The sequence below is a fragment of the Pelophylax lessonae genome, assembly GCF_965119305.1.
Source record: "Pelophylax lessonae genome assembly, chromosome: 1".
Taxonomy (NCBI): Eukaryota; Metazoa; Chordata; class Amphibia; order Anura; family Ranidae; genus Pelophylax; species Pelophylax lessonae.
The window spans coordinates 74,211,980-74,449,657 of record NC_138768.1 but is presented as its reverse complement, the minus strand read 5'-3'; the positions used below and the strand labels follow the sequence as shown (position 1 = coordinate 74,449,657).

Sequence of the window (237,678 nt, the reverse complement as noted above, 5' to 3'; positions counted from 1 at the left end):
GTGCTTACATTTTTTTTTTTTTTTTTTTAAGAGCCAGTAAATGCATTTTCCTAGCACCTACTAGGAGGGTGCTACACATAGAATGCATTAAAATAAAAAAAAAAAAACATCTGCCCTTTACAATCCCTTTAAACAGAACAGAAATGTATTAATACAAAATCAAAATAATTAAAAGAAAGATAAAACAAAACCATAGATTAGTCACATTAGCTGAGCACATTGATAGCACTATCACAATATTCATGTGAATGAACCAATATTCCACCTGTTTGGGATGGAAGCATGGCTGTTCCACTGCTGGCATCTCAAAGCAACAAACTGCTCATCTAACAAACGTGATGACGTGGCTAAGTCCCAACCTACATATTTCATCTCCTCTGACTTTGTCTTGGTCAAAGATATGTAGATATAGACCATAATATTAATCTCTCTAGTGCCCAAACACTAGTTTAGTCTTGGTAGGTGATCTATGTAACAACTGATCTGTCATCTGCAGAATGTCACCCTTTACAATAAACCCAGGGCTGACTACAATGGCTGTATGGAGGGCGGTTGGAAATCTTTTAAGCCCCGTACACACGAGTAGAAATTTGGTCGAGAAATTTCGTCCAACGCCAATCTGCCGATTTTCGGCTTGTTAGTATGGTGCTTCCGACAACCGACTCCGACTTTTCGGCCAAAAAAATCCTGGTGTGCAGGCTATATAATTTTTGTCGACCGTCAAAAAACATCCGATTTTCGTCTCATTAGTACAGATTTAGATGGGGCAAGACTAGGCATGCTCAGAGATGAAAGAACACAAAGATAGCAATCCAACACATGACATCACTTCTGAAGTAGAATTCTGTCGTGCGGGAAAATTTGTGCGCAGTCTAGAGCACATTCCAACCAACAGACACCACTCTGGACAAAAGACGGACGACCGGTCAGCGTAAATTCGTTGCGTGTGTACATGGCTTGAGTCTTGGTACACACTGTTGTGTGAAACGGCTCACAGCAGGGGTCCGGTGGGTCCCTGTTCTCTGTTTCAGGGAAGAATCAGGTCCAAATTTTTGGCTGAATTCAGACCTGAAATGGACCAGAAGACACACAGGACTCTTCTGCTAACCGCTCAGCAGTGAACCTGCCCCTTTGAGACCCGGTCACTCTCAATGGAGAAAATCCACATCCAATTTACACTAGTGTGAACCCAGTCTTAGGGATTCCCACTCTGAGGTTATATGGAATGCAGTTCAATGTTTCTCTTTTTATCAATTAAAGGCAGCTTCATCGCCTCTGTTTTCTCAGGTTCCTGTGACGCCAAAGACAGATACATTAAGCAGCTTATAGAAACTCTGGATACCAGCGCTGCAAAGAAAGTGGCTGCATTCATTGCTGAACCCATTATGGTAACTCAACAACATTACTTGGAATATAAGATTCGGCCTATTACTACTTTTCACCTAGGAGAGCAATGTCCTAAGAACTGCACAAAGATGTTCAGATATTAGAGGTTATAGTGGGGTTAATATACTTAAACTGGAGAGCGCAAAATGTGGTGCAGCTGTGCATGATAGCCAATCAGCTTCTAACTTCAGCTTATTCTATTAAGTTTTGACAATAAAACCTGGAAGCTGATTGGCTACCATGCACAGCTGCACCAGATTTTGCACTCTCCAGTTTTAGTAAATCAACCCCACTGTGATCTGTATTCAAGAAAACTAGCCAATGTGTGAATATCAAGATATACCAAAACAAACTGAGATTTTTAAATGGTACACCAACATCTATGCACAACAGATAAGAGTATAATTTTTATTTTAAACATTTGGATAAATGATCACACTGCATTTAATCAATAAAAAGCAAAAAAAAAAAAAGCACACCACGTTCCTGGTTCTAAACATCACTTATAGTTCTTTCACACTTGTGAAGCCGCTGCAAGCAAAGCCAACAGAATACTGGGATGTATAAAAAAGGGGATTCACTCCAGAAATAAAGAGATTATTCTCCCGCTCTACAAGACTCTGGTCCGGCCACATCTGGAGTATGCTGTCCAGTTCTGGGCACCGGTCCTCAGGAAGGATGTGCTGGAACTGGAAAGAGTCCAGAGAAGGGCAACAAAAATAATTAGGGGAATGGAGGACATCAGCTATGAGGAAAGACTGCAAGCACTGAACTTATTCTCTCTGGAGAAGAGACGATTGAGGGGGGATATGATATCAATGTACAAATTCTGTACTGGTGAACATAGCAAAAGGAACAAACTTTTCAGAGTAAGTGAATTCTAAAAGACACGAGGCCATTCACTAAAACTAGAAGAAAAACAGTTTAACCTTAACCACTTTACCACCGGAGGATTTTGCTGTCTTCCGTCCAGGCCACTTTTTGCGATTCGGCGCTGTGCGACTTCAACTGACAATTGCGTGGTCGTGCGACGCCGTACCCAAACGAAATGTACGTCCTTTTTTTCCCATAAACAGAGCTTTCTTTTGGTGGTATTTGATCACCTGTGCGATTTTTACTTTTTGCGCTATAAACAAAAAAAGAGCGTTTATTTTGAAAAAATAACAATATTTTTAACATTTTTTTATATGAAATTCCCCCCAAAAAAGATGTAAAAACCAATTTTTTTAAAAATTTTTGGCGAATTTGTTTTCTGCTACCTATGTTTGGTAAAAAAAAATCGCAATAAGCGTATTTTGATTGGTTTGCGCAAAAGTTATTGCGTTTACTAACAAAGGGAAAGATTTCTGTCATTTTTGGTGTTTTTTTTTTAACGCGTAATGGCGGCGATCTGCGATTTTTTTTGCGGGACTGCGACATTGCGGCGGACAGATCGGACCCTTGACTGACATTTTTGACACTTTTGGGGGTACCAGTGACATTACTGCAGTAATCAGTGCTATATATATGCACTGTTACTGTAAAAATGACACTGGCAGTGAAGGGGTTAATTTTATTGGAGAGGGAGGGGTTAATGTATGCCTGGTGCTTACTGACGTGTAGGGGGGGAGGTGACTGAGTGAGTCATGGACAGATCGGATGTCCAGCTATGCTGAACAGTCCGATCTGTCACTCCCTGTCACTATGGAGATCCGCCCGCTGTGTTTACACACAGCGGGCGGATCTCCAGACTCGATCCCCGACGATCGGGTAAGAGCAGCGGCGATCGCCGCTGCTCCTCCCCTGGCCCGACTCCCGCTGTGAATGAAAACAGCGGGAGCGAGCCTCCGGCGGCGCGCAAGCGCCGCCCAGAAGGGGGAGTGTCTGACGACGTAGTACTACGTCGTCAGACGATAACGAGCCACTCTGCCGCAGTAATATTACTGTGAGCAGAGGTAAAGTGGTTAAACTACATAAGGGGCTCTTTACTGTCAGAGCAGTAAGGATGTGGAATTCTCTTCCACAAGCAGTGGTATCAGCAGGGAGCATCGATAGTTTCAAAAAAACTATTAGATGGGCACCTTAAAGACCACAACATACAGGGGTATACAATGTACAACATACAGGGGTATACAATGTACAACATACAGGGGTATACAATGTACAACATACAGGGGTATACAATGTACGGTTAGCAGCAAACACACATACACATTATGGGTTGAACTGGATGGACTGATGTCTTTTTTCAACCACACAAACTATGTAACTATGTAACTTGTGCAACTTGTGCAACTTGTCATGCAACTTTGGATATCAGAGTTGCAGGACATGTCGTTCCCCATGTCTTCCAATAATAACCATTCATATATGCACAACATAAAGTTGCAGCAACTTCAAAGTAGTTCATGCATTACTTTGGTCCGACTTTCATGCAACTTGAGGGCCATAGACTTCAATGTTAACCCTCAGAAATTGCGTGAAAGTTATACCTGAATGTTATACAATGCAATTTTGAAAATTAAAATTGGTCAAAGCCAAAGTCATATCCAAGTTGTACCCATCCAACGTTGCGTCAAAGTTGCACCAAAGTGGCACTCCAAAGTTGGCGCAACTTTGGAGTCGCACAAGTGTGAAAGGGGCCTTATTGTTTTCCTGAGTCTTCTCTGTAACACAGGTTTTTAACCTGTTAATCCTGCAAGTAGATCCATTATTTTTCCACTTCCTGTTTTAGGGTGAGAATGTGTGGTCTGTAGTGAGATCAAGCAGCAGTGTTGTCACCCTGTGAACATGGTGATCTTAAGGTCCATAAACACGATCAGAAAATTGGATGAAATATCGCTTTTGAAGCGATTGTACGATAATCTGATTGTTAGTACACAGATTTCGTCCAAAATTATCCGAAGGGACAAACACAAACATTTTTCTCGTACAATATCAGATCGTACAATTTTGTTTAATCAGTACAGTTTTCGTCCAAAATACATAATACAAAAATACAATGCAAATGCAATACAATTCATTACTTACAAATTTTTATTCTGTCGTAAGAGAATTTTCGTACTTTAATAACCTCTTCTTTTTTGATATGGAGACTAGCATGCAAAAAAAAACAAAAACTGACGATCATTTATCCGATAATTAAAAAAAAATAAAATTGATAGCAGGCAGGGGAAGATGTTTCATGAGAAGCAACGCATATGGAGTCTCTTCTGCCATGAAACTCCACCCGACCCTGGCCTCTGTTTTTTAAAAAATTAATTTTGCCTTTACTGTTATTATTACTGTAATACTGGTTATATACAGTGCCTTGCAAAAGTATTCGGCCCCCTTGAACTTTTCGACCTTTTGCCACATTTCAGGCGTCAAACATAAAGATATAAAACTGTAATTTTTTGTGAAGAATCAACAAGTGGGACACAATCATGAAGTGGAACAAAATTTATTGGATATTTCATATCAACATTATATATATATATATTTACATATTTTTTTTAGCAAAAACTCTGGAGAATAAAATGTCGGTCATTGCAATATTTTTTGTCACGTGGTATTTGCGCAACGGTCTTTAAAACGCCATTTTTTTGGAAAAATTTTGAAAAATCACATTTCACTGCATTTAAAAAATACTAAACAGTAAAGTTAGCCCATTTTTTTTTTGTATATTGTGAAAGATGATGTCACGCCGAGTAAATAGATACCCAACATGTTACGGTTTAAAATTGCGCACACCCGTGGGATGGCGACAAACTACGGTCAATAGAGATCTCAATAGGCAACACTTTAAATTTTTTTAACAGTTACCAGTTTAGAGTTAGAGTGTAGCTCTTTTTTAAATTATTGCTCACGCTCTGGCGATTGCGGCGATACCTCACATGTGTGGTTTGAACAGTGATTTCATTCGCGGATCGACTCTTTTTGTGAGCGAGCTAACGGTGACGGGGGCGGCTAAACATTTTTTTATTTTTTTTCCCTATTTATTTTATTATTTTTTTTTAACTTTATTACAGGTTTTTAAAAAAAAAAAATGTGATCACTTTTATTGCTGTCACAAGCAATGTAAACATCCCTTGTGACACCAATATGCAGTGACAGGTACTCTTTATAGACCCCTCCACTACACTTCCCTGTATGCAAAACGCCGAAAACTGCGTTTTTGCATACAGCCGTTTTTTAAATTTGCCGCCTTTTGCAGCAGAGTAACCAGGACGTGACGTCATGGACGCCGCCTCCGGGTTACGTCATCGGAGACCCGATCGAAGCCTTTTCCGGCTTTGATCGGGACTCCATCCAGCCGGCGGATGTGCCGGCTGGGTGCTCGGGGCTCCCGGTGGGACGGGAGCCCCGAGCAAAGTCACGGAAGGCGGCGGGAGGGGGGGGCGTCCCCTCCCACTCACCCGGGTAACGATCGAGCGGCTCCCGAGCCACATCGGTCATTACTGACGGAAAGCCGACCGTCATCTGTATACCACGGTACCGGGATGGTGCCTCTAGCTAGAGGCATCATCCCGGTATAACACCGCAAAATTTGCCGACGTAGTCCTACGTCACTTTGCGGTAAGTGGTTAAGTTAATACTTTGTAGCTCCACCTTTTGCTGCGATTACAGCTGTAAGTCGTTTGGGGTATGTCTCTATCAGTTTTGCACATTGAGAGACTGAAATTTTTGCCCATTCCTCGAATGGGTTGAAAAAGTTCAAGGGGGCCGAATACTTTCGCAAGGCACTGTACAACAATTGTCTAGCAATTGCAACACTTTCAAGCAACATTTGATTGCAAAAACAATGAAAACATCCATCCAACCACCATCATCCCTGCCATATACTATAGATATGCTGTATATTGTTTATGGTACTGGTATTGCTTCGATCTGCTACATCTTGTCATCCAAAGCTAACTGAAAGCGGTTGAATTGTTTTAGCATTGTTTTGTGTTTTAGTGACAGTAAAGCTGACCATAGACCGGCCAACTTTTGATCCGTGTGTGGGCATCTCTGTTTGACAGAAGTCAATTATTAGATTGACTCCTGTAAACCGGAAATGTTGGAAATTTTTCTTAATCAGAGGCTGTCAGCGTCCTGCTGTCAGAATAGAATGTCTTAGTGGGGGGGGGGGGGGGGATTCCTCCATCCACCTCGCTTATGTAGATGAAGGAATCTAATTCATTAAGCCTTCTGGCTGAACAAAAAAAAATGGCCCATCTTTAGCCAGCTTTGGAAAAGCAAAGGTCACATAACTTACATTGTTCTGCAATCAGGACTGTGACTCTCTGTGATGGGGCCACATAGCAAAACCAATATTTAAATCTACAAACAAAAATAAAATATTGCAACTTACCTGTCCTTTGACGCGGTGGCGTCATTCGTTTTTATTTTTTAGGCTAGGAACATTTTCAGATACAGAAAATACTTGTTGATCTTGCCATGAATGCAGTGTCCTTGTCACTTCCTATGAGCTTAAAGCACAAATAACCTTATCTTACTCTAATGGAAATGAACAAATGCAGGACATATTAGTAGTCCAGTCTGACAACCATGGCTAATCCATAGATACAGTGGAGGAGTGTAGCTACCCTAGGGCTGGAAGTGTGTTGGTTGCAGGATTACAGGTGAAAATAAAGGAAACAAATGTGGAAAAATTAAAACGAATGCAACCACCACATATGAGAAGTAAGCTGCAATATATTACATTTTTTATATAGACTTAAATCAAGGTATTTCTTTTTCTATATCACATTGCTACATTGAACAATACATATACAAAGTGTGTGAATTTGTTTTGCAGGGCGTAGGTGGAGCCATTCAGTATCCCAAGAATTTTTTAAAGGAGGCATTTGAAATTATACGGGGGAAAGGAGGTGTATGCATCGCAGATGAAGTAAGTATTGTTTTCTACAGATTATTTTTAAAGGCAATTTTTTTTTTTTTTTTGTGGATAGATTTAGGAATGGTAAAAACCTATTGGGTTTGTTCTGTTTCAAATGCTGCTTTATGCATTGACATACCTTCTTAGACCCAGCCTGTCTGGACAGTATGGTCACCTGCTGTCTTGGCACCATCCACAGGCAACTTCAAGCGGAGTTCCACCCAAAAGTGGAATTTCCGCTTTAACCACTTAAGCCCCGGAAGATTTTACCCCCTTCCTGATCAGGGCCTATTTTGCGATTCGGCACTGCGTGACTTTAAAGGACAATTGCGCGGTCGTGCGACTGCGACGCTGTACCTAAACAAATTTGACGTCATTTTTCTCCCACAAACAGAGCTTTCTTTTGGTGGTATTTGATCACCTGTGCGATTTTTTGATCATGCGCTATAAACAAAAAAAGAGCGTCAATTTTGCAAAAATAACAATATTTTTCACATTTTTTTATATGAAATTCCCCAAAAAAAATGTAAAAATCAAAATGTTTTAACATTTTAGGCCAATTTGTTTTATGCTACATATGTTTGGTAAAAAAAAATAGCAAAAAGCGTATTTTGATTGGTTTGCGCAAAAGTTATTGCGTTTACTAACTAAGGGAAAGATTTTTGTAATTTTTGTTGTTTTTTTTTTAACGCGTAATGGCGGCAATCTGTGATTTTTTTTTGCGGGACTGCGACATTGCGGCGGACAGATTGGACCCTTGACTGACATTTTTGACACTTTTGGGGTTACCAGTGACATTACTACAGTAATCAGTGCTATACATATGCACTGTTACTGTAAAATGACGCTGGCAGTGAAGGGGTTAACTTTTTTTGAGAGGGAGGGGTTGTGTGTGTCCCTAGGGGCGTGCTTCTAACTGTGATTGGCTGTGGCTTGATGTGTAGGAACAGTGATCAACAGTCCTACATAGTAGAACCGTATGATCACTGTTCATACAAAGGGGAGAATGACAGGCTGCTTGTTTACATCAGCTGCCTGCCTTTCTCCCGCTCTAATGGACGATCGCAAGTGCCCGGCGGACAGTTTGCCTGTGAGGGGCTGACCGCCGCAGTATATGTACCTGCGGCGGTCGGCAAGTGGTTAAGGACTCCTCACCCCCTTACATGCCACATTTTGCATGTCATTTTTTTTTGGGGGGGGGTACCTAGTTTTGACAGGTACCCACCTCCCACCACCGCTCGGGCCGCCTAGGTGACTGGAGCTGAAGTTCTCTCCCCCTCCCTGCATTCTTCTGGGACACGTCACAGGTCCCAGAAGATTGCCTGGCATGCACAGTGTGCACCCGGCTTTGAAGCCGCAAGCTGTCACAGCCTGATGCCCACACTTGTGATGCTGGTGCCGGTGTAACGTTAAAAAACCATACCCCGTGAAGAAACCATACCCTCGTCACTTCCAGTTTTTATAAGAACATAAAGTCTTTCCGAAGCCCCGTCTCTGCAAATAAGTAACACAAACTTAGGAAAGATGAAAGAATTGGGAAGGATATAGCTAGCACTAAACTAAGGAGAGGAAAGAGGATAGATAGAGGAAGATACCAAAATCACGATAGAAAACAAGTTTGAAGTGACCACAAACACCACTAGATGGCATCAGAGTACAGAAAAAAATTATGCAGTTCAATCCAAGACATAAAAATGGGGCAGAACAGGATCATCTTGTAAAGCATGTAAGGTGCACATGCAGAAAGAACGACTTCTACCCAAGGTTTAAAGTGTCCGTGGGATACCACTATGTACACAAAAATCGAAATGCTGTAAATATAACTGACCGCTGCAATGGAATATTATTCAGTCTTTTAACCACTTGCCGACCGCCGCACGACTATTTACTGTGGCGGTCAGCCCCTCACAGGCAAAGTGACGTTGGTCTACGTCGCTAGCCTGTGAGGCTTCTAGGGAGCGAGCGCGCGCCGCCGGAGGCGCGCTCCCGCGCGGTCACGGACCCCCCCCGCACGTGTGCTCTTGCGATCGTCCGGGACACAGGAAGAAAGGCAGGCGGCTAATGTAAACAAAGCCGCCTGTCATTTTTCCCTGTGTAAGAATGGAGATCAGATGGTTCTACTATGTAGGACCGTTGATCTCTGTTCTTACACATGTAGCTATGTCCAATCACAGTTAGAAGCACGCCCCTAGGACACACTTAACCCCTCCCTCTCCAATACAGTTAACCCCTTCACTGCCAGTGTCATTTTTACAGTAACAATGCATATGTATAGCACTGATTACTGCAGTAATGTCACTGGTACCCCCAAAAGTGTCAAAAATGTCAGTCAAGGGTCCGATCTGTCCGCCGCAATGTCGCAGCAACGCAAAAAAAATTGCAGATCGCCGCCATTACTCGTTAAAAAAAAACCAACAAAAATGACAAAAATCTTTCCCTTAGTTAGTAAACGCGATAACTTTTGCGCAAACCAATCAAAATACGCTTTTTGCGTTTTTTTTTACAAAACATATGTAGCATAAAACAAATTGGCCGAAAATGTTAAAAAATTTAGATTTTTACCTTTTTTTTGGGGAATTTCATATAAAAAAATTTGAAAAATATTGTTATTTTTGCAAAATTGACACTCTTTATTTGTTTACAGCGCATGATCAAAAAATAGCGCAGGTGATCAAATACCACCAAAAGAAAGCTCTGTTTGTGGGGAAAAAAAGAGCAGCGTCGCACGACCGCGCAATTGTCCGTTAAAGTCACGGAGTGCCAAATCGCAAAATAGGCCCTGGTCAGGAAGGGGGTAAAATCTTCCGGGGCTTAGGTGGTTAACCAGAAAGCAAGTAGTTGTACGAGAATACCTGGCTTGCATTCTGGGTTCTAGTTCATCCCAAAAGTGTTCAGTAGGGATGAGGTCAGGCCTCTGTGGAGGCCACTTGAGTTCCTTAACACCAAACTCATCATAGGCGTGCACACAGGGTGTGCCTGATGTGCCTGGGCACACCCTAATCTCCCCATGTGCATTAGCATTACCGCTCTGTGTGCTGGCAGGAAGATGGGAAAGATCTCCCTCTTATCGGCTCAAGAGATCAATGTGCCAGGGTCATATATATATGGACACACACACACGTGTTTGAGCTTTAGGGTGCACACTCTAATACAAAAGGCTATGCACACCTATGCAACTCATGAAGCCATGTCTATATGAGGCTGGCTTTTTGCACAGGAGTACAGCCATACTGGAGCAGAAAAGGGCCTTCCCCTAACTGTAACAATAATGTTAGAAGCGTAGCTCTACTGCTAAGCCCTTAGAAGGGGTGATACACAAGGAGGCATGGGTGGAGTGTCCTCATTTCTGTCCGATCATTAAAGTTTTTTTGAGCTACTTGAATTAGCCGTGTGAGGCTTCACATTTATACTAGTGGGAGTTGTCTGGGGAGCGATGGATCCCATAGCCAACCACACCTGTGGCTGAGGTGGATGAAGCACAGGACCTATGAGCAGCACCATGGGATTGTGAGCACTGTTGCCTAAATTATCTTGCGCTTCAGCAAACTTTGGTTATATAGTGTAGGTGTGATAGTCAGGTGCCCACAAACTTTTGGCTACATAGTGTATATACACTTATACTTTTTGTTTTGCAAATAAACATGACATTTTAAACATCAAAAAATGACTACGTGACCCATGATTCTGGGAATGTGGGTTTTGTAAGGCAAGAACAGCATTAGCTGTTACCTTTCCAACACTCTTATTTAAAAATCCAATGTTGCCCCAAAGAGTGATGGCCACGACCCACTCTCCTGACTCATTCCCTTGTGTGTGCAATACACAGAAATTGCATGCAACAGAATTTTTCCAGCAGGTTAAAGGAGAGACGGGAAACCTGGTGGAAAAGTAGCTGAGAGCTCTACCTGCTGGCTGAGACCATAATTGCATAAAACTAGTATTGAATATTTCAGGATTAACGGACAAACAAAAAATAAGTAAAAATAAGCAAAAAAATAAGCAAAAATAAGAATTTAATTTCCCATTCCTGACTAAATAAAAAATAAAATATATGCAACCCACTGTAATTAATAATAATAATAATAATGCATAAAAATTGTGATATTTCTCTTGTAGGTTCAAACTGGTTTTGGCAGGACCGGGAGCCATTTTTGGGGGTTTCAGACTCATGATATCATGCCTGATATTGTGACTATGGCGAAGGGTATTGGCAATGGATTTCCTTTGGCTGCCGTTATCACCACAGAAGGTGAGAGAATCAGTAATGTACTACAAAGAATTGTAATTGCTTATCACAGCTATCATAGGTGTCAGCTCACATAACACAACCATTTCTCCTGCTATCTGTGGCCTTCTGTCAAAGCATAGATTTTCAGTTCACAAGTGTTCTCACATATGTTTATTGTTTCTTTTTCTGGCCGTATTTTTTATGTACAGCAACTCACAAAAGTGAGTACACCCCTCACATTTTTGTAAATATTTCATTATACCTTTTCATGTGACAACACTGAAGAAATGACACTTTGCTACAATGTAAAGTAGTGAGTGTACAGTTTGTATAACAGTGTAAATTTGCTGTTCCCTCAAAATAACTCAACACACAGCCATTAATGTCTAAATCGCTGGCAACAAAAGTGAGTACACCCCTAAGTGCAAATGTCCAAATTGGGCCCAAAGTGTCAATATTTTGTGTGACCACCATTATTTTCCAGCACTGTCTTAACCCTCTTGGGCGTGGAGTTCACCAGAGCTTCAAAGGTTGCCACTGGAGTCCTCTTCCACTCCTCCATGATGAGAGGTGGATGTTAGAGACCTTGCGCTCCTCCACCTTCCATTTGAAGATGCCCCACAGATGCTCAATAGGGTTTAGGTCTGGAGACATGCTTGGCCAGTCCATCACCTTTAACCTAAGCTTCTTTAGCAAGGCAGTGGTCATCTTAGAGGTGTGTTTGGGGTCGTTATCATGTAGGAATAAGGCCCTGTGGCCCAGTCTCCGAAGGGAGGGAATCATGCTCTGCTTCAGTATGCCACAGTACATGTTGGCATTCATGGTTCCCTTAATAAACTGTAGCTTCCCAGTCCCAGCAGCACTCATGCAGCCCCAGACCATGACACTCCAACCACCATTGCTGACTGTAGGCAAGACAAACTTGTCTTTGCACGCCTCACCTGGTTGCTGCCACACACACTTGACACCATCTGAACCAAATAAGTTTATCTTGGTCTCATCAGACCACAGGACATGGTTCCATGTCCTTAGTCTGCTTGTCTTCAGCAAACTGTTTGTGGGCTTTCTTGTGCATCATCTTTAGAAGAGGCTTCCTTCTGGGACGACAGCCATGTGGACCAATTTGATGCAGTGTGCAGCGTATGGTCTAAGCACTGACAGGCTGACCCCCTGTAAGGTAAACCGGATTTCCTCCACCAGAAGGCCAGTACGGACTTTCGCTCACACCCATGCACATTGCACACCTGCACTCACCAATTAGCATTTGGCTCCCAGTGGCCTATTTAAACTGCTCTAGTACTGTGAGCAGTTGCTGAATGGTCTTCAGCTTGTCCCGTGTTTCTGAGACCTGATCTGTTGTTACTACTCACCTGTGTATGACCCGGCCTGCCTTTGGACTTTGCCTCTGCCCGTGCTCCTGCTCTGTTGCTTACTACCCTGACCTTTGGCTTGCTTAAACGGATCTGATCTGCCTGCTTACCTTGTACCGCACTGCCTTGCTGTTATCGACCTCGGCTTATCTTCTGGACTTGCTTGCTTGCTGGTTCGGTACCTCACTGCCCGGTTTCCGCAGGCTACTGCTCCCACGCTTTGGTGCCAAGCTGCCACTGCACCCTGCTCCAAGGACTGTGACTACCAGCTGTACCCACCTATGGAGTGAACACCACCAGCTAGCCGCTACGGCACTCGTGCCACTCCTTGCCTTACACTCTCTGTTCCCACCTTCAGGAGTGTCAGGCGGGAGGAGCAAGAGAGGCCTCCACAACATTCCAGTCTTCACCAGGTACGTGATAGTACCATTCAGCCATGACTGAGACTGGAGGAGGCTCCTCTCTGCTTGAGGCGGTGTGCCAACAAATCACAGCCTTAATCCAAGTGGTGACCGGACTCCAGGAGAATTACTTCCGGATTAAAGGTCGTTTACGCTCCCTGCCCATTGTATCTCAAGCTTCTGTATCTGGCACTTCAACTACTGTTGCTGCTCCAGCTCCTGCACCTACAGTAATGGTTCCTCCCCCGGAGCCTCGGGTACCTACCCCGGAACGCTTTTCAGGAAATCTCTATAAGTTTCGGGCCTTCCGCCATGCCTGCCAGTTGTATTTCGAATTATAACCACAAACTTTCTCCCTTGAATTTACTAAGGTGGGCTTTGTCATTTCTCTCTTGCGTGAGGAACCACAGTCATGGGCTCATCAGCTTCTGGAAAAGGCCAGCCCAGTTCTTGCATCAGTCTCTTCCTTCTTTGAAGCCATGGCCCAGATCTATGATGATCCCCAACGGACCTCCACAGCAGAAGCTATTCTACATAAACTCCAGCAAGGGCTTCAGCCTGTGGAGGACTATGTTGTTAAGTTCCGCAAATGGAGTTCTGACACTGCCTGGAACGATGCAGCCTTGCAGTACCAGTTTCGTTTGGGTCTTTCAGAGGCTCTTAAAGATGAACTTGCCAGACTAGATCCACCAACTACGCTCTCAAACTTGATCCAGCTTGCTATTCAGCTTGATCGCAGAATCCGAGAGAGGAGGGCAGAAAAATCTGGCAACATTACACCTACATGGACACCAGCAGCACCTGTATCCCCAGTTCCGCCACCATCCTCTTCAATGGTGGAGTCTGTTCAGTTGGGACTTTCTCGTTCACCTCTGTCAGCCAAGGAAAGACTTAGACGCAAGCAGAACAACTTATGTCTTTACTGTGGGGGCATTGGTCACTTTCTGCGTGACTGCCCGATAAGACCACGTAAGACTGTCCTTGTTTCTGATACTTCCAGATATCCCCTGAAGAGCATCTCCTCTCACCTTTTGCTGACTCTCTCCCTGCAGCTACCTGGAGGGAGCATCCAAACTCAAGCCATTATTGACTCCGGGGGCCTGCAGTTGTTTTATGGACAATTCATTTGCTGAACAACAATAGGTCCCACTGCAAGCTAAAATGCAGCATCTGAAGATTCATTTGGTGGATGGCTCGAATCTCAAGTCAGGTCCTATCACACAAGAAACGTGTCCGCTACTGGCAGTAACCTCCTCTAATCATTCAGAATACCTAACCCTGGACATTATCCCATCACCTTTGTTCCCCATCATCCTGGGCATTCCGTGGTTGCAGGCAGACAATCCCCAAATAAACTGGGAGTCTGGAGCTGTTTCATTCCCTACCACCTACCTTCCAGCAACACTGTTTTCCCAATACGGTCACTACCTCGGCCCCCCTTATGGAACTGCAACCAGAGACTTCAGTTTCACAATATGTTCCATTAGTTTACCATGATTTCTTAGATGTTTTTGATAGGAAGAATGCTGAGGCCTTACCGCCCCATCGATCGTACGATTGCCCGATTGAACTGTTACCCGGGGCCGAGATTCCATTCGGACATATTTTTCCCCTATCAGAACTTGAGCTTGAGACATTGCGCCTATACATTAATGAGAACCTAGAAAGGGGATTCATCCGTCCATCCACATCCCCCGCTGGGGCTGGAATATTTTTTGTTGAAAAGAAGGATCACACCCTGAGACCCTGTGTGGACTATAGAGAGCTAAACAAAATAACAATTAAAAACAGATACCCTCTTCCTCTTGTTCAGTGGCGGTTCTACATTAAATTGCTCCCCGGGCAAGACTCCCTCCCGGCGCCCCCCCCCCCCCCCCAAAAAAAAAAAAAAAACAACATGACAACATAATAATAAATGCAGAGTGCCACAGCAATGCCCCCAATAAAAGCAGAGTGCCACAGCAATGCCCCCAATAAAATCAGAGTGCCACAACAATGCCCCCAATAAAAGCAGAGTGCCACAGCAATGCCCCCAATAAATGCAGAGTGCCACAGCAATGCCCCCAATAAATGCAGAGTGCCAAAGCAATGCCCCCAATAAATGCAGAGTGCCACAGCATTGCCCACAATAAATGCAGAGTGCCACAGCAATGCCCCCAATAAATGAAGAGTGCCACAGCATTGTTGCCCTCAATAAATGCAGAGTGCCACAGCATTGTTGCCCCCAATAAATGCAGAGTGCCACAGCATTGTTGCCCCTTTTCAATGCAGAGCGCCACAGCACTGCCCCCTTTAATGCAGAGCGCCACAGCAATGCCCCCTTTAATGCAGAGCGCCACAGAAATGCCCCTTTTCAACGCAGAGCGCCACAGCACTGCCCCCTTTAATGCAGAGCGCCACAGCAATGCCCCTTTAATGCAGAGCGCCACAGCAATGCCCCCTTTAATGCAGAGCGCCACAGCAATGCCCCCTTTAATGCAGAGCGCCACAGAAATGCCCCTTTTCAACGCAGAGCGCCACAGCAATGCCCCCTTTCAATGCAGAGATGCCACAGCATTGCCCCCTTTAATGCAGAGTGCCACAGCAATGCCCCCTTTAATGCAGAGATGCCACAGCATTGCCCCCTTTAATGCAGAGCGCCACAGCAATGCCCCCTTTAATGCAGAGCGCCACAGCAATGCCCCTTTAATGCAGAGCGCCACAGCACTGCCCCCTTTAATGCAGAGCGCCACAGCAATGCCCCCTTTAATGCAGAGCGCCACAGAAATGCCCCTTTTCAACGCAGAGCGCCACAGCAATGCCCCCTTTCAATGCAGAGATGCCACAGCAATGCCCCCTTTAATGCAGAGCGCCACAGCATTGCCCCCTTTCAATGTGGAGATGCCACAGCATTGCCCCCTTTCAATGTGGAGATGCCATGCCAGAGTGCCAATTTTCAATGCAGAGCGCCAGCGTCCGTGCACAGCACTTACCTCCCTTCTCTTCACGTCTCTTCAGTCCTCCCGCGGCGCCTCCTCCTCGGCCAATGGCGTGGGGTTTGCCTTTCGGCCAATCAGGAAGCGGGAGGACCCACTCCCTGATTGGCCAGGAGGAGGATCAGTGTGACAATAGTGAATTTTAATTCGCTATTGTCACACAATGGGTGGGCTCGGGGGGAGCAATGCTCTGCTCCTCGGCTCGGCTCGGAGTCGGCTGCGGCGGTTTTAGGCATGGGCGAACGGGTCTCGGGCGGTCCGGTACCATTTGATCCACGGACTGGTACCGGTCCGCGGCCCGGGCATGCCGCCCCCAACGTGTTATGAAAAAATGCCGCCCCGGTCGGCTGCCCCGTTCGCCCGTGCCTAAAACAGCCACTGCTCTTGTTCCAGAACTTTTCCAGCGGTTCAGAACAGCAAAAGTGTTCACAAAGCTTGACCTTCGAGGTGCATATAACCTAGTAAGGATCCGGAAGGGGGATGAATGGAAAACAGCTTTCCGGTCCCGCTTTGGGCATTTTGAGTATTTAGTCATGCCCTTTGGACTGTGTAATGCCCCAGCAACCTTCCAGCATTTCGTCAATGATATCTTTAGGGACTTCCTTGACCTTTTCATGATTGTGTACCTTGATGACATACTCATATTCTCCCCTTCCATTGAAGAACACCGGCTGCACGTTAAAAAGGTTCTCAACCGTCTCCGGGAACATCGGTTATACGCAAAAGCTGAGAAGTGTGAATTTGAGAAAGAAACAATCCAGTTTCTGGGGCTTATTATCGCAACATCAGGCATTGCAATGGACCCACAGAAAGTTAGTGCCATTCTTGAGTGGCCAGTGCCAGCAGATCGAAAAGGAGTCCAGAGATTTGTTGGATTTGCTAACTTTTATCGTAAATTTATCAAGAACTTCTCAGCTATCATCAGCCCCGTCACACAGCTTACCAAACAAAACACCCGATTTCAGTGGACTCCAGCAGCGCAACTCGCCTTTGATAAATTAAAAGCTCTCTTTACATCAGCACCAATTCTGCAACATCCTGATCCTGCATTACCTTATGTCCTGGAAGTCGATGCCTTGGAAAATGCAGTTGGTGCTATCGTATCTCAGCGACAAGGCGCTAAGTCTCTTCTACATCCAGTGGCTTTCTTCTCAAGAAAACTCAGTCCATCAGAGAAAAATTATGATGTGGGAGACCGTGAGTTACTCGCCATCAAGTCCACTCTGGAGGAATGGCGTTATCTGCTTGAGGGAGCAAGTCATCCAATCCTGATTTTCACGGATCATAAAAATTTAGAGTATCTCCGTACAGCTAAGCGTCTAAGACCCCGTCAGGCCAGGTGGGCTTTATTTTTTTCAAGATTCTCATTTCACATTACCTACAGACCTGGTTCTAAGAATGGGAAATCTGACGCCCTGTCACGTATGTTTCTGGAAGAAAAGGAAGCTACTCAACCTGACACCATCCTGTCCTCGCAAAATTTTCTGTTACTGCAAGGAGATTTTGTGTCACAGCTCAAACAAGCATCAAAGGAGGAAGGTCCACCATGTGACTCACAATTGCAAGAACAGGATGGGTTGTTCGTCCATGAGCAACAAGTTTTTGTAACTTCAAGTCTTCGCCAGTCAGTCTTAAATTTATGCCATGACCACCCTTTGGCAGGGCATTTTGGGATGCGCAAGACTCTGGAACTTTTACAACGGTCTTTTTGGTGGCCTAGCCTGAGGTTGGATTGCCAGGATTACGTAAAGACTTGTGAAACCTGTATTCGAAGCAAAGGAGACAAGACTAAAGCTTGGGGCCTATTAAGGCCTTTGCCCATTCCTACCAGGCCCTGGGAGATGATTAATATGGACTTTATTGTCGAGCTCCCACTATCTGAAAACTTTACTTCTATTTTTGTGATCATTGATAGGCTATCAAAGATGGCACATTTTGTACCAATGATTGGAAAACCATCTGCTCCGGAGACTGCAAAAGCATTTGTCAAAGAAATAGTGCGGTTGCATGGGGTTCCTCAGAGCATAATGTCTGACTGAGGGGTCCAGTTTACGTCCAAATTCTGGAAAGAACTTTGTAAGGCTCTTAAGATTGAGACATGGTTTTCTTCAGCATATCATCCCCAGACGAATGGTCAGATGGAACGAACCAACCAGACCCTAGAGCAATACCTTCGGTGTTTTTCTTCTTTCTCGCAGGATGATTGGGCTTCACTCCTTCCTCTAGCAGAGTTCGCTTACAATGATTCTGTCCACTCGGCTACTGGTCAAACTCCATTCTTTGCGAACTTCGGATTCAATCCTTCTTTTTTACCTGATGCAGTCTTTGATTTACCTGTTCCAGCGGTCCAGGAGCGACTGAGGTTTCTACAAAGCAACAATAAACTTCTGCAGGAAGCTATTGCCAAGGCTCAACAAGACAACAAGAAATTCTATGATAAAAAGAGAAGGGGTGATCTGGATCTCAAGCCAGGGGACAGGGTTTGGTTATCAACCACTAATTTGAAGATGGCCTGTCCTTCCAAGAAATTGGCCCCCAAGTACATCGGCCCATTTGCTGTAAAAAGAATGATAAATCCGACAGCTTATGAACTTTTTCTACCTGAGAAGTACAAGATTCACCCAGTTTTTCATGTGTCCCTGCTAAAGCCTGCTGTACCAGATCCCTTTCCTGTCCGTAATTCAGCATGTGTAATGTTCCAGAAGACTGTTAGATATAGCTGCCAACCAGGGCCACTGATAGAAATCATGGGGCCCCATACAGCCTACCTGATAGGGCCCCCTTCAGCCCCACCCTCAACCTCACCCTGGCCCCTCCCCAAACCCCGCTTCGAAACAATAATTGCATGTAAAAATGGGACAGGCAGGTTGTACCCAAGTCGATCTATCACTTGGGTACAATCAGCCTGCCAATATATGGTTCAAATCCTAGCCGGTCCCTGCTAAACTGTGATTGGGCTGTGATTGGCTACAGCTGATAAACATGTTTCGGCCAAAAATCATTGGCCAGGACCTGCTGACGAAATCTCACTGTAGCCAATGATAGAGTGGGTTAGCAGCAGACAATTTCATGCACGTCCCTAACCTGGAAAATGTTAGGGTTGGGTTCACACTGAAGGTCTGATCAGGTACGCCTGTCTATTTTTCAGGCGGACCCGATCTGACCCTCCATTCACTACTGTAGAGCGATGGATCTAAATGGACTTGTGAATTGCGCCTACCTCCAATCCGATCTGCTAACCAAAACGGAAGGGGATCTGTTCCCCTGTAGCGGATTGGGTTGGAGCGCAGTCTGGTGTAAATAGACAACCAGTTTGTTTACACCAGCCATCCTTAGAGCAGACCGGGCTGTGTCCGTGTCCGCTCTGCATAAGCGGAGTGGACATGGAACTGTCATCTGCCCACTCCGCTTAGCGGGGGATCAGCAGACAAATTCCCCGCTGAACATATGGATTCGGATTCCGCTCCCTGCAAAAGAAGCCTTGATAACACACAGCAACACTGGCAGGTTACAATTATCAGCATTATGATAACACACAGGCAGCAGTCAGCAGGTTCCCTGTCACAGTGTGTCACATAGCATGCCTGTTGGTTGCTGACCTTGTTAACTTATGACCAATCAGTACCCAACAGCCATGTTATGTGACACACTGTGACAGAAAACCTGCTGACTGCTGCCTGTGGGTTATAGATGGTGACATTATAGTAATGTACAGTGCAGTAAATCTTTCACCCACCCGCAAGCATCCCTGTGCTGCAGCAGCCATGATGATTTCCGGCTTCCCCTCTCCTCCTGAATGCTGTCAGCTGCCTGCCACCGCTGCCAGTATAGTATGCACTCAATACTTGGTCGGGCTCCTTTTGCCCTTTTGCATGAATTACTGCATCAATGCGGCTTAGCATTAAAAAGGTTGTAAACCCTCTCTTGGACCTTGTACCTATAGGTAAGCCTTTAATAAGGCTTACCTATAGCTACTGTAAATATCTCCTAAACATGTACCGTTTAGGAGATATTTACTTCTAATGCAGCCGATGACCTCATTGGTGCATGCGATATTAAAATATACTGCACTATGAGAGGTTTCTCTCATATGTGAGTCACATTTAGGCCTCATGGACACTGCTGCTGATAAATGGACATTTAGGAGCAATTGGTAGTTTTTTCAGCAGTCCCTAAACTCTCCTCTATGTTATCTTATCAGTCTATGTACACTGAGACATTTATAGTTGTTTAGAGGCAGTTGAGTTTAGTAGCATTTTTTTAAAGCAAAAATTGCGTTCAGTCAGATGTTTATAGGCATTTGAAACACCAAATGCTTGTAAGAGCCGGTTCACACTACTCCGACTTGGGACACGACTTGTGTGCCCTCAAGTTGCCCCAAGGCTCTTGTCATCACAAATTCAATGTAAATGAATGAGAGACGTCTTAATATGCACTACTGAAGTCGCTCCGACTTCAGAAAAGGTTCCTGTACTACTTCAAGGCGACCTCTATCCGACTTGTGCACATAGACTTCAATGGGAGTCGCCTCCAAGTAGATCCTTATCTATTTTCAAGCGACTTGTTATCAGACTTTCCAGGAAGAAAGAGATTAGCCAGGCATTCCCCACAGACAAAGTCGCCTATCATTTAAGTCTCTTCAAAGTAGTGCACAAGTCTCTTACAAGTCTCTAAACATGTCTCTTCAAAGTCAAGCTAAAAAGTCGCTCCTTCATGGGGCGACTTTCTGGTCGCGGTAGTGTGAACCGGCTCTTACAGCGTGCAAACGTGCCTAAACACAGTATTTTGCGCTTATAAGTGTTTTTGTTTATAGGTGTTTTCAATGGGGATACATTTCTGACCATTTTACAATGTAAATGTTCTAAACGCAAAGGCTGATAACGACGCTAAACGCGGCATGTAAACATGTCAAAGCGGACATTTTTAACCGCGGTTATTAGCTGTCAAATTCCAGCATTCAGGAGAGGTTTTCAAACATCCCATGTACATGAAGCCTTAGAGTCTGTTAAAGGCCCAGGAGCGCCGTTTTGTTGTCTCTGGGTGCAGAGGTGTACCTAGGGTCTCCAGTGTCCTTGGCGAGTAGCTGTATCGGCTGTTCACTGCTAATCACTGCTAACACTGCCAATTTGTTTGCGCCCCCCCCCTCAGCCTGCGCCCCTGGCGGGCGCCAATCTCCCTGTGCACTTGGGTTTGTGACTGTATCTGAGTGGATTTGCGTGGATCTTCAGAGCCTGATGACAAATCTTGCCGGTTAAGACTAAGCAGAGAGCTCTGTATGACTTCCTGTTGTGGGGGTCATGATGCTCTAGTGAGTGAGCTGCATATCTACAGCTTGGTTACAATCACTCATTCGGTGTCAAACTATCATGTTTGGATTCTGATTTTGGACAATTTTTTTTTACATTAATCTTTTATGGTCACCTATGGTAATGTTATATTGAGTGGTGAAACTGTTGCACACAGATAGTGTTTGGTGGAAAGGAGAGCACACAATTTTTTGGGTAGCACTTTTATATATGTAGCACTGCCCCCTAGAGGACTGCTGAAGATTGACACTTTTGGATTCCCCTGGGTACCTGTAGCAACTGTTTGCAGAAATCTTAATGCTTTAAGTTCTTGGCTCAGTCAGTGATCAGTCTAGGGGTTGTTGTTTTTGTTGTTTTATTTATATTGGGATAGAAGAAGGGATGAGTGGGATACTCCAAGTGTTAACTATTCACATCTCAGAGGACTTTTTAACTTGAGAATGCGGAAAGGCCGCTACTTCATCCTGCCACTTGGTAAGTGTTCCTATTTGGATTTCTCTTCAGGGTACTCCCCCAGTACCCCCTTTCTCTGTGCTAGCTGGCACCCGTCCACTGACTCTACTCCCAGAGTGGTCCCCTTCCTGGGCAGACCCCTGAGCAAGATCCTCTGTACTCACGATACTGTTTTTCCAGATTGTCGCAGTGCTCCAACTCCTCCAGTCAGCTCTCCTGGACCTCTGGGTTCAGCCTCACACCAATGGCTCTCCAGGCCAACGGCCTGTGACCATCACCAACTGCAGCAGCAGAGGAGGAGGCAGCTGCCACCCTCCTTCTGGGACTTTGCTTCCCGCCAAAAGACCTCCACCTCATGTGCCCATGACTTTTTATACCCTGCCTTTATATAATGCACCGAGACCAACTGTCCGCGCCAATCCCTGGGGCAGTACCGAAAGCCTGTGCATCATTGGTTAGGTTTCCTCCAGCATCCAATGTGCCTCCCCATTGGATCAGCTGAGGACACTCCCTAAGACCAGATGAATCACACACTGGGTACACTAAGCAGACCTGACTCACAGATCCTGCTCTCTGTTAAGCAGAGACCAATATAGATTTTGCCTACTGCTCCCCATAGGCAGACAGAGCCAAAACTATACTCTCTACCTTGCACCTGACTAGGCGGGTGCTACATATATATTTCTAGCATATAAAATAATTTTTTTCTGCACTACGGTAGTGCGCTAATATGGGAAATAAGAGCGCGGATGTTAACTTAATCTATAGTTATATTTCATTGGTTTTACCAAGCAGGGTGCCAAGCAGTTCGTCACAAGCACATTCCACAACAAAGACTCTTAGGCTGCATTCACATGTCAGCGTATTGATCGCGGGCAGAATCGCAGAGATTCCGCCCGCGATCCAGAAATCATTGCAAATCGCGGGACGCCTGTGAGTTGCCCGTGATTTGCAATAGCACCCCAAACGCTGTGCGATGTTGCAGCGATTTCCACCTGCCGAATCGCGGTAACATCGCGCAAAAAAAAATCGCGGGACGCATTACGCCCGAAAAAGTACAAGAGCTTCTTTGGAGCGTAATGTGTCCCGCGATTTTTTTGCGCGATGTTACCGCGATTCGGCAGGCGGAAATTGCAGCAACATCGCACAGCGTTTGGGGTGCTATTGCAAATCACGGGCAACGCACAGACGTCCCGCGATTTGCAATGATTTCCGGATCGCGGGCGGAATCGTGGCGATTCTGCCCGCGATCAATACGCTGACATGTGAATGCAGCCTTATGATCCATTGCTCTTCCCTCAGTAATCCTTGCAAGAATGTGGTCCCCTTAGAAACCTTCACAGGTGTATACTTTTTGAAATACAGTATAGTATGTGCAGCACTGGTGGAGGCCCTCAAACCTATTCTTTACAAGTTCCTATTCGCTAGCCCTCCCCCTTCTAGTCAGCTATTGGCTATGTGTCTTTGTCTATGTTCTGTAAAGTCAGAGGGTCCCATGTGTAGAGCCAGACAGACCACAGTCTAGGGTTCTGTTGCTGGGGACCATTCACCCCTGTCTGCTCCAGGGTGTTACTTTATTGCATATGTTAGCCACCCATTCCTGCACTGTGTATTATCAAAATGTGCTTTATGGGGTTTACAAACCATATTATGTTAAGAGAGAAACACTTTCCTTGATGTTACATGTTAGGCCTAGAGATCAGGTTTTCATAGTGTAACTGCAAAAGTCCACCTGTGCGCAGAAACCCTGGCCGTCCTATATCCCAACTGGAGCAGATATCTCTCCAGTTATAAAAATAGATCTACATCTCTGCAGTAGATGGAAAGAGATTATTATATATAAACCCTCTTTCCATTCTGCCCATAGTTGTATCATCCTGTAGCTGCCTGTTCTCCTCCAGCTTATATTTACATTTGCACCACTCTGTCAGTAATGGCCAGCCTGTATCTATCTCAACACATGTGCCCAAGTCAGCCATAGTTTTCTATAGCTGGACCTACCACATGTACACTGAATGCAATACAGGCTTGAGAAGAATAGGATGCCGGAAGATGAAAAGGATCTCTGGAAATTGGTTACATCTGTTTCTACATATTACCGTAATTTTACACATTTGTATTCAGAAGGGACCTTAAACTGACTGTATACACTCATCATTGTAGGTAAGGCAAAAAAAAGGGCCATGGGTCAGCCTTGGCTATGTGGGAAAGTGAAGTGGGAAATATTACTTCTTGATATATACCAATTTCCAATGTGTTTACTAATAAAGAGAGTAGGATTTATATACCAGATTGGCCCACTGACCATCTCTTTCTTTTGCAGAGATTGCAAGCTCTTTTACCCAGGCTGCCTACTTCAACACCTTCGGTGGCAATCCTATGGCAAGTTCTGTGGGCTCTGCTGTACTGGATGTAAGCTTTCAGTTGATGTCATTAGATATATTTGTGAAAAATAAGAATTGTTTAATTTTAGCGCAGGGCTATATGTGCAGTGACCACATGATATTTATCAGTGATGGATCTACCATTTTAGCATATATATATAGCATATGTACTGTCTGCCAGGCCCATTGCCGATCTGGCTGTTGGTGGTGGGCTGATATTGCAGCACCAGATACATGTATGCAATAGCTGGGGATTATGGTAAAGCTATACAGATGAAGACATAATAGTCCAGCAGCTTCATTCTCCCTCAGAATAGTGATGTGATTACACATTCACTATGCTACCAAAAGAATCAGGACGCCTGCCTTTACATGCACATGACCTTTATTGGCATCCCAATCTAAACTGGCCATACACTGGCCGAAAAAACATTCAAACTCATTTTCGAAAAACGAAAAATCGGCCATGAGAGCAGAAGATCGTGCCATCATGTAATGACCGAATTTGGAATGATAAATCGTTCAATGGTCATAAATGAATCAATTTTTTATTTATTTTGTCACATATAGTGCAAACAGTTCGGACGAGAAACACATTAAACCTTTCAATTTATCGTTCATTCGGCAGAATTTTCCAAACTGTTCCTTTGATTTTTCAGCTCTGAAAAGTTAAAAACCATTTTCTATGTGTGCCCATTAACTGGACGAAAAACCAACTAACAGACCAAATGACAGATTTTCGAACGATTTTTCGGCTAGTGTATGGCCAGCATTAGTCCGTAGGGTTCAGTATTTAGTTGGCCAATTCTTTGCAGCTGTATCAGCTTCAGCTCTTCTGGGAAGGCTGTCCACATGGTTTAGGAGTGTGTCTATGGGAATGTTTGACCATTCTTCCAGAAGCACATTTATGAGGTCAGGAACTGATGTGGACGAGAAGGCCTGGCTAGCAGTCTCCGCTCTAATTCATCCCAAAGGTGTTCTGTCAGGTTGAGGTCAGGACTCTGTGCAGGCCAGTCAAGTTCTTCCACCTCAAACTGGCTCATCTGTGTCTTTATGGACCTTGCTTTTTGCACTGGTGCGCAGTCATGTTGGAACAGGAAGGGGCCATCCCCACTGCACTACTGAATTCCGACAGGGAGGTTGAGCAGAAGTTGTTTGGTAGATTGTCTTCTGTTCAACTGTAATGGCCACCATATATATGTTACCATGTTACATATAAAAGAACCCCTTTGTTTTGTATTCTCCAGACTATTGAAGAGGATGGCCTGCAGAATAATTGTGCTGTGGTTGGAACCCATTTGTTATTGGAGCTGGCAAAACTACGGGATAAGTTTGAAATTGTTGGAGATGTTCGTGGAAAAGGACTGATGATTGGAGTGGAGATGGTAAAGGACAAGGTAGGAGCTATAAAATCCTGTATTATCCTATGTTTTATGCGTACCATAAAATTTAAGGAGTTAAATTACCACTTGCCGACCGCTCCGCCAAAGATTTGCTGCGGAAGGCTGGCTCGGCTGCACAAAACGACGTAGCCCTACGTCGGTCGCGATGTGGTGCTGGGGGGCGAGCGCGTGCCGTGGGCATCGCACTCGGCAGCAGGGATGCCGCGATTGCCGCCGGGCACCCGTGATCGCTCCCCTCTGAAAAAGGATGGTCAACTGTTGTAAACATAGCTGACCATTCTTCTCTCTGAAATGATCATACAGCACCTGTGATCCTTCTACATACTGTAGGATCACAGGTCTTTATGGTCATTTCACAAGCCCCTCCCCCCACAGTTAGAAAATACTCCCCTAGGCTCACATTTAACCCCTTGATCACCCACTGTGTTAAACCCTTCCCTGCCAATGTCATTTTTACAGTAGCAGTGCATATTTTTAGCACTGATTACTGTAATAATGTCACTGACCCCCCCCTCCCCTCCCCCAAAAGTGTAAAAAATGTCAGTTAGGGGTCCGATCTGTCCGCCGCAATTTCACAGTCCTGCTAAAAATCGCAGCTCGCCGCCATTACTAGTAAAAAAAAATTAACAAATAATAATGACATAAATCTTCCCCCCGGTTAGTAGACGCGATAACTTTTGTGCAAACCAATCAAAATACACTTATTGGGATTTTTTTTACCAAAAATATGTAGCAGAAAACGAATTGGCCTAAAAGGATGAAAAATTTCGATTTTTACCTTTTTTTTGGGGGGGGGGGGAATGTTATATAGCACAATGTGAAAAATATTGATTTTTTTTTTCCAGAATTGTCGCTCTTTTTTTGTTTATAGCACAAAAAATAAAAATCGCTGATCAAATACCACCAAAGAAAGCTCTATTTGTGGGAAAAAAAGGACACCAATTTTATTTTGGTACAGTGTCGCACGACCGTGCAATTTTCTGTTAAAGTAACGCAGTGCCGAATCACAAAAAATGGCCTGGTGATTAAGGGGCAGACTTGTATAAAGTACTCGAAATTTCTACTTGAGTAAAAGTACAAGTGCTCGATCAAAAAATGACTTGAGTAGAAGTGGAAGTGCTCGCAGAAAAAGTTACTTAAGTAGAAGTACTAAAGTATTCAACATTTTTTTTACTTAAGTATTGCAAGTAGTTTTTTCAAAAAATTTGCTACTTAAGTACTAAAAGTAAAAAGTACCAGTAGTTTTGAAAAAAAAATTCTACTCAAGTACTGAAAGTAAAAGTACAAGTACTGTGTTATGTAGTTATTAAAGAAATAAGTCAAAAGTTTGAACATCATATTGTTTTTATTATTTCAAATGATTTATTCAAATGATTAACCTGTGTTTGTTAGTAGTTTCTTGATGCACTTTAAGCGCTGTAGCACCATTTATTTGTTTGTTTCATATTTTCTTTTTATCGGAAAGATTTGGTATAGCAGCTTTTATTATACACAGCCTTTATTTTTGTATGCGCTGATTTACAAATGACATTATACACATTTTTTTGAGCTTTATGAAACCTGCCATCTACTGCTCTGGCAGTGGTAATTTTTTTTAAAGTAACGAGTAACTATGCAGCACAAAAAAAAAATACTTAAGTAGAAGTATCGAAATCATCGAAAAAATGTAGTGAAGTAAAAGTAGAAGTAGGAGAAAAAAATTCTACTCTAGGAAAGTACAGATACCGCATTTCGGTACTTAAGTACAGTACTTAAGTAGTTCTACTTCGTTACTATACATCTCTGTTAAGGGGGCAAATCCTTCCGGTCCAAAACCGGTTAAAGAAGATTCCTCAATCATCACTCCCTTTTTGCCACACCATAGGATACACATTATTTGATTGGTTATGAAAGGCTGAATTAAAAATTATAACTTGTGATTTTCTCTGAAAAGGAGCAGAAAGAAAGAGGGAATGTATAGGAACATACATGGAAAAGTACTGCTCTTTAACCAAAGAAAATGGGGGCTTAGCTGAAGTGAAATCTAAGAGAAGCAAACACAAAATGAACAGCACGCCAGAATTATTATCCCACACCTGCATACATACTGTGTGACATTACCAAGACCCAGGTCTCATGCAGTAATTAAATAAATCAAGTTTATCCAATAAGAATTATCACAGCAGTAATAGTCTCAATTAAGCCCTAATAAAAGTCTCATTACACAAATGTCACTTATTTTTTTACCCCAGGGGACCAATATGCATAATAAGTGCAAATGTCTGCTGCCCTTACATCTTGCCATATCATGTACCTGGTACTTTGACAATAAATTCTTCTTGTAGGTTAAATTTCTTAAAGTTCCTTCTTGGCGGTAAAAGGCATACATAAAAAAAAAAGTTGATCAATTACTAGTATAGAAGAGAAGCTGTATAGCTACGGAGAAGAGAGAGTATCCAAAGTGGTCTTTTTACATTTCAAGGCAAAAAGTTTGTGGATGCTTGACCATCCCATTCCAAAGTCATGGGCATTACAACTATACCAGCCTCCACTCTTATGGGAAGGTTTTTAACAAGATTTTGGAATGCGTTAGTGGGAATGTGTGCCTATTGAGGCAATAAGGGATTTGTAAGGTCAGGAACTGATATTAAGCAAGAAGAACTGGTTTACAATTGGCATTCCAATTCATTCCAAGGGTGTCCACCATTGTTGTGCTCAGGGCTCTGAGCCGGCTGTTTGAGTTCCTCCACACCAAACCCTCTACATCATATCTTCATGGAGTTGGCTTCTCTATATATTGAGTTACCCAGAGTACAGTCTACAATATCCTAAAATAAAACTAAAGTACAGTTACATATACAAAGGTCTAGTTCTGATGAGTGATCTGTGGATTTTATTATAGATTTGTTGATTTCTTATAGATTTGTATCCCAAAATTCTGATCAGTGCTTTGGTAATCTGTGGGTTTCTTGTATTTAGAAAACACTCCAACCACTGCCAGCAGAAGAGATGAGCCTCATCTGGGAAGAATGCAGAGACAACGGGGTCCTGCTTGGCAAAGGAGGACTATACAGTAATGTAGGGGAATAACCTTTCATTAAGGCTTTACAAGCCAGATATTTTGCTATATTATCCTGTGATAACTACACTTATTTTGCGTTATCTCTCTGCAGGTATTTCGGGTGAAACCTCCAATGTGCATCACAAAGGAAGATGCTGATTTTGCTGTAGCCGTCTTTGAGAGAGCACTAATTAAACACAAGGAGACAATATCAAGATGATCTAAGAGATCTTAGATTGTAAGCTTCTTGAGGGAAAGAACTGATGGGACTGATGTGAATGATCAATATTTAGGCATTGCGCAAATTGTCTGCGCTATATAATACCAGTAATAAATAAATAATTGGGAAGTATCTCAAGTCAATTCATCCAGTTCTCATTCAAGGCATCTAAAGTCAGAAATGGAAGATTCAAACCAGCACTGGAAGATAACAATTACACAATAAAACCTTGAATCTAATTATGTGAGGTGTGGCAATTCATTCCTATTTAAATACTATAGGGAGCAGGGTAGAAGCTGTTGTTTTACTTCCATTGATAGCGTGATAACATTATTACCCCAATTAGGACTTTTAAGGTACCGTAGATAGGAGAGTAGTAGAGAGTATAATAATAAGTAGATACAATTTATCAAAATTTTATTGTAACACAGTCTAAAAACATGACAGATCAGTAGAACAATCACATCATAAAACAATATATTGTGATAAAAACAAGACATAGTTGACAAAGAGCACCCTGAAACTCGGATCTGTTGGAAAACCAAGCTGGCCAATGTGGTGTAGAACAGTGGTCCTCAACCCTGGCCTACAGGGCCACCTAACAGGCCAGATTTGCAAGATAACTGAAATACATCCCAGGTGATATCATTTGCTGCTCAGTGATTGCAGAATTCTAGTCTGCATCTCCCCAAGGTAATACTTAAAATCTGGCCTGTTAGTGGGCCCTGTAGGCCAGGGTTGAGGACCACTGGTGTAGAAGATCAGGTTCAAAGTGGTGTTTGCCGAGAAGCCCAATGTGTTTTAGAGACAAATGTTTACTCCTTCCTCAGTGGGAGAGAAGGGTGTGAAAATTTACAATATAGTGGTAAAATATTCATAAATAAGGTATGTAATCATTAAAAAAAAAACAGGTATATCTCAATGAAACAGACATGCAATACATACTTACAAAAAATCGTCAAGAGTAACAGAAAACCTATGAAAGGGAGCAGCATGATCCAACCAGGTGTAATTGCACGCCCAGCAAACTGAACCATATGCAGTTTAGCTATAAACTCCCACACATGCAGGGATTGAAGACAGTAATGGGAATGGTTTACCCATTAGGAGGATCTGTAAATGCATAAAAGGCATAATTGCTCTCTTTACTAGATTTTTTCAAGTGTTATCACAATATATGGTTTTATGATGTGATTGTTCTACTAACCTGTACGGTCATGTTTTTAGACTGTGTTACAATAAAATCTTGATAAATTTTAACTACTCTTTGTTATAACTCTCTACTACTCTCCTATCTACCTTGAAAGCCCCAATTGGGGTAACAATGTTTTGATAAGCTTCTGAATGTTGGTAGAATGATTTACTCGTGAGAGAGACCAGTACCGATTTGGCCTTTTTCCTTTATATTTGATAGCATGATATGTCCTATTTCCATTTAGAAAGTATGACCCTATCATTAAAGGTTTAGTCCCCTTGAATAGTGATATTTTAGTTACAGGTGAAGCCTTGGGGCGCGCAGCCATGATTTCCAATTATGTGTAATCCAGTTACTCTTCCATCAGGATGAGTGTGAAAGCCTCAAAATAGTCACAGTAGGTCTGTAGTCCTGGAAACTCACAGAGATCTCTTCAATAGAGTCACTAAAACACTGTCAGGTAACACAATGGCTCAGGCTGAGTTTACATTGCACTGCAGTTTGATAGTGAAACAGTGCTTCTGTTTAATACTATAATTATCAGACACAATTACAGTAAAAAAAAAAAAAAATGAACTGAAAAAAAAATAAAGAAAAATGCTTTCCATTTTTGTCTATTTGTCAGACTGAAACTTTCTAGGTATGCAAAGTTCCTCTTCAACCAACACCAAAAACAGTAATATATCTGACCTAGGCCCCTAGGCTTTAGATTGCTTAAGAAGTGTAAAACTGGCCATAATCTAGTGGATTTTCAAACATTCAAATGAAAACTCTCAGTACATTCAATGACTTGCCAGATATCATTTGAAATTACTTCCCAATTTTGTTTGCTTTTAACATTCAATTTTGGAATGAATGGACTTTCCTAAACGAAAACCACATACACTGTTAGAAATTAATTTGTTGAAAAAAAAAAAATCCATTCCGCTCCATCAAATTTTCTTATCATTGCTATCAAAAATTAGCATTGATATGACCCCACTAAGGATTAGAATATCGAAAATACATATATATACTACTGTATGGCCAGCTTAAATCCAGGCAAATGTAATAGAGTGGGGATGAATTAGAACCTCTGCTGGGTTTTTATTGCTGCGACTGGAGCTTCTTAAAGAGATCTCCTTCCTACTGTCCAGATGATGACAGTTTTAGCAGACAGTCAGAGAACTGTAACTTGGACATAGACAGACATTAAAAGAAGTTACAAGCTCTTTAACTCAGCTAAAGCTTTCATCCCGCTGAAGTGAAAGGATCAGTCACCCCCTTCCCCATTGCTGTGGCTAAACAAAGTGGAAGAAATTAGAAAGATGGAGGAACTAACCCTTATGTCCCAGGACAAGCATAGTTACATAGTTACATAGTTAGTGAGGTTGAAAAAAGACATCAGTCCATCCAGTTCAACCTATGATGTGAGTGTGTGTTTGCTTTTAACCGTACATTGTATACCCCTGTATGTTGTGGTCTCTAAGGTGCCCATCTAATAGTTTTTTGAAAATATCAATGGCCCCTGCTGATACGACTGCTTGTGGAAGAGAATTCCACATCCTTACCGCTCTTAAGCACAAAATCTATCTGAAAATTTGGAAATAAAAGCTGACAGGGGTCATCTCTTTAATGCAGCTAAAGTTTACATCCTGCTGAAATTGAAGGATCAGTCACTTGCCTCCACACTGCTGTAGCTAAACAAAGTAGGGAAAATTAGGAAGTTGCAGGAGCTAACCCATTTGTCTCAGGACAAACACTAAATCCATCTCAAAACACAGTTTTATTGAGTGGATTTATATATACATATGTAGCGCTATTTAGATCACTCTTGGTGGCTACTGGGGTATGATGACGCCACCTGTATAGTATTTAGGAGCAGAGTCTATATAATCTGTGTGATCAGGACAGGATTCATAGTAAGCGCCAGTGCCTCCACTCAATCAGGGCTTGTGATTAGCAAGTGAAATCCCAATTGAGAAAACATATCCATATAGACAATAATCCACACAGCAGAGTGTTTAAATGTCCATGTATTGAAGAAATAACATTCAGTGAACCATACAACATAAGATATTTTCCTCAGGAACATGAAATCATTAGCAGTGTCTCTGTGTGTCTCAGTGAGGGGATGTTACAGCACTTACAAGTCTGTTCTCCAGCAGGAAAATGTCTGTGTCTCCTCATGTCTCTCTTTTCCCCAGTCTTACCCCGCAATCCCTGCTCTGCCCTTTTTGATGACCTCATCCTTATTGCAGAGAAAGAATGAGAGCACAGTAGCCATATTGACAAAGGGCGAAAACAAACAGGAATACACACTTGAAAGATGGGCAAAGAAATTATCACATCACTACATTCTCCTCCTGCTTAAAATCCTTCCGACCCGGCAAGGATATACACATAAAATAACAACAAAAATTAACATAGTTGACGCTTCTGCAGACCACTTCTCCAGAAGCAATCTATTACAGAGCTAGCTGCAAAGAAAGTATGGTTAGTAACAAATAGGCATCATGCTAACCAGTCTAGAATGAGCTGCAATCATGTCCGTCAGAACATGAGGTTGTACATAGTTCTGTACAGCATAGCAGGGTCTTCCCAAAGTGTCATAAGTAAACACCGGTGGAGGACGTCGAACACGATCTCCTCTCCTCAACCCCTCAGGCATTAATCCAGAGAACTCTGGGACAGCATTAGTGGGGAAACTTGGTGCTCCAACCATGCCTGGAACTGTAGGCACAAAATTTTGGACTGTTGGTTCAAAAGCAGGAGTAGCTGGGTTCAAACCTCCCCTCTGAGGGAGGCCCCCATCAATACTAGGTGAAGGAACCTGTACAGGAGACTCTGGTGGAGGTGTAAACCAGTCACTGTCATCACTCTGGTCTCCACTGTTGCCACAAGGCACATCATTAGAATCTGTAGCAATGTCAGATTGTGGCTCCTCATCAACAGTAGCAACTTGTGGTACCGGAAGCAAATGATTCCTATGCCAGGCTTTGATCCGACCCTCAGGTCCTCGAATCCTGTATACTGGAATCCTAGGCAGTTTTTCTACAACCTCAAACAACTCATTTCTCCAGCGATCAGCTAACTTATGTTTGGCTGAGGGTCCCAAATTGCAGAGAAACACTTTATCACCAGGTTGTAAGTCTTTGTAACGAACTTTGGAATCAAAACGCCTTTTATTGGCAGCATTTAATTTCGCAGCATTTTCCTCAGCCATCTGATAGGCCTCTTTCAAACTCTGTTTGAGTCGTGCCACATACTGATAGTGATTCCTCTGTTCCACTCCATCAGTAGACATGCCCAACTGAATGTCAATAGGGAGACGAGCTTCTCTCCCAAACATAAGAAACTAAGGAGAAAAGCTAGTGGATTCATGTCTGGTGCAATTGTAGGCATGTACCATAGCTCCAACATGTCGTCTCCAGGTCTGCTTAGCACCATTAGGGAGGGTACCCAACATGTTCAACAAGGTACGATTGAAACGTTCAGGGTGAGCATTACCCTCTGGATGATAAGGGGTGGTGCGGCTCTTGTTGATGTTAAGCAATGTTAACAGCTCTTTAATTAGGCGACTTTCAAAGTCCCGCCCCTGGTCAGAGTGAAGTCGATTTGGCAATCCATAGTGAACAAAAAACTTCTCCCACAGCACTTTGGCTACAGTTACTGCTTTCTGATCTTTGGTGGGATAGGCTTGAGCATAGCGAGTATAGTGATCAGTCACAATCAAAATATTTTACACAACTGTGCTGTCATTGTCAATACACAAAAAGTCCATGCACACTAAATCCATGGGACCAGAACTTTTCAAGTGTTCCATAGGAGCAGCTCGAGTAGGCAGAGTTTTCCGTTGCAGACATCTCACACAACGGCGGCAATAGTCCACAACAGCTTCCCTCATTCGTGGCCAAAAGAATCGGTCTTGGATTAATCCATAGGTTATTTCAACTCCTAGATGCCCATGTTGATCATGCAAACTTCTCAAAACAGAGTTTCTATAGACTTGAGGGAGCACTAGCTGTCTCCTTCCAGGATGATCATGAAACAAATGTACCCTGTATAAAAGTCCATCAATTATTTTGAGCTTATCCCATTCCTTAAGATAGTAGGTACTCTGCTCAGGTAGGTATTTCTCATGTTGTTAGGATCTTTGCGGAAAACAGACTCTCTGACATGTCTGATTATTGGATCTCTTTTTTGTAGAAGGATCATATCTTTCTTTTGCAGCTGGATGTTTTCTGGCACCCCTAAAGCAGTGGGGCAGCAATACATGTTTGGAATACTATTTAGATCACTCTTGGTGGCTACTGGGGTATGATGACGCCACCTGTGTAGTATTTAGGAGCAGAGTCTATATAATCTGTGTGATCAGGACAGGATTTATAGTAAGCGCCAGTGCCTCCACTTAATCAGGGCTTGTGATTAGCAAGTGAAATCCCAATTGAGAAAACATTTCCATATAGACAGTAATCCACACAGCAGAGTGTTTAAATGTCCATGTATTGAAGAAATAACATTCAGTGAACCATACAACATAAGATATTTTCCTCAGGAACATGAAATCATTAGCAATGTCTCTGTGTGTCTCAGTGAGGGGATGTTACAGCACTTACAGTCTGTTCTCCAGCAGGAAAATGTCTGTGTCTCCTCATGTCTCTCTTTTCCCCAGTCTTACCCCGCAATCCCTGCTCTGCCCTTTTTGATGACCTCATCCTTCTTGCAGAGAAAGAATGAGAGCACAGTAGCCATATTGACAAAGGGCAAAACAAACACTGCATAACAGGAATACACACTTGAAAGATGGGCAAAGAAATTATCACATCACTACACATATATACAGTACATATGAGGGGAAGGCCCTGTTATGTATGTCTTCTTGAGACCAGGTTCATCACCAGACTGTTGAAGGCCCAGGGGAGGCTCTTCCCCTCCATCCTTACTTTCCAAACCCCACTTCCCTTCAGCTTCGACTCATTCAGCTCCTTGATTCATCCCTCCATGGTTTTCTGCTTTTTCTTGTGCTTTTCTCCCTATTCTCTATTCTTGTCCTCCACCTACTAGACTGGGGAACCCTCAAGCCTGAACTTCCTTCATTCCATACTAGCCATAAGAGGACACACTAAGATGCATTTAAATCTTTCTAAAGACGTACCTCGAGTTTGGCTTCCTCTAGTTTTACTACTACCCCCTAGGTGCTTTTCACGTCTCTTCTCATTTGTAAACCTTAGTAGATGATCACCCTAATCTCCACTTCACTAGCAGTGCTCTATGGTACTAGATTGTAAACCTTATACAGTATATGGAGATTTCTCTCCTCTGGTCATAAAAGCAGCGTCTCTCTCTCTCAGCTCTCTCTCCTCACTGGATAGCTAATGGCTCCCGCTGCTGCCAAACACAGCCAGTGGGGAGAGAGCGGGGGCAAGGCTGAGTCGCTCTCTGTGTGTCAATGGACATACACAGTATGGCTCGGAAATGAGCCTGCATGAGTGCCCCCATAGCAAACAGGGGGGAGAAGCCAGGAGCACCAGCAGGGGACTATTGCATAGGGAAGGTTAGTATGACATGTTTGTTATTTTTAAAGAAAGAAATGTAGGCTTAGAATCACTTTAATCTCCAATAAAATGTGAAAATTGCTGCCACATGACTAAGATAAAAATTATATATGTAGCGCTACCCCAGTGGGGGCTGCTAGATATTGGTTATCCTCTTGTGCTGCCCTGACCCTGGGAACTTCCCAGCCCATCGCTCCCAGATAGCGGCAACCTGGGCGCCTATATATGATAATAAGTGCCACATCCTATTGCAAGTCTATACAAAAAAATGGAAAGGAACATGGACTTTGGAGGCACTGGGTACTTAAAACATAACATTTTATTAAATCACATAAGTTAAAACATCAAAAAAAGAAAAAGCAACAATTACAAACATCCCCTTCCAAAAAGAGGGGGGAACAGAAATACAAATATAACCAATTCTGGCAATAACATTGCTGATTTGTAATTAACAGATACAGATCATTGGAATAGCATGATATAATGGTTGATACTTGACATCAAGGTGATCCGCCGAAGGTGACAGGGAGATGTACTGTCTTCCCAGGGAGATCGATCGATGTGTTTACACATAGAGATAATAATTCATTGAGCTGAGTTGCTTCACATGTTTCACATTAAGCTTCATCTGGAGCTTATAGATCAATGCTCTGTATATAATCAACAAATCATAGATGATAATAGCAAAAAATAGCAAATAACGGGGAGCGTGGATGAGGAGTCCAAATCATCACAGATCATCGGGGACGTACTGTAGGTCACTATTGGTCAGCGGCCCAAACCTATGTCCCAGCAACAGAATGCTGAGGGGGAATCGGCTGTCTGACAAGGTAAGTGACAAATTGCTAGTGCAACTGATTCCAACTTCCACCATCTCTGCCTCTTACTGATCCCCCCCCCCAACCACCACCACCACCACCAGAGATCTCATCCCTATTCCCCCCATCACCTCTACAACAGATAGGAATGAGATCTGTTGTGGGGGGAGGATGACATCACCGCTGTCACTAATCCTACACCCCCTCACCACCACCACCACTGTCACTAATCCCACCCCCTCACCACCACCGCTGTCACTGATCTTATCCCCCTCACCACCACCGCTGTAACTAATCCTACCCCCTCACCACCACCACTTTCACTAATCCTACCCGATTACCACCACCGCTTTCACTAATCCTACCCGCTCACCACCACCGCTGTCACTAATCCTACCCCCTCACCACCACCGCTGTCACTAATCTCACCTCCTCACCACCACCGCTGTTACTAATTCCCACCACCGCTGTCACTAATCCTACCCCCCCTCTCCACCACCGCTGTCACTAATCCCACCCCCTCACCACCACTGCTGTCACTAATCCCACCCCCTCACAACCACCGCTGTCACTAATCCCACTCCCTTACAACCACCACTGTCATTTTCAAGGTGAGGAATGGGCTAAATCAATGTTAAGTTATGATCAAATAGAAACACAAATGTCCTCTCTTTTCCAGAAGCTTTCTAAACTTTTGGAAAATAAATCATTATTCTGGCATGTTAAATCCTTTGATCGCTATACGAAAGAGCATATTAACCCCCTGGGTTTGCGTATTCTGATCTTTTCCAACCTGGAACAAATAAGTAATGAGTTTAAGCAACAGTGGGAAAAAAATTTACAACACTGTTCGCAAGAGATGATGGCCATTCTCACAAAGGAATATGATTAACAGATCACTTCCATAGATATAGAAATCAAAAATATAGAGCTAGCCCTAACACCATTTTTGGAGCATGTACTTTACTCAAATTTGAATAAAAAAATGCAAGAGAATCTGGCCTCCTATAATAAGAATATTCTTCAAAAAAAAAGAAACAAAATTTTGGCGAGATAAAACCGCATTTACAGAAGGCAAGGCCTATAAATAGAACAATACTCAAACATATTCTAAAAAAACAATACCAATACAAAGGACCACTCCCTCATGATAGGGTTCAAAACTTTCCTAATACAAATCTTTCAGACCCCAAATTCTGAGGTCATGAATCCTCTCACAGGGGCCAGGGCAGATCAAAAAGAAGTCACAACAACAGGAGCTCTTTGGAACAAGAAACCAAGAGACGTACTGTTGATGCGAATTCTGAACATGTGCACAATACTTATGAAAATGAACACTGATCATCACCTACACAAACCAACTATTCTCATCATCCAACAATGGGGGAATCCGACTCCTCATTGTTGGACACATCTAGCAGTATGAGCTAAACATCACACATTTTTGGTAATGTAAAACCATCACTACAAAAGACTTTAAACCCAATGTGGGGGACACGTTCCCCCCCAAATAAATACCAGGGGGGCAAGGTATTAGATCCCTATCTGCTATGCACCTAGAAGGTAATTTAGACATTGTTAATCTCTCCTCTCACAAGTTAACAGAGGCCGAAAGATGAGTATTGTCTAGAGGACTTCGTTTTTGTCCTCAACAAGACCTTGATCTCTTCAAAGCAGTTACTGACTTACAACTTTTTGCACGGAAACTCATGTTGGGATGTATTTATGATGCTGAAGATGAAGGAATAGACACCACCGATTGGTCCCAGTATAGCATTTGTGATTTTAGGGCCCTAAGGGACCTTACTCTCCTTTATTAAGAAAATAACACCATTGATTTGATTGAGCAATTAGACCTAGATAAACTTTTTGAAGATATAGATAAATCTACACAAAATCCGATTAGTATTTTCAAGAAACCCTCAACTAAATTTCCTCCACCTAAAACCAACCCAAGTGTGTCCCTTTTCTTGAAACAGGTTCTCAAGGATATCAGTAAACTTTCATGTAAACAAAAGGCTCCCACAAATTTGTCAAAAGAAGAACAAAAAGCTTTAGTAACATTACAGAAAAATAAATCCATTGTTATCAAACCGTCTGACAAAGGAGGTAATGTTGTCCTAATGGACAACACTACCTTAAAGTCGATGGTTAAAATCCTAGACAACAAGGAATGGTACAGACCCATATCAACAACACTCATTGACAAATACAATCAGGAATTTTACAACTTTATAGACCAGGCTCACATGAAGGGTGCTATCACAAAAGATCTATATGAATTCATTAGAACAAAACACCCAAAAATTCCTTTCCTTTCTACAGTTTACCAAAAATTCAGAAAAACTCTACTCATAAAAACTCTACCGATTGTCTTCGCTAATGGCAGTTTAACTGAAAACTTGATTGTAGTAATCGATACTTACCTGCAACCCTATGTTTTGGCATTAACTTCTTTTGTAGAGGACACTATTCATTTCTTATGTGTCATTGAAGAAGTAAGGATTCCACCTAATTCTTTTCTTGTCACAGTCGATGTAGAAGCTCTTTATAGCTCTATCCCACATTCCAAAGGCTTGACAGCAATGCAGAAGGTCCTATTTACAGGGATCGTTACATGAGAGGGCTCTAATTGAATTCATAATATGTGGACTGGATTATATTCTCCATCACAACTTTTTTCTATTTGATGGTTTCCACTACTTCCAGGTGCAGAGCGTAGCGATGGGGACCTGCTGTACCCCATCCTACGCCAATCTGAACCAGGGGGAGTGGGAACGACTTTTCCTCTCAGAGTCTCACCAAGTAGACAAGTAGACATATCTCCACATGGCTTATGTACATTGACAATATCTTTATCATCTGGGAAGGACCTGGAGACTTCTAATTGAGTGCCTCCAACAGATGGACACCAATAATTGTAATCTAAAATTCACAATTTCCTTCAACAATAAAACAATTACATTTCTGGATATTCAGGTTTAACTGGACATTGACGGCAATTTATGCAACACTTTGTTCCGTAAGAACACTGCTGGAAACACAGTGCTGCATGCTGAAAGCTTTCACCCTATACCATTCGTAAATTCCATCCCCTTTTGACAATATCTTCGTTTACGACGAAATTGCTCAAATTATACACTATTCAAAGAAAAGGCTAACAAACTTCAGACTCGCCTTTTGGAAAGAGGGTATAGCCGTTCCTGTTTGCGGAAGGCTTATAATAGAGCGATCCAACAGACACGTCACGATAAATATTGGGACATCAACACAATTCTAATCTTTTTGGCTCTATACACCACCACAATGGATTTGAAATGAAACAAAAAAGATGTGCTTTAACTGCAGACTTTCAGCTTTAATTTGAGGGTATTTACATCCAAATAAGGTGAATCGTGTAGGAATTACAACAGTTTGTATATGTGCCTCCCACTTTTTAAGGGACCAAAAGTAATGGGATAGAATAACAATCATAAATCAAACTTTCACTTTTTAATACTTGGTTGCAAATCCTTTGCAGTCAATTACAGCCTGAAGTCTGGAACGCATAGACATCACCAGACGCTGGGTATCATCCCTGGTGATGCTCTTCCAGGCCTCTATTGCAACTGTCTTCAGTTCCTGCTTGTTCTTGGGGCATTTTCCCTTCAGTTTTATCTTCAGCAAGTGAAATGCATGCTCAATCGGATTCAGGTCAGGTGATTGACTTTGCCATTGCATAACATTCCACTTCTTTGACTTTGCCATTGCATAACATTCCACTTCTTTCCCTTGAAAAACTCTTTGGTTGCTTTCGCAGTATGCTTCGGGTCATTGTCCATCTGCACTATGAAGCGCCGTCCAATGAGTTCTGAAGCATTTGGCTGAATATGAGCAGATAATATTGCCCGAAACACTTCAGAATTCATCCTACTGGTTTTGTCAGCAGTCACATCATCAATAAATACAAGAGAACCAAATCCATTGGCAGCCATATATGCCCACACCATGACACTACCACCACCATGCTTCACTGATGAGGTGGTATGCTTTGGATCATGAGCAGTTCCTTTAGTTCTCCATACTCTTCTCTTCCCATCACTCTGGAGCAGGTTGATCTTGGTCTCATCTGTCCATAGGATGTTGTTCCAGAACTGTGAAGGCTTTTTTAGATGTTTTCTGGCAAACTCTAATCTGGCCTTCCTGTTTTTTAGGCTCACCAATGGTTTACATCTTGTGGTGAACCCTCTGTATTCACTCTGGTGAAGTCTTCTCTTGATTGTTGACTTTGACACACATACACCTACCTCCTGGAGAGTGTTCTTGATCTGGCCAACTGTCGTGAAGGGTGTTTTCTTCACCAGGGAAAGAATTCTTAGGTCATCCACCACAGTTGTTTTCCATGGTCTTCCGGGTCTTTTGCTGTTGCTGAGCTCACCGGTGCGTTCTTTCTTTTTAAGGATGTTCCAAACAGTTGATTTGGCCACATCTAATGTTTTTGCTATCTCTCTGATGGGTTTGTTTTCTTTTTTCAGTCTAATGATGGCTTGCTTCACTGATAGTGGCAGCTCTTTGGATCTGATATTGAGAGTTGACAGCAACAGATTTCAAATGCAAATAGCACTCTTGAAATTAACTCTGGACCTTTTATCTGCTCCTTGTAAATGGGATAAGGAGGGAATAACACACACCTGACCATGGAACAGCTGAGCAGCCAATTGTCCCATTACTTTTTGGTCCCTTAAAAAGTGGGAGGCATATATTTAAACCGTTGTAATTCCTACACCGTTCACCTGCTTTGGATGTAAATACCCTCAAATTAAAGCTGAAAGTCTGCAGTTAAAGCACATCTTGTTTGTTTCATTTCAAATCCATTGTGACGGTTTATAGAGGCAAAAAGATTCGACTTGTGTTGATGTCCCAATATTTATGGACCTGACTGTACGTCATCGCACTGCGCCTTTTGCGGCGGAAGTGACAACGGCGGTAGGGGCGAAGCCTTCCGGAACGCCGGGGGGGGGGGGAGAACCACAAAGCGGCCACCATAGGGGTCTGGGGCACAATTGGGATTGAATGGCGAGGAAACACCTGTAGACTTAATTTCCCCACATGATCCCAATAATGCAATTTGGGAATTCATAAATAACTTCCCTCCCTAGCACGGTCCCAGTATTCTTTTGGTCCTTGCAGGAGAAGGATGTCTCCAAGGGTGCTGTGAGGATTACAATTTTTGTAAGTATAAACATCAATTTATTTTTCATCTGGATTCTTATGTCTCCCCCCTTTTTTTTTTATTTTTTTAAGTCAGTGTGCGCTCAACAGTGTTTTCACGCTTTACACTTATGCCATTTGATAATACAGTTTTTTTTCTACATACACTGTGATTAGCTACTCACCATACCATCATTGACTCACATCCTTTCATCATATTTTTTCTAACAACATTTTTAAAGTTTGCAAAACACTATCCTATTTATTCACCCCAATCAACTTTTCAATCTGTCAACACCATCCTTTTTGGAGTATTTATTTCACTAGGCTTTTTGATCAATTCTATGGACAATAATCACTCACAGTACACCCCTGGTTCATCCTTTATGACCTATATGATATTTATTATTATTTTTTCATGATTACAAAAATATATATTTTTTTACAAGTAAGTCAACCATGTGGGGAATGTGCATCATGGTTTTGCTCCTTGCCACTTTCCAGTTGCCTCGATTGTGATCCCACTACCCACTATTCTCTCATAGACACCCTAGGAATTTTGGGGATCTCCCAGTGAATATTTTTAGGGTTGAGCGGACACCTAGATGTCCGTGTTCGACGGGTTCGGCCGAACTTTAAAAAAAAGTCCGGGTCCGTGTCCCGGACTTTTACCGAACTTTTCCCGGACACCGAACCCCATTGAAGTCAATGGGGACCCGAACTTTAAGGCACTAAAATGGCTCTAAAACACCAATGGAAAGGGCTAGAGTGCTGCAAATGGCAGCAAAACGTAGTTAAGAGCATGGCAAGTGCTCTGCAAACAAATGTGGATAGGGAAATAACTTAAAACAACAAAAAAAAAACAGAAAAATAAAACAATGTTCTTCATCTCTGAAGGACGAGGCCCATAAGGAGTAGGAGGGAGGTTGAGGTGGTGGTGGATGTGGCGGTGTCATAGGCGTGCGCACAGGGTGTGCCTGGTGTACCTGGGCACACCCTAATCACCTAGGGCACATAGCATTATCGCTCTGTTTGCCAGTGAGGAGATGGGAAAGATCTCCCTCGCACCTGCTCTGCTCTATTTCTCTTTGCCAGCAGGGAGAGTAATGTATCGGGGCCATGTACATGTAGGCAAACACATGCATGTGTATTTCAACTTTGGGGTGCACACCCTAATGCAATAGGCTGCGCACACCTATGGGCGGTGTAGGTGGAAGCGGCGGTGGAGGAGGACCAGGGCCGGATTAAGAGCATCATGGTCTTGGTGCTGAGGATTTTGAAGGGCCTTAAGGGCCGTGCCTTGGCATGCACCCAGAGGAGGAAGGGTGCAGCCATGCATGCCTAATTCAACATGGGATGCTGTCTCTGAAGCCCATAAACACATCCATGCATCGGCAACTGTCCCTCCTTGTCCGGCCTTCGCGCTGTGTGGGGAGGTTCTGAGGGTGCTGCCTGGGGAAGCGAGCATAGAAGCCAGACTTCTGTGTTTACAAGTGACAGAAGAGCGGTCACAGTGAATATGGCCAACCCGGGGCCTATATAAAAGGTAGGGGGCTGCATGGAGCTGCAGCTCCAATAGCCCCTACGTTAATCTGGCCCTGAGGAGGAGGACGAGGTAGCCAACACTGCTTCTTTTCACAAATTTTAAATGAGGGTACACCCCAAAAGAGTGAGAAAGAGCAAAAATGGAACAATGGCTGGGTAAGGTCGGTATCCATTGCTATTCTGCACAAGGTACGGAAAAGTCCCGTGGGATCCATGCCTGGTTCATTTTAATGAACGTGAGCTTGTCCACATTGTCTCTGGACAGGCGGCTGCGCTTGTCTGTTATAACACCCCCAGCCGTGCTAAATACCCGTTCAGATAATACACTGGCTGCAGGGCACGCCAGCACCTCCAAGGCGTAAAGGGCAAGCTCAGGCCATGTGCCCAATTTGGAGACCCAGAAGTTGAAGGGGGCAGAATCCTCATTCACTACATGTAGGCGTGTGCACACATACTGCTCCACCATGTTGGTAAAATGCTGCCTCCTGCAAAGACGTTCCATCTGAGCTGCTGGTGCTGCTGTTTGTTGTGGCGTGCTGACAAAGCTTTTCCACATTTCGGCCATGCTAACCCTGCCTTCTGAGGTGCTGGCGGTGCCCTGGTTGAGTTGGCGACCTCCTCCTCCTCCTCCTCTGCCTTGTGCTTCCACTGTGGCCCCGCTGTCAGATGGGAATGCCAGCAGCATCGCGTCTACCAGCGTGCGCTTGTACTCGCGCATCTTGCGATCGCGCTCCAGTGAGTGAATTAAGGACAGTACGTTGTCCTTGTAACGGGGATCCAGCAGCGTGGCCACCTAGTAATCAGCACAAGTTAGAATGTGGGCAACTCGGCGGTCGTTGTGGAGACACTGCAGCATGTAATCGCTCATGTGTGCCAGGCTGCCCAGAGGCGACGAAAGGCTGTCCTCTGTGGGAGGTGTATCGTCCGTGTCCTCTGTATCCCCCCAGCCACGCACCAGTGATGGCCATGAGCTGGCTTGGGTGCCACCCTGCTGTGAACATGGTTCCATCTCCTCCTCCAGCTCCTCCTCCTCCTCATCCTCCAGAACTGTGCCCCTGCTGGACAATTGTGTCCCTGGCGTTTGTGTGTGCAGGAACCCACCCTCGGAGCCCCTTGCGAATGACTGCCCTGAAAGCCTTTGAAATGTTACCTCTTCATCCTCCTCCTCCTCCTCCTCATCCTGTGCCACATCCTCTTCCATCATCGCCCGAATTGTTTTTTCAAGGAGGCATAAAAGTGGGATAGTTAAGCTGAGAACGGCGTCATTGCCACTGGCCATGTTGGTGGAGTACTCAAAACAGCGCAACAAGGCACACAGGTCTCGCATGGAGGCCCAGTTATTGGTGGTGAAGTGGTGCTGTTCCGCAGAGCGACTCACGCGTGCGTGCTGCAGCTGAAACTCCACTATGGCCTGCTGCTGCTCGCACAGTCTTTCCAGCATGTGCAAGGTGGAGTTCCACCTTGTGGGCACGTCACATATGAGGCGGTGAGCGGGAAGGCCGAAGTTACGCTGCAGCGCTGCCAGGCGAGCAGCAGCAGGGTGAGAACGCCGAAAGTGCGCACAAACGGCCCGCACTTTCTGCAGCAGCTCTGACATATTGGGGTAGTTTTTAAGGAACCTCTGCACCACCAAATTCAGCACATGCGCCAGGCAAGGGATGTGCGTCAAACCGGCTAGGCCCAGAGCTGCTATGAGATTTCTCCCGTTATCGCACACCACCAGGCCGGGCTTGAGGCTCGCTGGCAGCAACCACTCATTTGTTTGCTGTTCCATGCTCCTCCACAACTCCTGCGCGGTGTGTGGTTTGTCCCCCAAACAGGCAAGTTGTAAAACTGCCTGCTGTCGTTTACCCCTGGCCGTGCTGAAGTTGGTGGTGAAGGTGTTACGCTGTCCAGATGAGGAGGCGGTAGAGGATGAGGAAGCGGAGTAGGAGGAGTTAGGAACAGGAGGCAAACTGAAGCGCCCTGCAATCCTCGGTGGTGGAAGGACATGCGCCAAATTGCTATCTGCCTCAGGCCCATCCGCCACTGCATTTACCCAGTGTGCCGTTAGGGAGATATAACGCCCCTGACCGTGCTTACTGGTCCACGTATCGGTAGTTAGGTGGACCTTGGCACAGATGGCGTTGCGCAGTGCACACCTGATTTTTTCCCCCACTTGGTTGTGTAGGGAAGGGATGGCTTGCCTGGAAAAGTAGTGGCGGCTGGGCACGACGTACTGTGGGACAGCCACCGACATAAGGTTTTTAAAACTGTGCGTCTCCACCAGACGGAATGACAGCATTTCAAAGACCAATAATTTTGAAATGCTGGCATTCAGGGCCAGGGATCGCGGGTGGGTAGGGGGGTACTTCCTCTTCCTCTCAAGTGTTTGGGAGATGGAAAGCTGAACGCTTCCACGGGACATTGTGGAGATGGTTGTTGGTGACCCAGGTGGTGGTGTTGCTGACAGATCGTCTGTTTGCGGGGTGGCAGGTGCCGGTATCACTACAGATGTGGCTGGAGCGGCCGAGACTGCAGCAGAAGAGGAAGCAGGATGAGCCAGAGACGTTTCTTGGTTTTGAAGGTGTGTACTCCACTGCAGCTCGTGCTTTGCACTTAGATGCCTGATCATGCAGGTTGTGCTCAGGTTGAGAAGGTTTATGCCTCGCTTCAAGCTCTGATTGCACAGGGTGCAAACCACTCGTGTCCTGTCATCAGCACATTTTCTAAAGAACTTCCACGCTAGAGAACTCCTTTGAGCTGACTTTGGTGCGCTCGTTCCCTTGCTGCGTTGGGCAGTAGCGGGCGTAGTGTCTAGGGCACGGCCGCTCCACTTCTGCACCCTGCTCCCTCTTCTGCTGTGCTGGTGGCTCTGTGCGACCACCGCCTCTTCCTTCAAACTACTCAGGTCACCTGCATGACGTTCATTCCATGTGGGGTCGAGGACCTCATCGTCCTCCACATCATCTTCCACCCAGTCTTCACCCCTGCCCTCCTTGTCGGTCTCCACAATGCTGAACGCCGCAGCAGTTGGCACCTGCGTTTCGTCATCATCGGAGACGTGCTGCGATGATCCTTGCATGTACTCATCTTGAGAAATAAGTGGTTGGGCATCGCTGCACTCAATCTCTTCCACTTCTGGGGCAGGGCTAGGTGGATGGCCCTGGGAAACCCTGCTGACAGAGTCATCAAAAAGAAGAAGAGACTGCTGTATGGCTTGGGGCTCAGACTGCTTGCCTGATTTGCAAGGGGGTGAGGTGAAAGACGGTTGGACATCGGCTGCAGGTGCCAACTGTGACCTTTCTGCAGTAGACTGGGTGGGAGACAATGTGAAGGAACTGGAGGCACTGTCAGCAGCAAACCAATCTACTATCGCCTCCACTTGTTCTGGCCTCATCACTTCTAGGGGCGTATGATGCCCTACCAAATACTGATGCAGGTTCTGTCGCCTACTCACACTTGAGGAAGGTGTTTCACTTGTGTGTGTAGCTGGCACAGATCGACCACGTCCTCTCCTTGCAACAGGAGCTCTAGCAGCAGCACCACCACGACCCAGGCCACAGCCCCTATTTGACGCTCTCCTCATATTTCTGAAATTTAAGATCTTGCCCTAGAAAGGTCTTTATTGAATAGCGGAACAAAAGAACAACAGTATCGCACGGGTGTATCTCACAGTCAAATATGCAAACTATGCCGCAATTTAATGTTTTTTACACCAAAAGGGTGTGTATTGAATAGCGGAATAGGATAAAAAACTGTGTATCTCACACGTACAAACACAGACTAGGCCCGATTAAATTTTTTCCTACCCTAAAGGGAGGATGAGGAAGAGGAGTATGGAACAGGCAGCACCCTCAAATCTTCAGAAGTATGAGATGAACCCCAAAAACTTGGAAAGGTGGATCTCACACGTACCGACACAGACTATTCCGCAATTTAATTGAGCCCCAAAGGTTTTTATTGAATAGCGGAATAGGAAATATGATCAAAAAAAAGTGTATGTTTTTCACACGTACAGAAGCACACTAGGCCCCAATTACTATTGTTTGTACACCTAAAAGGATGGATGAGGAAGAGGAGGAGGAGGAGTATAGAACAGGCAGCACCCTCAAAGCTTCAGAAGTATGAGATGAACCCCAAAAACTTGGAAAGGTGGATCTCACACGTACCGACACAGACTATTCCGCAATTTAATTGAGCCCCAAAGGTTTTTATTGAATAGCGGAATAGGAAATATGATCAAAAAAAAGTGTATGTTTTTCACACGTACAGAAGCACACTAGGCCCCAATTACTATTGTTTGTACACCTAAAAGGATGGATGAGGAGGGGGAGGAGTATAGAACAGGCAGCACCCTCAAAGCTTCAGAAGTATGAGATTGTATTCACTGTACCCCACAAAGATTGTGTTCACTGTACCCCACAAAGATTGTGTTCACTGTACCCCACAAAGGTTTTGTTCACTGCACCCCACAAAGATTGTGTTCACTGCACTCCAAAAGGATTGTCTTCACTGCACCCCACAAAGATTGTGTTCACTGTACCCCACAAAGGTTTTGTTCACTGCACCCCACAAAAATTGTGTTCACTGTACCCCCCAAAGATTTTGTTCACTGCACCCCACAAGGATTGTCTTCACTGCACCCCACAAGGATTGTCTTCACTGCACCTCACAAAGATTGTGTTCACTGTACCCCACAAAGGTTGTGTTCACTGCACCCCACAAAGGTTTTGTTCACTGCACCCCACAAAGATTGTGTTCACTGCACCCCACAAAGGTTTTGTTCACTGCACCCCACAAAGATTGTGTTCACTGTACCCCACAAAGATTGTGTTCACTGTACCCCACAAAGGTTTTGTTCACTGCACCCCACAAAGATTGTGTTCACTGTACCCCACAAAGGTTGTGTTCACTGCACCCCACAAAGGTTTTGTTCACTGCACCCCACAAAGATTGTGTTCACTGCACCCCACAAAGATTGTGTTCACTGTACCCCACAAAGGTTTTGTTCACTGCACCCCACAAAGATTGTGTTCACTGTACCCCACAAAGATTGTGTTCACTGCACTCCAAAAGGATTGTCTTCACTGCACCCCACAAAGATTGTGTTCACTGTACCCCACAAAGATTTTGTTCACTGCAACCCACAAAGATTGTGTTCACTGTACCCCACAAAGATTTTGTTCACTGCACTCCAAAAGGATTGTCTTCACTGCACCCCACAAAGATTGTGTTCACTGTACCCCCCAAAGATTTTGTTCACTGCACCCCACAAGGATTGTCTTCACTGCACCCCACAAGGATTGTCTTCACTGCACCCCACAAAGATTGTGTTCACTGTACCCCACAAAGATTTTGTTCACTGCACTCCAAAAGGATTGTCTTCACTGCACCCCACAAAGATTGTGTTCACTGTACCCCACAAAGGTTTTGTTCATTGCACCCCACAAAGATTGTGTTCACTGTACCCCACAAAGGTTTTGTTCACTGCACCCCACAAAAATTGTGTTCACTGTACCCCCCAAAGATTTTGTTCACTGCACCCCACAAGGATTGTCTTCACTGCACCCCACAAGGATTGTCTTCACTGCACCTCACAAAGATTGTGTTCACTGTACCCCACAAAGGTTGTGTTCACTGCACCCCACAAAGGTTTTGTTCACTGCACCCCACAAAGATTGTGTTCACTGCACCCCACAAAGGTTTTGTTCACTGCACCCCACAAAGATTGTGTTCACTGTACCCCACAAAGATTGTGTTCACTGTACCCCACAAAGGTTTTGTTCACTGCACCCCACAAAGATTGTGTTCACTGTACCCCACAAAGGTTGTGTTCACTGCACCCCACAAAGATTGTGTTCACTGTACCCCACAAAGATTGTGTTCACTGTACCCCACAAAGGTTTTGTTCACTGCACCCCACAAGGATTGCCTTCACTGCACCCCACAAGGATTGTCTTCACTGCACCCCACAAAGATTGTGTTCACTGTACCCCACAAAGATTTTGTTCACTGCACCCCACAAAGATTGTGTTCACTGTACCCCACAAAGATTTTGTTCACTGCACTCCAAAAGGATTGTCTTCACTGCACCCCACAAAGATTGTGTTCACTGTACCCCACAAAGGTTTTGTTCACTGCACCCCACAAAGATTGTGTTCACTGTACCCCACAAAGGTTTTGTTCACTGCACCCCACAAAGATTGTGTTCACTGTACCCCACAAAGATTGTGTTCACTGTACCCCACAAAGGTTTTGTTCACTGCACCCCACAAAGATTGTGTTCACTGTACCCCACAAAGGTTGTGTTCACTGCACCCCACAAAGGTTGTGTTCACTGCACCCCACAAAGATTGTGTTCACTGCACCCCACAAAGATTGTGTTCACTGTACCCCACAAAGGTTTTGTTCACTGCACCCCACAAAGATTGTGTTCACTGTACCCCACAAAGATTGTGTTCACTGTACCCCACAAAGGTTTTGTTCACTGCACCCCACAAAGATTGTGTTCACTGTACCCCACAAAGGTTGTGTTCACTGCACCCCACAAAGGTTTTGTTCACTGCACCCCACAAAGATTGTGTTCACTGCACCCCACAAAGATTGTGTTCACTGTACCCCACAAAGGTTTTGTTCACTGCACCCCACAAAGATTGTGTTCACTGTACCCCACAAAGATTGTGTTCACTGCACTCCAAAAGGATTGTCTTCACTGCACCCCACAAAGATTGTGTTCACTGTACCGCACAAAGGTTTTGTTCACTGCACCCCACAAAGATTGTGTTCACTGTACCCCCCAAAGATTTTGTTCACTGCACCCCACAAGGATTGTCTTCACTGCACCCCACAAAGATTGTGTTCACTGCACCCCACAAAGGTTTTGTTCACTGCACCCCACAAAGATTGTGTTCACTGTACCCCCCCAAAGATTTTGTTCACTGCACCCCACAAGGATTGTCTTCACTGCACCCCACAAAGATTGTGTTCACTGCACCCCACAAAGGTTTTGTTCACTGCACCCCACAAAGATTGTGTTCACTGTACCCCCCCAAAGATTTTGTTCACTGCACCCCACAAGGATTGTCTTCTCTGCACCCCACAAATATTGTGTTCACTGTACCCCCCAAAGATTTTGTTCACTGCACCCCACAAGGATTGTCTTCACTGCACCCCACAAAGATTGTGTTCACTGTACCCCCACAAAGGTTTTGTTCACTGCACCCCACAAAGATTTTGTTCACTGCACTCCAAAAGGATTGTGTTCACTGCACCCCAAAAAGATTGTGTTCACTGCAGCCCACACACAGAAAAATGGATGTGGATCCCTGACACCTGCCTATCTCCTATCCCACACCACACAGCAATATCGATTGTAGTTTGTAGAACACAGTTTCCCTAAAATTCAGCAGACTCTGTCCCTAACAGGATTGAGAAGAGATCGTAGATCAGGAGAACTAAGTGCAGACCCCACCCCACACAGCAATATCGATTGTAGTTTGTAGAACACTCTGACCCTAAAATTCAGCAGCAGCCTCTCCCTAACAGGATTGAGAAGAGATCGTAGATCAGGATTGAGTGCAGACCCCACCCCCCACACAGCAATATCGATTGTAGTTTGCAGAAGACACTGACCCTATAATTCAGCAGACTCTATCCCTAAAATGCCTACAACTCGCCCTGCCTAAACACTCCGACCTGTCCCTCAATTCTATCCGGACACAAATGGTTTTTTCCTGCCTGTCTTTCCCTAATCAGCAGCCAGCACTTTGATGTGTGCTCTGTCCCTGATCTAAGCAGCATAATGACGCCGCTGCGGCTGCCTCGAACTTATAAAGACTTGGTCACATGCTTCAGACGGCCAATCACAGCTACTGAGACATTTGCAGGCATGGCTGGGATGGCTTAAGGCACACCAGTTAAACGATTGTTGATTGGCTGTTGAAAGCCCGCCATGAAAAGAGCGCCAAAGCATGCAAAACCCGTAAATAAAACGACCGAACACAGATTTTTACCCGAATATACAGTAAAGTGTCCGTGTTCGTGTTCGGGTAACAAAAATCCAATTATTCGGTACGAACACGAATAATACAGTCCGTGTTCGCTCAACACTAAATATTTTCTGAACGACATCTCTGGCTGCAAGTTGTTTTCTCATCCATTAGCGGTAAATATACTTACCTTGTTCAAATGGATAAATGTAAACTTTATACTACATTACTAATGACATATACAGTACAGTATATATATCCTATAGATGCAAAAAATATTCCCCTGAAGAAGACCACAACTTTAATAGGTCAAAACGCGTCTGGGTATTCTATGTCTTGGTAGTTGAATGTAACCATGTACAATTTTCTTCGCTGTTGGATGTTATTCTATCATTCTAACCAGAGCTCATATTTTATCCTATGTGGAACAAGTTTTTAGTAAATTGCTAAAAAAAATCTTAATATTTTTACAATAAATGTTTGATTTAAAGAACTGCTGCTACAAAAACCCTGGGGGAATCCCTTTCTGATTTTTTCAAAAATTTTGGGGTGCAGCTTCTCCAGTTCCCAGTGTGCTTTCTGTTCTGTTTTTGCCACCGCTGTCACTAATCCTACCCATCTCGCCACCATTGCTGTCACTAATCCTACCCCCCTCACCACCACTATCACTAATCCCCCCCCCCCCCCACCACCACCACCGCTGTTACTAATCCTACCCCCGTCACCGCTGTCAGTTATCCTACCCCCTCACCACCACCTCCATCACTAATCCTACCCCTGTCACCACCACCGCTGTCACTAATCCTACCCCCATCACCACCACCGCTGTTACTAATCCTACCCCCCCCCGTCACCACTGTCATTAATCCTACCCCCCTCCCCACCACTGCTGTCACTAATCCCACCCCCTCACCACCACCGCTGTCACTAATCCTACCCCCCTCACCACCACTGCTGTCACTAATCCCACCCCCTCACCACCACCGCTGTCACTAATCCCACTCCCTCACCACCACCTCTGTCACTTATCCTAACCCCCTCACCACCACCGCTGTCACTAATCCAACCCCCTCACCACCGCATCTATCACTGATCCCACCCCCTCACCACCACTGCTGTCACTAATCCTACCCCCCTCACCACCACCAATGTCACTAATCCTACCCCACTCACCACCACCGCTGTCAGTAATCCTACCTCTCTCATCACCACCGCTGTCACTAATCCTACCCCCCCTCACCACCACAGTCACTAATCATCCTACCCCCCTTACCACCACTGCTGTCACTAAGTCCACCCCCTCACCACCACCGCTGTCACTTATCTCACCCCCTCACCACCACCACAGTCACTAGTTCCACCCCGTCACTACCACCGCTGTCACTTATCCTACCCCCCTCACCACCTCCGCTGTCACTAATCCTACCCCACTCACCACCACCGCTGTCACTAATCCCACCCCTATCACCACCACCGCTGCCACTAATCCCACCACCATTGTCACTAATCCCACCCCCTCACCACCACCGCTGTCACTAATCCCCCCCTCACCACCACTGCTGTCACTAATCCCACTCCCTCACCACCACCACTGTCACTAATCCTACCCCCCCTCACCACCACCGCTGTCACTAACCCTACCCCCCTCACCACCACCGTTGCCACTAATCCCACCCCCTCATCACCACCACTGCACTAATCCTGCCCCCCTATCCAAAACCGCTGCGACTAATCCAACCCCCTTCACCACCACCACTGCCACTAATCCTACCCCCTCACCACCACTGCTGCCACTTCCTACTACCCTAACCACCACCACCTCTGACACTGATTCCACCCCCTCACCACCACAGCTGCCACTGATTCCACCCCTCACCACCACAGCTGCCACTAATTCTACCCCCCTCACCACTACCGCTGCCACTAATCCCACTCCCTCTCACCACCACTGCCACTGATCCCACCCAAATCACCACCACCACTGCCACTGATTCCACCCCCTTAACCACCGCCATTGCCACTAATCCCACCCCCCTCACCACCACCACTGCCACTAATCCCTCCCCCCCTCACCACCACCACTGCTGCCACTGATGTCACCCCTTTCACCACTGCCACTGATCCCACACCCTTCACCACCACCACTGCTGCCACTGATCCCACCCCCCTCATCACCACCACTGCTGCCACTGATCCCTCCCCCACACCACCACCACTGCTGCCACTGATCCCACCCCCTCACCACCACCACTGCTGCCACTGACTCCACCCCCTTCACCACCACCCCTGCCTGCCAGTCACCCCACCCCCTTCACCATTACCACTGCCACTCATCCCATCCCACCACAGCTGCCACTGATCCAATCCCACCCCCACTGCTGCCACTGATCCCATCCCACCACCCCCACCACTGTCACTGATCCCATCCCGCCACCACCACTGCCACTGATCCTATCCCACCACCACCACTGCCACTGATCCCTTCCCACCACCACCGCTGCCACTGATCCTATCCCACCACCACCGCTGCCACTGATCCTATCCCACCACCACCGCTGCCACCGATCCCTTCCCACCACCACCGCTGCCACTGAATCTCTTTCCCCCCCACCACCGCTGCCACTGATCCCATCCCCCCACTACCGATTCCACTCATCCCGTCCTATCCCCACCACCACTTCTGCCATTATTCATACATTCCTACCACCGCTGCCACTGATTCCATCCCACCACCACCCCTGTCACTGATCCTATCCCACCACAAACGCTGCCACTGATCCCATCCCCCCCACCACCGCTGCCACTCATCCCATCCCATCCCCTAACCACTACCACCACAACTCATCCCATCCCACCACCAAAGCCACTGATCCTATCCCACCACCACCCCTGCCACTGATTCCATCCCACCATCACCCCTGCCACTCATCCAATCCTATGCCCCACCACTGCCACTCATCCCTTCCCATCACCCCACCACTACCACCACCACTGCCACTCATCCCATTCCATCTACCCCACCACTACTGCTGTCACTGATCCCATTCGCTGCCCCCACTGCTGCCACTCATGCCATCCCTTTACCGCTGCCACTTATTCCATCCCCCTACTACTGCTGCCACTCATCCTATTCCATCCCCCCATCACTACCACCACTGCTGTGACTCATTCCAACCCCATGCTCCAGGGGGCCCATGCCTCACCCCTGTACACCTAGATAGGAGGGGCAGCGGGGAGGCATATAGAAGAACCAATTACCCCCTCCGCTACAGGAAGAAAATGTAGGGGGTCAGTTCCTCTATATGCCACCCCTTCTATCCAGGTGTATGGGGATGGCGCATGGGGCTGGGTCGCCCCAGGGGTCAAGGGGGCTCTGAATGTTTTAGCCATGCCTCTGGTGTAGGGTGAAGGATTGACAGCCTCCTAATCTCTCCCAATCTCAGCTATGTGTGTAATTATACACAAGCAGAGCTGATCCCCATCCCCAGCACATTCCTGTCTGCTTCCAGACAGGAGGATCCTTGGAGCCATGGCAGGTGGAATAATGAAGGGGAACCATAAATTTTTAAAACTTCGCCACCACACAGGTAAGTCACTCTCAGTGCAAACAAATCTGCGAATTGAATGCAACATAAATGTAAACAAGCTGACTAATTGCACAATATATGCCTGGTACATCATGGGTTAAAGTGTACACCCAGCCTAAACCTTTTTTTCTTTTTCTTTTTTTGTGAGTGAGAAAGGATTAGAGCCCTGTCAGATTTTGATTAATATGAGAGGCTACATAGAGAGATTTCCCCTCACGTATTGTCCTGGTGAAAATGCAGACAGGAAATGGAGAGAACTGTCCAACTGTATAAAAAGTTCTTATCTGGTAAAGAAAGGAAAACTAGATATTCATCTAAGTTTATTTTGCTGTTGCAGATTTCTCTTCATAGTTTGTGAAACTTGTCCCAGGACAGGTTTCACAAACTAGCAGCTGCCTTGTATCTTGCTCTGCCCTGGATGCCAAGCCAAGCTCTTTTTAAAAAAAGATTTCTTAAAGCCCCTGAGGAAGCTGTTAGTTCCCCGCGAAACATGTCGGGCATAATCTACTAGGATGCTGTTCATTGCGGTTACCATACTGTTCTTTGTTATTCCATCCATGGTATTACTATAGAGCTTTTTCAGATATGATGTACAATTTTTATATGATTTGCTTATATGTTTGTGTTTTTCACAAATTATTTTTATGGTGATTTAGTACATTTATATTTTTATACATAAAATTGGTATTCCCTGTTTACGTCCAGCGTTTATGACACCATCAAAGTCCATTATGCCTCCATTTTTTCTTCCACATATATAGAATAGGATGTAGGTACCCTTGTATATAACTTGACTCCCTGGAATTCAAATAAAAAGGAATGCAAATATGCTCATGCAATAACACTCTGCAATGAAATTCTTTAGTGTGAATGAGCCCTAACAGTCCAAGACTAAGTTTTTCTTGAAGTGGATCTTCATTTAAAAGTGAAAGTTGCACTTCTCCTGACTGAAGTTTCTCTTAAAGCTAGGTTCACATCTATGCCTGTGACTGTGGGAATCACATCTGTTCCTGCAGCCAAACTGCGCTGCTCTTAGGAGACACGCTATGCTGCCATACATTCTGAATGGCACCCCCACGCATTTCAGCCTGCAGCACGGGTGCAGGAACCACAGTGAATTTGCATAGTCAAAGAGACCATGCGATTTCCCTGCAGTCACGCTTTTGAAAAGGTGCTTGCACCTTTTTCTTTGGAGAAACGCACAGCAGCCCATTCATTTGAAAAAGCTAAGGTGTGAGCCTAGCATCAACCCTTTTTCAATAATGGCTTCATCCTTGTCGGGGTTCATGGAACCAGTAGATATCCTTTAGCCTAGGTTGAAACTGGGGCCGTTTTGAAATTGTGCAAGTTCAAGCCAGCATTTCAGTCTGACTTTAGGGTGATTTTACAGACATCTGTGCAGGCTCCACAGAAACTACTTTTCAGAATCGTTGCCGCACCACAAAGTCGGCATCGCATCGATTCGGATGGTGCCATTGCTGCCAATTGACTTCCGATTTGATGCGATTTGGCATGTCAAATCGCATTTCAAATCAGCCCAATGTAAACGTGGGGTGACGGAGGAAGTTTACAAAAAAAAGAAAACTAACAGGGTTAGGTACTTCAGGTGCAGCATAAGTGTTTATCTGTGGTCATTTTAACCATTATGGTATCGGCCGATCCTTTGCACCCCTCCCCCCGGTGTAAAGACCCTAATAAAGGGGGGCTGGGTGGGAAGGGGTTAAAGGGGGTTCGCTCTTGAGAGATGACTGCCATTTAAAACACATCCACCACATTATTGCTCTATAAATAGACTATCTCTATAAGGAGTCTATTTATAATTTCTTTTTATGCATACAAGACTTACACAAACTGATATTTTCTAACTGGATTCAATTGGAGAAATACGTGAATTCTGGAAGAAAATTTGGTGAATCTTGTGCAAAAACATTTATAGATAGACCCCTGAATAAAAAAAAAAAAAAATATTTACATACAGGAAAAAGTACATTTCTTTAACCACTTCTGGACCGGAAGATTTGCCCCCTTAATGAGCAGGCCATTTTTTGCGATTCGACACTGCATTATTTTAACGGACATTTGCGCAGTTGTGCGATGCTGTGCCTAAATATAATTAATGTCCTTTTTTACCTACAAATAGATCTTTCTTTTGGTGGTATTTGATCACCTCCACGATTTTAATTTTTTGCGCTATAAAAAAAAAAAGACAGACAATTCTGAAAAAATATATATATTTTTTTACTTTCTGCTATATAACATTCCCAATAAAAAAAAATTTAAAATCCAATTTTTTCATCTTTTTTAGGCCAATTTGTATTCTGCTACATATTTTTTGGTAAAAAATATCCCATTAAGCGTATTTCGATTGGTTTGCGCTAAAGGTATCGCGTCTACTAACTAGGGGAAAGATTTATGTCATTTTTATTTATTTATTTATTTATTTTTACTAGTAATGGCGGTGATCAGCGATTTTTATCGGGACTGCGACATTGTGGCGGACAGATCGGACACCCAACATTTTTGACACCTTTGGGGGGACCAGTGACATTACTACAGTAATCAGTGCTAAAAATATGCACTGTTACTGTAATAATGACACTGGCAGGGAAGGGTGTTTTCTAACTGAGGGGGAGGGGGGCTTGTGAAATCAATACAGAGACCTGTGTCCAATCACAGCTGATCACATGTAAACACACGTGTCGGTTATCGGCATTCCTTTCCTCACGTGCTGTCACAGCGTAAGGAGAGGAGAGCCAATAACGGGCAAGTGTAACAGGGGACATCTACACAGATAATTAGGGCACTGATTATCAGTGCCCATCAATGCAGCCTCATCAGCGCACATCAGTGAAGGAGAAAAATTACGTATTTACAAAATTGTTTTTTTTTTTTTTCAAAATTTTTGGTCTTTTTTAAGTTTAGCAAAAAATAAAAATCCCGGTAGTGATTAAATACTACCAAAAGAAATCTCTATTTGTGTGAAAAAAAAAATGATAAAAATGTAATATGGGCACTGTGGTGCTCTGCAGCGTGCACTGCATGGGTTCATTTAGGGCTCGTTCCCACATGCTTTGATCTCTGAAGGGTGAAGGGCGCTGAATCACCTCCTTCTTTAACCTCTTGATCCCTGCACCAGCACACTGCAGCCACGTGCATTGTATGCGGTTGCAGGGCGTTTACAGAGCACCCCATTCATTTAGTTGGGTTGCACTTTGCCCGCTGAAAGTGACAGGGGGTCTGTGAGACTCTTACTTATGGCAATCTAAGAATTTTTTAGAGCCCCTCCCACTTTATATTAAGCCCCTCCCATTGTAGCACAATTTGGCCACACCCACTGTGCGTACTACTCTCCTTGGGGCACTCAGAGGTGTCCAAGGTCTTTTAGAATCCTATTGTGTATACTATGCAAACCGAAATTTGCTGTGTGCTGCTAAAGTGTTCTGGTTTGGCTTAAAGAAAAGGTGCCGACCCTAGCTGACCCTGATTTTTATTCAATAGTTTCTTCCAGGTTTTTATCAAGCAATGAGAAGCCAAAAATGCCCCCATGTGATTTTATACCAGAGGATTATAAGGTAAACCCATTGGTGTAATTACTGAGATGATCTAGGTACAGTATCATTGTTAACATTACATGGATGTCTATGGTAGTATGGTGGTTAGCATTCATGTGTTGTAGACCTGGGGTCCTGACAGGGCCGGATTAAGAGCATCATGGGCTTGGTGCTGAGGATTTTGAAGGGCCTTAAGGGCCGTGCCTTTGCATGCACCCAGAGGAGGAAGGGTGCAGCCATGCATGCCTAATTCAACATGGGATGCTGTCTCTGAAGCCCATAAACACATCCATGCATCGGCAACTGTCCCTCCTTGTCCGGCCTTCGCGCTGTGTGGGGAGGTTTTGAGGGAGCTGCCTGGGGAAGCGAGCATAGAAGCCAGACTTCTGTGTTTACAAGTGACAGATGAGCGGTAACAGTGAATATGGCCAACCCGGGGCCTATATAAAAGGTAGGGGCCTGGAGCTGCAGCTCCAATAGCCCCTACGTTAATCTGGCCCTGGGTCCTGAGTGTAATTCCCACCAAGGATCCTATTTGTATGGAAGTTGCTTATTCTTGTATTGGTGTTTTCTCTAGGTTTATACTTTCAGTCCAAAAACATGTTTGGACTTCAATAGGCATTGGACTATTTATATTTGCAAGCATCAGAAAGATAGAGAGTGATTGTTTTCCGAGTCAGGTAGAAGCAGTTTGTGTTCCTCACAGCAACAAATGAGAGTTCTCCTTTCATTATTTTATACTAAAAAACAGAGATCCTGAATGGTTGTTGCAGACAACATGGACTTTCTGAGAAAGGTCTTCCTTTAGAAACTTTAAGAATTGAGATGCAGTGTTCAGTGTACTAAATGAAACCACAATATGGTCATTGTTAAGGGAATCCTAAATATGGTGGCAACCAAGTAGGTGTTATATTAGTTAGGCAGGTAAAAGCAGGACACAACCGAGAAAGCGCAGGAAAGTTAAAATAGAACTATAGGCAAACCTTTTTTTTTAAATTTTGAATAGAGTAAGGGAGGGTTATAACTAGGGATGCACCAATCCGATATTCGGATCGGATATCGGCCCCCGATACGGACAAAATAGCTGGATCGGAGGATCGGTAAAATTAACAGATCCACGGGCCGATCCGGTTTTGCTCTTTATAGCTTGAGGGAGCAGAGAACAGCTGTCAAAGAAAAAAAAAAAAAAAGAGCCTCCTGCAAATGCCTTTCAACTTTCCCAGTTAAGTAAACACAATGATTACAATGTATCTTTTCGTTCCGTCTGCCGGAGGAGGGAAGTTTAACCTCTTAAAGACTAAACCCATGACATTTTAGATTTTGAATGCACAATGTTATAAGGTATCTGCCCATGGGCATCCACAGGTAGGGGCAAGGGGGGGCATTTGCCCCCCCCCCTGGAATCAACTTCCCCTTTCAAGAGGTTGTTAAGCCACTTTATTCCTTCCTGTCTAGCCTGTTTAATAATCCTGGGTGCCTGTGTATGTGTTTTAAAAAAATAAGCTGTTTTTTACCAGTTTTAAGAGGGCCGAGTGCCACTCACGTGACCCGCTGGCTCTCTCCTCTCCCTGTCTGACAGCTGTCTGCAGAGGGTGGGGCCAAGGATTCCTCACTGATGTCAGTCGGGAGGGGAGGAGGAGAGGAGGGGAGGAGGAGGGGAGAGGAGGAGAGAGGTGGCGGGTCACGTGAGCAGTGAGTGGCGCTCTGAAAACTGGTAAAGAATGGCTTATTTTTATAAAGACACAGGGGCACACAGGATTATTAAACAGACTGTAGACAGGATAAGAAACTTTAAATGAAACTACAGCAGCAGGAGGGGAGGGGAGGGGGGGTGGGCATTGACATGGCAGCAGACAGGGAGGGAGAGAGGGGGCAGAAAGGACAGAGGAGGACAGGAGGGCTGCAGGTGACCGAGGCACTTAAACTGACCACAGTGTCAAGGCTCAGCAGCCATGGTATACCGTGGTCAGTTTACAGAGGGAGGACATAGCCAGGCAGAATCAGCCAGGTATGTTAGGTGATAGAAGGGTCAAAATGACACAGCAAAGCACTGTGCTGTATAACATGCTTTAAGGGAACAGGATTATTTTTTTTTTTAGATTAACAAATGCTTTAAGAATAGGTGCTGCTGTTTGCTCTTTGAAAATACATACTCAAAAAAGGTATAATGACTAAGCCCCTCCTCTTCATGACATTTGTTGAAAAGGGGCGGAGCATGGGTGAGCTTAACCACTTGCCGACCGCCGCACGCCGATCTACGTCGGCGGTCAGCCCCTCACAGGCAAAGTGACGTAGGGCTACGTCACTAGCTTGTGAGGGTCTAGGGAGCGAGCGCGCGCCGCCGGAGGCGCGCTCCCGCTCCCGCGTGGTCACGGACCCCCCCGCGCGTGTGACCGGCGGACCCGATGTCCGCCGGCCACTCTGTGATCGGCGGGGGAGAGGGAGAAAGTCAGGCAGCTTGTGTAAACAAGCTGCCTGTCATTCTCCCCTCTGTATGAGAGCTGATCATATGGATCTACTATGTAGATCCGTTGATCACTCTGCATACAGCTGAAGCCACAGCCAATCACAGTTAGAATCACGCCCCTAGGGACACACACAGCCCCTCCCTCTCAAATAAAGTTAACCCCTTCACTACCAGTGTATTTTTACAGTAACAGTGCATATATATAGCACTGATTACTGTAGAAATGTCACTGGTAACCCCAAAAGTGTCAAAAATGTCAGTCAAGGGTCCGATCTGTCCGCCGCAATGTCGCAGTACCGCAAAAAAAATCGCAGATCGCCGCCATTACGCGTTAAAAAAAAAAACAACAAAAATGACAAAAATCTTTCCCTTAGTCAGTAAACGCAATAACTTTTGCGCAAACCAATCAAAATACGCTTTTTGCGATTTTTTTTACCAAACATAGGTAGCATAAAACAAATTGGCCGAAAATGTTAAAAAATTTTGATTTTTACATTTTTTTTGGGGGGAATTTCATATAAAAAAAAGGGGAAAATATTGCTATTTTTGCAAAATTGACGCTCTTTTTTTGTTTATAGCGCGTGATCAAAAAATCGCACAGGTGATCAAATACCGCCAAAAGAAAGCTCTGTTTGTGGGAAAAAAAGGACGCCAAATTCGTTTAGGTACAGCGTCGCACGACCGCGCAATTGTCCGTTAAAGTCACGCAGTGCCGAATCGCAAAATAACCCCTGGTCGTTTAGCAGCCAAATCCTCCGGGGCTTAAGTGGTTAAAATTATGCCCCCCCCTGAAAAAAATTCTGCAGACGCCCATGTATCTGCCGATACCGTTCCGGAAGTATTATTTTCTTATAAGCTCACAAAACAGTACTTCCAGATCGGACTCTGGATCGGCGATTTCACAAAGCAAAAGATCAGGGTCGGGACCAAAAAAGTCGGATCGGTGCATCCCTAGTTATAACCCTTGTCAGATTTTTTTTTTTTTTCACCATTTCTGTTCCATTGCTGAGATTTACCTTCACTTCCTGTCCCATAGCCAAGCAGGAAGTGAGAGGAAATCCCTGCAAATTAAGGGAAATCCTTGGGGACCCCACAAGATCACCAGAACTAATGTCCCCATTGGAAGACTTCCCCTATAATAATTTTCTGGGGACAACCCAAAATTTGGGGTTTTCTTTTATTTTCAATGATCATAGTAAACAGGACACATAGAGAGGGAGAATCTTCTTAATGAGGGCACAGACAGCAATAAAAACTTACAGGTGTTCTTATCCATCCTGACCAAGTTACAGTGGGTGGAACAAAACACGTAGATGGAAGGACGGGCCCCCACCTCCCTGTGCCAGTAGGGACAGCTACATTGCTACTACAGCTGCCTTTACTGCTACCCATCGCTGTGATATACAGCCTAGGACTGCAGTGGGAATGACATTTATGGACTGTTCCTGCTGTACATATTTTAGCCCTCTTTCCGGCCCCTGTAGCTCTGGCTGCACTCTCTAGTCCATCAGAAGCTGACTTTTTATTTAATGGTGCGACATCAACCACTGTTCCCCACATGGGTATGCAGCAGTATACGGGTACATCATACCAATTCAGGAATAGGTTATCTGGCACTGTTTATTTACACCAGAATTTACCTTATTCCATTGAGGACGTTTTATGATGGATTTTTCCTGTTTGCTACATACTCCTAGCATTGCAAACTGATTCTGGATTTGTTGCTCTATGGCCCTTCACAGGCACTGAGTGATTGATGATTTATTAGTCTAGCTCGATTCCAGCCTAGTCCCTGGGGAATTCAGCACTCCATTCACCCATTGTGGTTCTAAGGCGGGGTGATGGACCTTCAGGGTACAGGCAGGTTGCAAAGTGTTTTCTGTGCAGGTGGATGAGGGGAGAGCAGGGGGCCTAGGGGGAGGAATGCACCAGCTCCCTTTGGTGGTTGCACATATTATTTTTGTTGTTGCACTCCAGGGTTGCAGGGTGGCCTTTTGGGGAGGAAATGAGCTGGTTGGGTTGATTTGTTTGGAGAGTGATCTGAGGAGGGGGGGGTCTTTGGGTTCTGATGCTGATACTTTTTATGTATTATACATGCTAACAAATATTTTGGAGAGATAACTCATTAGGGTATGTTTATTGTTCTTTTTTTTGTTTTTATTATTTTTTGATACCTACATTTTTGATTACACCCTCCTTATACCATATAGGGGGGTACTTCTCATTTCTGGGTTTTACTAAGCAGGACCATCTTTTTCTTTTTGCAGGGTGTTCTAATCCTTCTCCACTCTATCCAAAACTACAAAAAAAAAAAAAAAAAATGTGCCTTTCAGTTATACTTTAAGTATAAGTGGGTTGGGGGGGGACTCTGTCAACAGAATTTACCCAATGGGTAAAGTGACAAATTCTATTAAACTCCAGCAGTCCTTCAACTTTCAAGAGTTTACACATTACAAGTTACTTCTCACATATCTAAATATAGACAGATGTAAGGGAGAGTTTGGAGGTCGAAGATAGGGATCCTATTAACAATGTTGTTATGATAATGTCAAGTAGAGAGATGACCAAGCTGATTTGATCAGGGTCAGATCTGACCAGAACCCGAATCCCAGGAAGGATAGAAAATCGCTATTGTGTTCTTCCAGCGGGGAGCCTTCCCTTCCAGCAAACAGGGCCGTCTTTAAAGCAGGGAAAAAGGGGCAGCTGCCCAGGGCCAAGTCATTGTTGTGGGGCCCAAAGTAGCTGCCCCTGGAGCCTGCACCAGAGATGCAACTACCAGCAGGGCATTTAGAGTCCCCCCCTCCCCATGGAGGCTACCGAGCCACGCACAGCACAATGTAAAGCTATGAGAAGAGCGCGGGCACCACAGCACACTGTATCACTTTCTCTGCCTTTCTAACCATGCCCACCAGTGCCATAACAGCCTACACTGCTACACTGGCCGCTCCCCCTGTATCACTCCCTCTGGCCCTTCTAACCTTGCCCAGCTGCACCATCAGAGCCTATAGTGCTACGCTGGCTGCTCATGCTGTATCACCCCCATGCCCTTCTAACCATGCCCACCCATGCCATCGCAGCCTACACTGCCCGCTCCTGCTGTATCACTTGTACCGCTTGGGACATTCCCCCACTAATCGTGATACTCTTTCTCCGGAGGCGATGCACAACTTGGCGAGGTAATATGCAACTACTGGTCCATGGTATGTGGATTCTGCGTAGAGGAGACCGCTGCACATGTCGGCCAGGAAACGGGATGGGTCGGGGGGGGGGGGGGGGAGGGGGATAAGGAAGAGAATTTACTCCAGGCTCCAAGCAGACAACTAAATATGTGTGCATGGTACAGTGTTCTGTCAGATCAGGTCTCCTCAGCTCACCCTGCAAACTCCAGAACTGGTGGGGGTAGGGTGTGTGCTTACTAAAAGGGTCAGTCCAATTTACCAAAAATCTGCCCCAGTAGATAAAAACAAACTGTTCGCCTGTGAACAATGGTGAATTATGTACCCCTCCAGAAGCCTGTCCAAAAAACTCCCATAGCAAAGTTCCCTGGCCTGCCCTGTTTATAGGACATTGCTATGGAGTACTAGCCTTTGTTGCTCACCTCCATCATCACATTAAGTCCGCTCCTTCAGATTTAAACACCGCACTTGCACTTTCTTTAATATTGCCATGGTGATGAGCCCACTTAATGGCCATGGGGTAGATGGTGCACAGCACTTGTGTGGCATTTAAATCCGAGAGCTTGTGGTGGGTATCAGTGGCTGGAGCGCAACAGCAACACCTCTCGGATTCAGACATTGCAGATGCACGGTGCGCTATCTACTTTGTCATGGCATTGAGCTGGGCACCATAGAAACTGGAGAGAATGCAATAATAGTGTTTGAATCAGGGAGAGTGTGCTCTTGTAATGGCAGAGGTGAGCACTAGTATTTAGAGCTCCAGAAGCCTGCCCCAAAAACTCCCATAGCAGGTGTTTCCCCATCCTGTTGCTAGGATGTTGCTATGGCGCTCCAGCCGTTGATGCCCTTTGCCATCGCAAGAGTGTGCTCTCTCAAATTCAAACACTGCACATTCTCTCCCCTGTTGTCATGCAAGACATGATATGGAGCTCAGTGCTGTGTCAACTGGTTAAATGGTGCACTGTACGTGTGTGGCATGAATCCTTGTATGTTCTTGTGATGGTGGAGGCAAGGATCAATGGCTGGAGTGCCATAGCAAAGTCCTAGCAACAGGATGAGAAAATGTCAGCTATGGGAGTTTTTGAGGCAGGCTTTTAGAGCCCCCACAAGAGTGCAGCTGCAGCTCCAAAAGCCTGCCTGAAAACCCCCCACAGCCCACGTTCCATAATGTTATAGTTTATTTAGTTATTACATTTGAACTTCTCTCTGGGCAGGGGGCTAGAGGTGTTTGGATTGAGAACATTTCTTTTGGATGGAGGGGCGCCGGACTGAGTCTTTGCCATGTGTGAAATAATGTCTAGCTTCGCCACTGACTACTACGGTTGCAAAGTGAGTGGTAAGGATGTGCAAAAACTTCTAGCAACCAACAAGTGAGCCGTAATGTGTGCTGTAACCTCTAGCAAACAATTGCAATAATTTCCTGATCTGCTGCAGTAAAGTGATTTTGAGTCTACCTGCTATTTATTATATGTCTCAAAGCAGGTGGAGAGCGAAAATGGGGGGGGGGGGGGATGGTGTCGTGGCATGGCCCAAGAAAATGCTTGCCCAGGGTCCAATCAATATTAAAGACGACCTTGCCAGCAAAAAGCAATGACCTCAGATGGTCCCTGCTGTATTGGTTTAGATCTGGTCCATTCAATTTAAAGAAGTCTCCTGAAGATAGAAAATCTTACTTGGGGGTAAAAAGATTTTTTGCAAAACAGGAATTTGGTTATCAGGCCCGCTGATAATGTGGGGGTATTGTTTTAATAGATAAAGAAGATTATGTTAAAGAAATGTATCCAATTTTTTGAATGATACACAAACATACTTGCCTCTTTATAAGGATCCCACTGTTGGTTTTAAAAAAAATAATTTAAAATACATAATCATAATTGGGTATAAGAAAGGGATATTGAAAAAGAAAGAAAAGCAGTATTTACTTCCATCATCTCCTAGGATCCAGGGTGTATTGCCTCCCGAAAATACATAAGAACCATATAAACAATCCAGGTAGACTCATAATTTAGTGGGATAGGATCCTATTTAACAGGAATTGGGGAGCATATAGAAAAATGTCTTCAGTCCCTAGTAGTGGCTAATCAACAACAAACAATTGCTTATTGATCTTAAAGATGCGAATAAAGAAAATTGTTTTTTTTAAGTTACATAAAAAGAAAGGGTTGGGACTTTGAGTGAGAGACACGACACGGCTTGCAGGATAAAATGTCAAATTTATTAATGAGTATATACATATGAAAAACCATGCATAAAAAAATCACACATGAAAATGGTTGTAGCATACAAAGAGTAAAGGTAAAACATTGTCACAGATCCAGTGTTCATGGCAACCAAATGACAAATTTCCAGGAAATATAAAATAATTAATGTCACAACATAAAGAGTACAATAAATCGCAGTGGTAGAGTATTTATGTAAAAACGTAACATCGTAGACTCGACGCGTTTCGTGGACCAGATATGCCACTTCATCAGGAGTTGATGTTAGATCTAAAAAATATATATATGTATATATCAGGAAAAAGCAAATGGTGATGTATGAAGACTGGGGGGGGGAGGCGGTGGCCTCAAATACCCAACACTTACACTGTAATAAGATGGTAACTGGTACTGGAAACAAGTAATGGCCCCGGATGTTTTTTTTAAGTTACTACAGATGTAGCATCACTGTATACTAATATTGTACAGGTGGCATGAAAGCAGTTGAATATTACAGTATTTGAATTCAGCAGATTATATCCAAAGTGTACAGAAACAAAATATATTTTCCAGCTTCTATATTTTTCAATATCTGACAACTACTGTTGGTTTAATAGGAGATTATATTTGCAAAAAAGGGGCATAGCCAAGTGGGGAAAGTTTGCCCCTTGCTTTGAAAATGTATTTATAACATATTTATGGTTAGATAGGAATAGGATATGAATTTTGGGCAGAAATTGACTCATTTGACATTTTACAGGGACATTTTTGAATGCCCTTAATGATATTAATTGTATTATTAGATTATCCTTCACATATAGTAAAAAGGAATTACATTTTTTGGATCTGACTTGACAACCAACACACAATCCATTTTGTATTTTTTTTTAACCCACAGACAGGAATAGCTACATTCCTACAAACAATCACTATCAGCTTATGGGGTTGAGAAATCTGCCCGAAGGGCAATTTTTACAAATGAGACGAAACTAATGAGATGGTTGAGCTGGTTTTTGACCAGTTCTGTACATGAGTGGTCTGGAAGCTGTATACTTCTATTTTTAAACTCATGATAAATATATATAAAAAAATACAGGTAACAGAAATTAGAAATATAATGTACAGTAAAACCTTGGTTTGAGAGTAACTTGGTTTGAGAGCGCTTTGCAAGACAAGCAAATTTTTTAAATAAATTTTGACTTGATATACAAGCAATGTCTTGATATACAAGTAGCGTCATGTATAAAAAAGAAGAGAGGAGCCTCTAACCTCTAAAGTGTAGCAATATGGTTACATTTAATGAAGGTTCAATATTTAGCAACTCACATGGTTGATGATTAAAACAGGCACATCTAAGTATGCAGGCATCCGGGGTAAAACTGTCCACATAGACCATCCTCTGCACCGCCATCTTCATCATCCCTTCCCCGCTGCATTACACGAGTGATTCAAAGCCTCACTTTCAGATCACTCTACTGCAGGCTATTCTTCCCGGTCAGGATTGCAGACTGACAGTGGTGAGAGCCGCTGGTTCAGAAGATGGTCTATGTGGACAGCTTTACCCCGGATGCCTGCATACTTAGATGTGCCTCTTTTAATCATCAACCATGTGAGTTGCTAAATGTTGAACCTTCATTAAATGTAACCATATTGCTACACTTAGATGCGCCTCTCATCTCTCTTATATTCTGTGGCTCTGCTAGGTTTTGCTTCGAATCCCCTTGGGAAGGCTGCATATTGTGGATGGACATTTTATGGTTACACAACCGATCACATTGCTATAATCTTTGTATATAGACTATAAACTGAAGGACTTGTGGAACGAATCATCTGAGTTTCCATTATTTCTTATGGGGAAATTTGCTTTGATATAAGAGTGCTTTGGATTACAAGCATGTTTCCAGAACGAATTATGCTCGCAATCCAAGGTTTTACTGTACTAGTAATAGAAAACCATGACTCAGCGTACCTTTTGCATCAAACTTTGTAAAGTGCTGCGAAAACTGTTGGCGCTATATAAATCCTATATAATAAAATAATACTGTAATATACACACTTGCCAGAAATAGACAGATTAAACACATATATTTAGGTCTGTTTTACTTGCCAAAAGATTTTAATCTTCTCAATCCCGTCCTAATGTTTACACAGTTTTGCCACACAGCACCTCCCTTGTCTGACAGGGAAGGGACCTGATTTTTCTCTGCTACAGATACAGTGGGGATCGAAAGTTTGGGCACCCCAGGTAAAAATTGGTATTAATGTGCATAAAGAAGCCAAGGAAAGATGGAAAAATCTCCAAAAGGCATCAAATTACACATTAGACATTCTTAAAATATGTCAACAAAAGTTAGATTTAATTTCCATCATTTACACTTTCAAAATAACAGAAAACAAAAAAAATGGCGTCTGCAAAAGTTTGGGCACCCTGCAGAGTTAATATCTTGTACTGCCCCCTTTGGCAAGTATCACAGCTTGTAAACGCTTTTTGTAGCCAGCCAAGAGTCTTTTAATTCTTGTTTGAGGTATCTTTGCCCATTCTTCCTTACAAAAGTCTTCCAGTTCTTTGAGATTTCTGGGCTGTCTGTCCCGCACTGCTCTTTTAAGGTCTATCCATAGATTTTCAATTATGTTGAGGTCAGGAGATTGTGAAGGCCATGGCAAAACCTTCATTTTACGCCTCTTGATGTAATCCCCCGTGGATTTCGAGGTGTGTTTAGGATCATTATCCATTTGTAGAAGCCATCCTCTCTTTAACTTCAGCTTTTTCACAGATGGCATCAAGTTACCATCCAAAATTTGCTGAAATTTTATTGAATCCATTTTTCCTTCTACTCATGAGATGTTCCCTGTGCCACTGGCAGCAATACAACCCCAAAGCATGATTGATCCACCCCCATGCTTAACATTTGGACAGAGGTTCTTTTCATTAAATTCTGTGCCCCTTCTTCTCCAAACGTACCTTTGCTCATTCCGGCCAAAAAGTTCAATTTTAACCTCATCGGTCCACAGAACTTGTTTCCAAAGTGCATCAGGTTTGTCTATATGTTCATTTGCAAAGTTCAAACGCTGTTTTTTGTGGTGAGGAAGTAGAAGAGGTTTTCTTCTGATGACTCTTCCATGAAGACCATATTTTTACAAGTATTTCTTTATAGTGGAATAGTGTACCACAACTCCAGTGTCTGCCAGATCTTTCTGGAGGGATCAAAAGTGGGTTTTGAATTGTTTTTCTCACAATCCTGTGAGCTGTTCTGTCTGATATTTCTCTTGGTCTTCCAGATCTTGCTTTAACTTCCACTGTTCCTGATGACTGCCATTTCTTAATTACATTCCGAACAGAGGATATTGACATCTGAAAACTCTTTGCTATCTTCTTATAGCCTTCTCCAGCTTTGTGAGCGTCAACTATTTTCAGTTTCAGTTTTCTAGACAACTGCTTAGAAGATCCCATGGTGCTGATTGTTGGGACAAGGTCAGATGAGTCTGGGCATTTAAAACTTCCTAGGCAATTATTGAGAACAATCCATGAGACTGGCAGGTCTCAGCCTTGCAAAGGGGGCAGTGCATGCTATAAATTCTGCAGGGTGCCCAAACGTTTGCAGACGCCATTTTTTTGTTTTCTGTAATTTTGAAAGTGTCAATGATGGAAATAAAATGGAACTTTTGTTGACATATTATAATAATGTCTAATCTGTAATTTGATGCCTTTTGGAGATTTTTCCATCTTTCCTTGGCTTCTTTATGCACATTAATACAAATTTTTACCTGGGGTGCCCAAACTTTCGATCCCCACTGTAATACTTTAAGGTTTTGTTCATTCCCCAACCTTTGATTGGACAGTGAAAAATCTATCACTCTGCTCTCTGTTTCTATTCTCCTGAACCTTGACTGCAGCACAATGGCTCAATGCGGCATTTTTCCCTTTCCCAGTCTGAGTAACGCTGTACAGGCTGATACCAAATCATATCTAGATACTTATAATGCTACTATCATGAACCAGACTTGAACCTGGGACCTCCTCTGTGCCTGGCAATGACTCTACTTACTGAGCCACCTGGAATGCTGGACAGCAAATGCATTTGCTCCTCCTATGAACTTCCTAATTTAAGCTATGTCTCTGCACTTCCGGGTCGCCAGAATATTGTGCCTTCACCAGCCAATATCTCGCTTGCTCTCCTGCTGCCGTCCATATCTTCGCTACCATTCGTTATCGACACTTGGCTTGTTCCTCGACTACACTTCTGCCTAATCCCAACCTGCAACTACCGACCTTTGGCTACTCCTAGAGTACGCTTCTGCTTGATTCCAACCTGCTATATCTGCTATTGGACCCTGGCTTGTTGCCCTCCTGGTGGGGCGATCCTGAGGACGGCGACCTGGTACTAACACGCAGCAAAATCCATCTTCACCATCAGGAGCGCTGGTGAACACCGGTTAGTACTTAGATTCCGCACCTCAGGTGAGCCTGTGTCATCTGCCAGAGGGACCTGCCTGTGTTCCTGTGTAAGCTGCTATAGCTACTGGTCTTCGGGCCTGACTCCAGATCGTGACAGCTTATATTAAATACACTTAAAGGGATTTTAAGGTCAGATGGTGTTTATTTAAAACATAAAAAAAAAAAATACATGTCAAACTCACCTGCTCTGTGCAGTGGTTTTGCATAGAGCAAGCCCGATCCTCCTCTTCTTGGGTCCCCCACCAGCGCTCCTAGCTCTTCCCTGCTGCCCCCGTAGCATTTATCCTCAGTGACTTTAGGCTGGGTCCCTGGGCACCCTGTGTCATGGGTCGAGTACCAAAGAGTGATGTGCTGGCTACTGATGGAGGTGCCAAGCACTTTACCCCCTCCACTACCAGAGTAACCGTCACCTTTGCCTTTTCACCACCTCCTGGCTGATTGGCTGCATTGCATGTGACAGACACTGTGGTCCTTATAAACAAAGGAACCACCCTCTTACATCATAAAATACATATCACTCCACCCCTGAGGACGTCAGACATAGACTGAGGAAACGGCGTTGAGTGGTGTTTGGGATATATCAAATCCAGTCTGCTGGAACAAAGGTGGAGCGCAAACCGACGATTCCTATACAATACATGCTGATCCCTGTCTTCTTTGATGTGAGTGCAATACAACCTTCTTTTTTAAATTAAATGATTTGAAATACTGCACCATGAGAGTGTTTCTTCCTCTCCCTCTCTATATGGCAACACTGGAGCTTTGAATGTGCTATTTTTATATACATATTGAATAGATGACAGCAGCGGTTTGAATTCATTCCTTTGACCTTATGTATGACATCTTGGATTTTCCCATATGCGCAATTTGACTTCCTGTAATAGGGGTAAATTAGGTCTGGTGAGTGTATAGTGCGTCTGCATGCTGGTGGAGAGGAACCGTTCCTATACTCACTGAGTACGCTATTCACATGTGGCATTATATATGGACTTCCAAATTTTTATGTATTTTCTATTGTTTAAATTAAGATGTATTTGTTTATTTGTCTATACACTATTGTTTATTCACTATGGTGATATGTATTTTATGATGTAAGAGCGTTTGTTTCTTTTCACGGTATAAGTGTTTTGTACACTTTACAACACGCAGCTCTTTATTGTAGATTATTTGTTTTTTGGTTATTGATTTGGGTTTAGAACCTATTAGGTCCCTATATTTTCTTTTACTGTGGTCATTATGGTCTCTAGATATATAACGTGTGTGTTGGACCCATATATTGTATCTTCCTCTAACTCAGTCCCGTTGTTGTGTTGCAAGCCCTATTCTTTTGATGCGCTGTGCCCGCACCCCTTTAAGAGATTTCGGACCAGGCAAAACAAGAAAACCGATATTCTTTACTGATGTAGTTGCTGATGGCAGTGCAGTTATCAAGACATTCTGAGCACAGTTCCTATACAAAGCTTTTCTAGCCCTATAAAGTGTGTGTACCTTAGGCAGAAGGCAAGTCCCTTAAGCAGTCATTTTCCCTTTTGGGCAACAAGTCCATTTAGGCAATGTCCATGATTGACAACAGCGAGTCCATGAGGGTCTCAGGCTTAAGACCCCACCAGGATACCTGACTAGGCTCCCATCACTCCCCCATTCCGCAGTATTCTATATCTGGGTTGACCTGTAGGGGGCAGTAACCTTGCTGGAAATTGTAGGGAAAAAGGTTAACCCCTTACAACTTCGATACTTCCACCTCCAAGGTCAACCTAAGGATACAGACACAGTGCAACATCAAGACATTGTAACATTTTGCAACTGACCTGAGCACAGACAGGAAAAACAAGAACTTACACAGGAAGACATGTTAAAACGATTGTAAAGTCTCGTTTTTTGTCCTTTAAAAATAACAAACATTTTATACTTACCTGCTCTGATGCAGTGGATTTGCACAGAGCAGCTCCGATCCTCCTCCTTCTCTGGATCTTCTTCTGTGCTCCTGGCCCCTTCCTCCTGTTGAGTGCCCCCACACCAAGCAGCTTGCTATAGGGGCACCCGAGCCTAGTCACAGCTACCTATGACCATTCAGACACAGAGCCCCAATCCAGCCCTGCCCCCTCTCTCTACTGATTGGCTAGCTGACTTTGACAGCAGTGGCAGCCAATGGCGCAGCTGCTGTATCTCCATCAATCAGGAGGGAGAATTTCGACGGCTGAGACACTCGTGTACAGAGAGGAACCTCAGGTAAGTATTTGGGGGCTGAGGGGGGCTGCTGCACACAGAAGGTTTTTTATCTTAATGCATAGAATGCATTAAGATAAAAAAAAGCCTTCTGACTTTACAATTCCTTTAACTCCTTGTAGGCAGTTGCCTACAAACTTGCCTTTCCTTCAGTTCTCTGTTCACCATCGGGCCAACCAGAATAGTCACATGAGGAGTTTATAGTTCTATGTAAGTGATCACTTACAAATCATGGCATGGAGCGAATGTATGGGCAAAGCACAGGTTCATTATAAAAACTGCTCTTTTTTTGGGAAAAAAAAAATTCCAGTTATATACTATGCAAGAATTTTGGCAAATTATGTCATGATGTTCTAAAAAAAGGAAGTCACTCCATGTACTTGGAAAGGGAAAGGGGCACACACAAGTGTACTAATTAAAAGCTGACTATCTGAAAGGGAGGAATGGCAACTTCCAGTGTATGAGAATGGCAAGTAATGGGATCTTCACACAAAAACTACAAGAATAGGTAATGATAACGGATATACTGTAGTTGTCACTATTCAAGTAGGGGGTATAAATATTCATCAAAGACTCTAGACTGTGGCAGGATAACAGGCTGCATGTGGCATGCATATCTCTCTGCCTAAAAGCAAATGCCCATGGGACTTTTTGAAGAGTCACGCCCGAAAAAAGTAACGATTTTACAACACATTTATAAACATTTTGTACATCTTTATTATTCCCATTCCATATGAAAACGCTAAAAGCAGACAATAGATAACTATCTAAAAAGATATACAGTATGTGCATTAATATCAAATACAATACACTGCATTATGCACAACAGAATTTATGATGTGAATCAGACACTGATTACTTCTCGATGCATTTCGTGAAACAAAGTTTACTTCTTCAGGAGTTAAAAGGGAGTTTCAAGCTCACGCCTGAAGAAACTCCTGAAGAAGTGAACTTTGTTTTTACAAAACGCATCGAGAAGGAATCCGTGTCTAGTTCACATCATACATTCTTTCTGTTATGCATAATGCAGTGTATTGTACTTGATATTAATACACATATATCTTTTTAAATGTTTTAATACTGTCAGCTTTTAATGGTTTCATATTGAATGTGAATAGTAAAAATGAACAAACTTTTATATACTGTACATGTAAATTTGTTACTTTTTTCGAGCGTGACTCTTCAAAAAGTCCCATAGGCATTTGCTTTTAGGCATAGAGATATGCATATCTGGGGACTGAGTCTCATCCTCATCTATGCACCCAAGCCAAGTTTTGTGCACTTCGCATGGCACATTTCATAACAGTGATGTACAGCTTAGGAAAGTTTGAAAAATGTGCACTAGACTCTGATTTATAACAATTCTGGGAATAAACCTGCACTAACGTTGGCGTTAATGTTTCATTTTCCATGCAGGGTATTCCATATGAAGAAATCTTAAAAATACACAAGACGAAGTTATTTGGACTGTTGACCTATTACAAGAAACCTCTTCTGGCACACCAGGGACACATGCAGTGTCTGTTCGATCATGAGGGGAAGCGTTACTTGGACTTCCTTGGAGGGATTGTCACCATCAGTGTTGGACACTGCCACCCGTATGTATGCTTAAAACCAGACACACTTCAGGACCAGATTACCTTTGCTATGTCTATCAAGCCTATCATACAGATACAGGTCTATCATGCCTATTATATAGATACAGGTCTATCATGCCTATCCTACAGATACAGGTCTATCATGCCTATCATACAGATACAGGTCTATCATGCCTATCATACAGATACATGTCTATCATGCCTATCCTACAGATACAGGTCTATCATGCCTATCCTACAGATACAGGTCTATCATGCCTATCATACAGATACAGGTCTATCATGCCTATTATATAGATACATGTCTATCATGCCTATCCTACAGATACAGGTCTATCATGCCTATCCTACAGATACAGGTCTATCATGCCTATCATACAGATACAGGTCTATCATGCCTATTATATAGATACAGGTCTATCATGCCTATCCTACAGATACAGGTCTATCATGCCTATTATATAGATACAGGTCTATCATGCCTATCCTACAGATACATGTCTATCATGCCTATCCTACAGATGCAGGTCTATCATGCCTATCATACAGATACAGGTCTATCATGCCTATCCTACAGATACAGGTCTATCATGCCTATTATATATATACAGGTCTATCATGCCTATCCTACAGATACAGGTCTATCATGCCTATCATACAGATACAGGTCTATCATGCCATCCTACAGATACAGGTCTATCATGCCTATTATATAGATACAGGTCTATCATGCCTATCCTACAGATGCAGGTCTATCATGCCTATCCTACAGATACAGGTCTATCATGCCTATCCTACAGATACAGGTCTATCATGCCTATTATATAGATACAGGTCTATCATGCCTATCCTACAGATGCAGGTCTATCATGCCTATCCTACAGATGCAGGTCTATCATGCCTATCCTACAGATGCAGGTCTATCATGCCTATCCTACAGATACAGGTCTATCATGCCTATCATACAGATACAGGTCTATCATGCCTATCCTACAGATACAGGTTTATCATACCTATCCTACAGATGCAGGTCTATCATGCCTATCATACAGATACAGGCCTATCATGCCTATCATACAGATACAGGTCTATCATGCCTATCCTACAGATACAGGTTTATCATACCTATCCTACAGAAAATGTTAAACTACAACAGGATATTTTCCCAGCCAAAATACATGTTCTTATTAACTACTTTAATGCTGGGCACTTTCATCCCCTTCCTGCCCAGGCCAATTTTCAGCTTTCAGCGCTGTCACATTTTAAAAGACAATTATGAGGTCATGCAACGCTGTACCTATGTGAATTTTTTATCATGTTTTCACACAAATAGAGCTTTCATTTTTTTTTGTGCTATTTAATCACCACTGGGTTTTTTATTTTTTGCTAAAAAAAAAATAAACATACATTTTCTTAGTTTGTCAGTAAATTTTGAAAATAAGTAATTTTTCTCCTTCACTGATGGGTGCTGATGAGGCAGCACTTATGGGCACTAATGAGGGGGCACTTATGGGCACTGAATAGGTGGTACGGTGGTGGATGAGGAGGCCCAGGGCTGCTGTTAGAAATCGCGGGGCCCTGTACAGACTACCTGGAAGGGCCACCCCAAGAAAATATTGAAGATATATTTAGCTAAAATAACAACAAAATCACTATTAGCAGACATAAATTCAACATAAAATGGGAATGAGAGGGAACAACCATAGCTATTGTATCTCACTCACTCAGCGCTATGGTGTTAGTTGTGTGGCCACAAAATTAAATAAAAATACAATGCACATAAAATGTATAAAGCATCTGCAATTAAAAGTTAGTGAATCTAAAAGAAGGTGTATGTACACTATCTTAATGGAAATGCAATGGAAGAAGACAGAGGAGTCTAAGATTGCTCACCCCCGCATAACGGAATGTGTGATTGGACCATAGCAAGAGAGGTCATAAGTCAAGGTTTGGCGTACAACAGATTTCCTTATTTTCTGAATTACTTCTTTGACACATACTTGCAAATAATGAAGATACACCAGTTGAGTGAGAGTCTACAGGAGGATCCATCTGGAGCAAAGGGATCTGTGATCTGCTGTTTGCTAGTTGGATTGATGACCTTAATTACCTGGCACAGTGTTTATCTCCTATAGGTACGTGTGTATTACCAAGTGGGCCACAGAGGTGCGGTGATGGTGCATGCATACAAGAGGGTCTACTACCAAGCATGAAGGATTGATTCACCTGGTTGCTTTGCTGGACTCTTATATTATATGTTACATGTTTGACACCCCAAAGTTTTCTCTGTTTATGGACTATTGCACTGGGACTTGGCATTGAGTCTTGCAGATAGCGCTGCTAGTGTCTGTATGCATTTCCATTAAGATACTGTAGTATACATACACCTTCTTTTGAATAAATACAACATAACTCACATAATTCTTGCTAAATCTAAAAGAAAAAAACTATGTTAAATAAAAATGAAGATGAGATGGAAAAAATATACAGGCTGGGCAGTTGGAGCTCCGGGATCAGAGAGACAGAGAGAGAGAAACAAAGTTATAGATAAACTCAGGAGCAGAGCAAACATTAGAGCCAGTGCAGGGAGGGGGGCCCACATAGGTAGGGGGATAAGTGAGGGACAACTGTCTCTTTCTCAGCAGATAAAAGCGGATAGCAGGGAGAGGGACAGAGATCAGATTCAGCTGCTGGAGGAAGATTTCTGTATTTGTTGTCCATCACTAATCCCCCTCTCTGTGTGGCCTCCCTGTGTGCTCGGGCCCCCTTCAAGAGGACTGGTGGTCCCCCCTATCAGCGGCCCTGAGGAGGCATAATATGCCACACAGATGGGTGGCACTGAAAGGCAGCATTGACTTGCATCACTGATGGGCACTGCTGTACTGATTTCCTTTAAAGGTCTCCCCTGTGAGAAGATGCCGCTGATGGGCTGTCCACTGTCAGTGTGAGGCGAAGAGAGCTGTTGAACTGCACTTCTGTGTTTACATGTGATTGGACACAGCTGATCACATGGGTAAAGGACCTTGTCATCGGCTCTTTACCAAGATCTGGATCGTGACATGTCCTAGGAACACGGCGCGACCACGATCGCCGCGATGAGACTGGGCGATGGCATATGACGTTGGCCAACAACGAGAGGAGATCCCGCCCGCCATCATTTGACTATACGGAGGGCGGGAGGTGAATAAAGAGATTTCCTGAAACAGGATTGGTTTAACAGGTTTTTAGATAATGCATTTGCTTTGTGGATTAACCTGGCCTAGCACTTAAAGTATAAAGGCAAAACCTTTATTTTTTTATTTTTTCTTTGGATAGAGTGGAGATGGATCAGAACATGCCGGTTTTTATTGCTGTCTGTGTCCCTGTTAAGGAGATTCACCCTCTCTATAGGTCCTACCATTATCTTTAAAAGTGAAAGTAAAATAAAATCCGAAATTTTGGATTGTCCCCAGAAAAGTAAAAGAGTGGAAATCTTCAATTGGGGACACTAGTTTTGGCGACCTGGGGGTCCCCAAGGAATTCCCTTAATTTAAAGGAATTTCCTCTGAATTCTTGTTTGGCTATGGGACAGAAAAGTAAAGGGAAATCTCCACAATGGGACACAGATAGGGGGAAAAAAAAAATCTGACAGGGGTTGTAACTGTATCCAAAATGAAAAAAAATAAATAAATGTTGCCTGTAGTTCTACTTTAACCTTTAAAATGAACACCCAAGTGAGGGAAAAAAGTATTTGATCACCTTCTGATTTTGTGCGATTTTCCCACTGAAAAAAAAATGATCAGTCTATAAGTTTAATGGTAGATTTATTTTAACAGTAAGAGACAGAACAACAACAAAAAATCCAGAAAAATGCATTTCAAAAAAGTTGAAATAAGTATTTATCCCCTTTGCAAAACATGACTTAGTACTTAATGGCAAAACCCTTGTTGGCAAAAATAAAACATTTAGGGCAACTTTTTTAATTGCAATACTTCTGTTATGACATTGTCCATGTGCTGGGACTATTTGTGCACAGCTAGTACGTGTTTTGTGGCTGAAAATATTAACTGAAGGTTTTTAAAGTTCGCCTCCCATTGAAGTCAAAGAGGCCTGCTGCGAACTCGCGGTTCGCGGACTTTTGAGAAAATTTGCGGCTGGCGTTCGCGAACCGCCACCCGGCCGATGTTCGTCAATCACTAATCATCAGTTCATCGTCCCCTGTCTCTCCTAGGGTTTGAAACTATACACTAAGGAAAGAGGGATTGTTTAAATGGAAACATGAATAGCTACAGTGCCTTGCAAAAGTATTCAGCCCCCTTGAACTTTGCAACTTTTTGTCACATTTCAGGCTTCAAACATAAAGATATAAAACTGTAATTTTTTGTGAAGAATCAACAAGTGGGACACAATCATGAAGTGGAACGAAATTTATTGGATATTTCAAACTTTTTTTAACAAATAAAAAACTGAAAAATTGGGCGTGCAAAATAATTCAGCCCCCTTAAGTTAATACTTTGTAGCGCCACCTTTTGCTGCAATTACAGCTGTAAGTCACTTGGAGTATGTCTCTATCAGTTTTGCACATCGAGAGGCTGAAATTTTTGCCCATTCCAACTTGCAAAACAGCTCGAGCTCAGTGAGGTTGGATGGAGAGCGTTTGTGAACAGCAGTTTTCAGTTCTTTCCACAGATTCTCGATTGGATTCAGGTCTGGATTTTGACTTGGCCATTCTAACACCTGGATATGTTTATTTGTGAACCATTCCATTGTAGATTTTGCTTCATGTTTTGGATCATTGTCTTGTTGGAAGACAAATCTCCGTCCCAGTCTCAGGTCTTTTGCAGACTCCATCAGGTTTTCTTCCAGAATTGTCCTGTATTTGGCTCCATCCATCTTCCCATCAATTTTAACCATCTTCCCTGTCCCTGCTGAAGAAAAGCAGGCCCAAACCATGATGCTGCCACCACCATGTTTGACAGTGGGGATGGTGTGTTCAGGGTGATGAGCTGTGTTGCTTTTACACCAAACATAACGTTTTGCATTGTTGCCAAAAAGTTCGATTTTGGTTTCCTCTGACCAGAGCACCTTCTTCCACATGTTTGGTGTGTCTCCCAGGTGGCTTGTGGCAAACTTTAAACGACACTTTTTATGGATATCTTTAAGAAATGGCTTTCTTCTTGCCACTCTTCCATAAAGGCCAGATTTGTGCAGTATACGACTGATTGTTGTCCTATGGACAGAGTCTCCCACCTCAGCTGTAGATCTCTGCAGTTCATCCAGAGTGATCATGGGCCTCTTGGCTGCATCTCTGATCAGTCTTCTCCTTGTATGAGCTGAAAGTTTAGAGGGACGGCCAGGTCTTCATAGATTTACAGTGGTCTGATACTCGTTCCATTTCAATATTATCGCTTGCACAGTGCTCCATGGGATGTTTAAAGCTTGGGAAATCTTTTTGTATCCAAATCCGGCTTTAAACTTCTCCACAACAGTATCTCGGACCTGCCTGGTGTGTTCCTTGTTCTTCATGATGCTCTCTGCGCTTTAAACGGACCTCTGAGACTATCACAGTGCAGGTGCATTTATACGGAGACTTGAATACACACAGGTGGATTCTATTTATCACCATTAGTCATTTAGGTCAAGATTGGATCATTCAGAGATCCTCACTGAACTTCTGGAGAGAGTTTGCTGCACTGAAAGTAAAGGGGCTGAATAATTTTGCACGCCCAATTTTTCAGTTTTTTATTTGTTAACAAAGTTTGAAATATCCAATAAATTTCGTTCCACTTCATGATTGTGTCCCACTTGTTGTTGATTCTTCACAAAAAATTACAGTTTTATATCTTTATAATAAAGACTAAGGTGACCAGCGCTATGGAATATGCAGTGAGTGTAGGTTGAAAGATCACGGTGTAAGCTGCCAACAACCAAACCCAAAAGGGTTAAAGAGTGAAATGTGTGCAAGCGGGGTTGTGAACGGCGCTACCGTGTTAAAAGCATAAATACATTTGGTGAATAAATGTCATAAATAGTGGTATAAAAATCATAAGGAATATATACAAAATATATATATATAAAATTAAAAGTGCTGCATGTGCTGTTTTTAATAAGGTATAACTTATAAAGTGCACATGTGACTCATGGTTTTTCAAAAACCAATTGTAGTGAGAGTACTTACTCTGTGCCTTTAAAATTGCAAATAACAAAGTGCAGAGTGCTGATGCAAAAAAGAGACACAAAACTAAAGACAAGACGGTGATTTTTTATTTTTCATTAAAGGAGTGACCTGTTTAAAAGACAGGTTTAAAGTGATTGTGCACAATAAAGAAATCTTAAACCCTCTGTGCTTTGGTGAACAAAAGTGAAAAGATAGATTTTAAAGCCATTCAATGCAAGCAATTTGCAGGTAAATCAGAAGAAATCTGGGTTGCAGATACCTGCGTGGCCGCTAGGTGTCGCACCCTATATACAACCTGGTGAGTCTTTTCTATAGTGGATATCGTCTAGGGGCTCCTACACTCCCTCTGATCTCTTGAAGTGTGGTCCTCAAAGAAAAATACAGAGAGGGGAACCCCCTGGTACCATATCACAAGCGTGTATAGAAAAAAGCGTATAGTAACTCACAGGGAAGAATCAGGCTGTCCTCGATCAGTGGTGGTGTACGCCGGGAAGCTTCCGCGTTCCACGGCTCTGGCTCCGGAAATGACGTAATGACGTCGAAGACTCCACCCCCCCTAAGTACTCTCACTACAATTGGTTTTTGAAAAACCATGAGTCACATGTGCATTTATAAGTTATACCTTATTAAAAACAGCACATGCAGCACTTTTAATTTTATATATATATATATTTTGTATATATTCCTTATGATTTTTATACCACTATTTATGACATTTATTCACCAAATGTATTTATATCTTTATGTTTAAAGCCTGAAATGTGGCAAAAGGTCGCAAAGTTCAAGGGGGCCGAATACTTTCGCAAGGCACTGTACACCACAGATACAAATATCACTGTTCTTTGTAATTGTAGGAAAGTTACAGAAGCAGCCAAAAGACAGATTGATCGTCTCTGGCACACAACCAATGTTTACCTACATTCGCCAATCCATGAATATGTTGAGAAGCTGACAAGTCGCATGCCTGAGAAACTAAAGGTATTAAACACTTATGCATAAGCAATGTCAATTATTTTTAAAGATCCGCTCTAATTACACAAGATCTGTTTTGAATGGAGTAGGCCAGGCAAACTGTACAACTCAATTGAAAAACAAACTGAAATCTTTTTTTTTTTTTTTTTTTTGGGGGGGGGGGAGTAAAAATAAAAAAAACTAAAATAATGTGGCTGCATAAATGTGCACTCCCTCTTATAACTGGGAATGTAGCTGTGTTCAGAATTAAGCAATCACATTTGAACTCATGTTAAATAGGAGTCAGTACACACCTCAGCACACACCTGCCATCATTTAAAGTCCCTCTGATTAAACCCAAATAAAGTTCAGCTGTTCTAGTAGGTCTTTCCTGACATTTTCTTAGTCTCAACCTACAGCAAAAGCCATGGTCCGCAGAGAGCTTCTAAAGATTCAGAGGGGTCTCAGTCAGGAGAAGGGTACCAAAGAATTTTCAAGGCATCAGATATACCACGGAACACAGTGAAGACAATCATTAAGTGGAGAAAATATGACACAACAGTGACCTCAAAAATTGATGAAAAGATGAGAAATATCTGACAAGTACTGGCTGTGTGGTACATGTGACAACGATAGCCGTATTCTTCATATGTCTGGGCTATGGGGTAGAGTGGCAAGACGGAAGCCTTTTCTTATGAAGAAAAATATCCAAGCCCGGCTAAATTTTACAAAAACACATCTGAAGTCTCCCAAAAACATGTGGGCAAATGTATTATGGTCTGATGAAACCAAGGTTGAACTTTTTGGCCATAATTCCAAAAGATATATTTGGTGCAAAAACAATAATGCACATCACCAAAAGAACACCTTACCATTGTATGCAAGCATGGTGGTGGCAGCATCATACTTTGGGGCTGTTTTTATTCAGCTGGAACAGGAGCCTTAGTCAAGGTAGAGGGAATTATGAACAGTTCTAAATACCAGTCAATACTGGCACAAAACCCTCAGGCTTCTGCTAGAAAGCTGAACATTAAGAGGAACTTCATCTTTTAGCATGACAACGACCCAAAGCATACTGTACCTCGAAATCAACAAAGGAATGGCTTCACTAGAAGAAGAATAATGTTTTGGAATGGCCCAGACCTGAATCTGATTGAAAATCGGTGGGGTGTTCTAAAGAGGGCTGTGCACAGGATATGCTCTCGCAATCTGACAGATTTGGAAGTTTTTTTGCAAAGAAGAGTGGGCAAATATTGCCAATTCAAGATGTGCCATGCTGATAGACTCATACCCAAAAAGACAAAAAATCAAAGGTGCTTCAACAAAGTATTAGTTTAAGGGTGTGCACACTTATGCAACCATATTATTATTTTAGTTTTTTTATTTTTGCTTCCCTCCACCTAAAAGGTTTTAGTTTGTTGTTCAACTGAGTTTTACGATTTATAGGTCACATTACAAGATGGAAAAAGTTCTAAAATGATTTATCTTTGTCTCATTTTTTAACATCACAGAAACCTGACATTTTAACAGGGGTTTGTAGACTCCACTGCGTGTGTGTGTATATATATATATATATATATATATTGTGGGGGATTCGCTCGGTGGCGGGCGTGGATGACCTCTTGGGGAGGTTCGTTACACAGGGAGATAGCCGAGAAGTGGTTTAAAACAACAGTGTAAGGTTTTATTCTTGCAATTTTCTTCACACAAGTGCAAGCTTCAAAAACAGCATAATTCAAAATAAACATAAATAAAATAAATCCTTGCCACTGTGGGCGGCTACCTTCTCACATACAGGAACCTACCTACGGAGTCTGTCTCCAACCTACTGTTGGGCAAACTTTGCTGATCCTACAGCAGACACTCAATAGTCCATGTTTTTTCTCTTCTCACAGCACATGCTCATTGGACTTTCCTTTCACATAGAAGACATCCCTTTGTTTATCTCTTCACACTCTTCACATAGCAACCATTCCTTTGCTTGTCTCTTCACATAGCAAACAGTGCATTTATTTCTTTCCACATAGAAATAGTCCAGTCTTAATTAATTTCCCCTTCACACAGGAAATGTCCATTGGTTTCTTTTCACATAGAAACGATCCAAGACCTCACCTTCGAGTAGTCTTCACACTTGTTACCCTCCTCAGTGCACATCGCTTCAGGAGGTCTTCCCCATGCTCACACAGCTTTCAGGGGGCACACTGTATGTCCTCCTCTACCCACACGGCATCAGGAGGCAGCAATCCTTAGACTTCCTTTGGACAAATTATAGAGGCCTTCATTTCCTCATTCTGAACAGCTGAATGGTTTTCAACTTCCTGCTGGCTATCTCTGCAGCCGACACCCTATAGTAATTGGTGAATTTTCTAAACCAGGTGGAAACGTATATCCTGTCTGTGACTACATCCACAGATTTACCTGACTTCCTGCCACAATATATATATATATATATATATATATATATATATATATATATATATATATATGTGTATATGTATGCAGAAATTTCATTGCATTAATTCAAAATGGTGCTCAGCAATTTGGCACCCACGTGTTTTTAGGCATGCCTTTACGGACATTTTTATTTTTTTCATTGGTCACTAGTCAACCTTATAAACCCTGCACAAAAACGCTGCAAAAAATGCTTGAAAAAACGCCTTAAAAACGCCTATAAAAATAGCAATGCCTAGATGTGAACATAGCCTTAAAACAATATATATGCAAAAAGTAAGCATACAATGGGTGGGGGTGTGGGAGGAGTAAGTATGAAATATCTTGCATAAAATGTCAATGGATCAGTACTTACTATCTCCCTAATTCAGACTCCTTAATTGCTACTGCTCAAAGTCTCCCAACACTTGCAAAGTCTTCCCTTTAAAAATACCTATGCAGATAAGTGGTGACTGTTGAAGAAAAACGAAGATGATCTCTACCAATGCTGCTCACCCCCACTATCACAGTGGTGATCTCTCTCAAATTCAAATATGTGCGCATGTGCACTGCACCTCTTCCTTGTCACGGTAGCTTTGAATCCAGCGCTGCTGCGAGGGAGGGACAGCAAACCCCACATGCACAGGGATATTTTGGCCAGACATTAGGAGGCACATACATGGCCTTCACCTACAGCAGGGCCATTATTCAACTTTAATCAAAGCTGCGCAGTTGGTTTTCATCTACAGGCATTCTTTACCTGCAAAACTGTTTTTTGGGGGGGGGGGGGGTGAACTAACTCTCCAAAAGGGAGACTCTTTGCCAGAAAATGATGTCCCGCATGCTGTAGTTTACTTCCTGGATCTGTAAAGTAAGAGAGAAAACAGATCAATGTTTAACCAGAAGATGAAAAAGTCCCTGTATGTATAAATGTTTATGTGGATACATGAATGAAGACTGTAAATTTTTTCATTTACGTATTGTATGTATCTATTTATTGTCCTTCACATGCAGGTGGCTTACCTGATGAACAGCGGTTCAGAGGCCAATGACGTGGCAATGTTTATGGCAAGACAACATACGGGAAACTTTGATATAATTAGTTTAAGGTAAGCTTGGGAAATATCTGGACCCTGGCTGGCAATGTGACAACTCTAACCATTGCCTGAAGGCCTGTTGTGTAAGAGAGAGTTTGTGGATTGAACTGAACGCCAATGGTCTCTTTATCATCAACTGGTGTTTTTATTAATATATCAAGAAGAGGTCTGCGTAGAATGTGCTGTACCTTTTTTTAAGGCTCCATTTTGGTACCCTAGGCTACAGACCTTCTATACCTATCTCCATATGTTTTTATAAATTATATTTTTGTATTTGGGCCCTGGCTGAGGATGTGACAACGCTGATCAATGCCTGAAGGCCTGTTGCATCTGAACTGAACTTCAACAGGCTCTTTAGCATCAATTGATGTTCTCTTATTAATATATCATGATTGACTGCAGTCTCAATACACTGTACTGGAGCTCAGGGCTCCCTTTTGGTATCCTAAACTAGAGACCTTCCACACCCATCTCCCGACACTGCTACTGAATGTAATCCTGCCATAATTCACCACCATTACTATTTTTCAGTACTGTAATGATCACAGAGCATCATTCCCCCCCCCCCCCCCCCATAGATCTTTTAATACCTCCCTGTCCTCTACAGTTTTATATACACTCATACATTGCAACTCCAATGTCTACCCACTTCCCTATTGTTCATACTCCTTCCTATCCTCCTATGTGCATCTTGTGTCCACTCCACAACACATTGCAAGGATTCTTTTCATAAGCAAGAGACAAGAATGCTCACATTTAGTGGTTAGTTCTGCTTCAGACACTGTTGAAAATAAGCCATTTTTTTTCTTTTCCTAGTTTGTCTGATTGTTATTTTACAGAAGAGGCTATCATGGAAGCAGTCCATACACACGAGGAATAACCGCGTACTCTGCTTACAAGTCCGGAGTGCCCAATGGATTTGGTTGCTACACGGTAAGATGCGATACTTTGGTTTAGATGTGTAATTTACTCAAGTTCACAGTCCATCCAAATGTATTACCATGCAGATTTAGGTAGTTGCATGGCTACATCGGGTGCAATGGGTGTATTTGTGACATGGCCACGGTGTCAGTAGGTCCAACAGTAGCTACAGCTCTGTTCACCTTACAAGCCATATTTTTATCCTGTTCCATCTGCTCTTTCAGAATGTAGGTAAAGGAAGCTTTTTAGTTACATTTAAATATGTTCACATACATTTCCTTTCATCTCTAATGTGCTCAATGTTTCTGTTAAAAAAAAAAAAACTAGAGGCAAAACTTTTTTTTAAAAGCATTATATATATATATATATATAGAGAGAGTAGTGAGGGGGTTAGAACTACTGTAACCCTAGAAAACCTGGGGTGCTGCTCCAGACAATCGTCCTTCAACTCCGGTGACTCTACTCAAGCGTGTAGGCAGCTAAGGAGCCCATCCATCGAGCTGTCAAAAAAAAAAAAAAAAGGAGCCTCCAGAAAATGTTTATGTACATTGCTCAGCACTTTTAGATAACTATAAACATGTTTTACAATGTATCATTTCATTCTTTTAGATCAATGGAATGAACTTCGGTCTGTAAAGAAAAGCAGTTTAGCCACTAAGGCTCAATTCACATATAGGCATCTCAGATCGCGGGCAGAAATGCTGCGATTCTGCCCGCGACCCCGAACCATTACAAGTCACAGGACGCCCGTACGATCTTGCAATTGCACCCCAAACATGGCGCAATTAGTGAGATGAGAGCACACCCTTGGGGGATTTGGTGGTGGTTGTCAAGCTTTCAGCAAGCTTAATTTTGTCACTTTGTGGAATATTATCATAAGACTCATTTATGTATTTGATCATCATGTTGTATTGTTCTTTTTTACACATGAATGCAGCACTTTATATTTCTATTTAAAAGAAACATTTATGGCCCCATTGAAGACTTCCTGTCCTCTTACTTTGTGCTCTTTGTTTTTACATTATGTTTTACTGTAGTGATGACTTACTTTATGATCTGTACTGTAGACAATGTGTCCGGATGTGTTTCTGGGTATATGGGGTGGAAGTCATTGCAGAGATTCCCCAGTGCAGACCACACGAACCTGCTCATGTTCTCCTGGTAAGAGCTGAACCCTGATTGGCTGTTTTTTTTTTTTTTATCCATTAAAGGGATACCGGTATATATACACATAGGAGGTGGATTCAGCAGGATCTGTGTACTATTTATGGAGACGTTCTAGGAGTAAACTCTTGCAGGTGTCAAAACTTCTCTGTCCTCAGACCTTATGAATAAATACCACAATTCCACCTATGTATTACAGGTGCAATACACATGTCATTCATTTCAAACAGCACCCCAATGTACTAGCAGAGTGTAACGGAACCACGACCCACACTGGGCTTGTGGACTTCTGTCACTATACCACTTCCTCCCAGCCTTGAACATAGATGTCAAATATTCCAACCACCCCATACAAAGCTAGCCGACAACTTAGCTTGTACAAGTTAAGGAACCTTCTCCTTTATTGAACAGCATGGACATCCCGTCCTGATCAGATTACCCCATCAGGTCAAGGGTTGCCTGATTACATTATCATACGCAGATTAAATTGTATACAGAAATAGAATTAAACTGAACTAATTATCTAGCCATCTGGACAGAAACAATATGTGAGTTCATTAACAATTAACATTGGGACAGATAGGCTTAACAGAATACACATCACACCTTAATACACAGACCACCAGTGACAGGCTGTCCGTCTCTGACATTGAAGTACAATACACATTATCATAAGTGTAAACACATAACCCCCAGTAGATAACAGGTGAGTATATCAGCATATTCAACGATGTGTGGAAGACAAGTGGTTGAGCTGATCATATTAGCATCTGCTTTGAGTCTTACTGTCTTTCATTCCCAGTGACGGTGAGTACCGTCACACAGAGTATCAAGCAACCCATTTGTACCTCAGTGCACCACAAGACACATGTGTTTAGGCACATTGTGTTGGGGAAAAAAAGCATTGTGGTGAGTTGGCAGTCCATCAAACACACATTAATGTGCAGCAACACTCCCCTTTGAACAAGCTTTGCTGCTTTTAAGTCAAAATTTTAGTAAAAACTAGTGCTAGTAGTTCACTCCTTCTCTATGCTGTATTATACCTTTGCAACAGGTTGTCTAATTGTAAGTATTTTTTGTAATCCAAGTGCCTTCTTGTTAATGGAAATCAATAAACACATTGAAAAAAACTGCTGCTAGAATGTGCTGTTGTAGACAAAATTGGGTCCACTTTGCATTCACAGCTACTTTTTAACTGCACAGACCACTAGTATAGAAAAAGGAGAGTCCTTTTGACCCATCCTTTGGCCCCCGCCCTGCAGTCCTCCTGCATTGGCCCCCAGGTGCCATTATGATAATCCATCTCTGGCACTGTTTCCTTCTGGTCTGAACAGCAGCACTATCTTCTTTCTGGAGTTTACAATGATACATAGAAAATACAGTTACATAGAAAATACAAAGTAGCACTCTACCTCCCAAACCTTAATATGTGTGAATAAACATTTGTGGACTCCACATATATATATATATATATATATATATATATATATATATATATATATAATAACGTCGATAAACATAACTCCAAAGAAGTGATAATAAGCTGGATCTTCTCCTTAACCGCTTGCCGACTGCCTAACGCCGATCTACGTCGGCAGTCAGCCCCTCACAAGCAAAGTAACGTAGGGCTACGTCACTAGCTTGTGAGGGTCTAGGGAGCGAGCGCGCGCCCCCGGAGGCGCGCTCCCGCTCCCGCGTGGTCACGGACCCCCCCGCGCATGTGACCGGCGGACCCGATGTCCGCCGGTCACTCTGCGATCGGCGGGGGAGAGGGAGAAAGTCAGGCGGCTTGTGTAAACAAGCTGCCTGTCATTCTCCCCTGTGTATGAAGGATGATCATACGGTTCTACTATGTAGAACCGTTGATCACTCTTCATACATCTGAAGCCACAGCCAATCACAGTAGAAAGCACGCCCCTAGGGACACACATAGCCCCTCCCTTTCAAAAAAAGTTAACCCCTTCACTGCCAGTGTATTTTTACAGTAACAGTGCATATGTATAGCACTGATTACTGTAGAAATGTCACGGTAACCCCAAAAGTGTCAAAAATGTCAGTCAAGGGTCAGATCTGTCCGCCGCAATGTCGCAGTACCGCAAAAAAAATCGCAGATCGCCGCCATTACGCGTTAAAAAAAAAACAACAAAAATGACAAAAATCTTTCCCTTTGTTAGTAAACGCGATAACTTTTGCACAAACCAATCAAAATACGCTTTTTGTGATTTTTTTTACCAAACATAGGTAGCATAAAACAAATTGGCCGAAAATTTTAAAAAATTTAGATTTTTACATTTTTTGGGGGGGGGAATTTCATATAAAAAAATGTAAAAAATATTGTTATTTTTGCAAAATTTACGCTATTTTTTTGTTTATAGCGCATGATCAAAATATCGCACAGGTGATCAAATACCACCAAAAGAAAGCTCTGTTTGTGGGAAAAAAAGGACGCCAAATTCGTTTAGATACAGCGTCGCACGACCGCGCAATTGTCCGTTAAAGTCACGCAGTGCCGAATCGCAAAATACCCCCTGGTCGTTTAGCAGCCAAATCCTCCGGGGCTTAAGTGGTTAACCACTTCTGGACAGGAAGGATTTGCCCCCTTAATGACCAGCCCATTTTTTGTGATTCGGCACTGCGTTAATTTAACGGAATATTGCATGGTCGTGCGACGCTGTACTGAAATAAAATTGATGTCCTTTTTTCCCCACAATTTGTCCAAATTTGGACATTTGTCACTTAGGGGTGTACTTACTTTTGTTGCCAGCGAGTTAGACAATAATGGCTGTATGTTGAGTTATTTTGAGGGGACAGCAAATTTACACTGTTATACAAGCTGTACACTCACTACTTTACATTGTAGCAAAGTGTCATTTCTTCAGTGTTGTCACATAAAAAGATATAATAAAATATTTACAAAAATGTGAGGGGTGTACTCACTTTTGTGAGATACTGTAATCGTGAATGAGATGGGTAAAAGGTGACTTCAGTGCCTGTTCTCCACCTGTAGAGAACTCCTCCTTTCACCTTTTTCAGGGCTTAATCGCAGAATTCTCTACAGGTGGAGAACCGGAGATGAAGTCAGCTTTTTCCCGTCTCATTACATTTATGTAACAGGGAGTCAGTGTGCAGCCAGTCATCATTTTGTTGAAGTTAACTAGAGCCTGACAAGCTGATCCCGTCTGTCTTCCACCAGTCTATTCTGGTACTATTCTTATAGTTTTGTGCCTAATCTGAGGTTATATGGAATGCGGTTCAATTTTCCTTTGTTGATTAATTTTTAAGGCAGCCTCATCACCTCTGTTTTCTCAGGTTCCTGTGACGCCAAAGACCGATATATTGAGCAGCTGAAGGAAACTCTGGACACCAGCGTTGCAATGAAAGTAGCTGCATTCATTGCTGAACCTATAATGGTAACTCAACAGAATTACTTAGAATATAGGATCCAGCTTATTACTACTTTTCACCTAAGACAGCAATCTCTTAAGAACACTACAAACATATTCAGATACAGTACAAGAGGTTATAGCGTGTTCAGCTTTCAAGAACACTAGCCAATGTGTGCCCATTCCATGAAAAGGCAGTTCTGATAACTGTAGGTAATAGAAAAAGAAACACTGCATCTGGTGAAGGACACATTGGGGTGGGTGGATATAGATTTAGTGAACAGAACAATGAGAGAAAGTTTGCAAATATAAAGTTTCACGATTTTTCCTTAAAGTATGACTATAGACAGATAGATAGTTTTTCTCATATGTAACATAGTTTTACTACCTGTTTATCCTGCCAGTAGATCCATTAGCTTTCTACTTCCTGTAATACATAGTTACATAGTAGTTGAGGTTGAATAAAGACAATAGTCCATCCAGTTCAACCTGTGTAGGTGTGTGTGACCGTAATCATCTCTCATACCCCTGAATGTTCTGATCCTTGAGATGTACGTCCAAGAGTCTTTTGAAAGTAGCCATACTTCCCGCAGAAACCACCTCTTGTGGTAGAGAATTCCACAGTCGTGTAGCCCTAACCGTAAAGAACCCCCTGCGTTGCCTGAGGTTAAAACATTTCTCCTCTAATTGCATTGTATGTCCTCGAGTCCTCATGCAATCCTTTCGACTGAATAGCTTTTTTTCTATGCTGAGATCACCATTGAGGTATTTGTAAATTGCTATCATGTCCCCTACATATACAGTGACAACTGTGTTTGTTCTGTAGTCAGATCAAGCAGCAGCATTGTCCCCCTGTGGACATGGTAGTCTTAGTACTTTCCTTAAGGAAGAACTATGGCACTACAGATTCCTAGGGTTCTAGTTCTAATGTGCAAGAATGCTCAGCATATTTGCTTTTTTGTCAGACTAACATCTAAAGCTCCCTCCTCCAGCAATGGGGGGTCCACGGTCCCCCTTGTCAGTCTGTCGCTTCCACCCACTTTCTGTCCTTTTCAGGTCTCCAGCTGTCTTCAGCCATGCGTAAATCCTGCGCATGATCATGGGAGTTACTTTATCCTGGCACCCAGCACTTATTCCAGCATGTTTCAAATGCCTTAAGGCTGCACAGCAGTCAGTTTAGATTTCTTTATAAAATTGATACCAAGCCTGGGAAGATGTTTTATGGGAGGCCTGTCTGCCATAAAACTCTACCTGCTATCTATCTTTTTAAAAAGTAAATTATTTTAAGTTTTACTGTTGTTATTACTCTAATACTGGTTGGTACAGGTACTGTAGCCCCCCCTGCCCCCAAGAATGTGGTGGTACCCCAAGTGACAGGGTGGGCTGACATCTCACCTCAGGCGTAGATCTTTTAGGCATAGTGGGACATGTGAACAGATGGGCACCAGTTACTTTTAGGTAAAAAAAAAGAGGTTTATTGCTCACACCAAACAAAAGCTCTAGGGAGAGGGGCATAGGGAGTTCAGAACACCCTTGGCTGGCCTGCAGACACAATAGCACACAAAAGACACCAGTGCAAGGACAGAAAAAGAACATTTAAGCTGAACCCATCAATCTCTACCTTCTTGGTAGCAGCCATCTCCATAAACCACAACTTTACATTAGCAGCAGAGGTAGTCTGGATGAGTCCATCTCGTCACTTTTCAAGGCTCTCCACAAATTCCTTAGGCAGGACCTCATGTGGCATAGTGACCTCTGGTACTTCATCTTAGGCCTCATCAGTTTAATTCCTGTCCTCAGCCAGGCTCCTGAATCACAGAGCATCAAGCACCAGGACACGCTGGACAGGCAGACTTCTACTTCAAGGACATGTACAGGCTTCAGGCCTAATCACTTAGCTGCTTCACATACCCCCACCCCCACCCACCCCAGGCCAGAGACTGGGTGGAAGAGAGAAATCACTTGGCCTTGCCCGCATATTTGTACTTTCCCCCAGCATACACCAGTGGCTAGGAAACTCCTACTGGTTGGCTAGGGGAAGTAGGAGTATTCATGAATCAGTTCTACTATAGCTTCTTATACTGATACCAGAGGTACCAGTGAGCAAGTAGACTATAAATCAGCTAGACTGTCTACCACCCAGCAGAACTGCCCCTGTTTAGGACAGGGTAGCTAAATGCACAACATATGTCTAGCAATTGCACCACTGTCAACCAACTTTTGATTGCAAAAACAATTAAAAGGATCCATTCAACCACCCCTGAGATAACCCTGGGATATATACTATAGATAATTTTTTTTTTTTTTTATGGTACCGTACTGCTTTGATCAGCCGAATCACTCTTGTAGCCTAAAGCTGGCTGAAAGTGGTTGACATTGTTATAACGCTGTGTGTTTTAGTGACAGTAAGAAAAGCAAAAGTCACACAAATTACTTTCTTCTGCAATTAGGGCTGTAACTCTCTGGGATGAGGACCCATAACAAAACCATTTAGGGACCACCTGGCTCTCTAAGGCCAGCCATAGATGGTTCAAATCCTGCTGAACCGGCCGAGATTCTAACTGTGTGTGAGCAGGCTGAATGTATCGATCAACTTGGGTAAAACCAGCCTGCCGGATTCCCTTGTGATTTCTGCATACAGCTGCAATAGCTGATAGCAATAATCACTGTCTTCCCCTGGCGGTTGCAGGAAAGAAATTTGCACCATTTATGGCCTGCCTAATTCTTCTAGTAATACAGAATACTAATTGTTTTATAGACGTTCCAACGCTATACATTATTTTATCCAAATGTTTCTGCCAATTACTACTGCTGCCTGCATCAACCATTGTGTACCCAGACAGCTTTGGACCCTCTGTGATTCAGGGCCCCATAGCAGTTGCTAGGTTTACTATGGCTGTTTGCTAAGGTTTGCTATGGCTTTAGTTATGCCTTTGCCTGTATTTCATGGTGTTGGTTAGATGGTGTCTGCTGAAGGGGAGAATCAATTTGTAGGCTGATTGGCCAGTTTTGAGGGTTAGGTCCCTGAACCTCATAGTCAGAGATCAAACAACCAATGTCTTATTATTAGTCACACAACTAGCAAGAGAATGGTTCGGAATTGGAAGATTTGCTGGACTAATGTAATAAGTCTGCACTGGGACATTTCTATAACATATCATTTTCAAATTGTCCACAGTCCAATTTTCCAGCCACTGCTCATGTAAACCATCCCCCACAACATTACCACCACCATGCTTTACAGTTGGTATGGCACTCTCAGGGTATTGAGTAAGGCCATATTTGGTCCCATCAGAGTAGACAACTTTTTTGCATGTGTAGCACCCTCCTAGTTAGGTAGGTGCTAGGTAAATGCATCTATGCTCCTTCTGCTTATCAGGGGAGCCTGATCTATTAGGTTGCCTGTCACATGTTTTCAGGTGTGATACACTGGGTCTGAGGGAGTGTCCCCACTGCATCCAATGAGGGAGCTTGTTGGACAGTGGAGGAAACCCAGCCAGTGACACATCATGTTTTATGGCAGTCCCAGTGGGAGGGCATTCCTGCAATGCATCCTGGGATTGACCATAAATACTAAGGGGACATGTGACAGGGCAAGAAGCAGAGTCCCAGGAGGAGGTGGATGGCTCTCTCTTTTACTGCAGTGTGTGGAGAAAGGTGGTCTTAGGCAGTCAGCCTAGTGAACCAGGTGTGGAGCTGATCTGCAGAGGATCCAGTGAAGCTGACAGTGTAGCTGCTGGCAGAGTCTCTCGGGAAAAACAGTGTCCTTGAGTACCAGGAGATTTGCCTAAGGGTCTGCCCCGAAAGGGGGACCACTCCAGTGAAGTCAGGGGATCAAGGAGCTAGCTCAAACCAAGAGTGCTATAGTAAAGGGGGTGCCGTGTAGAGAACCCTGAAGAATAGGAAAAAAAAGGGGGTGCCAGGAAAGGGCCCTGAAGAGTGTTCTGCAGTACAGTACAGCTTATCTAATACAGTTCATTAACTACTTCTTCACTGCTAGTGACAAGGTGAAGCAGCGGCCTTGCCGCACCCAGCAACAAATAGTCGTCCCAGCATATTGTGCATGGTTATAACAAGTTGGAGTATCCCACTCAATCCCTTCTCCTATCCAAATTCTCAATAAAACCACAAAAACCAAAACTCTTAGACTGTTTCCTGACTGAACCAAAGCACTTTGAAAATGCTCAACTGTCATGTCGTTGCTAAGGGTAACCCAGGGGAACCCGTAACCAGCAGCTCCCAAAGGAGTACTGCTACACATGTACTGTATGTTGTCTATCACATGTGCATGTATATCAGCAATGTATTTTTTCTCATCACTTTACCTAAGCTTGGCATGAGGGAGCATCCAGAATATAGCTGTCCCATGGACAGTATCTCTCATCTCCGCTGTGGGTTTCTGAATTTCCTTTAGAGTTACTACTGGCCTCTTTGGTTGCTTTTTGAAAGACGAATACCCTACCCAGTCAGTAAGTTTTGGTGAATGTCATTGTCGGTCTTAAAGGCCCATACACACAATCAGAAAATCAAATGAAAAATTCCTGCTTTCAAAGCGATTGTGCAATAATCTGATAATTCGTACACTGCTTTCATCCGAAACTATCTCAAGGGATATTTTATGCAGGAGGTGACCAGCGCTATGGAGTTTATAATAAATACAAAAAAAGACCTAAGGTGTAAGCTGCCAACAACCAACCCTGAAAGGGTTAAAAGTGATAAAATTGTAAAGAAGGTTGAAATCGGCGCTACCTTCAAAGTGCTAATGTGCCAAATAAATAAATAAATAGTGTATAAATAAAGTGCTGGAGTGTATTATTTATTTAAAGTGCTCATATTCTGAGTGATAACGGGTTAGATATTGCAACACTTATCAATCATAAGTGCTAGTGCCAGAAAAAACTTGAAAAAGAAACCAAACCCGGTGCTTTTATTCAAATTAATAATATGTATTACAGTGATAAACCGTGGAAGTTTACATAAATAACATATACACAAATAGTGCTTGTTTTATTGGAAGAATGACTGTAAAATAATAACCTGTTATTATTACGTGCTGTGATCATAAAGTGATGTGAAACTTCACATGTATATGCAAGTGAAAGAATAAATAAAATAGTGAGTCCTCTCTAGTAGAGAAATTAAAAAAACAGGTGTTGAACAAAAGAAAAAGGAGAGCACGGATTGCAAACACCACTGTAGCCACTAGGTGTCGCACCCGGCCAGTATACCACCTGTATAACAATAGGGACCAATATGGAATCCTGGGGTTCCCTCACCACGGTCTCTCCTCGTCCCGAGTACCTCAGAATATAAAAAGAGAGAGAGAGGGGGACCCCTTGGTGCGATGTATGGTGCCAATCTTTAAAAGGCGAGGTAGTAACTCACGGTTAGGCTGTCCTCGATCAGTGAAGAGAAGCCGGGAAGCTTCCGCGTTCCACGGCCCAAGCTCCAAATACCGGAAGTGACGTAGTGACGTAAGACTCCACCCTACGCGTTTCGTAATACAACGTCTACTGGAGCGGCGTCAACATATCGGGCTCCCGGTGTTAAATAGCCGCACTGTCTCCTAGGTAACCAAATGGCTTCCGCCGCCATATTGGTGCTCTCAGACCTGAAGCCGGACGGAGGACACCTTTAGCCTCACTGCAATGCCGGCGATTTTGGTTCTGTAATGGAGTGGCAGCTTTCATCATTTCGGGGACAGCCAATACCGATCAAGGTGTATATGTGAACTTGCAAATCATAGGATAAAAATAAAAATAAAAATTGTTTTATTTCAAAAAAATTCTTCTCCGCAAAAAAAGGAGAAATAAAAGCAAAAAAGCAAAAAAAACTTTATTTAAAAACATGGCGACAACGGAACTATCTTATAGCCAGACTAATAACCAATTCCATGGGATATATACCACTTCTCTCTGCAGGCCCATTCTGATATTCAGTGTGCAAAGGGGAACAGCCAAGGGGCATGTCAGAAAGGTTTTCCTAAATAACAGGGTAATCATGGATGGTTAATGATTTAAAAGTTATATAGATAAAAAGTGTAAAAAAATAATAATAAAAATAAAAAAATGAAAATCAAAACATAAAATATAATAAAATAATGTCTATTCTTTGGAGTTCTTCTGATCTGATGTTCATGTTGATGTTGCTTCGGATATTTCCTAAGTGTTTAAACGGGATCAACCATATTATCCAACTTACATATTTTAATCATGTTGATTTTATATTGATGCTGGATGAGAAGGCTTATTCCTATTCCTCATTATGCTGAATAAAAATTCCACGTATTTATTTTACGTTTGTACCATGCTGCTTGGTAGAATTAAATATATAGTTCAATGGTTTTTATATTTAAAATTATTTTTTATATTCAAAATTATGTGTTGAGGTTGGACGAGAAGGCTCCTCAGAATTATAATTCTTTTGTGGTCTTTTATGATATCTTGGTTTAGTGAAAGGCAATTTTCTTTCATATGTATGTATATATACACGTCTAGTGCGGGTGACCCCAAATACATATACAGTCGCTAGATAGAACAATTTGTTCCACTAGGAAAAAGTTTTTTTATTTATAGCAATTATTTTCCGTATGGTGATAATATACCAAAAAATTGAATTTGAGGCAAAAATGTATGTTGCTAGGAGTTTGTTTACAGGCAATGTGAAAATATACAATGAAATGCAGATATGCTTGGAGATATAAAATACAAATATCCAAAAATTGATATTAAAAACCAAAAACAATTATTGGAGTTCTCCATAGGAAAAAAGATAAAAAATTAAAAAAATTAGGGAAGAGGTATGAAATTTAATTAATATAGGAGATTGGGTAAAGACTTAAAACCTCTAAAAACTTCTAAAAGACGGGAATCTTTTAAAATCCTATTACAAACCTTTTCCTAAAACAGAAATTCTTTCAAAAAAGAATTATAAAATAGGATACTAAAAGGAAGAATTTTTAAAAGGATTTTTTCAAAAGAATTCTTTGAAAAGAGTTCTTTAAAAAGGATAAAAGATAGGGGGGGGGAAGCGGGGGGGGGGGTTTCAAGATAAAGGATAAAATGTATATGAAGTTGTGGATTAAATGTCTGTTATAAAACAATTTAGATCTATATCTACATTCAACCCATCAGGGCGAAGAGACCTCATCAGAAAAATCCACTTAGTTTCGTTTTTTGATATCATCCTTTTCTTGTTTCCTCCTCTCCAATCCCCTTTTATTTTATCAATTCCATAGAAAATTAAGCCAGATGGGTTTTTTGCATGTTTTTCTTTAAAATGTCTTGAAAGGTTGTGTTTATCGAACCCCTTTTTAATATTTTTTATATGTTCCCTAATTCTTACATATAGGGGACGAGTTGTTCTGCCTATATATTGTAGATGACAGGGGCATTCGATGACATAGGTTACGTGTGTACTATTGCAGGTGATGGTTTCCCTTATTTTATACTCTACACCTGTGGTGTGAGATTTAAATCTATCAGTCTTCCTTGGTTGATGCCTATTATTCCTACAAGGAAGGCAATTCCGACACCTAAAAAAACCATTAATGTTTGTAGGCAATTTTATTGTTTTTGGGGGATTCACCACGTTGTGTACCACCTTGTCTCTCAGTGTAGGTGCTCTCCTGTATACAAATGATGGTTTATTAGGCAAAATTTTCTTGAGTGTCCTGTCCGCTGTAAGAATGGGCCAATATTTCTTGATTATTTTCTCCACATCTTTATGCTGCCTATTATAGCCAGTAATAAAGGCAAACTCATGTTTGTTTTGTTTGGCTTTTTTCCTCCCATTTTCTTTTATCAGATCCTTTCTGTCAGTGTTCTTTATCATGTTCTTTAAAATTTCCAGGTTTTTCTTTTTGTATCCTTTTTCCACAAACCTTTGTATAAGGGCATCTGCTTGTGTATTAAAATCTTGAATATTACTGCAGTTTCTCCGTATGCATAATAATTGCCCTTTCGGAATGTTGCCCAACCACTGTGGGTGGTGGCAGCTTCTAATTGGAATATATCCATTCTTGTCTGTTTTTTTAAAAAAGGTCTTACTAGCCAATCTCCCATCCTGTTTAAAAAGTTCCAAATCTAAAAAAGCCACTTTTTGGTTATCCCAATTTCCTGTGAACGTAATTCCATAAGCATTTGCGCTGATTTCATCAAAAAAGTTTTGTAATGATTCCATATCTCCTCTCCATATCAGAATAATATCATCTATATACCTCTGGTAATACTTTAAATTTGGCCTTTCCACACTAAAAACTTGCTCCTCTTCCCATTTTTGCATGAAAATATTAGCGACACTGGGGGCATACTTTGCCCCCATAGCTACTCCTTTCGTTTGGCCATAGTATCTTCCTTTATACCAGAAGTAATTCGAATTCATTACCATTTTCAAACCTTCTAAAATAAAGTGCACCTGTGCATGTTTTAAATCTGTGTTTTTAAAAAGGGCCCACTCCACGCTATCCAGCCCATCTTGTTGTACTATGTTGGTATATAGCGAATTTACGTCAATGGTGACCAGGATATCTTCCTCCCTAATTTCCAACTTCTGAATATCTGATAATAGTTGCTTGCTGTCTCTGAGGTACGATTTACCTTTAGGTACCAGGGGTTGTAAGAATTTGTCCAAATACTCTCCTAATCGAGAGTGGACAGAATTAATGCCACTCACTATGGGGCGCCCTGGTGGTTTTTCTTCATTTTTATGTATTTTAGGTAAATAATATATGACTGGTGTTTTTGCAGCTTCCAAATGTAGATATTTTGCCTCTTTATTATTTAAAATGCCCAGGTCTTTTCCTTTCTTAATGTATGTTTTCAAATTTTTTTCGTATTTCTTTTTGGGGTCCCCAGGAAGTTTTTTGTATGTGTCTTCCGCACTAAGGAGATGCTCCATTTCGTCCTCATAATCTTTTTGGTTTAGGATGACCAGACCCCCTCCCTTGTCAGCTGGTCTGATAACAATTCCTTTCTTCTTTTCAAGTTTTTTGATTGTGTTCCAAATATCCTTTTCTTTTCTATTTTTTATCTTCAAAGCTCTAATTTCCTCTTCCACCATCCTTTTAAAAACTTCTAAATTTTCATTATGGGGGTTTTTTGGGTTGAAGGTCGACTTGTTTTTAAGTGCAGTGTGCCTGAATTCAGTATTTTCTGAAGGATTTCCTTTCTCACCTTTAATTTCAAAAAAATTTTTGATATTAATCTTGCGTATATACTTTTGCAGGTCTATGTAGGCCTCGAATTTGTCCAAATTTTTATCCGGCGCATACTTTAAGCCTAAATCCAGAAGCCTCAGTTCATCTTCATCAAAGGTAATGCTGCTTAGGTTAAAAATTCCTTTTCCTATTGTTCTCTCCTTCTTTTTCTTAGACCCCCCTCGTTTGCCCCTTGGCCTCCGTTTCCTCCATATTCGTAGAACCTCGGGGGATCCTCTCTCCTGTGCGAATCGTATCCTCCTTGTCTTGGGGGGCCTTGATGATTTTCCCGTTGGGGCCTTTCTCTGTCTTCCCTCCAATTTATGTGTTGATTCCCTTGTGGTCTGTGGGGTCCTCTCGGGCCCCCTTGGTACTGTCCATGTCTCCAAGGTTGGTGCCAACCGTTGTTCCTCCATTGGCCTTGATGTCCTTGAGGGCCTCCTCTGGGTGGTCTTCCCCTGTTCCCCCTGGGAAAAAAACCCCTTCTGGGAGGAGGTCCTCTGTTGTTGTAATGGTCATCTGGGTATTGTCTTGGGGGAGGTCCCCTATTCTCGTAATGGTCATCTGGGTAATGTCTTAAGGGAGAGAACCTGTTGTATGTATCAATACGATTATGGGAATTATATGGTGTTCTGTTTTCCGAATATGCATTCTCTCTGTGATCAGTATAAATTGGTCTTTGTTCCAGGGATCTTTCTCCATTTGTTCTTCCTCCGTTTGCTGGCGTTCTGGGAGTTCTGGGGGTTCTAGGGGTTGCAGGTGTTCCGACTTCCATCCAAGAATCCTCGTCATCTTCTCCCATTTCAGAAGGTTCCCTGGAGTCCAAGTGGATAGGATCCACACTAGCTCCTAGCCCATTATATAGTTCATCTGATTGCCACTTATATACATCTTTATTTCTGTAGTCCAAGATGTCCCTTTTATACTTCTTCTGTTTTTTAGCTTGTATTGTCTTGTCATACTTTTGTATGGCATCCTGAAGTGCCTTCTCTTTATTCTTGTACTCTGTTGTGTCCGCATATGGTACTAGCTGTTCTTTAAGTTGTATGATAGTGCTTTCAATTTTTTTAAGTTTAAATTGTCTCCTTTTAATAAGCATCAATAGGAGTTCCTTCTCGCACTTATTAAAAAAGGCATACCATTGGTCCAGGAGGGTTGGGTCTGTGATATGATCATTGGGGGAGATATCCCACCTCAGTCTCCTAGGTGTTATTTCTTCCTTTGTATATTTTTCCAAGGTTACTATATCCCACCAGACCCGTAGCTGTTTTTCCATGTTGTGTTTTAATTGTTTAAAAGAACCCTCCATATCCTGTCTCTGTATAATGGTATCCTGATCAAAAATTTCTTCCACATTCACTGCTCTAGAGGTCATGTATTTAAAGATCTCCATTCTGCTGCTAGGTCTTGGTGAAGTCACCAAGGTGTCTTCGCAAGAAATGTTTTATGCAGGAGGTGACCAGCGCTATGGAGTTTATAATAAATACAAAAAAAGACCTAAGGTGTAAGCTGCCAACAACCAACCCTGAAAGGGTTAAAAGTGATAAAATTGTAAAGAAGGTTGAAATCGGCGCTACCTTCAAAGTGCTAATGTGCCAAATAAATAAATAAATAGTGTATAAATAAAGTGCTGGAGTGTATTATTTATTTAAAGTGCTCATATTCTGAGTGATAACGGGTTAGATATTGCAACACTTATCAATCATAAGTGCTAGTGCCAGAAAAAACTTGAAAAAGAAACCAAACCCGGTGCTTTTATTCAAATTAATAATGTGTATTACAGTGATAAACCGTGGAAGTTTACATAAATAACATATACACAAATAGTGCTTGTTTTATTGGAAGAATGACTGTAAAATAATAACCTGTTATTATTACGTGCTGTGATCATAAAGTGATGTGAAACTTCACATGTATATGCAAGTGAAAGAATAAATAAAATAGTGAGTCCTCTCTAGTAGAGAAATGAAAAAAACAGGTGTTGAACAAAAGAAAAAGGAGAGCACGGATTGCAAACACCACTGTAGCCACTAGGTGTCGCACCCGGCCAGTATACCACCTGTATAACAATAGGGACCAATATGGAATCCTGGGGTTCCCTCACCACGGTCTCTCCTCGTCCCGAGTACCTCAGAATATAAAAAGAGAGAGAGAGGGGGACCCCTTGGTGCGATGTATGGTGCCAATCTTTAAAAGGCGAGGTAGTAACTCACGGTTAGGCTGTCCTCGATCAGTGAAGAGAAGCCGGGAAGCTTCCGCGTTCCACGGCCCAAGCTCCAAATACCGGAAGTGACGTAGTGACGTAAGACTCCACCCTACGCGTTTCGTAATACAACGTCTACTGGAGCGGCGTCAACATATCGGGCTCCCGGTGTTAAATAGCCGCACTGTCTCCTAGGTAACCAAATGGCTTCCGCCGCCATATTGGTGCTCTCAGACCTGAAGCCGGACGGAGGACACCTTTAGCCTCACTGCAATGCCGGCGATTTTGGTTCTGTAATGGAGTGGCAGCTTTCATCATTTCGGGGACAGCCAATACCGATCAAGGTGTATATGTGAACTTGCAAATCATAGGATAAAAATAAAAATAAAAATAGTTTTATTTCAAAAAAATTCTTCTCCGCAAAAAAAGGAGAAATAAAAGCAAAAAAGCAAAAAAAACTTTATTTAAAAACATGGCGACAACGGAACTATCTTATAGCCAGACTAATAACCAATTCCATGGGATATATACCACTTCTCTCTGCAGGCCCATTCTGATATTCAGTGTGCAAAGGGGAACAGCCAAGGGGCATGTCAGAAAGGTTTTCCTAAATAACAGGGTAATCATGGATGGTTAATGATTTAAAAGTTATATAGATAAAAAGTGTAAAAAAATAATAATAAAAATAAAAAAATGAAAATCAAAACATAAAATATAATAAAATAATGTCTATTCTTTGGAGTTCTTCTGATCTGATGTTCATGTTGATGTTGCTTCGGATATTTCCTAAGTGTTTAAACGGGATCAACCATATTATCCAACTTACATATTTTAATCATGTTGATTTTATATTGATGCTGGATGAGAAGGCTTATTCCTATTCCTCATTATGCTGAATAAAAATTCCACGTATTTATTTTACGTTTGTACCATGCTGCTTGGTAGAATTAAATATATAGTTCAATGGTTTTTATATTTAAAATTATTTTTTATATTCAAAATTATGTGTTGAGGTTGGACGAGAAGGCTCCTCAGAATTATAATTCTTTTGTGGTCTTTTATGATATCTTGGTTTAGTGAAAGGCAATTTTCTTTCATATGTATGTATATATACACGTCTAGTGCGGGTGACCCCAAATACATATACAGTCGCTAGATAGAACAATTTGTTCCACTAGGAAAAAGTTTTTTTATTTATAGCAATTATTTTCCGTATGGTGATAATATACCAAAAAATTGAATTTGAGGCAAAAATGTATGTTGCTAGGAGTTTGTTTACAGGCAATGTGAAAATATACAATGAAATGCAGATATGCTTGGAGATATAAAATACAAATATCCAAAAATTGATATTAAAAACCAAAAACGATTATTGGAGTTCTCCATAGGAAAAAAGATAAAAAATTAAAAAAATTAGGGAAGAGGTATGAAATTTAATTAATATAGGAGATTGGGTAAAGACTTAAAGACTTTGATGAAATCAGCGCAAATGCTTATGGAATTACGTTCACAGGAAATTGGGATAACCAAAAAGTGGCTTTTTTAGATTTGGAACTTTTTAAACAGGATGGGAGATTGGCTAGTAAGACCTTTTTTAAAAAAACAGACAAGAATGGATATATTCCAATTAGAAGCTGCCACCACCCACAGTGGTTGGGCAACATTCCGAAAGGGCAATTATTACGCATACGGAGAAACTGCAGTAATATTCAAGATTTTAATACACAAGCAGATGCCCTTATACAAAGGTTTGTGGAAAAAGGATACAAAAAGAAAAACCTGGAAATTTTAAAGAACATGATAAAGAACACTGACAGAAAGGATCTGATAAAAGAAAATGGGAGGAAAAAAGCCAAACAAAACAAACATGAGTTTGCCTTTATTACTGGCTATAATAGGCAGCATAAAGATGTGGAGAAAATAATCAAGAAATATTGGCCCATTCTTACAGCGGACAGGACACTCAAGAAAATTTTGCCTAATAAACCATCATTTGTATACAGGAGAGCACCTACACTGAGAGACAAGGTGGTACACAACGTGGTGAATCCCCCAAAAACAATAAAATTGCCTACAAACATGAATGGTTTTTTTAGGTGTCGGAATTGCCTTCCTTGTAGGAATAATAGGCATCAACCAAGGAAGACTGATAGATTTAAATCTCACACCACAGGTGTAGAGTATAAAATAAGGGAAACCATCACCTGCAATAGTACACACGTAACCTATGTCATCGAATGCCCCTGTCATCTACAATATATAGGCAGAACAACTCGTCCCCTATATGTAAGAATTAGGGAACATATAAAAAATATTAAAAAGGGGTTCGATAAACACAACCTTTCAAGACATTTTAAAGAAAAACATGCAAAAAACCCATCTGGCTTAATTTTCTATGGAATTGATAAAATAAAAGGGGATTGGAGAGGAGGAAACAAGAAAAGGATGATATCAAAAAACGAAACTAAGTGGATTTTTCTGATGAGGTCTCTTCGCCCTGATGGGTTGAATGTAGATATAGATCTAAATTGTTTTATAACAGACATTTAATCCACAACTTTATATACATTTTATCCTGTATCTTGAAACCCCCCCCCCCCCCCGCTTCCCCCCCCCCCCTATCTTTTATCCTTTTTAAAGAACTCTTTTCAAAGAATTCTTTTTAAAAAATCCTTTTAAAAATTCTTCCTTTTAGTATCCTATTTTATAATTCTTTTTTGAAAGAATTTCTGTTTTAGGAAAAGGTTTGTAATAGGATTTTAAAAGATTCCCGTCTTTTAGAAGTTTTTAGAGGTTTTAAGTCTTTACCCAATCTCCTATATTAATTAAATTTCATACCTCTTCCCTAATTTTTTTAATTTTTTATCTTTTTTCCTATGGAGAACTCCAATAATCGTTTTTGGTTTTTAATATCAATTTTTGGATATTTGTATTTTATATCTCCAAGCATATCTGCATTTCATTGTATATTTTCACATTGCCTGTAAACAAACTCCTAGCAACATACATTTTTGCCTCAAATTCAATTTTTTGGTATATTATCACCATACGGAAAATAATTGCTATAAATAAAAAAACTTTTTCCTAGTGGAACAAATTGTTCTATCTAGCGACTGTATATGTATTTGGGGTCACCCGCACTAGACGTGTATATATACATACATATGAAAGAAAATTGCCTTTCACTAAACCAAGATATCATAAAAGACCACAAAAGAATTATAATTCTGAGGAGCCTTCTCGTCCAACCTCAACACATAATTTTGAATATAAAAAATAATTTTAAATATAAAAACCATTGAACTATATATTTAATTCTACCAAGCAGCATGGTACAAACGTAAAATAAATACGTGGAATTTTTATTCAGCATAATGAGGAATAGGAATAAGCCTTCTCATCCAGCATCAATATAAAATCAACATGATTAAAATATGTAAGTTGGATAATATGGTTGATCCCGTTTAAACACTTAGGAAATATCCGAAGCAACATCAACATGAACATCAGATCAGAAGAACTCCAAAGAATAGACATTATTTTATTATATTTTATGTTTTGATTTTCATTTTTTTATTTTTATTATTATTTTTTTACACTTTTTATCTATATAACTTTTAAATCATTAACCATCCATGATTACCCTGTTATTTAGGAAAACCTTTCTGACATGCCCCTTGGCTGTTCCCCTTTGCACACTGAATATCAGAATGGGCCTGCAGAGAGAAGTGGTATATATCCCATGGAATTGGTTATTAGTCTGGCTATAAGATAGTTCCGTTGTCGCCATGTTTTTAAATAAAGTTTTTTTTGCTTTTTTGCTTTTATTTCTCCTTTTTGTGCGGAGAAGAATTTTTTTGAAATAAAACTATTTTTATTTTTATTTTTATCCTATGATTTGCAAGTTCACATATACACCTTGATCGGTATTGGCTGTCCCCGAAATGATGAAAGCTGCCACTCCATTACAGAACCAAAATCGCCGGCATTGCAGTGAGGCTAAAGGTGTCCTCCGTCCGGCTTCAGGTCTGAGAGCACCAATATGGCGGCGGAAGCCATTTGGTTACCTAGGAGACAGTGCGGCTATTTAACACCGGGAGCCCGATATGTTGACGCCGCTCCAGTAGACGTTGTATTACGATACGCGTAGGGTGGAGTCTTACGTCACTACGTCACTTCCGGTATTTGGAGCTTGGGCCGTGGAACGCGGAAGCTTCCCGGCTTCTCTTCACTGATCGAGGACAGCCTAACCGTGAGTTACTACCTCGCCTTTTAAAGATTGGCACCATACATCGCACCAAGGGGTCCCCCTCTCTCTCTCTTTTTATATTCTGAGGTACTCGGGACGAGGAGAGACCGTGGTGAGGGAACCCCAGGATTCCATATTGGTCCCTATTGTTATACAGGTGGTATACTGGCCGGGTGCGACACCTAGTGGCTACAGTGGTGTTTGCAATCCGTGCTCTCCTTTTTCTTTTGTTCAACACCTGTTTTTTTCATTTCTCTACTAGAGAGGACTCACTATTTTATTTATTCTTTCACTTGCATATACATGTGAAGTTTCACATCACTTTATGATCACAGCACGTAATAATAACAGGTTATTATTTTACAGTCATTCTTCCAATAAAACAAGCACTATTTGTGTATATGTTATTTATGTAAACTTCCACGGTTTATCACTGTAATACACATTATTAATTTGAATAAAAGCACCGGGTTTGGTTTCTTTTTCAAGTTTTTTCTGGCACTAGCACTTATGATTGATAAGTGTTGCAATATCTAACCCGTTATCACTCAGAATATGAGCACTTTAAATAAATAATACACTCCAGCACTTTATTTATACACTATTTATTTATTTATTTGGCACATTAGCACTTTGAAGGTAGCGCCGATTTCAACCTTCTTTACAATTTTATCTCAAGGGATAGACACGAAAATTTTTCTTGTACGATACCAGATTGTACGATTTTCATTTAATCAGTTCAGTTTTCATCCAAAAATATAATAGCAATACAATACATTACATCACTTCTGAATTTTTATTCTGTCGTACAGGAATTTTCAAACTTTAGTAACCTCTTCTTTTTTGATATGGAGACTAGCATGCAAAAAAACGGACGATCATCCGTCCAATAATCTCATCGTGTGTACCAGGCTTAACAGAAAGCACAAATAACCATCTCTTTCTTCTGTAAACTACTCATCCCATCAGCCATAATGTAATGGAGATGAACAAAGATGGGACTTATTAGTGGTCCAGTCTCTATGACAACCATGGCTCCCTCTATAGATACAGTGCTAGATTCAGAAACCTAGTGCAGCCACCACATCTAAGGACAAGTAAGCTGCAATACATTATATTTTTGTTAAGATATTTTATTTTCTGTATTGCATTGATGCATATAACAATACACATAAAAAATATCTGCATCTGTTTTGCAGGGCGTGGCAGGAGTCGTTCAGTATCCCAAGAATTTTTTAAAAGAGGCCTATGAAATTATACGGGGGAAAGGAGGGGTATGCATTGCAGATGAAGTGAGTATTCTTGTTTTTTCACAGGTAAAGTTTTCTTTGTGCAGCACTCTCCCAGGTAGTTGCTAGAAGAGAGAATCTCGTTTTTGGATCTTTCTGCTTACCAGAGAGATTGCCAGGTAAATTTATATTGCTCTCCGCCTACCAGAGAGCAGGATCTGCTAGTGAGGTCTGCTCATTGTGTTCAGGTGCAGCACAGTTTGTCTGAAGTGTTTCACACTGGTCCAATAGGGAGGCAAATTGGACAGTGGGAGGAAACCTGAAAAATGAGTGCACAGGCATTTAGTACAGCCCTGGTGATTGGCAGAGGAAAGTGCCTGCTGGGATACAGTATAAATGGCAAGGGCACATGTGCTCAGGGTCTTTCAGCTGAAGAGCGGGGTCCCGGAGAGAGGGTGCCGCTGCCCCCCCCCCCCCTGTAGAAGCTGCCACGCTGCCCCAGGTGGTCAGGGCTGACTGAAAGGGAGACACTGGAGAGGATCTGATTCTGCCTACAGATCTGTGTTGTGCTGTGTTGTTGACCTGTTGTGAGAGGGCCACCCCTTCTGAGAAAGAGTCAGTGGACGGGTGTCACTCAAGGGGATGCTAGAGAGTGTCCTGAAGATAAAGTAGTTGCAACAAGTCTGCTGCTAGAGAGCAAGACAATTTAATTCTTCCATACAAGTAGTAGTATGGTTAAAGCATTGTGTCTGCTTCCACAAATAACCTGTTGAGGCCAAGTGAGAATTGTCCTTGTCAACTGTGAATAGTTCCAGTTGGAGTATCCCACTATTCCCTTCTCCCATCCAAGTTACACAATAAATATAAAACCAAAACCCCTGGACTGTTTATTGAGTAATGAGCCATTGGGAGTAAGGATGGATGAGTGAACTGTCCTTAAGTGATTGTCTGCAGGTAATCAGAGGAGACCAAGAAGTAATCATACAGAAAGCCCTACGGGGTACAGTGCTACATTTGCATTTAGGAATATAAAATGTTTGTGTTTTTGTAAAGAGTAGGGGATGGTTAGGACTCATGGGATCATCTGGTAATAAATGATGGAAGTATAGGCTGGTAATGCATACAAGGTGCAGCTGCAGAAAAAAAAATAAAAAACCTCTACTCAAAGGTCAAGGTGTCAGTGGGATACCACTATGTTTACAAATGCTGCAAGTGTAACAGACCAAAGCAATGTTGAATTTATTCACTTCCTGCATAAGAATGACAAAATTCAAATAGGGTATACAAATTAGCCAGGCTCTGTACAACATGTGAGGTTTACATTTGCTGCATCCATAACCTGGTAGTCCAATCATCCAGGAAGCCTATATGGCCATTCTTTCAAGATCCTGTGTTTGATGCAGGAATATCATAGAGAGCAAGCGTACCACAATACCCATACACTGACACGTCCACGGATGTGAAGCACCATTGAGAGTATCTGTATCCTGCCCAGTCAGACCAGTTGCTCTTTTCTCCTTCCATGCATTTTTTCGCTTTTTTTTCTGGGAAATCTACAATCAACTGCCGGGCTGGATAATCTACATCCAGTGGTCCCCCCAGTCCAGCCAGCAAATGCGTGCAGACCACAGACACAGCCTCACAGACAGAGGCTGGCCTATGAGTAAAACGTGTTGCAGGGTCGCATACGCACAGGTGCTGGTCTGAGTCACAGCGCCCCCTTGACCGACAGCTCCCCCACTTTGGTGGCGAGGAGTTCTGTCTGAAGCCACATCCGCACCATGGAGCAGAAAGTACAGTCCTCCCTCTCTTCCTTTGTGCGGTTTGGGGTGGATGCGGGTACCCTCCAGGGATGGTTGGGCCTGCCTGCGGGTTCCTTTCTCCCATCCTAAAAATCCCTCAGTTGAGCTAGGTTTCTCCCTCTGTGGAGCTCTGGGGGGGGGGGGGTGATTGTCCTGCCTTAGCAATACCATGGGGGTCCCAGTGTAGCAGGTGCAGCGGAGACCCCTGGGTATATGTCCTTCTGTGTGCAGTATTGAGGGCTGTACCTTAGGGGTCTCACTGCAGAGGGCACAGCGGTGCAGAAAGTGCAGCGGAGTCTCCTGAGTGTATGTCCTTTCATGGGTTGTATGCTGTGCAGTACTATAGGGATCCCATTGCAGAGGGCGCAACGGTGCAGAGGGCGCAACGGTGCAGAGGGCACAGGGAGACTCCTGACAGCCGACGGCCATGTTTGGGTAGTCTGTGACATCACCGCGGCCATTTTCCCTTAGTCTGGCTTGACGCTGGAGACAGCAGGGCTCCTCCTCTTCCTCCTAGTCCCGGGACTATATGAACTGGATGGACACTGATGGAAGTTGCTGGGTCCGAATATTCGGTGCTTCTCTGGCTGGTAGTGGTGAGTACTTCTCTCTCTCTCTCTGCTAGTGTGGAGAATCCATAGTGGTGCTAAAATCTTTTTTGTGCTGCGGGGGCCTCCCCTATCCTGATGGAGCCTCAGGGTCACATCTCCCCACTTCCCCCCCACATGGAGGCGCCGGGTCTCTCAGAACCCCAGCTTCCTATTGTTGTGCTAACTGCGGTCCTATAGTCCTTGGTATCCCGGGTGGAAGTGGCGTGTGGGCAAAGGCCCAGGAGGAAGCGTCCCCCAACTTCTCCTGCTTAGTCTGTCTCATCTGATTCTGTGCCCAGAGCTTTTTGGTTCAGCGTTGTGATCAGTCTTTGCCTCGGCCCTGGTGTCTCAGACCCTAACTGAATGGGCCAAGCTTTTGCATCAAGGTCTGGGTAATAAGTAGATTTCCTCTACTTATGGGCCAAGCTTTTGCGTCAGGGTCTAGGTAAGGTGTAGTTCCCTCTACTTATGTTGATCTAGCGGACCCGTTGGTCCAAGGACTACAGTTTCTATGTGATGCATCTTTGGATGTGGCTCATCGATCTGCCCTTTCAAGGTGATCACCTGTTTTGGGCTATCCTGGATGACATCATTAAGGGTCTCACGGGGGGAGAGGAAGAGTACCTTTCTGTTACAGTCTAGAAAAGGGTAGGAGAGTCATCGCAAACGTGGGCCCTCCTTTTCAGCTCATAAAAAATGATTTCATGATCCCGGGGCTGCAGACAAGGGAAAAAGATCTTTCAAGTCTTCCCCAGGAGGTTCCAAGCAACCTTGGTCTGTTAAGCCTAGAGCTGGCAAGTCCCCTTCAGCATGAAGGTCTGCCCTCACCCATAACTGGGGTGGGGGGACATCTTTGCTGGTTTTCAGCCCCATGGAACTCCTTTTGTTAGCGTCAAGAGTATCCACTAAATGATCCTTTTAGGGGTACCAAAGTAAGGTGGCAGAGTTTGTCCGTTTCAGGGGTTTTAGGCCTGAAGTCTCCTTGTGCGGATATAATACCTGCAAAGGTTTGGATGATGACCAAGCTACCTAAAGTCCCCCCTATGCACGTCTAGTAAATTGATTTACCTAGGTCTGGTTTTAATCCTGACCAGGGTGGTCTTTCCTCTGGACAAACTTTGAGAACCACAGGCCTTGATTCGCCGGCTGCTGTCACACAGATAGTCTTCTCTCCTGACTTGCATACAGGTTCTGAGCCTGGTGGTGTCCACCTTTAAGACAGTTCTGTTTGTACAGTCCTGTATGCAGCTCCTTCAGCAGGTTTGGCTCCACAGGAGGATACTGAGGTTTGTGGCGAGGTCACAGGTTCCTCTGGCAGACGCCGCAGATGTCCTAGGGGCACTGTAAGGCCAGTATCATCCTCGGCTCAAGCCACAGTTCCAGCAAAAAATCAAGGGCAAGGGTCTTCCAATCATTCTGGTGGCCGTAAACGTCCCTTGGGGGCTACCTCTCAGAGAGGATCAGTTGTCCCAAGGGCTGATCTACCATCCTGCTTTACAGTCGCTGGTTTTAATGGCTTAGCTATTGCAAGCCAGTATTGAGGGATAGAGGTTTGTCTGGATTAGTGATACCTACTATGTTGAAGGCGAGGAAGTCAACTTCTAGCAAGATGTACCATCATGCGTGGAAAGTGTACATTTCTTGGTGTGCTCCTTTTCTGTGGCTCGGATCTTGGGCTTTGAGCAGAAGTTGGCCTTGAGTACCATCAAGGGCCAGGTGTCTGCCTTAGCAATCGTCTTTCCGTGACCCCATAACCATGCACTCTTTAGTTTGTACCTTCATTCAGGGGGTTCAACATGTGGCTCCACCTGTATGTTCTCTTTTGCCACCATGGGATTTAAACTTGAGCTGCAAAGCCAGTTCTGATGCCAGGAAAAAGCAGCTGTAAAAACGTGCTTTTAGAAGCATTTCATATTGGTGTTAATCCACGTTTTAACCACGTTTACCAGCTTTAGTGTTTAGCAGCCTTTCCTTGCCCTCTTCTATTTTCCAACCTCAAATCCAACTGCTGTATATACTCGAGTATAAGCCGAGTTTTTCAGCACATTTTTTTGTGCTGAAAACGTCCCTCTCGGCTTATATTCGAGTAAAAAATAAAATAAAAATGTCCCCGGCCAGCCCGACGTACTTTAAATTTAAAAATGGCGCCGACATGCCATTGCGCATGCGCCGCCGCTGCTCGGGACAGGCCGCACACGTTTGGCTATTACCGGGAATAGCCGAACGTATACAAGCTTTCCCGAGCGGCGGCAGAGCATGCGCAATGGCGTGTCGGCGCCGGCCGGCGCCATTTTTCAATTTAAAGCGCTTCTAGAACAGGTAAGTGAAACACAGCCGCACTACCTGCCATTATGGGGAGCTGGGGGCATACTACAAGGGATGTACCATGCCCACAGCCCTGCATTGTCCTGTACCATGCCCGCCGCCCTGCATTGTCCTGTACCATGTCCGCAGCCCTGCATTCGCCTGTACCATGCCCGCCACCCTGCATTCTCCTGTACCATGCCCGCCACCCTGCATTCTCCTGTACCATGCCCGCCGCCCTGCATTCTCACCCTAGGCTTATACACGAGTCAATCATTTTTCCCATTTTTTTGTGGTAAAATTAGGGGCCTCGGCTAATACTCGGGTCGGCTTATACTCGAGTATATACGGTACTACAGCTTAAATAAACGTCTGACGTGGCCTAACGCTGTATGCAGCCTTTAGCAGCCTATAGCAGCATCAGGCGTTTTTACAGCCTAACGCTGCTGCTCCAGAACGCACTGGCCCTGGGTTTTTTTACAGCTTGAAAATGCCTATGCCATTTACAGCTCCTAAAAGCCTATGTGTGTATGAGGCCATAGAATAACATAGAGGGGCATTTTTAAGCTGCAAAAAAAAAAAACGTCTAAACTAAAATCAGCTGTAAAAACGCCCTGTGTGCATGAGGCCTAAATGTGCAATGTTACATATTAGAATGCAACAATGTGTGCAGCACTAAAACCCCTCATAAAAACAAAAAAAAAATATTTTTCAGACAATGCGTGATATCCCAATAAACATGCGCAAATTCTGACCATAGTACACATATAGACATAAATGTTATTGCAAACAAATAAAGTGACCGTGCATGTGTGACAATAGTAAAAGAAAACATAAAATGTGTAAACATAGAAAAATGTCAATTGGATATTGTAAATCCACCTCTAAAACATGAGATGTGATTCATAAAATGGCATACATAGAGGACCATGTGAAAAAAAAAATTCATATAAAATATCATAAAGTGCCAGTGCATAACAGTCCAAAATATCAAAAGTGAAAATTAGTGCAAATGTGAAGATCTGCAAGTTCAAAAAAGCATAGTTCTTGAGATGGACAGTGAGTTGTCTTCAAAATATTAGTAGTAGCAAAAATTCAGATTCTATAAAAGAATGAATAGAGATCATGCCACCACAGTGCAGTGAGAAAGGGATTCTTACCAGAAGTAATTGACCACAGTGAAGCGGTCCATATGTGCCTTAAAACACCATACACCTCTGATGACGGTCCCCCAGCCGATAAGAGTAGCCTCTCAACAGGTCAGACCCATAGAGTGCACTGCAGTATGGATAAATTGATGAATGGAAACAGGCCAACTATAGTGAAGTTCCGTATATACAGTATCTCACAAAAGTGAGTACACCCCTCACATTTTTGTAAATATTTTATTATATCTTTTCATGTGACAACACTGAAGAAATGACACTTTGCTACAATGTAAAGTAGTGAGTGTACAGCTTGTATAACAGTGTAAATTTGCTGTCCCCTCAAAATAACTCAACACACAGCCATTAATGTCTAAACCACTGGCAACAAAAGTGAGTACACCCCTAAGCTAAAATGTCCAAATTGGGCCGAAAGTATCAATATTTTGTTTGGCCACCATTATTTTCCAGCACTGCCTTAACCCTCTTGGGCATGGAGTTTACCAGAGCTTCATAGGTTGCCACTGGAGCCCTTCTCCATTCCTCCATGATGACATCACAGGGCTGGTGGATGTTAGAGACCTTGCGCTCCTACACCTTCCTTTTAAGGATGCCCCACAGATGCTCAAAAGGGTTTAGGTCTGGAGACATGCTTGGCCAGTCCATCACCTTTACCCTCAGCTTCTTTAGCAAGGCAGTGGTCGTCACGAAGGTGTGTTTGGGGTCATTATCATGTTGGAATACTGCCCTGCGGCCCAGTCTCCGAAGTGAGGGGATCATGCTCTGCTTCAGTATGTCACAGTACATGTTGCCATTCATGGTTCCCTCAATGAACCATAGCTCCCCAGTGTCGGCAGCACTCATCCAGCCCCAGACCATGACACTCCCACCACCATGCTTGACTGCAAGCAAGACACACTTGTCTTTGTACTCCTCACCAGGTTGCTGCTACACACACTTGACACCATCTGAACCTCATTGCTCTCATCAGACCACAGGACATGGTTCCAGTAATCAATTTCCTTAATCTGTTGGTTTTCATCAAACTGCGGGCTTTCTTGTGCATCATCTTTAGAAGAGGCTTCCTTCTGGTATGACAGCCATGCAGACCAATTTAATGCAGTGTGCCGCGTATGGTCTGAGCACTGACAGGCTGATCCCCCCACCCCTTCAACCTCTGCAGCAATGCTGGCAGCACTAATACGTCTATTTCCCAAAGACAACCTCTGGATATGACGCTGAGCATGTGCACTTAAATTCTTCGGCCGACCATGGCGAGGCCTGTTGTGAGTGGAACCTGTCCTGGTAAACCGCTATATGGTCTTGGCCACCGTGCTACAGCTCAGTTTTAGGGTCTTGGCAATGTTCTCATAGCCTAGGCCATCTTTATGTAGAGCAACAATTCGTTTTTTCAGATCCTCAGAGAGTTCTTTGCCATGAGGTGCCATGTTGAACTTCCAGTGACCAGTATGGGAGAGTGAGAGTGATAACACCAAATTTAACACACCTGCTCTCCATTCACACCTGAGATGTTGTAACACTAACGAGTCACATGACATTGGGGAGGGAAAATGGCTAATAGGGCCCAATTTGGACATTTTCACTTAGGGGTGTACTCACTTTTGTTGCCAGCGGTTTAGACATTAATGGCCGTGTGTTGAGTTATTTTGAGGGGACAGCAAATTTACACTGTTATATAAGCTGTACACTCACTACTTTACATTGTAGCAAAGTGTCATTTCTTCAATGTTGTCACATGAAAAGGTATAATAGAATATTTACAAAAATGTGAGGGGTGTACTCACTTTTGTGAGATACTGTACATCAATGTTTATTTAAAAATATTGACAGTTCAATCGTAAATAGTGCGCCAATGAATACTCCACAAACGGCTATAAACATCCCAGTGCCAGGTTCCAAAATGGCCATGATGGGATCGCGCAATGCAAGTTGTCACGTTGTGCATCCTAGCTCCACCCTACGCGTTTCATTATTAATGATGTCTTCAGGGGCCATAGTATTTGTATTTTTCAGGATTAATGGACAAACATATTTTCTCTTTCATTCATTGACACAGCGCTCCATATTCAGAACCATAGGGTTAGATTGCCCTCTACAGGATTAGGACACTTGGCAGAAAAAAGACTTGGCTATGCCTATGGGCAGGCCTAGCTGGTATACACCCCCCTCTCTGCTATAGGCCTTAATTTTTTTTTTCTGCCAGTCAGGAATAAGGACCTAGCTCCCTGCCGGGATCTTTGGTTCTGGCAGATGTATTTATTTTTTTTAAATGCCATTTTTTTTTCTCCTGTTGTTTTCCTGTGAAATCTAAAATCAACTTCCTGGCTGGGGGATGGGCTGGATAGCTAGATCCAGTGCCCCCCTCCCCCATTCTGGCCAGCGAGCGTGCGCAGACCAGAGTTCCGCGTTGGGTAGTCCGCGAAATAATCTCACTGGATGGAGGCTTGCCTGTGAGTTAAATGCCTTGCGAGGTCGCATTTGACAAGTTCTTGGCTCGAGTCGCAGTGTTCCTCTGGCTGACAGCCCCCCATTCCGGTGGTGCGGGGTTCTGTCTGGAGTGGTGCTGTCTGGTTCCGTGGTATGGTGTGTAAGAGTCCCCCTGGATGCAGTGGGGGGTGGATGCAGGCAACCCCCTGGGACGATCAAACCTGCAGGATCCCCTCTGCCCCCCCAGGCCCCCCTCTGTTTTGTGTGGTCCTTGTGGGCCACCCTTATACCCCCCTTCTTCCATGGGGTAGCGCGGTGAGACGGTGGTGGATGTGGGCTGGTGTGTGCAGCACAGTACCGGTGGGGTGGGTGGACATGCTGCCGGTGGGACCAACTTCCCTGATGGGATGGGTGCTGCCAGTGTAGTCGCCCTGCAGACCTGGCCCCCCTCCCACTGCAGAGTTGTGGCCTAGGGTCTAGGGTCCCTGATGCAGACCAGCGCTCCTCCGTTTGGGGTGGTGAGTTCCTGGTGGGGTCCCTCCCTCTCCCTGCTGCAGGTTGAGGGGTGCTCTGTCTCTGGGTGCCCCTGTGGTAATACGGGTGCAGTGCCTTAGGTGGACGAGTCCCCTAGCGGCGTTAGATATATTTTGTTGGTTGGTTCCCCTTTTAAACTCAGAGTCTCAGGAGCATGTTTCCCCACCCGACCCCCTCTCGGAAGGCAGCAGGTCCCTTTTAGGTCTCAGCCTTTTATTGATATACTGACTGCGTTTCTGGAGTCCTTTGTTTCCCAGGTGGAGGTGGCCTTTGAGCGGCGGGCTAGCAGAAAGTCCGACGCCTCATCTGTCTTGTCAGATCCTGAATCTGGCTCTACCATTGCAGACGTGGCCCACCCTGCAGGGCTTGTAGCCATGCTCTTTTATTTATCAGATAGTGAGGATGATTCCTCCACAGCTGTAGCTGCGCACGAGAAGGCGCTGGTTGACGCACTGATTAAATCCGTGTGGGAGACTTTGAAGATGGAGGATGCAGCTGAGGTGGCTGCGGAGGTGGCCATCCCTTTTGGCACTCACAAGCTGTTTCGCATGGCAAGTGTTCCCTTATCTCTCCTGATTTGACAAGTTTGTCTACAAAGATTGGGAGCATTCAAAACGTCCTTTTGTGATTCCTAAACACTGTTTGCGGTGAGGTGCCCCTTTTAAGACTCACTCCTCATGAATTGGACTGTCCCACCAGTGGTGGACCCTCCTGTCTCTAGGTTAAACAAGGAAACCATGATTCCGGTAGAGGAATCCCCGGCCTTTAAAGATCCGGCTGACAGAAAAGTGGAGCCTTTGGCCGGTCCTGCGCCATGATCTGGGGATGAGCAGATTCCCCATGCCTTAGTTAGTGGACCAGTTGGTCCAGGGGCTGCAGTTTGTCTGTGATGCCTCTCTGGACGCGGCCCCTAATTTCTAAGCTATCTTTTTCGGAAGTCTGCGGACCAATCTCTAAAAAAGTCCTTACTAATTTGCCCTTTCAAGGCAATTGCCTGTATGGGAATACCCTGGCTGACATCATTAAGAGTCTCACAGAGGGGGGGGGGGAGCATTTTTCTTCCACAATCTGGGAAGGGGAAAGAATGGGGTGGAGAGGCGTTTTTTTCGTTGATTTTTTTTCGTCCACAAACTAACAAACGAATTCTGTCTGGTTACAAGATAGTTTATTATTGCCCTACGGAAAGGTTCTTTCCTTCTAACATCCGTCTGTCCCTGGACCGGCATCAAGCTCTCTTCGGGGAGGTGCAGGACCTGTTGCTTCAAGGAGTGTTTGTCCCAGTTTCGGTATCGGAACCGTTTCAAGGTTTTTATTCAAACCTGTTTATGGTCCCAAAGAAGGAGGGCAAGGTTCGTCTGATTCCAGACCTCAAGGCCCTGAATTGGTTTGTGTGGATACAGAAATTCAGAATGGAGTCCATTCGCACGTTCCTGGCATCCCTACATGAGGCGGATTTCCTAGCCTTTATCGACATTAAAGATGCTTACTTGCACATTCCAATATGTGCCAGCGTTTCCTCCGCTTTGCTGTGGGAGAGGAGCACTTTCAGTTTGTGGTGTTACCCTTTAGTCTTGCCTCCGCTCCTCAGGTCTTCACAAAGGTCTTGGCCCTGGTTCTGGCGTTGCTACATCAGCAGGGGATTTCTTTGCTGGGCTACCCAGGCGACCTCTTTATGCGAGCGGAGTCCTCATCTGCATTGATGGACGACGTGGAGATCACTATACAGACTTTGAAGGAGTTTGGTTGGCTTCTAAACTTCTAGAAGTCTGCCCTGATTCCGTCCAGAAAATTGTATTATCTGGGTCTGACTCTGGATTTAACTTTAGCCAGAGTGTTTCTTCCTCTGAACAAACTCCAGAAGTTGCAAGCTGCAATTCAGGTCTTCCCTCCGGACTTGCAATGCGAGTGCTGGGTCTGATGTTGTCTACCTTCGAAGCGGTCCCATTTGCACAGTTCCATAAGAGGCCCCTCCAGAGGGAGATCAGCAGCCATCTTGGACATGTGTAGACTGCTGCCTCTTTTAGACTCTGATTGCATCATCACTTCCTGCTGCCTGGGCGTCGCACATTAATGATGCTGCACACCTGACTGTATCTATCACCTGTTGGGTTGCAATCCTTGCCCTTATGTTTGTGCTCCAAGGTGCATCTCTGCTAGCAGTCTTCAGTTCTCTGTGCTCCTCCATGTATGACCTGGCTTGGCTGACGACTCTCCTGGCTCTCGACCCGGCATCGGCTGACAATTCGGCATTAGCAGATGACCCAGCATCGGCAGACTAACCACTTCTAGACCTGACCCTGGCTTGGATGACTACCTGCTCCTAACTTGACCCGGGCTTGTTCCTGCTCTCTCTTCCTCACTCTTGCTGTGCGATTATTGTTGTTTTCTCCAATAAACTGCTCTATTTTACCTGCATCCCCGTGTGGTCTGGTTTCCTGGCAACCTGGCAGTACACAAGGGTCATGAATCCTGACTATGCAGGTGCTTGTAAGCTCCCCATGCTGGTTACCAGGCTCGATCAACAAGATCACCTTTTAGGTCAGTTCGCTCAGGCGTTGTAGACGTTGCTTGCACCTTGCTCTTAGTGCTGCTAGGCCGGTGGTTCCTTCTGTTGTTGCACCTGCTGCTGCTCCTGTTGCCACTCCTGCACCTGCAGATGGAGTCGCTGTTACCATAGGGATGGCTGGTTCAGCCTCCCTCCTGCAGCATTATGGAGGTGAACTGAGTGAGTGTCGTGGCTTCCTAAACCAAGTGGGCATTATTTTAAGATGTAGAAAAGGGTTATATACCAGCGCTATGGAGTTTCAGTACCAAATCAGGCTAAATTAGTGGTGTAAGCTGCCTCCAACCTACCTCTGAGGTAGTAGATTAGGAAAAATTGCAAGAAATGTTGGGACCAGCGCTACCACTTTAAAATTGTGTTTGTGCAATTATGTACTTCACACGTTATAAAAGTGCATATAGTGCTTGTGGTACAAACAATAAATAGAAAGTGCTACGTGCTGTTAAAACTTCAATAAGTTTACCTGGGCTGTGCTCAGTGTGCCATATTAGAAATGTCATATATTATACATATATATAAAGTGCCAAGTGCTAGTAATGCCAAGTACCACGTGTTGTGATCCGTGCTAAAAACAATATATGGCGTCGGTGGGTGACCCACCAAAGACACCGCTGCTTACCGCACTCTTTAAGCCGATGCCTCGACACTTCTTGGTCACTAGAACAAAGCATAAGCCTCCATTGCGTAGCATATGTTGTATATAGCGAAATAACTTCATCTGGAGCGTGCCATCTATCGCTACTCCCGGTCTTTTTATAGGCTGGGATGGCGCCATCTTGGTGTACCTAATTTGAGACCGGACACAGCGGCCATCTTGGTGCACCCATCCCATAGCCTAATTAATGTTTATTCATCATGTGAACTCTCTTCATGCTGTGTTTGCCGTACATATAAAACAATACTCTTTATTAAAACACAGGTGTACGACTAAACATTAATAACGATTAGCAAGTTAAAAAAAGACTTATCAAAAACTTTTTTCCTAGTTTATTTTAAAAAAAACATACCTTTTTTGCTTCAGCACGATTTCATCTCACCGATTAATTGTTACATGTATGGGCACTTTTTTCATAGTCTAGCACTAATCGCATAGACACATGGGCCCACGATTTTATTAAGTATAGTCAATACATACCACTTGATCACTTTGTCACTATAATAAAACTATTTTTACCAACATCTATTATTTCTTATAATCACGGCACCACTGGTTATCGGTTCACCCCCGATTAAACCAGACACATCACCGTTTGCACAAATTAATTTTAAATTTCAATTTTAACTTGCTAATAGTTATTAATGTTTAGTCGTACACCTGTGTTTTAATAAAGAGTATTGTTTTATATGTACGGCAAACACAGCATGAAGGGAGTTCACATGATGAATAAACATTAATTAGGCTATGGGATGGGTGCACCAAGATGGCCGCTGTGTCCGGTCTCAAATTAGGTACACCAAGATGGCGCCATCCCAGCCTATAAAAAGACCGGGAGTAGCGATAGATGGCACGCTCCAGATGACGTCGTATGACGAAACGCGTAGGTTTGTGTACGTCAATACGTCACTTCCGGGAACGGTGGTTTGAGGCGGTGGAACGCGGAAGCGGCCCGGCGAACACCTTTCAAGCTGACAGTGAACTCCCCAAACTGTGAGTGGATGCTAAGTTATTTCGCTATATACAACATATGCTACGCAATGGAGGCTTATGCTTTGTTCTAGTGACCAAGAAGTGTCGAGGCATCGGCTTAAAGAGTGCGGTAAGCAGCGGTGTCTTTGGTGGGTCACCCACCGACGCCATATATTGTTTTTAGCACGGATCACAACACGAGGTACTTGGCATTACTAGCACTTGGCACTTTATATATATGTATAATATATGACATTTCTAATATGGCACACTGAGCACAGCCCAGGTAAACTTATTGAAGTTTTAACAGCACGTAGCACTTTCTATTTATTGTTTGTACCACAAGCACTATATGCACTTTTATAACGTGTGAAGTACATAATTGCACAAACACAATTTTAAAGTGGTAGCGCCGGTCCCAACATTTCTTGCAATTTTTCCTTCATTATTTTAAGATGGATCCTCAGGCATTTCCCTCTGACAGGTCCAAGGGGGGCTTCCTAATTTCGTTGCTCTCGGACAAGGCCTTGGCCTTGGCGAATCCCTTATGGGAGAACAATAATCCTGTGATACTTAATTACCTGAGTTTTGTTGCCTCCTTTCGTAGGGTATTCAATGTGACTTCTCGCTCTGCTTCTGCTGCTAAGCTGCTCCTGTCCATTCAACAAGGTATACCAACCGTTGCCAAGTATGCCATCGATTTTCTAACCTGGCAGCAGAGGTGGGATGGAATATTGAGGCTCTGGTGGCTGTCTTCTCTCATGGTCTCTCCGATACATTGAAGGACAAGATTGCAGCCAATGATCTCCCTGACGAGCTTGAGGCTCTCATTTCCTGATTTTGATCGGTACCAGACTCAGGGAGAGACCATTGTTTAAGGAGGGCCTGCGGAGGCCTCCTACCAGATTGGCTCCTACATTTTCTTTACCACCCACTCTTCCCTCACCTCCCTTGCCTCCTGGGGATGGTGTGTCTGGCTGTGAACCCATGCAGCTGGGTTCCCTTGCCTTTCCAAGGCTGAGCGGGCCTTTAGGAGGAGGGAGGGCCGGTGCCTGTATTGCGACCTTGGTGGGAATTTCCTGTAATCTTGTCCTACCTGTCCGGGAAACACTCACACTTAAGGTCCTGTCAAGGGCAGATATTAGGTGGAATTTCCTCGTCCCCTGTTTCCCAAAAAGATAAACCGCTAATCACAGTTGTCCTCTCCTAGACAGCAGGTTCGGTGGTTACTCAGACGTTGGTAGACTTCGGTGCTGGCGGTTACTTTATTGACAGTACGCTTGTTGCTGCAAATTCCATGCCCTTGTAGCCTCATGTTTTTCCACTAGTTATCGAGGCGATTGATGGCAGACCCCTGTAACTAGCACAGGTTACCCACAAGACTGTTCCGGTTGATATGGCAATAGGGGCTGTTCACAGTGAGTCAACCTGTTTCCAGATTATGTCACCTCCACACTACTCCATTGTTTTGGGTTACCCTTGGCTTCAGAAACACAATCTGACCTTTGATTGGCAGTCGGTTGAGATCCTCTCTTGGTCTCCACAGTGGGACGCTGTTTGTATCCATGGGCCTGTTAAGGTATTTTGTATCGCTTTGGATTCAGCGTTGCCTATTGAATATCGTAAGTATCAAGGTGTAATCGACAACGAGGTGTTGAGCAGAAGTTGGACTTGAGTTGTATCAAGGGCCAGGTGTCTGCCTTGGCGGTCTTCTATCGGCGACCCTTGGCCATGTATTCCTTGATGTGTACTTTCATTCAAGGGGTTTGACTCCTGACTCCGCTATTGTGGTCCCCTCTACCGCCATGGGATTTGAACTTGGTGCTCTCAGTTCCCGAGAAGACTCCCTTTGAAAATATTCGGGAGATTCCCCTGCTTACGCTGTCTCAGAAGGTGGCTTTTTTAGTGGCTATCACCTCTGCTCGCAGGAAATCTGAACTGGTGGCATTATCTTGTCGTTTTCCCTACTTAATTGTCCACAAAGATAAGGTGGTTCTTCGTCCACGCCCATCGTTCCTACCTAAGGCAGTCTTTGATCTCCATTTAAATGAAGACATTGTGTTGCCTTCTTTGTGTCCCAGGCCCACTCATCCTAAGGAATTTGCATTACTTGCCCTGGATGTAGTTCGGGCGATTCGGGTGTATCTGGCACCATGGGGTCTTTTCAGAGGTCAGACTAACTGTGATCATGGACGGGCCAAGAAAAGGGCTGTCCGCTCCTTCTGTGACCATTTCCAGATGGATTAGACAGTGACTCAGGCCTATTCTATCAAAAGTCAAGTTCCTCTTTTCCCTGTAACGGCACACTCTACTCGCATGCTTAGTGCTTCTTGGGCCTTCCGTCATCAGGCATCAGTGGTGCAGGGGCCACTTGGTTGTCGGTGCACACTTTCACAAAATTGTACAAAGTGGATGTTTTGACTTCTGTGCATGCTTCTTTTTGCCGCAAGGTTTTGCAGGCTGCTGTTTTAGAGGCTCTGTTCCCTTTTTGGAGGTACCGTATATACTCGAGTATAAGCCGACCCGAGTATAAGCCGAGGCCCCTACTTTTACCACAAAAAAGATGGGAAAAATGATTGACTCGAGTATAAGCCTAGGTTGAGAATTCAGGGTGGCGGGCATGGTACAGGAGAATGCAGGGTGGCTGGCATGGTACAGGAGAATGCAGTGTGGCTGGCATGGTACAGGAGAATGCAGTGTGGCTGGCATGGTACAGGAGAATGCAGGGTGGCAAGCATGCTACAGGAGAATGCAGTGTGGCTGGCATGTACAGGAGAATTCAGGGTGGCAGGCATGGTACAGGAGAATTTAGTGTGGCAGGCATGGTACAGGAGAATTCATGGTGGCAAGCATGGTACAGGAGAATTCAGTGTGACTGGCATGGTACAGGAGAATTCACTGTGGCAAGCATGGTACAGAAGAATTCAGTGTGACTGGCATGGTACAGGAGAATGCAGTGTGGCTGGCATGTACAGGAGAATTCAGGGTGGCAAGCATGGTACAAGAGGTTGCGGGCATACTAGTGTGGCTGTCTCACTTACCTGTTCCAGAGGCGCCTTCATTTTAAAAATGGCGCCGCCCGGCCCCGACACGTCATTGTGCACGCGCCGCCGCCGCTCGGGACAGCTGGTATACGTTCAGCTATTTCCGGCCTGTCCCGAGCGGTGGCGGCGCATGCGCGGTGACATGTATACGCCGGGCGGCGCCATTTTTAAATCTTAAACACATCGGAGCGGCCGGGAACTTTTTTTTCTTTGTTGACTCGAGTATAAGCCGAGGGGGACATTTTCAGCACACAAAAAATGTGCTGAAAAACTTGGCTTATACTCGAGTATATATGGTATATTTTTCAGGCTGGGCTCCTGTTTTTTTTTTGTTGAGCTCCTGTTACCTGGTTGGCTTCTTGTGTTTAGCCTTAGGATTTTGTTTTTGTCCCACCCTTCATGTTTTGGCACTGCTTGGGGACGTCCCTATAGTTCTGAATATGAAGCATTGTGTCCATCAATGAATGAAAGAGAAAATAGGATTTTTGTACTTACCGTAAAATCCATTTCCCTGAGTTCATTGATGGATACAGCACACACCGCTCTATGGAGTTTCTGTTACTTTTGATACAGTTTGTTACTAAATGGAAGGATGCAGAGAGGAGATCTATACCAGTTAGGACTGCCCATAGGCGTAGCCAAGTCTTTTTTTTCTGCCTAGTGTCTACTCCTGTAGGGTGCGATATAATCCTATGGTTCTGAATATGGAGCGCTGTGTCCATCAATTAAATGGATTTTATGGTAAGTACAAAATCCTATTTTTGAGAATTGAATTTCCTATTCTTGGCTAAAATTGGGAAACTATATACAACCCCACTGTAATTGCTCTTTAATAACAATGGTGATGTCCCTCTTCTAGGTTCAGACTGCCTTTGGCAGGACCAGGAGTCATTTTTGGGGGTTTCAGACTCATGAGGTCATTCCTGATATTGTGACTTTGGCAAAGGGTATTGGCAATGGATTTCCTATGGCTGCCGTTGTCACCACAGAGGGTAAGAGAATTAATATTGTACTACAAAGAGCTGCAATGACTTATCCTGGCTGTCGTCGGTGTCAGCTCACTAAATGATAACATGCACAATTATTTCTCCTGCTATCTGTGACCTTCTATTAAAGCTTACATTTTCAGTTTCTCATGGGTTTATTGTTTCTGACTTTTTCTGGTGATATTATAATTTTTTTGTTATATGTATGTAAAAGTCTTTTAACACAAATATCTTTTTCTGCACTAGTTATGTAGGATTGTTATAACTATTTCAAAAAAGTTGAGCCAGTATGGTGAGTGTGAGATTGTGATTAGTTTATGTATGGATTGAGTATCATCTTTGTATGAACTGGGCATCACCTCGAATATCTGAAACCTTGAGTAATGTGATAGACATAGTAGATAACCAGTGTACCACTCTGCTGGTACTACTCACATACTATATATCTTCATGTTAATAAAGGAAACCAGTCATTAGGTATGAAGGCTGCTGTTGCTGACTTCTCCTTTAAAAATTATAGGTGAGCCACTGACCTGGAACACTTTCAGATAAGGATTTCTGACTTATCTATCCCTGACTTTCATAAAGCTTCCATACACAGCTCAAATTGCAGATGATTCATGTTGAATTCACCAAAATTGACAAATTTTGAATGAAAAATCAAAGGAGCCGGATGGAAACTTCTCTGCCAATGCAATCAGATGTAGTCACTGTTTTGGTATTTAGACAACCATCTTCCAGCTTTCAGAATAAAATAGACAGCAGGGAAATCCTTCTTCCATGCCGTTTTGTATCGACAGAGGAATACAGGAATACTGTATGTCTATGGCTAGCCTTTTTCTGACTATATCAGTAGTTATCAACTTGTGAGAAATAGGGGGCCTCAGCTCCGGACCTGTGAAAGTACCAAAGGACCACCCATGGAATTCAGGCTACAGGTGAGGTTGTACACTGGAAACCTGCTGCAACAGACATTTAGAGACTCTGTAAATGTCATGCGAGACTGCAAGAGATCACTGCTATTGGGGTCTGTACTCTTCCACTACTGGGGTTTACACAGCAATTAACAGAGAGCTACAGGAGTCTATACTGTCTATTCCAAGGCTGTTATTTAAATGATAGTGAACCCAAAGGTCAGCATGCCAACCAAGCAGCTAGTACTTTTAGAACAAAGTCAGCAAGGTTAGCCTGCATGCTTCTTTCATGGCAGGTTTGCTTCAATACAGTGTGATGCTATTTGAAGGCAGGGCCTAAGACAGGACGCTATTATAGGAGAAACCATGCACAGTTTATGGGCACTGGTATATCTTGTATTGACTTTGAGTAGATTTATGGTAACCATAAATAGACAGAACTTTGGCACTGTTACAAAGCATTGCAGTAATCAGGTAATAAGGTATACACTATGTATGACCAGAGGATGGCTTCAGTTACCGGCGGTGGCGTCCCATTGCAATGCTAGATGTGAAGTTGCTGTAATCCGGACCAGCTTCACACTGCTGTACCATACACCAGAGTGTATAAAGCGCTGTGGAAGCCTTCCCTGAGCTATCCCTGCTTGACAGGAAACTTTCCCTGCTCTAAACATTGTCCTTCACAAGTGGGTTCCTGTCACTAGCCTGCCACTCCTTAATGCATGCCCAATAGAGGTGGGATCCCTTATTTAAAAGGTTTCCTGACAAAATGGCCTCCAAAGCCTGCATCCAATCAGACAATCTTTACATCCCAAGGCAGCTGGTGGAATCTTTAAGGGGTAAATTCACTTATGAGATTCCTCTTCACATGTAGTGATCGCACAAGGTGGGAAGACTACCTGCACCTGCCTACACGCTTGCTAAATGTCCTTGTAAACTTTGATGTTTATATACTTAGAACTATGCAGAGAACTATGGGAACTCAAAAAGGAACATTTGTGCAGGAAAAGGATGGGGGAATTTGGGTCCAACAGAGGGATGGTGAGAAACCATTACCATTATTCAAAGTGTGTTTTTTTAAAGGCTAACAGTGAAGTTAAAAGTAAAAACCCTTGTCCTACCCCTCCATCTTGGGGGGAAGGGGGGTAGAGAGGTAGGACAGGGTGTTACTCAGAAGAACCCCTTGCTTGATTGTCTGATCAGATCTGGGGTAACTCCATTCCAATTACCTTCTGGTCAGCCCAGGGGGCATTAGTGTAAAGTGATAAGTGGTAATCGCAATGCACAATTTAATTCAGTATACTGCAGGACACAGGAAATCTCTACTCCAACCCTCTTCTGTTTTGATTATTTGTTTGGCTCAGCCTCTATTCCTGTAAAGAAACTTACTTACACTATGCTATGATTAAAAGGGCTAGATTTTTAAAGAATTTTGAAAAAAAAAAAAGGGCTAGATTCACACCAAATGAATTTTGTGTGTTAAATGCAGTTGGGTGGATGTGCATTGACACAACTTTTTTTTAGCTTGTTGCATTCATTTCTGTGGCTTTTTACAGCAGAAGCCAAAATATATTTTGCTTTCTTTAAGGCCCCTTTCACACTTGTGCGACTTGTCCTGCGACTTGGGACTGCAAAGTCGCATGACAGGTCGTACGCCATGATTTCCAATGAGTACGGTTCATATCTGTGCGACTTAAAGTCGCATCAATTTCAGTGCAGTCCCTGCACTACTTTGGTCCGACTTTAATGCGTTTTGAGGTCCAGAGACCTCAAGATTACACAGGCATTGCTTCAAGTCCAGTCATATTTGCGGCAAAACCGCGTGACTTTTAGGTCACACAAGTGTGAAAGGGGCCTAACAAGTGCTGCAACACCCTGTAACACCTTGTTGTGCTTTACAGCACATTGCACTGCATGTATATAAAGCATTTTCCATGCTTCTAGAGCAGCGCATTAGTGTGAACTGGACCTGTTTGAAACCATGAGTTTCTACTTATTGAGTTGTGCCTGCGTTAAGCAACACAGCCCAATGGACAAGGTGTGATTAGACCCTTACTGTGACCTAAAAAATTCTAGTAAAAAGTGTAACATCTTAATTTATAGGTCAGACACATGAATTCTTATGAGTCCCTGGGAGTTACCAGTTGGTACATACGTTGAAAGATAACATCACCCACAACAAATCTCTCATGATCCATTGCTCTTCCCTCAGTAATGGGATGATAGGAAGGAGTGGATTTGATCTTGATACCTTTAAGTAGTAAAACCACATAACAGAAAACAATACTACTGACCATACTGGCCATTAAATGGTTAATACATTAAGAAAGGCACTCGGACACATATTGTGGTAAAATAAGGCCGCTTTTTTATTAACTGGTAACCAATATATTACATCCATGTTTAATTTCTTTCAACATAACAAACAGACAACCCAGTCATAAACAACTCGGGTTGTAACTTTATAATAAATAATCACAGATTGATCAAACATCCACCAGACAGGCAATACCTCATTGCCTGTCACCAAACCCCCGCAGCACGGCCATCTCAATTATCGAGCCCAAATTGGCATTAAAGATATCAAGACCTATATTGGACAGGTGGACCCCATCGTCTCTATAGAGACCCTGGATGCCCCCTTCCAAGTCCGAGTGCCTGTAGGTCAGGATGTCCACTTGCATCAAAAACTTCTCCAATGCCTTATTGACCCTTTTCTTGACTTTAACTAATAACTTTAAATAACCCGAAGACCAGATTAACCTCTGAATAATTTCCGAGAACACAATGACCATCTCTGGAAATCTTAATTTCAACAATTGCAGGTCATCCCGTATCCAAAATATCAGATCTAATGTTTTCACGTTACCCACGTCATTACCACCCAAATGAACTACCAGAATATTTGGAGGGGGGCGGGATAACAATAACCTGTCCAAATTGGATAACAACTCCGCCCACCGCATTCCCCTCTTACTTAACCAGCATACTTCAAACTTGTTTTGATTCAGGCCAAAGTATTCAGAATATATCCGGTGCCTCGCTCTGTGTTGGGCCCAAAATATGTATGAATGACCAACAATCCACACACGTAAACGTTCACCTGTAAGGAGCAAAGATAAGGTCAGGGCGCACATAGGCAGCATAACATTCAGATTTCCCTCTCCCTATATGCTTGATTGAATCAACCCCTAAACCCAGCCGAGATGCCTCAGTTGCGGACCCAATCCGAAATGAGTGGGATGAAAACCGCAAATGACCCATCCCAAGTGCCTGAAAACATTTTTTTAAAACAAACTCGAATTGGAACCTAGTAAGGGGTGACCCACTTGCATGCACTAGAAAAAGGGGGTTACCACTGGGCCTGATCTGTAAATATTCTGATACCAGTAAGACGGGACAAACAGAGGAACCTGGAAACTTATTAAGATGACACCACTGACCTTTACCTAACTGGTCAGTTTTTGATTTGACCAGAAAAATGCTTAACCTATTTTTAGTGCAGTATACATTAACTAACTGCAAACCTGAACCCACTATAGAACGCACCGGAATAAGTTCGGATATTCTTAAAGCTGCAAAAAATAACAAGGAAAAAGCCGCCCTGAACAGTACTGTTTCGAAAGGCGAATAGCAAACGCCAGACAAAACACTACACAGATCCTGCAACAAGCGTAAAGTAACAGGGCGCCTCTCATCCACCTGCACAGTTCTCCTACGATAACCCTTCATAGCCTGTTGGACCGAGAAAAAGGAAGAGCAAGCCGGAAGGTCCCTCAGTTTAACAAAAAATGAAATTCCTGCTAGTATTTTGTTTATGTGAGTCCAAGAATAACCTTTACTAAACAAATAATTCAAAAAGGACAGAACCAGCTCCTCCGAGAAACCATCCTGAGGGCTGTTCACCAAGCTGAGGAAAGCCAGCCACATAGCAAATGCTGCTTGGTAGCCTGACCAAGTGCTATGCGCTAAAGAACGTTTAATATTGTCCTGCACTAAATCTAAACCAGATCCCAAAGGTGAGCCGGGCAGGGCATACCCACATGGTCCGCATCTGGGAGGAGCTGAAAAAATCTGTGTACCTGAAAACGAGATAAGGAGTCTGCTGGGTCATTGTCTTTGCCCGGAACATACGTGGCTTTAAGCGAAAGGCACTTATAGACCAAGTATCTAAGCAAGGCAATGACTGGCGGAGAACGAGAAGACAAGCAATTTATGGCGTATAACACACCTCTATTGTCTGTGCTGACCAAAATGCGTCTATTGCGAAAATTCCCGCCCCATACCTCCAGGGCCACTATAATCGGAAAGAATTCCAGGAGTACCACATTCTTGATTAATTTTAACCTTTTCCAACGCTCACACCACCGCTCCGCACACCAGTGTGTTCGCCAAAAACCAACTGAGCCCGCAGCGTCGGTAAAGAGAAGGAAATCCCTATCTAAAATAAAATCCTCCTGCCAAATTGCTCTGCCATTAAAATTTAAAAGGAATTGTAGCCAGACTAGCAAGTCTTCCCTCATGTCATGTGTCACTCTCCCATGCGCAGAAGGTGACTTTAGGCCTGATATTGAAATATACAATCTCCTGGAAAAAGCTTTGCCAACAGGAATAACCCTGGAAGCAAAGGCTAACAATCCAAGCAACGTCTGCATTTCCTTCAAACAAACTTTTTTCTTTCTGATTACCAGATATAACATACCTTGTAATTTCCGGAGCTTGATAGATGGCAGTCTGAATTCCATTAATACCGAATCAATGGTGATACCTAGGAATTCAATACAGGTGCACGGCCACACCGTTTTTTCCCCGGCCAGAGGGACACCGAAAGATTTGCATAACATACAAAATGTTTTCAAAATAAAATCACAATCAGAGGTGTCAGTTCCCCCCATAAACAAAAAATCGTCAAGATAATGCAAGACGTGGGATGTACCTGTTACCTGCTTAACCACCCATTCCAAAAATGTGGAAAAGCACTCGAAGTAGTAGCAAGACAGTGAACATCCCATGGGGAGACACCTGTCAAAATAAAAATTACCTTCAAAAAAGATACCAAAAGAATTAAAACAGGATGGGTGTAGAGGTAACAGCCTAAAAGCGGACTTGATGTCCGCTTTCGCCAGCAGTGCCCCCCGACCCAAACCTTTTAATAATGCCCAGAGCATCCTCAAAAGTCGTATAGGAAACTGATGTATAATCTAAATCAATCTGTTCATTTAACGAATCACCTTTAGGGTAAGATAGGTGATGAATTAAGCGAAAAGAGTTTGGTTCTTTTTTAGGCACTATTCCAATAGGGGAGATCCTGAAATTTCTAAAAGGGGGGGAACAAAAATGACCCACAAATCTTCCTTCCGCTATTTCTTTATTAATTTTATCAAGCACTACAGTAGACATACCAACAACAGATTTCAAATTGCTGACTATAGAATACCCTTCCCCCGAAAAACACGGAAGCCGAAACCCAAACTGAAATCCATCAGTTAGCAGCTCCGCCTTCCACCGATCGGGGTACTCTTGTAGCCACGGTAGGAGCTCTGACAGTCTCACCGGGGTTGGGGCCTTTTGGAATGCTTCCCTGCTGGGCCCCAGCCATTCTCCTGAAGCACTTTGCGACCGGGTGAGGTCCGGCGCAAAAAGCGCATTCGTGCCGGTACTTACACGTACCCGGCCATCGACACTGCGAGTCATTAAAGCTAAAACAGATGCCCCGCTTATAAACAGCGGGGCCTGCAGCCTGCTGGGGGGTATCCGGCACCAGCCTGGGCTGAAAGGCCGGCTTTTGAGGCAAAAACAAATCTAACCATAGACCTACGTCCTTACTACCCTATTTTAAACCAGGGTGCACAGCCATCTTTTGTCTAAAAGCTACATCATAATGGAACCAGGCAACCCCACCAAACCCTTTGTATGCCTCAAGAATGATCTCGATGTGGTGAAACAAACCCACACTTTTAGAAGGAAATTTCTCACAATAAACAGAGGAAAAGATGCAGAAGGCCTGCAACCAATTAAAAATAGATTTGGGTACAAATCTCTTCCTATCACCTTCCTCCTTATTCTTGTCTCCTCTAGACATAAATTCTCTGGCAGACGGCAGCAAGGTCAATAAATCTAAATAAGCCCCTTGCCAAATCTTTTCTTTTATGCTGTCAGCCAAATGAAAGCCCAGCGGAGATACCTCACAGGGCATAACTTCCCTTAACACAGATTCGGGCAAATTTTGCTCTTTAGCAGCAGAAAGCATAAAATTTCTTTCTGAGCCACTAGGTGTCGCCCACACCTCAGCCATAGGGGGCACCTCTACCTGTCTAGGAGTCTGTAAACTTTGACAAAAGTTTTTAAATAAATTAAATAAAGCCTCTGGGTCAGAGACCCCCGGTAACTCACCACCTATGACAGGCTGATGTCCTGGGGGCTCCGGGTCCACTGGCGCTGACACCGCCGCCTGGTCTCCCTGCTGCGCTGGGAAGGGATGACCTCCGGTCCAGGGGGCCGCACCCTGAGAAGCAGCGGGCGGCCTTCTTCCCGACTGGCGACCCGCTTGCTGGCTGCTGGGCGGCCTGGAGCCCACCGCCACGATCCTCCTCCTGGGTTCCGCGTCCTCCGGGGGGCCTCTCCGCTCCACGCCATCTGCGATCCTCCCCGCCGGACGCCTCGGGCTTGCTGGGGAATAACTTCTCCTCGGGGTTCTTCTCCTCTTCACCGGGCCGACTGCCCCGGAACTAGTCCTGCGATCCGCCTCCTCGCCGACGTCACGGGTCCGGTGATCGGTGACCATTTCCGGCGGACCTGATGCTTCGCCTTGACTCGCGGAAGCACCCTCCGACCTTTCGGCTGAACGCCTCACTTCCGCCGCTGCCGTAACTGAAGATGCTGTTGCCGGCGGTCCGTCATTTTCCGACACCCGGGGTAGTTGTAAGCACCTCCGGACCCATTCATCTCCGCCGTCCTCTCCCGCTCTCTCTATCAGCTGACAGATGAGGGACATCTCTCTGGAATCAGGCACAGGCCGAAGGTGGAAGAAGACTGGAGCGCAGGAACACAGGTGATGGGATTCTGAAGAGGATTGAGCCCGGGGGGATCGGGGAGCTGCTTATATTGACCTGTTCCTGAGGTAACTTACTCCCCATAGGTGGAATAGAGCGGGCGGAGAAAGGGGCTTATTCGCTAGTTTATCCCAGGGGAGACTAAACTGCCTGGATACCCTAATAATCTGCCTGGCTACTCGTCCCGGCGGGAAACCTAGAGCGGGAAGCGCTGAGGGAAAACAACATATAGGTCAAAAGGACACCATATCTCCCCCTTAGCCTTCTTCAAACTAATTCCTATAGCTGACATCCATCTTTAATTAATAACTCTCCCTTCCAACATCCCATAAGAAAGAGGGGCTAATATGGCCCCCTTTCCAATATCCCTGCAAGAATGTGGTACCATTGAGAACCTTCACAGATCACTGATACCTTTACTGGTACAAAATACATTATTAGAATTGCAGCACTGGTCGAGGCCCTCAAACCTATTCTTTACAGGATCTCATTTGCTAGCTCTTCCCCTCTTCTAGTCAGTGATATGGCTTTGAGGTCAGAGGGCCCCATGTGCAGGGCCAGAATTGCCAGTAGACCACAGTCTAGGGTTATATTGCTGTTGGGGGTGGGACAGTGGTGTATTTAGGTTTTGTGCTGCCCTAGGCCAGACTAAACTTGTGCACCCCCTAATTTAAATATGGTCCGCCCCTTCCTGTAAAGGCCACACCCCTTCCTGTTTCTGGCCCGTTCTGTCATCTGTAAACTACAGACCACAACCACAACCACAGAATATCAGTGCCCATCAGCGTAGCCTCATCAGTTCCCATAAGTTCAGCCTCATTAGTGCCAATCAGTGCAGCATATCAGTGTAGCCCTATCAGTGGCCAGCAGTGCAGCCTAAGATATTTGGACTTGTGTTTGCTGCCAGTGATTGTAATTATAGGAATATTTCACTTATTTGTATAATGATTAGGAAGTTCATAGTCATTTTATAAATAAGTGGAATAATCAGTGGCAGCAAACACAAGTCCAAATATCTTATAAGAAAGGAGTAATCTTACTAATCCAGTGACATATTGCGATAGTACATATGAGGGGAGCAGGTCCAAAATATTATTGCAATCATATACAGTCTTGTATATGATGGAATTCAGTATTCTCGCTCAAGGACAAGGATGTTTGAAGAAATGAAATGATATTATTGACGTGATGCCTGCCATACCTGGGGGTGGAGGAGGGTAGGCGGAGCATTAAGCTGCAGTGCCACACTTATTAGCATTGGGGGCCGTCAGGCCAGTTGCATTAAGTGTGGTCGGCAGGCTGTCCGAATGTCCTCACCCGCTGGTATTATCATACCTGCAGGTAGCAGTGTGAGTGCTTTATGTGGGTGCCAGACTTATTTGCCTTTTGGACCCTGCCCTCTGGCCCAATTCGCTCCATAAGACTGGCACTATACTAAAAGTGTAGCGCAAGCCGGCGGGGACCCTTTTTGTGTGGGAGCAGGGAGGAGGCTGTGTTTTTTTGGGGTTTTTTTTGTGCGGGGTGCAGCTTTTTTGCTGCCCCCCTGCAAAGTGCCGCCCTAGACCTGGGCCTTGTTGGCCTAGGCCAAGATACAGCACTGGGGTGGGAATGACTCCAGGATTACTAAGGGACTATTCATACCTGTCTGTGCCAGTGTTTTACATTAATGCGTGCTTTGTCAAAACATTATGGGGCTTTATGGGGTGCCTGATTCTTATTATCCTGGGAGTGAAACTACTTCTTCGTTCCTACATGTTGGGCCTAGTGGTCTCATAGCGCCGGAGATCAGGTTTTCAATGTTCCACTGCAAAACTCTACCTGTGCCCAGAAACCCCGGGCATCCTATATTCCAACTCGAGTTGAATTCCCTCCAATTATGGAATAGAACAACATTCCTGTCATATGAGGAAAGTCATCATTATATTATTCAAATATAAGCCCTTTTTCTATTTTGGCCACAGTTTTCTCATTCTGCAGCTGAACGTTCTTCAGGTTATATTTCAGTCAGCACATTTGCACCACTCTGCCAGTAGTGGCCAGACTGTACCTAGTTCAATATCTGCACCAGCCATTATATTCTATAGCTGGACCCACCACACGTGCACGCACTGAATACAATACAGGCTTAACAAGAACAAGATCCCGCAAGATGAAAAGGATCTCTGAAAATGGGTTATATGTAAGTCTGCATATGAATTTACAAATTCAAACGGGACCACAATGGCTTAAACTGCTTGTATAGACACATCATTCTAGGTAAGATGAAAACATGGGCTGTGGGTCAGCCTTGGGTTTTTGAGAAAATAAGGAAGAAAATTTTACTTTTAGATGTATACCAAATTCTGATACATTTACTAATAAAGAGAGCATTAAACTGGCTATACATTATACAATCTTCTTATTTATTTTCCTTTAGATTTACCTTCAACTTACCTAGTACAAGGTCCTGCCTGATTGCATACAAATTTAAATTTTGTTTAGGTTTGACCCCATATTATATGGTTTTGGTAAATCTAAATGAAAATTGTACAAGAAAAGTGTATACTGTATGGCCAGCTTATTCGAATCCTATTGTCTCACTGACCATCTCTTTCTTTTGCAGAGATTGCAAGCTCTTTTACCCAGGCTGTCTACTTCAACACCTTCGGTGGCAATCCTGTGGCATGTTCTGTGGGCTCTGCTGTACTGGATGTAAGCTTTCTGCTCATGTCATTATATATATATTTGTGAGAAATACAAATTGTTGAATTTTAGTGCTCTTCTGTATATGAAATGCAGTCTGAGCGCATGGTATTTATCAGTGATGGATCTACCATTCTAGGCTAGCCATGTATTGTCTAGTCTACCGGGTCCATTGCCGATTTGGCTCTTGGTGGTGGGCTGATATTGTAGCACCAGCTGCGTATATACAATAGCTCAGGATTATGGTAAATATATACAAATGAAGCCATAATGGTCCAGCATCTTCCTCATCCTGCAGGATGGTGATGTGATAACACACACAGCTGTAGGTTTGCCATAGCAGGGGAGTATGGGGGAAGAAGGAAGAGGCATAAACCATGTTGGCTGAGTAGTTTAATTTCTTCACAAGTTCAAGGCTGTGATTGTTTCCAAACACAGAAAAATATGGCAAGTGAATGCCTACATGTAGCCATAAAAATATTTGTCACCCATTAGAACTGAAGAAGTGGCTTGGACAAGCTCAGTAGCATCTATCATTACAAAATCAGTCCAGTTGAATTTGACAAAATAATACTAAATACCTGGATAAATGAGAAACTTCATGAACATATACTGGTACAATATACAGTATAGTATATGAAGTACTGGTGGAGGCCCTCAAACCTATTTATTGCAAATCATCATTTGCTAGCTCTCCCCCTCTTCTAGTCAGCCAGCAACTATGTGGCTTTGAGGTCAGAGGGCACCATGTGTAGGGTAAGATTTGCCAGTAAGCCCGTAGTCTAGGGTTCTGTTGCTGTTGGGGGTAGCACTGACCCCAGGATTACTAGGGGACTATTCACACCTGTCTGCTCCAGTGTGTTACATTAATGCACTCGTTGGCGGCCCATTCATCCACTGCATTGTAGCACCAAGTACTGGTCAAAATGGGCATTATAGGGAGGCATTGGATATAAATGTCTACCTCGTTCACAGCCGTGCAGCCTCACACAGACCTCCTGCCAGAATGGGCACCTACTGGGGAGTAAGGGCAACTGTTTTTTATCCTTTCTCCTCTGTCATCTGACCTATGACTGGAGAGAGAGGAAGAAGGGGCAATTTTATTTCTTATCAGGCATGCATTCTGACATGAATTCTAATAGTAGCAGGGCAGGAATATCTATACGTTTCTTAAAAAGCCTCATTATTTTCAATAGATCATTAAAAAGGAACTTAAGCAGCTGAGTTAGTAGGCTTCTGCTATAATGTTTAGGCAAAAGGAAGGGGGGGGGGGGGTTGCGCTATCTTATAAAGTGCATATAAGAGCCTTCTATTTAATAAGTGAATACAAAAAAATACCAAATAAATTACAGTATCAAATGTGAAATTGATATACAACGGGTAAAATAAGTATTAAACACATTTTTCTAAGTAAATATATTTCTAAAAGGTGCTATTGACATGAAATTGTCACCACATGCCGGTAACAACCAATGCAATCTATACATACAAAGAAACCAAAACACATAAGTTCAGATTAGGTTGTTTGTAATAAAATGGAATGGAACAGGGAAAAAGTATTGAACACATGAAGAAAGGAATGTGCAAAAAGGCATGGAAAGTCAAGACGCCAGCTGAAATCTATCAGTAATTACAAAACAATCCTGCCCCAATTAATATCAACTGGTTCAGTCTCAACTGATGGCCTATAAAAAGGTGTCTCATTACCAAGGTGTCACACAAGAAACATCTAATAATGGGTAAAAGCAAAGCACACTCTCAAGACCTTAGCAACTTTATTGTTGCAAAACAAACTGATGACATTGGTTACAGAAGGATTTCCAAACTTCTGAATGTTCCAGTGAGCACCGTTGGAGTTATAAACCGCAAGTGGAAAGAACATAATTTCACCATAAACCAGCCATGACCAGGTGCTCCTCGCAGGATTTCTTGACAGAGGAGTGAAAAGAATTATCAGAAGAGTTGTCCAAGAGCCAAGGACCACTTGTGGTGAGCTTTAGAAAGACCTGGAATTAGCAGGTACAATTTGTTTTAGAGAAAACAAGTAATGCCCTCACCCACCATGGCCTGTATGCACGCTCACCATGCAAGACTCCATTGCTGAAGAAAAAGTATTCATAGCATACTTGCGCATTATGGCACACTTGCCTACATGAATGCGCCGTAAGAACCCGGTAAGGTCCAGGCTAATGTCTCCGCTCTGTCCTCTGCCACCACCATCTACTCTGCCTCTTCTTACAGGTTCCACGTTGCTCTTCTGCAGCCATTGCAGCCACTGATGATGTAACTCTTGCGCATGCACACTTTACCGACATTGACAGATCCCTTGCCATTCTTTTTGTCTGCTGAGAGAACAGAGGGGCAGATATGTGTGAGCACCAAGTTTCTCTATCTGGGGCTTATGCAGGACTGAGGACTCTCAGGAAGAGCAGCAAGTCACCTGTTTCTCTACATTACATAGTGCCAGCGGCTGAACAGAATAGTGGGCGGGCAAAGGAGGCATACAGAAATGTGCTGTTAGACGACCAGGCATTACAATAAACCTGTTACTGTGCCCTGCAACTTTGCTTTAAACCTCTGTAGTAAAGGCAAGGGTGTCATACTCTATTCCATTGCAGGCCACATCAGCATTATAGTCGCCTTTAAAGGGCCATTTGTACCTGTAAGACTTGATGTCCGGAGCAACCCCCCCTCCCCACTACATCAGGTGCCAAGACCCCCCCACCATCAGACGGCAAGAGTCCCCCACCCTTCCTTAAATCAGTGGGAGCAGAGCTGGGAAGCAGAAATTGCAGGGTCTGGAGGAAGACCAGAGGAGAGCAGGAGTCTTCTGAATGCTAAGACCAGAGGAGGTTGAGACAAGGGGTGCTGCAGCTTCACAGAAAGGCGCAGAATCTGGAGGAGGAGTTCTGTCCTCTCTGCTGCCAACTGCTGAGACAAGGTGATGGAGAGAAGGAGAGTGATACAGCTGCAGTAGAGGTGTGAGGGCCACATAAAAGGAACTGGAGGGCCGGATTCGGCCCGCGGGCCTTATGTTTGACACATGTGGTTTAAGGGATATTTGGAAGTTTTCTGTATATTTAAAAGGACTCTGTCATCTTGACTATTCAAGACAAAGTGATAGTGTCTGCCCCCCCTCCCCAACCCACTAATACCTACCTCCTCAGGGCTCTCCAGCCACTCCTGCTATCTTGGCCAGTGAAAATATCCAGTGCTTCTGAATTGAGGGAAGCATGTGACCTCCTTCCATATAACAGTGCTTGGATCTAGCCGCTATTCTCCAGACATCAATGTGGCATCGCTCCTTCTGTCACCATGCCTCCACTTGCATCCAACACAAGCTGACCCAGGGGATTATGATGCCAGCTGCGATGGAGGAGGGAGCTCTGGTAAGATGAGTATCAGTAATACCACTCTCTCACAAAGCATCTCCTGTGAATAGAGGAGCAGTTGAATGACAGGGTCTCCATCACCTAATCACAGAACGAAATGCATTATGGAAGAATGGTATAGCAATTTGAACAATATGATTGGCAGAAAGGGGCGGACAAGTGGAGCAACTTTTCTTCTCCGTAGCAGCAGCTGCTGTTTACTCTCTCAGCACTGGAAGACCGCTGCTTAGGGCAATATATGACATCTCTGAAGGAGGTACTGAATTGGAAATGTTACGGAGCGCCAATACCCAGCCTAGGTATCTCCGCTGTGTAATTCTTGAAGCTGAGGAAATACTAAAATATCCAATGCAAAATCCCCCTCCCCCAGTAACTGGACTACACACAGTTTTGGGAGTCAACTAGAATGAACTGTTTATTGAAACACAAAGCACACAGAGATATACACTCTGGGACAACCCCTTCCCCTTAGAGCCAATCCTCCACACACACATACATATCCCATAATAAGCTTACTCAAGGCAGACAGGAACAATAGAACAATGGAATGCAGGTATCAACAATAACAAACCCCACCCCACTAGCAAGGGTCTATGAAAAACTTCTGCAATATCCTAGCAATCTGCAATATATCTTTATATATTTCCTGAGGGACACTGTTCAGAAATATTATTGTCCCAAGTGAAAGATGCCCTTCACTCTTTCAACACAAACCACACATATAGAACCCAGGATAACCGGGGTAACATGAAAGGCTGAGTCCAGTGTGGTTGTGAAAGAGAGTCTGATTAGTGCAGACCCAACTGGGGTTCTTGGGCACCCTGTGCCCCTTGAAGCAATCCAAACCAGACTCTGTGTCCATTCCGCTACAGGAAACTTTTACCAAAAGCAGCCACCTACTGATGCATTTGGTGCTATATCTCCCTCTCTCTCCAGCCTCTTTTACAATGTTACATATAAAATAACCCCTTTGCTTTGTTTTCTCCAGGCTATCGAAGAGGATGGCCTGCAGAATAATTGTGCTGTGGTTGGAACCCATTTGTTATTGAAGCTGGCAAAACTACGGGATAAGTTTGAAATTGTTGGAGATGTTCGTGGAAAAGGACTGATGATTGGAGTGGAGATGGTAAAGGACAAGGTAAGAGCTATATTATCCTGTATGATTCTGTATGTTAGATGTATCAAAGTTAAAGGATAAGTCCAGGGCAAAACCTATCTAACGCTAAACCTGCTCTGTGCCACATTCTAAACCTAATCTTGCTAACCCTGTAAAACAAAAATTACTGTACTTACCTATTCTGCACCTGATCCGGTCTGGTTTCCAGCAACAGAAGCTGAGTGCAGGAGAGGACCGACAACAGCTGTTCAATGGATGGGAAAGTACTGCCCTTTTAATCAAAGAAAGTAGGGAGCTTTACGGATTTTTTTTTCTTTTACTAGTAATGGTGCCACTCAGTGACTTATAGCAGGACTGCGATATTGCGGTGGACAGATGGGACACCTGACTTTTTTTTTCTTCGGGACCAGTGACAATATTGCAATGATAATTGCTAAAAGAATGCACTGTCACTGTACTAATGACAATAATGGCAGGGAAGGGGTTAACATCAGGGGCAATCAAAGGGTTAAATGTGTGCCTAGGGAGTGCTTACTAACTGGGGGGGAGGTGCTTTTACTACTTGAAGACCTGGATCGGTGTTCCTGCTTCACAGAAACACAAGATCCATGTCTTCTGTACGGACTGAATAACAATTTGACTTGTTTACATATGCAGACTGTCATTCTGTCAGAGTAACAAACGATCGGTGGGTCTCGGCGGACATCAGGTCTGTGGGACCCGCTGTGTAAAATCACAGCGGGAGCGAGCCGCCGCCGGTGGCGTGCACTTGCGCCCAAAATCTGGAAGTTAAAAATCACGTGTATATACAGTCAGGTCCATAAATATCGGGACATCGACACAATTCTAATCTTTTTAGCTCTATACACCACCACAATGGATATGAAATAAAACAAACAATATGTGCTTTAACTGCAGACTTTCAGCTTTAATTTGAGGGTATTTACATCCAAATCAGGTGAACGGTGTAGGAATTACAACAGTTTGTATATGTGCCTCCCACTTTTTAAGGGACCAAAAGTAATGGGACAGATTAACAATCATAAATCAAACTTTCACTTTTTAATACTTGGTTGCAAATCCTTTGCAGTCAATTACAGCCTGAAGTCTGGAACACATAGACATCACCAGACGCTGGGTTTCATCCCTGGTGATGCTCTGCCAGGCCTCTACTGCAACTGTCTTCAGTTCCTGCTTGTTCTTGGGGCATTTTCCCTTCAGTTTTGTCTTCAGCAAGTGAAATGCATGCTCAATCGGATTCAGGTCAGGTGATTGACTTGGTCATTGCATAACATTCCACTTCTTTCCCTTAAAAAGCTCTTTGGTTGCTTTCGCAGTATGCTTCGGGTCATTGTCCATCTGCACTGTGAAGCGCCGTCCAATAAGTTCTGAAGCATTTGGCTGAATATGAGCAGATAATATTGTCCGAAACATTTCAGAATTCATCCTGCTGCTTTTGTCAGCAGTCACATCATCAATAAATACAAGAGAACCAGTTCCATTGGCAGCCATGCATGCCCATGCCATGACACTACCACCACCATGCTTCACTGATGAGGTGGTATGCTTTGGATCATGAGCAGTTCCTTTCCTTCTCCATACTCTTCTCTTACCATCACTCTGGTAAAAGTTGATCTTGGTCTCATCTGTCCAGAGGATGTTGTTCCAGAACTGTGAAGGCTTTTTTAGATGTTGTTTGGCAAACTCTAATCTGGCCTTCCTGTTTTTTAGGCTCACCAATGGTTTAAATCTTTTGGTGAACCCTCTGTATTCACTCTGGTGAAGTCTGCTCTTGATTGTTGACTTTGACACACATACACCTACCTCCTGGAGAGTGTTCTTGATCTGGCCAACTGTTGTGAAGGGTGTTTTCTTCACCAGGGAAATAATTCTTGTCCCATTACTTTTGGTCCCTTAAAAAGTGGCACATCTTTGGGACTGTGCCCTGGTTCAGCGCTACTGGTCGGAGGTTGTCTCTTGCCTTGGAAGGGTACTCATGACTCCGGTTCCGCTGACCCAGAGCGTCTGTCTCCTGGGCCTGGTGGAGGAGGTGGTCCCCTCGGTGGCCCATAGGACGCTGTTGATAATCCTGTTGTTTTACGCCAAAAAAGCTATCCTTCTACACTGGAAAAAGGGGTCACCTCCCTCGTTACACTTTTGGAAGGGGCTAGTGAACGCTGTTTTACCTCTGTATAAGGCCACATACGAGTCCCGTGGTTGTCTCCGGAAATTTGAAAAGGTGTGGAAGGCATGGGTGGAATCTACTGAAACGGCGGGATAATTATGTGTAGGTAACGTCGGCACCATGGTTGTTTCTTTGGGCCCGCGCTTTCACTGGTTCTTTTCTTTCAGTCAGGGAATGTCTCCTACTTCTAGCTTATGATTTTGTGTTCTGATTCAGTTGTCATATAAGTTTTTTGTGTCCTGCACCCCTGGGACTAGAGGTGCGGTCTGGACAGGATGTGCTGCTCCAGCCGCCCTCGGGCCCCACTACTCTACTCTACTCTGTTCTGTTGGGTAAACTGCAAGGGTTGGGAGGGGTGGGTTGGGGGGGTTGTTGTGACGTCCCGCCGTGTTAGGGACTGGTGACTGTCATTGTTTGTATTTTTCTTGTCATAAAATAATAAAAATAATTTTTCAAAAAAAAAAAAGTTGCACATCAACAAACTGTTGTAATTCCTACACCGTTCACCTGATTTGGATGTAAATACATTCAAATTAAAGCTGAAAGTCTGCAGTTAAAGCACATCTTATTTGTTTCATTTCAAATTAATGATGTGATTCTGCACAGAGCGGCCACCCTGCAGCAGTAAATCTGCTATGGGGCAGCCATAAAGTGGTTAAATAACCTTCCACAAGATTGGAAGTGCTCAATTGTCTAAAATGTCTTTGTAAAGTATGTTGTAGCATTAACAGTTTCCTTAAATGGAAACACCTGAACTTAGAGCAACTTCACTTTTGTTGAGAAAAAAACATTCCACTCTGGGTGATCTCTGTACATTACAGAGATTTTACAAAACATTGTTGCAGATTCTTACCTTTTGTTATTCTGAAGAAATAGCGGTTTGTCTGTGTCCAAGTGAATCTGTATTGGAGTGGTTTCATAATTCTCAATCAGCTGCTGCACTAGCAGGGTTCTAATGGGAAAAGTAGCAGGGTCAGCATCCCTTTTCAGATGTGATTTCCCATTGGGAGTGTCTCACCAAAAATGACATTTGTTTTACAGTGGATGCCCAAAATCTGATTTGTATCTTAGTGTAGACTTCTGGGAAAATCAGTCAGCCAATCACGTAAGCAGGAAATTACCTATCTGTACACCATCTGAGTACAGACTGCCTCCAGGCCATATTGCATTTTATAGAACATTGCAGCGCTGCAAATTAAAAAGGACCACCCACCACATATATACTGCGGCAGGGTGGACCGGCTGCACAAAATCACGTATAGGTACGTGATGCGTGCTCGCGGGTCGGGGGCTCGCGCCCGCCGTTCCCGCGGTGACCTGGTGATCGGTTCTGACAAATTGTAGAATGTCCTGTGCCTGTGTAATGTAAACACAGGCACAGGATATGACGCAATATTCTCTCCTGGAGCCCTTTTCGGTTCCAGCGTGAGAGAAGAGAGCAATACTGTGAGTACACAAGCACTACACTGACACCAGTACACTTAGGCACACATTTAACCTCCTGATCACCCCCCAGTTAACCCTTTCACTCCCTGTCACAGTGTCACTATATATAGTATGCAGATAATTTACTGATCACTGTATTAATGTCACTGGTGACGCCAGTTAGCGCCAATGGAAGTCCCAGATAGGTTTAGGATACCCACCATATATTCCATAATAAAGGTTTAACCCCTTGATCACCCTCAGTTATCCCCTTCACTGCACTGTTACAGCGTCACTATATACAGTATACAGATAAGTTACTGATCACTGTATTAGTGTCACAGGTGGCACTAGTTAGCGTCAGTTTCAGTCTTAGTATAGTGTCAGGGTCCCGCCACATATTTTCTAATATAGGTTTAAACCCCTGATCACCCCCAGTTAACCCTTTCACTCCCTGTCACAATGTCACTAGTAAAGTGTATAGATCTTTTCTGATCACTGTATTAGTGTCACGCGTGACACCAGTTAGCATTCACATCAGCGTCAGCTAGGGTCAATCCCAGATAGCAACTGATTTTAACCCTTTGATTGCCAGTAACACGAACACACACACACACACAAAACATCTCCATTACTAGTGTCTGAATGAATCAATATCTTTGATCTGATAAGAATTATACTAGCGTCCCCAATAGTTTAGTATTCCCAAAAACATGGCAGTAGCAGGATCAGCCCTGACGCCTGCCAGTACCTGCGTTTAACCCCTCTGCCCAGCCTCTAAGAAGTGCAGAATCAATAGATCACTGTCACTTCCAATACACAGCACACAAAACCGCAGCATTAGCAGAGCCAGGCCTGATCTCTGCCAGCAGTAGCAGTTATTTTTTTTTCGTAGCAGTTCAAACAGTCCTCGACAACCAGGTGCTTTTTTACCTGAAAGTCATACTATGTACCTGTAAATTTATTGGCCAAAATGTCAAACAAAAGGTACACTAGTGAAGAGGCCTACAGGATACAGAGCATGACAGATAAGAGCAATGGGGAATCAGGCTCAGTATATGAACCTGTAGAGAGCAGCGGCACCCTGACAGATAGCTCTGACGACGGAGTAGTGGTCCCTGCTAAGGTCGGGTGTACCTGACCCCGTTCTTCTGTTGCTGAGGTGCAACAACTGCAGGGTTCTTGCATGCAGCAGAGTGTCGGCACTAGTGCCGCCTGAACCTTGTGGTGAACTGGCAAGCACCAGCGGCCTAGTACATCCTGGTTGTAGTCCAACCAGCACTGCAGTAACACTTGGTTACATGGTGAGTCCCGTAAGTGCAGTTCAAGCTGGTGCAGTGGCTAGCACAAGTAGCAGCCTTGTTTATCCTCCCAACAAGATGTCTGCGTTGACGAGTCCCTGATTAAGTTTTCTGGCTGCCTTGCTTTCAAACAGTTTCTCCCCAGCAAGCATGCCAGATATGGGGTCAAGCTGTATAAGCTCTGTGACAGGGCAACAGGCTATACATGTAGTTTCCTGGTTTACGAGGGAAAAGATAGCAATGTGGAGCCCGCCAACTGCCCAGACTACATAGGGAGCAGTGGCAAGATTGTTTGGGACTTGGTGTCACCCTTATTCGGAAAGGGGTACCATTTATACGTGAACAACTTCTATACAAGCGTGACACTTTTTAGACACCTCTTATAATTAGGAATTGGCGCATGTGGCACCATGCAATCTAATCGCCTGGGCTTCCCGGTAAATGTCCAACTTAGTCAGGGGGAGAGAGCCTGCTTGAGGTGCAATGAATTGCTTGCAGGAAAGTGGAGAAACAAATAGAATTTATTAGTTCTGTCTTCCATTCACGCAGACACGGTAGTCCAAATTACAACGGCTACTGGTGTTAGTGAGAAGCCACTCTGTGTCCACAATTACAACCCTAAAATGTGAGGGGTGGAATTCAACGACCAGATGATGGGGCCAAACTTAATTGCCCGTAAGGGCAGATGCTAGTACAAAAAAGTGTCTGTATACTTATTCCACTTGGCTCTTTTCAACGCTTATGTACTATACAAAGCGTCTGGAAGAAGTGGATCCTTCCTAAAATTCCAAGAAGAGACCATCACAGCCCTTCTGTATCCAGAAGATGCTGTGGCCCAATTTCCCAATCAAGATCAAATGAGCCGGCTGCATGAGAGGCATCTTTCAGGTGTCCTCCCTGGTACGCCTACCAAAAGAGCACCCCAAAAAAGATCCTATGTCTGTAGCAAGCGTGGATATGGGCGTGATACCTGCTATTTTTGTCCCTCCTGTCCTGGCGAATCTGGTCTCTGCATCGGTGACTGTTTCCGTCGCTACCACACACTAGTGGAGTACAGGCGGTCCCCAGGTTACAAACATCCGACTTACAAACGACTCCTACTTACAAACAGAGGAAGACAACAGGAAGTGAGGAGAAATCTCCCCCTAGGAAGGGAAATTCACTCCTGTAAGAGTTCTCATGGGGAAAAGGTGTCACCACTGAAGCTTTATCACTAATCCTTGTTTCCACAACAACCCAACATTTTCAAAATATAGTTGTCATAGGGACAGAAAGTGAGGTGAAATCTGCTGAACAGGGGTACAGACAGCAAAATAAATGGTACAGGGGTGTTACCCTTTCCCTATGCTATCCAAAAAAAAAACTAAAAAATATTCTTTTGGCTGAAGCTATAATGGGGAATGAAAGTTTTGGGCACCCCAGGTAAAAAATTGTATTAATGTGCATAAAGAAGCCAAGGAAAGATGGAAAAATCTCCAAAAGGCATCAAATTACAGATTAGACATTCTTATAATAGGTCAACAAAAGTTAGATTTTATTTCCATCATTGACACTTTCAAAATTACAGAAAACTAAAAAATTGCATCTGCAAAAGTTTGGGCACCCTGCAGAATTTATAGCATGCACTGCCCCCTTTGCAAGGCTGAGACCTGCCAGTGTCATGGATTGTTCTCAATCATCATCTGGGAAGACCAGGTGATGTCAATCTCAAAGGTTTTAAATGCCCAGACTCATCTGACCTTGCCCCAACAATCAGCACCATGGGATCTTCTAAGCAGTTGTCTAGAAAACTGAAAATAGTTGACGCTCACAAAGCTGGAGAAGGCTATACGAAGAGAGCAAAGTGTTTTCAGATGTCAATATCCTCTGTTCGGAATGTAATTAAGATATGGCAGTCATCAGGAACAGTGGAAGTTAAAGCAAGATCTGGAAGACCAAGAAAAATATCAGACAGAACAGCTCGCAGGATTGTGAGAAAAACAATTCAAAACCCACGTTTGACTGCACGATCCCTCCAGAAAGATCTGGCAGACACTGGAGTTGTGGTACATTATTCCACTATAAAAAGATACTTGTACAAATATGGTCTTCATGGAAGAGTCATCAGAAGAAAACCTCTTCTACGTCCTCACCACAAAAATCAGCGTTTGAACTTTGTAAATGAACATATAGACAAGCCTGATGCATTTTGGAAACAAGTTCTGTGGACCGATGAGGTTGAAATTGAACTTTTTGGCCGGAATGAGCAAAGGTACGTTTGGAGAAGAAGGGGCACAGAATTTAATGAAAAGAACCTCTGTCCAACTGTTAAGCATGGGGGTGGATCAATCATGCTTTGAGGTTGTATTGGAGCCAGTGGCACAGGGAACATCTCACGAGTAGAAGGAAAAATGGATTCAATAACATTTCAGAAAATTTTGGATGTTAACTTGATGCCTTCTGTGAAAAAGCTGAAGTTAAAGAGAAGATGGCTTCTACATATGGATAATGATCCTAAACACACCTCGAAATCCAGGGGGGATTACATCAAGAGTCGTAAACTGAAAGTTTTGCCATGGCCTTCACTATCTCCTGACCTCAACATAATTGAAAATCTATGGATAGACCTTAAAAGAGCAGTGCGTGACAGACAGACCAGAAATCTCAAAGAACTGGAAGACTTTGGTAAGGAAGAATGGGCAAAGATACTTAAAACAAGAATTGAAAGACTCTTGGCTGGCTACAAAAAGCGTTTACAAGCTGTGATACTTGCCAAAGGGGGCAGTACAAGATATTAACTCTGCAGGGTGCCCAAACTTTTGCAGATGTCATTTTTTTTTTGTTTATGGGTATTTTGAAAGTGTAAATGATGGAAATAAAATCTAACTTTTGTTGACATATTATAAGAATGTCTAATCTGTAATTTGATGTCTTTTGGAGATTTTTCCATCTTTTCTTGGCTTCTTTATGCTCATTAATACACATTTTTACCTGGGGTGCCCAAACTTTCAATCCCCACTGTACACTTAAAAAATATATTTGCAAAAAGAGGGGGACAGCGCTCAATAAATTATTCGTAAAAAATAAATATACTGTATATAAATTCTCAAAGAAGTATAAAGTGCAATCAAATAAATATCAAATAAATAGATGCATCAATTCATATATCATATTTCAATAAAGTGACCGTGCTTTGTGTCAAAAAAGTCCATTTAAATAAAGTGACAATGCATAAATTCTTGATAAAAAACATATAAATAATCTTTGTGCAAAAAGCGGGTGCAAAGATAAATGCTTGAAAGTGCTCAAATGTTCAAACAGGAGTGTTTCTTTCGATCGTGATGAAAGGAGAAGAGAAGAAAATCCACCACCGGAGGTATAACTCACTTACCAGATGGCCCCTTGGGGTCTAGCATTGGTAAGTGGTGTGCTGTGTATAAAATCCAAACCGGATGGAATGCCGACCTCAGCTTATGTATGGATCTCTCCACTTAATCCGATCAATGAATCGCCTTTGAAAGCTCTCCTCAAATCATAACCTCCCCGATCTGCCTCAATGTCCAGATGTGGAGATTTTTCCATCTTTCCTTGGCTTCTTTATGCTCATTAATACAAATTTTTACCTGGGGTGCCCAAACTTTCAATCCCCACTGTACACTTAAAAAATGTACCTGTTCCGACTTACTAACAAATTCAACTTACGAACAAACCTACAGTCCCTATCTTGTTTGTAACCCGGGGACCGCCTGTATTAGTATATGGTACAGCACTGCACAGTCTAAGGTACACTTTCACACAGGGTCTCAAAAGATGTTCGATAGCTGTCACATTTTGAGAGACCCTAACCTGGGACATTTATAGTTACAATAAAAGTGTAAAAAAAAACATAAATTTATACAAATAAAAAAGCCAAAAATAGTTGTTGTTTTATTGTTCCTGCTGTTTTACTGTATTTTATGCTATACTGTAATGTTTTATTGTTACTGTGTTTTATTGTTAGCCATTGTTTGCTTTGCAGGTATGTCATTCTACTGTTAGAAAAAAGGGTTTTTTTTGGTGTCTCAGGCCAAAGTGGTGGGACTTTGTGGGCAAGTAAATATCAATTCAAGATGAGTAAAAAAATTGTATCACAATTTATTCCAATAATACATAAAGATATCAATGATGTGAGCATTTGTGTTGGGTACAGGCCCAATGTGATAAAGGTTTAGAGAAAGAAAGATTCTAACCGAATCCGTGACATGTGTGATAAAACTTGTGACAATTATATGGATCTTGTCTCTGTGTATCCTGTATACAGCCCAGGAACGAGTGGTTCACAGAGTTTCATCCATAAATCTGACGCGTTTCGGCTGTATTAGCCTTTTTCAAAGGTGTTTTGTCACCCAGCTGTAATGTATAATCAATAGTATTTCCGTTAATGGAAATATATATACGATTTGAAATTATATAATGATAAAATGTTAGGTACATACTTTGTTCAAATTTTGTTTCTGCAAACCAAATATTCTCTCTGTGTCCTCTAAGCCTGCAACAAGGAGCCGTAGGGTACCATGGTCTGGAAGGATATATTTGTTGTTATAAGGTCGTGTATATGGTTATCGGGGTCATATAATACCATTGTTTAAAAAAATCTACTCACAGGCAGGTTTGGAAGTGTTCATATATAGATGATTAGATAATGCTCCAATATTATCCTGAATCGTTCTTTCTGAAAAGAACATATATATGTGTGGTTTTATTTGCATTATACATCCCAAAGTAGGTAATTTTTGTATGGGTATTCAAACCCAAATAAACACTTACATTTGCAGGGTTTGTGTGAGGGAGGATTTGAGGGAAGGGAGGATATATCTTCCGATGCCGCAACCAAAAGTGATAATACTGCCCCGATGAGCCGTTCTGAAAAGGTCATGGTTTATGTACTTTAGGTGTTTTTACAATTATAAATTGGTGAGTAAGGTATTTTATTTAGTGACTTAAACGATCCATATAATTGTCACAAGTTTTATCACACATGTCACGGATTCGGTTTGAATCTTTCTTTCTCTAAACCTTTATCACATTGGGCCTGTACCCAACACAAATGCTCACATCATTGATATATATTCTTACTTTTATTTATCTTTATGTATTATTGGAATAAATTGTGATACAATTTTTTACTCATCTTGAATTGATATTTACTTGCCCACAAAGTCCCACCACTTTGGCCTGAGACACCAAAAAAAACCCTTTTTTCTTCCAAGACATAGGGACGGAGGCAAAACCTACTCACACCACCCTAAGATCAAAACCCCCACCCCCTTGTCATTCTACTGTTTTACTGTACTGTTACTGGGTTTTATTGTTAACCACTGATTGCTTTGCAGGTACACCATTCAGCTGCAGCACTGATTTGCTTATTTTGACAGCAACATGGTTTGCTCTCACAATACGTAAAATCAGCGACCCCGGTGATTTCACCACCACAATTCAAAAAAAAAAAAAGCATATATGGCGAAGCATAGGGGCAGGGGTGGACATAGGGTTGGATTGCACCTATGCTTCCCCATATATTTTTTACTCTTTTATTGGCACAGACTGCAATAAAAAAAAAAAAGTTGTTAATTTATTGAGTTAATGTTTTATTGATACTGTGTTTTATCATTAACTGTTGTTTGCTTTGCAGGTACTCCATTCAGGTGCAGCACTGATTTGTTTATTTTGAAAGCAACATGGTTTGCTCTCACGATACATAAATCTGTGACTCTAGTATTGTAGGAGTTAATTTCACCACCGCAGTTAAAAAAAAAAAAAAACATATATGCCGAAGCAAAGGAAATGGGGTGGACACAGAGGGCGGATCTCCCCTATACTTCGGCATATATTTTTTTCACTTTTCTTGGCAGAGATTTCTTCATTCACATCGATCGATGAGAATAGAGGAATCGGTTAGGTTGTTGTTTTTTTTTTTTTTGCCCATCATTAGAAGTGGGTGGATGTAGAGCGGTATTCTAATGATGGGCATACCACCAATTGATCGATGTGAATGGAGGAATCTGTTAGGTTCTTTTTTTTTTTTTCCATGCAGCCCAGAGAACATACATTACAATATATAAAAATCAAAAAACGTGCTCCCTCCACCAGTAAGATTGGCCTCTCACCTTGATACCAGACCCAAACGGGCCAGCATGAACATATCAGGGGATAAACAGACTATCACAGGTAACCTCTCCAGCCTTCACCTCCGGGGGTCGCCAGGACATAAAATAAAGATAAAGCAAAGATCTAGTGCTCTCTGAATGTAAATAATGAGCTTTTATTGAGCATAAAGGGGTAACTCACATTTGTTGGGCACTCAGCCGTGCCTGCTATTATGGCATTCAGTGTTGGAGAGTAGCACCCGAGCGATCGGCGTCAGGCACGCAGGCTCCGCCTCCCTATACGCGTTACGCCTGGAGCGTGGGCTCCGTTTGGCTTCTTTGGTCGGGGTCAATGCTCAATAAAAGCTCATTATTTACATTCAGAGAGCACTAGATCTTTGCTTTATCTTTATTTTATGTCCTGGCGACCCCCGGAGGTGAAGGCTGGAGAGGTTACCTGTGATAGTCTGTTTATCCCCTGATATGCTCATGCTGGCCCGTTTGGGTCTGGTATCAAGGTGAGAGGCCAATCTTACTGGTGGAGGGAGTTCACACACTGGTGGTTCCTGCTTGATTCACAAGGGATTGAGGCTGTCCTGTCATCACCTGGATATACTAATCATTACTTTGGAGCACTTTATATGAACATTTATGTTTCATCAGAGCACATATGATGGACACCATATTTTGTTGATAACACTTGTTGATTCATGTAATCACTAATTATTTTTGTGCACATCTGGCGCAGCACGTTTTTTGATTTTTATGTTTTTGTTGTGAGGTGTGGACACAATTTGTGTATGCAGCCGGATTTATATATTGATTTATTCTAGCACATTTTATACACATTTGAATTTCACTTAGTCTTGCGCTGATAGTTTTTCACTATAAACATTACAATATATGCCCACTAAGGACCAGCAACGTACTGGTACATTTGCTGGACTTTGAGTGGTTATATCGGAATGATGCCTGCAGGTTTAGACATCATCTTGGTATTGTTTTTTTCAGCCGGCAGTCGGCTTTCATGAAAAAGCAATCCTAGCAGCTAATTAGCCGCTGGACTGCTTATACAAGCAGTGGAAAGGGAAGCCCCCCCTCCCCCCACCTTCCATGGTTTTCTCTGGCTCTCCTGTCACACTGGGGAACCCGAGAATGCAGCCGGTGGTTCCATCAGCTGACCAATTTGCTGATCAAAGACCAGAATGGCTCCAATCATTTCTATGGCTTAAGAAACTGGAAGCTACGAGCATTTCATGACTTCGGTTTCCCGGGATAAAAAATAGCGCAATTGGGAAAGCATCTTTTCACACTGATGTGGTCAGAAGCTTTAAGGGCAGAGGAGAGATCTATAGTCTAATAGACCCCGAATTTTTTTAAAAAAAAGAGTACCTGTCACTACGTATTGCTATCATAGGGGATGTTTACATTCCCTATGATAACAATAAATATGGTTTAAAAAAAAAAAAAAAAAATGAAAAAAAAAATGAAAAGGACAGTGTAAAAATAAACTAAAAAGGGAAAATAAATGATTAAAAAAAATTAAAACACTCCTGTCCCCCCCCCCCCCCCCATGCTTATACGGAAAAGCAAATGCAAGCATCCATCTCACCTCATATGTAAACAGCAGTTGCACCATGCATGTGAGGTATCACTGCGAATATCAGATGAAGGGCAGTAATTCTAGCAGTAGATCTCCTCTGTAAATCTAAAGTGGTAACCTGTAATGGCTTTTAAAGACTTTATGTAGTTTGTCACCGCTGCATGGACGTTCGCAATTTTAAAGCATGTCGTGTTTGGTATCTATGTATTCGGCATAAGATCATCTTTTATATTTTACTAAACATTGGGGCAATATAGTGTGTTTTTCCGCATTACCATTCCAAAAAGTGTTTTTTCCCCAAAAAATTGCATTTGTAAAATCGCTGCGCAAATACTGTGTGAAAAAAAAATGTTGCAACACCCACCATTTTAATTTGAGGGCCTCTGCTTTAAAAAAAAATATATGTTTGGGGGTTCAAAGTAATTTTCTAGCAAGAAAATTAAATTTTTTCATGTAAACAAAAAGTGTCAAAAAGGGCTTGGTCTTCATTAAAGTGGTTAGAACAGTGGGTGATGTGTGGCATAAGCTTGTAATATTTGGCATAAAATACCAGGACAGTTTAACCCCCATCCCCAAATTACCTCTTTTTGGAAAGTAAACACCCCAAGGTATTTGCTGAGAGGCCCGTTGAGTCCATGGAATATTTTATATTTTGCCACAAGTTTTGGGAAAATGTCAAAACTTTCTTTTTTTTTTTTTTTTTTTTTTTTTACACAAAGTTGTCATTTAAATGATATATTGCTCAAATAAGCCATGGGTATACTGTATGTGAATTTACACCCCAAAAAATGGATTTTTGTAAAATCTTACCGTAAAATCCTTTTCTCTTAGCTCATTGACAGACGTAGTCCTCGGTGATACACCACCTTCGGGTTATGTTGCCTCCACAGGAGCAGGACTAGACAGGAAATTAAAAAGCTCTGGCCACACCCTAGGGGCAGTCCCAGAGGGTATATCCTCTCTCTCTCTGCCTCAGCAAATCAGTTATGTGAAAAAGCAGTCTTTAGAGATTTTAACCCAACTCAAAAAACAGAGGGGCGGGGACTACGTCTGTCAATGAGCTAAGAGAAAAGGATTTTACGGTAAGATTTTACAAAAATCCATTTTTCTCTAGCGCTCATTGACAGACGTAGTCCTCGGTGATACACCACCTTCGGGACGTCCCAGAGCAGTATCACAACTGAGGGGTGGGAAAATGAAATCAAATCCCAATCTAGAAGGCCCAACCGGTGCCAACTAGAAGTTTACAATGCTCATCCTTAATGATGAGACTCAACAAAAAAGAGAAAAAATTTTTTTTTTTTTTTTTTTTCCAAACAGAAAAAAACCCTCGAGGTAGACCACCGGTCTCCTCAAATTGCGGCCTGCAAAACCTTGCGGCCAAATGAGGCATCCGCCGATGCCGTCACATCAATTTTATAGAATTTTGTAAAGGTATGTACCGACGACCAGGTGGCCGCCTTACATACCTGGACCACTGACGCCTGATGGCGAAAGGCCCAGGAAGTACTGAGCGCTCGAGTGGAGTGCGCCCTAACAGGGAACGGAGGACTCTGACCCTTAATAGAATAAGCCTGTACCACCGTTTGTCTAATCCATTTGGCAATGGTCGCGGCAGATGCAGGCAAACCCTTACTGGGGCCATCCGTGATCACAAAAAGTGAATCCGTCTTACGGAAAGATTCCGTAGCTTTCAGGTATACCCTGATTGCCCGAACCACATCTAAGGAATGCAACGCATGTTCCCGATGATGCTTGGGCTGAGGACACAAGGAAGGTAGTACAATATCTTCATTCAGATGAAAATCTGAAACCACCTTAGGAAGAAAAGATGGCTTAGGATGAAGTACTACCTTATCCCTATGACTCACTAGGTAAGGGGACTGGCATGATAATGCAGCCAGTTCTGACACCCTGCGAGCAGAAGTAATAGCCACCAAGAAGGCCACCTTCTGGGATAAAGTAAGCAAGGGAATCTCCCTGATGTTTTCAAAGGGAGGTTTCTGTAGAACCGACAAAACCAAATTAAGATCCCAGGGCGGTAAGGGCGCGCGGACTGGAGGAGCCAGGTGCCGCACCCCCTGGATGAAATTCCGCACCAAGGATTTGGTAGCTAAAGGCTTCTGAAAGAAGATTGCTAATGCTGAAACTTGACCCTTGATGGTGCTCAAGGCTAGCTTCTGCTCAACCCCTTGTTGCAAAAAGGCCAATATTCGAGTCACCGAATAGGTGCGTGGAGGAAATCCTAAAGATTCGCACCACGCAATATAAGTCTTCCATGTTTGATAATAGACTTTGCTGGAAGTCGCTTTCCTTGCTTTAATAAGGGTAGGAATGACTGAAGTAGACAAACCTCTGTCCTTCAGTACTTGGGTCTCAATGGCCAGGCCATTAAACCCAGCGACTGTAAAGCATGATGGTAAATTGGTCCTTGAGACCACAGACACTCCCTGAGACGAAGTTCCTTCTTGAACCCTCCTGGAGGAGTCTTGCCTTTCCCGCTAGTACCAGCCGGGCGCCCTTTATGGGCGGTAAAGAAAGGTCCTCGCTTGTTGCGAGGTCCCTTAGCTTTAGCAGCCTGTGGCAAAAAAGTGCTCTTGCCCCCAGTGGCATCCTTAATGATTTCATCTAGGTTGGCCCCAAATAGACGATTCCCCTGAAAGGGGAGATTTGTCAAGGTCTTTTTGGAACCTAGGTCAGCTGACCAGCATTTTAACCACAGCACACGTCTGAGGATCACCGCTGACTTAGATGCATGCCCTAATAAGGGAGTAGTGTCCAAGGCTGCGTCACAGATAAACTGTAGCCCTTGTATAATCTGTTCCATCAAATCAGATGTCTCCTGGGGAATATCTTTTCCCCTAAGATCTGGGCGTACCATTTTCGCCCATTCCGTAAGTGTCTGGGAAACTAGACCAATAACAATTACTGGTCTAAATGCTGACCCTATCAGAGAGAAGATGGTGCGGGACTCTGCTTCCATCTTTCGATCCACCGGATCCTTAAAGGACGAAGTGTCCTCCACTGGAATAACCGTGGCTTTATTCAGCCTGGAAATAGGTGGATCCACCACTGGTGGTACCGTCCATTTCTTAATGATGGATTCCTCAAACGGATAGCGTCTAGCAATACGCTTGGAAATAGTAAAGGTACGTTTAGAATGCTCCCATTCTCCTTTAATCTGATTACCGAAACATTTAGGTACAGGAAAAACCTTCACCGTTTTGATGGGCTTATTAGTACCAAAAGGAATCTCTGTTTCAGTTGCCTCTGCCGGTAAAGCCTCAAGTTTTAAGGTTTCCTGCACTGCCACAACTAGTGCGTCCACCAATGCTTCTTCCTGAATTATAGCAGGAGAAGAAGCGTCCTCCTCACTGTCTGAGGGGGCTTTACCTGGGATAACAGCCCTTGCAGAGGAACCTGCAACTGCAGTGACCATCTCTGAATCAGAGTCAGAGGTGTCAGATAGTATAGGGGTAGGCGGGGGTCGCTTCCTTGACCCCCGTCCCTGACAGGCCGCCTCCACCCGAGCCACCATAGACTCCAAAATTGCTGTAAATGACTCTATACTCTGTGCACCGGCGGGTCCCGTGGCCCCCTCGAGGGAAACAGGTGGGGGAATATGTGTGGCAGGGTCCATGATAATTCCAGTCACTTCCTGGATAATATAATTCAAAAATAAAAAACTTTTTTTTTTTTTCAGACCCCCAGCGCCACAAAAGCCCCTTAGTGTTACCTGCTAGGGATCCCTATCGATCGAGAGAGAGAGATAGACCCCCAGGCTCACCACTTGATGCTCAGAGTTTAACTGCAACAGGTTACCGCGCTGTCTTGACAAACAGGAAGTCTTTTGGCTGGCTGCCCAGGAAGAAAGGAGGCGGCTCCGCCCCTCTGCACGCCTTCCGGCGCCTCCCCCAAGCTCCACGAAGTGTTTGGATCACCTCAAACATGGCCGCCCCCATGCTGGAGACACGAGGCTACGCCAAAATGGCGGCTCGTGCGATCCAGCAAAAAAAATGGCGGCGGCCTGTACTGAATAGCGGTGTGCTGCAGGGCACACAACACTCTCTCTGCATGGGGATATGGCGTGGTTGGCGGTACCGCATGGCCATTCGGGAGGCCTGCTAATAGCTGGAGATCTGATTAGGAAGGCAGTCTACATGTCCGTGGCTTCTGACTGGTAGGTAGCTTATTCTTAACACCGTAAGATTCCCAGAATGCCACAGATTACATCTTTTTAACATGTATACAATTAGATTGTTAGCTCCCAAACCAAGCCTCCTGGCTTTTTGCACATAAAATCACACTCAAAGTAGGGGATCTGTGTCATGTTATAGGATAGAGAGGGACTCTATCTTACCATACAGAGAGGGGCCCGCGTTCACCACAAGACCCGTCAGGGGAAAAGGGGGAACATACTACTCACCATACCGGAAACCAGGCGGGCACCAACTCCTGACAGTACCCCTCTCCACCGGGGCGGGAGGGCTGTCGACCGATACGGACGCCGTGACTCATGGTCTTTGGCGTTTCAGCGAGACGTTTAACTCGCGTGGACAGTCCTTTAATGGGACTTTGTCGCGGCCGACCCAGCGCGGAGCTATGGCCTGCACGCGCTTGTAGGCTGAACTGGGGTGACCACCGGATCTCAACATCCAGCCCGTCGCCCAGTTCAGCTTTCTTGCTTGAAGATCTCACAGGAACACTGGAGAAAAAAAGCTGTCTAAAAAATCCTTTAAGAAAAAATTCTTGCCAGGACCTAAGATCCCAGCAAGGTATCTAGGTCCTTACTCCTAACTAGACAGAAAATAACTGATTTGCTGAGGCAGAGAGAGAGAGGATATACCCTCTGGGACTGCCCCTAGGGTGTGGCCAGAGCTTTTTAATTTCCTGTCTAGTCCTGCTCCTGTGGAGGCAACATAACCCGAAGGTGGTGTATCACCGAGGACTACGTCTGTCAATGAGCGCTAGAGAAATACATTCTGCTGCTTCTCCTGAGTACGGGGATACCCCATGTGTGAGACTTTTGGCAGTCTAGTCACGTACAGGACACTGAAAATCAATCACCACCTTCAAGCTTTCTAAGGGCGTAAATTGTGGATTTCACTCCTCACTACCTATCACAGTTTCGGAGGCCATGAAATGCCAAGATAGCACAAACTTCCCCAAATGACCCCTTTTCAGAAAGTACACACCCCAAGGTATTTGCTAAGAGGCGTTGTGAGTACTTTAACGCTCTCATTTGTTTTGGAAAATGAAGGAAGAAAATTCAAATTTCAAAACTTTGTGACAAAAAGCAAGATCTGCAAAATACTCAACATGCCACTCAGCAAATAGCTGGGAGTGTCTACTTTCCATAAAGGGGTCATTTGGGGGGGGGGGGGGGGTTGTGCTGTCTTGGCATTTCATGGCCTCCGAAACTGTGATAGGTAGTGAGGAGTGAAATCAACAATTTACGCCCTTAGAAAGCTTGAAGGCGGTGATTGGTTTTTCGGGGTCCTGTATGTGGCTAGCCTGACAAAAAGTCTCACACATGGGGTATCCCTGAACTCAGGAAAAGCGGCAGAATGTATTTTGGGGTGTAATTCCACATATACCCATGGTATGTGTGAGCAATATATCATTTCATTATTAACAATGTGTAAAATTATTTATTTTTTTTGTCATTTTTTAATTGTGACAAAAAAATGAAATATTCAATGGGCTCAACATGCCTCTCAGGAAATTCCTTGGGGTCTCTACTTTCTAAAAAGGGGCAATTTGGGGGGTTTGTACTGCCCTGCCATTTTAGCACCTCATGAAATGGGATAGGCAGTCATAAACTAAAAGCTGTGTAAATTCAAGTAAATGTACCATAGTTTGTAGACGTATAACTTTTGCACAAACCAATAAATATAAGCTTTTTGAATTTTTTTTTTACCCAAGACATGTGGCTGAATACATTTTGGCCTAAATGTATGACAAAAATTTAGTTTATTGATTTTTTTTTTTTATATAACAAAAAGTAGAAAATATAATTTTTCTATTTTTCGTTTATATTGCAAATAAATAAATATCCCAGTGGTGATCAAAAATCACCAAAAGAAAGCTCTATTTGTGGGAAAACAAGTACGCAAATTTTGTTTGGGTACAGTGTTGCATGACCGCGCAATTACCAGCTAAAGCGGAGTTCCGGCCACAAAATCGTTACTTTAGATTTTGTGGCATCCGCTTCCTTATGGTCACCTGTAAAAGAATTGGATATTCCCGTTTTTTTTTTTTTACTTGCCTTGTTTCAGAAGAAAATATACTCACCTTTCCTTCAACTTCCTCCCTCCTCGGCCGCGGACTGCGCCGTCACTTCCTGTCCCGCAAGGTGTCCTGGGAGCTATTAGTCATCACTCCCAGGATAAAATGGGCAGTGACGAAGACGGCCGGCTGCTCCTCTCATCGCGTTATTTGCAAACAGGAAATAACGCGATGATAGGCGCCCCTATACAATGCCGATCGCATAGTACTGGGCATGCGCGAGATTTCGCGCTGCATTAAATCGGCCCCCTCCATCTAGAAAGAGGAAGCAGGGCATATATTTGCACACAGCGGCTTCGGGTGACCAGCAAAAAGATGGCGGTGCTCTGCAAACATTTTATAAAGTAAGATTTAATGATTGTCAATCTATTATTTAAATGTATAAAACCGGATTAGCGGATGCATGAAGGGCGGTGGATAACTGTTTTGGGAAGTATTTAAAAAAAAAAACGATTCTGTGGCCGGAACTCTGCTTTAAAGCAGCGCAGTACCAAATTGCAAAAAGTGCTCTCGTCAGGAAGGGGGTAAAACCTTCTTGAGCTGAAGTGGTTAATAACATTTAAACACAATATGACTTCTGTTGCAATTATATACACTATATTATTTTTTATTTGCTATTTTTTCCCCCCACAAAAGTGGAGGTACCTTTTAATTACTGGAAGTGGAGTCTACCTTTTTTTACCATATACACTGCTCAAAACAAATAAAGGAACACTTTTTAATCCGAGAATAACATCATGTCAATTAAACTCCTGCGATATTGATCTGGTCAGTTAAGTAGCAGAGGGAGTTGTTAATCAGTTTCAGGTGCTTTGGTGTTAATAAAATTAACAAAAGGGGCACTAGATGGGCAACAATGAGGCGACCACCAAAACAAGAATACCAGCATAGATATCCAGCATGATACTTTTCCCTATTGAGATCTGATGTGTTTTCAAAGTGTTCCTTTATTTTATTTTCTTGAGCAGTGTAGATAGGTTTGTTGGTCAGGTGTCAACAAACGTTTAGCTATGTAATGAATTTCCCTTAGAGCAGTCTACAATATCCCAAAATTGGTAATCTGTGGGTTTCTTGTATTTAGAAAACACTCCAACCACTGCCAGCAGAAGAGATGAGCTTCATCTGGGAAGAATGCAAAGACAACGGGGTCCTGCTTGGCAGAGGAGGACTAAACATGAACGTAGGTGGATAACTGGATACCCTTTCAAAAAACGTTTTACAAACCAGAGATTCTGCTATATTACCCTGTGATAATCCCCCTAATTTGTGTTATCACTCTGCAGGTATTTCGGGTGAAACCTCCAATGTGCATCACAAAGGAAGATGCAGATTTTGCTGTAGCCGTCCTTGAGAGAGCACTAATTAAACACAAGGAGATAATGTCCAGATAATCTAAGGGGTCATGTAAGCTCCTCGAGGGCAGGGACTGATGTGAATGATAAATATTTTAAGCGTTGCATAAATTGTCTGCTCTATATACAGTATCTCACAAAAGTGATTACACCCCTCACATTTTTGTAAATATTTTACTATATCTTTTCATGTGACAACACTGAAGAAATAACACTTTGATGCAATGTAAAGTAGTGAGTGTACAGCTTGTATAACAGTGTAAATTTGCTGTCCCATCAAAATAACTCAACACACAACCATTTATGTCTAAACCGCTGCCAACAAAAGTGAGTACATCCCTAAGTGAAAATGTCCACATTGTGCCCAATTAGCCATTTTCCCTCTCCGATGTCATATTACTTTTTAGTGTTACAGGGTCTCAGGGTTGAATGGGGAGCATGTGTGGTAAATGTGGTGTTATCGCTCTCACTCTCTCATACTGGTCACTGGAAGTTTAACATGGCACCTCATGGCAAAGAACTCTGAGGATCTGAAAAAAGAACGTTTGCTCTACATAAAGATGGCCTAGGCTATTAGAATATTGCCAAGACCCTAAAACTGAGCTGCAGCACGGTGGCCAAGACCATACAGCGGCTTAACAGGGCAGGTTCCACTCAGAACAGGCCTCGCCATGGTCGACCAAAAAAGTTGAGTGCACATGATGCTCAGCATCCTATCCAGAGGTTATCTTTGGGAAATAGACCTATGAGTGTCGTCAGTATTGCTGCAGAGGTTGAAGGAGGTCAGCCTGTCAGTGCTCAGACCATACGCCGCACACTGCATAAAATTAGTCTGCATGACTTTCATCCCAGAAGGAAGCCTCTTCTAAAGATGATGCACAAGAAAGCCCGCAAACAGCTTGCTGAAAACAAGCAGACTAAGGACATGGATTACTGGAACCATGTCCTGTGGCCTGATAAGACCAAGATAAACTTATTTGGTTCAGATGGTGTCAAGCATGTGTGGCAGCAACCAGGGGAGGAGTATAAAGACAAGTGTGTCTTGCCTACAGTCAAGCATGATGGTGGGAGTGTCATGGTCTGGGGCTGCATGAGTGCTGCCGGCACTGGGGAGCTACAGTTCATTGAGGGAACCATTGACATACTGAAGCAGAGCATGATCCCCTCCCTTCAGAGACTGGGCCGCAGGGCAGTATTTCAACATAACCACCCCAAACACACCTCCAAGATGACCACAGCCTTGCTAAAGAAGCTGACGGTAAAGTTGGTGGAATGGCCAAGCATGTCTTTAGACCTAAACCCTATTGAGCATCCTAAAAAGGAAGGTGAAGGAGAGCAAGGTTTCTAACATCCACCAGCTCCGTGATGTCATCATGGAGGAGTGGAAGACGATTCCAGTGGCAACCTGTGAAGCTTTGGTGAATTCCATGCCTAAGAGGGTTAAGGCAGTGCTGGAAAATAATGGTGGCCACAAAAAATATTGACACTTTTGGGCCTAATTTCGACATTTTACTTAGGGGTGTACTCAATTTTGTTGCCAGCGGTTTAGACATTAATGGCTGTGTGTCGAGTTATTTTGAGGGGACAGCAAATTGACACTGTTCTACAAACTGTTCACTCACTACTTTAGGCAGAAGGAACCGCACACTCAGCCAAGGCTAGGCAGTTCCTAAATGTTTTGCAGGATAACTTCATGGGTCAGATGGTGAATGCACCGACAAGAAACAATGCGGTACTTGACCTACTGATTACCAACAATACAGACCTGCTCACGGATATAGAAATACGGGGCAACTTAGGAAAGTGACCATAGGTCAATAAGTTTCAGTATTAATTACAGTTATAGGAAGCAGAGGGGTAATATAAGGACACTGAATTTCAAAAGAGCCAATTTCCCAAAACTGCGCTCGCTGCTAGAAAATATCAATTGGGATAGAACTCTGCGAACAAAGAACACGGAGGAAAAATGGGAGTGCTTCAAGAGCATACTTAACAAGGGGATTGACCAGTGCATTCCAAAGGGAAATACATTTAAAAGAGCAAACCTAAACCCTGGGTGGCTAAACTCCAACATAAAAATGCATATTAGTGCTAAAGAAAAGGCCTTCAAAAAATACAGGACTGAGGGGTCATTGGCAGCATTTAAGCATTACAAAGAGTGTAACAAGAAATGTAAAAACGAAATCAGGGCGGCTAAAATAAAACACGAGAGACATATAGCGGAGGAGAGTAAAAAGAACCCCAAGAAGTTCTTTAAGTATATATACAGTAAGAAAGCGAGGCCAGAACACATTGGCCCCATAAAAGACGACAAAGGAAATATGGCCACTGAGGACAGAGAAAAGGCGGAAGTGTTAAATAATTTCTTCTCTTCAGTCTTCACAAAAGAATCGGGGGGCTACACGAACGTAGCTTGTAAGGCCGAACTAAACAACACACCTCAGGAAGTGCTGCCATGGCTAACAGAAAATAGACTTAAAACTAAACTAGAGAAACTTAACATAAATAGATCACCGGGACCGGATGGCTTACACCCGAGGGTTCTTAAAGAGCTCAGGCAGGTGATTGCCAGACCATTATTCTTGATCTTTAAGGATAGTTTACAGACGGGTATGGTGCCAGCTGATTGGAAAAAAGCCAACGTGGTACCATTATTTAAAAAGGGGCCGAGGTGTATCTCGGGAAACTATAGGCCGGTCAGCCTAACATCTGTAGTCTGCAAGATTTTGGAGGGGGTGTTAAGGGACCACATACAAGACTTTAGTAATGAAAATGGTATTATTAGTAGTAATCAGCCATGGATTCATGAAAAATCGTTCTTGCCAAACCAATCTATTAACCTTCTATGATGAAGTGAGCTGCCACCTAGATAAAGGTAAGCCTGTGGATGTGGTGTATCTGGACTTTGCAAAGGCTTTTGACACCGTTCCCCACAAACGCTTACTGTACAAACTAAGGAAGGTAGGTATGGACCATAAGGTGAGTACCTGGATAGAGAACTGGCTCCAGGGGAGAGTCCAGAGGGTAATGATTAATGGGGAGTACTCGGATTGGGCGGGTGTGGAAAGTGGGGTCCCCCAGGGTTCGGTCCTGGGACCAATCCCGTTTAATTTATTCATAAATGATCTAGAGGAGGGGATATCTAGTACAATCTCAGTATTTGCGGATGATACTAAACTAAGCATGCCAATATCTTCTGGGCAGGATGTGGAAACCTTACAAGCGGACCTGAACAAAATAATGTGGTGGGCAACTACATGGCAGATGAGGTTTAATGTTGAAAAATGTAAAGTAATGCACTTGGGGGCCAGAAACCAGAAAGCAAGCTACTCACTAGGGGGGGAACCTCTGGGTGAGTCTAGGATGGAAAAAGACTTGGGGGTACTGGTAGACAACAGGCTTGGCAGTGGCATGCAATGCCAAGCCGCTGCAAGCAAAGCCAACAGAATACTGGGATGTATAAAAAGGGGATTCACTCCAGAAATAAAGAGATTATTCTCCCACTCTACAAGACTCTGTTCCGGCCACATCTGGAGTATGCTGTCCAGTTCTGGGCACCGGTCCCCAGGAAGGATGTGCTGGAATTGGAAAGAGTCCAGAGAAGGGCAACAAAAATAATTAGGGGAATGGAGGACATCAGCTATGAGGAAAGACTACAAGCACTGAACCTATTCTCTCTGGAGAAGAGACGATTGATGGGGGATATGATATCAATGTACAAATACTGTACTGGCGACCCTAGCATAAGGAACAAACTATTCAGAGTAAGGGAATACAATAAGGCACGTGGCCACTCCCTAAAACTAGAGGAAAGGCGGTTTAATCTTAAAATGCGTAAGGGGTTCTTTACTGTAAGAGTGGTAAGGATGTGGAATTCTCTTCCACAAGCAGTCGTATCAGCAGGAAGCATTGATAGTTTCAAAAAACTATTAGATGGGCACCTTAGAGACCACAACATACAGGGGTATACAATGTACGGTTAACAGCAAACACACACGCACATCATGGGTTGAACTGGATGGACTGATGTCTTTTTTTCAACCTCACTAACTATGTACATTGTAGCAAAGTGTCATTTCTTCAGTATTGTCACATGAAAAGATATAAAAAAAAATTATACCTGTAATAAAATAAGTGGGAAGCCTCTAAAGTCAGCATTAGCAGACTATTAATGACCAAGGCAGGGGCTAAAGGTTTAGCCCCCTTGAATAGTGAGGTTTTAGTTACAGGTGAGGCCTGGGGGCGCTGCTATGATTCTCAGTTCTGTTCCTGCCCACCTTTGTGTTTTCCAGGTTCCTCTTGTATTCGCTAAAATACAAAAATTTACTAGAAAAATCCAGTAGTGGGAACCTCTCAAAATAACCACAAGAGGTGTGTAACCTAGAAACTTACAACAAGGTTTCCAATAGAATCAGGCCTTTTAACAGCAGGTAGATTCCTGGGTCCCTGTATGTTTTCCACTGGGTGTTGTAAGGAATGGTGTATAACTCCTTTTCCCTATAGGGGTGTTGGTCCTTTAAACAGTAGACTGGTTTCTGGGACCCCGTAGGTTTCAACCAAGTGTTAACATGTAAAAATACAATGGATATCCCATAGTGTACATCTGTATAAAATGTATTACTTGAAAATAGCATCCACTTACAGTTAATCAACATGAAACCAACAGAACGGCGTTCACATCGGATTTCCGGGTCTGCTCCACGGGCCAAAACCACACAACCGAAAGTGACGAAATGATGCACAGTTCCTGCCCTACGCTCCTGATGTCAGACTGACGAAACGCATAGGGCGGGAACTATGCGTCATTTCGTCACCTCCGGTTGTGTGGTTTTTGGCCCGTGGAACGGACCCGGAAATCCGGTGTGAACGCCGTTCTGTTGGTTTAATGCTGCTTAACTGTAAGTGGATGCTATTTTAAAGTAATACATTTTATACAGAGGTACACTATGACACGATACATGATATTATACCCCTCCCCACCTCATTTAATTCATGGAATGCATAGGTTTTACACTTCAAAAGAGCCCTTATCTCAACTCGGAGACATCAAAACCCAGCACTTAGGCCTGTGCAGAGCTGTAAACCGCTAATTGAGTCCTGGCAGGATGTCCTTTTCTTCTGTCCATGCCTATCGTAAAACTTTGACCAAATGCATTAAGGATAACCAGAACTAATGGGGATCGTAAAAGACAATCAGAGCCCTAGCCAATTCAAAACTTAACAAATACACACACCATTCATAAACTCAGACAGGAACAAGACACATTACTAAGTATATATTTGGATAAGAAATGTCATACTGAACGAATTAAGGTCATACATTACCACACTAGCACATATAGAAGGGAAAATAGCTGTCAGAGATCCCCTGGGTGACAAGTTTATCTGAGATATTCTGTGTTTGGTGTCCCTGGATGCGAGATTCAATGCTGGGCCATGATCGATCAGTTTCCAGATATGTAACCGGTACATATTAAAAGATATGAATAGTGGTATAAAACTCTCTATAGAGGAGGGACCTGATATAGTAATAACCCCAGGACAGCCCATGGCCACTCTATTTTTTGGTCAGGAGCATATGTCAAAATCCCTTTGATCCCAGAGAAAAAGAGAGATCCCTAACCAGTTAGAGTTCTCATGGTAACATCGAAGCAGAACATCTATCAAGTTTGAGAACCGATCCCACCTGGCTCATCGATTGAACTCTGATAACACCAAGGCCAGTGATTGCAAGTATTCTTCCTCCTCAAATTCTACCTTATTTTTCTATTGCTGAATTGTCTCGATTGTTTCAATTTCTTTGAAACACCTTTTTTCTGTAAATATTTTATGTGCTCCAACTTTGATGTTTTCAGTATTAAAACCTTATTTTGAAAAGTGTTATCCTTGCCCCTAAGCTCTTAATGCAAGCTAACAAAGAACCTGTTTCTTGAAGAGTGCTATTGTATAGAATAAATCCTATGAACATTCCTGTCTGTGGTGACAGTGCGTGTTACAGACAAATATTCTAAAATCATAATTGGTATTTCTAAAATTACGAGCTTCCTCTCACGCTGACAAAACAGAGGTGTGGCATTGAAAGGGTTAATTGCTTAATTAGCCCAGTGACAATCGCTCTCAGCCTGCTGGCACCTAGATTGTGGTCCCGCGAGCTGGAAAATCTTTGCGCAGGGTGCAGCTGAGAGTGGAATTGTTACGTAAGTGACAGCAGGGTGTGAAATTGGCTGGTCCTTTGTCACGAGTTAGTGAGGACAGGGATCTGAGACCCGCGTCCGTCACACATTAGCTGGCAGCGTAAGTGGGATAGTTTTGCATTAGGGCATTCATTGCATTGGTAGGAATTAGCACTGCCCTGAAGGATTGTAATGTTTGTGGAAACAGTCCTTAGAGACAAGCCAATGCATCTTTTTGTTTTGTTTTTTTAAAGAGACCTACAGCAACAGCTACTTCTTACAGCTCCTTCCCATCTCTGCTTTCTGTTCTTTCCTTTCTGCTTGCAAACATGCCTGGGTTATCAGAATATAAGAAGATGAGCAAAAATGGCCTGATTGCTGAGTGCACATTAAGAGGATTTGACATCAGTGGCAAAAATCGTGAAGGCATGAGTCATGCCCTACAGGAGTATGATATCCGGGGCAGACCAGAACCCGGGGGAACCTGAACCTGAAAGGGTTCCCGCTACTTCGGAGCCCAGTGGTTTAGAAACGGCCTCACAGGTTGGGCAAGCAGAGACTGACACTGGAGTATCACTAAATGTCACCTCCAAGCCACAGCATGAGCAGGCCAGCCCCAGATTGCCTGCAACCAGCGTATAGACTCTCCTCAAATGCAGCAAATGCTACAACGCATCAGGAAGATGGATCCTATGGGGTACCTGCAGTTTCTCGAGTGCCAAGCTAAGAGAAAGGAAAGCAGAGCTGCGGCTGAGAGAGAGGCTGTAAAATGCCTGGCTACGGGTGAGAGAGAGGCTGCGCAGAGGGAGGCTGATTGCCGGCACAAACTGGAGCTGGCTAGGCTCCAGCAGCAGCGACAGGCTCAGAACCTCGGATCCCTAGAGTACAGCGACACCTCTCTGCCTGTGAGCCAGGCAGCCAAATTTCCAGTTATTGAAAAGGACAGTAACCTTGACGTCTATCTACTGTCTTGTGAAAAAACTTGCCATCAGTACCATCTGCCCCAAGCACAATGGGCCCGGTACCCGACTCCAGGGCTGCGAGGCAAGGCCCTGGATGCTTATGTCGAACTGCCAGCGAAGCAGGATGACGATTATGAGGCCATAAAGGCTGCGATCATCCTAAAGTATCAGTTGACCCTGGAAGTGTACCGGAAGCGATTTAGGTCTTTGCAAAAGTGGCCTGGGGACTCATATGGATGTGGTAAGTCATTTACGTACCACATTCCGGCAGTGTACTAGAGGCTTGAAGGCCGATTCTTTTGAGACCCTGGAAGATCTTATGATTGAAGATCAACTTTTGCACATCTGTCCTACAGACGTCAGACAGTTTGTGTTGGAACGGAAGCCAAACGCTGCCAAAGCAGCAGCAGAACTGGCAGATACCTATATCCACACTCGGGTATCTGACCACCGCAAGGCACCTCTAAATGCCTGGAAAGGAGGGAAATCACCCCATGGCAACCCTTCCTCCGCCTGTAAACCAAGTTCCTTAGCGGAACTGTTCCTGGTCCCAAGCCATTCCTAACTGACAACGCAGATGTTACACCTGTGGAAAACTCGGCCATCTCAGGACGCAGTGCCCTGAGCAGAAGAAGATGACATCATCTGGCCAACCGGCCAGCAACCCTTCCGCTGTGCTGATTGTCAGTGGGAAACCTCAGGGAACCAATGCCAACTTGCAGCCAGTCATCGTAGGCAACCGAACTGTAACTGGTTTTCGTGACACCGGAGCTGAAGTCATATTGGTCAGACCAGAGGTGATAGACGAAACGGACATCATCCCAGAGAAGTTTCTTACCCTCACCTGAGTTGGGGGCACTCCCGGTGGGAGTCTCTGAGGAAATCCCCACTGCTGTGTTGTTGGGTGCCGATTTAGGGACCCTTGTCTCATATTATGATCCTGCTGAGGACACCCTTATGGAACCCTCTAGACTTCCCAAGGTACTTTGTACAGATGTGGGTTAAATTTCTGGGCAACCTGGGAGGGGGATGGTGGTGTGGAAATACAAAATCCTCCTTCTTTCAAGGAAGGAGAGGAGGCCCCCTTTCCTGGGAGGTTAACAGATATATGTTGCAATAATGCTACAACTGTAAATGGTAAATGTTATGATGATGATGCATTGCCAACATTGGTGGTAACTTGCAGGCCCTGATCACAGAGCAGCAGGAGGAGGTCTCTGGGGCCTCTCCTTGTTCTGACCCAGTGGACTCCACCTCTGTTACGCCTTAGCAGTGGTCTTTGTTTGCCACAAGACTGCTTGCTGGGACTTGTTGTCCCGCCTTTGAAACAGCACTGCAGACAGACCAAACACTAGAGCAGCTGAGGAGTGTAGCTGATCTCCCCCCTGCAGAGAATGACAAAGGGTACTTGGACAAAGGAAAACTTTACAGGGAGGGTTTGCCTGCAGAGAGGAATGAGATTGATATAGGTAGGTGGCAGCTTGTTGTATCCAGTCAATTCAGGGGACAGTTGCTAAAAGTGGCTCATGAGATTCCTCTAGCAGGGCACATGAGGATCACTAAGATCCGGGGGCGGTCAATACATAATTTTATGAGCCTACCATGCTCGCTGACATAGCTGACTACTTTCGGTCCTGCAAGTTGGCAAGATAGATGTACAGTACACAGGGCTCCGTAACAACCTTTGCCTGTGATTGGCAAATCTTTTAAGAGGGTGGCAGTGGATATCATTGGGCCTTGAGCCATCCCTAGCAGTTCTGGCAAACGTTGTATACTGACAGCTGTTCACTATGCCACGCGCTATCCAGAGGCTGTGGCTCTTTCCTCTCTCCAAGTAGACAGGGACGCTGATCTTTACCAGAGTGGGATTTCCGGCTGAGCTCATTAGCAATCAAAGCCCCCAGTTTGTGTCCGACTTAAGCTCAGTGTGTTAAGGGGGGTACACACTATGAGAAAATCCAAAGAAAAATTTTCTACAAGGCGTAATTGTTTGATTTTCGTATAATGTGTACACAACTTTCGACATCCAATTCAGACTTTCCAAAAAACTATTTGCGAAGGGACAAATTTTGCATGTGAACAGAACAAACAATTTTCAGTTAAGGTGTACTGTTTTCGTATAAGAAAAATCAGATACGAAAAACTGAGCATGATCAGAAACAATAAAGAACAAAAAAAAGCTTTTTGTCTTACGAGAACTTTCATACATTATTCCCCCATCCTCAGTTTCGACTTTCAGTGAAACGACGGGGAAAACCAGATGATCATTCGTCCAATATTCTTATAGTATGTACCCACCATTAATTACACTTACAACAATTTTATTGCTCTGTAATGCTGCAAGTTACAAATAAATTATGTAAAAAGCAGACAACAATGTGAGGAAACCAGACACATGGAACTTGAGTAGATGGAGACAAAAAGAAAAGTCCACCTAAATCCAGTATTTGTTTTGGGTAGAGCCTGTTTGGTTAAATCACCCAGAGAGTCTTGTGAGCTCCAGCAAATGAGTCTCATTCATACATTTGTGCTTTAGCAGCCCCTTGATCCAATTTCAAAATGTCATTCAGAGCACAGGAGAATTCTGTACCATTGATGTCACATACATACTTTACTGAGGTGAATGTATACAAAGTCTGTGTTCTGGACATTCATGCCTGGGTGCGTACTGCCATAAACATCAATCACACTCAGTGCACCCATCTAACCACAGCAGCTTTCCGCCTCTCATAGACAAATTTTACAGGCTCCTGGCAGCGTGGTTGGATGGCGCGCCTGTGCCTTCCACTCACACCGGAGCTAAACACCTAGTGCAGACGAGGTCTTATGCTTAGGACACCTGTCAAGGTTTTGTTTGCAGTCTGTATCCCCACTGGTGGGATTCACACTTCCTATTTGTCCTGCTCACCACTGTTACAGTATCATAAAGTGATGGGAAATCAAAACTAGAGCTTTTACCAGAACAGGAATCCTCCACTGGGACACACATCGGACCAGGGCTTTTAACCCTACCCAATAAAAAAAAAAATAAAAAAACACGACTTGCTTTCACTACCCTAGTTCTATAAACAGGACACACTATTCACGTGCAAAAGTGTCCAACTGAACTTTTTAAACTAGCTAAAAACATACAATGTACATAGAACAAAAGGGCTATAATGTCTGCAGGGGTGTCTAACTCCATTTCAAAACAGGCTGCCTCAGCATTATGGTTGCCCTCAAACAGCTGGTTGTATTTGTAAGACTATATGTCCAGAGCACCCCACCCACCTTACATCAAATGTCAAGAGCTCCTCCACCATCAGAAGTCAAAAGTCTCTCTCCCTCCCCCGTCTTGTGCTGTGCTCGGGAAGGAGCTGGGAATCAGAAAGTGCAGGCTCTGGGGGGTCAGAGGTCTGGTGTCGTAGAGAAGGCCTGTACTCCCTTTCTGCTGCCTAGCCAGGGGAAGCAGACACCAGCCTTTTCTGAAAGGCCTCTGTGTGTTAGCAGTGGTCATGCTGCAGAGGTCCCTCGCCGAGTGAGGGTGCATGTTCCCTCCTGATTGTACAGCTCTAAAACCTCATACACGCTAGTGTTTCATTTTCGCTCAACCCAGCTGGACTGAACGAAAAAAAAAAAAAAAAAAACAGACAGCTCAGGAGGAGCTGCTGTACTAACAATTAGACCAGCAATCTGCCCTGCTGTGCTTCTGTGTTCTGACAGGGGGACGCACCCCCACCAGAACAGTCCAGTAAGCGCTCTCAGCCAATGATCGGGACCAGATCGGAAGACCTTTCTCGAACATGCCCCTTCAACAGAATGGCAAGATTCTAACGGACCTTCTCCAGTACAGATGGGTCGAACCTAGGGCAGTTTCTATTGAACTGGCCAATGCCACTTGACATTCGGTCTGTGTATTAGGCCTTACTCAAAATGAGCAGGGGGTGTCAGTTTGCTGTAGAGAGATCGCTGCTTCCACACAGAAAAGGTTCTTCTCTGCAGCGTGCTAGCAAGGGACATGATTTTATTTTTTTTTCCCAGGGACATGATTTTATAGTCAACCAATCAGCAGCTTTTCAAAGAACGCAAACAGACTTCAGAGGAACATTCATCAAGCAATATTAGCAGCAAATGTGGACGCAAATTAGACTGCCTGTCAGTTAGCAATCTCTACATCTGTTTTTCTGTGTATTTGCAACCCCTGTACCTTAAGGGCTCTTTCACACTATCAGACGGACTCAGTTTATCTCAGCGGGGGATCGATCCGCAGATCCCCCGCTGAGCAGGCAGATGACAGCTGTTCTCCGAGCTGTGTGCGGAGACACAGCTGTCAGTTCCCTATACATCTCTACGGGGGAATCGGATGGGAACGGACCGTCGGTCCGGATGGAGAATAGGGTTTCCATCCGTCCAGATTTGACGGATTGAATGTCAGCGGACATGTCTCCGCTGACATCCGATGCCCCATAGGGATGCATGCGGGAGGGGGGGGGGACCATTCAGCTTCGCCAAAAAAAAAAACACATCAGTATGGGTGCTCAACCTGTGGCCCTCCAGCTGTTGGGGGACTACAAGCCTTTTGAAGCATTGCAAAGCTGAGAGTTACAAGCATAACTCCCAAAGGCAGAGGCATGATGAGAATTGTAGTTCGACAACAGCTGGAGGGCCACAGGTTGAACACCCATATGCTAAAGCTTTGTGAATTGTGCCTATTTTCTGCATAGTTTTTCTTTTAGCATAATACAAACATTTTAAAAACACTGATTATTTTGCGCACCAAGGCTTCAGTTATCTTTAACCTTTTCTGTGTTTATATATGTGAAGAAAAAAGAAAAAAAAAAGGGGGAATATTCATTTAAACTGAAAACCTCTTTTCAATTTTATATTTCAGCAGGCCTATACTATTTTCACGGCACTTACATAACTGAACCTGTCAGCTTTATTTAAGGTTTAAACCCTTCCCACCCAACCATTTCATAGGGTCAGTATGCATGGAAAAAGGGGGCCTTAAGAATCAGCAAAGATTTGACCCCTGTGATTGGCTGTCACAGTGGTCCCCTGATAGGGAGCCGGTCCAGCTGGCTACCAATCGTTAGTGAGGATCAGATCAGTCTCTGTGTTGGGAGTGTGCTCTCAGCACAAGAATATCGGCGATGAATATGTGGTAAAGCCCAACTTTTGCTGCTGCACATGTGTCATGCATGGGGGCAACAAGCCAAAACCACAAGTCAACAAGAAGTGCATTATTATATGTATAAATTAAAAAACCCTCTTCCCTGTGCACAGGAGACCTAGGAGCTTTTTGGAGCTATTCCCCAGACTCTATTATCCCACTATCCACCACAGTGATTAATAACAGTGCTCTTTTTGGATAGTGGGCCATTGGCTAGGTATGGCTTAATTCTGGGGGCAGAGCACATCTCTCAAGTCAGAGAAGTCATTCTACTACTTATATATTAGGCACAGAGTTTCCCAGCACAGGTTGATACATGCAGTTACTTTTTTTTTTTTATTATTCAGCCAATGGGCTGAAGGGGGAAAAAAAAAAGGATTCCTCCATCCACACAAAAAGGGGGATGGAGGAATTCCCCCCTCACCGTGACATTGTATTCTGACACCACAACTGCTGATCAAGGAAAATTTCCCTTCAACAGAAGTCCATCAAATGGAGAAAATCAGACATATAGAAATGCAGTCAATCTCTGCTGAACTGGCTGCATTTTGATCAGTGTATGGCCAGCTTTGGGGAAAACCTTGGAAAAGGCTGACAGGTTTACTTTAAAAGGGACCTGCCATGACATGAAATAAGAATCTGCCTTTGCTGATGTCATATAGGTAATAAAAGCAGACCTTTTTTTTCCTGGCAACTTCATTATACTGGGGAACCTGTATTGGGACGGGTGCAGCCCCACTGCAAGTGAGGGTTTTACTTTTCAAGAAGTTGAGCTTTAAGACTTCATAGATAAATGCACAAAAAATGGTCAATGAGGTCATAGTTTTCCCTTTTGCCATCCTTTACCATTTTGGGTAGATTTCTTCACAAATCTCCTTTTGCCTATAAAATACAATCTCATTTTTTTCCCCCCTGGTATTCGGTTTCTTCCGGTTGTAAACAAATCCTGAGACTATGAACATGTTTTCTTTCCATATTTTGGATAGCTCTAGAATTGTATTGTGGGATTTAAAAGGGCAGATCCACCTTTATCACAACTCATTATATCCCATACCCCCCCCCCCCCCCCGAATGTTATACAGTAAAATCGGAACCACACAAGAGGGATTTGCAGAAAGCAAAGTTTATACTGCCGGGAGTGCTCTGAGATGGCACAGTATTTTTTGCTCTGAAATCTGATACACACCTGACCACAGGGAAAAAAATATATAAAATACATTTTACGCCACATGCGCTGAGCAAAAAGGAAAGGCCAAAAATGTATACAGAGACTAATGGGAGAACACTGTGCCAGCCAAGCAGCCTCTCTCTTATGAGCAAAGATCACTAAAGCCTGGATGCCCAGACCAAATTTAGCAGCATCAGCAAGGCTATGATTATTTTCCCAAAATAAATAATTTTTAATTTCTTTTTAAAGATATAAGGCTTATTTGGTATATTGTTTTAACAACTACCTGGAAAAAGGGTAAACATATAAATAAAATATATTTCTCTTTTTTTAATACTGTATTTGTATCTGATAATTACCATATTAAACAGGGGACTGTAAGTCTTTTTCAGGCTCCAGTGGCCTCTGCAGGCCGAAGAGGTTTGAGGTGGCCTCTTCAGGCTGGCATCTGATCTGATGATCACATGATCAGGAACCATGCTGAGTGGATGAGAATCATTAGTAGAGATCCTCACCTGTGAGAATTCCTACCTATTAAATTCAATATATACACATATATATATATATATATATATATATATATAACAACAACAACAATCTCTGAGCAATGGGACCCATGGTTAACCTACAGATTGCAGATGCCTAGTAATTAAACTCAGCTTTTTGCAAATGTCTGGTATGCGGTTCCGTTACATAATTTGCTCTGTAGCAAAATGGGGTGTGAAATACAGACTGTTGTGCTAAAGGTGCATTTACCCTTTAAAGGGGAACAAACACTGCTAATGCTGCAGAGGAAGCGTGGTTGTAACACACAACAAGTCTGTCCATGTGACCAGAACATATTTGCACGTGTAGAAGGACCAGTATTAAACAAATTATTACAGTGTTGTTTTGTTTAAGCAGAAGCTGACATAGTTTAGCTGAAGGATCACGGACAGCTGTAGCCCAAACTGACTGCTTCTAATGGCTTAGCAGGCATTCCCCTCAGTGGATGGTCATCAGTCCTTAAATAAATAGGAGACAGCTTATGCATCTCCAGCAGAAACCCAGACTGTAGACAGTAGGAGAACCTGGAGGCGGTTTGCTCCTATGACACAGCCTGACTGGCTGTAGTGATTAGCAAGTCCAGCTCAGCACCATCATAAGAGGTCATTTATTTTTCCGTTTGTCTTTTTTGGGCTTGGGAGCTGCTGCATTTGCTGATGGGTTACCAGGGGCCAGTGCATGTCCTGTAGACTTCAGGTGACTAAACAGTTTATTCCGCGTTGAAAACTCAGAAGTGCAGGTGTTGCATCGATTAGGGGCAGAAGACTAAAATGAAAATGAAAAAAAAAAAGCAGCCAGTTACCAGATATATAAAACAAGTGCAGATTCAAAGTGGCTAAAGTGTACATAATTCTATTGTGTCTGATCGTATTGGTGCTGTGAATTAAAAAGCTCTTATCAATATATGTATTGATTTGCAAGAAACAAATAGTTTGAAAGCAGCTTTATGCAGTCAGCTGGACAGAAAAAGCACCTCCAAAAATCTGCCATTATGCCGAAATAAAAAGACAACTTACATAACTGCATTTACATGAATGTGCAGCTGGCATTTCTGATGCAATGCAGACGCTTCCATTAAAGAGGAAGTAAACTCTTGACTTCTTTTTCTCCCTGCAAAGTAAATGCATCGCATACTAGCACATTATATGACACTTACCTGCAACGCGTTGTCCCTGCTGGCCGCATCCATCTTCACCTGTCTTCCTTCTGGGTTTGCGGACTCCGCTGTATTACTGGCCAGAGCCATGTGACGTCAATCCTGCGCATGCGTGCGGGAGCCGCCAGTCACGGCACAGGGCTCTGAAGAAACAGCACGGGCGACCGTTTCTTCAGAGCGCATGTGCCAATGACATCATCGGCTGCATGCAATGTAGATATCTCCTAAACGGTGCAAGTTTAGGAGATATCTACAGCACCTATAGGTAAGCCTTAATATAGGCTTACCTATAGGTAAAAGTCATCAAAGTGGGTTTACAACCACTTTAAGACACTTCATGTTTTCATTGTTTATTATCACATAAAAATACTTTACTGAATGCCAGATTATTTAATTTAAAAATATGTCCCAAACATTCACTAAAGGTGCATCTCCCTGGTACATGTGTTTAAAAGGACAGTGATTGATTCACTGGCAGGGAATGTTTGGTGGAAAGACCCATTTACTGCTTTATGTAGTGTCAGCAAAAAATTAACACAGTGATTTTTGTTTGGAAGAGTTTTGTTTTTATATTCGGGTTGCACAAGAGGGATATAACTATTGGGGATGGGACTCGCAGTCTTCCCCTTTAAAGGTGCTACTCAGTGGTGGAGCTGTGCACAGCTAAATTTCACCTTTGGGAACATGTTACACTAGTTTTTAGGGTGAAACACATGAAGCACAAGTTCACTTTTGCACAAAAAAATTAAACAGTGAACACCCTACCACCCCCACATTGCACTTACCTCTGTGGGCAATTAGCTGGCACTGCCCACAGAGCCGGTGTAGCAGTCTGGGGATTTGCAAACCCTGATCTTCTTCCCCTTCATTCCTTAGGGCTTCCTGGACGAATCAGAATGACTCCATGACCACTTTGACCAACTGGAATAGCTCTGATCCGTTACAAAAGCCCTAAAGGAAAAAAGGGGAAGAGGAGCATGGTTTTCAAATCCCCAGACTACTAGACCAGCAAAGTTCACCTTTTCTTCATTTATTGTGACATTTTATACAGGCTTCCCCTAGAAATGTCAATTCCAGCTCACTTGATTGGTTCAACGATGTTCTTCTAGTATGGTCTTCTTGCTACAGCGAAAGCAATAAGGCCATACTAGTAAGCACTCGGAGTAGGGAAGGGACTAAAGAAAGAGCTTACTTATATGTTTAAACTTGAACTATACCTTTAACAACTTGATAAAAAATAATTTTCCTTAGCAAGACACCTACATTTCACATTAATAATTATGTGACCAAAATTAATGTGTGCTGTAAATTGCCTCCAGCATTGTTCCTATTTCTTTTAGCCGAGGCTGCCATTTTGCTGAAGCCAGGAGCCCCCGAGCAGCAGTAAATCTAAGGCTGTCAGCAGATTGGCCTCTAGTGGCTTTGATTTTGGCACAATGTCAAAAATAGAGAGCGACTGAGGATGTGCAGAGCAGGGCGAGACAGTGTATTACTGGATATGAAACTATAGGCCAGGAGTGCCCAATCTTTTGAGGAGCGAGGGCCACTTAAGCGACTTGGTAACTGGCTGCAGGCCACAATGAGCAGGGTGGGCAACAGGTCTGTGTCCACTCTGCATATGAAGAGAGGACATGGACACAGCCCACACTACTCTATGGGCCTTCCGCTCCGATCCACCCAGAAAAAAAGGGGACGAATCCCCTTCTGGTTTTTTAGTGGATTGGATTGAAGGTAGGTTGGTGTAAATGGACACAAGTCCATTTACATCTTCCGCTCCATAGAGGTGAATGGAGGGTCTGATTGGGTCAGACCGATTGTGGGAAAGGGGCCTAAGGGCACTGATGTGCTGCGGTTTACCCCCACCACGGGTGCAGTGCACCTGTGAGTTAGCTGCACTTTGCCATAGACTTCTATTATATCCTGCAGGTTTAGTGAACTTCCTAAAAGCGCACCAAGTCCACAGGTAATAACAGAAGTCTATGGCTCAGCGCAGGTAACCCGCAGGTGCACTGCACTGCACTGCACCTGCAGATAAGTTTGAAAGCAGCTCAGTAACCACTGCAGAACAGATATGCCCATACACTTTTTAGTAATAAACTTACCTTTAATTGACAACACACACACATGTTGAACTGGATGGACTGGTGTCTTTTTTTCAACCCAAGTATGTAACTATGTAACAGTCTTCCATCCGGGTATCGCTGGCTGTTGTTGTCCCAGGCAGAGTGTACTTGGTATCACTCCGCCTATGACAGGAGCAGGCGTTATACAGGAAGCATCGGCTTATGCAGCTCTGCTCCACAGCCGCTTGCTCCCTCTACCGCCGGCTTCATTCACAACACTGATGCTTTAGGATGGAGTGTCGGCACCCCGCGATCTGGGCCAACCAGCCATCCTAGAGCAGGAGATCACAGGCCACATCAGAGGGCTCCGTGGGCCACTGGCTGGGCACCACTGGTATAGGCACTTACTTTTAAAGCGGTAGTATACTCCGCCATTAAACTTTTAACCTACAGGTAAGCCTATAATAAGGCTTACCTGTAGGTAAAATGAATATCTCCTATAAACTGCACGGTTTAGGAAATATTCGCCCTGCATGCAGCCGCTGACACCAGCTGTGAATGCGCTCTGAAGGTCCGGAGGACCTTCAGAGCTCTTTGCCAGCTCCTTGCCGGAAAGTATATACTAGAAATATACATCAGTAATGACTTTTACACTTTATTCTGCAAAACTGAATGCACAGCATGGATTATACTGCTGAATGCCAGGTTTTTCTTTTATCAAATTGAATTCCTCTATCTGGTGGGATTGTGAAGGGCAGCTTAATTATACCACTAAAGCATTAGAAAAAATATTACTTTAAAATCTGTATTTTATTTGAACCACATTTAAAAAAAAAAAAAAAAAAACCCAGGCTGGGTTATAGACCATAAAAATACTTTTAGCATACACAAACAGAATCACAGTTTGTAGCATGTATTGTTACATGTATAGCAATTGGCACATTGTGGTAATTCCAGCTACTTGTTGTTGACCTTCATCATAGTTGCACATCCAAGCACATAAGATGCTAATGAGAGCCAGAAAAATTTGAACGCATTTCAAACATTTAAACTTTTTTTTTGTCAGGGTTATTTTTTTACCACTCTGATATTTATGTGTCTTGGCTATGTCAAGACACATAAATACTAGATGCCTGGTGTCACTTTTTTGGCACTAGACAGACTTCACATTCCATTGAGGGATGGGGACTGGAACAAGACCCTGCTCCAGTGCCAGATGTGCTGGATCAGGTGCCTGATCCCCCCCCACGACTAAAGCTGAAAGCTTCAGGCCCTTCCTAGAGGATTTCTCCTCTGGGAAGACAGATTAAAAAGATTAAGAAATTTAAAATGGGATAGTTGATGTAGTGAATAATAAATGGGATTCCCTCTCCACAGTCTAAGGTTTTGCTAATTGGTAAATGTAGACATGGGGATTTCTTCTGCAATTCTTCCTAAGTGGGACCTGTCCCCTAGGAGTATAAATAGAAATACATTACCTGCTGGCTTGCAGATCAATTTTTGTATGTCTTTTCTTTATTTGTTTTTTGTTTACTTTGCTGCACATTTGTATTTTTGCGCTTGTTCCTTAGGTGTATTGTATTGTAAAACTGTATTATAACATTGTTCTTCATTGATCGGTGCAAGGTTAACGCCACAAACAGCTTGGGCAGAGCATCTATACTCCCTACTATTATAGTAACACCCGGCAAAGGAAGGCCCCCAGTCTCGTTACTGGGGCCTTTATATGGCAACTAGAGGAAGACTAACAATTTGTCCCTTCCTGTCTATGCGGTTTGACGATCGGAATATGAACCATTTCCTGTGTCGGCGGCAGTCCCTCCACTTTGTTGTAGTCTGGTCCTCGGGAGGTGGCCCCAGTGCAGGTACCAATGTGACCACGCAGTGCGCTATCCTGCACATGTGTGATCAGCCTGGAGAGTACCCGGAGACCGGCTGTGACGTAACCATGCCTTGCGGGCGCATGCGTGATATAGGAGAAAGACGCCGGGGACATCGAGGAGACGCCATCCTTCTCTCCCTTGTCAGGACAGAGAGGGAGGATTTTTGCTGCCCAAGAAAGCGATTTGCCGTTTAGAGAACACAACTGGGAAACTCTTCCCCACCTGGATTACCATTTATATCAGCTGCACTTGTGTATGTAAGTATGGGGGCCACCTATATGGGAATTACGATGGGGACTTTTCTCCCCCATGTTATGGTATATTTATAGATATTGTGCCCTATTTTATCTAATTCTAGTACTCCCATTCAGAAGGGCTCTAGATTCCACACTTTTAAGAAATACTTAAATACTTAATAACCCGGTGGTTGGAAAGTACTCAGATAGTCCTCGTGTATTGGAAAGAATACTGATGCAGCCTTCCCAGGTGCGTCTGTGGGCCAGAATTTTGGCCAAATTATATATCTAAAGTGGTTTGAGATACAGCAATGTGAATTATTATACCAGTTAATGAATACATAGTAAGTAATGGCCATTTATGTATACAGAGTGGTAAATAATTCCTTACAAAGGAAAAGTTGAATGTTTGAAACGCGTTGGAATTTTTCCAGCTCTCTTTAGCATCTATTATGCAACTATGATAAATGTCAACAAGTAGCTGGAATTACCACAATGTGCCCATTGCTATACATGTACCAATACATGCTACAAACTGTGTATTTTTTTCTACTGTAATTCGGTTTGTGTATGCTAAAAGTATTTTTATAGTCTATACCCCTGGGGTTTTTATAAAATGTGGTTCAAATAAAATATGGACTTTAAAGTAATATTTTTTCGAATGCTTTAGTGGTATAAGTAATTTGCCCCCCACAGTTCCACCAAATATAGGATTTCAATTTATAGACATTAACTGGAATGATGGCAACTACACCCTTGGTCATATGAACTTATTTTCTAGCTTTTTCTGTAGTAACTACTTCAAATAATTACCTGTACGTCATCTTCCTGTACAGCTACCATTTTGGCAGCTTTCTTCACTTCCTTCGCCTTCTTCCCCTTGAGCTTTGGTGCTCTGTAACACAGAAAACAGACCTAAGTTCATTCCATGTCCGATTGTAGGATTACTCAGAGATAAACCATTGGGGAAACTTACGGTTTGTCTTCGCTCATCGCTTCAGGAGCCTTCACAGTTTCTGTATCTTGGGTGAGATTGTCTTGAGGCTCTACGTTGTCCAGGACAGTGTCATCCTCTTTAGGTTGTATGGTTTCATTTTTTGCACTGCTCTCCACATCTTTTTCTATCAGTATGTCATCCTCTGGCATCTATGACCAAAAAAGAAAAATAAAATCAATTGAGAGCCGATAGTTCAACACAAGGGTACGAATATCCAATCTTTCCATCTTACAGACAATAACTTTTCTTTGGTCAGACAGGAAAACGGTTACTTTACTTTTACCTAAAGTGTATTTAAACCCAGAAACAGTAATGCAATCTTTTACAGCTTACTGGTCCTTAAATGTGATGGCTTTCTTCTCTTTATTCTTGATTGGTGATCCTGCCAGGAGCACACTTCCTGTCTGCAGAGTATGGTCCACAGGGTGACCATACTCTGCACTGTATCTAGGGAACTAACGTGGGGGCTGTAAACCTCTCTCCATCTCCATAGAGGGGAGGTGTTCTATAGTTCACACATGAACTGGGCAGGGCTGAGTAAACAGTTTTTTGCAGTCATTGAACAGACATAACATATGCTTTCAGAAGTATTTTTAACGAATTCCCATCTGACACACACACACACACACACACATTATATACATACATACATACATACATACATACACATATATCAGCCATAACATTATGACCACCCACCTAATATGGAGTATGGTGCCCCTTTTGCTAAAACAGCCCTGACCCATTGAGGCATGGTCGCCAAAGTAACATCCACATGAATGGCAGGACCCAAGGTTTCCCAGCAGAACATTGCCCAAAGCATCACACAGCCTCTGCAGACTTGCCTTTTTATACCGCATCCTGGTGCCACCTCTTCCCTAGATAAGCGATGCGCACACACACCCAGTCATCCACATGATCTAAATGAAACGGTGATTCATCAGATCAGGCCACCTTCTTCCAATGCTTCATAGTCCAGTTTTGATGTTCATGTGACCATTGTAGAAGCTTTTGGCCCTGGACATGGGTCACCATGGGCTTCACAGCCCCATACACAACAAACTGCAACCCACATTTTCTTTCTGCTTTCACCACATCAACTTCATGGCCAACAAGTTCACTTGCTGCCTAATATATCCCACCAATTTTCAGATGCCATTGTAACGAGATATTCCGTTTACCTGTAAGTGGTCATAATGTTATGGCTGATCGGTATGTGTGTATTATATATATATTCATGGTCTCACTTTTACAGCGCTCTGAAGGTCCTCTCCCACCCCCGCCTTTCTCCAGCGAGCCCAGGAATGTTGCAAGCGGTCGGAACAACTGCCCACAGGTGGAGATGGGGGATCCATTTCCCCGTCTGCTCTGTGAGGAAAGATCCCGAAAGCAACAATTTCATCACTTTTGGTTTTGATGCTGTCATTCCATGGATGTTACAGCCTGCGAAGCATTTAACCAAGCACAATCTCAATCCCAAGGGCATGGGAGACATCAGGGGTCTATTAAGCCCAAAGCTGTTGGCTTTATTTGACACCTTGTGATAGCAATAAACATAAGATGAAAGGGAAACAAAATGTAAAAAAAAGTGTTAAAGTTTTTAAAAAATATAATAAAAATGAAAAAATGTAAAAGCACCCTATCTCGTCACACATACACGCAAAAGCAAACGCGCACGTAGGTCTCGGCACGCGTATATAAACAGGGACTGTACCACCCATGAGGTATCACTGCAAACGTCAGCATGAAAGCAATAATTCTAGGGCCTAAATTCCTACCTGGAAAGGCACAATTGTTTGGTATCGATTTACTCGATGCAACATCATTTATATGAAAAAAAAAAACGATATAATATTTTGGGGTTCCAAGTAATTTTCTAGCAAAAAAAAAGGCATATTTTAACTAGAGGTGCGCATCTTCAGTGGTCTCACAATTTGATTACAATTACCCTGTCAATGATTTGATTCCGCAATGCATCACAATTACTGCCCATGGCTTTAATTAACAAATTCAAGCAGAAGAACTGAAGGATGGAAGAATCAAAAGAAGGATGGAGGAGTCTGGGGATAGGGAAGGAGGAATCAATGAATAGGAAAGGAAGGAAGGAATGAAGAGTCTGAGGATAGGAAAGGAGGAATCCATAAATATGAAAGGAAGGCTAGAAGAGTCTGGTGATAGGAAAGGAGGAATCCATGAATAGGGAAGGAATGATGGAGGAGTCTGGATGTAGGAACTAAAGGATGGAAGAGTCTGGGGATAGAACTGAAGGATGGAGGGGTCAAAGGATAAGAATTGAAAGATGGAGGAATCCATGAATAAGAAAGAAAGGCTGGAAGAAACTGAGGATAGGAATGGAAGGCTGGAAGAGTCCAGGAATATTAATTTGAGGAGGAGTTTGGGGAGGGGATTATAGGAGCTGAAGGATGGAGGGGTCCAGAGTTATGAATGGGTGAGACCTCAGATTGTTCAGGTTTGTATGGGGTGGGAGACTGAATGGAGGTGGTTTGAATAGGGAGGTGGAAGAGGAATGGGCAGGGAGCCATGTCCCTCTGATGTGGAGTTTGGGTGATCTGGGGTTAGTGACCGGGAGCAGTTTGAGATATATAAAAGGGGGGGGGGTGGGAATGAGATAGTGGGACCTGTGGGGGGAGAACAGAGCTGTGGAGGACATCAGGCAGTTTGACAGCCAGCTGGGGAACATGCTGTCATATCTGCATTAAAAATAAAATAGTGCTGCATGATTAGTTAGCAGCTATCACACAAACTATCCGTGTCCTCTGAGGGAAAAAGTGTACCCTCTGACACTGGATCTTCATCATCTGAGTCCGAGCACAGGCCATTCTTGGATTCTGAATCAGAGACATCTGAATCAGATCGATCGCTCCTCCACTTGATCCTCCTCATCCCCGCTGTAAGTGGGGGTGGGTGTCTTGCTGGTGGATGGGGTACTGGCCTGGTTGGAGCTCGCTGGAACCTCCAGTTTTTCTATGGCTGTATGAAGAGGACCAATTGTGCTTTTAAATTTCCTTTTTAAAGAAGCCAAGCATGTTTTGAAGGAATCCCTGCGACTCTTTAGCCACCATTTTGTTGATGCATTTTTGGCATAGTGGTTTTTTTCTATTCTGGAGGAAACCTGTGACCGCAAGAGGCTCATGCCTTGCTACTGGTCTTTGCCTTTTTCTCTTCTGGGGTCTTTGCCTGTAAGTGAACAAAGAAAGGACCCTGTGAGGTAGGCAGTTGCCGTACACCACCATGCAAAATTATTTGTGGTGAGGCAAAGACAAAGGGAACTCCATAGTGCTCTGGCTTACCCTTGAGCTCTCCTGACTAGCAGGATCTGCAGGTCAGGATGGCAAAGCATCCAACATGGTCAGTCCCAGAAAAAAGTCAGTTCTGCCATCCGACTTCCGTCATTCCCAAAATGGCTGCGGACCAGAAGTGCGTCACTTTGCTGCCATCTTGCTCCTTCAGGAGGATGACTGCAGGGGATGTTCGTGGCCGACCTAGGCAGGCGCTGTAGAGGGAAAGGACTCTGGGGTGTGAAATGCAGGGGTGCTGCATGTCAAGGCGCCCCCCTACACTACTGCACACCGCCCAGAAAGATTGCTGTGGCCAGCAGGAGCTAGTCCCACAGATACATTGTACCTGAAGCGTTACTGCAGTAGGGGGGATAGTTGCATACCCCTCAGTAGGGGTGAAACTTCAGGCGGGGGCTAGCTTGCCCAAATGCGATGTCCCTGGCCTTCGCTGCCCAAGGCACGCTGAGCTGGATGGGAGGCTGGCTAGAAAGCCTCCTGCAACATAGCATGGAGACTGAAGAAAATAATTTACAGAGCAGGTTGTTAGTATGATAGATAGGAATGTGTATGTGATAATAAAATGGTATTTCTAAAGGTTTAAGTAAACCAGTCACCATTTGAAATAGTTAAGCTCTAGGTGCCATTTTTAGATTTCCAACATGGACTTATTGGAATACATTTTTTTTTTTTATGATTTGGACCAACAAGAGACTTTTGTGGTATTGTCTTCATTAATTATTTAAGAGGAAAAAAAGTTTTTTTCCCCAGTTTGCTTGAGTGATTATTTTAAAATCACAAGTGTTCCTATATATAAGAGGCACTAACTTCATTCTGTAACTTGTCCTGTTTATAAACATAAAAATTATGTTTCTGAATTAAAAGCATGCCTGAGATATTTCCCAATAAATTTGGAGCTTTCGCATTTTTAATGAAATTTAAAAATATGTGCAGGCGTTTCATTTTTCTTTTTCTTTTAGAAAACCAATCCTCCATATGAAGCTCAAATACTTAACTCACCCTTGAGTCACACATCATACCAAAGCAGACCTAGGCCTGGAATATATTTGATCATGTTTCGTGCATGCACACCTACATGGGTCCCATTTATAAATAAAAGATTTACACAACTTTCATTTAGGGTTTACACATTTATCCAACTGAATTCAATTATAAAAATATGTGAATCCTTGGTGAATGTTAGGGGAATCTTTGATTAAAACATTCATCAATTATTTCAACCAAAAGAAGCAAAAAAGAGTCACACAACTTTTACTAAGGTTTTACACATTTTTCTATTTAAATCCAAGGGGAGAATGTGTAAATCTTGGTAATGTGAAAGTTAAAGAGAAACTTTGCCCAAAAGGGGAAAATCCACTTTTTCGCCTCCTCCCTCCCTCGATACACATTTTTTTTGGGGAGGGGGGGGGGGGTGGTCAGGTACCTAGTTTTGACAGGTTTCCGCTCCCGCTTCCAGAAGTTCAGCCACCCCCCCCCCTCTCTCTTTCCCTACAGCCTTTTAGGACACATTACAGGCCTCAGAAAACTGTGGGACCATTCACAGTATGTACACATGATCTCTCACACAGTTTGGGTAATCATACTGTGAGATGTCCAAAATGTATTTGGCCAGCCTCATCAATGTAGCAATAGGCCCATTTCAGTGGTCAGAGCAGCAGCTCCAAGCCAAAAAATACAATTCTATTGCCTGTTACATAATATAAGTAGAATGGTCTAGAAGCAAAGATATGGGAACTAAGAAGTGAGGATGAGGTCACAGGCCTTTCATCAAGAGCCTGGAATGAAAAGGGTCCCAAATCTCATGAGAAGACATTTCAAGTAAGAAAATATTTTTTTTTTTTTTTTTTTTAGAAGCAACATGTTACACTTACCTGCTCTGTGCTTAGAACAGCCCCAATCCTCCTCTCCCTTGGTCCCCAGCAAGCGCTGTAGGCTTCTCCATCCTGCAGAGTGCCCCCCATAGCAAGCCCTCTGCTATGGAAGCACTCGTGTGTGCTCGTTTCCGAGCACCCCGCTCTGGCTGTAGTTGATAGCAGAAGAATGAAATGGTGCCCACTGCTGTGTCTGCACTAATGAGGAGGGAGAGCAGCGCTGGTCTCGTGCACATCGCTGGATCCAAATCGGGCTCAGGTAATATTAGGGGGGGAAGAAGCTGCATGCTGAAGCTTTTTTACCTTCATGTATAGAATGCATGAAGGCAAAAAACCTTCAGCCTTTAGAATCACTCCAGCACAATTCAGAAGGCTCTTCTCGCGAGATTTGGGATATTCATCACTCCTAAGATCTTGCTACATGAACTAGGTTTAAGGCAAGTTTATTTATTTTATCTTTTCTCTGCATTTTTTTTGTGTTATTTTAGGAGGGACAGCTTAGACAAGGGAGGGGGAGGGGGGATCTGGATGACAACTGAATAAGTGGACCTTCTGATTTAGTGCATGGTTTGCTTTAGGTAGTGGGTAATATGAATATCTGACTCATACCTCTTCTAGACAAAACTCTTGACCAGAGATCTTTAAGATCAGATCGTTTTTCCACATTGTCTGCTGCTCTATTCATTTTATTTAATCACATCAATTATATTACACTTGATGGAAAATTACATGTAGCACTTAAACACTCACCTTACAGCCTTTCTGTTTTTTCTTTTTTTGCTTTTTGTTTGCTCTGAGGAAAGAATACAAAACATCTCAATTGCAAATCACTACTGTCTGAAGAAAAACTATGGTCAGAAGAATACGTGGGCTGCCATTGCAGACCTATTTCTAAAACAAGTTTTATGTGTGGAAACTCTGCACTTATTACACAATCAACCATTATCATCACTGGCTCAGAAGCTACTACTACTGATGATAGATTGGCATGAGCACCAAGCAACAGGAGTTTTCAAAGGGTCATCAATGGCAGCCTACACACTTCTCTTATTACATGGACAGCTTTCCTTTAAAGTGAATCTGTGTTTGGTGACCAAGCAATGAAGAGCAAGCGGCCTTTCCAACATTACAAACTCCATCCAACCAACAGATACAAAGAACGGAAGACCTGTGCAAGAGCTTGCCAGACCTCTGCCAGTGACAATGCTGGGCCAAATGCCGTCACAGAGTAAGGGTAAAGGGAGCAAGTCACATGGTCCGTCATATCCGGCAGTATCAGATATTTTCTTTAGGGTGCTTTTCCTGGTAGTCACAACAGTGGCCCATGTCTGTCCAGACAGCATCTCTTTCATCAACTCATCTTCTTAGTTCAGCTTTGTGGTTTGTAGTGGATCGTTCCACTTCCAGTCTCCTCATTGGATAGTGACTTATTTCTCACCAAACAGAGGCAATGTTGCCGAGGCAAGAAGCAATGAGAGTAAACCACAAAACATGTATTTCAAATATGTATTCTACTGTTGTTGAAGTGATGCTGTCATTTAACTTTCTGACAAAGCTGCACCTCCACAGATACAGTGCAGTGGAGCAGCGTTATCACCTGAGGCCAGGATCCTGATGTCCAGGTCTGGTGTGTTTTTGTATCTTTATGCAAGATTGGGCTGCCTCCAGGCGAGCCTGCTCTCAGGTTTATACATTTCTAAATGTGCCCAATAGTTGGGAACTCCGATAGTTTTGAATTAGGGAAAGCACTCTATAAAAGATGCCTTGCTGCGCTAATATGGCTTCAATATGTACATAGTCAATTAAAACTTTTGTTTTTAACCTGGGTAGCTTGGGTAAGCTGGGTAGCTAAGCAGTTTAATTTTTCTGGCTAGCTTGAAATTGTGCTTTAAGTCTCTTTGTACTGTGCTACCATTGCTGGCTGCCTAAAAAAAGCTAGCTACCTGGCTTTTCTGTCCACAATACTTTAGGAGTCCCAGAGTTAGAACAAGCATGTTGCTTACTTGCTGGAGACAAAGAAAGTAGTAATGTTTTTGGATCAACGTAACATAATTAAATGGCAGCCTATGTATGCACTTCGTGCAGGTTTCCTTAAGTAAAAGTCAAACAAAAACATAGAAAAATCCCCAGCTCAACTTACCAGCCAGCCTGCAACAAACCAAACTGTTCTAACAGTTGAAGTTCAAAACAGGGATTTAAGTTTGCACATTTGCAAATATATGCGTAAGATCCAGAGGCCACAACAAGGCATCCCAGTATTATCTGCAGTCCTAACTAAAGCCCTATTTTTAACTTGAACTGTTAGACAGGTTAATTCAATTGGTAGCAGGCTGGCAAGTTAAGCTGGGAATTTTTCTTTGTTTTTGTTTGACATGCGTTGCCCTTCCATGTGCTCTTTGCTGTTAAGACCAGTTATAGGTTGGGGCAGTTGCAGTTTGTTCCTTTAGTAATTAGCACAAATGAATTACTTATTTTACATCATGGCTTACTTTGGTTTTGGAGTCTCTTCGGGTTCCTCGTCTTCAGACAGCACTGACCCTTCTCCATTCAGGACATTGCTGTCTTCCCCTACAGAAGCACTGTACTCCTCCTCTTCAGCCTGCAGCTGCTGCCGCAGAAGAGCCACCATCTCCCGATGCTTTTTGGACTTCTCGTGATTCTTCATTCTGAATTACAACAGGATAATCAAGCTAGAAGCTGTACAGCTCACATATAAGAGGATCGGATATACAGACCACAGCATACATAGGTAGGGTGGGAACACAGATCACACTACAGAAGGCAGCTAATAGAAAAAGATAAACTGGTGACAGGGGTAAAATACTGCAATTGGGAAAGATTGGCTGAGGTTTGATCAGCTGCTTTACTAGCCAATAAACAAAAAGACAGCAATCGGAAATGATGAAATCCTCGTCACTTCTGATTTCATACACCTTAGAGATGATGGGGGAACGCAAGTTCCTCCATCATCTCTATGATCAGCTGGTGTGATCGCCGGTAATGGCCCCAGGCCCCCCAGTGGAACATGAGAGCCCAGAAACAACGGCGCGTGGCAGTGTAATAGGCAATCCTCAAGATATCAACACCACTTCCCGAGGACGCATATATGCATACGTCATTCAGGTTGGAACAAATTAATTATCTGCATGCCAGAACAGACTGGTTGGCGTTTGGGATGCAATATACTGTAGTAGCTTGTGCTAAGTATACAGTATGCAGAGCTGTATTCTGACAGCAATGCAAAACACTTCCCTTTAATGCTGGATATAATAAGAGCTGGTCTTAGTGTCCCTCCGCCATTCAGGAGAAGTCTTGATTTTTTGCAATAAAAACAAGTCTTTCTTTGATTTGTGGAGGTGGAGTGGTGGGCGGATGAGGTCACTACCTTACTTGTTTCATAAATGAGGCCGATTGAATTTTGAGGGATTCAGGATGCATGCTGTGGATAATGGTTAGACTCACGCTTTATCAGTCTTCAGGTTCTTGTCACAAGCGGGGCAGTAGAGGTCATTGTAGAATTCCTCCTCTTCATCTCCATCGCTGGCTTTGCCTAATGATTCAGAGAACACAATTCTTGTGACACTGAGATGCATTTCATATGTATGAATCTAATTCAAGTAGGGCTGACCATACACAATACAATGGGATTCTACAATAAATATGCAATGTAATAAGAGGAATTCCTCAGCCTATATCGGACTGCTTGGATCCCTAATTAAAAATAAAGGGAAAGGAGAGAACCAGGCGGATGGGGAGGATGCTAGAATAAAGTTGCGCATGTGCAGTGGACATCTGGTGTGCAGCCTCTATCTACTTTAAAAGCATATATACAGCCACACGGGTTTAGGTAGAGTACGGAACAGTTAAAACCTCTGCCAGTTAATTTTTTTGCTGTCTGTTTACCATTGGCAGAATTTACCTTTACTTCCTGCCTGAAAGGCACAACAAGAAGTTAGAGGAAACCTCCCAAAATGCGGGACATTCCCCTCTCAGACAACTGTAGTGGAACAGGTAGCCTCGTTACTTCTTGTTCGAGGGACAAAGCTAACATTTTGGATTTTGCTTCACGCTCTGTGACAATGATCACCATTACGATTAGTGATCGGCCGATATCCTTTTTTTTATTGCCGATACCTTGTAATGACAGCTGAGCGGCTTCTCAGCCGCATCGGTTGTCATTACAAGACAGCCGACCGTCGGCTATGGACGCCAGTACTGGGGTGATGCCACTAGCTGCAGGCATTACTCCGGTACAAGCACTTTTCCGAAATGTCAGCAATATCGGTAACCTCAGGGGCTGATTCCGATATATTGGGGAAAGTGCATATCGGCCCCCGATAGATCGGTGTTGCAGATAATCGGTAGATTCCTAATTACGATTATTTTGAATATCCCCAATAAGGACAGAGAACGCAATAAAAACATGATTAGGGGGTCCAACCCTTCTTTACTGTATCCACAATTCATAGAAAAGGGTTTTGTCTAGAGATATACTAACTTGTGAAGCCAAATCTGACACATGCAAAACAGAAAAAGAAACACTGCACAGCTTTACTACTCTTATTGTAATGAAGCCTTTCCTAAAATGATGGTAAAATATTTCTGCTCATACAACAGATGTCCCCTTGTCCTTTGTACACTACTTGGGACCAAAAAGTAATAAGATAAATTCTTTATACTTATCAGGGAAATATTTCAGCATATAAATAAAGCTCATAACATGAAGATATAGCCTTGGTTCACACTGATGCGGTGTGGGCCATCAACAATGAATGGGCTCAAATCACACTGCACAGAATTGCATGTTATTTGCACAGGAATGTAGTGTGATTCACATTTGATTAATACTTATATTATTTACTTTGTATTTAATGTTTTAAGGAGGCACTTTTTATGTATTTTTTGATATATAACACTTATATATTTGAATAGCGCACCACTAATCTTTAAACACATTAGTGATTCACATGTGGTTCCCAGTGTTAACCTAGGCATAGTGTTGCAAGCTCTATATTTCACGCAGAATGTCGCAAACACCGCCTGTGCCAAAACCACAGCCAGCCACAGTCAATCCAACATCCACAAATCAAAAGGTAAGCACCCAGGTGTGCAATGCACATAAAATCTTTATTTCACACTCATAGGGATACAAAAGGATCCAATAAACAAAATAATGCTGATGCCTTTACGCCCTTAGTTGTATTACTAAGACCCGTAAGGGTGGAAACACATCAGCGTTAGTTTGTGTGTTGGATCCTTTGGTATCCCTACGAGTATGAAATAAAGAAGATTTTATGTGCATTGCACACCCGGGTGCTGATCTTTCGATTTGTGGATATAAATAGAGCTGCCTATGACATTACTTTTTTTGACCTAAACCGAAACAATCCAGGTGACAAGAAGTCTCTACTGTGAGTGAAATCTCCCCTCCCTTTTATTACAGTTTACTACTCGCTAACCATTCTGCTGTTCGTCTACTTCCTCTTCATAATCCTCCATCCCATCTCCAAACTCCTGCTTATACTGAGCTTCCATCTGCTGCAGCTCTTTCTCCAGCTCGGACATGGCCATCCAGCTCTGCTCCTTGTACTGTTCTGCCCGCCTGTGGGAAATGAAAATCAAAACTTAATGCCCTACGAAACTCTGTAAAAAAAAAAAAACACAACACAGGATGTTTTGTGAGAGGATGGGGAAGTCAGGGTCAATCCAAATAACTGCAGGGACTGCAAACATGATTCCAAATAAGCTTTTGACTTTGCGTCGATTCCAAATTATCATACCCATTTTGGAAATTTAATTTGGTAGTAGACTGAATTTATGTAGTTCGAGAACAACCTAAAAACCAATCAGTCTCCTCCTAAGTACAAGCATACCACATAAACGTGATTATAAATAAATGCAGGAAAGTGGTGAACCTGAAAGCCAAAGTTGGCCCTGTTGTGATTCTATCATAAGAGCAGTACAGAGCCTGCCATTGGTAGCCTCCTGAAAATACAAGCTGCCTGTCTATGTTGGACCTTTTTTTAGCACTCCTTATAATTGTTCTATGCCGGCAACTCAGACAGCATTGAATTTAAAGGATTTGCGGAACAGCCAGGGAAATAGCATTCCCAAAAGGAGAGTTCGGCAGTGATAGCCTCTATTATTCTGAGGACATCAGTCATCCCTTTGAAGGAAGATTCTGTTTCCCTGTTTGAAATTTGTGCCATAGAGTAGTGAAAAGCATTTATTTGCATAAAATATAACACTAAAGGCTCGTGGAAAGCATTGTGTAGGGGCAGTGTGATACATTGGTACAATGCATCATGCTGTTTTTAATATCTCGAAATGGGATTCAACTCTATGCAGTGTAGTAAGTTGCAACACACTGCAGTGTTTTGAGTTGCACTGCAATTCTATTCAGTGCACACCATCGCACGTTTATGGTGTGAACAGTGCATATTGAGAACAATTGTTTACTATGTGCTCTTGTGCTGAGTCTTCAGTGATCTATTCAGAAAGTGAACAGGCACCTAAAAGTCAGATCTGAGTAGTAGTAGTATTGGTTTGATGGCACCGTCTGCACAGCTCTGCGATTGTAAGAACGCTGACGGACATTGTACAAGCATGCTCACTCAAGCATAAATGTAAATTGAGTGCCCACGAATTTCCAGTGAAATCAGGGATATGGAAGTTAACTGGGAAGAACAGGAGACCCCCCCCGCCACAATGAGGTGATTCCATCCTTTTTCAATTCCACTTACTTGGCATTCTGTAACTTCTGCTGTCTTCGCAGTTCCTCCACCTTTTTGGCTTTCTCTGCATTCTGCTCTTCCACCAGCTTCCGATGGGCCTGGACTCTCTTGTCCCTTTTTCTGACAAAGGCCACCAGCTCACGGACCAGCTCATTCCTCTCTTTGCGGGCCTTGTCCCGGGTTTTCTTGTTTTCCTTTTCCATGGCCCGTTTCTCCCAGCGATTGGAAGCCTGCCGGGTGTCATACTCCTCTTTCCAGGCAAAGTTCTTTACAGTGCAGAAGCTCTGCCAGTAAGCATAAAAGGGATGTACTACCTGCAGGGGAAAAAAAAAAAATATAAGGAAGAAAATAAAAGTACTTGTTTCTAAACAAAATCTCCATTTCTGAAGCTGACCTTGTAGCCAATGTGCAGTTTCTTTAATATAGCCAGGAAAACCAAGCAAAATTCAACATTTCACCTTTATTCCAGCTATCCCCAAAATCCTCTGGAATGCTTAGTGTTTTACCAATTCAGAAATTCCCGATGACTCTTTCTCTGGCCAGTCCATACTCTACTCTACAAAACGCTGACAGCCATCAGCTGGACTTGTGTTGGAAAAACAAGTCTGATTCATGGAGGCTCCTCCTCACAACTTACAGGACTTAAAGGATCTGATACTGATGGCTTGGTGCCAGATACCACAGCAAACCTTCAGAGGTCTAGTGGTGTCCATGTCATGACAGGTCAGTAATGTTTTTGTGGCAAAACGGCACCTACTCAATATTAAGTAGGTGGTTGTAAAATTATGGCTGATCGGTGTATATATACACACAGTCCAGGTCAGTGACCTGTCCTGAATCTGTAACTCTCTCACACCTGTATCTATCTGCCCCATATTTGCACTATATGTTCATTAGATTAAGCTATTAGGAAGTATTTGCCATTTTGCACAGCAGAGTAGGGACTGGCCAGAGGAGATAACTTTGACGGAAATGTGTATTACAATACATGTGAACAAGAATCCCTGTTTTATGCAACAGTTTGCTAGAAATATGTAAGAATGTATAGTTTTGTGCAAACGGCTAATTTGGAATTTTCAAAATGAATGTGTGGTCACACCCCTAATGTGTTACATAAATAAAATGTTTGAATTTGAGTACAGATATCCCTCTATTATATGGTCAATCACTGCCTTAGAAAAGCGAACGAGGAATAACAAACACTGTACCGTGTCATAGTCACTCTGGGAGTCTCCAAATGGTGGATATTCCTCTCCTTCATCCTGACCGATTTTACTTTCCATCTCCTCCTTCACAATCATCTCAAAGACTCTCCGGTATACAGCATAGAAGCCCTGGGAGGAGAAGGCATTTCATCTTTACCTGCTGTCATTTAGGACATACATTTTGGCACAAAAGCCGCATCTTCCATCTTAAATGACAAAAGTGTGACTACAGAAGTCAGAAAGCTGAATAACAGGAAAGTGCCGACTCTACAGACAGGATCAGAGTTTTATTCAATTTATAAATTACTCGTATTTTAGTTATCAATGACACATGTGAAATAAAAAGAATATATCGTGCATCAATAGGAAACATCAGAAATACAGATTAACAATATTAAACAATAATAATAGTACCAACAACAGGGATAATAAATGTATTATTATTATTCAACATCACTATTTTTATTTTAACATCATCATCATTATTAATATTAGAAGTAGTTTTTTGTTGTTATTATCAAAGAAAAATCTTTGAATAAGTTCACCTTTGGGAACATGTTACCACTTGTTTTTAGGGTGGATCATGTAACATATTCCCACTCCTGCAGCTCTCTCCATGATCCCCCCTATCCCTGTGATAGGGGGCAGGGGGGATCTTCCTCCCATACAAAACATGTGCTATTGCTTTAAGATGGCTGATTGGTGAAAAGAGGGAGGAGCCTTAGCTATAAATGCCCTATCAAAATGAGCAGTACCTAGTCCTGATGAAGCTGACGTAATTTTGCCAATCGGCGAAACATGTAACCATTGCCCTGTTATGAGCCTTCTTTATTGCCTGCAAACTGTTAGATTGGAGGCTGGGATTCCCCCAGAGGAGTGGTGAGGTGTACCTCTGCATACAGACAACTGCAGAAGTCTGGGTGAGTTAATTGTTGGAACTGTCCCTGACAGCAATGTTTGCACTATGCCTAATCAAAGGAGTTGTAAAGTCAGAAAGTTTTTTATCTTAATGCATTCTATACATAAGATAAAAAAGCCTTCTGTGTGCAGCAGCCCCGCTCAGGCCCCCCTAATACTTACCTGAGCTCATGTATATCCAGCGATGTTGCAGAGTGTCTCGGCCGCCTTCTCCTTGGCTGAGACTGCAGCACGGCACCATTGGCTCCCGCTGCTGTCAATCAAATTCAGTGAGCCAATGAGGAGAGAGAGAGGGAGGGGCGGGAGGGACTGCATGGACACCGGGAGCTATGGCTCAGCTTGGGTGCCCCCATAGCAAGCTGCTTCCTGTGGGGGCACTCAACAGCAGGGAGGGGCCAGGAGCGCTGAAGAGAGACCAGAGAAGAGGAGGATCTGGGCTGCTGCGTGCAAAACCACTACTTAGGGCAGATAAAAACATGTTTATTATTTTTAACAAAAAAAAAAAAAAAAGGAGACTTTACAATCACTTTAACATCACCTTTTCAGCTGGATACTTTGTATATGACACTGATTATAGTTTGCAAGAGACACGTTACCATTCAGACCCAGCGGGGTGTTTTAACATCCTTTGACAGCTATTACAAGGCCTGGCTATTGAGCATTCTGTGCTGAATCTAATCAATGCACAGAGGGAGGATACACTCCATTTTTGAACTCTCCTAGTTTATACAGCTAATAACAGATACGTATAGCTTGCCTCTTTTGCAGCAATCCTCACACATTCGGACCAAGCTTTGGTCAGACACACGACTTACATGAACACTGCTCCAATTGGTCCTACACTTGTAAGCACCTGGTAGGCACCATACACGGGTGTCTCTGAAAAACATTTCAGACATAATCTACAATGTCTGCGGCCTGATTCTGATGTCTTTGAGGGGGTTGTATATTTGGTGTCCCTTTTTATGTAGTGATGGATGTATGAAAATTAAATTTTAGAATTTGTGAATGCTTTTATATTTTTCAATAAATGCTATTTTTAAACGTATAACCGTATCGATGCCAATGAGTCTCTATAGGTAACCGCTGTTCGAGTGTTCAGATACTTTATCTTTATACCAGCCTCTTTTTTTTTTTTGCAGTTCGTTTTTGGTTACAGGAGACAACGCACACTGTGTGGAGGCATGTTATAGGGTCATATTTACACTTAATTTTGGAGTTCTATATCTTCTTCCCACACCAATTGTCACAATTTGAAAAGTGCACAGCAGTGTGTGGTTTCGTTCACATTGCAATGTCATTCATTTTCAGAGTTCTGACAGCCTTTGCCGCTGACGGCTTGTAGATCTCAATGATCTGCGGGGGCTCTGATGAGCACTCAGGTAATTCATTGAGCTTACTGTCATTCAGTGACTGCCTGCCTGTATGGGAGGTATGGGCAGACAGCAAACATTGCACCCACTATCTGCTGATGAAGGTTGCAATGCTTTACAGGCTCCAAAGAAAAAAAAATAATTGTAAATGCACAAATTAGTAAATGCACTGGAAAAAACAAAAAGTGCATTTATTAGTCTTTTTTTTTTTTTTTTTTAAAGGTGAACTTATTCTTTAAAAAATTGACTACCTTCACATGAAGCTACTTGCTTCTAAATTAATAAAGTACAATGCTTGGCTCTACAGTGATTGCTGTCTGAGAGTCCCTTTACTGCTCCCTAAAGTGGTAGGAAACTGCACCTACAGGCAAACTTGCACTGTTCAGGAGATAATCACATCCGCTATAGCCGATGATGTCACTGCACATGCATAGTGATGCTCTGCATTCATGAGTGTGCCCTTAATTCGGAGTGACGGCATCGCTACTCGGCCATTGAAACCCCCCGAAAGCGCAAACCTGGAAGGAAGACCGGGTAAAGAAGGGAGCACCAGCAATGGTGACAGTGCAGCGTGGGAAAGTTCTGTTTTAAAGGGAAGTCTGCCATAATGTGCTAGTATGCGGTACCTAAACGTGCTAGTATGCAGTTTATACAGTGCTGACAGCAGCCACAGCACTTAGTAAAGTAAATAATTAATTGGGGTCAGCTTGGCCCAAATGAACTATTTAAATTGAAAGGAAAGATGGAGATAGGCTTTAACCATAACATTGAATCTAATATTATGACTGAGAAAGTCTCCAATCCAAATAGAAAACAAGTAAAAGTGGAAGAGCTAGTGTCCAATGGAGGGGTTTAGCCTAAGGATAAAAGGCTTGGAAGACACACCGGTTGCAGGGGATGCCAGAAATCTGACTTGTATCTTAGTGCAGACTTCTGGGAAAATTGGTGAGCCAATCACACAAGCAGGAAATGATGTTTCTGGGGTGTGGTCAGTATACATTCTGTGTACAGAACACATCCAGGTAGCCATATTGCATTGTGTTTTCAGAAAATTACAGGCTGCAGATTGAAAAGGACATTTTTATAACATTCAATTACAATAGGACTGGTGTTGCAATTGTATACGCTTTATTACTTTCTCTTTATATGCTATTTTTTCCCCCACAAAAGTGGAGTTACCATTTAAAGGGTGGGAAGTTAAAATGAACTTCCATCTAGTAGCACACATAGGGACCCCACACAACCCTGGTCAGTTTGGTATGGAATTGCCAACAAGCTTTTTGTACTTGCAGCTCAGCCTCGCCCTCTCCTCTTAGGTTTTGCTTTCATTTAGTGATGGGCCAATAGCAAAGCACAAACGGCAGGAGCAGGCTGCACAGAACCAACAAGCACTGAAGCTGGTCACTTGCCTCATAACAGAGTGAGCTGGGTTCCTTTAATGCCCTACAACAGAGGGAAAGCTTTAGGCGCTCACTACTAGCAGTAAGTGCTTTGGAGACCCCCAGGTTGGCCCTTTCACTTACGTCAGACTGAACCAAAGACAAGCTAGTTACCTTCTCATCATCGCCATATCCGGAGTAGCAGGTCACAGTGAAATACTGAACAAGGTCTAGACTGTCGTCTTGATACTCTCCATCAACACCTCCTTTTAGCAGGGCGTCTCTGTGATTATCATACCTAAAAAAAAAAAAAAAATTACAACATAAGAAAAAGAATCCTCTAAAAATGCCCCTAAGGCCCCTTTCACATGAAGGGTCCAATAAGGTCCAACTGTCAGTTTTCAGGCAGACCTGGTCCATTCAACCCATTGACGTGTACGTTTACACCCACCGACCTCGGTCCAATCCAGTCCGCAAAAAAAAAAAAAACACACACACACACAAAACACGGAAGCGGATCAATTCTACATCATCTAGGACCGCCTTTCTCAACCTTTTCAACACAGAGGAACCCTTGAAATAAATTTCTGGTCTCGGGGAACCCCTGCTAAAAATTAAAAATCCACAACTCATGACACATTAGTGTGACAGACAGTGGGAAGAATGCTCCTAAAGGCCCGTACACACGTACCGATTGTCGGCCGTAAATATTCGGCCAACGTCCGATTTTGTTAGTATGATGCTTCCGACAACCGACTGCGACTTTTCGGCCGAACAAAATCTGGTCTGCATGCTATAAAATTTTTGTTGGCCAACACCAGAACGGCCGATTGTTCGTCAGTCAGTACAGATTTCGGCCGACAAAAGCCAGATGAGCAAGACTGGGCATGCTCAGGGAAGAAAAAACACACGGAAAGTTAACCATCACATGACATCACTTCTGAAGTTGGTGGTTGTTGGCCGACAAAATTCGTGTGCAGTCTTGAGCACTTTTCAACCAACACAACAACACTGGACAAAAGACGGCCGATCGGTCGGCCGACAATCGGTGCGTGTGTACGGGGCTTTACTCTTGTCATCATTGGGAAGAATTACCACCTTACAGATAGCTAAAAGGAACAATGGTGTCATTGGAAACTTAACAGAGGCAGGAATTGCTCATTGCTCAAGGAACCCCTAGCAACCTCAGGAGGCACCCTAGGGTTCCACGGAAACCTGGTTGAGAAAACCTGGTCTAGGTGGATCAGATCCGAGTGTAGTCTGGTGTAAACAGACAGCTGGAAGCCCATAGAAAAGAGCGGGCTCTGTCCGTGTATACGCTGCATAAACTGAGCATACACGGATGTATCATCTGCCTGCACTGATCAAAGGACAGATCCCCTGCTGATCTCAATGGAGTCCGGCCCGAGTGAAAGGGGCCTAAATCCTAATGGCTCTGAGGAAGAGGGTTCTACCTCGACACACGTTAGCCCTATCTATATGGACACCTTCAAGTTCGCTTGTCCTAATGAAGGAATATAGTCCTGCGGTCTCTGGATAGTCGAATCCTTTGGTTTTATGCTTTTACATAGCATACTCTTGTGAGTATAATGTATGACGTGGTTTTAATTTTCCAATAAATGTTTTATGGTATTGAACTAGGTCGGTGCGCCCTTCTCTTGTCTTATGCTTTCAATTTGTGTGGATACCCATCATCCTGAGAGGGCAGCAAGACTGCAGATGCCAACAATTTAGCCACCGTCTCTTTGGTTTTTACGCAACTTTTGAGCGCAGGAGACATTTACTTTTTTGCATCACAAATACTGCCTGTCGTTTTCATTAAGAAAATTCAAGCTATCAGATGAACTCCATTTTTTTTTTATTTTATCTGCTCTTAAAAAAAAATAAATAAAGGGCACTCCCTGCATTTAGCAAAGTCTGAACACCGTAAATAAAAATGGCACAGCCCCCTTTAGTACATTCCACAGTCCCCCTGCACATTAAACAGTCCCATTTACATAACACAGCCCCCCCCCAATTTACATAACACAGCCAATTTACATTATATAGCCCCCCCCCCCCCCCCCGCTTCTTGTAATAACAGAGCAGCTGCTGAGCCACATCGGTTGTTGTTACAAGAAAGCCGACCGTCCACTCTAAACAGTCCCGGGGTGAGGTCTCTAGCTACAGGCATCACCCCGGTACAACCCCCTGAAGCCGAGGCTGCAAATTTGCGTTCCGTCGGTGTGAAGGGGTTGCATATTTTTTTTATTTGCCATTGTTTTCCTATGGAAGTGGAGTTGCCCTTTAAATATCATGCCTAAGCAGCTTCCTGGTTTTATTGGCAAAGCTTAATTGAACAAGCTGAAGTTAAAAGCTGATTGGCTACCATGCACAGCTGCACCAGATTTTGGACTCTCCAGTTTTAGTAAGTCTCCCCCTATAGTGTCTAATCAGCGGTGGCTACACATTTTTTATATTTATATGTCCACCCTGAGCTGCAGCCAATAGAATCCATTTATGGTGTCCAATGGATGCCTGCAAATGTTGCAAAAGATCACAATTTGGTGCAGGATCATGCTGCCAGCAAGATCCTGCATGAATGGTATATACCCCTGTAAATGAGCCCTTAAAAAAAAATAGAATGAGAAATGAGTCCCGAATCTGTCACTTTTCCCCAAAATCATTGAGTGAAGAAATCTATGGCTACTGTACCCAAAAAAAAAAAAAAAAATTGTTCGCTATGTGCCCTGTTTACACCAAAACACTGGTATCATGTGTGGATTTTTCCTGCGCAGGAATCTGCAATGTGTATTAAGCTTTCTACATGGGAAAAAGCTGACATAACTGCTACATTGGTTTGAACAGGGGAAATAACTGAATAAAAACTTATGTCAACATGCATAAAAACTGACTGAAACACACATGAAAACCAATGCAAACTCATGTCTCTGCAAGCTCTCTGTAAACTCATGTCTCTGCAAGTGAAATCTGTGCGGTTTTCCTATCAGTTTTTTGGCACATATGGTGTGAACGAGCCCTGAAAGCTGAAGGGTGCCATTAGTACCAATAGTAACCTGTGACCTGACACATTGTGAACTAAACCCTCCCCCTCCTTTTCAGCCAAGGAAGCTGCCATCTTGGTGTCTGTTTGATCTGCAACTGCCATAATACCGTACATGTGATCAGTTATGACACCAGTCATTTGATGGTTTGACGGTTTGGTTAGGAGCACAACCAATGTGACAGATGTTTAACTGTTTTTTTAAATTTCTAATTCGATGGGTTCAGTTCTGCTTTAGGCTCGGTTCACATTAGTGCGACATGGGATCCGACTGGTGAGAGCACAAGTCGCATGACATGTCAAACGCAATGTTTCCCTATGAGAGCCGTCAAATGATCCGACATAAGGCACTCAGAGTTTAGAAAAGGTTCCTGCACTGCTTTGGCCCGACTTTGCCTTGACTTTTTACACTCTATGACATTGAAGTGATATCAAAGTCAGATACGGAAATAGCAGAACAACATTGGGTTCGAAGGTACAGGGCATCGCAAGTCACGCAACTTTCAGGCCAGAGTGGGGTGAACCTGGGCTTAAAGCGGAGTTCCGCCCCCCCTCTGAAAATTAAAAGCCAGCAGCTACACATACTGTACACATACTGTAGCTGCTGACTTTTAATATTAAGACACTTACCTGTCCTGGAGTCCAGCGATGTCAGCACCGCTGTTGGGTGCTCACGCTGCCATTGCAGGTCAGGGAACCCGGCAGTGAAGCCTTGCGGCTTTACGGGCGGGTCCCTACTGCGCATGCGGATTGGCTCAGCGGCAGATGGTAGGAGTAGGGGTCCTTACTTCGCCGCGGCGCCATTCCAGGAAGCGTACCTGTCAAAAACAGGTACCTGTTCCCCTCTGATGGGTGCCAAATGTGGCACCGGAGGGGGGGGGGGGGGGAGAAAATGAGCGGAAGTTCCACATTTGGGTGGAACTCAGCTTTAAGAAGAAATCGCATTCTCCACGATGTGTCTGGTTCACATCAATAAGCTGAATTTTGGTGTAGAGGGAAAAACTATTAGGGGCAATTCCAGGTACAGGAGAGTGTTATCACACACAAGGAGTGCTGTGACTCCAATTCCAGGTACAGGAGAGTGTTATCACACACAAGGAGTGCTGTGACTCCAATTCCAGGTACAGGAGAGTGTTATCACACACAAGGAGAGGTGTGACTCCAATTCCAGGTACAGGAGAGTGTTATCACACACAAGGAGCGATGTGACTCCAATTCCAGGTACAGGAGAGTGTTATCACACACAAGGAGCGCTGTGACTCCAATTCCAGGTACAGGAGAGTGTTATCACACACAAGGAGTGCTGTGACTCCAATTCCAGGTACAGGAGAGTGTTATCACACACAAGGAGCGCTGTGACTCCAATTCCAGGTACAGGAGAGTGTTATCACACACAAGGAGCGGTGTGACTCCAATTCCAGGTACAGGAGAGTGTTATCACACACAAGGAGTGCTGTGACTCCAATTCCAGGTACAGGAGAGTGTTATCACACACAAGGAGTGCTGTGACTCCAATTCCAGGTACAGGAGAGTGTTATCACACACAAGGAGCGGTGTGACTCCAATTACAGGTACAGGAGAATGTTATCACACACAAGGAGCGCTGTGACTCCAATTACAGGTACAGGAGAGTGTTATCACACACAAGGAGTGGTGTGACTCCAATTCCAGGTACAGGAGAGTGTTATCACACACAAGGAGTGCTGTGACTCCAATTCCAGGTACAGGAGAGTGTTATCACACACAAGGAGCGGTGTGACTCCAATTACAGGTACAGGAGAATGTTATCACACACAAGGAGCGCTGTGACTCCAATTACAGGTACAGGAGAGTGTTATCACACACAAGGAGTGGTGTGACTCCAATTCCAGGTACAGGAGAGTGTTATCACACACAAGGAGCGCTGTGACTCCAATTACAGGTACAGGAGAGTGTTATCACACACAAGGAGTGGTGTGACTCCAATTCCAGGTACAGGAGAGTGTTATCACACACAAGGAGTGCTGTGACTCCAATTACAGATATAGGAGAGTGTTATCACACACAAGGAGTGGTGTGACTCCAATTACAGGTACAGGAGAGTGTTATCACACACAAGGAGCGCTGCGACTCCAATTCCAGGTACAGGAGAGTGTTATCACACACAAGGAGTGGTGTGACTCCAATTCCAGGTACAGGAGAATGTTATCACACACAAGGAGCGCTGCGACTCCAATTCCAGGTACAGGAGAGTGTTATCACACACAAGGAGCGGTGTGACTCCAGCCGTACAGATGACATGCAGTCCTGATCACTCACCATGCTCTCTCCTGGGGGTCGCTGAGGACATCATATGCTGCCTGGATCAGTTTAAACTGCTCTGAAGCCTCCTCCGCATTGTCCAAATTCTTATCTGTAGCAAAAAAAAAGGTACAATCATGGAGAGATCCTGGGGGAGGTATAGGAGGGGAGAGAGAACTGGCAGAGACTGCAGAAAGCATACAAGGATGAAGGAGAACCCATCCATGGAATAGGTGGAAAGGTTCCATGTCTGGGAATTTATCTAATGAAGTCCATGGAATGTTATCTCTTGTCTGGTGAACTCTCCACAGTACTGTATGCTGAACTACACAACAACCCCCACCGAAGATCTCTCATTAGATATACTGGTGTACAATGGAAGAATACTGGTGCAGTGGATGGACATGACAGGACATGTATATAGATGTGTACTGTGTATATAGATGAGGTGTAACATGTATATAGATGAGGTGTAATGACGGAACGTGTATATAGATGAGGGGTAACAACGGAACGTGTAAATAGATGAGGGGTAACGTGTATATAGATGAGGGGTAACGTGTATATAGATGACGGGTAACGTGTATATAGATGACGGGTAACGTGTATATAGATGACGGGTAACGTGTATATAGATGACGGGTAACGTGTATATAGATGACGGGTAACGTGTATATAGATGACGGGTAACGTGTATATAGATGACGGGTAACGTGTATACAGATGAGGTGTGATAAAAATATATAGTGCGCTCAACACAATAATAAATTGTAAACATGTAACATCTGGGTGGTCCCAAATATTATAGTGATCATCATACAGGGTTAAAAACCATATGTGAAAGTTCTTTATGAAAAAACATAATATCTTTAACATAAAGAACTGTTACATGTTTACAATTTATTATTGTGTTGAGCGCACTATATATTTTTATCACATTTATTTTCCCCATTTTAAGTGCTGCTGCACCAATTGTACGGTTCTTTTCACATATAGATGAGGGGTATTGATGGAATGTGTATATAGATGAGGGGTGACGTGTATATAGATGAGGGGTAACGTGTATATAGATGAGGGGTGATGTGTATATAGATGAGGTGTGATGTGTATATAGATGAGGTGTGATGTGTATATAGATGAGGGGTGATGTGTATATAGATGAGGGGTGATGTGTATATAGATGAGGGGTGATGTGTATATAGATGAGGGGTGATGTGTATATAGATGAGGGGTGATGTGTATATAGATGAGGGGTGATGTGTATATAGATGAGGGGTAACGTGTATATAGATGAGGGGTGATGTGTATATAGATGAGGGGTGATGTGTATATAGATGAGGGGTAACGTGTATATAGATGAGGGGTGATGTGTATATAGATGAGGGGTGACGTGTATATAGATGAGGGGTGATGTGTATATAGATGAGGGGTGACGTGTATATAGATGAGGGGTAACGTGTATATAGATGAGGGGTGACGTGTATATAGATGAGGGGTGACGTGTATATAGATGAGGGGTGATGTGTATATAGATGAGGGGTGATGTGTATATAGATGAGGGGTGATGTGTATATAGATGAGGGGTGATGTGTATATAGATGAGGTGTAATGATATAGAATATATGGTATATAATTGAGGTGTTGTTCCTAGTAATGAAGCCAGAGAATGAATGACAGACAGACAATCAGGTAGTTGAGGAGAAGGTCAGTAATGACAGTTCCCCCTCCCCCTCAGTACACTTGGTATAATCCGGACCCCCCTGTATAGCAGAGATGGGTGATCCCCAGCCTCTCACCTGGGTGCCATTTCAGCGCCAGCTTCCGGTAGGCCTTCTTCAGGTCATCGTCCGTACAGTCCCTCCTCACACCGAGCTCCTCGTAGTGACACCGCATCCTTCCTTCCTCCTTCACCGGTCACCGGCCAGCTAACCCCTCTCCACACACGTGTATCCCCCGACCCGGAACAGGAACCCGCCGCTACTCCCCACCTCCTCTGTTACCTGGACAACCACACCGCTATCCCCCTCCTCACACCAACTGCTGTTTCCTATAGGGGGGTGGAGTCTCCAATCATTCCTGGTGTATACTCCCGGAAGTAACGTCGTTTGAGTTATTGACAAGTTGGAGTTTTCGGCAGAACAATCAGGTTCAGGGACCTGTCTGTATATGATGATTGTCTCCAGTATGGACGCCATGTTTGCGTGGGTTTTTCTTATTTTCGTCGTTCAACGATGACTACGGAAACATGGCGGCTAGGACAACTTTCAATAAAGAATTGCAGACGTGTTTTATTAGATGTCAGTCTCATGTAAAACAAGACAGAGGGACTCATGGTGCGGTGTGGATGGCGGGTGTCAGTGGATGAGGTATGTGGATGGGGGGATATAGAATGTACACACAGGCGGCACCCCACATCTCTGCCAATATGGGGGGGACTCCTAATAAAGAGACCCTGTCACCAATCCACAGACAGCAGGGAAGGCGGGCACTGTCCATGCTGATTGGCAGTGATTTCCCTCCATAGATGACTTCCTATCACTTCTAATGTCACTGATCAGCTAGAAAGTCTGACTACAGGAGGAGTCACTTCCCTACACAGTCCTCCCCCCACCTGGGAGTGTCTACATATTGTCTGTGCTGGCCCAGCTCCTCCTTCCCTTACATGTCATAGTCCTCTCCTCACCTGGGAGTGTAATTATTGTCCATGCTGGCCCAGCTCCTCCTCCTCCCCTCCCCTTACATGTCATAGTCCTCTCCTCACCTGGGAGTGTCTACATATTGTCTGTGCTGGCCCAGCTCCTCCTTCCCTTACATGTCCTAGTCCTCTCCTCACCTGGGAGTGTAATTACTGTCCATGCTGGCCCAGCTCCTCCTCCTCCCCTCCCCCTTACATGTCATAGTCCTCTCCTCACCTGGCAGTGTAATTACTGGTCCAGCTCCTCCTCCTCTCCTCGCCTGGGAGTGTGATTACTGCCTGCGCTGGCCCAGCTCCACCCTCTCTATTTATCCTGTTTACTATTATCAGAGTGGAAATGAAGGAACATTTCCAAATTGTGTGTTGTCACCAGGACAGGATTAGAGGGGAAATCTTTCAATGGGGACATTGGTTCTGGTGACAACCCAGGATTTCCTCTCACTTCCTGTTTGGCTATAGGGACAGGAAGTGAAGGGAAATCTCCACAATGGGACACAGATGGCAAAAGTTAACCTGACGGGTTATATGTTCTATAAACAAAAAAAGAGCGACAATTCTGAAAAAAATAAAAACAATATTTTTCACATTCTGCTATATGACATTCCCAAAAAAAAAAATTAAAAATCAAAATTTTTTAACATTTTAGGCCAATTTGTTTTCTGCTACATATTTTTGGTAAAAAAAAAAAAATTGCAATAAGCTTATTTTGATTGGTTTGTGCAAAAGTTATTGCGTCTACTAACTACGGGAAAGATTTATGTCATTTTTATTGTTGTTTTTTTTTTTTTCTTACTAGTAATGGCGGCGATCTGCGTTTTTTTTTTTTATCGGGACTGCGACATTGCAGTGGACAGATCGGACCCCTAACTGACATTTTTGACACTTTTGGGAGGACCAGTGACATTACTACAGTAATCAGTGCTAAAAATATGCACTGTTACTGTAATAATGACACTGGCAGGGAAAGAGTTAATACTGGGGGTGATCAAAGGGGTTAAATGTGTGCCTAATTCTTACTGACTGTGGGGGGAAGGGTTCTGTGACAGTCACAGAGAGATCGGGGATGTAGCTTAGCTGAAACTCCTTATCTCTCCCTGCCTGTCTGAGAGAAGACACGCCTGCTTTGTTTACATAAGCAGGCGGGTCTTCTCTCCGTTTTACCGGCGATCGCGGGGGGAAGGCGGCGATTCGCTGCCGCTCCTCCCGCAACCCTCCTCCTGCTGTATCTAAACACAGCGGGAGCGCGCGCACGCCACCGGAATTATACGCACTCCAGTCACGTAGAACTACATGACTGGAAGCAGCCGAGCCGCTCTGCCGCAGTAAAAAGCCGGCTGGCGGTCGGCAAGTGGTTAAAGCATCACCTATGGAGATTTTTAAGTACCGTAGTTTGTCGCCATTCCAGGAGCGTGCGCGATTTTAAAGTGTGACATGTTGGGTATCAAATTACTCGGCGTAACATCATCTTTAACCACTTGCCGACTGCTCACTGGAGCTCTACTGCAGCACAGTGGCTCGTTCCCGTCCAGCGACGTAGACCTACGTCGCTGGACTCCTCCTCTTGTGGGCGGTGCATGCGTGCCGCCGGAGGCTCGCTCCCGCTGTTTTCAGTCACAGCGGGAGTCGGGCCAGGGGAGGAGCAGCGGCGATCGCTGCCGCTCTTCCCCGATCGTCGGGGAATCGAGTGTGGAGATCCGCCCACTTGTGTAAATAGAGCGGGCGGATCTCCTAAGTGACAGACAGTGACAGATTGCAGGGTTCAGCATAGCTGAACATCCGATCTGTCCTTGTGTCACACATTCACCTCCCCCCAAACATGTCAGTAAGCACCAGGCATACATTAACCCCTCCCTCTCCAATAAAATGAACCCCTTCCCTGCCAGTGTCATTTTTACAGTAACAGTGCATATTTATAGCACTGATTACTGCAGTAATGTCACTGGTACCCCCAAAAGTGTCAAAAATGTCAGTCAAGGGTCCGATCTGTCCGCCGCAATGTCGCAGTCCCACAAAAAAAATCGCAGATCGCCGCCATTACTCATTAAAAAAAAAAAACACCAAAAATGACAGAAATCTTTACCTTAGTTAGTAAACGCAATAACTTTTGCGCAAACCAATCAAAATACACTTATTGTGATTTTTTTACCAAACATATGTAGCAGAAAACAAATTGGTCAAAAATTAAAAAAAAATTTGATTTTTTTTTTACATTTTTTGGGGGGGAATTTCGTATAAAAAAAATTTGAAAAATATTGTTATTTTTTCAAAATTTACACAATTTTTTTGTTTATAGCGCAAAAAGTAAAAATCGCAGAGGTGATCAAATACCACCAAAAGAAATCTCTGTTTGTGGGAAAAAAAGGACGTACATTACGTTTGGGTACGGCGTCGCACGACTGCGCAATTGTCAGTTAAAGTCACACAGCGCCGAATCGCAAAAAGTGGCCCAGACGTATGACTGCAAAATCCTCCGGTGGTAAAGTGATTAACATTATACAAAAAATTGTGGTTTTTTTTTTTTTTGTATTCATTAAAGTGTATTTTTTTCAAACGATTGTCATTTTATTCCCTAGGCGTCTCTGCTAAAAAAAAAAATAAAGTATAATATTTGGGGATGCTAAGTGATTTTCTAGCAAAAAATACTGATTTAAATATTGATGAGGGCCTTGTCATTTTAAAAATAGAAAACATTCACTGTAGTTAATAACTGCATAATCCAGAGGGGACACCACAAAAGTCACAATGTGACTTCACAAACCTTTAAGGTGAGGGTTGTTAAAGTGCCACTGACCACCAGTAGATTTGGGGGGGGGGGGGGACGACTGTAGTGCTATCTTTCTAAAGGTAAAGAAATGGAAAGTGAATTTTAGCAATCCCACATTTGTTTTTTTTTTTCCCTTACACAGTACAAAACAAATAAATACATACCACCACGAAAAAAAAGCTCTATTTGTCTCAAAAAATGATATACAATGCATCTGGGTGCAGTGTTAAATGACTGAGTAATTGTCAGTCAAACTATCACAGCACTGAAAATGGCCTGGTAATGAAGTTGTGTATAAAGACTGGTACTCAGATGTTTAAAGTTATATCCCCTTTGTAACAGCGTCATTCCTCGCCATGGCCTTCCTGTCGCAGTCGCAAGTGGAGGACGACCAGTACGTATTTACCTGCAGCCTCGACAACGCCCGCAATTTGTCCAACATCCTGAAGGCCATTAACTTCAAGGACCACGCCGCTTGTTTTGCCACCAGTAATGGACTTAAAGTCACCGTAGAAAATGCCAAATGTCTCCAAGCCAACGCCTTCATTCAGGTGGGGGGTGCGTCCAGCACCAGCGATCTCTGCTTCCTCCTCACTTTGTATTCTCTTCATGGTGGCGTCTCTCTTTACAGGCCGGGATCTTTCAAGAATTCAGCATTCAAGAGGAATCTGTGATCTTCCGAATTAATCTCACCGTCCTTCTGGATTGCTTGACCATATTTGGTGCAAGTGCCATGCCAGGTAATGGGGTGGGGAATGTGAGGGGGAGTTGTAGTAGGAAAACCAATAAACATCCATTCGCTGATCTCCTCTGCCTGGTAAGAACCCTGATGGAACCTTTTAAAATGTCATTTCTGGCTTCTGCTGTCACTTTCCCTGATCTCTGTGGCCAGGGAGGAGAATAATGGAGTGTGATCTGCAGTCGTCCTTTAATGGAGGACAGGTGAGACCCCTGATGTCTCAATAAAGGGAACCTGTCATGCCAATATGGTTTGTGACCTCAAGTTCAAGCGAACTTGGGTTATGCAGCAGGACAGAGACCCAAAACACACCAGCAAGTCTACCTCTGAATGTCCCAAAAAATACAATTAAGGTTTTGGAGTGGCCTAGTCAAAGTCCAGACTTAAAGAGGAGCTCCAATCTGGAAAAAAACATTTAAAGTCAGTAGCTACAAATACTGTACCTTTATTATAAGGACACTTACCTGTCCAGGGATCCTGCGATGTCAGCACCCCGAGCAGATTCATCGGCTTTGGGTACAGGCGTCAGCATTGTAAGTAAGGGAAACCGGCAGGGAGACCTTCAGTCTTCACAGCTGGTTTCCTACTGTGTATGCGCGAGTCGTGCTCTGCTTTTGAATGGTCCCGCCGTCTTCTGGGACGTGTGTGTTTGTCTCAGAAGGCACCGAGAAAAGGAGGAGGGTCCGGAAATGCTCGGAGATTGCCACGGCGATCTTACCTGGAAGTGGGAGCGGGTACCTGTCAAAACTAAGTACCCACTCCCCACAAGAAGATGTGGCAGTGGAGGGTTCAAACAAGCAGAGCATCCCCTTGGGTGGAGCTTCGCTTTAAATCCGATTGAGATGCTGTGGCCTTAACCACCTCCCACCTGCTGTATTGTGAAATGACGGGCGGGCGGTGGCTCTCTCATTCTGGGACGGCGTTATATGATGTCCCACTCTCGCCATGTTTGCACGCCCCTGGGGGTACGCAGAGATTGGTAGTGCGCTTTGTCCCTGGGACACGGCGCATCACTGATCCCAGTAAAGAGCCAATGACGAGGCTCTCTACCCATGTAATCGGCTGTGTCCAATCACAGCTAATCGCATGTAAACAAGGAATCGCATTCCTTTCCTTACACTGACAGTGTGTGAGGAGAGGAGAGACAATCAGCGGCATTTCCTCACAGGGGAGATCTGCACAGATAATTATGATACCTATTATCAGTGCAGCCCCAAAAGTGCTCAGCAATGATGCCAATTAGTGCCCATAAGCGATGCCAGTCAGTGTTGCCTTTCAGTGTCCATCAGTGCTGCGTATCAGTGCCTTACCATCAGTGCCCATCAGTGCAGCCTATCAATGCTGCATATTAGTGCCACCTCATCAGTGCCCATCAGTGCAGCCTTTACCAGCACACATCAGTGAAGGTTAAAATTACTTATTTATAAAAATTTTATACCAGAAACTAAGAAAAACGTTTTTCGTTTTTTCAAAATTTTCGTTCTTTTTTCTTTTTTTGCAAAAAAAAAAAAAAAACCCAGCGGTGATTAAATACCACCAAAAGAAAGCTCTGTTTGTCTAAAATAAATGATAAAAATTTTGCTTGGATACAGCGTTGCATGACCGCGCAATTGTCATTCAAAGCTCAACAGCGCTAAAAGCTGAAAATGGGCTGGAGCAGGAAGGGGGTAAAAGGGCCCAGTAGGCAAGTGGTTAAACAGGTGAGACAAAAACAAAAAATTCCCAGCTCGATTCACCAACCAGTTTGCTGACCAACCGAATTATCCTATCTTAACAGTATGTGTTCAAAACGGGTTTAGTTAGGACACATTTGCAAACGCATGTGTAAGCTGCAGGGCCCCTTCACGGCACCCTGTATTATCTGCAGTCCTAACTCCTATAAATCTATGAGAGTCTCCACAGTGGAAGCACATGCATTCTAATGGATAGATAGGGGGCAGATGACCCTTGAGGTGGTCCAGCCCTCCTTAAAGGCACAGGGGAGCACATAGCACAATGGCAGCAAAGGCGTCCAGCGTGTCCACTCACCAGTATATAACAACAAACAAAATGGCCCCTGCCCCCACCTATAACTGGCCCCCATAGCAAAGAGCACATGGAAAGGCAATGCATGTGAGACAAAAACAGAATTCCCAGCTCAATTCACCAACCAGTTTGCTGACCAACCGAATTACCCTGTCTAACAGTATGCGTTAAAAACAGGGGTTTAGTTTAGCCATTTAGTTAAGCAGTTAACCAGGCCCTTCATGCTGGAGAAAACCCTCCAATGTGGCTGAATTAAAACAATTCTGCAAAGAAGAGCGGGCCAAAATTCTTCCACAGCGATGTGAAAGTCTCAGTGCATGTTCTCACAAATGCTTGATTGCAGTTATTGCTGCCGGGGGGGGGGGGGGGGGGGGGTGTCACAGCTAAGTATTAGTTTTAGGGGGCAATTACTTTCTTACATAGGGCCAGGCAGGTTTGGAGTTACGTTTGTGTAATATTAAAATTTGATTGTGACAATCATTTAAGTGTGACAAATATGCAAAAAAATCAGAAAGGGGGGCCAATACTTTTTCACAGCACTATACTGTGTTTTATATGCCCTAAAATTAACTTTAGTGTATTTTTTACTGAAATTGTGTGTTTCAGCTAATATCGCGTGGCAAAGAAAAAATTGGAACTACCACCATTTTATTCTCCAGGGTGTTATAGGGGTTTTTACGCAATCTTTAGGCCTGAAATTGTTTTTTAAACGTGTGCAAATAATATGAAATGGTTAACAGATTTAAAGGGAACAAATAAGAGAGTTTATTGTTCGGGTTTTTCATACATCTAACCATTTCAGCTCTGCATCTTCCGGATTAGATACATTTATCTTTGTTATGGTCAGCAGTTACTGAATACATTGCATTATATTTGGACATGGGTAGCCTTTTGTTGATTCGTTTTTGCTGTACTTTCCATTCACAGCCACTCCGACAGCTCTGAAGATGTGTTACCGCGGCTATGGGCACCCCCTCATGCTGTTCTTGGAGGAAGGAGGGGTGATGACCGTGTGTAAAATTCACACTCAGGAACCCGAGGAGACATTGGACTTTGACTTCTGTAGCACCAACGTAGTCAATAAAATCATTCTGCAATCTGAGGGGCTGAAAGAGGCGTTCTCCGAGCTGGACATGACCAGTGACTTCCTGCAAATCACAATGTCCCCCACTAAGCCATACTTCAGGTGTGTGTGTGTGCCCGGGGGGGGGGGGGGGGGTGTCTCTGCTTCCTAACCCAAAGGAAAATGTTTTTCTTAAGCTGGCCATTCATGAATCAGTATTTGGCTGAGTCAGCAGGCACCAGCCAAATTTCCTTGTTCAAGAAATGTATTGGTTTAACAGGAAAAGAACAGATTGTACATTTACATTACAGACGGTCCCCAGGCTACAAACATCCGACTTACAAACAACTGCTACTTAGAAACGAAGAGAGACAACAGGAAGTGAGGAGAAATCTCCCCTAGGAAGGGAAATTCACTCCTGTAAGAGTTCAGAGTTCTCATGGGAAACAGGTGTCTCCACTGAAGCTTTATCACCAGTCCTTGTTTCCACAACAACCCAACATTTTCTAAATCTACTTATAGGGACAAAAAGTGGGGTGAAATCTTCTGAACAGGGGCACAGACAGCAACACAAATGTGTTACCCTTTCTCTATGCTATCCAAAAAACTTAAATTATTATTTTGGCTGGAGCTACACTAAAAAAATCTACCTGTTCCGACTTACAAAGAAATTTAACTTAAGAACAAACCTACAGTCCCTATCTTGTTTGTAACCTGGGGACCGCCTGTAACAGGAAGGTGGCACTGCATGTAAGAGTTTGCATGTGGCAATTACAGTTATTTACCTAGATTCAATACAACCTTACAGGTGACATGTAAAGAGAAAAACTATTCAGAACAACTGTCTATAATGTAGACAGATATACCATTGAAGTGCCATCTAGGACTTGTGGACCTAACCATACATTTATTTTACAGTGCCTTGAAAAATAATTCACACCCATTGAAAGTTTCCACATATTGTCATGTTACAACCAAAAAACCTAAATGTATTTTATTGGGATTTTATGTGATAGACCAACACAAAGTGGCACAGAATTGTGAAGTGGAAGGAAAATTATAAATGGTTTTAAACATTTTTTACAAAAAAATATCTTAAATATGTTTCGTGCATTTGTATTCAGCCCCCCCTGAGTCAATACTTTGTAGAACCACCTTTCACTGCAATTACAGCTGCAAGTCTTTATGGGGATGTCTCTACCAGCTTTTTACATCTAGAGAGGGAAATTTTTTGCCCTTTCTTCTTTCCAAAATAGCTCAAGCTCTGTCATATCGGATGGAGAGCGTCTGTGAACAGCAATTTTCAAGTCTTGTTATAAATTGTCAATTGGATCTAGGTCTGGATTTGACTGGGCCATTCTAACGCGTAAACCATTGTAGCTCTGGCTGTATGGGATCAATGGCAAGCTGCAATATTTATTTATTTTATCTTGAGTTTAGATAAACTTTTAGCATATTTGCAGAATTGCACATCTATTTATTACAGGTACTTCTATAGCACCATCATTTTACACAGCTCTTTACATATATTGTACATTCACCATCATCAGTCCCTGCCGTAAAGGAGCTTACAATCTAAGGTCTTTGAGGCCAGCTGTACACAGCAAAATTTCTTTCCTGCAACCACAGACAGCGGGGAGAAATCAGAGTACCCAGAGGAAACCCACACAGGGACGGGGAGAACATGGAAACTCCAGGCAGGTAGTGCTGTGTTTGGGATTCGAACCGACAACCCTCGTGCTGCCAGGCTGAAGGGCTGACCACCTAGTCACTGTGAATTTCTAAACCCAGGAACAAAAATCAGATAATATTGCAGCCTACTGATCCTTTGATATGATGGCTACATTAGTTTTGTTTTTGTATTTATTACACTTTTTCCCCTAATTTTGATAATCCTGCCATTCACCATTTCACACCTACCCCAGCATCCCTTTAAAAAAGTTCTAAAGGCCAGGGGGTGGGAAAGATCAAACAATCATATGACCACCCTGACTGGCTGTCACAGTGGTCACATGATCAGGAGCCAGTCCTACTGGCTACCAGTCAGTAACCACTTTAGCCCCAGCCACCGCAGATGTACTGCGGCAGTCTGGCGCTCCCAGGCAAAGTGCCGTACATGTATGGCGCTCGCCTGGGTGGAGCTAGGAGGCGATCACTCGCCACCGGAGGCGCGCCCCCGCTCTTAAGCTGGGGAGCCAGTGCGATTGACCGGCGGCTCCGATGTCTGCCGGCCACTCGCGATCTCCCGCAGCAGAGAGAGAAGGACAGACGGCTGATGTAAACACAGCCGTCTGTCATTCTCCCTGAAGTAATCACAGAGGCTATGTGATCCTGCGATATAGGATCGCATGTCTCTGGGATTACTTCACTAACCACGCCCCCTGACAGTTAGAATCACTCCCCTAGGGACACATTTAACCCCTTGATCTTACATACTGTTAACCCCTTCCCTGCCAGTGTCATTTTTACAGTAAGAGTGCATATTTTTAGCACTGATTACTGTAGTAATGTCACTGGTCCCCCCAAAAATGTCAGTTAGGTGTCCGATCTGTCCACCGCAATGTCACAGTAAAAATTGCAGATCGCCGCCATTAAAAAAAAAAACTATAAAATTGACAAACCTTTCCCGTAGTTAGTAAACGCAATAACTTTTGTGCAAACCAATTAAAATACACTTATTGCGATTTTTTTTTTTTTTTTTACCAAAAATATGTAGCAGAAAACAAATTGGCCTAAAATGTTAAAAAATTTAGATTTTTACATTTTTTTTTTTTTGAGAATTTCATATAAAAGAATGTGAAAATATTGTTATTTTTTCAAAATTGTCGCTCTTTTTTTTGTTTATAGCGCAAAAAATAAAAATTGCACAGGTGATCAAATACCACCAAAAGAAAGCTCTATTTGTGGGAAAAAAAAGGACGTACATTTCGTTTTGGTACAGCGTCGCACGACTGCGCGATTGTCCTTTACAGTCACGCAGTGCCGAATCGCAAAATAGGGCCTGGTCATTGAGCAGCCAAATCCTCCGGTCTGAAAGTGGTTAATGGGACCAAAAGTTGTCTTTCACCCAGCGTCACATCTGCGGTGTGTGAGCATAAAAGCCCATCCTTGTGCTTCTGTTTTGCGGCAAGGGGTTAACCAACTTCTTTTCCTAGGGTGACAGTCATACTGAGCAGTGTTGTCACCCTGCACAGAATTGTTTTAGGACTACAGAACACCCTATCTTCCAAGTGTTTTGTAGTCCACAGCGATAGCAGGGAACAATGCTAAGTGATAACAGTCCCGGGCCAGAGAGCACAGGAAGTTCACAAGGTTTTGGCTTGATGAACAGCTATTTTTTTTCTCTGTCATTTGTCATGCAGATCTGATAAAACCCTCTGCCATATATTTACCAGACCAAAAGGAAGCAAATAAGGGAAATTTATTGTTAATAAAATCAGCAAATAAAGAAAAAACAATATAGCGTATATAATTGTGACACAAATCATATTGTAATTGAATTTTATTAGGAATGACCTTTCCTTTTCAGTCTGCAGCTCAATAATTTTCTGAAAATGCAATGCAATATGGCTACCTGGAGGTGTTCTGTACACAGAATGTATACTGACCACACCCCAGAAACATCATTTCCTGCCTGTGTGATTGGCTCACCAATTTTCCCAGAAGTCTGCACTAAGATACAAGTCAGATTTCTGGCATCCCCTGCAATAAAAATGTAATTTTTGGTGAGATACTCCCAATAGGAACATGTCTAAAGGGATGCAGACCCAGCAGATTTCCTCATTAGAGCCCTGCAGCTGTCACAGCTGATAGATAATTATGAAACCATTCCCAATTAACCCACTCAGCACAGAGGAGCAAACAGTCGGCAGACTCCGTTTTTCTCAGTGGGGCCAAACCCCCACTGAGCAGGCAGATGGCCGCTCTGTCTCCGCGCTGTGTGCGGAGACAGAGCTGTCAGGTCCCCGCTATCCTCTATGGGGGAATGAGACGGTCCGTTCTCATCCGATCCGCCAGAGGGATGGAAAATAGGGTTTCCATCCGTCCGGACTTGATGGATCGAATCGGATGTCAGCGGACATGTCTTCGCTGACATCCGATGCCCCATAGGGATGCATGAAACAATCTGAACGGTCCGCTAGTGTGAAAGGGGCCTAACAAAAGGTAGGAATCTGCAACAAAGTTTCTTAAAACCCGTGTAATGTGCAGAGATCACCCAGAGGGGAATGTTTTTTTCTAAACAAAAGTGGAGTTCCGCTTTAAGAGCTTACATATACTTTAGGTGTAATACCCTGATATAATGGCCTTTACTGGTGTTGTATCCCATTGTAGGTTGGCGTTACACTTTGTATATTGAAGTTTGATTACTATTAATGGAAAGTTTGCTGTCCTGTTTATAACACAGGTTGTCAACATTTGGCAATGCAGGAAGTGCTCACCTGGACTACCCTAAAGATTCGGATCTGATAGAAGCCTTCCACTGTACTGAGACTCAGACAAACAGGTGAGATGACACGGCTTTCAGCATCGCCTTATACTCCATTTGGGGGGCCGCCATGATGTGTGCATGCAGGGTTGGACAAAGCCCAGTTGCTATGGTGACTGGAAATCGGGCCCTGCCTGGGACGTCTGGCCCCCAGATCTCCTCCTTCCTAGACAGGTGACCTGAATACTTCAGGGAAACAAAGGCCAGCTTGTGTAACATGACTGTCATAAAAAGATTGATTTTCTTTGGTAATTGATCCCTCCCAAGAGAAATAATCAATCTATGGTCAACAACCCAATCCATCTGTTTGCCACACTACAGTATGTCTAAGCCCCCGTTCACACAGGGACGATCCGACTTCGGGTGGCGACCTCCGAGATCGCGGTGCGAGCAGCGCGCCATGACCTCGGAGCGGCCGCCACGGACTTCATAACATTGAAGTCTATGGCGGTCGCCTCCTGGTCGCCCCAAAGAAGCTCCGGACCCTTTTTCTAAGTCGGAGCGACTTGTGTCGCTCCTATTAGAACGGGTCTGCAGCTTCCCTATGGAAGGCGACCTGCGGCGACCTGTGAGGCAACCAGGTCGCCTCACAGGTCGCCTCTATGTGAACGGGGGCTGAAAATGGCGTAGTGGTGGACAGTTATTTACCTAGAGCTGTTTATAAACAATGCTACATAAAGCACTGTCAGGTGACTGCTGCACTCATTTAGCCCCGGTTAACACTTATGCGATGCGGGAAGGTTGCGAATTCGCAGCCTGTTCCCGCATCGCAAACGCACCCCCGGCAGTTCACACTGCCATATGCGATACGCTGGGGGTGTCAATGTAATATTAACGACACCCCCAGTTTGATTGCATATCGCTGTGCGATCTTGCAGTTCGCACAGGATCGGATCGCACAAGTGTGAACCGCTGTGCGATCCGATCCTGATGCGGCTGCAAAAATGGGTCATGTGCGTCTTTGCTGCGGGTGCAGTGCGAATTTAGCCATACAAAGTGTATGGCTAAACTCGCACCGCACAGCCGATCGAATGTAATGAAGGAGCAGTGCGCTCCGACATTACATGCGAATGCCGCAGCCGCACATGTGTGAACCGGCACTAATGCCTTTGAACTGAGCCATCCTTAGACCGCTTTGTGCACAGAGCCGATCTGAGCGGCTCTGTACCTTGGGATTGCTGTGATTCATCAAAGAAAAACCAATCACAGCTGTCAGCAATGTATGTTCACATGTGTGAGCCTGCCCCTATCTCTTACAATGGAGGAACAGCTACTGAAAGGTTTTAGCCTTAATGCATAGAAGGCATTAAGACAAACAGCTATTTGACTTTAGAACCACTTTAACCACCACATCTCCCTCCTCTCACTGTATGTGATCATTACATTAACCCCTTCACCTCTTCCTCCCTCTGTGTATGACCTTTATGCTCTCCATGTTATAACCGCTTCCAACACCTGCATGTTTCTTCAATTCCAAAAAATTGCGCCAAAAAATGAGATCACCTTGGTGTGTCTACCTTCCAAAAAACGGTTATTGTGACGGGTGACCATACTGTCCTGGCATTTTTATTTTCACAGGAATAGGGAAAACATTTTACTTTCTGTTTTATTGGTATTTTTTTTTTTTGTTGATATAGTAAAAAAATTAAAAACCCAGTAGTTAATAAAGTAAGCTCTATCTGTCACAAAAAATATTATATAAAATGAATTTGGGTACAGTGTTGTATGACCAAGCAGTTGTCAGTCAAAGTATTATAGCACTAAAAACAGAAAAATGGCCTGGTAATATAGGATATAATATATATTAGATCTTTTTTACACTGATTTGTTTTAAAAGTATTTCTACTTTTCCCGAAGAGTTATTAAAGCGATAGTAAAGTCTAGTTTTCTCTATCGCTCATTGACAGACGTAGTCTTCTTGATTCTCAAGAGCTGGGTTATGTTGTCTCCGCAGGAGTAGGACTAGGCAGAATGACAAAACGTTCTGGCTCCACCTTAGGGGCAGTCCCTGAGGGTATATCCTCCCTCTCTCTGCTACAGGGAATCAGTTTTTTTCTGTCTAGTCAGGAGTAAGGACCTAAGTTCCTTGCTGGGATCTTTTGGTCCTGGCAAGACTTTTTTTCTTTGAGAAAAAGACATTTTTTAGGTAGTTTTCTCCAGTGTTTTTTTCCTGTGAGATCTTCAAGCAAAAATGCCGGACTGGGCGACACTTGTGGTCACCCCAGCCGGCCTACGAGCGCGTGCAGACCATGGCATTGCGCTTGGTCGGCCGCGACATATTCAAGTAAGTATGCGGGGCCGGGCGACGGGCTGGATGTTGAAATCCAGTGGTCACACCGGTTTCTGCCTAAAAGCGCGTGCAGACCAGTGCGCTGAGTCGGCCGCGACGGAGTCCCAGTAAAGGGACTGACTTTGCGAGTTAAAAGTCTCGCTTGGACGCCAGGTACCAGAGAGTCGAGGCGTCCACAAACCCCCACCTCGGTGGAGAGGGTATTGTGAAGAGAGGGTGCCTGTCGGTTCGGTATGGTGAGTAAACGTTCCCTTTTTTCCTCATTTATGAGGCAGTATATATTATGGGCCCCTCCATATATGGTCAGTATATATCTGATACTTACAAGTCCCCCTTGTAATACAGCATGTGTTTGTGGGAAGTGGACTTGGTTCAAGAGCTAACACTCTACCCAGCAGACTGTAACATTACAGCAGACATAGGAGGTATAATCCTACCTTATGTGCAGTGTATCTCTGTAGATCCATATGTCACCTCTTAGCAGAGTGCAGGTGGATGTGCTGGGAAGACGATATCGGCGGTCCGCCGCCATTTTGCCGTAGACCGAATGCCTGTATGTCCTCAGGTCACGCCGGCCGCCATGTTTTTGGAGTCTTATGTCTCTTCTATGGGGGCGGCCATGTTTTGTGAGCCCAGCTACCTCGTGGAGGGCTGGGAACGCCGGAAGGCGTACACAGGGGGCGGAGCCACGCCTTCTGCCCGGGAAAAAGCAAACAGCTCCTTCCAGTCTGTGTAAGACAGACGCTGACTGCAGTTTGTTGGAAACTGCACTGCATCGGTTGGTGAGCCTTGGGGGTCCCTCTCTCTCTCTCTCTGGGATCGAGAAGCAGGTACTCTGAGGGGCGCTATTGCGCTAGGGGGAGACACACAAAAAAAAAAAAGAAAAAGTTTTTTTGTTTTTGCTGGCAAAGGTGTCCTGTATTAACATGGACCCTGCCACTCATGTATCTCCTCCGGATCCCCTCGAGGGGTCTGCGGGATCCTCCAGCACCCCATTGACAATTGAATCTTTGTCAGCTATTATGGAAACTTTTGTGTCCCGGGTGGAAGTGGCTTGTCAGGGACAGGGCGCAAGAAAGCGACCCCCGCCTAACCCCTTATTATCTGAAACTTCGGATTCAGACTCTGAGCCTATTTCTGCAGTTGCAGGTACTTCATCTGGTATTGGTGTCTCGGGTCCTGTCTCTTCAGACAGTGAGGAGGATGTTTCGGCATCCGCCATAGCCCGAGAGGAAGCGTTGGTAAACGCACTCATTGTATCTGTTCAAGAGACTTTAAGGTTACAGGGTATTCCATCAGAAATAGCTGAAACTGAGATCCCTTTTGGGACTAAAAAGCGCATCAAAATGGCGAAGGTTTTTCCATTGCCCAAATGTTTTGGCAATCCAATCGAAGAAGAATGGCGTCTGCCAAAACGCACTTTTAATATTTCTAAACGCATTGACAGGCGTTATCCGTTTGAGGAAACCCTTATTAAGAAATGGACAGAACCACCTGTGGTGGATTCACCCATTGCTAGATTGAATAAAGCCACGGTTATTCCTTTAGAAGACGCTCCGTCTTTTAAAGATCCAGTGGATCGCAAGATAGAAGCTATGTCTCGCACCATGTTTTCCTTGATTGGATCAGCTTTCAGACCAATAATTGCTATTGGTCTGGTTTCGCAGGCTGTAACTGAATGGACCAAGTGGTTACGCCGGGACTTAGAAGAAGTCCCTCAGGCGGTATCAGATTTGTTGGAACAAATGATACAGGGGTTACAGTTTGTATGTGATGCGGCGTTAGACGCCACTCCATTAATGGCGCGAGCATCAGTCTCAGCAGTGGTTCTCAGGCGTACACTGTGGCTAAAAGGTTGGTTAGCCGACCAAGGTTCCAAAAAAGCATTGGCTAATATCCCCTTTTCAGGAGAGCGTCTATTTGGAGCCAACTTAGATGAGATCATTAAGGATCTCACCGGTGGAAAAAGCACCTTTTTACCGCAAAATTTTAAAGGTAGAGGAACTCGTCAAAGACGAGGGCCTTCTTTTTCTGCTCACAAGAGGTTTTTTCGTCCAGCGGGTGAAAAAACTAAGTCCTCCAAAGCTCCTGCAGGAGGCGTCAGGGGTCGTTGGTCGGGCAAGCAAAAGCCCGCCCCCTCCAGACCTGAAGATAAACCATCCAAAGCCTGAAGGTGCGCCCCCACCCATAACTGTGGTAGGGGGACGTCTTCGCCGGTTCCCGGATCCATGGCTTTCCAGAATCCCGGACAAATGGGTTTGCGAAGTCATAAGGTCAGGGTACAAGATCGAGTTTCGATCTCTCCCACCGGCGCGATTCTTCCCTTCCAATATCCGTCTATCCGCAGATCGTTTAGAAGATCTGCGGAGAGCAGTCACAGATTTACTACAACAAGGAGTGGTAGTCCACGTTCCTTGGACAGAACGGTTTCAAGGGTTTTATTCAAACCTGTTTACAATACCCAGGAAAGAGGGCTAAGTGCGTCCAATTCTGGACTTAAGAGCACTCAATTCTTTCGTCAACATAAGAAGATTCAGAATGGAGTCCATTCGCACGGTAGCAGCCTTCCTGCATCCAGGGGATGTCCTAGCGTCCATAGACATCAAGGACGCCTATCTTCACATTCCCATTTTCGCAGGACATCAGCGTTTTCTACGCTTTTCCGTAGAGGAGAACCACTATCAGTTTGTGGCGTTACTTTTCGGTCTCGCCACGGCTCCGCGGGTCTTCACAAAGGTGTTGGCCCCAATGTTGGCACTTCTGCGCCAAAGAGGTATATCGATTCTAGGTTACCTAGACGATCTTCTGCTTCATGCAGAGTCTCCTCAGACCTTGCTACAAAACATAGAAATTACTATGATTTCTTTACAGGAATTCGGGTGGCTGGTGAACCAGCAAAAGTCATTTCTGGTTCCCACCCAGAGGCTCGAATATCTGGGTCTAATTCTAGACACAGTCAGGACGAGAGTTTTCCTTCCGGTAGAGAAACTTCGAAAGATTCAATCAGCAGTCCAGTTGTTACTGTCCAACAGCTGGTCTTCCCTTCGGACTTGCATGAGGGTTCTGGGGTTGATGGTGGCTTCATTCGAAGCAGTCCCATTTGCCCAGTCCCATACCCGAATTCTTCAGCAAGAGATTCTTCTCAGATGGAATCGGAATCCGGAATCCCTGGACAATCTGATACGATTGAGCAAACAGACCAGAGAGTCTCTGGTTTGGTGGCTTCGGTCTCCAATGCTCAGCCAGGGAAAGTCATTTCTGCCAATATATTGGACGATAGTGACCACGGATGCCAGTCTATCCGGATGGGGAGGAATTCTTGGTCAGTTATCTGTCCAGGGACTTTGGTTCCCGGAAGAATCCAGGTTACCGATAAATGTATTGGAACTGAGAGCGATCAGACTTTGTCTGATTCACTGGACCGAGCAGCTCCAGGGCAGCCCGGTTCGGATCCAGTCGGACAATGCCACGGCCGTGGCTTATGTCAATCATCAGGGGGGCACCAAGAGTGTCCGAGCGGCCAAAGAAGTGGCTTACATTCTTCGCTGGGCGGAACGATTTGTTCCAGCAATCTCTGCGGTGTTCATTCCGGGGGTGGAGAATTGGCAGGCAGATTATCTCAGCCGTCAGACCCTGGATCAGGGGGAATGGTCCCTCCATCCAGACGTTTTCCACCAGTTGTGCCTACGGTGGGGCACCCCGGATGTGGATCTGTTGGCATCACGATTCAACAGGAAAGTTCAGAGATTCGTGGCTCGCTCCCGCGATCCTCTAGCAGAAACCGCAGACGCACTGATCGCCCCGTGGGGGCAATACCAGCTAATATATGCCTTCCCTCCTCTCGCGTTACTGCCAAGACTTCTTCGCAGGGTAGAGGAGGAAGGAATCCCAGTAATCCTGGTAGCTCCGGACTGGCCTCGTCGAGCTTGGTACGCCGACATGGTCAGACTGGTGGCGGACGTCCCGTGGAGACTTCCTCTCAGGGAGGATCTACTGTCTCAGGGACCGATCTTCCATCCTGCTTTACGATCGCTGGCTTTAACGGCCTGGCTATTGAGACCCAGGTGCTGAAGGACAAAGGTTTGTCAGCTTCAGTTATTCCTACTCTAGTTGAAGCAAGGAAAGCGACTTCCAGAAAGATTTATCATCGCACATGGAAGTCCTACATTGCATGGTGTGAACCTTTGGGGTTCCGTCCTCGGTCTTATTCGATTAGTCGAATATTGGCTTTTCTGCAACAAGGGGTTGAGCAGAAACTGGCCTTGAGTACTATCAAGGGTCAGGTCTCAGCATTAGCCATCTTCTTTCAGAAGCCTTTGGCTACTCATTCCTTGGTGCGGAATTTCATCCAGGGGGTGCGACATCTGGCTCCGCCAGTGCACGCGCCGTTACCCCCCTGGGATCTTAATTTAGTGTTGTTGGTTCTTCAGAAACCTCCCTTTGAAGATATTAGGGAGATTCCTCTACCCACGTTGTCCCAGAAGGTGGCCTTCTTGGTGGCTATTACTTCTGCACGCAGGGTGTCAGAACTGGCCGCATTATCTTGTCGTTCACCATATCTGGTGGTTCATAGAGATAAGGTGGTTCTTCATCCGAATCCATCCTTCCTTCTAAGGTGGTTTCAAAGTTTCATTGATTAAGGACAGTGTATTGTCCTTCCTATGTCCTTAGCCCAATCATCCTCGAGAATTTGCATGGCATTCCTTGGATGTAGTTCGGGCGATCAGGATATACTTGAATACTACGGATTCAATTTGTAAGACGGATTCACTGTTTGTGATCACGGATGGCCCTAAGAAGGGGTTGCCTGTTCTGCTGCGACCATCTTTAGATGGATCAGACAGACGGTGGTATAGGCTTATTTTATCTAAGGGTCGGGATCCCCCGTTCCCTGTTAAGGCGCATTCTACTCGGGCGCTTAGAGTTTCCTGGACCTTCCGCCATCAGGCGTCAGTGGTTCAGGTTTTTCAAGGCGACTGTTTAGTAGTCGGTTCATACCTTTACAATATTGTATAAGGTTTATGTGATGGCATCATCAGATGCCTCTTCTGGCTGCAAGGTTCCTGCAGGCCACTGTTTGAGGAGACTGTTGGTCTACCTCGAGGATTTGTGGGGTAGGTCTCATCTGTTTACTCGATGAGTCCTTTGATACTTCTGGTTGGCTCCGGTTGGGCCTTCTAGATTGGATTTTGATTCTGTCAATCCCACCCCTCATTTTGTGGCACTGCTTCTGGATGTCCCAGCTCTTGAGAATCAAGAAGACTACGTCTGTCAATGAGCGATAGAGAAAAATGGATTTTTGTAAGAACTTACCGTAAAATCCTTTTCTCTTAAGCTCATTGACAGACGTAGTACCCGCCCCTCTATCATTGAGTTGGGTTGGGTTAAATTCTCTGTACTGCTTTAAACAGAACTGATTCCCTGTAGCAGAGAGAGGGAGGATATACCCTCAGGGACTGCCCCTAAGGTGGAGCCAGAACGTTTTGTCATTCTGCCTAGTCCTACTCCTGCGGAGACAACATAACCCAGCTCTTGAGAATCAAGAAGACTACGTCTGTCAATGAGCTTAAGAGAAAAGGATTTTACGGTAAGTTCTTACAAAAATCCATTTTTTTTTCTTATTTAAAAATAATAAACCTGTTATACTTCCCTCCTCTGTGCAGTTGGTTTTGCACAGAGCAGCCCGGATCCTCCTCTTCCCATGTCCCTCTTCGGTGCTCTTTGCCCCCCATAGTAAGCAGCTTGCTATGGGGGTACCTGAGCCAAAACCGCTCCCTGTGTCCATTCAGACACAGAGCCGTATCCTGGCTCCGCCCCCTTTCTCTCCTCATTGGCTGACTGACTTTGATCGACAGCAGCGGGAGCCAATGATGACACGCTGCTGTCTCAGTCAGTGAGGAGAGGAGTCCCGGGCAGCCAAGACACTCCGACAACATCAATGGATCTGGATGGAGTTCAGGTAAGTATTGGGGGGGTTGATGGGGGGGGAATGCACACAGAAGGTTTTTTTCATCTTAATGTAAAGAATGCATTAAAATTAAAAAACCTACCTTTACAACCACTTTAAGTCCTCTAACCTTTTAACTGTAAATATTTGTTCATTTTCTGCGTTTTTATACATGTTTCTTTGAAAATGCAATATTGTTGCATTACAGTTTGTGTCTGCATATAATCAATGCTATACATTGCTGCTTTGCTCACTACAATACAGGCATACCCCGTTTTAAGTACACTCACTTTACAGACACGGCCTGGTCAGCTTGGCATGGCACTACTCCCGGTTTTTAACATTGGCGTCTATGGGAAATCTTGGTCAGCTTGACATGGCACTACTCCCAAACCATAAGTGACAGGGATACCAAACTTAGGGAGCACCGAGAGGGGACCCAGGACTACAACATATCCTATGTGGCCGGCCAGCTTGCCTAGGTAATCTACCATGTCATAGTCCTGATTCCCCTAACATGCTCCCCAAGCTTGGTGTCCTTGTCACATGGTTTGGGAGCAATACCATGTCAAGCTGACCAAGATTTCCTATGGAGCTAGGGTATTTATATGCATTGAGAAATGAAAAAATGTATTGCTTTACTTTAAGTACATTTTCGTTTTACATACATGCTCTGGTCTCATTGTGTACTTATAAGTGGGGTATGCCTGTAAGTTAGACATGCTGTTGACTCTTACACCCTTGCCTTTGATAAATGAAGATTTTTTTTCTAAAAAAAAAGGAGAATTTTAGTTTAAAGTAAACCTGACAGAAAAAAAAGTCCCCAATCCACCTCTCCCACTACATCTTAGGCATGCCTATACTTCTCTTTACTGCTCCTACCCCAACACTGAGATCCCCAGAGAAGCAGGTGATGGGTTACGTACTTCTCCATACCTGGAAGTGATGACATTTTACAGCAATTGGAGTGCTAGTTAAGGGGGAACAGCAAGAAAGTGGAGAGATTGGTTGGGGACTTTCTTTGTTCTGATATGTTCTTTAACCACTTCTGGACCGGAAGGATTTGCCCCCTTAATGACCAGGACAATTGCGCGGTCGTGCGACGCTGTACCTAAATCAAATGAATGTCCTCTTTTTCCCCACAAATAGAGCTTTCTTTTGGTGGTATTGGGTCACCTGTGCGATTTTTATTTTTTGCGCTATAAATAAAAAAAGAGCGACAATTCTGAAAAAAAAAAAAAAACATTTTTTACATTCTGCTATAGAACATTCCTAAAAAAAAATGTAAAAATCAAAATTTAGACCAATTTGTTTTCTGCTACATATTTTTGGTTAAAAAAAACCCAGCAATAAGCGTATTTTGATTGGTTTGCGCAAAATTTATTGCGTCTGCAAACTACGGGAAATGTCATTTTTATTGTTTTTTTTTTTTTACTAGTAATGGCGGCGATCTGCGATATTTTTTTTTTTTTTTTTTTTTTTGCAGGACTGCGACATTGTGATGGACAGATCGGACCCCTGACTGACATTTTTGACACTTTTGGGGGGGACCAGTGACAATACTACATTAATCAGTGCTAAAAAATATGCACTGTTACTGTAATAATGACACTGGCAGGGAAGGGGTTAACACAGTAAGTGATCAAGGGGTTAAATGTGTATCTAGGGGCGTGTTTCTAACTGTATGGGGGAGTGGCTTGTGAAATGAATACAGAGACCTGTGTTCCTATATAGAAGGATCACAGGCGCTCTATGATCATTTCAGGGAGAAGAACGGTCAGCTGTGTTTACAAGAGCTGACCGTCCTCTCTAAGCAGGGAACGATCGCGGTTGTCAGGCGGCAATTGGAGTCCCCGCTGACGAGTAGGGGCGGGAGCGCACCACCAGCGGCGTGCGCTCGCCCCCTAGCTGCAGGCGCGACTGACGTATACCTACGTCGGTTCGCGCAGGAGCGGCTGCCTGCCGCAGTATAACTGCGGCGGCGGTCGTTAAGCCGTTAAAGCTGGATTCAAGTTATTGTAATTTTTACATAGTTACAATGATCCAGCTTGGACCAATGTGAGTATGTATGTGCCATACCTGTGGAAGCTGGAAATCCCTTTAGTAGGCACCGCTACTACAGTGATTTCTGCTAACTTCTGAGTCCTGTGCCAGGCAGCTGCACTGCTACTTACTAAACACAGGAGGTTTGCCTGTTTAGCCCAGGAACCAATCGGAGAACACTTTGCATTTTCTTAATGAGTGCAAATCATTCCCTGATTGGATGAGGCAGAAATTGTGATGTATCCACTTCGTCCAATTAAAGAATGCTTTGCATTCATTGAGAAAATGCAAAATGTTTCCTGGATGTGCCTGTGCCGAGCAACGCCCTGGTTCATAATGCAGCAGGGCAGGCACTCAGCATGGGACCTGGAAGCTACTGGTGATCACTGGAGCAGCAATGCCTACTAAAGGGATTTCCAGCTTCCTTGGCACATACATACTTCCATCGGTCCAAGCTGGACCTGTAAAAATTGCCATACCTTTAGTTCAACAAGGTCAGTTATCACTGACTTTGTTGCTGGAAAATTCCATAACTTGCAATCAAACAAGCTCAGTTAAAGTGGAACGTCACTCTCTCAATCAACATTGACTATTTTCAATCCTTCGGCATAGATAGGAAAATATATCATATATACTTGTTTTAAACTGTTTCTTTAGTTACTTCCTGGTGTCCAGGCATAGGCAAATTATGTTATACATCCCAGGAGTCTTCAGGAGAGGAGGAGGGGTTTTCTAAGCTAAGCACACTCTCCTGGTGGAATGCCTGAGCTAAGGGCAGATGGAGCCCAAGAAGTAAATGCTACATGGATCATCTGTCCTTACCCAAGATGGCCACAGATAGAAATGCTAGAGGGGTGTTTTTCCAAAGTGATTCCCAGGAAATGAATGCATGGAGACATGGATGGGTGGGGGAGCTTTCTCTAAATATTAAAAAGTAATTACAGTAAATAGCACTTTTGATTTGTGGTATTCACATGCAGTGTAGTTCCACTTTAGGGCAACAACAGGGTTATGTGTGTGCATGGGTTCAAAAGCAATCATTTTATAAACATTGCGCCATAAACATACAGTAAGGGCACTTTCACACTGATTTGCGGTAAAAACACATATGTGTTTTTGCCGCTATTTTACCATGTTTTGTGGCACATTTTTTACAGGATGTGCGATTGCGTTTTTTATGCCTTTTTGCCTTGTTTTCTATGCATATTTATAACCAAACCTGCACCAAAAATGCAGCAAGCAGGATTTTACAAAATGCGGTGAACCCGCAATGGATCAGTGTAAACGGTTCCATAGGATTACATGGTCACACGTTTTTCTTTCGCTTTTTTTAATGCAAAAGCAGAAGAAAAACAGATCAGTGTGAAAGGAGCCTAAGCGGTTCATAGAAAAAAAGTTGTAATAACTTGACTCCTGATTACTCTGGACAATGCTCTGTTATTGTCTCTTTCAGATATAAAATGTCCTTACTGAAGCCATCCACCAAAGCTCTGGCCTTGTCATGTAAGGTGTCTATCCGGACTGATAACCGAGGCTTCCTCTCCCTGCAGTACATGGTGAGGAACGAGGACGGACAGATCTGCTTCGTGGAGTATTACTGCTGTCCAGATGAAGACATGCAGGATGCAGAATCCTAGAGACTTACCTGACTTATTTCCTTCTGCTGCATCTGAATATCACAAGGAATTATAATTGCCCATTCTTGAGTTCTTTGTGATGGGTCTGATCTGTGTTGCTACATTCCTTGGACTGTTACTCATCTAAATGGCTCCAGTATCAAGATACATGGAGGCAAGGCTGCTGTTAGAAACCACAGTTTACTATGCTTCAGTTATGAATGCACACAGTAAGAGATCGGTACTGATCACTCATTGTGTTCATTCAGTAAAGGAAGGGGCTGGTAAATGTGACCTATTTACCGAAACCTTCCCCCACTCTCCATCCTGAAGATTCCTATTGTATGCATGCAGCAGCCAGCGGGAAGGAGAGAAGGGAAGCCGAAAACGCTGCAGGGGTAGGGGGAAACGTACGGTGCGCAGGGAGGGTGATCAGTGCAGCAGGTTGGCAATTACTGAAACTGGTCCCTTGTATGGCTCTCTGCAGCAGCTGAAAGCCGACAGGAGGGAAAGGAGAAGATGTCTGCTTTCAACTGCTGCAGAGAGAGCCATACATGTTATCAGTTTTAATAATTGCCCCCCGTCCCCTCTCTGCCCACATCCGATTCATCACGCTGTCTGAGCCCCCTGCTGGCTTAGGCCCCATACAGGAGGACTGATGATACCCCCTTATCCACAGCCCTGTGTGGAGGACCTTCTCTTTCTGCCACACGATGGAGTAAAATGTGGTAGTCAATGCCCTCTCCATGAAAGTCCCGGTGTTCTTCCATTATTCTTTGTGCCATGGTTCTAAACATGGATAAAGCTTGCCTCAGATTTGGAAGTGTGCGAATGGAAGCTGATTCCAATGGCTGCATTTGATTGGCAGCTTGTTATTAAAGTGGTCACATGTACACATTATACACATCAATAAAATGCAGTGACCGATAGTAAGCTTCATGTACACTAGTAGCTCCTGAACCTGAGTTTATGAGCTTTTGGCATTTTTTTTTGCCAAAGCTCCTGAACTCAACTCCATAAAAGCCTACAGCATGTGTCCATGTACATATAGGCTTTTAGCAGAGTTTAGGAGCTGCTGTTAGGTGATGCTCAACCTCCCTCTCCTGAACATGGAAGAATTGCGTTCAGGATAGGAACGTTTTGTCTGCGGGAAAATGCAAAACACGGTACAATTTTGTGGCGTTTTCCCACGGGGCCGCGGTAAATGAAGGCCAACTGTACATGAAGCCTTAAAGGGTTGGTCCACACAATATTAATATGTGCGTCAAAAGTGGATGCTGTTGAGTTGTCATCCATTGGTTCCATATATTGCTTGCAAAACTTTAGAAGTTTTTTTTTTTTTTTTTTAAAGTATAAGTTCACCTTTTCAGAAAAAAGGTGAGAAAAATTGAAAGCGGAGTTCCAGGCGTTTCTGTTTTTTAATAAAAGTCAGCAGCTACAAAAAAGTGTAGCTGCTTACTTCTAATAAAGACACACTCACCTGTCCCACGATCCAGTGATGCAGCCGCCCAAAGCCTCGGTTCTCTCCCTCTCCTCTCTCCAGTGCTGGCATCACTAGTGTGGGCACCCGGCTGTGACAGCTTGTGGCTTCACAGCCGGGTGCACACTGCGCATGCGCAAGTCGCGCTGCACGGGCTAAATGACCAGGCAATCTTCTGGGACCTGTGAGGTGTCCCAGAAGATTTCAGGGGGGGAGGGGGAGAGGAGAACTTCCGCTTGGGCCACCTGAGCGGAAGTGGGATTGGGTACCTGTCAAATCTAGGTACCCGCTCCCTCCCCTACCCTCCCCCCAAAAAAATGACATGCCAAATGTGGCATGTCAGGGGTCTTAAAGCGGAACTTCCACTTTTAGGTGGAAATCCGCTTTAATGATAAGTGTCGCTTGTTTGCATTACTGTTTTTGTTTTTTTTCACATAATATACAGTTGATTATACTATTATATTTTATTTACTATCTTCAACACATTAAAGAATATTTTCTGAAAAAAAGTCTGTATTTCTGTCTCAACCATGCTTTAGATTTCTGCTAGTGTCCTAGGAGGATGGACATCTTCTCTCCAGCTCTGCTGTGTTAAAGACTAACCTATATTTTTTATTATTCCATTTTTTGGTTAATCAAGACTCTAAGAGCCGGTCCACACTAGCGCGACTTGTCAGCCTGACAAGTCGCGCTCCCTCGCGGTCCATTGACCGCTACAGGACCCGTTCTAATAGGAGCGACACAAGTCGCTCCGACTTAGAAAAAGGGTCCTGTACTACTTCGGGGTGACCTCGGAGCGACTTGCATAGACTTCCATTATGTGAAGTCCATGCAAGTCGCTCCGAAGTCGTGGTGCATGGTAATGCACAAGTCGCCCCCGAAGTAGTACAGAGTCGTGTCGCCCCAGTGTGAACCGACTCTAAGGCCCCTTTCACACAGGCGGACCGTTCAGATCTGCCTGTCCATTTTTTTGGCGGATCTGAACGGTCCCCCCATGCATCTCTATGGGGGATCGGATGTCAGCGGAGAAGGTGGAGTGGGAGATGCGTGCTTTCGAAGCATGCTTGCTTCTTCCTCAGGCAATGAGTGCGGCCATCAGGGAGGAGGTATAAGTAGGAAGTCCAAGTGAAGTCCTCTTATGTTTTTGTTGTTTGTGCTATAATAACATCATAGACTACTTTTCCCATATTTGATACTGCTAATGGAGAAAGTTTAGAGAAGTGGACTTCATCAGGGGTAATGCATGTCAGCATTATCAAATATCTTGCTGGGTAGAAGCACGTAGGAAACTAGTCCAATCTATAAAGTATCCAAGTCTGCCAAATAATTATTTTGTTTGTCTACGTCACTGGTGGTCAACCTACTTTTATATAAGGGCCGCAACATTCACATGTTCAGTGAATGTAATATTACAGGAAGCTGTCAGAGACCGGGAATATGCTTCACAAGTAACATTAGTCTGCTAGAGATCAGGGCTCTTGCCTCCCCTTTACAAATCAATGTTCCCTACAGCCTTCTTAAAGTGGATCTTCACTGCATCTGAGCACCACAAACCAAAAACACTTTAATTCATTTTTCATATTAAAAGCAAACTCCCCCATCCATCCATGTCTCCAGGTTTTATTTTGTTGAGAAAGCAATTTGAAAAACACCCCCTAGCATTTCTGGCCATGCAAATCTTGATTAACCACTTGCTGACCGCCGCACGACTATTTACGGCGGCGGTCAGCCCCTCACAGGCAAAGTGACGTAGGACTACGTCGCTCGCCTGTGAGGCTCTAGGGGGTGAGCGCGCGAGTGACCAGCGGACATCGGGTCCACCAGTCACTCGCGATCTCCCCGTGGAGAGGGAGAAAGCCAGACGGCTGATGTAAACAAAACCGCCTGTCATTCTCCCTGGTGTAACTGCAGAGATCATACAGTCCTGCTATGATCGTATGTCTCTGTTGTTACACCACTAGCCACACCCCTTTACAGTTAGAAGCACGCCCCTAGGGACACACTTAACCCCTTGATCATTAATAAAGTTAACCCCTTCCCTGCCAGTGTCATTTTTACAGTAACAGTGCATATGTATAGCACTGATTACTGTAGTAATGTCACTGGTAACCCCAAAAATGTCAGTCAAGGGTCCGATCTGTCTGCCGCAATGTCGCAGTCCCGCAAAAAAAAAAACGCAGATCGACGCCATTACTAGTTAAAAAAATAAACACCAAAAATGACAGAAATCTTTCCCTTAGTTAGTAAACGCAATAATTTTTGCGCAAACCAATCAAAATACGCTTATTGCGATTTTTTTTTTTTTACCAAACATATGTAGCAGAAAACAAATTGGCCGAAAATGTTAAAAAAATTAGATTTTTACATTTTTTGGGGGGAATTTCATATAAAAAAAATGTGAAAAATATTTTTTCAAAATTTACGCTCTTTTTTTTTTGTTTATAGCGCAAAAAGTAAAAATCGCACAGGTGATCAAATACCACCAAAAGAAAGCTCTGTTTGTGGGAAAAAAAGGACGTCAATTTCATTTGGGTACAGCATCGCACGACCGCGCAATTGTCCCTTAAAGTCACGCAGTGCCGAATCGCAAAATAGGGCCTGGTCCGGAAGGGGGTAAAATCTTCCGGGGCTTAAGTGGTTAAGGGCAAATGATTCATGTAGAATTTACTTCCTGGAATCCATTTGCCCTTAGATCAGGCATGCAGGTGTTTTGTCAGAATAGCAAACCTGTCAGATCAGCGAACGGAATCAGCGTTCAGTCAGCTGACTGACCGAAAATTCTTATTGGGCAGGTTTGCTAATCTGACAGAACACCTGCAGTCAGAAGGCAGCAGCGAACATCTTGTTACACCCAGCCAAGTCTTGAATTTAAGACTCATTTTAGCAATAAAGTCAGCATGTATGCTTATTTACAGTATTTTGAAACTTTGAAACCCTTGAGACTGTTTTGATGTTTAATTTTGAAAGCCTGTGTTCTATCAGATTTCCCTACCTACGTCATTTCCGGTTGAGATCAGCTATGGATTCGTCATGCAGCAGCTTGTAGCCGCGTCACACATCCTATTGGGCATGCGCAGAATAGGTAGGGAATTTTGATAACATCGTAAGGGGTCAGGCAAAAGTCCTAGTGTGCATGCGCACCAACGGGTCAGGCAGCGGGATCTCTTATAACAAACATCCATCCAATCTCCATGGCCCACACTGCGCTGACCCGACACTGCACCAACCCACAATCCGATCTCCATGCCCCACACTGCGCCTACCCGACAATGAGACAGTGGGCGTGCGCGTCTGGGTAGGGAATAGGATTGTCCCATTGCCGTCTCGGCGCAGTGTGTGCCATGGAGATCAGATGGATGTTTGTTATAAGAGATGCCGCTGCCCCATCCGTAGGACTTTTGCCTCACCCCTTACGATGTTATCAAAATTCCCTACCTATTCCGCACATGCGCAGTAGCACGTGTGACGCGGCTACAGCTGCTGCATGACGAACCCGCACCGGAAATGACATAGGTAGTGACATCTGACGGGGTAGGGTTTTCTGATAGAACACCTGCAGTCAGAAGGTGGTGACGGCCATCTTGGTACACGCCGCACTGCTCAGTGTCAACCTTCTGACTGCAGGTCGGCCAGAACAGCCTCTGTGATGTCAGCTGACAGCGGGCTGCACTCCTGTGAACGATCGAATGAATGAACTGCACTCCTGTGATCCATGGGAGAAGTACAGCCAAACGAGCTTTGCCTCTACTTCTACTTTAACCCCTAATATTAACCCCTAATCCTAACCGAACAAAATAAATGATTAAAATAAATAAATCAATTAACCCCTAACAACCTTTAGACCCCGTTCACACTGGGGCGACCTGGTCGCCTGACAGGTTGCCGTAGGTCGCCTGCCATAGAGTAGCTGTGGACCCGTTCTAATAGGAGCGACACAAGTCGCTCCGACTTAGAAAAAGGGTCCGGAGCTTCTTTGGGGCGACCCGGAGCGACCTGCATTGACTTCAATGATATGAAGTCTGTGCCGGCCGCTCCGAGGTCGCGGTTCGAGCTGCGCACCGCGACCTGTGAGGTCGCCCCGGCAAGTAGCGTCGCCCCAGTGTGAACGGGGTCTAAACCCCTTACTATAAAAAGTTTAAAAATATGCCACTAGGTGTGCTCCGGACAAAGGGTGGGGGGCTGGTCCCGGGGTCCTCCCCACCTCGGGTGGGGGTTTCGGTGGGCCCCCTTGCCGGCCAAGTGGTAGATGCCGGCGGGGATTCCTATCCCCCTCCACTTGGGTGGGTGGCGCTGGACTACCCTCCACACAAGTTTACAGCAATACTGCACATGAATGAATAAGTATGGACGAAAAGACAACATACGAACCCAGGTTACACTATATGTTTATGCTTTGTGATAGTATGTTTTACACAAGGTTGTTCCATGTACTACGTAGTCTACATTTCTGTTACTATCATCCACATGTTTGTAGTATTGTTGTTCCTTATTTTTCATGGCATATCTTTAAATAAAGAATTAAAAAAAAAAAAAAGTTTAAAAAAGAATAAATAATAAACAAAAGTGGATGAAAAGCTGAAAAACTAAGCAACAAATGATGAAACCGATGATATTTTTCTGTATTCGCTAATAAAAGAAATCCAAAACTCAAAAACGCTGTGCAAAACCGCCCCATACAAACGCCTGAAAAAACTCTGAAAATGGCGATGCTCAGATGTGAATGCGGTCTGACCTTCAGCTGCTCAGCTTGTCACTTTTTGGTAAAGAAAACCAGATGGTCACCTAATGCCCTATGCAGGGGTCATTGACTCACTGGGAGTAGTGGGGTCATCATAGCCCAAATCATCAAAATGTAGGCTAAAAAAAAGCATTTGTACGTACAAGTAAAAAATAAAAGCTTCTTTATTTTATTCAAAATATCAGCAGCACAATACATATTGTGTGTATATATTTTTTAAGTGCCAATGTTTTATTAAATAATACATTTATGATTTAAACCCCAAACCAAAAATGTAATATATTGCAGTTTACCAATCATTGGATGTGGTGGCTGTTAGGTGTTTTTTCACCTGGTGATCTGGCCAGCAGCACATCTCCTGTATTAGAGTGCCCCCACTCTGGGTGAAGGAGCACAGGAGGCACCTTTGGACCACAGCATTGTCAGTCTGGGGGGGGGGGGGAGTGTTAGATGTACTGACAGATTTACATACACTAACAAACTGAAGCCAAACTCCAGCTTACATTATATAAGCAGTTACAGAAACAGTTTTTCTTTTTGCGATAAAGGTTTTACATAAATAAAAGCTGATCACTGTAAGCACCTCGGTCAGTGGTAAATGGTTTGTCTCATCTCTGTAACTGATACATTCTGCTGTAGAGCTTGTTCTTTTGAAAAACAACAGACTTACTGGGCAGATCACCAGATGAAAATAGAAGAAAGAAAGTATACACTCACGCTATGGGGTCAACTCACCAGCGTTTACTGCATGAGATAACACAGTCACCTGACTTATTTGCATAAACGATGGCATGCTGTAATTAAGATCAAATTCACAAAAAAATAACGATTATGCGGTATTTACCACAAAATGAAAAATGTGCCAGTAAATGTCTACAAACCGTGCGGTGAGCTCTTAAGTCCAATTTACACATGGAACAGAGTAAAAAAAAATTGCGATATTTATCACCAGGGTTTTGCTGGTGGTATCACATGCGGTATTTATCAGAAACAGCCTGGGGGTCCCCGTCCCAATAGCTGGTTGCTAAAGCCCCGTACACACGTAGCGATTGTCGGCCGTAAATATTCGGCCGCCGAACGATCGGCCGATTATCGGCTTGTTAGTATGATGCTTCCGACAACCGACAGCGAATTTTCGGCCGAACAGAATCTGGCGAGCAGACTTTAAAATTTTTGTTGGCCAACACCAGAACGGCCGATTGTTCGCCAGTCAGTACAGATTTCGGCCGACAAACAGCAGATGAGCAAGATTGGGCATGCTCAGAAAAGAAAAAACACACGGAAAGTTAACCATCACATGACATCACTTCTGCAGTCGGCTGTTGTTGGCCAACAAAATTCGTGTGCAGTTTTTAGCACTTTTCAACCGACAGGACCGCACCGGACAAAAGACGGCCGATCGTTCGGCCGACATTCGGTACGTGTGTACGGGGCTTAAGGAGCAAGCCGGGAAGCCGGCTGCCTCCTCCTTAACAACGGATGACTCATCAGCTGTCAACGGGTTCCCCAGCTGAGTGTATAAAAACATGCCGGCAATTAGGAATTAACACTAGGTGCCCCCCTTACCAATTTAAGAACTGTCAGCTGAGCAGGCCTTTTTTTGGGTCCGGTGGTGGTGACAGGCGCCATGATTGACGATGGATCTACATGGGGGGGGGGGGGGCAGTATTTTTTTTTTTTTTTAAAGAATTGTCAAAAACTTTTGTACTGTTTTTATTCACTCTTTTACCCCACACTCATTCACATAGAGGGGGGCCCCTGCCCGCAGACCTCCACAACCACAGCCCAAGGTTGTGGGGAAGAGGCCCTTGTCCCCATGCCGCAAAGCACCCCCCCTCCCATGTTGAGGGCATGTGGCCTGGTATGGTATGGTCTGTTCGCTCGCTCGTTCCCCCCCCCCCCTTTCCTGGCCTGCCAGGCTGCATGCTCGGATAAGGATCTGGTATGGATTCTGGGGGGGACCCCACGCTGTTTTATTATTTTAAAGAGCCCGCTGACAGCTGATGAGTCATCCGTTGTTAAGAACATGGCGGCCAGCTTCCCGGCCTGATCCACAGCTACCAGCTCATTGCGATAAATTAAGACATAAAAATGCTGTTATTACGGCTCAATCGAACAAACACCGCACTTGTTATGAAACGTAACATTTTTAGTAGATTGCACTTTCGAAACCAATTTGACCACTTCCTGCGAAATGACGTAGCCCTACGTCGGCTGACTTTAAGTGGTTGTACCGGGGTGATGCCTGCAGCTAGAGGAATTATCCCGGTACCATTTTTTAGAGCCGGCGGTCGGCTTTCAGGTGGTAATGACCGATGTGACTTGGTCATTACCCCAGCAAGTGGGAGGGAACGCCCGCTGTCGCGCCGCTTTCCGCGGCTCTGCCCGGCTCTCTCTTCCCACTTGGAGACCCGAGCAACCAGCCGGCACCTCCGCCGGCTGGATGGAGTCCCGAACGAAGCTGGATTCAGCTTCGATCGGGTCTCCGATCATGTAACCCGGAAGCGGCGTTCATGACGTCACGTCCGGGTTACTTGGCGGTTAAAGGCGCCGAATTTAAAAAAGTGACTGTATTCAAAAATGCAGATTTTGGCATTTTGAATACATTGAAGTGTAGTGGAGGGGTTTGGAGTCTTTTAGACCCTCGATCCCTCCATAAAGAGTACCTGTCACTGCATATTGCTGTCACAACTGATGTTTACATTGCTTGTGACAGCAATAAAAGTGATCAGATTTTTTTTTTTTTTAACCTATGCTAAAATTAAAAAATTAAATTAAATAAATAGGAAAACAATTTTGGTTGCCGTGAGCTAGCGCACAAAAGAAAACGTTTACGGAAGTCGCGCCCGCAAATGAAATCGCTGTTCAAACCACACATGTGAGGTATTGCCGCGATCGCCAGAGCGAGAGCAATAATTAAATAAAAGAGCTACTCTAACTCTAAACTGGTAACCGTTAAAGATTTTTAAAACGTCGCCTATGGAGGTTTTCATTGACTGTAGTTTGTCGCCATTCTGTGGGTGTGCGCAATTTTAAACCATAACATGTTGGGTATCTATTTACTCGGCGTGACGTCATCTTTCACAATATTCAAAAAAAATTGGGCTAACTTTACTGTTTAGTTTTTTTTTAAATGCAGTGAAATGTATTTTTTCCCCAAAAAATTGTTTTAAAGACCACTGCGCAAATACCGTGTGACAAAAAATATTGCAACGACCGCCTTTTTATTCTCCAGAGTCTTTGCTAAAAAATATATATAATGTTTGGGGGTTCTAAGTAATTTTATAGCTAAAAATATTGATTTTAATTTGTAAACAACATGTGTCAGAAATGGGCTCGGTCCAGAAGTGGTTAACGCAAGCGCTATTTACTGCAT

At 43.6% G+C, this 237,678-nt stretch overlaps 4 protein-coding genes and 1 pseudogene across 6 annotated transcripts in view; 4 read left to right on the top strand and 1 right to left on the bottom strand.

The window, feature by feature from the left end:
• LOC309544999 (alanine--glyoxylate aminotransferase 2, mitochondrial-like) overlaps positions 1-29,034 on the top strand; it is a 99,847-nt gene extending 70,813 nt beyond the window's left edge. Inside the window, exons 8-14 of the mRNA XM_082244062.1 lie at positions 1,288-1,388; positions 7,148-7,240; positions 11,345-11,477; positions 24,285-24,373; positions 25,593-25,742; positions 28,707-28,805; positions 28,901-29,034. Coding sequence (XP_082100188.1) covers positions 1,288-1,388; positions 7,148-7,240; positions 11,345-11,477; positions 24,285-24,373; positions 25,593-25,742; positions 28,707-28,805; positions 28,901-29,008 — 773 coding nt within the window. The 3' untranslated portion in view covers positions 29,009-29,034. The remainder of the gene's footprint in view (positions 1-1,287; positions 1,389-7,147; positions 7,241-11,344; positions 11,478-24,284; positions 24,374-25,592; positions 25,743-28,706; positions 28,806-28,900) is intronic.
• Positions 29,035-37,189: 8,155 nt separating this feature from the next.
• On the top strand, positions 37,190-37,649 carry LOC309569376 (annotated as a pseudogene). The gene is made up of 2 exons: positions 37,190-37,364; positions 37,467-37,649. The product of its transcript is annotated as an uncharacterized misc_RNA (transcript).
• A 1,633-nt stretch (positions 37,650-39,282) lies between these two features.
• Positions 39,283-159,999, top strand: AGXT2 (alanine--glyoxylate aminotransferase 2; the record flags this gene model as incomplete). Its single annotated transcript, XM_082275173.1, has 13 exons — positions 39,283-39,363; positions 74,341-74,522; positions 81,534-81,657; positions 85,075-85,169; positions 85,997-86,090; positions 87,146-87,239; positions 90,552-90,652; positions 107,473-107,565; positions 124,419-124,551; positions 135,114-135,202; positions 139,574-139,723; positions 159,690-159,788; positions 159,892-159,999. The coding sequence occupies 13 exons, from the start codon at positions 39,283-39,285 to the stop codon at positions 159,997-159,999; spliced, it is 1,443 nt and encodes a 480-aa protein (XP_082131299.1).
• A 14,235-nt stretch (positions 160,000-174,234) lies between these two features.
• Positions 174,235-204,451, bottom strand: DNAJC21 (DnaJ heat shock protein family (Hsp40) member C21). 2 transcript variants are annotated; one of them, XM_082244061.1, is made up of 12 exons: positions 204,213-204,451; positions 202,435-202,528; positions 197,268-197,391; positions 193,427-193,552; positions 192,228-192,532; positions 190,944-191,086; positions 188,947-189,034; positions 187,974-188,150; positions 186,231-186,277; positions 180,276-180,438; positions 180,113-180,194; positions 174,235-174,726 (listed from the first exon to the last, which is right to left on the bottom strand). In XM_082244061.1, the coding sequence occupies exons 1-12, from the start codon at positions 204,307-204,309 to the stop codon at positions 174,565-174,567; spliced, it is 1,608 nt and encodes a 535-aa protein (XP_082100187.1). In that variant the 5' UTR covers positions 204,310-204,451; the 3' UTR covers positions 174,235-174,564. The 2 variants fall into 2 exon arrangements, with proteins under 2 accessions (XP_082100187.1, XP_082100186.1); XM_082244060.1 differs by having other exon boundaries at positions 180,276-180,445; positions 186,235-186,277; positions 204,213-204,450.
• A 266-nt stretch (positions 204,452-204,717) lies between these two features.
• Positions 204,718-228,278, top strand: RAD1 (RAD1 checkpoint DNA exonuclease). The gene is made up of 6 exons (XM_082259775.1): positions 204,718-204,782; positions 208,218-208,426; positions 208,507-208,615; positions 211,567-211,825; positions 216,108-216,206; positions 227,922-228,278. The coding sequence occupies exons 2-6, from the start codon at positions 208,232-208,234 to the stop codon at positions 228,103-228,105; spliced, it is 846 nt and encodes a 281-aa protein (XP_082115901.1). The 5' UTR covers positions 204,718-204,782; positions 208,218-208,231; the 3' UTR covers positions 228,106-228,278.
• Positions 228,279-237,678: the final 9,400 nt, after the last annotated feature.

What these genes read in the sequence shown, in the direction of transcription:
- DNAJC21 (XM_082244060.1), bottom strand. Translation starts at nt 204,309, where the DNA reads ATGCGGTGTCACTACGAGGAGCTCGGTGTGAGGAGGGACTGTACGGAC. An exon ending in CCCAGAGTGACTATGACACG is followed by an intron (nt 192,533 to 193,426) that starts GTACAGTGTTTG and finishes TTTCCCCTGCAG; the next exon opens with GTAGTACATCCCTTTTATGC. An exon ending in TACAGGAAGATGACGTACAG is followed by an intron (nt 174,727 to 180,112) that starts GTAATTATTTGA and finishes TTTTCATTTTAG; the next exon opens with TCTTCTGCCCCTAATCGATG.
- RAD1 (XM_082259775.1), top strand. Translation starts at nt 208,232, where the DNA reads ATGGCCTTCCTGTCGCAGTCGCAAGTGGAGGACGACCAGTACGTATTT. An exon ending in AAGCCAACGCCTTCATTCAG is followed by an intron (nt 208,427 to 208,506) that starts GTGGGGGGTGCG and finishes CTCTCTTTACAG; the next exon opens with GCCGGGATCTTTCAAGAATT. An exon ending in ACTGAGACTCAGACAAACAG is followed by an intron (nt 216,207 to 227,921) that starts GTGAGATGACAC and finishes TGTCTCTTTCAG; the next exon opens with ATATAAAATGTCCTTACTGA.